The following is a 286,738-nucleotide window of genomic DNA, read 5'->3' on the forward strand; positions in this document are numbered from 1 at the left end:
CATTCTTTCTTTGTATTGTTTTGAATTGTATTGTTTTGTATTTGTTGCATTAAAAAATCTATTTTTCAATAAAAATATATTTTAAAAATATATTAAAACAGCCACCCTCTACGGACAATCCCTACACATACACGGGATCTGTTCAGATGAGGAGGAAGGCAATGGACACTTGAAGGTGTTGAAGATGCCCTCATAAGAACAGGATATGATGCTCAACTCATCGATCACTAGTTCCAACGTAACACAGTGAGAAACCGTAATGACCTCCTCAGGAGACAGACACAGGATGCGACCAATAGGGGACCCTTCGTTTTCCAGTACTTCCAGAACACGTTCTTCGCAGCCTGCAAAACCTTTTCAATGAGGATGAGCACCTCGCCAAGATCTTCCCTATGTCTCCACTTCTCACTTTAAACAACCACCAAACCTTAAACCACTGTTCGCAGCAAACTACACAGCCTTCAGGATATCATCAATCATGAAATCATACAACCCTGTTATGGCAACCACTGCAAGATGTGTCAGCATGTAAACATGGATACTACCATTACATGTAGGGACACAACATGCACGGCAGGTACTCATGTGACACGGCCAATGTTGTCTATCTCATACGCTGCAGGCAAGGATGCCCTTGGGCATGGTACATTGGCGAGACGCTACGACAACAGATGAATGGACACCATGCAACAATCACCTCACAAGGATGTTCCCTCCCAGTCGGGGAACACTTCAATGGTCATGGACATTCCGCCTCAGATCTTCAGGTGACTATACTCCAAGGCTACTTTGGGATATGCAACAATGCAGAGTCGCTGAGCAGAAGCTGATAGCCAAGTTTAGTATTCATGAAGATGGCCTCAACTGGGACCTTGGGTTCATGTCACACTACAGGTGACCCCACTACATTGTACACTCTCACACAAACACATGCACACAAACCCACGATTACACTCACACAGACTGTCTCTCATACACATGCTCTCTCTCAGACACACACAGACTCGTGCTCACACGCACAACCTCTCACAGGCACATACACTGTCACACACTCTATCAAGCATACATACACAGACACACACACACGTAAATCTATCCGATGAACTTGCATTTGCAGATACATCCTATTTTGCTCAAAAAGCTTTTCAATCTGTGGGCAGTCACTCCATGTGACATTTTATCAATTGCTACTTTGGAAATAGAACTAGTCTGACACCTCCACGTCCTCCTATTGGTCAGGGTATCTGGGCCCCGCCTCTACCACTCATTCTATTGGTCAGAATGTCCAGGCCCCACCACCCCGCGTCCTCCTATTGGTCAGAGCCTGCATGCTCCCCCCCCCCCGGCCACCCCGGAAGCTCCGGGAGCAGCTCTCTGTCTTTCATGGTATGTTTTCCAGATGCAGCAGCGACGCTGCCTCTGCCTGTGTGTGTTTTAGTGGGGGATAGACGACAAGGCAAGCCGACCCTGGAGGCTAGCGGATTATGTGTCCGGAGTAGGAGCAGTTCGTCTCCCACCCACTGCAGTCTCTGCTCAGGTACCAGCTTGCAATCTGTCCTCTCATTATTGCAGTTATTCGGCATTTGTAAACACAGTTCAGAATTAGAACTAATTGTGTGAGAATAACAAGGCGAACGCCTCAGTAGAGTCCTGTCCGTTTCTGGGTCTGCGGGATTAGGGGGCAGGGTCTTACTGATTTGCTTTGAATGGATAGAGATTTGTCTTCGTTGTAATTTTCAAACTAAGAGCGGGACGGGTGCAGTTGCTGTAACGGCAAGATGAAGAGTTTGCTTTGTTTAACTGACAGCATTTGCCGTCGTTAAAGAAACAGGTGGTCGCTGAGATACAGTGACAAGAATAAGGATATTCATGCGAGAGTTTGGCTCCACTGATCTCCAAAAGAGGACTCCAGTCATCAACATTTAAAAAGACACCGCTTGAGAAATCTTTACGAGGTTTCTGAGTGATCTCCTCTTGCTTTATGAAATAACGGTTACATTAGATCTCATCTAAGTTAAAAATCAATGTTTTGAATTTCCTACATTAGAATGACGTCTACAATTTAAAAATACTACTTTAGCTGCAAAGATCTTTGAGTCTGTGGTGCTTCAGAAATAGCAAGGCTCCTTTTAAATTAACTAAGCTCCCTGCCCTTAGACTGGAATGAAGTCCAAGTACAATGTTTGGGTCCAGCAATATCAGAGGGAATGGGGTCTGTGGACCAGGGAGACAAGAGATGAGGAGCATCTCTCATTCCTTTCTTCTCTTTCCCATTCACCACCTTGCGGAACGTTTCAGAGAACACCTCTGGGACACCCACACCAACCAACCCAACCGTCCCGTGGCTGAACACTTTAACTCCCCCTCCCACTCCGCCAAGGACATGCAGGTCCTTGGCCTCCTCCATCACCAGTCCATGGCAACACGACGTCTGGAGGAAGAGCGCCTCATCTTCTGCCTAGGAACCCTCCAACCACAAGGGATGAATGCAGATTTCTCCAGCTTCCTCATTTGCCCTCCCCCCACCTTATCTCAGTCCCAACCCTCTGACTCAGCACCGCCTTCTTGACCTGCAATCTTCTTCCTGACCTCTCCGACCCCACCCCCACTCCGGCCTATCACCCTCACCTTAACCTCCTTTCACCTATCGCATTCCCAACGCCCCTCCCCCAAGTTCCTCCTCCTTACCTTTTATCTTAGCCTGCTTGGCACACCTTCCTCATTCCTGAAGAAGTGCTTATGCCCGAATCGTCGATTCTCCTGCTCCTTGGATGCTGCCTGACCTGCTGTGCTTTTCCAGCAACACATTTTTCAGCTCTGATCTCCAGCATCTGCAATCCTCACTTTTTCCCTTTTTCTCTGACTACTGTCTGCATGTGGCAGCATATATAACATGCTCTAACATGAGGTGCTGTACTAATCTAACCTGAGAATAAAACAATTCTGGTTTAATGTAGGAGCAAATTACTGCAGATGCTGGAATCTGTACTGAAAACAAAAAAATGCTGGAAATCACAGTGGATCAGGCGGCATCCGTGGAGAGACATGGGGCAGTTCAATGGCTAGCACTCCTGCCTCACGTGCTAGAGACCTGGGTTCGATTCCAGCCTTGGGTGACTGTCTGTGTGGAGTTTGCACGTTCTCCCTGTGTTTGTGTGGATTTCCTCTGGGTGTTCTGGTTTTCTCCCACAATCCAAAGATGTGCAAGTTAGGTGAATTGGCCATGCTAAATTGCCCATTGTGTTCAGGGATGTGTAGGTTAGGTGCATTAGTTAGGGGTTAATATATAGGATAACAGGATAGGGAAATGGGTCTGGGTGGGTTACCCTTCAGAGGGTAAGTGTGGACGTTGGGCTGAAGGGCCTGTTTCCATACTGTAGGAATTGTATTCTGTGGAAGAGAGCAAGCTAATGTTTTGAGTCTAGATGACTCTTCATCAGATTTGTGATGAAAGTCATCAAAACTCAGTCAGCTTGTTCTGTCCTCACGGATGCTGCCTGACTCACTGTGATTTCCAGTATTTTTCTTTTCAATTCTGGTTTCATTCCAGGGCACCTTTCAAACCAGGCAACACTGCATGGGCATCCTGAACCTGCTATACACTGGGGAAGGTTTTTAGCTCTGAGATCTCACATCAGACAGTGTCTTGTACATCACCCCTTGAACTTGGTGTTGGAGGTCAGTCTATTAGAAGTATCTAATGAAGAGACGAATTCAGCAAAAGCTACCAAACATTTGTCCAAACATTACTCGTTGCTGTAACTATTAAAGATAAAGTCACCATAGTCCCAGAGAATCTTTAAAGATAGATAATTGGTAGTGAGTTTAACCTGAGAGCTGAGGTGAGGGACAAAATTGAGAAAACAGGACTTTCATGCTAACCTGAGATGGTGCAGGAATTGAACCCATGTTGTTGGTATCACTCTGTATTACAAACCAGCTGTCCTGTCAACTGAGCTAAACTGTTACTTTGTGTGGTCAGTTGATCAACTCTGGGTTGTCCCAGACCGTGCTGTATCGGATTGTATTCACCTTGTGTGACCTGTGAATACAGATTCTAACTTGCTGGGGTTTTTTTTTAAGCACCAAACTGTGGTTGCCAAACCACTTGGTTGCTTTGTGAAGTTGAAGTTCTTGTCTATTGCAGCTTCTGTAAAGCATTTCTGTTCATAAATTATGTAGTTCAAGCAGCATTGTTGTCACCACTGTCAGACAGCAAACGTTGTGTGCAGGCCTCTGACAAACTGAGCAGGGGACCATTTTCTGCTTTTCTTTCCATGCCTCTGCCTGTCACCTAGATGGATCTGTTTTTGCAAGCCATGCTGCCCTATGTACCAAGTCTGTTTCTGAGTACACAAGGGCTTACATTCTGTTAGGAGAAAGTGAGGACTGCAGATGCTGCAGATCAGGAAGAAGGGCTCATGCCCGAAACGTCGATTCTCCTGCTCCTTGGATGCTGCCTGACCTGCTGCGCTTTTCCAGCAACACATTTTCAGCTTACATTCTGTTATTCACTGATATCCATTTATGACATTGTGTCAGATTCAATAAAACTCTCTTTATCCAGCAGGCCACTATAGATAGTTTACATGTCTGAATATACCCTCCTTGCATCCCCAGCTGTTATAAAGCATCTGTTCTTCAAATAAGCTTATGAACATTTATGATGTCAAATATTATCTACAGGTCATAAGATATAGGAGCAGAAGTAGACCACTCAGCCCACTGTGCTGTGCTATTCAATGAGATCATTCATGATCTCAATTCTCAACTCCATTTTCCTGCCTTTTTCCCTATATGTATTGATTCCCTTCCTGATTAAAAATCTCTCTGTCTCAGTCTTGAATGTGCTTAACAATCCAACCACCCAACCTCTTCAGTCCTCTGTGGTAAAGAATTCCACAGATTCACTCTCCTCTAAATGAAGAAATTGCTCCTTATTTCTGCCTCATATGAGTGACTCCTTATTTTGAGATCAGTCCTTCTGTTGCTAGACTCTCCCGCAATAGAAAACGACATCTACTCTCCAAGATTCTTATACGTTTCAATCAAAGGTCAGTTCTTATTCTTCTAAACTCCAATTAGTACAGGCCCAACCTATTCCTCCACACCTGGAATCGACTGAGTCAACATTCTTTGGAGTGCTTCCAATGCCAGTATTGCTCTTTTTACATAAGGGGACTGAAACTGTTCAGAGTTTTCAGCTGTGGCCTAATTAGTGCCTGCAGCCTTTTTGAATTTAAATAATATTCAGCTCCTCTATTCTTACTGCCAAAGTGCAGGACATCATATTTTTCGACAGTATATTTGATTGATCTGCTTTGATGTCTTGACCACCTGTTTCCATATTGTTCATATACTTGGCTATATTACATTCACTTTCCTCATCAAAAAAATTAATATATACTGTAAAGTTGTGGACTCAGCACTGATCCCTGTGTCTCCTTTATTAATTACAGGTTGCCATCCTTAAAATGACTCCCCATTATTAAGAAGCATCAAATGCAGGACCTTATCAAACCTTTTCTTGAAATTCTAAATTATTACATCCATTGCTTTTCCATTATCTATCCTGCTCAATACTCTCCTGCTTCTCAGATGCTGCCTGACCAGCTGTGCTTTTCCAGCACCACATGTTTTGACTCTGTTCTCCAGCATCTTCAATTCTCACTTTTTCCTAGTTGATTATGACCTCCTCAAAGTATTTTAATAAATTTGTCTGATAGGCTTTCTTCTGTGAAGCTATGCTGATGTTGCTCAGTTAAAAATCACACAACACCAAGTTATAGTTCAACAGGTTAATTTGAAAGCACTAACTTTTGGAGCGCTGCTCCTTCATCAGATGGTTGTGGAGCATAAGACACAGAATTTATAGTAAAAGATTACAGTGTTATGTAACTGAAATGATACATTGAACAAACCTGGATCATTGTTAAGTCTTTCATCTTTTAAAATGGGTTGCAGTTTCGGTTCAACAACAATCCAGGTTTGTTCAATATATCATTTCAGCTGACCTGCAATGTTGCCATACTCTTTTGCTTCGTAAGCCTACATTTTTGCTTTCCCAAACGCTCCTTTCCCTCCCCCAAATTAGTTTAAAGTCCTTTCTACTAGTTATTTGATTTACCAGGACACAGTCCAAGCATGGTTCGAGTGAAACCTATCTCACTTTGACCCCACACTGGTGTCAGTGCCCTATGAACTGAAACCCATTCCACGTGCACCAATCTTTGAGCCACATACTCAACTCCTTGACTTTATTTACACAATGACAGAATACCTGTAGTTCGAGTTGTAATTCAGAGAATAATACGTTGGAGGTTCAGCTTTATAATTTAGCTCCTCGCTGGTCAAATTCTTTCAGCAGAGCCTCATTTCTAATCTGTCAATGTTGTTGGTACCAGCCTGGATGACTCTCCAAATCTTTATCAAGCCCTGAGAAAATATCCTGAACCCTGGCACCCAGCAAGGCCCCCTGCTCACAGCTGCAGATAATAGTTGCTGTACATGGCTCCAAACTAGCCTCGCACAACTCCCAGCACCGGGTGAAAGTGAGGACTGCAGATTAAAGTCAAGGTTAGAGTGGTGCTGGAAAAACACAGCAGGTCAGGCAGCATCCGAGGAGCAGGAAAATCGACGTTTCGGGCAGGAGCCTTCATCAGGAAAGTTTCTCAGCACATCAGATAGGCCTCCTGAAACATCTAGAAGATTTTATACTTTAGGATTAAATCAGATAATTTTGTTATTGTGTTTATGATGTTGCATTCTTTGTGCATCAGTGTTTGCTTGAGATTTATTTTTGATGTGAGAAGTTGCTTGCATATATTCATTTTTTTTTTGGAATTGTTTGTTAATACAAAAGATTTCAAGTGAAAAAGAAGGTAGTGATGCCATTTTATGTTACCACCCTCTTGTGGCTTGCGCGCCATTTCCCGTGTGGCTGTAGGCATTGTTATTACTTACTGCACTGTTTGATTTTTGTGATTGTATTAAAGCTCAATGTTTTCACCAAAAAAACACTGTGTGCTGCTATTGTGATCCAGTTTACATGCAAACTCAAAAATAAATACACCTTGCTAGCAGTGCGCTACATAAGATATTAGGGTGGCAGACGAGAGAGAGGTTTTGAGGATCATCTTATAGGAGGAAACGAGGCAGAGAGGTTTCAAAATGGTTTAGAACATAGAACAATACAGCGCAGAACAGGCTCTTTGGCCCTCGATGTTGCGCCGACCTGTGAACTATTCTCAGCTCGGCCCCCTACACTATCCCAAAATCATCCATGTACTTATCTGAGGATTGTTTAAATCTCCCTAATGTGGCTGAGTTGACTACATTAGCAGGTAGGGCATTCCATGCCTTTACCACTCTGAGTAAAGAACCTGCCTCTGACATCTGTCTTCAATCTATCACCCCTCAATTTGTAGTTATGCCCACTTGTACAAGCTGACGTCATCATCCTCAGAAAAAGACTTTCATTTCTACCCTATCTAATCCTCTGATCATCTTGTATGTCTCTATCAAATCCTCTCTTAGCCTTCTTCTCTCAGCCTTTCCTCATAAGACCTTCCCTCCAGACCAGACAGCATCCTGGTAAATCTCCTCTGCACCTTTTCCCATGCTTCCACATCCTTCCCGAAATATGGGGACCTGAACTGTACATAATATTCCAAGTGTGGCCGCATTAGTGTTTTGTATAGTTGCAGCATGATATTGTGGTTCCGGAACTCAATCCCTCTACCAATGAAACCTAACACACCGTATGCCTTCTTAACAGCACTATCAACCTGGATGGCAACTTTCAGGGATCTATGTACATGGACTCCAAGATCCATCTGCACATCCACACTACCAAGAATCTTTCCATTGACCCAGTACACTGTCTTCCTGTTATTCTTCCCAAAGTGCATCACCTCACATTTAGCTGCATTGAACTCCATTTGCCACCTCTCAGCCCAATTCTGCAGTTTATCCAAGTCTCCCTGCAATGTGTAACATTCTTCCAAATTGTTCACTACTCCACCGACTTTAGTGTCATCTGCAAATTTACTAATCCATCCACCTATGCCTGCGTCTAAGTCATTTATAAAAATGACAAACAGCAATGGTCCCAAAACAGATCCTTGTGGCACACCACTGGTAACCGGACTCCAGGCTGAATATTTTCCATCAACCACCACTCGCTGCCTTCTTACAGAAAGCCAGTTTCTAATCCAAACTGCTAAATCACCCTCAATTCCATGTCTCTGCATTTTCTCCAACAGCCTACCTATCAAAGGCTTTACTGAAGTTCATGTATACCACATCAACTGCCCCACCCTCATCTACATGCTTGGTCACCTTCTCAAAAAACTCAATGAGGTTTGTGAGACACGACCTGCCCTTGACGAAACCACGTTGACTATCTGAAATCAAATTGTTGTTTGCTAGATGATTAAAAATCTTATCTCTTATAATCCTTTCCAAAAGTTTCCTACAACAGAAGTAAGGCTCACTGGTCTATAATTACCTGGATCATCTCTACTGCCCTTCTTGAAGAAGGGCACAACATTTGCAATCCTCCAGTCCTCTGGTACTAAACCTGTAGCAATGACGACTCAAATATCAAAGCCAAAGGCTCTGCTATCTCCTCCCTTGCTTCCCAGAGAATCCTTGGATAAATCCCATCCGGCCCAGGGACATGTCTACTTTCACTCCTTCTAAGATTGATAACACCTGTCGTAATTAACCTCGATTCTTTCTAGTCTAATATCTCGTACCTCATCCTTCTCCTCTACAATATTCTCCTTTTCCTGAGTGAAAACCGATGAGAAATGTTCGTTTAGCACCTCTCTCATCTCCACAGGGTCCACACTCAACTTCCCACTTCTGTCTTTGATTGGCCCTATTCTTACCCTAATCATCCTTTTATTCCTCACATACCTATAGAAAGCTTTAGGGTTCTCCTTTATTCTATTTGCTAAAGACTGCTCATGTCCTTTCTTTGCTCTTCTTAACTCTCTCTTTAAATCCTTCCTAGCTGATCTGTAACTCTCCATCTCCTCATCAACACATAAGCCTCCTTCTTCTTCGTAACAAGAGATGCAATTTCTTAAGTTCTACCCTACATTTTATGTACTCCACTAATGCTCCTGCTGGTTTGTTCCCCTTGTATCTGCTAAATGTCTCTCTTTACCTTCTCATTGTATTGTGAATACCTCTGATCATCCATGGTTCTCTGGGCTTGTTACTCCTTCCTGTCATCCTAGAGGGAACATGTTGAGCTTGTAGCCTTCCCATTTCCTTTTTGAATGCCACCATCCCCACTACTCTTCTATAGATTTGCTTACGGTAGCTGTTACAAATCTATCTTGGCTATATCCTGCCTTATTTTACTAAAATCCGCATTCCCCCATTCCAAGTTTTGCAACTTGTCTATTTCTTTGTCCATAATAAACATAAATTGTACCATGGTGTGATTGCGACTTCTCTCACTAGCACCTCAACCACCTGACTGGTTTCATTCCCCAGAATTAGGTCTAAAACAGCTCCGCCCCTTGTAGGTCCCTCTACATTCTGGTCTCATTCTGATCTAAAGAGGTCTCCTGCACACGTTTCAAGAAATCCGCTCCATCCAAGCCCTTAACACTTTGTCTATCCTACTTACTGTTGGGAAGGTTGAAATCACCTGCTTTAATTACGTTTTTCTTATTATTTATACACACATCTGTGAATTGTGTACAAATTTGCTCCTCAATTTCTTGATGACTCTTTGGGAAGCTATAAGAAACACCTACCAATCTCTCTGCCCCTTTTTTTATTCCTAAGATCTACCCACAAATCTTCATTTGATGACCCCTTCCAAGATATCCTCTCTCCTCATTGCAGTAACTGACTCCTTAACTTATAATTCAATGTCTTCTCTTCTTTTACCTCCTCCTCTGTCCTGCCTGAAGATTCTATATCCCAGAATGTTGAGTTGCCAATCCTACCCTTCCCTCAATCATGTCTCTGGGACAGTTACTATATCATGATTCCATGTGTCAATCATCGTCCTTAACTCATCTGTTTTACCTATGATGCTCCTGGCATTAAAGTAAAGACCGTCCAGCCTTTCCTTATTCCCTTGAAAATTAATTCAGCTGCACTCCCTCTGACTTGATTGTTTAACTGTATTGTGATAATGCTGCTCCTTTAACAAGGTTAGGTTGTGCTTGGTTGTTTTTCAGAAGGGTCGTAAATGCATAGATTCCGATTTGTCTGGTTTGAAGGGTTTCGGGGCCAATTTGATTATAGCTAACAGATACTGCCTCAGGCAAAATTCCTTCAAGTTTAAAAACAAACTTGTACAATAAAAGGGGAGCGGCCAGTTCTCCCAGTTCCGCTTTTGTCTGGTTTGAAAAATGTGATGCTGGAGAAACACAGCAGGCCAGGCAGCATCCGAGGAGCAGGAGAATCGACGTTTCAGGCATAAGCCCTTCTTCAGGAATGAGGCTGGTGTGCCAGGCGGGCTGAGATAAAAGGTAGGGGGGAGGGGATTTGGGGGAGGGGCGCTGGGAATACGATAGGTGGAAGGAGATGCGGGTGAGAGTGATAGGCCAGAGAGGGGGTGGGGGCGGAGAGGTCGGGAAGAAGATTGCAGGTCAAGAGGGCGGTGCTGAATCCAGGGGTTGGGACTGAGATAAGGTGGGGGGAGGGGAAATGAGGAAGCTGGAGAAATCTACATTCATCCTGTGTGTTTGGAGGGTTCCTAGGCGGAGGAAGAGCACCTCTTAACATTTATGGGATGTTTATGGAAATGTTCTAAGTATTTGGAGCAGCATCATTACGTTGCAATAGAGTTGATTGGTTTTTTAAATAGTTATGTTGTTCTAAATTTGATTTTCTTTTATTCCTGTGTAAATAAATTCTGTATTGTTTGAAACCGAGTGGTTGGGCGAGCTGCATCACTCCCAGAATATCCACTTACACCTGCTTAAAGTAACTAGAAAAGTTAGGGTCTGGGCTACCTTCTTGAAATGTTTTGAGGGGAATTTGTTTTTTTTGATCTGGTCCATAACAGAATGATTCTTTGCACTTACTCTGCTAACAGTCTTTGTCCCCTCCCCCTGCTGAACTAGTTTAAACTCCTTCCACCAGCAAACCGCCCTGCGAGAATGTTCATCCAGATCTGGTTCAGATGTAAACCTTCCCTCTTGTGCAGGTCCCACCTTCCCCAGGTCCTAGTTGTTCAGGAATCTAAAACCCCCTTTCCTGCACCAACTGTTAAACCATGCATTCATTGGCACTACCCTCTTTCTGTACTTGCTAGCAAGTGGCACTGTGTGTAATCCAGAGATTACAGCCCAAGATGCCCTATTTTATGGTTTACTGCCTAGCTCCCTGAATTCTTCATGCAAGACCTCATCCCTCTTTCTACCCATAATCACTGATACCAACATGGACCATGATCTCTACCTTATCATCCTCCCCCTTCAGGATGTCCTGCAGTCATTCAATGACATCTCAGACCCTAGCACCAGGGAGGCAACCATGGATTCATGTTGATGGTCATGGTACTGTAGAATCTCCTATTACTAATGCCCTTCCTCTCTTCCTTCCCTCATGTACATACAGGCTGCTTGTGGTGCCAGAAGCTTGGTTCTGTCTGAACTCCCTGGAGGAACCAGTACCTCCTTTAGCTTCCAAGCTGGAACTGATTTACGAGCAACACCCCAGGGGTCTCCTGAACTACCTGTCTGTTTCTCTTGGACAGCCGGGTCCCTTCACGTGCAGTGTGACCACCTCTCTACGTGTGTAATCCACAATCTCTCAGAGTCGTGGATGTTCCACAGTGTCCCCAGCTGCTATTCCAGCTCTAGAATCCTGAGCTTCCAGGAGCTGCAGCTAGACACAGTTCCTGCACACAGACTGGCCCTGGGCACTGGAAATGTGCTCAGCCTTCCACGTGGAGCAGGAGGAGACAACATGGCTTCGAGTTCTCCTACCACTACTGAACCCTTTAAATTTTAAAAAAACTTTAGGGGATTTTAAAATATTTAAATAACCCAAATAAGTCCATAGCCTTGCTTAAACAATGATTTACAATTTAACAGTTTGGAATTTACTCCCCAACCAGCTGCTCCTATTGATCCCACATCACTTTCTGAACTGTGACGTCTGTTTGCTTTACTCTCCTCCCAGTGCTGCCATCTTTGCTGCTGAGTGCTACATTGCTACATAGCATGAGTGAATGTAGAGTCGTGCATGTTGGGTGCAAGGAAAAGTTGCTGAATGGATAGTTGCTGACCGAAAGGCAAAAAGCACACAGTAATGTTAAAGGTTAACCAGGAACACCACAAGGGTATTTTCTCTCTCTCTCTCTCACACACACACACACACACACACACACACACACACACACACACACACACACACACACACACACACACACACACACACACACACACTTATTCACAGAACTTTTGCCTTTGTCTTGACAGAGACTTAAATAATACACCTTCTTCTATAAAAGTGCATTTGTTTCCTCAAACAAATATCATGTGGGCAATATTTAATTACCTTGGTGTGTATGTACCTGTAATAATCATCATTTCAAAACAAACAATTTTGTTTAATTATTGAAATTGATAAATAGAAGAGGTTGATCTTTGATATTAAGGAACAATTGAAGGGAAAACGGAAAGTGTTATTTTGATACAATGTATGCAGTCACAGTCCAGCTTGTGATTTTAACAGGGACTGAAGTATTTGTAGATATAATTACCAGTCTGGCATAATGAGATTAACTTATCAAAATTAAAATATGTTATCAGGTTTATTGGATTAAATTTATATTTCTCTCATAAATTAGTGAAATTATTGTGGCCACAGAATCCCAACATGTTATTCTTCAGGACAGAGCAAGAAATTTAAAAACCAGTTATTTTAATAAAATTAATCAAATGAAGTAAGCGTTGATACATGTATTGCATTATGGGCAACATCTGACCAATGTTGTGTGTTCAGCATCATGTTTCCCATCCAGATACAGGGAACATTGCAAGATGGGAACTCTGCAGACAACTTAACCATCATCATGTGGTGAAACAGAAGATGCTGTGACCCTAAAGTAATTTGTTTGTAGTTTTTAAGCATGTTACTTTCTTGAGACTGCACATTGGAAATTATGTCCTCTAATGACATTGTTGAACACTCTGTTAACTATATGAAATGTGTTTAGATGGAAACTCTGTTTTCTACAGATGTTCAGCTCCATTGCTGGTTTGAATGTTCCAACTTGTTTCAGAATTCCTTTCTCTACCTGCATTGATGGGTTAGGCTTAAAAGGGCTTTGTTTTTAGCAACATGACCTTCATCATTCTAGACTGAATAGCATAGATAAGCAGGATCTTGTTTATGAAGCTGATGCTGTAAAGGGAAGCTAAGTACCAGTTTTGGGCACTGTGCCGTCTGCCAGTCCCTCCAGCAGGTGTCCCCACAGGCTCAACTGGATCAGACCACACAATATCAGACACTTCCATAAAGTAAGTTGGGTCTATCATTCACCACCAGTTAGCAATGACATATTTCTGTGATAGTAACTTGTCCCTTTGTGCTGTCACCAAGAATGTTATTATGATTCATTTTTATGATCAAGCAAGAATGTTTGATATTTTCATTTGCTCTTTAAACATTTTTAGATTTTTCGACTTTCACTTCTTCCACTTAGATCAGATTTTTTTCAAGTCATTTTCAGCAAAGTCGGCAGTTTCTGTGTCTTATCTTTTTTCCTTTCTTTCATTTTCCCTAACACGTTGAGTTACGGAGAGGAATCAATTCACTTTATGAAAGTCATGTTTGAACTGAGTTCTATTTCTGCAGCTGTATTCTAAGACTCTGAGACACTAATGGGTGTGGTGAAGCTCTGTGCTGTCTCACAACAGACCAGTCTATTTGATCAGTGATAGCTGCCATTAACTCTTTCGGATTTCTCTGTGGTCTGAATCCATTCTGTGGTGACTTTTCATCGCAATTTTCAGTTGATCCCTTTCTTGCCTCTTTCAATTCACTGTTGGCTTCAGTCCTTTTAAAACTCAAGTGACATTCTTCCAGCTCTACAACAAGTGAGGATTTTCTCTCACCATCTCTTTCTTGCTAGAAGACTTCTCTGGTTTATATATAATTCTCTGCTTAACCATTTTCACCTTCATATCACCACCATTGGAACTTCCGTACCCCTTCCCCTGCCTGCATCCTTTTAGAATCTTTCCAAAATTGTTCAGTCTGATCAACTTCTCTGCATTCATCTCAAGTTTATTTTTATCGTAGGAGGAGTAATGCCCTCTGGTCTTCCAGGTCATTTCCAAGTGAAAGGAGCAGCTCTTGCATGAGCTACCTGAATGACTCGAGTGAGTCCTTTGAATATCGCAGCTGGGTTTGTTCTGGATTTGTGTGGGATATCTTCGACATCTCTGGAAACAACCAGTGCCCTGGAAAACATTGATCTGTTTTGCCGGTTCTTTTAGATCAATAATCACTATCCTTCTCTTAGACACAAACTCCTGATGAAGCAAATATGAAAGAAGCCATTGAAACCAGAAGTTTATGGTTTTAGTGTATAGCAGAGTGTATTACATGGAATGGTTGGACAGATTGGGTTCACAACGCAAGAAAAAACATAGTTTCCATGGTCATCGTGTCAAGACCATTTAGGATCTGGTGTATTTCAATTAAGTCACCCTGTACTCTTTGAAAGTCTAATGAAAACAAGTCCAGTCTGTTCCTCATAAGATAACCCACTCTGGAATGACTCTAAAGCATTTACGTTCTTCTTTAAGTAACAAGGCCAAAACTGCAATGTTCAAGTTGTGGTCTTACAAATGTTCTGTAGAACTGCAGCATAACATCCTTACTTGTGCATTCAATTTCTCTTCCAATAAAGAATATCATTCCGTTAGCTTCCTTAATCACTTGCTGTATCTGCATACTATGAGAACAGAAGAAAAAGGAACAGGAGAAAACCATTTGGCTCCACCATTCAATAGGATCATGACTGACCCGGCATTTCTTCATGTACGTTTTCCTGCCCTTTCTCTGTAGCCCTTGATTCCCCTACTGATCAGGAATCTAGCTGCCTCAGCCTAAAATATACACACTAACTCTGCATCCACAGCTCTCTGCTTCAAGGAATTCCAAAGACTTTCAACTCTCTGAGAGAAAAAGTCATCTCCTCTCACCCCTTCATTTTGAGGATATGCTCTATGGTTTTACACTCTCCTATGGTGGGAAACGTTCTCTCAGTATTTATCGTCACGTGCCTTAAGAATCCTATATGCCTCCATGAGATCACCTCTTATTCTTCCAAACTCCAGTGAGTGGGGTCTCAACCTGTTTAGCCTTTGCTTAGTAGATAATACCTCCATACCAGGGATCATCCTAGAGAACCTTCTCTGTCTCCAACAAAATATCTTTACTTGTATCAGAGGACCAGAACTGCTCACGGCACTCCAGATATGGTCTCACCAGCACCTTGTATGGTTACAGTAAGACTTCCCTACTCTTATAGTCCAAATCCCTTGAAATAAGGGCCAACATTCCGTTAGCCTTCCTGATTACTTGCTGAAAATGTGTTGCTGGAAAAGCGCAGCAGGTCAGGCAGCATCAAAGGAACAGGAGAATTGACGTTACGGGCATAAGCCCTTCTTCAGGAACTGCTGCACCTGTGTGCCAGCTTTCTGTGTTCCATGTACATGTATTTTCATGTTCCTTTGTGTTGCAGCGTTCCGCAGTTTTTCTCCATATAAATTATATTCTGTTTTGCTTGTTATTGCCTCCAAAATGAACAGTGTCACATTTTCCTACATTATATTCCATTTGTCCATTAACTTTTCTCACAACCTGCCTTTTCACTTACCTCTTGTGACACATACATTAAAGTATCAAGATTCCTTTGCACCTCAGCAATCCACTGTCATTCTCCATTTAGGTCATATTCTGCTTTTTTATCCTTCTTGTCCAAATAAGCAATTCTCACATTGTACTCCATTTGCCAGATATTTTGCCTAGTCATTCAATCCTTTTACAGCCCCTTTATATTTTCTTCACAACGTACTTTTCTATGCATCTTTGTGTCAGTTGCAAATTTTAGTCACTATATCTTCATTCCCCTCACCAAGTCAGTGATATAAAATTGCAAAAAAAGCTGAGGTCCCAGTAGATGCTACAAGAATCCCATCCTACCAATCCTGTTTTCTACAAGCCAGCTATTGTATTACCCCGCACCATGTGCTTCTACATTGCACAATTATATTTTATGTGGAACCTTGTTAAATGCTTTCTGGTAATCCAAATCCAACATGTCAATGGATCCACCACCACAACCGCACCCAAAAAAATCCTGAATGCATATTATTGTTTCAAAGAACTTCAATAAATTAGCTAAACACAATTTCCCTTTTACAAATCCATTCTGACTCTTGCTGATTACCTTGAATTTTTTTTGTGTGTCCAGCTACAACCTTTTTAATTAATTCTAACACCATTGCCATGATGGATGTTAATCTAACTGGCATAGCCTTTCTTGTTTTCTGCCTGCCTGCATCCCTTCTTGGATAGAGGGATTATATTTTCTTGTTTTCAGTCTGATGGAACCTTTGCAGGATCTCGTGAATTTTGTATAATTAATACCAATGCATCCACCATTATATTTGTCACCTCTCTTAAGACCCTCCATTTCCTTTTTTCTACTATTAATTCAATATTCTCACTCTCATGAGGGCCAACACACACTTTATTTACTCTTTCTGCTTTTTAATTGCTATCCATTTTTATATTTTTAGCTAATGTCCTTGCATAGTCTAATTTCGTTCTCCTTATTTAACCTTTTAGTCATTCTCTGCCATTTTCTGTAGTCTGACCTGCACTCATCTTTGCACAATCTTTCTTTCAGTTTGTTGCTTTCCTTAACATTTTTTGTTGACCCCAGATGGTGGGTCCTCATTTTGAGAATCTTCTTTATAATAGGAAGTTACTTATTCTGAGTATTCTGAAATATCCCCTTAAATGTCTGTCACTGTGTCCCTATTGATCTATCCTCTGCTTTAAATGCCAATTCACTTCAGCAAGGTCAGATTTCCTGCCCAAGTTGTTGTCCTTATTGAAGTCTAAAATAGAACATAGAACATAGAACAATACAGCACAGAACAGGCCCTTCGGCCCACGATGTTGTGCCGAACTTCTAACCTAGATTAAGTACCCATCCATGTACCTATCCAAATGCCGCTTAAAGGTCGCCAATGATTCCGACTCTACCACTCCCACGGGCAGCGCATTCCATGCCCCCACCACTCTCTGGGTAAAGAACCCACCCCTGACATCTCCCCTATACCTTCCACCCTTCACCTTAAATTTATGTCCCCTTGTAACACTCTGTTGTACCGGGGGAAAAAGTTTCTGACTGTCTACTCTATACTAGTTATACATTCAGAAAATGGCTAATTTCACACCCCTGTTTAAAAAGGAAAGGAGGCAGACCACAGGAAAGTATAGGCTGGTTAGCCTGATGTTAGTTGTTGGTAAAATTGTAGAGTCCATTATTAGGGATGAGATTGTGGAGTACTTGGAGGTGATGGTAAAATGGGGCTGAGTCAGCACAGCTTTATCAAGGGGAGGTCATGCCTGACAAATCAGTGGATGTGACTTATTTGGATTTCCAGAAGGTTGCTAAATAGTCTGAGAGCCCATGCTGTTAGGAGCAAAGTACTGGCATGGATACAGGATTGGCTGACTGGCAGAAGGCAGAGACTAAGGAATTAAGAAGTCTTTTTCAGGATGACAGCCAGTGACACGTGGAGTTCTGTAGGGGTCAATGCTAGGACCACAACCATTCATGTTGTATGTTTGTGATCTGGACAAAGGAACTGGGTATTGTTGCTAAGTTTGCAGATGACACAAAGATAACTGGAGAGACAGGTAATGCTGATGAAGTGTGGAGGAAACAGAAGGATTTGGGCAAGCTGTAAGAGTGGATAAAGAAGTGGCAATGGGAATACAAGGTGGGGAAGTGTAACATTATACACTTTGATTGGAAAAATAGAGGCAGAGGCTATTTTCTAAATGGGGAAAGTCTTCAGAAATCTTAAGGTACTTGGAAGTCCTAGTTCAGGATTCTGAGGTTAACATGCAGGTTCACTTGTCAGGTAGGAAGGCAAATACAATGTTATCATTCATTACAATAGAGCTAGAATACAAGAGCAAAAACATACTGCTGAGTTTGTATAAGACTCAGGTCAGACCACATTAGGAATACCGTGAACAGTTTTGGGTCCTGTATCTGAGGAAGGATATGCTGGTGTTGGATGGTATCCAGAAGAGGTTTATAAGAATAAATCCTGGGATGAAGGGCTTGTCATATGAGGAATGCTTGAGGACTCTGGGTCTGTACTCGATGGAGTTTGGAAAGATGAGTAGGGATCTCATTGAAACATATAGGATGCTGAGAGGCCAGGATAGGATGCAATTGAGAGAATATTTCCACATATAGGAAGGGCGAGGACACTAGGGCACAGCCTCAAAGTGAAAGCATTACCCTTGAGAACTGAGATGAAGAGGAAATTCTTCAGCCAGTGAATGGGTAATTTGTGGAACTCATTGCTGTAGAAGGCTGTGGAGGTTAAGTCATTGATTAGTAAGGGGATCAAGGGTTACAGGGAGAAAGCAGGAGAATTGGGTTGAGAAACATATCATAATCAAATGGCACAGCAGTCTGGAGACTGGCCTAATTCTGCTCCTATATTTTATGATTCTTAAGACCTACCTGCTTAGCTTTGACTTGTACTTGCTCCGTGTCTAAGGATGCTGGTTTTCCAATATTATGGCAATTTTCCAGAATCTAAGAATTCTTGGAAGTTTAAATACAGAAGCTAAGAGCATCAGTAGGCTACTCAGCCCTGCACTTGTTCCACTATTCAATATGGCCTTGACTGATCATCCAACTCAGTGCCCTGTTTCTGCAGTCTCCCCATACTCTTTGATCCCCTTAGCCGTAAGAACAATGTCTAACTCCTTGAAAACATTCAATATTTTGGCCTCAATTGCTTTCTTCGGCAGAGAGTGTCACAGGTGCATTTGTCTTGGGTGAAGAAATTTCTCTTCAGTTCTATATGACCTACCCTTATCCTTAGAATGTGCTTTCAGGTTTTGGATTCCCCACCTGTCAAGAACATGCTTCCTGTGTTTAGCCTGTCTCGTATTCTTGGAATTTCATGGGTTTCTATGGCTCCCCACCTCATATCCGGCCCTGTATAACTGCAAAATATCTCTGCCCCCGTACTCGAATCCTCTCCCAAAAAGACCGACATACTACTCGTCTTCTTCACTGCCTGCTGCACCTGCATACTTACTTTCAGCATCTGGTATACACGCTCACCCAGGTTTCCCTCCATCTTCCCCTTCCCAATCTATCACCATTCAAATAATCAGTTGCTTTCTTGTTTTTGCTACCAAAATGAATAGCCTTACATTTATCCATATTCTGGGTAATCCAAGATGGAGGACGGGAAAAATTTCTGGCTGTAAGAGCTGCTCCTTTTTTAGAGGTATTTTAGGTGCTGGAGGTGATTTCCTCGAATTCCAGGAGCAGCAATTACTGTTTTATATGCTGTTGCTTAGTTTTGGAACTTTGGGAAAAAAAAGTCAAAACAACAGCAGTTTTAAAAGGGAGAAGAGCAGACAAAGGAAGCACATGGTGAGGACAGTGCAGGGGAGAGAGAGAGAGAGAGAGGGAGAGAACCTGCACAGTTACTGCCTTTGCTGTTTTGAATTAATGTATCGCTGGACATCGGAGTGCATCTGGGAAAATTAACAAACAATGAATTTCACAACTAATCTTGGAGGATCCAGTTTGGGTGAAGTTCACAACACCGAATCAGATAAGTTAATTGTTGTTTTAAGTCTGTCCAAGAGAAAGGCTGTATTAGTGAGTACAGTGGGTTCTTTCTTGATTATATGTTTTTGTTGTTAAGTCTCTTGATTAAACTTAAAATATAAGCCATAGCTCTTAATTTAACCTGTGGCAGTGTTTTGTAGAGGAATAAGACGGTGTTATTTTCTGGGTATGTAGATTGTGAAAGAGCAAAAATGGCCTTTGCAGTGATATGTACTTCTTGTCAGATGTGGGAGTTTAAAGAGAGTTTAAGGGTTACTGCGGATTATATTTGCCATAAATGCTGTTGGATGCGAATCTTATCAGATCGAGTGGATCGGTTGGAGAGACAGACAGAAGCGATGAGGAATTTGCAACAGCAACAGTATATGACGGATGGCAGTTATAGGAAGGGGGGAAAGTCTCAGATACAGTCACATAGATGGGTTAACTCCAGGAAGGGTAAGAGAGGGAGGCATCGAGGGAGGAGTTTTTTGTGGATATACCCATTTCAAACAGGTACGCTGTTTTGAAAAATGTAGGGGGTGATGGATTCTCAAGGGAACGTAGCCCGAACAGCCAAGTTTCTGGTATTGAGACTGGCTCTAATGCAACAAGGGGTACGTCAGCTTCCAAGAGATCAATTGTGTTAGGGGATTCTGTAGTCAGAGGTACAGACAGACGTTTCTGTGGCCAGCAGAGAAAAAGCAGAATGGTGTGTTGTTTCCCTGGTGCCAGGATCAAGGATGTCTCAGAGGGTGCAGAATGTTCTCACGGGGGAGAGGGGCCAGCAAGAGGTCACTGTCCACATTGGAACCAACGACATTGGAAGGGAAAAGGTTGAGATTCTGAACGGAGATTACAGAGAGTTAGGCAGAAATTTAAAAAGGAGGTCCTCAAGGGTGGTAATATCTGGATTACTTACAGTGCTACGAGCTAGTGAGGGCAGGAATAGGAGGATAGAGCAGATGAATGCATGGCTGAGGAGCTGGTGTATGGGAGAAGGATTCACATTTTTGGATCATTGGAATCTCTTTTGGTGCAGAAGTGACCTGTACAAGAAGGATGGATTGCACCTAAATTGGAAGGGGACTAATATACTGGAAGGGCAATTTGCTAGAACTGCTTGGGAGGATTTAAATTAGTAAGGTGGGGGAGTGGGATCCAGGGAAATAGTGAGGAAAGAGATCAATCTGAGACGGGTACAGCTGAGAACAGAAGTGAGTCAAACAGTCAGGGCAGGCAGGGACAAGGTAGGACTAATAAATTAAACTGCATTTATTTCAATGCAAGGGTCCTAACAGGGAAGGCAGATGAACTCAGGGCATGGTTAGGAACATGGGACTGGGATATCATAGCAATTACAGAGACATGGCTCAGGGATGGGCAAGACTGGCAGCTTAATGTTCCAGGACACAAATGCTATAGGAAGGATAGAAAGGGAGGCAAGAGAGGAGGGGGAGTGGCATTTTTGATAAGGGATAGCATTACAGCTGTGCTGAGGGAGGATACTCCCGGAAATACATCCAGGGAAGTTATTTGGGTGAAACTGAGAAATAAGAAAGGGATGATCACCTTATTGGGATTGTATTATAGACCCCCTAATAGTCAGAGGGAAACTGAGAAACAAACTTGTAAGGAGCTCTCAGCTATCTGTAAGAATAATAGGGTGGTTATGGTAGGGGATTTTAACTTTCCAAACATCGACTGGGACTGCCATAGTGTTAAAGGTTTAGATGGACAAGACAATTTTCTGATTCAGTATGTGGATGTACCTACTACAGAAGGTGCAAAACTTGACCTACTCTTGGGAAATAAGGCAGGGCAGGTGACTGAGGTGTCACTGGGGGAGCACTTTGGGGCCAGCGACCATAATTCTATTAGTTTTAAAATAGTGATGGAAAAGGATAGACCAGATCTAAAAGTTGAAGTTCTAAATTGGAGAAAGGCCAATTTTGACGGTATTAGGCAAGAACTTTCGAAAGCTGATTGGAGGCAGATGTTCGCAGGTAAAGGGGTGGCTGGAAAATGGGAAGCCTTCAGAAATGAGATAACAAGAGTCCAGAGAAAGTATATTCCTGTCAGGGTGAAAGGGAAGGCTGGTAGGTATAGGGAATGCTGGATGACTAAAGAAATTGAGGGTTTGGTTAAGAAAAAGAAGGAAGCATATGTCAGGTATAGACAGGATAGATCGAGTGACTCCTCAGAAGAGTATAAAGGAAGTAGGAGTATACTTAAGAGGGAAATCAGGAGGGCAAAACGGGGACATGAGATAGCGTTGGCAAATAGAATTAATGAGAATCCAAAGGGTTTTTACAATATGTTAAGGACAAAAGGGTAACTAGGGAGAGAATAGGGCTCCTCAAAGATCAGCAAGGTGGCCTTTGTATGGAGCCACAGAAAATGGGGGCGATACTAAATGAATATTTTGCATCAGTATTTACTGTGGAAAAGGATATGGAGGATATAGACTTTAGGGAAATAGATGGTGACATCTTGCAAAATGTTCAGATTACAGAGGAGGAAGTGCTGGATGTCTTGAAACGGTTAAAGGTGGATAAATCCCCAGGACATGATCAGGAGTACCCGAGTACTCTGTGGGAAGCTAGAGAAGTGATTGCTGGGCCTCTTGTTGAGATATTTGTATCATCGATAGTCACAGGTAAGGTGCCAGAAGACTGGAGGTTGGCAAACATGGTGCCACTGTTTAAGAAGGGTGGTAAGGACAAGCCAGGGAACTATAGACCGGTGAGCCTGACGTCGGTGGTGGGCAAGTTGTTGGAGGGAATCCTGAGGGACAGGATGTACATGTATTTGGAAAAGCAAGGACTGATTTGGGATAGTCAACATGGCTTTGTGCGTGGGAAATCATGTCTCACAAACTTGATTGAGTTTTTTGTAGAAGTAACAAAGAGGATTGATGAGGGCAGAGCAGTAGATATGATTTATACGGACTTCAGTAAGGCATTCGACAAGGCTCCCTATGGGAGACTGATTAGCAAGGTTAGATCTCATGGAATACAGGGAGAACTAGCCATTTGGATACAGAACTGGCTCAAAGGTAGAAGACAGAGGGTGGTGGTGGAGGGTTGTTTTTCAGACTGGAGGTCTGTGACCAGTGGTGTGCCACAAGGATCTATGCTGGGTCCTCTACTTTTTGTCACTTACATAAATGATTTGGATGCGAGCATAAGAGGTACAGTTAGTAAGTTTGCAGATGACCCCAAAATTGGAGGTGTAGTGGACAGCGAAGAGAGTTACCTCGGATTACAACAGGATCTGGACCAGATGGGCTAATGGGCTAAGAAGTGGCAGATGGAGTTTAATTCAGATAAATGCAAGGTGCTGCATTTTGGGAAAGCAAATCTTAGCAGGACTTATCCACTTAATGGTAAGGTCCTAGGGAGTGTTGCTGAACAAAGAGACCTTGGAGTGCAGGTTCATAGCTCCTTGAAAGTGGTGTTGCAGGTAGATAGGATAGTAAAGAAGGTGTTTGGTATACTTTCTTTTATTGGTCAGATTATTGAGTAAAGGAGTTGGGAGGTCATGTTGCGGCTGTCCAGGACATTGGTCAGGCTACTGTTGGAATATTACGTGCAATTCTGGTCTCCTTCCTATCGGAAAGATGTTGTGAAACTTGAAAGGGTTCAGAAAAGATTTACAAGGATGTTGCCAGGGTTGGAGAGGCTGAACAGGCTGGGGCTGTTTTCCCTGGAGCGTTGGAGGCTGAGGAGTGACCTTACAGAGGTTTACAAAATTGAGGGGCATGGATAGGATAAATAGACAAAGTCTTTTTCCTGGGGTCGGGGAGTCCAGAACTAGAGGGCATAGGTTTAGGGTGAGAGGGGAAAGATATAAAAGAGACCAAAGGGGCAACTTTTTCACGCAGAGGGTGGGTACGTGTATGGAAGGAACTGCCAGAGGATGTGGTGGAGGCTGGTACAATTGCAACATTTAAGAGGCATTTGGATGGGTATATGAATAGGAAGGGTTTGGAGGGATATGGACCGGGTGCTGGCAAGTGGAACTAGATTGTGTTGGATTATCTGGTCAGCATGGATGGGTTGGACCGAAGGGTCTGTTTCCATGCTGTACATCTCTATGACTCTAAATATCTGCTTATTCCAAATCTTTGATTCCCTTTTGCCAACCAGTTTCGTATCCATGTCAGTACATTACCCCCAATCTGATATGCTTTAACTTTACCTGCTAATCTCTTATGGGACCTCAGCAAATGCCTTCTGAATGTCCAAGCTTACCACATTCACTGGTTTCCCCCATATCAACTCGACCTTTTGTGTCGCCATAACCTTACTGGGGTTGCTGTCTTATCAGAGAGAAGTGACTGCTGGTGATTTAACCTAAGGGCCACCAGACCTCAAGCAAGGGAAGAGGTTGAGAGACATCCTCAAAATATTCCAGTAGATTTGTCAAGCATGACATCCATTTTATTTCCATGTTGACACTGTCCAGTCCTGTCACTGTGCTGTGCTGGCATAACTTTAATAATGGACTCTAGCATTTTCCCTACTCTGGCTGACCATCTATAATTCCTGTTTTCTCTTCACTGGCTTTTTTTTAAATAGTGAAATTACATTAGCTATTCCCAAATCCATAGGAACTGTCCCAGAGTCTACAGAATCATGAGAGATGGCCACCAATGCATCCACCATTTCTCAGGCCACTTCTTTAAGTACTCTGCAATGTGGGTTATCGGCCCAGGGGATTTCTTGGCCTTTAATCCCATTAATTTCTCTAACACCATTTCCCGACCAGTACTAATTTCCTTCAGTCCCTCCCTTTCTTTACTCTGTTCACTCTGACATTTTTGCAAGTTATTTGTGTCTTCCTTTGTGAAGACAAAAGCAAATATGAAATTTAGTTAGTCTGCTGTTTCTTTGTTCCCCATCCTAAGTTCCTTTGCTTTTGATTGCATGGGACTTGCATTCGGACTCTCTGTCTGTGGGATTTGTGTCGTACAGACTGGTATAAAAGGATTTGCTGATCCTCAGTATGTCAGACTGAGATGACATGACCAAGCCATGTTGCTCCTTTAGGTTGCTGAGCACAGAGCTTTCTGAGTGCACCTCCTGGAAGGAGAAACACTGAGCACATCCTATCCTGCTCCATGGTGCAGACCCTGCACTGGAAGATTATCTTGGAGGCCTCCAAGGCAAACAGTGAGGTGTGCTGGCCCGTTACCTCCTTGAGATCCTCCGGGATATCGGCCCCCATCGCCTGCAGCAGCAGTGGGAAAGGGAGGCTTTTCTGCAGTTTGGACAGTTTTCCCTGTCTCTCTGCTGAGCTCTGCTCCCTCTCCCTCTCTGACTAAGCTCGCTCTGCTCCCTCTCCCTCTCCCTCTCCGACTGAGCTCGCTCTGACCCCTTTCCCTCTCAGCCTGAGCTCGCTCTGCTCCCTCTCCCTCTCCGGCTGAGCTCGCTCTGCTCCCTCTCCCTCTCCCTCTCCCGCTCCGACTGAGCTCGCTCTGACCCCTCTCCGTCTCAGCCTGAGCTCGCTCTGCTCCCTCTCCCACTCCCTGACCCGCTCCGACTGAGCTTGCTCTACTCCCTCTCCCTCTCCCACTCTGACTGAGCTCACTCTGCTCCCTCTCCCTCTCCCTCTCCGACTGAGCTCGCTCTGCTCCCTCTCCCACTCCCTGACCCGCTCCGACTGAGCTTGCTCTACTCCCTCTCCCTCTCCGACTGAGCTCACTCTGCTCCCTCTCCCTCTCCCTCTCCGACTGAGCTCGCTGTGCTCCCTCTCCCCCTCCCACTCTGACTGAGCTCACTCTGCTCCCTCTCCCACTCTGACTGAGCTCACTCTGCTCCCTTTCCCCCTCCCTCTCAGCCTGAGCTCACTCTGCTCCCTCTCCCTCTCCCACTCTGACTGAGCTCACTCTGCTCCCTCTCCCCCTCCCTCTCCCCCTCCCTCTCAGCCTGAGCTCACTCTGCTCCCCCTCCCCCTCCCCCTCCCACTCTGACTGAGCTCGTTCTGCTCCCTCTCCCCCTCCCACTCTGACTGAGCTCACTCTGCTCCCTCTCCCTCTCTGACTGAGCTCACTCTGCTCCCTCTCCCTCTCCCTCTCTGACTGAGCTCACTCTGCTCCCTCTCCCCCTCCCACTCTGACTGAGCTCACTCTGCTCCCTCTCCCTCTCTGACTGAGCTCACTCTGCTCCCTCTCCCTCTCTGACTGAGCTCACTCTGCTCCCTCTCCCTCTCTGACTGAGCTCACTCTGCTCCCTCTCCCTCTCTGACTGAGCTCACTCTGCTCCCTCTCCCTCTCTGACTGAGCTCACTCTGCTCCCTCTCCCTCTCTGACTGAGCTCACTCTGCTCCCTCTCCCTCTCTGACTGAGCTCACTCTGCTCCCTCTCCCTCTCTGACTGAGCTCACTCTGCTCCCTCTCCCTCTCCCTCTCTGACTGAGCTCACTCTGCTCCCTCTCCCTCTCTGACTGAGCTCACTCTGCTCCCTCTCCCTCTCTGACTGAGCTCACTCTGCTCCCTCTCCCTCTCTGACTGAGCTCACTCTGCTCCCTCTCCCTCTCTGACTGAGCTCACTCTGCTCCCTCTCCCTCTCCCTCTCTGACTGAGCTCACTCTGCTCCCTCTCCCTCTCTGACTGAGCTCACTCTGCTCCCTCTCTCCCTCCCTCTCTGAGCTCACTCTGCTCCCTCTCTCCCTCCCTCTCTGAGCTCACTCTGCTCCCTCTCTCCCTCCCTCTCTGAGCTCACTCTGCTCCCTCTCTCCCTCCCACTCTGACTGAGCTCACTCTGCTCCCTCTCCCTCTCTGACTGAGCTCACTCTGCTCCCTCTCCCTCTCTCACTCTGACTGAGCTCACTCTGCTCCCTCTCTGACTGAGCTCACTCTGCTCCCTCTCCCACTCTGACTGAGCTCACTCTGCTCCCTCTCCCTCTCTGACTGAGCTCACTCTGCTCCCTCTCCCCCTCCCTCTCTGACTGAGCTCACTCTGCTCCCTCTCCCCCTCCCTCTCTGACTGAGCTCACTCTGCTCCCTCTCCCCCTCCCTCTCTGACTGAGCTCACTCTGCTCCCTCTCCACCTCCCTCTCTGACTGAGCTCACTCTGCTCCCTCTCTTGCTTATCGGCTCAATCGATGATTTTGTTTGTAATCCTAAATGGGGACAGTAATGGACAGTCAGAAGGGGCCCAGAAACTGAACTGTTTTTATTTGTATTTCTGGGCCAGCAGGAGAGAGTCTCCAAGATCATCCTTTTAAAGGAAGGATATTACCTAAGTACTGAAGTTAAGACAGATTTTGTGTACTGTCGAAAACTGAAGGGCTTGTTTCGTGAATTCCAGGACCTGCACGTGTGCGACCAAATGTTGTACAACTTGGCAACTCCTCTGTGGACAATATTGTAAGTGCACGAACAGTGTGGCCATCCCTGACAATTCAGGCTTCCCTTACAGATCATCCAACTGCTCTTAAGGAGTACCTGATAAAACCATGTCCAACACCTGTTAAACAGACATACAGATCATCAACACTCAAATCGTAGTTTCCAATAACAACCTCCAGCCTCTGCCTTCTTTGCACCTCTTCCACTCTCCTTGGTTGCCATGATTCTGGCAGATCCTCCTCCTCCATCTCTTCCTGTCAGTCAGTCATTCCTCTACCAATCCCACTGGATTTCAGCCTCTCGCTGTTGCATTTTCCCTCCAGTCTTGGGTCTTTCTCAGCTTTTTCTTCTTGGAAGTCCCATTTCCATCAGTTCCTCATCATGTTTCCCCTCTGCAACAGCTGATCACTTTTCAATCCCCTTCTCATGGCTTCTTCCGATGCCCCCCATAATCTTCACTGACCCTCTAATGTTTCGGATCTTGTCCTCTTATATATCTCCATGTTTGGCACAACAGCGGGCATAAGCAAGTTGCCAAAGATTTCCAATGATACCAACAATTACCCATCATCTTAGGTGCATTAGTCAGGAATAAATATAGGGTTGGGGTTGGGTCTGGGTGGGTTACTCTTCAGAGGGCCTGTTTCCATGCTGTAGGGAATCTAGCCTAAAAATCTAAACATTATGGTACAGACAGCAACACACAGGGTGCTAACACTTTCAACATCTTATCTGGCCTGACACCAATTGTTACAGTTAACCTGAGAATGTAACTTTTAAAAAACGTTTTGTGATTTACACTTGAAAGAAGTGAAACTATCGTGGTCATTCCAACAGATGAGACACTCAATAAACAATCAAGGTATTTTTCGATGTATAATTTCAGTTACATCACACTATAAACGTTTGCTATAAATTCTGTGTCTTACAATTGTGTCCTCCACAACTACCCGATGAAGGAGCAGTGCTCCGAAAGCTAGTGCTTCCAAATAAACCTGTTGGCCTATAACCTGGTGTTGTGTGATTTTTAACTTTGAACACCCCAGTCCAACACCAGCATCTCCAAATCATATTATACAAAAATGTTTTTAGATTATGACACTTTTTAAACCTAGAAAATGGAGAAACTATGTCCATATTCCAATGGCCTGACAATTGTATCTGATCTGCCTCTTTAAGCATCTCGAGGTCCTCCGATAGAAAGCCTGGTGTTGATCTGGAATGTTTCAGTCTGGCCCCTCAGGAAGATTAACCACAGAGATTGTGCTTTCGCCTCCATGCACTTGCAGTGTGCTTCATCCAGTGGTCAACACCAGGAGAGAAATATACACCCTCCTGCCACCAAATGGGATCCACAACCTTTGTTGAATATTGTGCCCAGCCAAGTTAGACCATAGTTTGAAATCTAAGATTCGTGGAGAAATAGTTTTTTTTTCTTGGAGCTGTGCCCAAGGGCATTTATCCCTTGAAGAGATTAAATAGATTCACAAGATCCTTGATGGTACAAGCTATATATAAAACAGCTGTGTGGAATGAAACTACCCCAATCTGGCCTTTTTCTTGCTTGTGAGTGTACTGCAGAGTGAAGGGGAGCTCCACCTGACCTGAGGCTGGTATTGGACTGTCGCCAGCTGAGGTGACTGCAGCAATCGCTGACGCAGGCTGTTGCCCCCACCCTTACAGGTTGCTTCTTCGAAATGAATCCAATGCATTTTTTTAATTGTAAATTTCACAACTTATTTGCATATGACTGATCTTTCGTTGACCCGAGTTGTGAAATTTCCCAGCACTTGGGCTAATGCATGAGAAACGGGAGTGTCAGCGATCAGTACACGCCACAGCTAGTTATCCTGTTCGCCCAAAGGCAGTAGCTGTGGTTGGGCACAGCCCCTTGGCGCTGCTTTGCCCAGTGTACAGACAGAGGTTGAGATATTTCCCTCCCTCCGTCGAAACAGGCAAACCTCAACACCGTGCCCTTACAGTGGTCCGGAAATGGCAATGATCCAGGATGGGGAAGGGGAAAAGGAAGGCGTGGAGAGGGAAGGTAGTTGGGTTTTGGGGAGGGGGGTGGGTGGGGAAAGGGGTTTGGTAAAAAGGGAGGGGAGAGGGACGGGAAAGGGGAAAGGAGGAGTGGATTGGAGGAGAGGAGACAAGGGGTAGGGAGGAGGAGGAGGATCAAAGTGGCTAAGGAGGAGATAGAGGGGAACTAGGATGGAGAGGGGAGGAGGAGAGCCCAGTGAGATTGTGTAAAGGAGGATGGGGAGGGTGGTGAGAGGGGAGAGAAGGGCTGTGGAGGAGAGAGTGACTCTCTGGAAGGGAAATGGAAGAGGGCTGGGTAGCAGTAGAGGGGGTGAATGGAATTGGGGGAAAATGAGAGGGAAGTAAGAAGCAGGGAGAGTGGGGCTGGTGGTTGCAGGAGGTGGAGTGAGGGTAAGGGTAGTGTAGGGTAGGGAAGGGCAATAAGTTTGAGGAGGGATGGTGAAGGGGTTGGGGAGGTCAATATTGGGATGGGCTGGTGGAGGAGAAGGAATGTGGTGGAATTTGGGGAAGGGACTGGGAGAAGAAGGATATATAGCAAGGGGGGTGATGAAGGAGGAGAAGTAAGGAAGTGAGGAGAGTGGAAAGGAAAAAGGAAGGGGAGGAATGGACAGATGAGAGATGAAGTTGGAGGGGAAGAGAGATATGTCTATAGGAGAGGTAGGGGAGTGTCAGAAGGATTGAGGGAGGGAGGGGTTATAAGAGAGAACTGGAAGAAGTCATAGAATCCCTACAGTGTGGAAACAGGCCATTTGGCCCAACAAGCCCACACTGACCCTCTGAAGAGCAACCCACCCAGATTCATTCCCCGATCCTATTGCTCTACATTTATCCCTGACTCATGTACCAAACCGACACATCCCTGAACACTATGGGCAACTTAGCATGGACAATTCACCTAACCTGCACATCTTTGGACAGTGGGAGGAAACCGGAGCACCCGGAGGAAACCCACGCAGACACGGGGAGAATGTGCAAACTCCACACAGTCGCTTGAGGCTGGGCTGGAATCAAACCTGGGTCCCTGGTTCTGAGAGGCAATAGTGCTAACCACTGAGCCACTGTGCCGCCCAATAAGTGGTGCAGAGTCTGGTGGGGAGGGGTCATGGGAGAGCAAGGGATGGTGGAAGATGAGAAGAAAGAGTTGGGGGGAAGGGGAGTGGTAGATGGGGGTGGGAGAGAATGTCAGAAGAGGAAGGGGGACCCTTCATCACCATTCACAATTATTTGTCTATTTTTGGAGGCACCATGAACACAGCATTGCCAACTTGAATGTGCAGAAATAATCTCTCCTGAGTTTTCTCAGATCCTCATTTTAAGAGAGTGACCCCAGGAGACAGTGCACTGGATGTTTTATACTGTAACTCCAGGTCAGTTTAAAATCACTGTTTGAAGGTGTCTCAGCATTTCCTCAATACTCCTGTGACATTAGTTTGGAAACGTTTCAATATTGAAGAGCATGCTTTCTTTGTAAAGAGTCAGATTTGTTAGTGTGGTTTAGTGGTTTCTTAATGTTGTTTCTACTTAGACTAAGAGGAAAGTCCATAAAATCGCAACAGAAAATGCCGGAAATATTCCTCAGGATGTGAAGTTTTGATCATCAACCTGAAACTTTTAACTCTTGTTCTCTCCACAGATACTGCCTAACCTGCCGAATATTTCCAGCTTTTATTTCAGATGTTCAGCAGCTGGAGTAGTTTGTGTTATTGAGCTGCCTGTGTAACTTGTTCAAAAATCCAGAAAGCACAGAACAGAAATTATAAACTAATCACTGTGTGTACAGAATTGTTGCTGCTATTATATTAACCCATGGCAAGCAGCAACATGATCTGTGTTTATAGATTTTGTTTTATTTAAAGCTTAATTATGGTTAAATGGAAAGGGGGAGGGAGAGAGAATAGTTCGTGTATACTTCAGCAGTAAAGTCCTGCTGTATTATCAAACGGTTGCCAATCAGTGAAACAATATTTGGACTGTCGAATTGTTGCCTCTTTAATAGCACGTTTGATGTGCCTGAAACTGTAGAATGTGTGTTTATTGTAGTCTTGGCCCAGTACAGTTGGAGAGGGGACAACGGTTGCTATGGCAACAAAACTGTTCAGAGGCAGCTGGTGATTAGTTCAATGGAAAGAAGTCAAGGGAGGTCAAAGGAGGGAGGTGTGGGAATAGGGAGGCAGGGGCTGAGTACAGACGTCAGAGCCAGTAAACTGGAGGCCACTGAAGAAAGGGAGTGTGCAAAAGAGGGATGACAGAGAGGAAGCTGCAAAAAGACCTGAAACAAAGCAAGCCCCCGGTGAACCAAGCATTCCCTCACTGGCTGAGACATGGAGTTTCTTAGCGAAGGTCCTCGGCTGTAAAGCAAACCAAAGGCAGAAGGAGTCGATTTTACTTCCCTCGCCCCCTCCCCCAGTTCATCCCCAAGTGAAGTTTTTTTTTGAAAAGGAAATACAGGCAAATGCTGCCTAATTGGGTTATTTGTTGCAGGAATGAAGCTGCAAGCAACAGAGTTTCACCAGCAACCAGAATCGGTGAGGTAGGCAATTCCACAAATTGAGTAATTTTCTGTTTTCCTCCCATGTGTTAGATTATAACCGACCCTGACAAAAGACAGAGCTGAGTTTCAAAGAGAGTCTGAGTTGAAAAGCGCTGGGGGTAGGGTAGGGAGATATCATGTGAATGTACCGAGAGACTCTTCGCTTCAGGGCAATCAGACTTTCAGCTAGAGCCCAGTTTATATTTTGCAACCATTCCATGTTTATGAATACTTTATTTTTAATCATCTGAATTTAAGTAACTGGTTAAATATGTATGGATGACCTATTCCTAACCCAGGCTTCCTGTGGAATACGTGTCTGCTATCTGTAGAGTGTTCTGTGAAGTTTTAACCCTCTGGTCGCTGGAATGACGGTTTGGTAGTTTTTATCCTGCTCTCTTGAGAAGTTACTGATACTTGTGTTGATCACTGATTAAGTTCCTGCTTTTTTCTGAAGTATGTTCTCACCCTCCCCTAGGGTTCGCTCCCGAAGGTCTGCTGCGCATTATTCCTTAAAACATCTCCCATTCCCAAGCTTCAGTGCTGTCCTCTGGGGAGCTAATAGGGGCTACACAAATAGTTTAAGTGCCAACTTTTTATACTGTAGTCGGGGATAACCCACAATCCTTTCCCAAACCCGGTAACCGAAACTAAAAACCTGTAGCTTCTGATGAGATTTGGTGAAAGAATCTCGGTCAGATCTGAAACATTGCTGCGTACTTTTGAGTTACTCAGTCAGAGTCCCTGCATGCTGCTTTTGTGTGGTCTTCAGATGAAACAGCCAGGAGAGTTGACGCTTTCGAGATTACGCGTAATATAAGACACTCAGTAGACTGAAGCATTCAGACGAACACCTGCCACTGGTCTGGTTTGTGTGCAAAACACGAGCTCTGCACCTTTTTCTGTCTATCATCAGTTTTTGCAGAATAAAATGCAGTTGAAATATTTATTTTTAAGCTTCAATATAATGTGGAAGGACAGCATTCCTCTGTGAAAATCTTTGGCAAGTGTTTGCTTTAGGGATGGATGTTAATTACGCTGAGGAAAATCAGAGCCTTGAGATGCTGTCACTAATTCAGCATATTGAGTCCAGTTATTGTACCGTGCTCTGCTGGTGATGATTCTAGTGCATGAGATTTGAGGATAAAAATGGTTTTACCTAAATTTTTCATCAGACTTTTTCCACTTTGTCACTCTTGTTTCAAACATAATCCCAAAGTAATCAGAATTGTATCCAAACAACATATAAGGGTTTCGAGGAGATGGGTGCTTGAATTTACAGTAATGTACAGGTATTGTGTATGAATGACTTAGCCAGGATGTGATATTATTTGTGTGCTTACTGTAAGACCGTGAGAGTAAATGCGAGTACACACAAAGCATGCTATAGAGTCATAGAGTTTATTTTTGTTATGTAGTATATTACCTTTATGATTTGATTCACCTTTAAAGAGGGTGCCTCAGTGTACCTTGTGAGGAGAAACTCACAAACCAGCTAATTTTAACAAGTTCTGCAGGCAGTGTTCTTTGCATTGCTGAATGGGTTATAAAGTGATTCTTTCTCTACATTGATTTGTCTTTGGAGCTAAAATTGGAACTTACTTTTTTTTGTCTCTAAAATTCAAAACGTTGTGAAAAGTTTTTTGATTCATTTAACATCAACCACAATAACAGAGGTTACAATGCTATTTAGGTGCTGGTGGCAATCCCATGTAGGTACCTTTTTTAAAAAGAAAATAAATTTTTAATGCAACACATGAAGGTGATGTTTGTTTAGTGAAATAAGAATAGCCGTGTAACTTATACCAATTCAGCACCTTCTTACGTCAGACTCCCTATGCTTTGAAAGCAAACCTGTAGATGATTTTAAATCTTGCATATATCCTACATATGAGACATGTCCTTTAACATGTCTGATTCATCAGGTTTCTGGGATAGCTGATTTTGTTTCTTTTGGAGAAGGTGAGAATTATTTTGAGGAGTAGGTTGGTTTTGTTGGTAGCAATTTAGTTTATCTACAAGTCAAGAAAGATGGTATGTCCAAATTCACTTCAAATCATTGGCATATAGTATGAAGGGCCATTTCATTGAAATGTTAGGGAAGGGCTGCATTGACAACAATTCCATCCTTTAGTTCAGAGCTAAAGCTAAACCCCTGCTTATTTGTTTAGATGGATGGGAAAATAATAGAAAATCTCATTATCTGAAGAAGAAGAGCATTATAGTTATGACAATTCTTGCTTCAGCATACACCATCAAAACAACTGGATGAATAGATCATTCAGATCTATTTTTGTTCATGGGACGTTGTGGTTCACAAATTATTGGCCATCTCTGGTTGTGTGACTCTGGTTTTCTGATGCATTGAATGCTAATATGTAAAAATAAATTATTAAAACATGATATAGCTGTATTACATTTACAGAACTTTAAAGTTTTCAATTGGCATTAGGTTTGTCTTCCAAGATATGGAAAGACCTCAACTTTCAGCACTTGGCCCTCCCATTTCATGGCCATGTGAGTTGGATGGCATCTCATGTGAAACTTATTCAACTCTTTAGTATTTCTGGAGTAGCTAGTCCACATCTCACGGGTACATGAAAGGGTTCATATTATCACAGTTTTGTGTGCTTTTCTGTAGGTTTGATTCCTCATTGCCTCCACAGATTTATGAGTAAATGCTGAATTTGCCCTGCCAATTCTACTTGCTGCCTCACTGGCAAATTTTAGAGATTATTCTTCTGTGATATTAAAGTTATCTACATCCTGCTGGATTGTGTGATTGATAATTATAGTATGTGGGGCATAGTGAGACTTTAACAATGGTTGGTGAAATATTTCTGCCTTCATTAAGTTGACGGTCTTCTCTCAGTCATCAGCCCTTTTGAAAAAACAGACCATGATTGGTTGAAGGCTATGTTCAGAAAATGACATGTGGGCACAATCATGTCCCACCAGTGTCATTAAAAAGCATGGTAGCAAAGAAATAGGTCATCACAGCATTTTAAACAGTAGTTATTTATAATTATTAACTATTTTCTATCTGTTCACAAAGACACTATCAGGCTATTATATCAAATCACATATAAATCAATGTATGGTCCTTAATTGACCTGGCAATGGTCCTATGATGAAGAGTCTCTGTTTGGTCATACGCCAAGGTTTGTGATTTTCTGGACTTGCACTTGAGGAGCTTCCCTATTTACATGTGTATATCTGAATAGTCTTGTACTAAAAGAAGTATTTTTATTTCACACTGGGTTACCTTTGATCAATTGTGTTTGGGGCGGCACGGTGGCACAGTGGTTAGCACTGCTGCCTCACAGCGCCAGAGACCCGGGTTCAATTCCCACCTTAGGCGACTGACTGTGTGGAGTTTGACCATTCTTCCCATGTCTGTGTGGGTTTCCTCTGGGTGCTCCAGTTTCCTCCCATAGTCCAAAAATATGCACGTCAGGTGAATTGACCATGTTATTTGCCCATAGTGTTAGTCAGAGAGAATTGGGTCTAAGTGGGTTACTCTTCAGAGGGTCGGTGTGGACTTGTTGGCCTGTTTCCATACTGTAGGGAATCTAATCTGCAAGATGTCTATAAGTTTGGTTTAAAAACAACAGAAAGGTTTACTACTGGGATTAGGTGAGGAGATCATTGAAAGACTATGTGGACTTAATTTTCACAAAATCTTTTCCTCAGCGACATAAGGTCTTTGTTTTGCAACTGGTAGCGATGCAAACATGCAGAGGAACATATGAATGAGAAGTTAATTCATTGCATCAGTGTTACTGTATGCTAATGCTAGACAGTGTGGTGCTAATGTGCATCTCTGATGCATTGAATGCTAATATGTAAAAATAAATTATTAAAACATGATATAGCTGTAATACATTTACAGAACTTTAAAGTTTTCATATCACTGGAAAAAGGTAAAAGTCATGAGAGATACACATCTAACTAATAGAGAAAATGAATTTGCATGGATTATTCTGTCCTTCAGATGAATACATAGAATGGTGAAGTCATGTCACTTGAATAAAAGATTAGAGCTGAGGCAGCCCATTACATTGTGCTTAACCCATAGCACAGGGTTGAGTATCAAGCTGAATTTATTGGCAGTGAAGAAGATTTTCTGCTGTGACTGGAAGAAGCACTCTGCCCAAAGCATGCTGCAGATCACTGACTTAACACAAATGAGAATTTTATGAAGTTGGGAGTGAGTGACAGACTCAAACTGTGCTGTAATCTGTCTCTTATTAGATGGGGTGCGGTCTGCTACTCCATTTCCAAACAGATTTTCCACTACTCCTTTGCAGTGAGATTTTGATTTTCTCCTTGCTGGAGGTTTATCTGGTGTCCTTTGTCTCTGTTGCAGCTTTTAATGTGCTGAGAGTACCGCGTTAATTTAAAAAAAATGGAAAGATGGCTGGAATTCCTATTGTTTACCCAGGGAGCATGTCTGGCTTCTCACAATAGAATCAGTGTATTATGGTACCATCTTGTTCCTCGTAGTCTCCAACCCAAACAATTCATTTTTGCTTAAAAATAAAAGTGTTTACATTTTGTGGCAGTGGTGTCAGTTGATTAATGGATCCAGCTGGTAGAAAACAGCATTTCTTTCCAGTGAGAAGGGTGCATTTCGTTTTGATGACTTGGCACATTCATATGTATTGTTGTCTAGATAGTAATTTATCTCCAGGTGTTCAAATTGTTTTCAGGAAAGAAACAAGAAAACATTTTTTTTTTGCAATGCAATGAAATGCCTGACTTAAAACCTTACCTTACAACCCCTGTCCAAACATTAACAAGAAGTGAAGGGAAAGTAATTGCCCTTGACATCCAAATAGCCTTTGATTCAGTGAGGCATCAAGGAGTCCAAGCAAAATTGGTTAATGAGAATTTAGATGAGGCATGGGGGCTTTTGATTGGAGGGAAATTATTTCCATTGTACTAGGCATGAAACCAGTCAAAGGGAAGATGGTTGTTGTTTTTGGAGGTCGTTTATCTCAGCCCCAGCTATCTCTGCAAGAGATTCTCAGGTTAGTAGCCCTACCCAATCATGTTCAACGCCTTCCTTAATGACCTTCCTTCCATCATAAAGTCAAACACTCATTGCTGTCATTTGTAGAAAGCTGTGCTGAAAGAGTTAATCTGGTATTGGCACTTATTATTTGTCATTTATTTTTGATGGAAGTGATTGTCAAGGTTTGGGAAGTATATGACAGAGTAAGGGGGAAAAACATTGAGTTTTTTTCTCTTTTACACCTTCCACTGTATGGACGTCACCCTCTGTCTCTTCATTCCCTTACCTACAGTAGGATGAGGTGATGCATCAAGAATTGATAAAATCATGGTGAACGTAAGAAATAGGAGCAGGGATAGGGTATTCAACCCTTTGAGTCTGCTCCACTGTTCACTAGTCATTATTAATGTTGCCTTAACTCCACTGCTCACTCTTGCAGCATATCCCTTAGTTCCTTAATAGGCAAAAGAGTATACATTTCCCCCTTGAATACATGGTTCTGATCCCAGCTGATGATGGTATTGGACCAGTTGGACTTGAGTCTGAATTCTTTATGGATCATATTTTGTTGGTTTTAATAAAATGGTCTTTCACCAAAATGCAAACATGCAAATTAGAGATTAGAGGTTAACAATAAAACTGGTGTTTATTATGGAAAAGAAATGAAGGTAAAATAGAATGAATGGAACTATTTATGTATGAAATAAATTAAAAGATTTAGAAACACACAGTAAAGTATAATCCCATTAATTCCAAAGTCACTCCTTTACAATATTCACACCAGAGAGAATTCTCCTGTCTATCACCCACATCGGGATTAGTTTAAGCCCATAAAACAGAGAAGTAGAAGTTAGGCCATTCAGCCCATCAAGTCTGCTCCAGCATTCAATCATGGCTGATAAGTTTCTCAACCCCATTCTCCCACCTTCTCCCTGTAACCCTTGATCCCCTTGATAATCAAGAACCTAACAATCTCTGCCTTAAATACACTCAATGACCTGGGCTCCACAGGTCATAAATTCCATAGATTCACCATCCTCTGGCTGAAGAAGTTTCTCCTTACCTCTGTTCTAAAAGATCTTCCCTTTACTTTAGGACTATGTTCTGTGGTCCCAGTCTCTCCTATCAATGGAAACACCATCCCAACATTTACTTTGTCCAGGCCTTTCAGTATTCTGTAAGTTTCAGTTAGATCCACATCCACCATCCTTCTAGTCTTTCGAGTGTAAATCCAGACTACTCAAACGTTCCTCATATGTTAAGCTTTTCATTCCTGGCACTGTTCTCATGAATCTCCTCTGAACACGCTCCAGGGGCCAGTACATCCTTCCCAAGATATGGGGCCCAAAACTGCACACAATACTCCAAATGTAGTCTGACCAGAGGCTTATATAGCCTCAGAAGTACATCCTTGCTTGTCAAGTCCTCTAAAAATAAATGCCATTGTTGCATTTGCCTTCCTTATTACTGACTCAACCAGCAAGTTTACCTCAAGAGTGTCCTGGACTAGAACTCCCAAGTCTCTTTACACTTCAGTCTTCTGAATTTTCTCCCCATTTAGAAAATAGTCCATGCCTCTATTCTTCCTATCAAAGTGCATGACCTCACACATTCCCACATTGTACTCCATCTGTCACTTGTTTGCCCGCTCTCTGAACCTGTCTAATCCTTCTGCAGCCACCCCCTCCTTTCCTCAATGCTACCTGTCCCTCTACCTATCTTTGTGTTGTCTGCAAACTTAGCCAGAATACGCTCAGTTCCTTCATCTAGATTGTTTATGTATAAAGTGATACTGAGCCTTGCGGAACACCACTTGCCACCAGCTGCTATCCTGAGAAAGATCTTTTATCCCCACTCTCTACCAGACTGCCAACCTTCCATTCATGCTAGTACCTGGCCTTTAACACCACGGGCCCTTATCTTACTCAGCAGCCTCCTTTCTGGCCCTTGTCAAAGGCCTTCTTGAAGTACAGATAGATAACATCCTTGATCTAACATGCTTATTACTTCCTCAAAGACTTCCAGCAGATTTATCAGGCATAACCTTCCCTTGATGAAACCATGCTGACTTTGCCCAATTTTACCATACACCTCCAAGTATTCAGAAATCTCATCCTTCACAATGGATTCCAGTATCTTACCACGATTGAGGTTAGGCTAATATGTCTGCAATTTTCTATCTTTTGTTTTATTCTCTTTTTAAACGGGTGTCACATTAGCAATCTTGCAGTTCTCTGGGACCCTCTCTAATGATTCGTGAAAGAAACTGTGACTTCAATTCTCTCTTTTCTGAAGCCGATGGCTTCTTCCTGGTGCCTTCAGACAGCCGAGCTTAAACTTTCTCAGCTTCAAGTAATTCCTTCAGGGATGTAACCAATCACTTCCATGCTGGAGCTTTCATTCTTAACTCCGTATACTGAGGTAATGTATTTCTTAACAGCTCTAAAACATCTCATTTTGTCACGAACGATTATTTTCTACATCCAGGTTCAGCCAAGACCTCTGCAAAAACTGCCCCAAACTGAAAGTAAAAGGTTTTTTCCAAGTTATGGTTGTTTCTCCTAAGCCAAGGAAAACCATTCCAAAATCTTTTATTTGAAACCCTTGCACTGTCTAGTTTATTCACTTATAAACTTTCCTAATGTAAACAAAACTCCATTACTCTCCAGAAATTTTCTAATACCGTATTTTAAAAGAAATTACAATGGCTATGAAAATGCTTACAAGTTAATCATGACCTCATAGGCCAGTCCATTGAATTATCCCATTAAATCTGCATTGCATTTTTTAAAATGCAAATATATCCGTACTTTGGTCAGGAGGTGGAAACAGTATTTCAATTGTCTCACAAAACTCTTTAGCAAATCTGCATTTTTACATTTGAGTAGAAAATTTTGAAGTTCATTTTTAAGTTTCTTATTAGTTTATATTTTCTCTCTACTGATTTCTTGAACCTACCATCATTTCAAGTAGTGGAACCCTAGTACTGTAAGCTCCAATATAATACTGATGGTGAACTTCCAGGCTGAGTTTGAGCTGATAATGTGCATGACAAGACAGACTAACATCTGTGTCACTCAGTTATTTAAAATACTAACAGCCAAATTATTGAGAGGGGTTTGGAGATAATTTTGCAATTTTGCTATTTCTTATTGATCTTCTGTTATGCACAACTTTGAATAAAGATGCCTTTCTGGACAGTTTCCTTTCTAATTCCCAATCTGATCTCTCAACATAGGGTCTGTTTCTGTGCTGTATGATGCTTTGCTCCAATTCATGAGTGCCAACCAATCATCCCAATCTGATCGAGTCCCATTTGGCAGCATTTGGCCCATATCCTCCTCAATCCTTCCTGTTCAACATACTATTTGGAAGAAGAGCTTAAGAGTTCTCCCTAAAGCCCTGGCTGTTGTGTAAAGGGTATAGGACCGTGGAATAACCTTCAGATAATGTCTTGGAGCTATATGTCACTGATTATAAATACTACAGAGTAGGCAGAGCCACAACATTCTGGTTAAGTTCACTAGAAAACACACTGGAACATGAATTTCTCTGAAAGAAACACTGAAAGTATGGACATAAATCCTTGCAAAAGGTAGATTAGTTATTACGTAGTGTAAATATAAGAGCTTGGTACATGTTTACCATGTAAAGTACAAGTCAGTACGAATAGCTAATAAAGAACATTACTTTGAAATATTAACCTAAAGCCTTTGTGTAAACAGGTTGCCCCACATAGACTGGTTATGGATAAAACAGAGAGTGATTCATATGTGAAGTTAACTGCCAGAGGAAATAGTAGATGCAGGTACAGTTACAACATTTAAAAGACATCTGGTTAAGTTCATCAATAGGAAAGGTTTGGAGGGATATGGGCTAAACGCAGGCAAGTGGCACTTGTCCATTTGGGAACATATCGCTATAAACTAGTTGAACCAAAGAGTCTGTTTCCATGCTGTATGACTGTATCATTCTATGCACCTGTCCAGATGCCTTTTAAATGTTGTAATTGTACTAGCCTTCACTGCTTCCTCTGGCAGCTTGTTCCATACACGCACTACTCTCCTCTGTGAAACGTTTTTAAAACTTCTTTCCCCTTTCACCTTAAACCTATGCCCTCTAGTTCTGGACTCCCCCATCCTAGGAAAAAGACTTTGGCTATTCACCCTATCCATACCCCTCATGATTTTATAAACTTCTGTAAGGTTACCCTTCAGCATTCGACACTCCAGGGGGAATAAAGCCCCAGTCTATTCAGCCTCTCCCTGGAGTTCCAATCCAGGCAACATCCTTGTAACTCTTTTCTGAAACCTCAAGTTTAACAACATCCTCCTTTATAGAAGGGCAACAGAATTACCTCTCCTACTAATGGAATACTTTCTCCATCATATCCAGGCCTTTCATTATTCTATAACTTTCAATAAAACTTCTCTGTCATCCTTCTAAATTCCATCCAACTGCTCCTAATGACAAGACCTTCATTCCTGGGCAAAAAAAAATGGAAAGATGTGCGGATTCTGGAAATCCGAAACAAAAACTAAAATTGCTGGAAAATCTCAGTAGGGCTGGCAGCAACCGTGGAGAAAAAACAGGCCCAACACTTCCGGTCCAGTAACCCGAAAAACCATCTTTCAATACTTAGGAATACACGCATGTTATTCTGCTACAGGTTATTAGTAGGTGTATGCGGTTTGTACTGTTTTTCTTTCCTTCCTCTGGATTTTCATTGCACTTTTCTCTAATCAGAACAGCTAAGGTTGGGAACTTCCCTTACTTTCTGTGCACAGCTACACCCTATTAAAGCAAGTCACAGCATGTGGATTTTAATGCATTGCACTGCTATTGTGCTAAGTAGAAAGATGATGACGTCCTAACTGCTAATGATGACTGAATTATTTCCATATGCAGATTTTTATTCTATTTGTATCCATTTTACAAGGAAGTTGTCTCTTTAATGAGATTTTATCACGTCATGAAAGTGGAATTCTGGCAGAAAGCTTTCTGATAGATCTTAGCGAGCTTTAAGACGATTTGTAGCTCAGGTTGAGGTTTTGGATGTAGGTTTGCTCGCTGAGCTGCAAGGTTCATTTCCAGATGTTTTGTTACCCTACGAGGTAATATTTTCAGTGGGCCTTAGGCAAAGCAATGCTGAAAATTCCTGCTTTCTATTTGTGTTTGGATTTCTTTGGGTTGGTGATGTTATTTCCTGTGGTGAAGTCACTTCCTGTTCCTTTTTCTCAGGGGGTGGTAGACCCCATCTACCACCCCCTGAGAAAAAGAACCGGAAGTGACATCGCCACAGGAAATAACATCAACCCAAAAAAATCCAAACACATAAATAGAAAGCAGGAATTTTCAGCATTGCTTCGCCTAAGGCCCACTGAAAATATTACCTCGTAGGGTAACAAAACATCTGGAAATGAACCTTGCAGCTCAGCGAGCAAACCTACATCCAAGATCATAAACTAATGAGGAGTAATGGGATCACTATGGATCTGGTTTTAGTGAGTTATAGGTAAGTGTTCCATCTAACACTTAATCGATGTCCAGCCTGACTTCTGGGTGTTTTTGGGATGGAGTGTGAGTAATCCGTTTGGACTACCATCCAAATGAAATGTTACCAACCTATTTAATAATTATTGCCGCTCTTCGCTATGCAGCTCAGTTGATCACTAATGCATGTATTGGCTTGTTATGTAAGTGTCGAAGAGTGTGGTGCTGAAAAAGCACAGCCAGGCAGCATCCAAGGGAGCATTCCTCAGATGTTGCCTGACCTGCTGTGCTTTTCCAGCATTCTTTGACTCTGATCTCCAGCATCTGCAGTCCTCGCTTTCTCCTAGTTGGTATGTAAGTGTGACAGTCTAGAGTTTTGTATAGGCAATTGGGAGTTACTCAGAAATCTCCAACTACAGGCTGGCACTGGGCTGGTTAGTTGTTCACCCTCTCATATTTAGGACCAGATTTACCTTGCAGAGGCAGGAAATAGCGTTAAACAATTATGATAAACTTTCAATATGCAACATCTTTAGGAACATTACATTACATTGATATCACAGTCAAACTTTCAGCAGTCGTTTTGGCACTTGCCAATTTAAAAGTTTCCTACATACTTTAACTTGCCAGCTTGGTGTGGTTCAGTTGGTGAACATTTAAGGATGAATGTCTCTCTTTAGAAAGTGAGAGTTGGGAAGCAGAAATTCTTGCTTGTACCATTGGTGAAAGACTTGGACCTGATGATCTAATTGATTTAATTTAGTGTCATGTGGACCCAAGTACAGTGAAAAGCTTTGTTTATGAGCAGTACAGGCAAATCATAGTAACAAAGGACATACAGATCATAGGGTGAAAAAAAACTTGGACAGTGTAAGACATAAAAGTTACACCGCACAGGACATGCGCTAGGCAAGATCAACATTAGCAAGATTAGTATAATTTGAAGTTAGTCTATTCATCAGACTAATAATGGTAGGGAAGAAGCTGTTATTGAACCTGTGTGTGATGAAACTGCTGTGTTTTCTGCCTGATGGGAAAGGTTGTAGGAGAGCATTACCGGGGCGGGATGGGTCTTTGATGCTGCCAGCCTTTCTGCAGCAACGAGATGTATAAATGGAAGTTGACTTCTGTGATGGTCTGGGCTGTGCACACAATCTTATGTAGTTTCTTACGGTCCTGAACAGAGCATGTACCATACCAGGCTATTATGCACCTGGTCTAATGCATTCTATAGTGCTCTCTAATAGTTGGTGAGGATTCTTCTGGACATACCAAATTTCCTGAGCCATCTGATCTCACTCAGCCTTTTGGCTGACAGGAGGAAAGAAGTCAGTTCACAAGCTCTGAAAATGAATAGAAAAATCAACCTTGAATATTGAGTAAATGCTATTATTTTTCTTCTTGTCAGGATATGCCCAACAGTAATGACAGAGTGAGGCAGTACAGTGGTGAGTGGTGTGGAAATATTCCAAGCATAGAGCTGTGGCTTTTTGATTTTCCAATTAATTTAAATCAGATTAGCCTTAGTGACAGAACCATAATCATGACTGGCTTCATATTGAGACCTAGAAACCACAATAGTTACGTGTCACAGGAGTTAAGGCAAACCACATTTAGAGTTGCACAATCTGTGCCAAAAATTTGACTAGTCAATAGTGTGTAAAGTGGACCCGGCTATCTCATACAGACCAAGTTAGTTTTGTGTTTTTAACAGGAATGGTATTGTTTCATATAGTTTGTTTAATAGCTGCTGCAAACTGAAATTAATGTATTTACAGCAGAGATAGAGATCACATGACTGCAGCCAACTAGACAGCAGACTATGTACTGGCTGCTCTCTCTTGAGAGATGTGACTGATGGTGGTTTAACCTGAGGGTTGGTTAGCCCATTTGGTTGAATGGCTGGTTTATAATGCAGAGTAATGCCAACAGCAGAGGGTCAGTTCCCATAGTGGCTGAAGTTACCCCAAAGGTCCCACTGTGTCTCTCTCTGTCTCTCTCTGTCTCTCTCTGTCTCTCTCTGTCTCTCTCTGTCTCTCTCTGTCTCTCTCTGTCTCTCTCTGTCTCTCTCTGTCTCTCTCTGTCTCTCTCTGTCTCTCTCTGTCTCTCTCTGTCTCTCTCTGTCTCTCTCTGTCTCTCTCTGTCTTACAATTGGATTCCTTCAAATACCTCAGTTGTCATGAAAAGATATGCTTGTCCCTTAGTTTGCACTTACAAATTATTGACGCTGCCCAATATACTTGTTCAACAAAGAAAAGTATAATACCTTAACAAAACCATGTGTTAATTCAGTCCCATTTTTGCTTGTCTCTGCGTAAGCATTACACATGACTATAGTGAAGGAACAGCTTCTTTAATTGTGCAATTGCAACTACATATCTGGTTATTTGTGTTCACTGTCAATGATCAAGATGATAACTAATTGTACACAGGTTCCAAGTTGTCCCATGGGCTACCCTTGTTGAAAGCATTGAGTGATTTCTTTCTGATGTGCTCTCCTTTACTTATCTCTGACAAAGGTTGCTGGATGAAAGCCCTCGAACTCCCTCCCTAACATACTGGGTTTGCCTACAGCTCAGGGACTGTAAAAACACAAGACAGCAGCACACTACTGTCTTGAGGGCAGCTAGAAATAGGCAATAAGTGGAGGCCTAGCCAGGAATGTCCATGTCCCAGAAGTGAATTTAAAGAAATGATTTTGTATTGGTATGTGAAATCTGGTTTTCTGTCATTTTACCTTGGTTTTGTCACTAAAACCTTAGACCATAGAATCCCTATGGTGTGGAAACAGGTAATTTGGCCCAACATGTTCACATTTATCTTCTGAAAAGCAATCCACCCAGACCCATTTCCTTACCCTATTACTTCACATTTATCGCTAACCTACACATCCCTGAACACAATCGGCAATTTAGCATAGCCAATTCACCTGACCTGCAAATCTTTAGATTGTGGGAGGAAACTAGACCACCTGGAGGAAATCCACACAGACACTGGGAGAATGTGCAAACTCCACACAGACAGTTGCACTAGGCTAGAATCGAACCCGGGTCCCTGGAACTGTGAGGCAGCAGTGCTAACCACTGTGCCACTGTGTTTCTGTGCCACCTGCTGCTACTTCTGATTTCAATAGTTTTTTTTGTGTTATTTAAAGAGCAATTTGGGTATGCTGCGACATTAGTTTTTGGACTGGACTATTTTCTGGACATAAGGATTTATTTGTTCAAGTGGATTCATTCAATTCCTTTGTGCTTCTTTTGGTGATTTTTTTTTTTTTTTGCTGCTGCCCAGCCTTTCCATTTGACTGGGGATGGTGGGGAGATCACATTGAATTCCTCAATCCTCAATTCACAAGTGAAGAATTCAACTGCTTAATAGAGGGCCTTTGTTATTCATCACAATGTTTGGAATACTGTAATCGCCAAAGTGTGCTTTCAGGCATTCTACAATCTCACTGGTGGTTGTTGATGTCAGCTGATCTAACTCCAGTCGTTAAATTAGTAGGCAGTGGTGACGAGAGAATCATTTCCTGCGAAGTGAAGATATTTACTCCAAGTGTCCACCATGGTCTGTCTAGGATGCTGTGCATCATTGCAACTCTTTAATTTGCTCAGCATGGTCTTCATTACAAACACAGGACAGCATGATGGTTCTTGATCTCATTGCTCAAGTTTGACCAGTTGAGTAATTCTCTTGCCTTCCTTAGATTAGACTCAATTCCTTGGATGCACATTAACATTTCTTCTCATCTTCTGAGGGATAATGATTCTATTTCCTTTTTCTAAGATGTTGTTTCTTCATCTCTGTTTGCTCAATCCTGTCTTATAGGAACAGGTGATGCTTTCAGGGCTGTGCTTTCATCACTATTTCCTGCATGACTCAGTTACATCTTGTTTCATTTGTTTGATTTGAGCAAGATGTTTCTCTTTCAGATTCAATGTCTCTGCTCGGTTAAAAGCTTGTAGAGCACGTTGAACTGTGATTTCTTATGAATCTGGAAGATTTTACACTTTGTCTTCATATTCTCAACTTTCTTCATTGAGAATGCGACTGTCAATAGAATGTCAGCAATGTGCGTCCTTGTATGTCACGGCCAGATGATATCTCCGTAAATGAAGTAACATTCTTTGTAGATGCTTTATATCAGATAGAAGAAGTTTAAGGAAGATGTTTTGGAGTGGTTTGTGGTCAGACTGCACTGCCACCTTGTACCTTCCAAATAGATATTGGTTGAAATGCTCATAAGCAAAGACAAAGGTCAGGCACTTTTTTTCTAAATCTGAGCATAGCATTGTTGATTTTGCATTAACATTCTGGTGTAGGTTATCCTCACTGCATAAGAGTTGCTCCAAGTACTGTCTTTATGGCATCTCACTGCAAGATGACTTCATTATGAACATTGTAATAAGTACAGTCATTAGCTCAGCGCTGGCAATGTCACCACCAGTTGTTTGATTCTAGTGAAAACTGCTTGTTCTTTTGCCAGAGTCACTAAAGATCTTTAATGAGCTTGCATAGAGATTTACACTCTCTGCCAAATTAGGCAAGAACTTCAAGAACTAAATATTCATGAACCCAATAACAGTTAATGGCAGGATCCTGAACAGCACTGATCTACAGAAGGATCTTGGGGTTCAAGTCTATACCGCCATACAAGTGGCCATGGAAGTACATAGAATGGTAAAGAAGGTGTATTGTATGCTTGCCGTTATTGGTGAGGGAATGGAGTACAGGAGTCAGGATGTCATGTTGCAGCTTTGAGCCTTTGGTTAGTCCGCAGTTAGAGTACAGCATTCAATTCTGGTTGCTACATTACAGAAAGGATGTGGAGGCTTGAGGATGCTGCCTGGATTAGAGGGCATGAGCTATAAGGAGAGGCTAGAAAAACTCAGGTTATTTTCTCTGGAGTGGCGGAGGCTAAAGGGAGACTTGGTAGAAGCCTATAAAATTATGAGATGCATAGATTGGGAAAACAGTTCTGACCGTCAACCCTGAGTTGAAATGTTTAAAACTAGGGGGCATGTATTTAATGTAAGAGGGGCAAAGTTCAAAGGAGGTGTAAGGGTCAAGTTTTTTTCACATACAGTGTGATAGGAGCGTGGAACACAATGCTGGCAGTGGTGTGGAGGCAGATATGATAGGGGCAGTTAGGTGACTTTTAGATAAGCATATGAATATGCAAAGAATGGAGGGGTATGGACCAAGAGCAGGCAGAAGGGATTAGTTTAATTTGGCATCATGTTCAGCACAACATCATGGGCAGGAGGGCCTGTTCCTGTGCTGTACAGTTCTATTTTATAACAAATTGTTGCATAGCTTTCACTTCCATTGGTCACTGGAGTTTTGCCACAACTCTGACTGTGCCAGGATCCAGGCGGAATCCCTTTGCTGTCAGTTTATGACCCATCTACTTGACTTCAGGCACCTTCAGTTACACGTTTTTCAGTTTCAGGTTCATCTGGAGCCCTTTCTTTAGTAGTGACGTTAGGTTTTGATTTTGGTCTGCAATGCCTCCTTCTACTATATTTCTATGTCTATAAATTAACAAGTCATCTATAATTGCTCCTACTCTGAGATCATCACTAACATGGCCTGTCTGAATTGAATTGATACTCTTCTGGAGCAGAGGAAATGTCAAACAACACGTGCAACCATCTATATGTCTTGAATGGTGCTCTGAATGTAGCTAGAATATTGCTGTTTTCATCCGGCTTCACTTGCAGGCAGTTGTCCTTGGGCATCAGGGGTATAAAGACTTTTGCCTTTCAAGTTGTGACAAACTCTCCTCAACGGTTGGTAAATTAGGTCTTTTTGAAATTTTATTGAGATTCTTGGGATCTTATGGATACATTCTTTTTTTCACTACAACCATGCTGCTAATTCAAGATGTGGGAGTTGTCACCTTCTTGATTAGTTCCCCAGTTTTCAACTCTTCTATTCTATCCTTTAGGCTGGTCTTGAAGGCAGCTGTAACACATCTCCACAAATGCTGAATTGGTCATGTGTCTTTTTTACTTCAAAAATATATTCACAAAGAAGACATCCAAGTGCTATAAGAGTATGCTTGATATTCTTTTAGGATCTATTCATCAGTCATTGGCTTGGTGGCCTGAAACATTATAAATCACTTCTGGCAATGTGTAGCATTACCAGTCCATACTTTGCTGAGATGCTTAGTTTCTACTATCTCAAACTTCAGATTTTCATTTTTTTTTCCCATTCCATTGGGCTGTTAACTTTATTTGTCTGCTTGTGATGCACATATAGCCTTAACCTTCATGGTTTTTAGGGTCACCATCTTGAGACATTTTGCACAGGTCTGTGATGTTTGTGATATTGTGTGAAGTATCGGTGTCTGTCTGACACTTCACATTTGCTGATTCCATCTTTCTGCAGTCACCATTCTAATAAGTCGTAAACCATTTACCACCTTAAACGTCATAGTGCCACCCAATTAGATGGTGTAGAGTGATTTCTTAGAGTTATCAGCTGACATCTCTTCAGCAGCCATCTTTAAAGACTTGTTTCACTTCATTCTAGCTAACATTTGCATGCAATGTGATTTAGTTACTTGCAGTTCAAGAACTGCTTTCCCATGCCAGATATTCTTGCTTTTCTTTTGTGATGTCTTCTGCAATACTTACAGCCTATCCTCTGGCATTGACCTTCCTGCTGGCTCAACTGCAAATACTTATTTCTTTTTGTTCTGATATGTTGTTTTCATTCAGCCTGGAATATGTCTCCACAGTAAACAACCTTAGTCTTTTCTCCCATTAATGTGCAAATACACTTTCCCCAACACTGATGACAAGGTTGCTACTTATTTGGTTATTCTTTTCATTCAATTCTGTGGCTGATAAATTGTTTTGTCGTTGACAGTGGAAAAAAATCCAATTCTGCCTCCTATCTTTGTTCACTTCCACAGCAGGAGGGTTTGGAAAATTCACAGCCATTCTGATTCACTCAACACTTCAAAGTTGCATACTGCAGTTTTTAACTCTGCTCTGCTTTTACTTTTACCGCAGTTGTGTTTCTTATGCTTTGAAAATCCATATGATTTCCTCACACCATGTTTCATATACTGTTTTTAATAACTGCCACAAATCAAAATGAAAGAACTTTCAGCAGAGATGGATTTCACAGGCCTATGACAAAACAGCTAGTACATTATGTTAAAGATTTACCCCACAAACTAACTCGTACATTGTTAAAAATGTACCCCACAAACCAGCGAGTACATTATCTTAAAAATATACACCACAAAGTAGCTAGTACATTGTCAAAAATGTACCCCACAAAAAGCTAGTAAATTGTTAAAAATATACCCCACAAACTAGCTAGCACGTTATGTTAAAAACGTACACCACAAAACAGCTAGTACAATATGTTAAAAGTGTACCCCACAAAACAATTAGTACACTATATTAAAAACGTACACCACAAAACAATTAGTACACTGTTAAAAATGTACTCCACAAAATAGCTATTTCAGTACAAGCCAAGAAAAGGATTGATAATCTCAGAACAGACTGCATCAGGAAAAAAATCTTTATTGGTGTTAATGTTTACTATTGTATTGACATTTTAAAATGGTTGCTGCATCTGAACTTTAAGACACTTTGAAAACTAAGTTACTACAAACTGTTATGTGTGAAGTATATGTGGAAATGAAAATGAGCAGATTCTGGTGGATTATAATGTACATATTAAATATTGGGTTGTGAAATAACAATTTCTTAATTTGGGTTGTGAATTATAAATTGTAAAGTAAGTGATTACATTGCCACAACTACAGCTATCTATTTGAATGGAAAATCAGTAGACAGGCTAATTTACTTGCGAACTTGGAAAGTTATTGAGATCTATTCACAAATACTTTTTGTGTTGATGGAAAGTGAACACCCAGAACAGCTATAATCAGATTCCCTTAGTTTAACTTGTATAACTTTTCTCTGTACAAAAGAGCACTTCATATTGTTGAAACACCTTGACTGCTGGACAAAATGTCTCAATTTGTATCCCAGAATTCGTAATCTCTTTACCACAAGAAGATCCTCACAGTTTTCCCTGGCTGCATTCACAGCCTTCTTGTTTCCATTTTCTTTTCTCATCAACTATTTCATGAAAAGACAAAATCAAAGACTTTCTAATTATATCAAGTATTGTTTCATTTACGCAGATAGGCTAACCATTTTATTACTGAGGCTCTGGGAAAATAACTGGTACTTTCAAATCCATTTTGTGGAAATCAATACAAAAACATGGAATAGGGCTGTCAAGTGTCAAGTAACTTTACTCTTAGCCACTCTTTCTCCATACGCTGGGAGGAGAGGCTTGTGACTTGAACACAGCCTCTGCAATTTCTGCTGTGTAAGTGACATTGGAACTTTTGTCATTATAACCTAAGAAACGGGACACTCTTGTTTTGCCATTGTCCATATTTACAGGAAGAGAGCACCTGGCAGTGCTGTAGCTCTGGCTATCTTACTGCTCTTGTGAAAATGAATTTGACCAATAGGGAATCACACATTGACCCATGAATGGTTCATTGCGTTAATGAAACACTATACTTTTGTGGTTTCCTGGATTCTTCTTAATGGTGAATTGTATGAATAAGGGAGTCACCTGTGAATATAGGCATCCTTAGGCCTGCAAATTACTGTTTAATATCAGTTTCTGCACCATGTTCATCCATAATTCATCGTTCTGTGCCACAGTTTTCTCTAAACTCTTAAGTAGAAAGAAAATATATTTTGGAAATGCTACACCTCATTCTTGATTAGATTCTCCACAGTGTGGAAACAGGCCCTTCGGCCCAACCAGTCCACAATGAGCCTCCAAAGAGTAACCCACCCAGACCCATTTCCCTCTGACTAATACACCTAACACTATGGGCAATTTAGAATGGCCAGTCCACCTGACCGGCACATCTTTGGACTATGGGAGGAAACCCACGCAGACATGGGGAGAATGTGCAAACTCCACACAGACAGCCGCCTGAGGCTGGAATCGAACCTGGGGCCCTGGTGCTGTGAGGCAGCAGCACTAACCACTGAGCCACTATGCTGCCCTAAGAAAACTGTTGGAGTAAGAACAGCAAACTCTCATTCTATGCATTTTATCATGAATTGCACCCGACCATTTCTGAGAGAGGATTCTGTGCAGGTTTTTTTAATCCTCCCCTCGCCATGGTTAAATCAAGCAAAACTTCAGGCAATCTACTTAATCTTATATCCTTCATTATTCATCCCTGTTATGGCCCTGTTATGGACCACTGCCAAAACATTTAAAGAAGGTAGCCCCGACCCTACCTTTTCTAGTTGTTTTAAGCAGGTGTACAGTGGATATTCTAGGATATGCAGCTGGCCCAACCACTCAGTTTTAAACAAAACAGACTTTATTTACGTGAACCAAAGAAAACCAAATTTACAATAACAACTATTCGAAAACCCAATCGACTCTATCACAACTTAATGCTGCTATTCCAAATACTTGCAACATCCCCATAACCACCCCATTGGCAAAAAAGGTAAAATCATACACAGTTTCTTACAGGAGAGATATCAGAGAGAGAGAGGATCAGTATGCTTATTTGAGTCCTCAGCAACTTCTCTGGGTTCCCAGCTAAAACCTGACCAGCAGCTGCAAACAAAACAGCTTGCTAAAACTAAACCCTGAACTGGGAGAACTGGTCACTCCCCCGTTCAACTTGCAAGTGTTTTAAAAAAACACATTTAAGCTTCTACAAGTAGATAAACCCAGACATATCAGAACCTCTGACTTTACAACCCCTCTGATTAAAAAAAACAAGGACAACATAACCTTGTTAAAGGAGCTGCATCTCACAATCCCTCACCAGTTACGTTCCTGAGCCTGACCTTCACAACATATACAGCACTTACTTTGCAACAGTGAGTACTGATCCCAACAGCCCTCCGTATCATTGGATGTTCATTCAGTTCATTTTTTTCTCATTGTCTTAACAATAAGCTTTTGAAAGGCATCAATTCTTGTTTGGATAATCTAATATTTGGGTCAGTTTTTAGTGAATTGTTTCCTAACATAATGGAAGAAAAAGAAATTGTAATTGATTCTCAGCTAATTCCGTCTTTTTATTTAACCTATTTTTCTAAGCAATCTATTCAGGGATGTTATTACATGTCTCTGAAGCAGGTGGGACATGAACCAAGGTCTCTTCATTCAAACTATGTAGCACACATCAAAACTGTCATAAAATAATGTTGGATATGGGAAAATAAATGACATTTACACAGGGATAACAGGATAATGGTAGTGGACCACATAGAAAAAGATTGCCTTCGTGGACAATATAGTATGCCTGTATTTTCATTTGTTTTCAAGAGATCAATACAGGCAATTGAGTCAAAACTCATGAGTGTTATGACACAAATTATAAGGTGATTACTGCTGAGCAATGCCTACTTTGCCTCTTCTATCTGGAAGGCTCCTTATGTCCTGGCCATCCGTCCATTGTAGCAATTAATTGATTCTTCAGTGATTTCAATTCTTTTTGACCAACCTATTTGCAAATTGTTTCTATATGTTGGTCACTCTGTTTCTGCAAAATAAATTTCCAATAGCTGCTCTAAAATTATGACTTATTCAATTGTGCCTCCTTGAGCTGTTCCTGCAGTTTGATTTAATATTCAGGGCCAACCTATTTTAGTCACTTAACAATCTTATAAGCCTATCAGCCCTGAGTTGGCTCCTTTCTACGTTGGAAAGCTTGTCTCTTAGGTTCTTCTCCAGGCCCTAGACATTTGTTCTTTAGTCTAGTTCTTCTCTTTCTGCAGCATATGAGCAATACTCTTGTTTCTTGGTAATCAGATTTGAGTGTGGCTAGACGGAATACTGCAGTTGGATCAGTACTTCCTCTTGACATGCTCTACTGTTCTGACTGTGTCCTATGATGTTGGATGTTGAATGTATTAGTTGGACATGTCTGGCATCGAGTCTCTTAGGTCTTCTTAGCTTCAACACCATTCATGCAGTATGAATGCGATCTACTTTTCATTCCTTTGGATTCTAAGAATGAAATTAATATCTTTGGACACAAAAACATTATCAAAGTCATAACAACAATTTAATTTAATAACGTGACTACCAATTGAGATAATAGAAATTGAGTGGCTTCAAAGCTCCCTCCTTCATCAGTGCTTTCTAACAAATTACAGCTCCCCTGACTATTTTCTATTGAACAAATCCAGGATAAAACTCAGCACATTCTCCCAGTCCTTCAGTCACTGCAGTAGAGACTCGAAGATCACTATGGCTCAGATGTAGTTCTTGATTTTTTTTTAAGGTCTGGGAGCTTGGACATGTCTGCAGACTGCATCATCAGATTAGCAAGCAAACAGTCTTACTCAGGCTTTCAGCAGATAGATATGTTGATTGAAGAATCTGCAAAGTTGGTATATTTCTGGTAGTAGAGGACAATCTATCCCTCAGTTGCTACACCAGCATAAGAGCAGATGGTAAAAGATCTGTACTGTGAGTTCCCCCACAGACCTGGTTCCACAATCTGCCCTAGATTGTGAAGCTCAGACCCTGCAAAGTACTGGAATAGGCATTCCTGAGAGGTACTGCAATTGGTAACATGGCCTGCTGCATGGAGCATCCAACTACAATTATTGTGAACTGAATGAATTATATTGAAATAGTTCAGGTTGGTAGAAGGAGACACCAGGGTCTTGGCATGCACAGTACCAAACATCCTTTCTCTTTCAGTTTGCCTTCTTTACTACACCTTGCTTTCAAAGGCCATGGAGGTAATTCTAAAAACTCCACCCTCATCATAGGATGCTTGGGAGAGAAATACATGAAAGAAAATGAGAAATCGGAAACTATTCTATTGAGAAAGTGCTTACTTCTGATTGAACTACACAGATTTGTGATCAGGCAAGGAGCCTGCTCTGCAGAGCTTGGTAAATATCTATGCCTCCGATATTGTCAGCAATTTCAGTTTCAAGGGCCAAGAAAGAATGGCAGCTGAAGAGAAGTGAAATTTTCCAGATTTAACAATTAATTGGTTTTCTGTCATTATGGGTCAGAAGGAGCAGAAGCACTTTGGGTTATTGAGCAAACCTATCCATAACCAACCAAGATGCCCACTGCCTTCTCCCCATTCCTTAAACTGCACCTTCTCACCCAGACCTCTATTCTTCTACCATGGCAGTGATGTTCCCACAGTCCAGCCCACACCTCCGAACCCCTTTCTGTTTAGCAAGTGGCCAGATTCTCGATCTGGAGGGAAATGGAGTAAAATAGTTTGAATAGGTTCCTGCAATTAAATTTGGTAGGGTTGCCATGTTCCGTTTATCTCAACATTTCCTGATAGCTGTCTGATGTTCCAGCTCTGAGTCCCCTTCCCTATAAATGTTGGAGCCATAACTTTTTAAAATCTTATTCATTAGCAGTTTCATTATGCATTTGATCTCTCGTTACTGAATGATCCACAACCAAAATACTTCATGGGTTTCTATGAAGTTATAGTTTTCTGGTCCTTTTTAAAATTATTTTTGCATTAGTCCTGTCCTTTTATACTTAAACTGATCCATTTTGAATTTATATCTGTTGCCATATTCCCTATTACATTTCATTTTTTTATGCTGCTGCTATTTTAATGTTGTCTTTCTATGATGCACATTTTTAAAGTAAGTACTTTTATTTTGTATCTGCTATCCCAGGAAATCCATTTTGTAGCCTGTCATTCTCAAGGTGGTAGAATATTCAACTTTAGCAATGTGGGTTTCCCCACCTGGGCATGTCTTCCTTCTTCCTTAATCTTTAGTGTAATGTTTAACAGTCTTTGGCATCCCACCAGGTCAATGTATCCAGAGACACTCCAGATTGTTGGGAGGCCTCTGAGGTCACAACTGTGCTGTTGATCAGACGTCCAAAAACAGCCCTTTAAATCCTTTTCCTGCTGCAGAGAAAAGTATATTCCCAAACCACTTGTAGTAATGACAGTAGCCTAGAAACGGGATAGTGCTGTTTCCATTTTACAATGTACAATACGTTTTACAATAGGTTCCTGAGAACCCAATGTCATTGTCAATGTGTGCGCTTTCTATCTGGGGCCATTAAAAGATATTTTATGGAAATATATTTCTGGATTCCTCCATCATCACTGGGCCAAAATAGCATTGTAGGTCCATCTACAGCACATAGACTTGCAATGGGTCAAGAAGGCAGATTGGCATCCCTTCTCGATGGCAACTCGGAATGGCAATAGCGACACCCATGTCTGGTGAATGAAGTTTCATTAAAAAAATTGGTCCATTGTGTCTTGCAGGTCAATTTAATGCAGTATGCTGCCAACACTGGGATCATGTATTGATCCAAACACAAATCAAATCAATTTCTTGACCAGCAGTTTCTAAAATGAAATATTCAAGACCCACTTTTAGATTATTTCCATTTTTAGGTTTTCATTATCAGGCCTCCGTTTCAGCCGATGTAGTTTGGTGCTGGTTTAGTTTGTGCTACCCATATGAATAAGAACATCGGGGCAGGAGTAGGCTATTCCACCCATTAAGCCTGCTCTGACATTCTACATCTCAGTTTATCATCTACTTCTGGCCATACTCCAATGCTGTCCCCATATCCCCTAAATCTTTCAGAACCATGACTTTATGTAGCACATGCAATGATTCACTTGGAACTGCTGGGATAGCTATGTTAACCAGCTTTGCTCTCCATCGCTAACCTGTGTGCAACACAACTTGGAAGTGCTTCAAAGGCAGTGCAAGGTGATCATTGTTCTCTGGGAGTGTTTAACATGGTGGCAAGAGAGAGGGATTGGTGAAAAATAAAACAATAACCAGTTACACCTCCAAGGCCAGCATTTCAAAATCTCTAAAACGTCTTGAATCTCAGCTCACAAGCTATCAACTTTTCCCAGCACCAAATTTCCCTTCTGTGCAATACTGACCGATGAAGCAAGTGAGAGTAATCTGAATGTGTGGGTGGAAGTTGTCATTTAACTGTGTCAAGTACAGGTTTCTCCTTCCCCCACCCCCAATACAGAATTATTTAAGTAATAGAATGCAGCAAACTCAATAATAGAGCTTCCGAAGTCAGACATCTGACTGAGTTTAGCAATTCACAATGTATAGAATGGTGTCTTGTTTATTGTAAAAGATCGGTGTGCCGACCCCCTTTGGCCAGTTCCAGAACAGTGCTGAAGGTGGGGGAAAACAGTCAAACCCTTTGGAAAATTAAGAGGAGTTGATCAAAAGTTTCTGTTTAAAGAATACCCAGCCTTAAAATCAACCATGATTACATGGCTATAAAGTGTTGTTGCTTTGAAAAAGGGTGGAAGCTGGGCTAGTTGGGACTTAGGCTGAGGTGTGATCAATATACCATCACGTGTTTAGTGAGAGTCCTGACTGAAACTGCGGGGGGTTCCACTCCCTTCGCATTCCCCTCCCATTCCACAAATTTGTTGAGGCAAATTTCCAGGTATTTTGGGTCCTTTTTTTTTGTGTTGTCACTCAAGTGTAACTAATGCACTGTTTCTGGCTGTTGCTGCTGCAATGTGGGCAGAAGTTCCTAATCTTACAAAAATATCCATGAATCTTCCTGCACACAGCAAGGTTCAAACCTCCAGAGTTTCAAAAGCAGGTAGAGGTGGAGCTAAGAGTAGTACTGACTTTAATCCATGAGCACTGACGTACAGGCACTAGCTAAAACTGACTGCAGATGTTTAGCATGTGTGGGACAGGGATTGCTGCAAGTAATTTATTTAAACAAAAGTGAAACGTACAGTTCAGAATGTATATCATTCCAGACTTGTGTCTAAGCTCATTCCTGCTTTTTGTGTTGTATATAGTTAAGACCATATTGTACAGTTTGTTTTTGCATATACTCCCCAAGTGAACACTCATCACTGTGTTTAAAGTGTGCACAATTCCAATATGTTAGAAAATCAGATCACTACTAACTTCTTAACGTTTTGGAAACTAGATCTGTGAGGATTAGTACAAACTAGTGGCCTGCAACATTGGTGTTGGTCTGTGCTAATGTACCGCCTGTAAGGTCTCCAATTACCAGTTTGATTCTTTTAGCTTCAGCACTGAAGATTTTCTAGGTCTACCAGGGTTAACTTCTCTACCTTTTTAAATTCCCAATGCCGTGTAATTCTAAATCACAGATAGGGCATTGTCCTGTGTTTCATTACAAGGCTGTCTCCCCAGCACAAATAAGGACATCCCACAGGTCACATTCTTAACACTGGTTTTCATACAGGGTAGCCAGATGGCCTCTTTTGGCTCACAAGCAGTAGCTCGTGCTTTTGTTCCAGCAGACAATGGGTTATTCCTGGCAATGTTTAACACTGGAGCCTCTGACTGCACACTGACTTACTGGCCTGCTCCCTGAAGATTTACATAGTATAGACAAGAATCCTGGCTCGCTGTTTAGCTGCCTTTCTGTGGGCCTGGATTTCTGCCAAACTCCTTGAGAATAATTTTGAGGCCTGCTTGAGTTACTTCATGCATTTACATCATCCCCTAGGGAGTCAGACAGCCGAACTAAAAACAAGAAAGTTAATTAGACGGAGAAGTTTGCATTGCTAAACTTGTCAGTGATTCTTTTTGGTAACCTTGTTGATTCCACTTATAATAAATGTTTTCCTTATTGTTGTGAATTTTAAGATTACCAGCTTTTTTTGTCCTCTTAACATGTTGAGGTTTTCATTTGAAATGTTCGATTCCTAGCTCATTCACTGAAAATTCTGTTTTATACAGTCATGTGCTGGAGTTTCACCAATTATTTTGATGTAGTAAACTTCTCAACATTGTTGATCAACTTGGGTGAAATAGAAGAAAACAAAGTGACAAGTAACCTGCAAATATTTGAAATTTCACATAAGAACAAGATGCTAAGCATAAATTATTGTAAATTAGGACTTGAACAAAGGGAACAGCTCATGATTAGATTGGATTAGATTCCCTGTGGGATCCTGGTGCTGAGAGGCTACAGTGCTAACCACTAAGCGACCATGCTGCACCCGTGGTGCATCAATAATTAGTAAGATTCCTTGTGGACATGACAAATTTCTTTAGCCTCCTGAGGAAACAGATGTTGTTTAGCTTTCATGACTGTCTTGTCAACATGGGTGGACTAGGACAGATTGTTGGTGATCATCACTCTGGAGAACTTGACTCTCTCGATCATCTCCACCTCAGCACCATTGATGCAGACAGGAGTGTGCCCTCCATTCAGCTTTGTGAAGTCAACGACCAGCTCCTTCATTTTGCTGATTGTAGATGGAGACATTGTCGTCTTTACACCACACTGCTCAGCAGTCCATCTCTTTCTTGTTATCTGTCTCGTCATTGTGTGAGATCCGACCTATGACAGTGGGGTCGTCAGCAAACCTGTAAATGGAGTTGCAGTGGAATTTGATGACACAGTTGAGAGTGTATAAAGAGTCTAGTAGGGGATTGAGTACACAGCCTTTTGGGGCACCAGTGTTGAGGATTATGGTGGAGGAGGTGTTGGCGCCTTTTCTTACTGATAGTGGTCTCTGGATCAGGAAGGATAGGCTCCAGTTACAGAGATGACAGCCGAGATCTAGGTCTCAGTTTAAAGATGAGCTTATTTGGAATTATGGCAATGAAGGCAGAACTGTAGTGACTAAGTAGGTGCCTGACTTAGATCATTCTTGCTATGCACATATTTCCAAGAATGAGCATAGGGTCAGGGAGATGGCGTCTGCTGTGGATCTGTTGCAACGGTAGGTGAATTGCAAAGGGTCAAGGTATTTGGTAGGTTGGAGATGATGTGAGCCATCTCGAAGCACTTAATAATTATGAAGGTCAGAGCCACGATTGGTCATCATGGAGGTAGTTGTTGCGTTAAATTTCTTTGGCACCAGGATGATGGTGATCTTCTTAAAGCAGGTGAGGACTTTAGACAATAATGAGGAGAACTTAAAGATGTCTGCGAATACTCCCACCAGCCAGTCCACACAGGATCTGAGTGCAAGGCCAGGGACTCCACCTGGGCCAGACAATTTCTGTAGGTTCACGCTCAAGATGGCCGATCTAATGTCTGCAGGGGTGACCATACAGGTGCATTGGAGGCTGTTGGGGTAGATTACATCAGTTCATTGACCTTCTGCTCAAAGCGAGCACAGAACGCTTTGAGCTCGTCGGGTAGGGATGTATTTTGCCCATGATTCTGTTTGACTTCACTTTGTAATCTGTTATGTTGTGTGAGCCTTGCTGAATAGAAATTGAAGATGGAGTATAGGCATGGCCTTGGTGATACAGCACCACAGGTACTCATTTTGCGCATCACCAGTGAATAGAATCTTAACACTGGAATGCTGAGTTCTCAGCAATAGCAGCACTTTGGCCATTCTAGAGATTGGGGTGGGGCAGAAGCAATTGGGACAGTCCAACAGAGAAGAGCTCTAGTGAAGGCTGGTAATTATGTTTAATTCTGCAGCAGAGCTAGGAAAAGAATTCCTGGCTCCACCTTTGCATGGGATACATCAGACAGGCTTGAAATCCCATATTTTCATTCGCAATGGGTCCTCAGGTATATTTCAGGCACAGTTCCTAGAATGCTCCTTATGTGCTTTCACCAAATGGTAGAGAACCATCATACTGGGTGTTAAGGTGTCTGTTTGACAGCAAAGTAACAGGTGTGGAAACACTGCATTTCTAAACCACTATCTTTTATTCATGTAAAGAGCTGGGAATGGAATCTGGGTTCAACAAGATGTTTAAAGTCAGTCCTGCTGCAGTATAGGGGTCTTTAAACAAGACAACAGGATCTCAGTGTGATGACATTTTTGTGAACAGCTCTACAGCTATATTCCACAGTTCACAGCCCCTGCACTACAAGCTGAACATGTCATGGTACAGCACTATAGTGAGCCAGAGGTGGAGAATTCCCTCAAGGCATTCTGTCCCAAAACCCATCGCTAATCCAGGAACACCCTCCATATTATAACAACACATTGGAACTATATTCCTGTGAACAGGATCCTTTCAATGTTAAAAAAGCAAAAAATACCTGGGCATAGAAGATCCCAATGTGAAACAGAATTCGACATTACAGATTAACAATTCATCAAAAAGTTTGATTAGGTGAATCACTTTAAACATGGGGCGGTACAGTGGCTCAGTGGTTAGCACTGCTGCCTCACAGCATGAGGGTTCCAGGTTCGATTCCAGCCTCAGGCGACTGTCTGTGTGGAGTTTGCACGTTCTCCCAGTGTCTGCATGGGCTTCCTCCCACAGTCCAAAGACATGCAGGTCAGGCGAATTGGCCATGTTAAATTGCCCATAGTGTTAGGTGCCTTAGTCAGAAGGAAATGGGTCTGGGTCGGTTACTCTTCGGAGGCTTGGTGTGGACTGGTCGGGCTGAAGGGCCTGTTTCCACACTGATCTAAACATCTGATCTGGATGCATCACAGCATGATATGGCAACTGCTCTTCCCAAGACTGCAAAAAATTACAGACCGTTATGAACACAGCCCAGTCCAACGCACAAACCAGCCTTCCATTCGTTGACTCCATTTATACTTCCCGCTGCCTTGGGAAAGCAACCAATGTAATCAAGGTCTCTTCACAACCCAATTATGCTTTTTTCCACCTTCTTCCGTTGGGCAGAAGATATAAAAGTTTGAATATTTGCGTGAGTAGACTCAAGAACAGCTTCTTCCACTGTTACTAGACTTTTGAATGGACCTCTCAAATATTAATTCTGATCTCTCTGCACATTCTCTGCAGTTGTAACACCATATTCGGCACTCTGTTCTACTACCCTGATGCATACCCTTTTGTAAGGTACGATCTCCCTGCACAGCACACAATACAACACTTTTTACTGTCTCTCAGTACATTTGATAACAATGGGTCAATCAGTCAATCAACAATTGTCTAGGCTGATGTTCTAGTGCAGTACAGAGGGAGGACTGTACAGCTAGAAGTCTTAACTTTCTGATAAAATGTTTAAACTGTACAGATGAATAGTAACAATCCCAAGGCACTGTGAAGAAGCAGTTTTTTATTTGTAACTGCTGTGGCCAAGATTTCTTCCTCGAAACAATTCCTAAACAAAGTGAAAGCATTCATCATGCTGCACATAAAATTGTGCTGTGTTTATAAACACGATGACAATGAACCATTATATATGTGGTATCTTCAGATTTTTAAGAAATGATCAGGTGCAGAGGAATATAGACACTATAAGAGAAAATGTGAAAGGAAATTAAGAAAGTAGAGTGGGAATAAAAATGTATTGGCAAATAAAATTAAGGAACTTTGAAGATGTTTTACATAAATAAAGTGCAGGAGAATAATTATGGAAAGAGTAGAACTTAGTCGAGACCAAAAAAAACTGTGTTGAGGTGGAATTCATGGACATTGTTTTTATTGAAAAGTTTCTGCTAGTCTTTCCAAATGCAAAAAGAACAATGCAGATATTGTAGTTCAGAAGGAGCAATGAGAAATATTGAAGGGATAAACAAAGTGATCCGCCTTGAGACTCTTCAACCACACGGCATCAACATTGACTTCACCAGTTTCCAAATCCCCCCTTCCCCACCTCATTCCAGATCCAAACCTCCAACTCTCCATTGCCCTCTTGACCTGTCCTATCTATCCATCTTCCTTCCCACCTATCTGTTCCACCCTCCCCACCAATCTATCACCATCACCCCCGCACTTGCATCTACCTGTCACCTTCCCAGTTGGCTTCCTCACCCACACCCACCCTCTTATCTCTCAGCTCCTTCCCCCTCCACATCCTGATGAAGGGTTTATGCCCGAAATGTCGATTCTCCTGCTCCTTGGATGCTGCCTGATGTGCTGTGCTTTTCTAGCGCCACACTTTTCAACTAACGGAAGTGATTGGGAAGGCAGGCAAAGACAAACATTCTCATTGTACTTAAAATATACTTTGATAAGCACCGAAAGTGCCGTAACTATAAGAATGCGGAGTAAGAGCTTGTCAGGAGAACGCCATACCTTTTTTGGCTTGCATATATGCAAACGGCTTTCTTCTGTACCATAAATTTCAGATGATATAATTCTAAATTAATTTACTATCCCAGCATAAATCTAAATGAATGTATGTTTCAAACCTTTTTGAGTTATGACCAGCTTTTATATCCTTTTGTACATGGTTATGTACAAATTATACCCATTTTTAGTCATTTCAACTTTTTATTCGATCTGCATTTGGCAAACACTTTGTTTCGTGTCTCTTTCTACAGATATGACATAAATGGGAAGTGGTTTCCATGGTGATAATCTGAGGAATAGAAGATAAGATGATTAAAGAGAGCATTTTAAATTGATAGGACCTGCCACTTGGTCAGGTACTATGTAACTCTTCAAATCTGCATGAGTGTCCTGTGACTTTTCTTTTTAGTTGACCCACTTTGTTAGTTTCTTGCTTCTGAGTTTCCTGATTAAGGAAGGATGGGAAGCTGGATCTGTTAAAGAAAAGATTTCTAACTAAAAGGATTCCAGCATGGATTAGGAAGGCTTAAGTGGACGTGGATCTTTTGAGTCTGCAGCAGTCAGAGGAGTAGAGAGAAGACCTGGAAGGCTGCATGGGATTAGCCAAAGAAATCAGCAACAGGAGGGTGGTCTCTCCAACCTGGTGACCATGCACCATGAGGAGCCAGAGCCTCTGGAGAATGGTTAAAATGAACCAACACACACACATACACTTTAAAATCCCATGCACTGATTTTCTCAGCATTCTTGCACATGGTATTGCTTGCAGGTTTACTCATCTCCCCTATCTCTACCTCCTCACATCCCCATCTAAGCAGGCAATAGGCATGCTCATTTTAGCCTATTGCACTTGTGCCTCACAATCGCCCTGCATGAGCATTCAAATAAATAATTTCTAAAATGCACAGCACATGTTTTGTCCTTGAGAGTGAGTGAGTGAGGGATGGTTCTTGCTGGCAGGCATCTTAATGGTCACTGGTATTGCATAGTTCCCAGCTCCTCTGGGAAGGAAGTCATGTTCAAGGAGGCAGCAATGACTAGCTATGCTCTGGGTATCCTCTGTTTGGAGCTGAATCTCTGTGTCCGTTCTGGTTGCCTTGTGGCTATGCTGAGAGAATGTAGCTGGTTTGGACTTTTTCCTGTTGCTAGCGTTGGTTCTCCTGCTCTTGTGATGAAGATCTGCATAAGCTGCTCCTTTTCTATAGTGAGGGCTGACGGTGGGGAACAAGAGATTAAGGTAATTGGAAGTGGTTGAAGGGACTTTCACCAAGTTGGAAATCACCTGCTGAACACTGAAAGCTGTTCCTGAGAAAGATTGTTGTGTAATAATCTCTTGTCTGGAAATAGCTGTAGCCACAGGCACCCGCATGGGACCCAGCTATGCCTGCCTGTTTGTCGGATGTGTGGAACAATCCATTTTCCACAGTTATACCGGTGCCAACCCCCACCTGTTCCTCCGCTACATCGATGACTGTACCCATGCTACCTCATGCTCCCACAAGGAGGTTGAACAGTTAATCAATTTTACCAACACCTTCCACCCCGCTCTCGGACCATCTCTGAAACCTTCCTCCCGTTCCTGGACCTCTCCATCACCATCTCTAGCCACCAACTAACCACAGATATCTACTACAAGCCCACCGACTCCCATAGCTACCTAGACTGCACCTCCTCCCACCTTACCTCCTGTAAAAACACCATCCCTTATTCCCAATTCCTCCGCCTCCACCGCATCTGTTCCCAGGATGACAAATTCCACATCAAAGTCCCAGACAGCCTCCTTCTTCCATAATCACAACTTCCCTTTCCACATGGCTGACAATGTCATCCCGTGCATCTCCTCCACTTCACGTACCACAGCCCTTGAACCCCACCCCTCTCAATGCAACAAGGACAGAACCCCCCAGTCCACACCTTCCACCCAACCAACCTCTGCATATATCACATCATCCTCCATCACTTCCACCACCTACAAATGGACCCCAACACCAGAGGCATATTTCCCTCCCCACCCCTATCAGCGTTTCGAAAAGACCATTCCATCCACGACTCCCTCATGGAAGTGACGGAGGATGATGTGATGTATGCGGAGGAAGGTGAGGGGTGGGGTTTAAGGGCAGTGGTACGTGAAGTGGAGGAGATGCACGGGATGGCATTGTTAGCCATGTGGAAAGGGAAGTTTGATTATGGAAGAAGGAGGCCGTCTGGGAATTGGTCATCCTGGGAACAGATGCGGTGGAGATGGAGCAACCACATGGGATAAATGTGGATTTCAACAGCTTCTTCATTTCCCCTCCCCCCACGTTATCCCAGTCCCAAGCCTCCAACTCGGCACTGCCCTCTGGACTTGTCAGTCCCCCCTCTGACCTCCTTCATCCACCTATCACTTTCTCAGCTACCTTCTTCCCCACCCCCCTCCCATTTATCTCTCAGCCCCAACTCACAAGGCTCATTCCTGATGAATGGCTTATGCCATTCTCCTGCTCCTCGGATGCTCCCTGACCTGCTGTGCTTTTCCAGCACCACACACTCGACTCTGAGCTCCAGCATTTGCAGATCTCACTTTCTCCCAGAAGGAGCACTCCCCAGGTCCCACTACGTGCATACTTTGCTGAGCCTGGTAAGTTGTTGGTACCTATTTTAACACACATTCGGGCCAGAATACAGTGTTAAAGAAACCTTATCCACTGTTTGTATAATTGAAGGCAGCAACATAGCTCAGTGGGCGGCACGGTGGTGCAGTGGTTAGCACTGCTGCCTTCACAGCGCCAGAGACCCGGGTTCAATTCCCGACTCAGGCGACTGACTGTGTGGAGTTTGCACATTCTCCCCGTGTCTGCGTGGGTTTCCTCCGGGTGCTCCGGTTTCCTCCCACAGTCACAAAGATGTGCGGGTTAGGTGAATTGGCCATGCTAAATTGCCCGTAGTGTTAGGCTAAAAGGGGTAAATGTAGGGGTATGGGTGGGTTGCGCTTCGGCGGGTCGGTGTGGACTTGTTGGGCTGAAGGGCCTGTTTCCACACTCTAATCTAATCTAATCTAATCTAATCTAATCTAATCTAGTTGTTAAAGTACCTGCTTTATAAACAGGAGATCCTTAGTTCAAATCCCAGTTGTGGTGCAGTAGTAATCCCTGCTACTTACTGCCTCAGAATTATCCCATAGCCTATCTAAACAGGTAGATTTAAAATATCCACATAATTGAATTCCTTTCCTGTTAGCTCAAAGGGGTTCACTGCACACCTTCAACTAGGTTTGTTGAGTGAATATAAATGAATTTAACTCTCAAAGAGACCCAAACCTGCCTCCCATTTCCTGAGATTTATAGAGTCATAGAGATGTACAGCATGGAAACAGACAATTCGGTCCAACTCGTCCATGCTGATCAGATATCCCAACCCAATCTAGTCCCACCTGCCAGCACCCGGCCCATATCTCTCCAAACCCTTTCTGTTCATATACCCATCCAATTGCCTCTTAAATGTTGCAATTGTACCAGCCTCCACCACATCCTCTGGCAGCTCATTCCATATACGAACCACCCTCTGCGTGAAAAGGTTGTCCCTTAGATCTCTTTTATATCTTTCTCCTCTTACCCTAAACCTATGCCCTCTAGTTGTGGACTCCCCGACCCCAGGGAAAAGACTTTGTCTATTTATCCTATCCATGCCTCTCATAATTTTGTAAACCTCTATAAGGTCACCTCTCAGCCTCTGTCGCTCCAGGGAAAACAGCCCCAGCCTGCTCAGCCTCTCCCTGTAGCTCAGATCCTCCAACCCTGGCAACATCCTTGTAAATCTTTTCTGAACCCTTTCAAGTTTCACAACATCTTCCCAATAGGAAGGAGACCAGAATTGCACATAATATTCCAACAGTAGCCTAACCAATGTCCTGTACAGCCGCAATATGACCTCCCAACTCCTGTAATCAATACTCTGACCAATAAAGGACAGCGTACCAAACGCCTTCTTCACTATCCTATCTATCTGTGACTCCACTTTCAAGGAGCTATGAACCTGCACTCCAAGGTCTCTTTGTTCAGCAACACTCCCTAGGACCTTACCATTAAGTGTATAAGTCCTGCTAAGATTTGCTTTCCCAAAATGCAGCACCTCGCATTTATCTGAATTAAACTCCATCTGCCACTTCTCAGCCCATTGGCCCATCTGGTCAAGATCCTGTTGTAATCTGAGGTAACTCTCTTCGCTGTCCACTACACCTCCAATTTTGGTGTCATCTGCAAACTTACTAACTGTACCTCTTATGCTCGCATCCAAATCATTTATGTAAATGACAAAAAGTAGAGAGCACAGATCCTTGTGGCACACCATTGGTCACAGGCCTCCAGTCTGAAAAACAACCCTCCACCACCACCCTCTGTCTTCTACCTTTGAGCCAGTTCTGTATCCGAATGGCTAGTTCTCCCTGTATTCCGTGAGATCTAACCTTGCTAATCAGTCTCCCATGGGGAACTTTGTCGAACGCCTTTCTGAAGTCCATATAGATCACATCTACTGCTCTACCCTCATCAATCCTCTTTGTTACTTCAAAAAACTCAATCAAGTTTGTGAGACATGATTTCCCACGCACAAAGCCATGTTGACTATCCCAAATCAGTCCTTGCCTTTCCACATATATGTACATCTGTACTCAGGATTCCCTCCAACAACTTGCCCACCGAGGTCAGGCTCACTGGCTATAGTTCTCTGGCTTGTCTTTACCGCCCTTCTTAAACAGTGGCAGCATGTTTGCCAACCTCACCTGTGACTATCGATGATACAAATATCTCAGCAAGAGGCCCAGCAATCACTTCTCTAGCTTCCCACAGAGTTCTCGGGTACACCTGATCAGGTCCTGGGGATTTATCCACCTTGAACCGTTTCAAGACATCCAGCACTTCCTCCTCTGTAATCCGGACATTTTGCAAGATGTCACCTTCTATTTCCCTACAGTCTATATCTTCCATATCCTTTTCACAGTAAATACTGATGCAAAATATTCATTTAGTATCTCCCCCATTTTCTGTGGCTCCACAAAAAGGCTGCCTTGCTGATCTTTGAGCTTTGATCTTTGATTTACCTCCAAAGAGTTATTTGAGGGTGGAATGAGGGGCATTCGACATGTTTCTGAAGAGGTTTGTACAGGAGTCTGTGGAGTTGTATTTTCCATCTGGAAACAAGATTTTTTTCTTTTAATTTTTTTAGCCAAAATTTATCTCATTTCTCCCTCTGAAAAAGTTGTCTCTTATATCTACAGGACTGGAGTTTCAGGATCACTGATAAAATTGGTATATTACTCATGTGCCTATTACTTAAGTATGAACGATGAGAGTCCTGGCAGGTGAATCAACTGCAAGAGAATCTCAGTTATCCCTCAGCCTGCAATTTCCCATTGTCAGTGTGCACTTTCATTGGGAGTTATTGGACAACAATACAGGATGGGAACTTTTTCATTTTTGTACTGTGTAATCCAGGATTTACAACCTTTTACATTCTGATTCGGTAAAAGTAGGATAAAAGGCCGATACAATATCGAGAGCTGAAGGGCCTGTACTGTTCCATGTTCTGTGATTTCCCATGCCTCTATCTCTACTTTTACCATCTCTGTCTTCCCTTTCTTTGGCTGAAACCACCAACCCTCAGGATCAAGCCATATTTTAGTTTGCTTGGCTCTAGGCTAGTCACTGCCGTTAGAGAAAACCTTAAAAGTATTTCTTGAAAGATACAGTTGGAAACTATCCCTGTTTTTATCAAGTTACAGTGGAGAAGTCTTTTTGGGATTTTTAATAGCACAGAATATGAATTTTTTGCAGTATTTAAGTATTTAAATATTCAGTGAAAATACTATTGAGATATAGATGCTTTTCTGCTGTGAAGTTAGTGTGTAAACTATCAGTTCTATATGGATAACTCAGTCACTGTGCTATGCAAATAACACTGAATATGCAAAACAAACTCAAACAAGTACAACTGACCAGTCTGACGCAGCGTTTGATTGTCATGAGAATTTTCTTGACCAAATTTAGTCATATTATGACTGATCTCCTTGTGTGTTTAATTTAGTTAATGGAGTACAAGTAAAAGAAGAAGCCAGGAAGAGAGTTAAAATTTTTCCTAGTTCTGGGCACAGTGCCAAATCTGAAATGTACAGTGTCTGGAAAAATAGAACGTTCAGCATTTCACATATTTTATTGAAGCTTCTTTGTTTGACAGACAATGGTATCTTCCTGTTTTCCTTTCTATCGAGTTACTATGGTTATGTAATCTCCATTGGGTATATGGGAGGGGAATCTTGTGGTTTCCTCGGTAGGGCTTATCTACTGTATCCTTCCTTGATCAGGCACCTAAAAGCTGTTCTTGTACACGAGTATAATTTGTGATGAAATGTGTAACCACTGTGCGTCTCCTGCAAGGTTTTGATTATGGGTTGGATCCCCTGAAAACAAAGAGGGTACAGCAGGACCCTTTTTGACTAATGTTGCAACATTTTAGAAAATATGATTGGGCCTGTGGAGTTAAGAGGCAAAGACCCATGCTTTTCTACAGAATTAGAGATACCAAGAGATTAGAGATAGAGATACAATTAGAGATAGTGTTGCGAACACATGAATTGAAGGCATGGTTGCAATTTCCATATGACCTCTGGCTGTCCCAAAGGCAATATAATGGAATACCATTTCTGTTACACTCAGTGCTCTTTACAAAATCCTGAATTTGTTTGATGTAATGTTCAACCTGAAATAATACTAATGTTGACCAGTAGATGGATTGTGAATGTGGTTTCCACTTTCCCTAGTACCATGAAAAGCCTACCATTTTGTGTGTCTCAGATTCCTTGGTGAGAAAATGCTTGTTGCTCGGGTTATTCAAAATTGCTACTGAAAACTCAGCTAGAGAGAAATATTCTGACTATGGTAACGTGCATGTACACCCAAATCTAAGGTAATTCTCATCAAAGACATGGCACAAGCAATAATGGTTTGTTCGATCAGTAATTGAGAGTCAAGTAATTTTCTTGCATCGCAATCTACCTTCCACGTGGTACTGTGGTACTACCTGACCATGCTACCACCTCGGTGGGCTAGCAGGGACAGGCTGGAGTGGAAGCTCCACCTCCAGAGCAGATCTGAGGTGGAAATAGAAATGAACAGGCTAAATGACCTACCTCCATTCACTGGGATATCGGTTCATTCCTGTGCACCCATGTTAGGTACCTTACCCCTCACACCACAACTCCTTAGTTTTTATTCTCCTTCTAGAACACAATGTATATCCAGTATTCATTATGGATTCATTTAGTCTATAATAACGTTGAGAAGTCTTTATGGAACCTGCTTGTGAAACTGTTAAAATAAAACAAATGATCATTCAGAAATTTAATCAAACAACCTTCATTCTCTAGGGAGCTTATAAAACGGTAAATCAAATTCCACTTGAGGGAAAAAGAGACTTTTGAAATCTACAAAGCTGTCTAAATAAGCACAAAGACCTCTATAAAAATAATCCTATTAACTGTTAAGCTATTAATCAAATTAATCTCTGTTCCCCTAGACAGCATTTGTTAACAACCCGTGTTTAGCTGAGTCAATAGTAAGATTTGCACCTCAGCCAAGCATTTATAATGAAATTCCATTGCACAACTGTGTCAAAAAAGTCTTCAGAGCTGAAAGTATTAAAAGTTTTTGAAGTAGTGGAACCACTGGCTCATAGACTGAACAGATAGCTGTGCTTTCAATCAAAATAAAGATGAATACACAGAGCCAAATATTCCATTAAAATCAGAATTGCAATACCATTAAATGCACAAGAGCACTTAAATCAGTGGATGACATACTCTCATTCTTCTGAAAACTTTCATGAAACTGATCGTTGGTCACTTTTCTTTTAAGAACAAAACCCAATATCAATCACTGCATTAAAAATGGAGTTAAGTTATTGGACAGCATCCTATGACAGGTGAAGTTGGTTATTTTTAATTTCACCTGTCAAAAAGTTAATATTGATTTGGCTACCCTCTTGGTTCAGAACCCCTCTTACCTGACATGGTTAATACAGGTTTCAGAGAGCAACTTGCTTTGTTGAAAATTTCCAACTGCAGGAAATAAGAAATTGTGGTTGGTAGTAACGTGGAAGTCCTGGCATCATAAGTTTTGCATGCGGCAGGTTACCATGATTGCTTCATCAGTTAAAATGGCAGCACGCTGAAATGTGGTCATTATTTTGGAGTTCAGTTCCCTTTCACCTCTTCACTTTTTATTACTCGCACTATGTGAAGGATGTCAATGCAGCGGAGAGACCACAGAAAAGATTTACAATAATGGTTTCAGAGATGGGACACCCCTGTTAGGAGGAAAGGTCAGAAACATTAGGACTATTTTCCCAGGAGATGAGAAAGTCATGTGGGGATTTGATAGAAAATTTCTAAGTTATGAGACATCTAAACAGACTGGATAGAGACAAATTGTTCCCACTTGTAAAATTATCACAAACCAGAGAACACAAGTTTAGAGTGTTTTGTAAAAGAAGCAAATATGAAGGAACTTTTTTACACAATGAGTCTGGAATGCACTGCCAGGAAGTATGGTGGAAGTAAATTCAAGGCTGAAAATGTGTTGCTGGAAAAGCGCAGTAGGTCAGGCAGCATCCAAGGAGCAGGAGAATCGATGTTTCGGGTATGAGCCCTTCTTCAGGAATGAGGAAAGTGTGCCAAGCAGGCAAAGATAAAAGGTAGGGAAGAGGGACTTGGGGGAGGGGAATTGGAAATGCGATAGGTGGAAGGAGATTGAGGTGAGGGTGATAAGGTGAGGGTGATAGGCCGGAGTGGGGGTGGGGGCAGAGAGGTCAGGAAGAAGATTGCAGGTTAGGAAGGTGGTGCTGAGTTCAAAGGTTGGGACTGAGACAAGGTGGGGGGAGGGGAAATGAGGAAATTGGAGAAATCTGAGTTCATCCTTTGTGGTTGGAGGGTTCCTAGGCGGAAGATGAGGCGCTCTTCCTCCAGCTGTCTTGTTGTTATGGTCTGGCGATGGAGGAGTCCAAGGACCTGCATGTCCTTGGTGGAGTGGGAGGGGGAGTTGAAGTGTTGAGCCACGGGGTGGTTGGGTTGGTTGGTCCGGGTGTCCCAGAGGTGTTCTCTGAAATGTTCCACAAGTAGGCGGCCTGTCTCCCCAATATAGAGGAGGCCACATCGGGTGCAGTGGATGCAGTAAATGATGTGTGTGGAGGTGCAGGTGAATTTGTGGCGGATATGGAAGGATCCTTTGGGGCCTTGGAGGGAAGTAAGGAGGGAGGTGTGGGCGCAAGTTTTGCATTTCTTGCAGTTGCAGGGGTAGGTGCCGGGAGTGGAGATTGGGTTGGTGGGGGGTGTGGACCTGACGAGGGAGTCCCGGAGGGAGTGGTCTTTTCGGAATGCTGATAGGAGAGGGGAGGGAAATATATCCCTGGTGGTGGGGTCTTGATGTGCTTGTTCATAGCTTGTCCTGCCACCTTCAGGGATCTAACAGGCTGATTAAGAAGGCATGTGAGATACTTGCCTTTATCAATTATGGCATAGATAACAAGAGCAGGGATATTATATTGGAGCTAGCCTTTGGTTAGGCCATAGCTGAAGTACCTTGTGCAGGTCTGGTCACCACACTATGGAAAGGATGTAACTGCAGGCGATACAAAGGAGATTTACGAAGAAGTTGTCTTGGATGGAGCAATATGGCTATGAAGAGAGGCTGGATAAGCTTGGGTTGTTTTGTTAACAACACAGAAGGCTGAAGAGGGAGCTATATGAGCGTATAAGATCATGAGGGGTATGGACAGGGCAGATAAAAAGCAGCTGTTTCCCTTGGTTGAAAGGTCAGTAACAAGGGGGTATAATTTTAAGGTGAAAGTTTAGAGAGGATTTGAAGAAGATCTTTTTCAGCCAGAGGGTGTTGGTAATTTGGAATACACTTTCTGGGAGGATGGTTGAGGAGGGAAACCTCTCAACCCTTACCTGGCTGTGGGCCAAGTGCTGGAAAGTGGGAATGGTGTAGATTTGGGATCATTTTGATCAGTGCAGACTTAATGTGGTTGAAGAGCCAAACTCCATGGTGTAATTATCCTAATAGAAACACTGCGCGGTTACAGGGAAAGGTTGGAGATTGGCATTAAGGTAAAATACTCAGAAATCTAGCACAGGCATAGTGACTGAATAGTTTCCTCTGCACCATAGCAATTCTATGTCTCTGAATTTAGTTTTATCTGAGGCCTATTTATGTTGCTGGGTACTGTTAAAATTACAAATGTCCTGTATAACAAGAGACCATTTTAGTCCTAGTTAGTAAGATTAATGTTGTTGAAGTCGCTTTATTCTGTTATTTGAATTAATTTTGATTATTTGTCTTTTGAACAATGAGTGGTGATGAAAATAAATTGCTTAGAAAATACATTTGAAACCTGAATGCATGTAACACCAGATAGTAGAGGGCGTAGGTTTAAGGTAAAGGGAGAAAGATTTAAAAGAACCAGAGGGACAATATTTTCATGCAGAGGGTGATGCGTGTGTGGAATGAGCTGCCTGAGGAAGCGGTGGAGGCTGGTTTAACTGCAACATGGAAAAGGCATCTGGATGAGTGTATATATATAGGAAGTTATTAGAGGGATATGGGCCAAATGCTGGCAAATTGGACTACATTAATTTAGGATAACAGGTTGGCATGGATGAGTTGGACCGAAGGATCTGTTTCCATGCTATACATCTCTATGACATCCGCAGAAACCTGTTCATTACCCAGCAGACATTGCGTATTCTCCTTGCTCTCTGGGCTCAATGATTCCTCCCACTATTTCCTTTCATCTTCATACTGCCTACCACGATATTAAATTTGTCAACAGAAGTTTCCGATCCATTACCCCACTTGTCTATAATTAACACATTTTTGACAAATGCGATCAATGGTTCTACCAAAAAGCTTTAATGCATTGAAGGTTAGCTGTTGATGACCCCTTTATTTTCCTGTTATCGTGTCAGTTGCCCAGGTGTGACATATATCTAGGTTTTATGGTCAAGCGTTGGTTGTGGAAATGATTATTTAAGAAGTCAAAAGAAAATAAATGGTAGAACTCAGGGGATGCAAGATTTCTTGTCTGCCATTCTCTTTCACTTAGGTTTCTTTTTGAAATATTGAGACCTGGTTCCTCGCTCTGGTATACTTTGCTCAAAGTTTGTGTTTCTCTGAGTGTTATGCTCTTTTTATATTACTTGGAGGCAAGCAAAAAAAAAAGAGGCCATACAAGCGAGCATGCCTGGTGATTTTCCACAGACTCCAACCTTTCTGTTTCTCAACTGCACATGTCTGAGAAACACATGATCAACAACCTCCTGTTTAGTAGACACTACTTCAATCCTTCATCCTATCAGACTGAGTAAATCTTATTATCCTATTTGCAAGATAATAATCACTTCAATTTCTCATATTAATAATGTAAAATATAAAAGGGAGAATAGTATTGGCATCCAAAATCTCAATTGTGAAGACGTTGCCATCATGCCTAACCTTTTATCTTCACCTCATCATGACCTCACAGACATTTTATGCATGTGTCTTCCAGAGATGGGTCAATGTATAGTAATTCGTGCATAACTTCACACTTGTTATCCTGGATCTGTCAAAGCCAATTTTAAACCCCCAAAATTGGGCTGACAAGTAGCAAGTAACATTGTAACAAGTAACAATTACCTTCTCTAATAAGCACAATCTGACCACTGTCCCTCGACATTCAATGGTTTAACCATCACTGAATTCCCAATGTTAACATCCCAAGATTCAATTGGTTTTGCCATGTAAATACATTAGCAACAGAGTAGGTCAGAGGCGAGCAATATTACCTCACCTTCTGACTCCTGTCTACAGTGTGAAAGGCACAAGTCAGGGATATGATGGAATGCTCCCCACTTACCTGGTTGAGTGCGACTCCAACAACACTCAAGACCTACAAGATGCACCACAGAAATTTATCCAATATCCTTAAACAGCCCCTTCCAAACCCACAACCACTTCCATCTGGAAGGGCAAGGGCAGCAGAAACATGGAAACACCACCACCTGCAAGTGCATCTCCATGCCACTGCCACCTGACAATTACTGGATCAAAATCCTAGAATTCCCTCCCTATTGGCATTGTGGTCCAACCCACAGTGGGTGGACTGCAGTGGTTTAAGAAAGCAGCTCACCTTCACCTTAAGAAAGAGCATAGAAAAAAGAAATCCATCCCATCTGAGCTCAACTAGCAATCATATCTAGATCTTTGTAATATGTTGTATGAAAAATATAATTTATTTCCTGAACTACTGGGGAACCTTTCTTCTTTATTGTCCAAACAATCATGGCAACAGAGCGTTGAAGTATAGAGGGTAATGAATTACTGCATTGAGCTTGTATCCATTTGCTTATATTCATTGATCAGCCTTATAGGACTAGCTGATTCAGGGAGTAGAGCATGGAAACTGCATATTTAAATCTGGGGCTTGTTCTGCAGCATAAGTTTGTTGACCGTTACAGCACTTATTCAATACCTTTTGTCAGTAATCACATTGGAAAAGGGCAACGTTAGCGGGAATATGGGAGATACAGGCTACAAGATTAGATGGGATTGAAGTTGACAAAGAGGATGTTTTAGCAATTTTGGAAGATCTGAAAATAGATAAGACCCCGGGGCTGGATGGGATTTATCCTTGGATTCTCTGGGAAGCCAGGGAGGAGATTGCAGAGCCTTTGGCTTCGATCTTTATTGGCGTCATTGTCAACAGGAATAGTGCCAGAAGACCGGAGGCTGGCAAATTTTCCCTTGTTTAAGAAGGGGAGTTGGGACAACCCTGGTAATTATAGGCCAGTGAGCCTTACTTCGGTTGTGGGTAAGGTGTTGGAAAAGGTATAAGAGATAGATAGGATTTATAATCATCTGGAAAGGAATAATTTGATTAGGGATAGTCAACACGGTTTTGTGAAGGGTAGGTCATGCCTCACAAACCTTATTGAGACCTTCAATAAAGTGACAAAACAGGTGGATGAAGCTAAAGGGACTGATGTGGTGTACATGGACCAGTAAGGTGTTTGATAAGGTTCCACATGGTAGGCTATTGCACAAAACACAGAATTTCAGGATAGAAGATGATTTAGCGAATTGGATCAGAAATTGGCTAGCTGAAAGAAGACAGAGGGTGGTGGTTGATGGGAAATGTTCATCCTGGAGTCCAGTTAGCAGTGGTGTACTGCAAGGATCGGTGTTGGGTCCACTGCTGTTTGTCATTTTTATAAATGATCTGGATGTGGGCATAGAAGGATGGGTTGGTAAATTTGCGGATGACACTAAGGCAGGCAGAGTTGTGGATAAAGCCAAAGGATGTTATGAGTTACAGAGGGACATAGATAAGATGCAGAGCTGGGCTGAGAAGTGGCAAATGGAGTTTAATGCAGAACCGTGTGAGGTAGTTCACTTTGGAAAACGTAGCAGGAATGCAGACTACTGGGCTAATGGTAAAATTCTTGGCAGTGTAGATGAACAGAGAGATCTCTATGTCCAGGTGCATAGATCCCTGAAAGTTGCCACCAAGGTTGATAGGGTTGTTAAGAAGACATACAGTGTGTTGGCATTTATTGGTAGGGGATTGGGTTTCGGAGCCACAAGGTCACGCATCAGCTGTACAAGACACTGGTAAGGCTGCATGCAGTTCTGGTCACCACATTATAGGAAGGATGTGGACGCTTTGGAAAGAGTTCAGAGGAGATTTACTAGGATGTTACCTGGGATGGAAGGAAGGTCTTATGAGGAAAGGCTGAGGGAACTGAGGCTGTTTTTGTTGGAGAGAAGAAGGTTGAGAGGTTACTTAATTGAGATGTATAAGATAATCAGAGGGTTAGATAGGGTGGACAGGGAGAGCCTTTTTCCTCAGATGGTGAAGGCTAACACGAGGGGACGTAGCTTTAAATTGAGGGGTGATAGATTTAGGACAGATATTAGGGGTAGTTTCTTTACTGAGAGTAGTAGGGGTGTGGAACAGCCTGCCTGCAACAGTAGTAGACTTGCCGACATTAAGGGCATTTACATGGACATTGGACATACATATGGATAATAATGGAATGGTGTAGGTTAGATTGACACCAGATTTTTTCACAGGTTGGTGCAACGTCGAGGGCCGAAGGGCCTGTATTGCTCTGTAATGTTCTATGTTAGTGCATCTCTGTAAAAACTTATAATTGAAGCGTAATACTGCCTACAATTCATTGGCCACCATAACAGTAAAATGTGCTTTATAATGTCTTAGGGGTACCAAGCAACATATGGATGCAAAGCACATTCTTGCAGAAACAGCAGGTGGGTGATTCTCCCTGCCTCTGGCACATGCCTAGGCTGGGGAGAAAAATGTTGCATAAGGAATTGGTGTGGGAAACCCTGTCTTGTCCCTTACATTCACCTGTTACTGTCATTGATTACACCATTTTTGTCACAAGGTTATTAATAGTTATCATAATATTCATTAATCTGATTGAGTTATACTTTGTGTGTACATAGGTGAAAGAACATGCCTTTTACCAACGCAATGACAGCCAATAAGACAACGGTGTTAAGCTGGACAACAACCGCCTGCAACTCAAAGTCCACTGAACAGTGAGCAAAATCTGCCATTTCACTTTATAGAGTCAGGATTGTGATGGTGAACTAACTTGCATGACTTGTAAATAAAACTGTCATAACACAACGAATTACACAATACAGTGATTGACCAGTCTGAAATATTGTTAGTAGTTGTGAAGAATTAATATAAAGCTTGAAATCTCAGTTAAAGTAAGTTGTGTTGCAGAAAGCACTGGATGAAATTCATCTTAGTTGATTAAACAGTCAGTAGGGAATTTTCAGCATCTGCCCAATTAACATCTCTGTCATCAAGAAAATTGGGTGAGGTGGGAAAAGGAGGTTCAGTTCAGTATCATGCATTTTTAGCCAATAATAAAAGCTAAATTTACCACATTGAGTTTATATTGTTGGTCGTTCTGATTAACTATCAGACCCCTGAATTTATTTACAAAAGGTTAATTAAAAGGCTGCAGGTGTTGTAGCTTTGTGACAAAGAATTCACATGGAATGTTTCATGGCTTGCTTAATGTATACATGTATCAAAACTATTTTCTGAAAACATACTTGCAGGTTTCCTGTGATGAGTCAAAAATTGTGGTTTTTGGGACAGAGAAGTTGATGACAGGATGTGTGATGGAAAGGTGTTTGTTTTGAAAGACAGAATTTGGTGAAGAAATAATTACTATTTTTCTTATCAACTGCATCCAGATAAAAGAGAATTCCATAAATAAATCTGTTTATTTTGAAAAATGTTGTTCCCAGTTACGGCAAAACAGTTGGGTGATCTCACTATATATCAGCTACTGGAAATGTCTAGATTTTCCCGTTAATTTTTTGATGCCCTTGTTAACCATTTATTTTAGGTGGGAGAGTACCATGCTGGGATCACTCAATTTAACTGTTGTTTACACCAGGGGACTTCTCAGATTTTGCATTGCAGTTCGGAAGCATTTTAAGATTGCTTTTCTGGTATCATGAAATTTAATGCCTGCAGTATGCTGTGTTCACGTGCATGTGTATCTGAATTTTATCATTAGAGAATCTTTGTGTCATTGTCACCGATTTGAATTATATTCTCAGCATAGACTTGAGTGGGTACACAATGCTGAGGTCCTAAAAGTGGAGGTACTGGTGTTGGACTGGGGTGGACAAAGTTAAAAATCACACAACACCAGGTTATTTGAAAGTACAAGCTTTTGGAGCACTGCTCCTTCATCAGGTAGCTCACTGGGGCAGGATCATAGGACACAGAATTTGCAATTAAAGATCTCATTAGCGCATCTAGCTTTGTTTTTGTTATCACCTGCTGTCCTTTTTTGTATTTTATCATCATTTTTCTATCCATCTCAATCATTTGCATTTCTGTCGAGAACGTGGCGCTAATGGTGGTAAATTTTGGCACTATATTACAAGAGCATTTCTGTTAGTAATGTTCCAGCCTGGGGCAGTCCAAACTTTGTTACAGATGTGGTTGGCATCTCTGAGATATTCAGAGAGGTACAATTTATTCAAAGTGTTAAGCTTAAGTAGAGATGAACTCTGATCAATCAGTGACCTTTCAGGGCCTGACCACAGAATGTAGCTGTGGGTCTAGAATGCAGAGTTAGGGAAATGTGCAACAGGGAACCGGGACACAGCTGTATTTTCATTCAGGCCCACTCAGTGCACTGCTGTTGTTTTGTTTTTTTTTAAATTGGTCATCTCATTTTTCTTTTTTTTTTGCCCAGGCTGCCATTTTTGAATGCAATGTTACAGGCGATCAGTGATATTCATCCCAACTTTCCACCCCATTCCCAAGGGCTAACTTTCTGTTCCCTACAATGTCTGTTTCAGCGCATTTCTCCAAGTATAGCAATCAGATGCAGCCTTTGCTCGACTTGGACTGTAGTCAAACTTCTTTGAGGTAATCGGAGAAAGTGAATGTGGTGCCTAATGTCAGACAGCGTTGTAGTGGAATAGGTTTTTAAAATTATAAGCCTGGTGAACATTTTATTGCTTTTTTATATCAAGACTGAAGTCAAGTTGGAGTATTCCCTTTAAAGAGGAAAAATGATCATGATAAAGTTCAAAATAAACAGCAGATTCTAGTTGCAGGTTCTCTTTTGTTTTCATTTCTTGGTATTTACTGAGCCAAATCTAGGCAACATTTGGAGTGGGTGAGACATACCTAGAGGAATGTGGTGAGGGGAGAACTGATTGACTGACTGACTCAACAAACTAGGTCCGGAATCGAAACCAAAGATCTTTCTCAGGATAAGGGAAATGAGAAACACTGAATGAAGAACATGCACTATTATCTTCCAAAATAAAATGTCGAAGAACTACTCTGAAATTCAGTCACGGTTGTCTGACAATCACAATATGGCAGGTGAGTAGAGAGAAAAATCTAGAAAAACTTATCGTGCACCATGTGGGTGTGCACACACCTTGCGTCTCCCTGGTGAGCAGGGAGCAACCTCTTGTGTGACTCTAATGCCATTTAAAGTCTCTAAATCCTATTATTGGATGGCTACAAATGGGAGAAAAGCACAAAGTGAAATGGCTTCATGGGTCAGAGTTCAGGCACCAAGGTTCTCTGTCACGTTTAGAGCTGCTTTTCCAGATTGTGGATAGAGGAGGAAACTGCCTTGGTAAGTCCTGTACCAGCATCAGGAGAGATCCAGAGCTGGTGATTTTGTGGGTTTGTTGGGAGGAGTGGCTCTTGAAATCCAGAACCTTGACTCCAGGCCCGTGAGGTCTCATGACATTCGGCGATATGTGAGCAAGGAAAGCAGTTGATCATCACCAGGGTTATATGCCAGGAGCAGTGCTAGGGGACCGAAGAATGAGGAACCAACTTCAAAGCAATGGCAGCATGCTATAGATGAAGCTAAGTGAACCCGCAACCAATAAATCAGATCAAAGCTCTGCAATCCTGCTGTATCCAGTCATTAATAATGGCACAAAACCAATGAATTGGATAAGGAGGCCCCATGAACATCCCCATCCTCAATGATGGCAAAGCCCAACACATCAGTGCAAGAGACAAGACTGAAACATTTGCAAGCAAAAAGCCCAACACATCAGTGCAAGAGACAAGACTGAAACATTTGCAAGCAATCTCAGCTAGAAGTTTGAGTGGATGATCCATCATAGCCTTCTGCTGAGGTCCATGTCATCACATATCAAAATTCAGTCAATTTGATTTGATTTTCATATGACACAAAGAAGCGGCACAGATAATGGTCCCAACAACATCCCAGGATGTCATACTAAAACCTTGTGCTCCAGAATTAGCAACACCCTAATCACAACATTTCACGCAGTTTCAGCACTTCCACCTATCCAATCCTTGTGGAAATCTGCCCATTAATGACCTGTCCTCGTGAAGCACAAATCCAATCCAGTCAAATACTGTTCCAACAGTTTGCTCTCAATTGTCAACAAAGTGATGGCAGAGGAATTGGTGGAGGCTTGGACAATTAGAACATTTGAAAGGCATTTGAATGGGTATATGAATAGGAAGGGTTGAGAGGGATATGGACCAAATACTGTCTAATGGAACTAAATGTATTTAGGACATCTGGCCAACATGGACAAGTTGGACCGAAGGGTCTGTTTCTGTGCTGCACATCTCTATCACTCTGACTCTAAGTGATAGAAGTTACTGTCAGCAGTGATGTCAAGAGATATTTAGTTCTCCTATAACCAGCTCACCAATGCTTAGTTTGAGTCTTGTAACATCCACTCCATTTCAGATCTCATTAAAGTTTTGCTCCAAACTTGGAAAATAGAGCTAAACTAGAGGTGAGGTGAAAGCGAAAACCAAAAGCTCTGCAGATGTTGTAAATCAGAAACAAAAACAGAAATTGTTGGAAAAGTTCAGATCTGGCAGCATCTGTGAAGAGAAATCAAAGTTAACATTTTGGATCCGGTGACTTTTCCTCAGAACTGATGTAGCTCAGAAAATGTTGGGTTACATGTACACGTTGGGGGTGGGGGGGAGCTGGGGTGGGAGTAAATGATAAGTGGGGTTTGGGGGGGGAGGTGGTGGGAGTCAATGATAAGGTGGGGATAGAGCCCAAAGAGAGAAAAGGACAGTTGGACAGTCAAAGGAATGGATAATAATCTGGCTGGGAGGGTGGATAGCTGTTAATAGAGATGGTTAGTAGCTAACGATAGGTCGTGTGTAACAGCAGAAAGTGAAGTAAAAGTGACAGTCTTTAACGTCAAGGGAGTACTTGACTGAGTGTGGCATCAAGGAACCCTAGCAAAGCTGGTGTCAACGGGAATTGGTCAGAAAACTCTGCACTTGCTGGAATCATATCCTACACAATTAATCTGGTTGTTGGAAGCCAATCATCTTAAGTTCATGAATTTGTAAGATATAGGAGCAGCATCAGCCCTTCAGCCCATCGAGTTTGCTCTGCCATTTGATCATGGCTGAAATGTTCCTCGCCCCATTTTCCTGCCTTCTTTCCATATCTCTTCTGCACAATACCAATGAAAAATCTGTCTAACTCTTTAAAGTTACTCACTGTTGCAACATCCACTGCACATTTTCACAGATTCACAATCCAGGAGGAGTAGTTTCTCCTCAACTCTGTTTTAAATTTGCTATCCCTTATCCTAAGGCTATGCCCTCTAGTGCTTGAATACTCTGTAAGAGGAAGCATCCACTCCATGGCTCTTTGATCCACATCTTTTTGTCATTTTGAATACCTCAATTTGATCTTCCCTCATTCTTCTCAGCCTGAGAAAGTTCCTCTGGGTCGTGTCCTAGGTCCAACTATCTTGCACTGCTTCATCAGAAATATCTCATTTTCATTTACGTTGGAAGTGGGGATACATACTGATGATTGCACAGTATTTCAATACAAGCCATCACTTTGTCAAAGCTTTTCACTTTGCAGTCATCAGTACAAACACAAGAATGGCAGATTTCAAAACAATTGCAGCAGTTTATACTATGGGGAAAGGGGTGCTGTTTGGATGGCAAGTTCCCATTTGTGGGCGGCACGGTGGCACAGTGGTTAGCACTGCTGCCTCACGGCGCCAGAGACCCGGGTTCAATTCCCGCCTCAGGCGACAGACTGTGTGGAGTTTGCACGTTCTCTCCGTGTCTGCGTGGGTTTCCTCCAGGTGCTCCGGTTTCCTCCCACAGTCCAAAGATGTGCAGATCAGGTGAATTGGCCATGCTAAATTGCCCGTAATGTTAGGTAAGTGGTAAAGGTAGGGTTATGGGTGGGTTGCGCTTCGGCGGGGCGGTGTGGACTTGTTGGGCCGAAGGGCCTGTTTCCACACTGTAAGTAATCTAATCTAATCTAATCTAATCTTAACTCTGACTGGATGGGCATTGCTATGGAAAAACATGAGGCTCCCCATGCAACTAGGTCATTCAAAAAATGCACAAGGTGTGAATATATTTCTTTTGTTTGCAGAGAACAGATTCTTGCATATGAATATATTTAGTTTCTGGCAAATGTATTGAGCCATCTTATGAACTCAACTGTTTATCTTAAACTAATTGTTAGTTTAGCTATTTGAACCCTCAACCTTCATCAAGGAAGCTCATCAAACATAAATGTTTCACTTGGGTTTTGTAAGTGTGGGTTGATTCAGTTTGGTCTGTACTCTGCCAATCACAGACAGCCAGAGGAATATGTTTGGTACAATCAGCCACCTTTTGGGTTTATGGTTTATATTCCTGGCATTACACTGGTATTGAAATTCACCAATTTTGTTCCTCAATTGTATGGGAATATAGAACGTCTTCAAGCCAAAATCAAGCCACTGTCTCATTGCCCGCTCTGAGACACTCTGTTTAAACTCTTTGCCACTTACTCACATATCTCTCCATCTCTCCATACAAAAAAAAACGATGCATGATATTCATCTTCAAGTGAGAACAGGTCAAATACGGTAGGTTTAGAGAAGAGCAAACCAAGACTGGTGAAGAGAACGGCAGGCAACTTAAATTAGAACCAAGAAATGATTTTTGACATCGAGAGCAAATTGGTAGTAAGTGGCAAAGTGGACCCTATTAGGGACAAAGAGGGTGATATGAACATAGGGCACTAGAAGACATAGTGAATACTTTATAGTTTCTACTAAAGAAGAGGAATCTGACCAACTTTCAACAGAAGCAATGGATAGGATGAAAATTGAGGAGGGGGAGGAGGTGGGATTCACCAAGGCTCCTTAGACAGCACCTTCCAAACCCAAGACCACAAACATCTAGAAGGACAAGGACAAGCAGATACATGGGAATATCACCACCTGCAAGTTTCCCTCCACTCATCATCCTGACTTGGAAATGTACCACTGAAGGAACAGTGATGTTAGGTCAAAATCCTGGAATATCCTTCCTGAATGGAATTGTGGTTCTATCCACAGCACATGAACTGTAAGTCGTACAAAAGCAGCTCACCACCATCTTCTCAAAAGGTAACTAGGGATAAGCCTCTGCTGCATCTGTTCCCAGGAGGACCAGTTCCACCACAGAACATACCAGATGGCCTCCTTTAAAGACTGCAATTTTCCTCCCACGTGATGGTTGATGCCGTCCAGTGCATCTCATCCACTTCCTGCACCTCTGCCCTCGAACCCCACCCCTCCAACCGCAATGAAGATAGCTTCTTCCCCTTCCACCCCACCAACCTCTGTATACATCGCATCATTCCCCCGCCATTTCCACCACCAGAGATATATTTCCCTCCCCACCCCATCCGCTTTCCGTAAAGACTATTCCCTCTGCGACTACCTCGTCAGGTCCAGGCCCCTAACAGCCCACCCTCTCCTCCCCCGCACCTTCCCCTGCCATGAAAGGAATTGCAAAACCTGTGCCCACACGTCCCCCCTCACCTCTGTCCAAGGCCCCAAAGGAGCCTTCCACCAATGTCATTTATTGTATCCGTTGCTCCCGTAGTCTTCTCTACATTGGAGAGACAGGATGCCTACTCGCAGAGCACTTCAGAGAACATCTCTGGGACACCCGCACCAATCAACCCCACCACCCCGTGGCCGAACACTTTAACTCCCCCTCCCACTCTGCCGAGGACATGCAGGTCCTGGGCCTCCTCCATCGCCACTCCTTAACACCTGACGCCTGGAGGAAGAATGCCTCATCTTCCATCTCGGGACCCTCCAACCCCAGGGCATCAAAGTGGATTTCACCAGTTTCCTTATTTCCCATCTCCCCACTTTAGCCCACTTCCAACCTTCTAGCTCCACACTGTCCCTATTATCCATCCCATCTGTCAATCTTCCTTCCCACCTATCCGCCCCACCCTCCTCTCCAACCTATCACCTTTACCCCCACCTCCATCCACCTATTGCCTCTTCAGCTACCTCTCTCCCAGCCCCACCCCCTCCCACTTTTATCTCAGCCCCCTGGCCCAGAAGTCTCATTCCTGATGAAGGGCTTTTGACCGAAACGTTGATTTTCCTGCTCCTCGGATGCTGCCTGACCTGCGCTTTTCCAGCACCACACTGTTGATTCTAATCTCCAGCGTCTGCAGTCCTCACTTTTGCCATAAGCAATCCAGCCACCGACATCCATATCCCATCAGGGAATAATGTTTTTTTCCCCCCCCGGACAGTTGCCGGAAAGGTAAATGTGACACCTTTATTCAGGAAAGTGGATGGACACACAAGCTCCAAACCAGTTATTTTAATATAATTGGCAGATAACCTTCTGGGAAATAAGAACATGGGACTAAATCCACAACGTTTTGGTGAGGTTTGAGTTACTTAGGGAGAGGCAACTTGGATTGTAAAAGGCAGATTGCATTTAACTAATCTAATTGATTTTTTGATGAAATATAGTAAGATTGTTGAGGGGAATATGGTTCATCCGTATAAGAAAGCATTCAATTAAATACCACTAAAGAATGGTTAAATTGAGACTCATGGAATAAATGGTCAGTGTCCAATTGGATATAAAATTCTTTCGATTTTGGATTAAAAAAAAAGGCAAGTCATTATAAGTGGTTATTTTTAAGACTGGAGGGTAGTATATAATAGCATTCCCCAAGGACCAATGCTGGGGTTGCTCCTTCTTTTGAGTTGTGTACAAATGACCTGGATCTTGGAATAAGAGTAGAATTTCGAACTTTTCCAATTAGACTAAACCTGAATGATTGATTGGTGATTGGCAAATACTGAGGATGATACAAATTACTTCCAAAGTGACATGGACAAGCAAGTAGCACATGGAGTTGACTACCCAGAAATGAAGAATTTTGATAGAAGGGAGAGACAATATAGACATCATTTCACAGTTCCAAAGAGTATGCAAGGACAGAGGGATGTAGGAATTCATCTGCATATATCTTTGACGATTTCAGGACACATTGAGAATGTCATTAGCATTACATATGGGATCCTGATTTGGAGATGCTGGTGTTGGCCTGGGGTGTAAAAAGTTAAAAATCACACAACAGCAGGTTATAGTCCAACAGGTTTATTTGGAAGCTAGTGCTATAGGACTATAACCCGCTGTTGTGTGATTTTTAAATATGGGATTCTGTCTTCATAATTAGAGGCACTGAGTACAAAAGCAGGAAAGTTATGCTGAATCTTTAAAGTTCTGGTTAGGCCCTAACTAGAATATGCACACTTGAGAAAGGGTATGAGGGTCCTTAAGAGGTTTCAGAAGAGGTCCAAGACAAAGCACCTTGCTTTATTGGCATCTTCAACTTTCAATCCTTACTCCACAAATATACTGTGGCAGCTGTGTTTACACTGCACTTTACAGGATTCGCTGCAGCAACTGAGGATCCATCAACACCTTCCAATCCCACAAGCTACACCGTCCAGAAGGACAAGGGTAAGAAATCATGGAAAAAGCCCCACCTGCAAATTCCCCTCTAAGCCATTCACCATCTTTTACTGTTGTTGGCTGAAATTCATGAACTCCCATTTGTAGTGATTATAACAAGGTCAGCCATATGGCCCACATAGAATATGAGTTACCTGATTGGGGCTGTTAATCTGGTCCAATCAGGGAGACCTGGAGTGCCCCTCTGAGAGCTGGCCCAGTATCAAGAACTTTCCACACTTTAATAAAGGGCAGCTTGGTGATGGGATACCAACCTCTGTGGAGTTAGTTCACCATCCTAATAGCACTGTGGGTGTACCTACTACTCCACAGACTACAGCAGTTCACCACCATTTTTAGAGATCAATTAGGAATCTGCAGCCTAGCCAAAAAATACCCATGCATCATGAATGAATTAAATAGTGATATTTACCAGAATGGTTCCAGAGAAAGTTAGGTTGGAGGAGTTGGGCTTGCTGTCTTTGAAGTAAAGGAGATAATGGGGAAATGTGATAGAAGTGTGCTCTCTGCCCACGAGGATTGTGGAAGTGGAAGTGATCAAAGATTTCAAAAGAAAATTGCTTTGGCAGTTGAAAAAAATAAACATGCAGGATTACAGGGATTAAGTGGGGAAATGAGACTGACTGGTTTTGTCTGCCAAAGGCCAGTGTGAAACTGGCTGAAAGGCCTTCTGTCTGCTAAATGACTTTGTGACGAATATTCCAACTGAGTACCAGGTAACAGACCTTTTCAGCAAGAGAATATAACCAACTCCCCTTGTCATTTAATGGCAACAGCATTCATGAAAACCATCCTGGGATTTATCATTGACCAGAAACCTAACAGATAAATATAGTGGACAAAATCAGACCAGAAATTAGGGATTCTCCTGACTTCTCAAAAGCTTTGGACCATTTACAAGGTCCAATTCAGGAGTGTTATACAATACCTTCCACTTGCATGGACAAGGGCAGTTCCAACAACACTCAGGAAGCTCAACATCATTCAGGAAAAAGCAGACACCTTGACTGGAACTCCATCCACCACTGCACTCGCATGCTGCAGTATGTGTCAGCAACAAGATGTACTAAAGCAACTCACCACTGGCTCTTACAGAGCACCTTCTAACCCCATTGCATCTATTGTGTAGAAAGACAAGATCGGCTGATGTTTAGAAACATTACCATCTGCAAGTTTCACTTCTGACTTGGGTGAATAGTATAATTTATTTCCTGCTGCTGGATCGAAGTCCTGGAGTTCCCACCAATGCTCTCCAGAAGCATCACCCTCACCATTCATAGAGAGTTCAAGCATCACTACTCCAGTCTTGTCAACATACTTACATATTTTGGATGAATTTAAAAAAGGAGATCCTGTTCCTTACCACTGCCGTTTCCCCCCTCCATACCCATTGCTACACAGTCCAATGCCTGGAATGCTACTTCCCAACCCCCCCCCCCAAATCTATCCAAAACACTACCACCACCAGATTTGCATACAAGGTGGGACTAGCCCAATGTCGGACATGCATCTTGTAGACCTACTCAGCAGCACAAACCAACATGGTGTACGTTGTTGCAGAATGAAACACACTGATACGTACCATACCGGATCATATGTTTTATAGAATATAAAGAACCAAGAAATCATATTCTCTATAAGAATTCATGAGAGGATTTCTGAGTAATTCTTAGTTACAGTTTAAGAGATTACCAGACCAAGCTTTTCCGGTATCTCCTGCAGGAACAAATTGACAATGTGCCTCTGGTGTGGGCTGACTTTGGTCTTTGTTTAAATGCTGGGAAGGTCGTCAGTATCCTGCAAAGAGAAATATAAAAGGAGCACCCTAACTGCACTTTCCCACAGTGCTTATGTTTTCCATTGAGGCTTGCCAGCTGTGTGCACAGTTCTTCAATATTGCTACACAACCCATGTGCGGGAGTTTTATTGCTGCATTCTATGTATCTCTCATCTAGTATACAGATAGCACAAATTATATTTTGACAGTTCACGAGGGGTGACTAGACCAAAGTTGACTCAGATTGACTAGTCCAAGAAATAAACGGTGAGGCCTTATACTATTCCTAAGTGACTGCATCGTGATGGTATTTTGGTAATGATAAAAAAGTGACTCTACTGTCTAAAGTGTTCTCCATGTTTGTTTCCAGTGCGATTTAGCAGAAATATTCTGACATGTCAAGAATGCGATGGGAAGTGAGTGGTCAGGACATCCATCAGTGGTCTCACTTTTGGAATTCTCATGAAATATAATTGAAATTAAACCTAATTCTAGTTCCATGTACTTTATTGTGTTTGAAATGTGCATAAAATAGCCCAGTATTAAATCTGAGGTGGCTACTGAGTTTGGGTTGAAATCAGAATTATTACAACACGAGGCAATTGACCCATCATATCTACACTGGCTCTGCCAATCAGCATTTCACTCAGTGCTCTTCTCCTGCCTTCTCCTATAAACTCTGAGTATTGTTCTTTTAGAATAATTGCATAATTTTCTTTTGATTGTATCAGTGGAACCTGATTTCACCAGATACACACAGACAATGCAGTGCAGATCTTCACCAGTCTGTGTAAAAGGCTTTTTGCTCCATACCTTTTTTGTTTCCTTCTCTGTGTACTTTAAATCAACATCATCTTGTTTTGAACCTTTTATAATTGCAGACAGTTTTTCTGTTCTGACTTCTCATAACTTATGAATATCTCTATCAGATCTTCTTTGAGTCCTCGCCTCCCAAAGAAAGCAGTGTTAACCTTTTCTAATATATCTTCAAAACCAAAGTTCCACATTCCTGGAATCATGTTGGTAAACCTCCTCTGCACTCTGGCTAACGCATTCACATCCTTCATAAAACCGAGAACTGGATGTAATACTCCAGGTAATGTTGCACTGGCTTCATACGTGAACAATAAATTTTAATTCTTTAAACTGGGCTTGTTTAATAGGGGTAATGTTCCAGCAAGACTAGGAGGCCAAAGAGTTAACAACAGGAGCTTTATTAAGGAGTTATTTACATTGCAGGCAGCAAGGTTAGACCAAGCTCTTTCCCTCCCAAAATAGATAATTATGTCATTATTATGTCACATGATCAGACTCTTCAAGTGACAGTCCACCATATGTGTACAAGTTCACGATACTCAGAGTATTGTAGACTCTATTAGTTGCAGTCTAAACCTGTCCTGCCATCTTTAATGACTTATGCGCACACACACAAGTGCCACTACTCGTGCATCCACTTTAGAGATGCACTCTTATTTTATATTAGAGACAGCAAAACAGCAGATGTAGCCTCCTGCCTGTCTACTCTTATTGGCCATGTTCATTCTAACAAAATGAATCCCCTCTCATTTCTCCATATTGGCCTACACCTACTACCAACCTGCTCACTCCTTCAACTTATCCATGTCCTGTTGAAGTTCCAAACTATACTCACAATTTACAATCTTCCCAAATTTTGTATCATCCTGACATACCAACATAAATCTAATGGCCTGTTTCTGTGCTGTAAGTACGGCATAATATTTTGCATGTCTGTTTAAAAAAAAATCACTGGATATAAAGTGGATCCCTCTTAAATTATTCAGGTAGCAATGTTGAAAGAAAAGTGCTTATTTGCTGGATTCTTGTCTAACCAATAACTAGTTTACAACGATGCTCACTGTACCCATGAAAGCAAATGGATGATTATTAGGCCTGAAAGTGTGAGGAAACACTGAAGATTTGGTGGCTTATACAGGGGTGGTGTATTGAAAATGTACTCAAAATGATAGCCCTGTATAAACAATGATATTGCATCACAGAATCACAGACCTGTTCCAGCACTGCAGGAGCCATTCAGCTTCATGTGGGCAGCTTCACGTGGGAACAAGTTAATGAGCTATTGTCCTGTCTTCTCATGGCCGTGCGCATTCTTCAGATATCAAGCCATTTCCCTTTTGAATGTCTTGACAGAATTTTCCTTTTTCATGCACTCCATTAGTGCATTCCAGTTCCTAACCACTTTGCATGGTTTTCCACCTGGTGCAATTGCTGCTCTTATCAATTATCCAGATGACACCAAAATTGTAGTGGACAGCGAAGAGGGTTACCTCAGATTACAAACAGGATCTGGACCAGACGGGCCAATGGGCTGAGAAGTGGCAGATGGAGTTTAATTTAGATAAATGCGAGGTGCTGCATTTTGGGAAAGCAAATCTTAGCAGGACTTATACACTTAATGGTAAGGTCCTCGGGAGTGTTGCTGAACAAAGAGACCTTGGAGTGCAGGTTCATAGCTCCTTGAAAGTGGAGTCACAGGTAGATAGGATAGTGAAGAAGGCGTTTGGTATGCTTCCTTTATTAGTCAGAGTATGGAGTACAGGAGTTGGGAGGTCATATTGCTGCTGTACAGGACATTGGTTAGGCCACTGTTGGAATATTACGTGCAGTCTGGTCTCCTTCCTATCAGAAAGATATTGTGAAACTTGAAAGGGTTCAGAAAAGATTTACAAGGATGTTGCCAGGGTTGGAGGATTTGAGCTAGAGGGAGAGGCTGAACAGGCTGGGGCTGTTTTCCCTGGAGCATCGGAGGCTGAGGGGTGACCTTATAGAGGTTTACAAAATTATGAAAGGCATGGATAGGATAAATAAGCAAAGTCTTTTCCCTGGGGTCGGAGAGTCCAGAACTAGAGGGCATAGGTTTAGGGTGAGAGGGGAAAGATATAAAAGAGACCTAAGGGGCAACTTTTTCACGCAGAGGGTGATACGTGTATGGAATGAGCTGCCAGAGGAAGTGGTGGAGGCTGGTACAATTGCAACATTTAAGAGGCATTTGGATGGGTATATGAATAGGAAGGGTTTGGAGGGATATGGGCCGGGTGCTGGCAGGTGGGACTAGATTGGGTTGGGATATCTGGTCGTCATGGACGAGTTTGACCGAAGGGTCTGTTTCCATGCTGTACATCTCTATGACTCTATAACTCTTATTCTCAATCCTCCCATCAATGCATTTTTCCTGTCTATTTTGTCCAGACTCATGATTTTGAATACCTCTATCAAATCTCTTCTGAAGTTTCTTCAAGGAAGACATCACAACTTATCCAATCTAGCTAAATGGCTGAAGTTCCTCATTCTTGGGACCATTCATGTGAATTCTTTCTGCACCGTCTCCAATATCTCTGCATCTTTCCTACTGGAAGTGGTACACCAGTTAAGGCCAAGATAGTGCTACATATAAGTTTGACAAACCTCTTTGCTTTCATATGCCATCATATTCCCGATGAAGGGCTTATGCCTGAAATGTCGATTCTTCTGCTTCTCGGATGCTGCCTGACCTGCTGTGCTTTTCCAGCACCACTCCTTCAACTCTGATCTCCAGTATCCAGTCCCTATTTTCTCCTATGCCAAGTCCTGCCACTTTTCATGTTTTATCTGCATATATATCCAGATCCCTATGTACACCCTTGGTGTTATGCTGTCTCCACATTCTTCCCAAAATGAATCCCTTCACATTTCTCTGCTTTAAGTTTCATCTGTTACCTGGCGTCTTGTCTATGTCCTTTTGAAGTTCTATATGATCTTCCGCATGGTAAAACAATGCATCCAAAGTCTGTATAATTTACAAGTTTTGAATTTGTGCCCTGGACACCAAGGTTTTTAATGTATATGAAATACCTCATCAGGTTTTCGATGTCCAGTCCTATAAACAACATTTAAAAATTCTAGACACTATTGTCTCAAATTAGCAGCTGACACCACCAGTGTATATAAAATATTGCATGGTCAGCATAGAGAGATAAGTTAGCACTCATAGTGATAGCCTTTGTTGTGGTCTAAAAGTTGGATTAACAAACAAAACCGGAAGATTCTGAGATTAATACGATTAAAGCCCATCTAAAGATGACGACATGTAAGACACACAGTAACCACTCTATGCTATGCTGGATTATAATGCAGATTTTGTTTTACTTTCCAGGGTCAGAACAGCTGGTAAGAACTTTGTCTTCTTTGTTGAGGAGCCATCAAAGTTTGAAACTGAAAATATTGGTAATCTGCACCGGAGTTCCACTAAAAAGAGTTCAACGAAAGTCCTGATTGGTACACAAGCAGTTGACAGCACGGAGGTGAAGTGTCCCTTAAAGCAAGTCAATAACTGCCTTTCAAAGTCAAGTTCAGCTGGTAGTGAGCAGAAAATGTTGAATCCCAAACTTGGCACTGGCAACCCAAGCCTGGATATCAACAGTGTAAAGGAAAATGAGCTTTCAATGCAGAAACCATTAAAGAATACTTCCAATGAAAGATACCCTCCCAGTAAAATGAGCATCATTATTAGGAATCCAAGTATCAAGCAAAAGATTTCAGAATGGGAGGGGAAGAAGGAGCTAGTGTTTTCAGCAGATAAAGAAAAATTAGAAAGTAAAGAAGCAAAAGCACTTGATAAATTAGAACTGGTGAAAGGTGTTGAAGGGAATGTCATTAAAAAAACTGAATGTAAACACTCAAAAGTTTGGAATTTAGACAGCAAAGATGCTGGGAAAGAGAATGAATACAAAGTAGATGATGGAAAGGCTAGGTCCTTGGAGACTGAAAGCAGGTTATCTGGGTGCAGACAGAATGAGATGATAAAGTCTGACCTGACACAGCAAATTGGCAGAAAGGTAAAAGAGGTGACCTGTACAAAACTTGCTACAACGCAGCCCTTGAAAAGGGACCGAACAACTGTGTTGAGTCACATCAAGAAGCTGGAAGAAAAGGCCAAGGAAGATTCAGCATCAAGCCAACTCAAGCTGCCAGGTGATTACTACACCCCTCAGAGACTTCAGGAGGCACTGGCAGCCCAGGGTCCAACAACATCCAAGGAGAAAAAGGATGGCAGCTGCAGCTCTGAGCTCAAGCGCAAGCACATCCAATCCAATTCAGATTCTGAGGCAAGTGAGCTGAGCTTTGGCACTGTGGACAAGGTGAAGGTTTCCTGGGCAAGCTGTAAAATTAGAAATGTGGAAAATATCTACTCAGAACCTGGAACTCTGGAACAGGAGCTTTCAGTGAATCCTGTGCCCAAACCTCGGCGAACTTTTGAATATGGGACAGAAAAAGTGGCTGGCCTGCATTCGCTAAGGAAGAGCACCCGGCAATTGCCAGACTTACCAACCATCCCCCCACCTTTGCCATTGTCACCTCCCCCAACAATCAGTACAGGAGCACTAAACGGGAAACCAAAGATAAACAGTAAGGATATCCGGTAAGTAGACATCTTGTGCTGTCAGAAAGGTTAGTCATGGTGGGATAATGGAAGTCATGGGTTGGAAATCTGCAATGTGCATGTACTGAAATGTGAGGATCTAAAAGAAAAAGTGAGTAAACTAGAATAATAAAGTAAACCAGTGCAGCTCCTGCAGATAGTTCTGTATCATGGCAAGTTACAATTCCTGCTTGAATTCCTCTACTACTGAACGACTGATTTTAGTTGGTCTGTTGCAATATGCTAGTGGGAGGCTAGATACTTTCCCATAAAGTGTAAAATGAAAAATCATTCCAAAAATGGCTGCCCTTTGTGGATCTACAGGATTCTGATCTTCAGCCAACTTTGATCGCGGTCTAAGACAATGTGTTAAATGGGAAGGTTCAATCAAGAGAAGAGAGAAATATAAAAGGAGTTTCATTCTCACACGTAAATCTTGATGCTACCTCACATTTCCCTCTGCAACTCAGGTTCAATTGTACCCTGGACTCGTTGAACAAAAGTGACTTTTGTCTACTATTTTAAAATTGAATTTAGGCAATCTCTAGGTAGTTCTTAATGACCTCACGTTATATTTCAAGACTAATTTGCTAACATTTAGAACTGAGGGGTATTTATACAAAATGCTCAATAAGGCATCACTTTCACTATCTTGGGGAGTCAGGGATGAGCACCAAATGCTGGCCTTGCCACTGACACTCCCATCCCATGAAAGAATATTTTTAAATGTTGCTGTATTTATTTTAAAATGCTACAGGATGGTTAGTGTGGGAAATGATTGATTGCATTTATACAATGAGTGAAACATTGAGTTGGGTCTGAGCCACATTGTTGACTAGAGAAAAGTGAGTTTTATTTTGTCTCAAACCCATTATAAACTGACCTGACAATACAGCATTCCATAGAACCACACAAGACATGAGATACATCACAGAGGAGACTATTCATTCCATTGAACCTATATTGGATCTTTGGCAAAGTCATCCATCCAGCCATAACAATCTCTGTTTCACCATAGTCACCCTTCATTCTTCCTTCGTTCCCTTTTGAAAGTTACCAGAGAAACTGCTTTCACCACTCTCTCATGCAGTGCTTTCCAATTAATAGTAACATGTTGTGTAAAACAAAAAATTCTTCAAGTCATTTTTTTTGTCACTTTTGAAATTGTCCTCTGATTACTAATGCTACTGCCACTAGAAACAGATGATTTTGAACACCTCTGTCCTCCTCTGCTGAAGAGAACAGCTGTAACGTCTCCGAGTAGTACCTGTTGCCCTATTCATTGCAGTAAATTTACTTTGCAATGTATGACTTTGACATCCTTCTAAAGCATGTGCTCAGAATTGACTACAACACTCTAGCTGAGGCCTACGTAATGTTTCATAATGTTGCATAACTTGCCTGCTTTTCTTTTAACTATCTTCGTACTTTGGGGAGTAATACATTAACCCCAAAATGTGAATCAAAACTGTCATCTGTTTTCATTGACACAGTCGGAAATCCTTTGAGTTTGAAGATGTAAAAGATTTTCAGAAGCTGAAATCTCCCAATTTCTGCAGAAATGGGCAAGTGGATTGGTATGCTCAATCAAAGTTAGCACTAAACTACACTGCATCAGAAGAAAACATCTATGAGGATATCCTTGGTAAGACTTGGGAACTGGGAACTAACTCATCTGATATTCAGTTTGTCAACCTGATTTCTAACATAATCCACGATAATATATTGAATTGATATCTGGAAAAATCAGCCCAGATTTCTATGAGAGAAGAGACCGTATTAGACCTGATATCATAATAACCCAGAATTGGTGGAGTAGGTCAGAGTCCAAACGCCCTTTCGAGTTTACAATTAAATTTATGAAGACTTTAATGCACTACAGGTATTGATTTCAGGTATTTTTGAAAATTAATTTTAAAATTTGAATTTGAGCACCTGTTATACCTTCAGATATACTTTTAAAATGCAGTAGAGTCTCAAGTTTGCATGTGTGATTGGCACACAAAATCAGCCTATATCACATTGAATCGGGTCTTTTCTCATCATCCATCACTTTTTTTTGCAAACTGTAGGTTGTTTAACATTGCCCATTAGGATCACTTCAAACATCTCTGATATTATAATCAGTCAACTTTAAACCAGTCTGAATGCTGTCATTTCTAGTGATGTTTAAAGGGATCATGAACTTCTCCCAGATACTAGATTGTTTGTTTAGAATGTTCCCGTGCTGTTTTTGAGCTTTTTGGGAGTTTTAGGTTACTGGAGTTAACAGAAATCATTTGTGAGATTAATTTGGTGACATAAGATCAAGGAACATTTTAGATTGATTTCAGTGTATTTAACAATTTTTTTACTGCCATTTTAGTCAGAAATGTCAGATGAGAAGAAGCAGCCTAGAATCAAGGGAGCTGCAGCTTCAGAGAGATACGAGGGAATCTCACAGGAGGCCATATCCCACATGGGTATACAGGCCCAGAGCTCTTAGCTGCAGGTCATTAAAGAGCAGTGCATGGGAAAGTGGTGACAGGACTATCACCTGCAATATGAACAGCAGTCCAGCACATGGTCATGTGCACCCTTTTCTGTGGCTACCGCAGTCATTGTGACCCTCATGTTTATCTTTCTCATCGTTCCTGGCTGCAATAGGTGAGATCTGTAATGTTAAACACTGATGAACACATCGATGCTACAAGAGAAAAGGCTGTTGATTGTTTGGTAGATTGACTCTGGCAATGCAATTGCTGTGGAAGAAGTATAATTTGTTGTTGAGTATAATCGACATTTCGGACATCAGCCCTTCATCAGGAATCCCAAAATGTCGATTCTCCTGCTCCTCGGATGCTGCCTGACCTGCTGTGCTTTTCCAGCGCCACACTCTCAACTCTGACCTCCCGCATCTGCAGCCCTCACTTTCTCCTAGTGTAGTTTGTTGTGATGATTTGAAATTTGGCATTCTTGTGTTTATCCTGATGGCGCAACATGAAAGACTTTGGCAACTTTGTAGCAATATTCAAGATTTAATTTGCTGCGTCAAAGAATATGGAGGCAAGAATGGTTTGGTCATTCAGCTATTTAACTAAATTAAAGGTTATTTCATGTGAATGAAGCTTTGGTGGAATCATCAGTTCAAGGATGGGGAGGACTGGATGATGTGAAGGTGTTCATTATTATAAAAGAATAAAGGACAGGTTTCAGAACTCCAGTGATTCCCAGAGTTATTGATTTAAAATCTAACTGTGGCACAGATAAAATGACTTGAGTAAACTAGATCACTATGCAGATTTCTTTTGGAGAGAGTTAGCTGTTAGCTATGGTAGCTTCTTTTCTGGCATGACATACTTTGTCAAAAGCATTGGAGATGATATATTGTATTGAAGAACAGAGTTCCAGTGATGTACCTTGCATTGGCAACATGATCATCAGTGAAAGAGCAATATCAAAAACCACCTTGGCAATCATTTTGAAAATTTGTTTTTAAAAAGTCAGTTTCAAAGTTAGAAATAATTTACAAGTTAACAGCAGCCAGAACTAAGGTGATAGTTTGAAGGGAAAGGAGCATCAAGTTTCTGAAGGAGTTCTGAGAATGCTAAATGACTAACATACTGGTATTATTTCTATTGATATCACAGATGTTCCTAAGGAAAACCCTTATGAAGATATAGAGTTGTCTGACAGGCACTTGTTGGGAAAACAGTGTGTCCAAGTTCACCCTTCATCAGCTGGATCCACCCCTAAACCAGGGTCTCCATCAGAAATTAGGCCAGAGACTCCTACAAAGGTAATGGGGCCTATTTTTATAATTATACACCTCTGGAGCAGGTGGGACTTGAACCCAGGCCCCTCCGTTCAGTGGTAGGGAATTACTATTGCACCACAAGAGGGCCTCACAAGGGTAATGGGAATGAGGCAAGTTTTTACCTTTACCACCTGGGCAGTAATCTGCCAAATCAGAACCTGCCCATATTAATTCCTACATAGTTGACTTGATAGATATTGGCTTTTGCAGACTGGTGGGTGTAGCCAACTATTCCCGTGCATCCTACCAAACTATTGTGTTAATACTGAGCACTTCAATCAGCAGACCAAAGGAAATCAGATGCAAATTGACCAATAAAATTAATCCAGATTAATCTCAAGTTCTCAAGAATTTGAATTTTGATCTTTAGCATTTTTTGAAATCCATTACTTTATAACTAAAGCTGGAGCCTTTTGGGACTAGTCTGGAGGGTTTGCCATTAGAGTTACATATTCATTTTTAAAATTTCTGATACATTAAGTAGATTGGGAATATGGTAAAATCTATCTTACAGATGTAGAAGTACCTGAACATCATTTCTTCAATTCCTTTTGGGGCAGGTGTTGATGCAAGTAGTCCAATAGTGGAAACTTTAGTTCTAAGCATCATGTATTTATGCTGTAGTACCGGTAAATGATATTCATTAGTCAGTCAGATTCATTGTGACAGCTAACTTGGAGATCCATCATCTCTTCAGCTTCCTGTGAAGACTCCCTCCCTTTTTCGACACTCATCAGACAGAAGAAGTTTCAAATTGCTGGATCTGAGAAAAATGAATAAAGATGGAATAAGCTCACCACCAAAAGCCAGCCCACCATCTACTCCCAGCAGTCCAGATGACTCATTGAGCCTGGCAGGAGACTCTCAAGTATTAAAGAGAAGAAAAAAAATTCCTAAGGTATCTGTCTACCTACAGGGGATCCTTGTAAATTAATTTAAGTGGCAGTGTTAATAATTGTCTGAATTTGCCTCCAGCAGTCAATGAGAAAAACAAAGAAACTGATTGCAGTTGACTCAGTGAAATTTGGGATAGTCTAGCCATCCTTGACGTGAATGATTGTAATATCTTCCAAAAATGCCCACCACTGCCTCTGTGCAACAAGATGAATTGAACCTAAATGAAATATCCTTTAAACTCCTTGAATACAGATTATTGCATATCAATTGCCAATGTTAATCCCTTAACCTGAGATCACCACTAATTCCTCACTGTTTGCCTAATGCAGGTGGTATTGAAAATTAATGCAATCTATGAAGCCAGGAGGGGGAGGAAGAAAGTGAAGAGGATCACTCAATCTTCAGAAACCAGCACAGGAAGAGGTACTGTTTTTGTGTGATTGGTATTAAACTATTGCACAGCTCATTGTTACCAAACAGCATTTATTGTTCACGATAGATCTAACAGTAGGCCAATGTTGTGCCCACAAAAATAATGTTGGCATTGAAATGTATTTTGTTATCTTTCTGATTACAGGGCACATTACAAATCATTATCTGCTTCCCTGTTTGATTTATACACTAAACCACTCCAGTTGGCTCAAATGTTTTAATTAGTCTGACTTTCGAATGATTGGAGTAGCACTCAAGATTATAGCATCTGATCCATACAATAAAGGGTGCTTATAACTCCCAAATACTACAAAAAGTTAACAAATCAGAGAGAGATTAAGATAAACTCCTGATCAGTAGGAATGTAGGATCACACTGACCCTCCGAAGAGTAACCCACCCAGATCCATTTCCCTCTGACTAATGCACCTAACACTATGGGCAATTTAGAATGGCCAATTCACCTAACCTGCACATCTTTGGACTGTGGGAGGAAACCGGAGCACCCGGAGGAAACCGGAGCACCCAGAGGAAACGCATGCAGACACTGGGAGAATGTGCAAACTCCATACAGACAGCCCTACGCTGGAATCAAACCTGGGACCCTGGTGCTGTACGGCAGCAGTGCTAACCACTGAGCCACCGTGCTGCCCCTACTGTATATTTACTGTACATTTGAAATTTATGATGAACCTGCTGCGTTGCCTTAGTTACAAACTAACATTGTATCAAAAGACCTTCCTTAACGTGACTTCTTATGTCAATTCAGTTACAGATGAAAATAGTGAAACTGATAGTGAGACTGAAGAAAAACTTAAAGGTAAGTGTTACAACATGGAGTAAACCCCTCTGCTATCTTAAACCAGCAACACAGAAAAGATTCACCCTCATGCTGTAATCTGTTAAAACTCAAGAGGCAAAAAAACTATCCCAAAGGTAAATATTTAAAGTAAAAAAATAACTACTTTATTCTTTAAGTCCAACTGAGAATATTAAAACTAACAAATATTTACAACTCCTTTCTCTTAAACCTATCTTTTACGTCCCACTCTACAATACTAGTCCGATTTTAACAAAATCTCAATTAAGATTTACAAAAAAAAACACGTTTCAAAACCAGCCAGCTTTGCCAAGTTTCCTCTATAGATTCTCTCCAGGTTGGTTTCGATGTTATGTGGCACAGACTCCCTACAGACAGGTACCTCTCCAAGAGCTGTTGAGCTAGCAGCCTACCTGTGTTGGTCTTTTGGCAGTTCTCTCTCAACTGTTCAAAAATGTACTGTTTTATACCCCCAAACGTTGGATCATTTCATTAGTTTTAATATTATTAAAATACTAAATTCAAACTTGTTGGAGTTTGGTATCTTGGGGTATAATTTAAACTGATTGGCCGAATTTGAATTTGTGTTTTGTCTCATGGCAGCTCAGCTACTGATAGCTGTTTTGACCAAATGTTAGATTGTTACCTTGTTCAGAACACTTTGTGCTGTCAGGCAGGCCTTGTTAGCTTTTCAACTCTTTTAATTTCCCCTGCAATTTTCACAGATTTTCTGGCAGTCACTGCATTAGCTCACTAACTGGTATCAACTTATTGTACAAATGGTAGCTGCCTCCTTGTGGTCTTAAATAATTGAGGGAGTGCTAGAGCACCAGAATGCCCAGGTAAAACATGGTAAACCTGGACTCAACTGACTGCCTGAAGGGCTCCTGGGGTAGATTGAAAATTCAAAGATCAATAACCACCTTCAATTACAACCTTTGCCAGCTGCGTAGGTTCAACAAATAGCATTTTGCATTTACATAACTCCTTCAATGCAGGAAAATATTCCAAGGTGCTTCATGTGTGTATAATCAAAAAATGTCAAGTCAAAGATGGAGATATTAGGAGGGCTGGCTGAAATTGTAGTCCGAGGTTTGAAGTATGGTCATAAGAAAAGAGACAGAGGTGGAAGTATTGTCATATAAGGAGGCAATTTCTGACCATGGGGCTAGATAGCTGAGGTCAAAAATCAAACAACACCAGGCTATAGTCCAACAGGTTTATTTGAAATCACAAGCTTTAAGAGCTCAGCTCCCTGGTCCAAATCTAGCATCTCCTGAACTGCTGTGCTTTTCCAGCACCATTCTTCTCTGCAGTCATTGTTTTTACCTACTTGATTTTAACCCTACTGCGAATCCTCTTGCAAGGATGCCTGCCTTGAAGAAGTTTTCCTCCTCTCTCTACAAGAATCTCAGGGAGTCCCTCTCCCACTGCAACTCCCAGTTCATTTCCTCTGCCCTGAAGATCTTCAACCATGTCCTGCCAAACTTCCAGCTCAGCACTGTCCCCATGACTTGTCCTACCTGCCTATCTTCTTTTCCACCTATCCACTCCCCCCTCCCCCCAACCTATCACCTTCATCCCCTCCCCCACTCACCTATTGTACTCTATGCTATTTTCTCCCCAACCCCACCCTCCTCTCACTTATCTCTCCACCCTTCAGGCTCTCTGCCTGTATTCCTGATAAAGGGCTTTTTCCCGAAACGTCGATTTTACTGCTCCCCGGATGCTGCCTGAACTGCTGTGCTTTTCCAGCACCACTAGACCATCTCCACATTATCACTGGGTAGCTGAGATATAGCTGCCAAAAATAAGGCAGAGAATTGGCTACTTCAGAGACCAGAGATGATTTGAAATTTGAAAGTCTTACAAATATACACAATTCATTTACAAGATAAGATCAGCTGGCTCATCAAACTGTTCTGTGCTGTCGTGTTATGAGTAAGCATCACAACACTATGCTCCCACCCACCCACCAGCCACTATATAATCTATGTTTCATATTCCGTCATCTTACTTATACCAATACTGGCTTTTTCTATAACCTTGTGGAACTGATTGTGAACCTTTAGAAACTTGTGCATGACAACATTTAGGTCCATTTCCCTGTTTATAGACCTGAGTTTGGAGTTTTGCCTCAGGGTAAATCAATGTTCATCTAGTTGGAAGTTAGAACACCTGACCGGTTAGCATAATCCCTTCCAGGAGGTGAAGAGGTGACAGTTGGTAATGAAGTTAGAATTTTAAAAGAACAAAGAGCACTACTGCATGAGAACAGGCCCTTCGGCCCACCAAGCCTGTACTGTAAAATTAATTATCTACTCTGCGCTCTGGATGTGAGTCAGTAAACTTTAGCTTCACAGCTTCTAGTCAGTTTGAGGATACATTGGTATTGGGAAATTTTATGAGTTTAATAAATTCAAGTGATGAAAAATTTTGGCCAAGTTGAGTGATCTAACGCAGTCAAGCACTTTCACCTTTGAATAGTGGTATGTGCAGTGAAATCATATCCACAGCTAAACTGAGCCTGCCCTTCACCACCTGGTAGGTTTTGATGATACCATCCTGTTTAAGGTTTGAGTCAGTTTGGTCTAGTTTGGCCAAGGTAAATCACTTCCTGGTCTAACAAGAGGAAACTTTTGTTTTGGGCTAAAGTATTTAATTGTAATTAGAATAGGCATAGATACAGAGTTTATTATGAGAATCTACATACGTGAGGACCTCGTCTTACTCCTCTGAGATCCTAAACTGTTCTCTCACCAAGTCCATGTGACATCATCATAGCAGGTAATGCTTATGGTATTCCTCAGTATTAACTCTTTCAGACCCTTTCAGACCAATCTATAATACGTCGGTAACATTCATGAATAAATGCTGCAGTTGACTTTGAACAAGATATTAAAGTACTGTATTCTAAATAAATGCTCATATTCACCTCAGTTACTGAGATTATGAAATGATAGATCATCAAATACAATGAAATTAATTTCCACTTTCTCCCCATCCATAGCTCACAGCCAGCGCCTTGTGTTGGTCAAGTCCATGCTGAAACAAAAGGGTCGCTATCGGACTTTAGAGAGAGATCTCATCGAATTCCAGGAGTGGCAATTATTTGAGTTCTTTGTGGTGGTTGCTCTCCACATGAAGAAGGGAAGTAGTCTGTATATTCCTGAGGTTACCCAACAGTTCCCTCTAAAGGTAAGAAAATGTTTTGATTTAGAGAAGGAAGAGACCTTATGTCCACTCTGCTCCAATGCTCTGGGATGTGGAACAGTTTACAGCTTTTTAAAATAATTCCTGGAATTTCTCTTGTAATGACACCTAATTGGGGAAGCATCATCACTGACTCAACATTCACAAATTAAACAGAAAGGAAAATTTCAGGAAGTTTAATTTGTTTCAAGTGCCCCTCTTAACACATAACCATACAGCAGACCTCTGTCATTTCAAACTTTCCTTCTGATTTATTGAAGCAATCGCTTCCCCGAATAGCTGTGTTTATTTTGAACAGTCACTGTAGCTCGAACTTCAGTCTGGGATTTGAGCTTAAACCACCTCACACAACAGAACTTTTGGGAATGCTGTTTACTTTGTAAGCACCATTTTATCCAGAGTCAAGCATCTGTAGTCTGGCTACCAGACTGATGAGTAATTTTGGAGTCCATTAAAGACCTAAATGGCTGATCTGTGTTAATGACATAATTGGAGTGAATCCTGAAGCAAGGAAATCCAAAATATTATGACTAGCTATTTTATAAAACAGTAAATATTTTTTATCACATACCTTCAGCATGGACGCTAGTATCATTTTAAAAGGCATATTACCTGGAGAATTAAATACTATCCTACTGTGGGAAAATTGAAGATTTGGCTAGGTTTTCTGCAATGAAGTTATTGATCTCCCTTCTGATGATTCAGTAATGATGTGATACTGATGTGTTTCCCAGAGGCAATGTAATATTCCCTAGTGTCAGGAAGATTTGGGATATTTTATAGTGATAAATGAATAATGAGGCATGATGTAGAATGAGAAGGCTGATGAGTATCACATATACATGTTTGTAATTATATGTATTTGAAATATGCAAATCTCTATGTGTGCATGATTCTGTATGGAATGAAGAATGTGAATATAGTCTGGTGTGTAATATGATCTTTTTCCCTCTGGTTCAGCTGGATAAACCATTCAAGTTCATGCGAGAAACGGAAGATCAGTTAAAAGTTATCCCACAGTTTTGTTTCCCTGATGCCAAAGACTGGGTTCCTGTTTCTGAATTTGCTAGGTATGCATGTTAATGGGCTAGATTCAATTATAACCTCTTAACCACTGGATGAGAGAAATGGGTTGGTGTGGTAGGGAAATTGAGACCGATATCTCGTAAAGGGTGTGTGTTCATCTATTCTATTTAATGGAGAAAGTGAGGACTGCAGATGCTGGAGATCAGAGCTGAAAATGTGTTGCTGGAAAAGCGCAGCAGTTCAGGCAGCATCCAAGGAGCAGGAGAATCGACGTTTCAGGAATCCTGAAGAAGGGCTCATGCCCGAAACGTCGATTTTCCTGCTCCTTGGATGCTGCCTGACCTGCTGCACTTTTCCAGCAACACATTTTCAGCTATTCTATTTAATGAAATGCTTCATATGTTAATTTTTACAAAGTTTTCTTTAGCTGTTTCTCTTTCACCCTTAAAATCAATTAAACAATGCTTAGTATGAAATAGCATTATAAACAGTCAAATAATATGGTGTTGGTTGAAGAATAAATATTTGGGAGGGCAGCAGGAGGACTCCCCTATACCTTTCTAGCCAGTGGCATGTGATCTTCTGAATTCAAGGACTTGGTTCAGCATCTTACCTGAAAGATATGGCCCCTGATGGTGCAGCACACCCTGCAGTATCAAGTGTCAGCCTGGATGATCTGCTGATCTCTCACAGGAACTCTTGAACCTATGACCTTCTGACTGTCTAAGGTAGAAGTGCTACTGCTGAATCACTGCTAACTTAGGACTTAAGTATAGCCTACTAATTGATGTGGTTTTAAATGAGTAATGCAATGATGCAATGAAAGTGTCTCATAATTGTTAAGTACTGGTACAGTGTGTATTAAGTGAGACATTTTACCTGATTTCTGTATTGGAAATGAAGCCTTGGTTGTTCTAATTCTGTCTGGATGCTATTTTTGTTCGAGTCAAAAAGTGTGGTGCTGGAAAAGCACAGCTAGTCAGCAGCATCTGAGGAGCAGGAGAGTTGATGTTTCGAGCATAAGCTCTTCATCAGGAATATGGGGGTCATGCAAGGGGGGATGAGAGATAAATGGGAGGGGTGGTGGGGCTCGGGAAGGTAGCTAAAAGTGTGATTGGTAGATGAAGGTGGGGGGTGATGGTGATAGGTTGGAGCAGAGGCTGGAACGGATATGTTGGACTCTGTTAAAATCCTAATGCTCCTTCACACCAGTTCCAACATTTGTTGTAAAGCACTCTGCTCATTTTCACCTTGAGTTCTGCTTGTGTGTTTAATAGGGATACTGCTTCCAATAGTACTGAGTATTCTAACCAATATTCCTTGTTTTCCATGATAACAGTGAGACTTTTTCTTTTGTCTTGACTGGAGAAGATGGAAGCAGACGATTTGGTTATTGCCGGCGTCTATTGGTAGGACTGCCTTTAAAACCTTCACTAAAATTTAACTGATATTTAAATTCAGTTTGTTTCTGATGACAATAAGACACTGTTATAACTCGTTAAAGGGTTCATTTTCTAATCTTCCTTGTAGCCCACTGGAAAGGGAAAACGTTTGCCTGAGGTTTACTGTATTGTCAGCCGGCTGGGCTGCTTCAACCTCTTTTCCAAGGTATGAATATTCATCAGTAACATTACCATGCCCCATAGATTAGTAAACTGTGTCAACGTCTTACTCATTCCTTTGGTTTTTGATTTTAGTGCCTGGATGTTATGTTCTTCTGTCATCCAAACCTTAATGCAAAAAAACTGTTCCATTAGAATTCTTTGTGAAAGTGTTTGTGGTACGTTTCCTCACACTTCACTCATACTATTAAAATACTTGAGGAATTCTAAGTACTTAGCTCATCATCAATCCAAGAATATTTTTTCCAGGTTGCCTAAAAACCCATTTACTGAGCTATGCTTTGAGAGCTTTATTTAAGGTGAAGTGGACACAGCAAGTCCATCTTGAATGTGTGTCCACTTCATGACACTGCAGACAATAATAAGGCCTATGTGTTCATTATGTTTGTATGTCAGACACCTTCCCTGCCTGTCCTTCATGTATTTTGCACTGATTTGAGCAGAAAGTGTAAGGATATGACATTGTAGGAACTCCAATGTTCACTTCAACTAACAGTCAGTGGCTATTGTGATTCAATCCAACTATCCATTGCTGAGTGCAGCTCTGACGACGTTACCATTTTTGACTGGATAGTTAATCTAATTAGTAACACTTATAGAGTCATAGAGATGAACAGCACAGCAACAGACCCTTTGGTCCAACTCGTCCATGCCGACCAGATATCTCAACCGAATTTAGTCCCACCTGCTGACACCCAGTACGTATCCCTCCAAACCCTTCCTATTCAAATACCCATCCAGATGCCTTTTAAATGTTGCAATTGTACTAGCCTCCACCACTTCCTCTGGGAGCTCATTCCTCTGCGTGAAAAAGTTGCCCTTTAGGTCTCTTTTATATCTTTCCCCTCTCATCCTAAACCTATGCCCTCTAGTTTTGGACTCCCCCAGAAGAGACTTTGTCTATTTATCCTATCCATGCCCCTCATGATTTTATAAACCTCTATAAGGTCACCCCTCAGCTTCCGACTCTCCGGGGAAAACAGCCCCAGCCTGCTCAGCCTCTCCCTGCAGCTCAAATCCTCCAACCCTGGCAACATCCTTATAAATCTTTTCTGAAACCTTTCAAGTTTCACAACATCTTTCCGATAGGAAGGAGACCAGAATTGCATGCAATATTCCAACAGTGGCCTAACCAATGTCCTGTACAGCCGCAACATGACCTCCCAACTCCTGTACTCAATACTCTGACCAATAAAGGAAAGCATGCCAACTGCATTCTTCACTATCCTGTCTACCTGCAACTCCACTTTCAAGGAACTATGAATCTTCACTCCAAGGTCTCTTTGTTCAGCAACACTTCCCAGGACCTTACCATTAAGTGTATAAGTCCTGCTCTGATTTGCTTTTCTAAAATGCAGCATCTCGCATTTATCTGAATTAAACTCCATCTGCCACTTCTCAGCCCATTGGTCTATCTGATCAAGATCCTGTTGTAATCTGAGGTAACCATCTTCACTGTCCACTACACCTCCAATTTTGGTGTCATCTGCAAATTTACTAACTATCCCTCTTATGCTTATATCTAAATCATTTATATATAAATGATGAAAAGTAGTGGACCCAGCACTGATCCTTGTGGCACTCCACTGGTCACAGGCCTCCAGTCTGAAAAACAACCTTCCACCACCACCCTCTGTCTTCTACCTTTGAGCCAGTTCTGTATCCAAATGGCTAATTCTCCCTGTATTCCATGAGATCTAACCTTGCTAACCAGTCTACCATGAAAACCTTGTCGAACGTCTCACTGAAGTCCATATAGATCACGTCCACCACACTGCCCTCGTCGATCATCTTTGTTAATTCTTCAAAAAACTCAATCAAGTTTGTGAGACATGATTTCCCACGCACAAAGCCATGTTGACTATCCCTAATCAGTCCTTGCCTTTCCAAATACATGTACAACTGTCCCTCAGGATTCCCTCCAACAACTTGCCCACCACCGACATCAGGCTCACTGGTCTATAGTTCCCTGGCTTGTCCTTACCACCCTTCTTAAACAGTGGCACCACATTAGCCAACCTCCAGTTTTCTGGCACCTCACCTGTGACTATCGATGATACAAATATCTCAGCAAGAGGCCCAGCAATCACTTCTCTAGCTTCCCACAGAGTTCTCGGATACACCTGATGAGGTCCTGGGATTTATCCACTTTTATGCGTTTCAAGACATCCAGCACTTCCTCCTCTGTAATGTGGACATTTTTCAAGATGTCACCATCTATTTCCCTACATTCTATATCTTCCATGTCCTTTTCCACAGTAAACACTGATGTAAAATACACGTTTAGTATCTCCTCCATCTCTTGCGGCTCCACATGCTCAATTCAATCTATCACTTGTGATGCAAATTAAGTTGTGATTTCTTTCATCCAGCTCAATCCCCTCCTCCATCTCTGCCATACAATGTCAAATCAGCATTTGTATACATTGTAAACTATTTAATGTGTTGTGTTGTAATTATTTATTCTTTTACAGCTGTCATGCATATCTCAGACTAACGCTGTCTGTTATTTCAGTAGTGTGTTTATCAAGATTATTCTCTTCAGAAAATATTAGAGCAGGAGTATTAGCTACCCTGATCATGGAGATCCTGGATTTTAGGGAAATAAATGTAACAAGTGCTACAACTATGGAATGTTTGACACAGTGGTGTTGCTTTTCATTCTTCCTAATTGTCCTGATGAAGGGTCAAGCCCGAAACGTCGACTCTCTTGCACCTCAGATGCTGCCTGACCTGCTGTGCTTTTACCAGTGCCACACCTTATTGACTCTGACTTCTCTAGCATCTGCAGCCCTCACTATCTCCTCCTTCCTAATTTATGCCCATGTCTGTTCAGCACAAGTGGTTTTATTTTTCTTCAGTGAGCAGAAAGCTAATGTATTTCTGATACTTGCTGCCGTACTACAGATCCTGGATGAGGTGGAGAAGCGACGAGTGATTTCCCCGGCCCTTGTTCAGCCATTCATGAGGAGCGTTATGGAAGCTCCATTCCCTGCTCCAGGGCGAACCATCACTGTTAGAAACTTTCTTCCGGGATCAGGGAATGAGGTAAAGAGAAATCTCCAATCTTTTTTTCAAATCTCTTGATGGGTGTATATTACTCTTTTTGAGTTTTTAAAATTTACTTAAGAATGGGAGAAAGGATGAGTGAAGTGGGACATGAGCAGAAATGGAAACTGATAGAATGGAGTTTTATTATTTGGCATTTCAATTGTTTAATTAAAAATGTAGAATCATGCAAGAAATGTTTCCGTCATTTCTTCATTGCATACCTAAGAAAGTTTACATCTTTTCCTTAAATTTTAAATCCCTTAAAAGCAGATATTGAAATCAAATGTTTTAGAATCCCCATTCTTACCCTGCTGAGATCATCCATCCTCTGGATCTGACAAACAGTACCTCAGGCAACCCATTAGGTCCATGACAAACTGATCAGTATCATGAGGCTGGGACTTTCCTCTCACCAAACAGCACTTGAATAATAGAGGCCCAACAAGTCCACACTGACCCTCTGAACAGTAACCCACCCAGACCCATTTCCCCTCTGATTAATGTACCTAACATTATGGGCAATTTAGCATCTGACCTGCACATCTTTGGACTATGGGAGAAAACAGGAGCACCTGGAGGAAACCTACACAAACACAGGGAGAATGTGCAAACTCCACACAGACAGTTACCCAAGGTTGGAATCGAACCCGGGTCCCTGGCTCTGAGAGGCAGCAGTGATAACCACTGTGCCGCCTCATATGGCATTTATTTTGAGAGGACTTGAATATGAAAGCAGGAATGTACTTCTGAGGCTCTATAAGCTCTGGTCAGACCACATTTGAAATATTGTGTGGGCCCCAAATCTCAAGGAGGATGTGAGGGCCTGAAGTGTGTTCAAAGGAGATTCAAGAGATTGGTTCCAGAAATGAAAAGCTTAACGTATGAGGAGCTTTTGAGGACTTTGGGTCTATATTCGATGGAATTTAGAAGGATCAGGGGGATTTAATTCAAACTTACAGAATACTGAGTGGCCTGGACAGAGTTGACATTGGGAAGATGTTTCCATTGCTAGGAGAGACTGGGACCCGAGGGCACAGCCTTAGAGTAAAGAACAGAGATAAGGAGAAATTTCTTCAGCCAGAGGGTGGTGAGTCTGTGGAATTCATTGCCGCAGAAGGTTGTGGAGGCCAAGTCATTGTGTGTATTTAAGGCTGCGATTGTTAGGTTCTTGATTGTCAAGGGGATCAAGAGTTACGGGGAGAAAGTGGGTGAATAGGGTTGAGAAATTTATCAGCTGAATAGCCTAACTTTTGCTCCTATGTCTTAAGGTCTATCTTCTCATTACAGTGCACTCAAAACAATTGAGACTCATCTGTTGTCTTGATAAGAGACTCTATACTGTTTCCATATATTCTCTAGAGGAATCACACTCGGCCGACGCAATTAAAGTTTTTGAGGACTGAGTAGTTTTAAGATTTTGTTTTGTATGTAACACATGACCCAGAAATACACTAACCTTCTTTGAAACCATATATGAGGATTTGAGACTGAGAGGTGTCATAGAGTCTACAGCACGGAAACAAACCCTCCAATCCAACCAGTTCATTCCGAACGTAATCATAAACTAAGCTAGTCCCATCTGCCTGCTCCTGGCCCATATCTCTCCAAACCTTTCCTATTCATGTACCTATCCAAAAGACTTTTTAACATTGTAATTGTACCTGTATCTACCAGTTACTCAGCAAGTTCATTCCACACGAGAACCACCCTCTGTGTAAAAAAAAATTGCCCCCCATGTCTTTTTCAAATCTCTCTCTTCTCACTTTAAAAATGTACCCTGTAGTCTTGTAATCTCCCATTCTCAGGACAAATACCAGCATACCCAGCCTTTCTTTATAACTCAAACCTTCCAAACCCAGCAACATCCCGGTAAATGTCTTCTGAACCCTCTTCAGCTTGATAATATCCGTCCTATGACTGGGTGACCAGAACTGGACACAGTACTCCAGAAGAGGCTTCTCTAATGTCCTGTACAACCTCAACATGACTTCCCAACTCCTATACTCAAAGGACTGAGCAATGAAGGCAAGTGTGCCAAAAGCCTTTTTAACCAGCCTGTCTATATGTACCCGAACCCCATAGAGACTCTGTTTAATAACTAAGGCCCCACCGTTAATTGTATAAGCCCCACTCTTGTTTTTTGTACTAAAATGCAATATCTTGCATTTATCCAGATTGAACTCCATCTGCCATTTTTCAACCCATTGACCCATTTGATCAAGATCCCTTTGTAATCTTAGAAAACCTTCTTCACTGTTTACTATCATGTTGACATGTTCTGTATCTAAAGAAGCATGCAGTGGAATGAATGAATAACCCAGTAATACTACTTCGTTGTTTACATCCATTGACATGACATTTTTAATTGTTATCACACCTTGCGTAAAGATGTTGCCAAAGTGCAAAACTACTTTCAGAAACTGTTTAAAGTTGTTTGAACTTTGCAGATATTATCATAGTGACATTGGGTAACAATCCTAGAATCACAGAAATTATAGTACAGAAGGAGGCTGTTCAACTCTCACTGCCTGGATGTAGGTTTGCTCGCTGAGCTGGAAGGTTCATTTTCAGACGTTTCGTCACCATACTAGGTAACATCATCAGTGAGCATCCAGACGAAGCATTGTTGATGATTCCTACTTTCTTTTTATATGTTTGGGTTTCCATGGGTTGGTGATGACAAATGAATCTTCCAGCTCAGTGATCAAACCTACATCCAGAACCTCAACCTGAGCTACAAATCTTTTCAAAACTTGCTCACATCGTCTGCGTTAGTTGAGAAAAATCAATCCAACCGAAATCCAGCTTTGAGGCTGAACTCACGATAATTGCACTACTTCAAGTTCATGTTCAGATTTTATTTTAAGTGTAATGGTTCTAAGCCTTGCCCACTCTTTCAAGCAGTGAATTCCAGGCCCCAGACACATGTAGCTAGCAAATAAATGTCCCAGCTTTCATCTAATGCCATTATACCTTTATTATTCACCTCTCTGCTGAGAGAAATAGGCTTTTTATACTGAGTCGATCTGGGTTCTTGATAATTCTATATAACTCCATCAGATTCCCCCCACAGCTTTCCCTGTTCCAAAGAAAACAATTCCAATTTGCCCTTACTCCCTATTTCTACAACATCTTTGGATCCCCTCTGATGTGATCAAATCCTTTCTTCAATGATTTGATCAAGTCTGTACAAAGTGCTCTAATTATGCCTTAATGATTTTGTTAATATCGTTCTCGCATAGCCCCCTTCCTTATATTCTGTGACTTGTTACGTGCCATATAAAACAGATTTGTTCTGATTTGAACCAAGCTGTTACATCAACACAACCTGGCAAAAATGATTAGTTGGTGGTATCTTTGTTTCTCATTCAGTGATTTGGCAACTCTCCTTATCTGCAGGTAATCCAGCTCTGCAGGCCCCAGGACTCTCGTCTGGAGCATGTAGACTTTGAGTGTCTCTTTGTGTCACTGACTGTTCGCCAGCTGACTAAAGTTTTTGCTTCTCTTCTGCTAGAAAGGAGGGTGATTTTCACAGCAGACAAACTCAGGTAAAAACTAATGGTCATTGTTGTTACAATCAAATATAGTAGGGTAAAGAAACAGATAATTGGAGATTCTGTACCAGTTAACAGCAGCTGTTTCATCATCTAATATTTTAAAAATAAACCCAAATCATATCTGCTGCTCATTAAATACACTTCTGATGTATACTATCTGATATACAAGGGACAATAGTATATTAGTCATTACCTGTGTATATAGTAACTGTAGGAATTCAAGCAGACTTTAATGAGGCCTGGTAGTGCTGCTATTCTGAGGAACAACCTTTTGCGTTAATACTGCACCAAAAGTATTGGACATTATTACTGCGTGTGCAGCACCAATCTTGTTGCTCCAATTGCTTAACAGTTAGAAGGGAAGGTCCCCCCCTTTTAATTTCTGTGGAAACCATCTGCATGTTTTATGGAGTGCTGGGCAAGACCTGAAGGGACTAGGTGTGTTTCCCTCGTCTGCTTCGTGAAATGCATCTGGAAAAGGGAAAGAAGGCTAGATTGGGTTGTTAAGGAGCAAAGTTCACATGACGAAGGGTTTTGTTATTTTTGTGTTCCTAGTTTATTGGTAGATATTACCAAATATGACAGAAGTAGAACGTCATCCAGATCTAACGTTGATAATTACCTGTTGACAACCCAATGTCTGATTCCTTGTAAGCTTCTCTCCCTGAACTCAAATGCTTTTTCACCAGTAATGAAGCAGGAACTGTAGATTTTATACGGATTCATTTCCAATTGTAGTTGGTTACATTCTTGCAAAAAGAGAGACAAAGGGGCCAAAGTATCCTCCGTAACCCATGAGATGCAATAAAATCCAAGTGTCTGCATGGAACCTGTAATGGGAGTACCAAGCAGTTACATTGCATGTAATAGCAAAGAGTGAGTGAATGAAGGCATACTTGCAAGCTCCGAATGTAAAAGACTTGGCACTATCAAAACATTTTAACAAATTGAGAGGTAGATAGAGTTGCAGGTAGCAGGAAGTTGCCATCATTTATTTGTTGCTCCAAAATCATCATCATATTTATCCTGAATGATAACAGTTTGCATGGTAATCCATTCTTAGAAGATGAAGCTGTTGCCTCTTGATTTAGTAATATCACAAACACTTTGTGATATTGAACAATGGCAATATTACAATTGGCATATCTTGATAACCTCCCCTCACTTACTCACTACTCCCCTTCTTAATGTCCTCAACCAATCACTGCCAAACAGTCTTCTGTGAAAATTCTTTAACATTTTTGACTGGGTCATTGTCTTGTAATTGACTGGCAGCCATTGAGTAGTCTCTAATGACCACTATGTTCTGTGTCTCGCTATCCGAGTGAATTTGATCGACTTGGTTGGAAACCAATGGGTTAGAAGTCTTTCATGATTTATTTTCCAAGAAGTCAAGGAATATTGGTTAATTTAATAGGCTTGAAAGTCACCTTCTGTGAGCTATGCAAATTGGCTACTAATGTTTAGAGACAGCATTGCATCCAGAACCGCCAACAATCTATGTCCCAATGTCAAAGTGGAATATAGTGCAGCAAAGGTGAGATTTTTAAAAGAATGGCTGAGATCCAAATGAACAATTTGCTTCCTCTAAGTGCCAAGAAGAATGAAGGGCCTGAAGCAGGTTGTTTGGAAATGTTTTGTTTTTCTATAGTTTCCATCCAGCAGATTCTTTGGACACAGTTTTCCAAAATTTGGCAGTGTGTCAATTTCAGGGAGTTTCATGGAGGATTCTTCCTTTGAGCTCTAGCCAGTTTTCCTGTGCAACGTTATGGCGCTAACCTCATTAAGTACACACTAGTGCTTTCCAATGCCGAGATCCTCTGCATTCCCACTGCCAGTGCCATATTAAAAGCTCAGCTGTGCACCAAGTCAAACGCAGCAAACTAGGAATAGCCCTTCACAGTTCCAGTGCATGAGGATCTCCAAGTGCTATGGCTAACAGAAGCAAATTGACAGGCTGGTTTGTGGTCAGGGACCTGGACGTACTGGTAGATGGGGTGATGGAGAGGAGGGTTTTCTCAGGTTTGCAGGTCATTGTGCCAGACCTGGCAGATTGGTCTGAGGTCACTCCAGAATTGGTTCTGTTTGCATTCTGTGGTGGAACTCTCTGCAATGCTCTGCAAGGGTAAGCACCAATATCTTCTCTCCTCACACACACTCTATCTCTGCTACTACACTCATCTCTGGCCAAAGCTCATGGTCAAGCACTCTCATGATTGCTTGTGGCATTGTCACTCAATGGCTGTTACCTACTGCGTTCCCCAAATCCTACTAACCCATTGTGCCCTCTGTGCTTACTAATCACTCCTTGAGACTTTGCAATCTCCCCCCCCCACCCCCACCACTTTTTCATCAGTACTAACACTTTGATTGTTTTCATCTCTGAGAGTCCCTCCCTTTGTCTCAATTAAGATAAAAATGGTCCACAGTAGCATGACAGAGCAAAAGAGAATCAAGCTGGTGGTGGAGTGGCCAATATTTGTCTGCTGTCCCCCTCGAGGTGAGAATCCTTCACCTGTGTCTTCCAGCTCCTCCGCACTCCCTCAGTGGAAGAAACCAGTAGAATCCAGGTTTGTCAGAGACTGGTTCAAAGGTTGAAGAAGTCCACTGGTGCTTTCTGGTACTGTGTTGCCTCTGGCATGCATCAGTCTGGCTGTTGCTGATAGGTTGGCAGCTGCCAGGTCCTGTGACATACTCATCGCCCATCCAAGAGCCACACTCTGTTATTGTAGGCACTGGTAGTATCAATGGCAAAGAGATAAGGGGACAAGAGACTCTGATCTCACTCCTGTTGTGAAGCTTTCCCCCAAGGATTTGGGCCCTTAATGTTTATGGTGCAACAGGGAAGGTGAAGAAAGAACAAACTGAAAAGTTGCACTTGCAATTGGGAATAAATAAGAGCTATATGCTCTTCCAGCATCAATTCATTTGCAATTAATGAATGATGGTTTCACTCAACTCTCTTCCATTGGAAGCGAGTGTCAGGTAAGTTCTCTCTGGCTTACTGCGCCTATCATGGTAAAAGTGATTTCCTCCTGATAAACATCCTCATCTTCCTGCTTGAAAGAAAGCTGCCACCTTCACAGCTCCTCATCGACCAACATATTCCCTGCTTTGCCTGCTCATTTTGTCTAGAGCATAGCAATGTAAAGGGTATGCAATCTTGTGTGTAGGGTCTGGCAAAGAAACTACAGCCCTGTCCAAGCATGGGAATCTTATCTTCAAGATGTAATTAGCCCCATGATGGTCCCAGTGGATGAATGTATTGCATTGCATCCATGTTTGACCTCATGTGGTTGTATTACAAAATCATCAACCATTTTCAGCCTCCTTGTAAAGAATGCAGCCATTGTAAAGAAGCAAAAACCTAAGACTTATCAAGGATATATGAAGCGTGAAAACTTCCAGGGTACATGGTGCAGTCTTTTAAGATGTGGTTATCATTCAAGTCTGTAGTTCCCTGCACCTGGAATGCTTTAGCTGATGATTCACTTCTGTCCTCTGTTACAGGACTGAACCTTGCTCATCTGGCCAACATTCCATTGAAGATTATTTTTGATTGTGATTTGATTTTTAATTGTCACATGTATCTTGGTACAGTGAAAAGTTTTGTTTTATGTTCAGTCCAGGCAGGTCACGCCATACAAAGTGGGTTAAGGTAAAGAACAGAATGCAATGTTACAGCTGCAGAGTAGGTGCACAAAGAGTAAGGTCAACATTAAATTTAAAATATGAGAGGTCCATTCAGAAGTCCGATAACAGCGGGGAAGAAGTTGTTCTTGAATCTGTTGGTATGTGTGTTTAAGCTTTTGTATCTTCTGCCCGGTGGAAGAATTTGGAAGAGATTATAAGGAGGGGACTTTGATTATGTTTGCTGCGTTTCCGAGGCAGCAAGAAGTATAGATGGAGACAATGGATGGAAGGCTGGCTTGCATGATAGACTAGGCTGTGTTCACAATTCTCTGTAGTTTCTTAAGGTCTGGGACAGAGCAGTTGACATACCAAGCTGTTATGCATCTCATAGAATGCTTTCTCTGCTGCAAGTATAAAAATTGGTAAACGTTTTTAAAGACATGCCAAATTTCCTTAGCGTCCTGAGGAAGTAGAGGCTGTGCTTTCTTGGCCATCACATAACGTGGGTGGACCGGGACAAATTGTTAGTGGTCATCACTAACTTTATGCTCTTGACCATCTCCACCTCAGCACCACTGATGTAGATGGGGGCGTATCCTCCAACTTGCTTCCTGAAGTCAATGACCAACTCTTTCATTTTGCTGACATTGAGGGAGAAATCCTCATCTTTATACCATGCCACCAAGCACTCTCTTTCCTGTGTTCTGTCTGATCATTGTTTGAGACCTGGCCTACAATGGTGATGTCGTCAGTGAATTAGGATGAAATTTGGCCATACAGTCATGAATGTACAAGGAATACAGTAAGGGATGGAGTATGTAGTCGTTTGGGATGCTGTTATTGGGGATTTTGTGGAGGAGGTGTTGTTGCTCACTAATAGCAGGCTGTAGGTCAGGAAGTCAAGGATCCAGTTGCAGTGGGTGGAGCAGAGACCCAGGTCTCTGAGTTTGGAGATTAGTTCAGTTGAAATTATAGTGTTGAAGTTAGAGCTGTAGTCAATAAGCCAGAGTCTGAAGTAAGTATTCTTGTTGTTCAGATGTTCCGGCTTGTGTATAGGGTCAAGGAGATGGCGTCTGCCATTGACTTGTTGTGACAGTCGGCAAATTGCAAGTGATCAGGGCAATCTGGGAGTCTGGAATTGATGTGAGCCATGAGTAACCTCTAGAAGTACTTCATAAATATGAAGGTCAGAGCACTTGGTGGTAGTCATTGAGGTGTGCTGCATGGTTTTTTCTTTGGCACCGGGATGATTGTGGTCTTTTAGAAGCAGGCAGGGGTTTCAGATTGAAGTAAGGAGTGGTTAAAGATGTCTGCAAATACCCCCACCAGCTGCTCCACATGGGATTTGAGTGCACACCCAGGGACTCCATCTGGGCCAAGCGTTTTCTATGGGTTCACTCTCAAAAAAGCTGAGCTGACATCTGCAGCAGTGACTGAGGGAACAGGGATATTCAAGGCTGTCGGAGCAGGTGACATCATTTCAGCGGTCTTCTGTTTGAAAAATGCACTAAAAGTATTGACAACATCAGGGAGGGAAGTACTTTTGTCCACAATTCTGTTCTGCTTCACTTTATAACGCATTATGTCGAGTAGGGCTTGCCACAAACAGCAGGTGTCTGTGTGGTTAGTTTGGGTCTCTAGCTTAATCCAGTATTGCCTCTTGGCATCTCCAGTGGCCTTACGGAGGTCGTATCTGGATTTCTTGTAAAGGTTAGGATCGTCTAAACTGAACAACACACAACTGGACTTCAGTAGTCAATGGATCTCCTGGTTCATCCATGGTTTCCAGTTGGGGAACATTTGGATTGACTTCTTTGGTGTGGAGTCTTCTACACACTTGCTAATGAAGTCTGTAACAGTAGAGGCATACTCATCTACTTAGCTGCTGAGTTCTTGAATGTGGACCAGTCCATCGATTCTAAGCGGTGCTGTAGAAACTCTTTTATTGCCTCAAGCCAACGCTGTACTGCTTTCTGTATGGGTCCTCCTGTTTCAATTTCTGTTTGTAAACAAGGAGGAGGAACGCAATATTGTGATCTTATTTTCCAAATCAGATGGGATATGGAGCGGTCGGCATCATTGACGATTATGAGGCAATGGTCAAGAATGTTCAGCTTTCTAGTGGGATGGAAGGCATGTTGATGGTATTTGGGTAGCAAACTCTTGAGGTTAGCTTTGTTGAAGTCATCGGCTACGGTGAATGAGGCCTTGGGGTATTCTGTCTCAAGTCCGTTTGTAGCGGTGTATATTTCATCCAGAGCACTCTTCACTTGTAGTATATATCCGGTAATTCGATTAACCGAATTTCAGATGATCCAAACACGATCGCAGGGTTCCGCTGCGAGGCTAACTATGTAATCCGGCATTGATTATCCGGCATTCAATTAACCAAATGAAATACTCCCCGCCCGTGTCCTTCGGATGATCGAGGTTCCTCTGTAGACAGCTGTCAGGATAGAGGAGGTGAACTTGTGCAGGAGGTAATAGGGACGGCATTTCACTGTTAGATAGTCTAGGTCAGGGAGCAGTAACTTGCCAGGATCACCATGTCTGAGCACCAGGAGCTGTTAATTAGGAGTCAGTGCCTATCACCTTTGCCTTGCCCAAGGACGCCATGCAGTCCATGCGATGTATAGAGAAACCTTAAGGTTGTAAGGCATAGTCAGATGGAGCAGGAATTAGCCATTTCTCTGTAACACAGAGCATGCAGCAGTCTCTCAGTTCCCTTTGGAAGGATAGTCTAGCTTTAAATTCATCCATTTTGATCTCAATGGCTTAGATGTTTGCCAGGCATATGCTGGGGAAGGGGACATGAAGCCACGTTGTTTTAGGTCTCACCTGCAGGCCAGTGCATCTCTCTTATTTCTTGGTAAAGTGCCTGCTGGTAAGATGAAAGTCTGTGGGCCTCCTGCATTTTCTCTGCATCCTGAAGTGACCTTTTGCTGCAAATCTTGCATTTGAGGGCTACTGAGAATCTACTGGAGTTTTCTGCTGGCTCTGGGGTTGTAGATACATATGTTCCTCATTTAGTGTCTATGGCCATCCGTTGATGCTGCGGCCACAGAGATAATAACAGTGACTAAGCGTGGATACATTGGTGCCGCTCCAATGAGCCTGCATGGGGGATATCAGAAACAAGGAGAAAGTGAGGACTGCAGATGCTGGAGATCAGAGCTGAAAATGTGTTGCTGGAAAAGCACAGCAGGTCAGGCAGCATCCAAGGAGCAGGAGAATCGACGTTTCGGGCATGAGCCCTTCTTCAGGAATGAGGAAATTCCTGATTCCCTCATTCCTGAAGAAGGGCTCATGCCCGAAACGTCGATTCTCCTGTTCCTTGGATGCTGCCTGACCTGGTGTGCTTTTCCAGCAACACATTTTCAGCTCTGATATCAGAAACAAATCATAAACCTCAGCAGTCACAGCATACACAAGTGATAGTTTACTGTTGTCCTTAAAACACTGGAACATGGAATCCTCTGACAGGAGGAGGGCAGTGGAATGTTTGTACATGGCTCTTTAAATAGTACTGAAAATGTGTTGCTGGAAAAGCGCAGCAGGTCAGGCAGCATCCAAGGAACAGGAGAATCGACGTTTCGGGCATAAGCCCTTCTTCAGGCATTCCTGAAGGAAGGGCTTATGCCCGAAACGTCGATTCTGCTGTTCCTTGGATGCTGCCTGACCTGCTGCGCTTTTCCAGCAACACATTTTCAGCTCTGATCTCCAGCATCTGCAGACCTCACTTTCTCCTCTTTAAATAGTACACCTTATTCAAACATATGTTGCACAAGCCAAGTCTCTCTCATACAGTGGGAGATTGATCCTATCACATTTACAATGACACCGTCTCCCTCACCCTTCACATGGGGGTAACCAGGGAAGGCAACGTTGCACATAACAACACGTTGCAAACTATAATAGGAGATGAGCTCCTTGTGCAGCCTATGAGACCATGCAATGTATTTTTGACTTGTGCACAACAGTTAACACTTTAGATTGTCACTTCTGCTTCACCGGGATTACTAAGATTAATTTGTAATGATCAATGCCATGGTCAAGATTGCTTGTGGCAAGTATTTGTAATCAACATCATTGGCATTTGTAATCAGCATAATTTGAGGTACACATACAGAATGTTGTCATTATAGATACCTTTTATGTCTAATGTGAAAGTGCCTGATTAATGCTACTGTCCTTTAAAAGGCCCATGTTGCTCACAAGTGGAGCTGCTGCCTCCGGTAGGAAAACGTCTTCCTCCGCCCACTCCAGGTGTGCTAGCTGATACTTTTCATTTTCATTGTAAACTACTGGCACATGATGTAGGTGTGACATGGATGAAACACAGTCCCATGCAGCAACATGTCCACCCCCTTGACTAATCATTGTAGCCAAACAAGCCGCCTGGTTCTCTGTCTATGATAAAGAGCAAGGCAAGACATGAAACTGGGAGTCTAGTAAAGCAGCCGGCAGATGCAGAAGATGGATGCCTGTCCCTGCGCTCAAAGTACCCTGGCATTAGCATTGTATTGTGTGGTGTCAATGAGCTATAATGTGCAGATTTAAGTATTATAATGTATCAAGTGAGTGTGGGATGCTCCATGATGGTGTGATGAAGCTGCTGCTGTTTTGAGGCCAACCTGTGTGGATAAGGGGTGCCCATGGAACATGCCTGAGGTGTAGGGGAATGTTGAACAAGATGGACAACCAGTGAAGACATTGTCAAACTGCAGCTGCCAGGTAGGTGCACTGACTTTCATGTTGGGAGATGGCATCATCTAGATTTTCTCCTCTGCTTGGGAAAATAGCAACCTGTATATAAATGAGGCAAGGTTTGGTAATACAGAGATGTTAATGCATGCGAGTAGATTCCTCACAGCTCAAGCATGATTTTCATCTAGTCGTTAAAACCTTATGAGGAAATCAAATGTTTTATCTGAACATTGAGATCCTAACTTTTCCCTTCTTGCCTTAGTTTCCAAACTGTCTAGGCATTTCCCACATCATTCAGTTCTGGGAGAATTCTGCCATATATCTCAGTTTGCAAATTAATGTTTGAATTCAAATGCTGTTGTTGACTGATGTTAAAGGGCCCTCCTGTTGTGCCATTCTCTGCCCAGGATTTTACAATGTCCTTATTTAGAATTGTAATGTGAATAAACACGTTTTTTGAAAAAAAATCTGTCTTGAATATTTGTAGATGGAGATTTGTGTTAAAACATGAAGATAAATTTTGTGTTTTAACCATTTAAAGAAATCCACAGAAAATAAGTTACATTTCAAGTTTTATTCCTAATAGCTTTTTCTAAGTTCCTTTAAAATTGAACGTATCACAAATTCCTTTTAAGCTCAATACCCTTTAAAACTCAGATTGTCGGTTGTATTGCTTTGTGTGATAATCATTGACGTGTCAGACATTCCAGCCTCATTTTAGTTCTTAGAGAGTCTGGAAGGAATGTTGTATCTGTTTTTTCATTGCATCACTATGGAAACCTCATCAGGGCTCCAGAGAGAACTTGCTGTCCAGTTGGGTTCATTTCAAATGGGCTTTATTTTACTCCAAAAGGGGTGATGTTGAAAGAGTCTCATTGTGGCCTATGAGATCTGAAACTAATATTGGAAATCATTTGTACAAGATGCTGTCTGTGGCACAATAATGGAGGACAGTCAGGTGCTGATTTATATGAGAATGTCTTTGCTTCTGAATTGCAGCTCAATGTAAAGTACAGTTAGTTCTGATATTATGCGATAGTTCCTTCCCGTGTGACCCTGCATTATAAGAAAATTGCCTAATAGCAGCACCATTTAAACTAATGAGGCCAGTATCGGGTTATAGCCAATACAGGTAATGAAATGATTTGGAGATGCCGTTGTTGGACTGGGGTGTACAAAGTTAAAAATCATACAACACCGGGTTATAGTCCAGCAGGTTTATTTGGAAGCACACTAGCTTTCGGAGCACCGTTCCTTCATCAGGTGATTGTGGAGGACACAAAAGCTAGTGTGCTTCCAATTAAACCTGTTGGACTATAACCTGGTGTTATGTGATTTTTAACCAGGCAAGGAAAGTTTGTGTTCTACAAGTAATGGTCTAAATTCATCAATCGCGTTATAGCCAATTTGCTTTGAAGAAATGCGTGTTATAGCAGAGCTGACTGAAGTCTATTTGGTTTTTTAAAAACATTTCAAGTCCTTAGGGGAAAGATCAAGTTAAAGGCATGTAGCCAATAGGTCAGAAGAGGGTGAAATCTAAGTTGATGATAATACTTACACATGTATCTGCGTCCGCACTATCACCAACATTTATCAGTGCTTTCAGGACACTGATACTAAGTAAAAACAATGACTGCAGATGCTGGAAACCAGATTTTGGATCAGTGGTGCTGGATGAGCACAGCAGTTCAGGCAGCATCCGACGAGCAGCAAAATCGACGTTTCAGGCAAAAGCCCTTCATCAGGAATAAAGGCAGTGAGCCTGAAGCGTGGAGAGATAAGCTGGTGGGGGTGGGGAGAAAGTAGCATAGAGTACAATAGGTGAGTGGGGGAGGAGATGAAGGTGATAGGTCAGGGTGGAGAGGGTGGAGTGGATAGGTGGAAAAGGAGCTAGGCAGGTCGGACAAGTCCGGACAAGTCAAGGGGACAGTGCGGAGCTGGAAGTTTGAAACTAGGATGAGGTGGGGGAAGGGGAAATGAGGAAGCTGTTGAAGTCCACATTGATGCCCTGGGGTTGAAGTGTTCCGAGGCGGAAGATGAGGCGTTCTTCCTCCATGCGTCTGGTGGTGAGGGAGTGGCGGTGAAGGAGGCCCAGGACCTCCATGTCCTCGGCAGAGTGGGAGGGGGAGTTGAAATGTTGGGCCACAGGGTGGTGTGGTTGATTGGTGCGGGTGTCCTGGGGATGTTCCCTAAAGCGCTCTGCTAGGAGGCGTCCAGTCTCCCCATTGTAGAGGAGACCGTATCGGGAGCAACGGATACAATAAATGATATTAGTGGATGTGCAAGTAAAACTTTGATGGATGTGGAAGGCTCCTTTAGGGCCTTGGATAGAGGTGAGGGAGGTGGTGTGGGCACAGGTTTTACAGTTCCTGCGGTGGCAGGGGAAAGTGCCAGGATGGGAGGGTGGGTTGTAGGGGGGCGTGGACCTGACCAGGAAGTCACGGAGGGAACGGTCTTTGTGGAATTCGGAAAGGGGTGGGGAGGGAAATATATCCCTGGTGGTGGGGTCTTTTTGGAGGTGGCGGAAATGTTGGCGGATGATTTGGTTTATGCGAAGGTTTATAGGGTGGAAGGTGAGAACCAGGGGCGGTATGTCCTTGTTACGGTTGGAGGGGTGGGGTCTGAGGGCGGAGGTGCGGGATGTGGACGAGATGCGTTGGAGGGCATCTTTAACCACGTGGGAAGGGAAATTGCAGTCTCTAAAGAAGGAGGCCATCTGGTGTGTTCTGTGGTGGAACTGGTCCTCCTGGGAGCAGATACGGCAGAGGCGGAGGAATTGGGAATACGGGATGGCATTTTTGCAAGAGATAGGGTGGGAAGAGGTGTAATCCAGGTAGCTGTGGGAGTCGGTGGGTTTGTAAAAAATGTCAGTGTCAAGTCGGTCGTCACTAATGGAGATGGAGAGGTCCAGGAAGGGGAGGGAGGTGTCAGAGATGGTCCAGGTAAATTTAAGGTCAGGGTGGAATGTGTTGGTGAAGTTGATGAATTGTTCAACCTCATGGCGGGAGCACGAGGTGGCGCCAATGCAATCATCAATGTAGCGGAGGAAGAGATGGGGAGTGGTGCCGGTGTAATTACAGAAGATCAACTGTTCTACGTAGCCAACAAAGAGACAGGCATAGCTGGGGCCCATACGTGTGCCCATGTCTACCCCTTTGGTCTGGAGGAAGTGGGAGGATTCAAAGGAGAAATTGTTAAGGGTGAGGACCAGTTCGGCCAAACGAATGAGAGTGTCGGTGGAAGGGTACTGTTGGGGACGTCTGGAGAGGAAAAAACGGAGGGCTTGGAGGCCCTGGTCATGGCGGATGGAGGTGTAGAGGGATTGGATATCCATGGTGAAGATGAGGTGTTGGGGGCCGGGGAAACGGAAGTCTTGGAGGAGGTGGAGGGCGTGGGTGGTGTCTCGAACGTATGTGGGGAGTTCCTGGACTAGGGGGGATAGGACAGTGTCGAGGTAGGTAGAGGTGAGTTCAGTGGGGCAGGAGCATGCTGAGACAATGGGTCGGTCAGGGTGGTCAGGCTTGTGGATCTTGGGAAGGAGGTAGAACCGGGCAGTGCGGGGTTCCCGGACTATGAGGTTGAAAGCTGTGGGTGGGAGATCTCCTGAGGTGATGAGGTTCTGTATGGTCTGGGAGATGATGGTTTGGTGATGGTGGGTGGGGTCATGGTCGAGGGGGCAGTAGGAAGAGGTGTCCTCGAGTTGGCGTTTGGCTTTAGCGGTGTAGAAGTCAGTGCGCCAGACTACCACTGCGCCCCCTTTATCCGCTGGCTTAATGGTGAGGTTGGGATTAAAGCAGAGGGATTGGAGGGCTGCACGTTGTGAGGGTGAGAGGTTGGAGTGGGGGAGGGGGGTCGACAGGTTGAGGCGGCTAATGTCCTGGCGGCAGTTGGAAATGAAGAGGTCGAGGGCAGGTAATAGGCCAGCGCGGGGTGTCCAGGTGGATGCAGTGTGTTGGAGGTGGGCAAAGGGGTCCTCGGAAGGTGGGCGGGAGTCCTGATTGTGAAAGTAAGCTCGGAGGGGGAGGCGACGGAAGAATTGTTCGATGTCACGGCGTGTATTAAATTCATTGATGCGTGGACGGAGGGGGATGATGGTGAGTCCTCTGCTGAGGACTGATCGTTCGTCCTCACTGAGTGGGAGGTCTGGAGGGATGGTGAAAACTCGGCAGGGCTGGGAGCTGGGATCTGGTGTGGGTGTGGAGCTGGGAGTGGGGTCAGAGCCAGTACCTGGAGTGGGTGTGATGGTGGGGGGAATGGGGGTGGAGGCATGAGCAAGGGTAGTGTTCCCCTCGGGGTTCTGGGGGGTGGGGATAGTGTCAGTGGGGTCTGTGGGGGGCGTGTCAGCAGAATGCAGGTGAGTGGCGCAGGTGGGGGCGGAACTGGTGGCAGACACGGCAGTAGGGGTGGTGGAAGTCACTGGGCGTGTGGCATCGGCGATGATGTGAGGGCCGGAAGTGGCTGGGGGAGCGGCCATGATGGGGGCAGAAGTGACATCATCAATCAGCGTGGGGGTGGTAGCTGCATCAGCCGCATGGCTAATGGCGTTTCCGAGGCCAGGGGAATCTTCTGGAATGTTTGAGGAGCGCTGGTTATGGAGGTGGGTGGATAAAAGTTTGTTGTACTTACAGTTTTTGATGTTTGAGATGGAATTGAAATACTGTTTGTTGAGAGTATGAATTCTCCTGAGGATGTAGTACAGAGTAGGTCCTTTGCAATTTTGAGAGAGTGTGGCCCTCAGCTGAGGCAGGGCTGACTGTAGAGTGGTTAGGTGCCGGCGCATTGCTGCAAGTGTGGAATGGAGGATCTTGAAGGAGAACTGTTGCTGGTGTTTTTGAATCTGTAGTCTGTACTGTTTGTCCTGTTCGGGTCCGAACTCTGCTGGTTTAAAGGTGGTCCGGAGTAGGGAAGTGTAAAAACTGAGAAACAGACTCATTAATGCTAACTGTCTTCAAATCTAATTTTTTTCTCCAAAGTAGGAGAAGGAATCATTCAAAAAATAATTAAGCTTTCCAATTTGTTTCATTTTAGTTGATTATCCATTGAAAATGAAAGAGTGCAAATACTATTACTTTTGAACTCTCCCTCTGGAAAATACATTTCGGATATAGATATTGAATAAGGGAAGATAGCCTTTTATTCTCAAATACAGCTCGACTAAGGACTACAAAGAGACATATGATTTGAGTCCCAATGAGAGGTGTTCAGATCTTTGCACCACTCCCACATTTAAAGTTGTAAATGAAACTCAACATAAGAGTCATTAATGTGCTCAACTCAGAATTGATTCTAGTTGCATTATCACATCAGCAAGCATAATATCATTTCCAAGTGCTCATCATAATTGGGTCTTAAGTGGATGCATTATATTTATGTCTCTGGATGGAAGTCTGTGCTGCCTTCTGTGGGAGTTGTTTAGTGCCTGGAGATGGGGGGTATTTAAACAGGTGAGACGGTGACAGATGGGGACCTCCTCCCTTTCTGCATAGTCATTCACAGACTCCTGTGGTTTGGAAATGCATTGTCAGGTGCTCAGTACCGGAGCAAGCATTGGGAAGGTAAAGCCCACTGAAAGTCACACTACTTACTGCCCGTGCAGCTGGCCATCCTTCCCCACGCCTCTTCCAGCATCACTCAATGCGGCCTGGGATCCAGCAACAATCCTAGGTCCTGCTGTGTGCAACAAGATACAACATCCATTCTCTGAAAGAGGCGTTGCGGGGTGCTAGCTGGCTCTCCAGCTGGTGGCTGAGATCCCTGACTAGTCTTCAGAAGATTCCTCTTCAATACTGAATCCCTTTGCAAAATCCCAATCTAAAGTTGGTGGATTCAGCAGAGCTCAGATGTCAATCTTCTGTCACATTATCAGTACACATTAGTGATCAGCAGACTTGGACTCTCCATTTGCCTAATCTAGAAGTCGGGAGCTGGCTGTGGAGAAAAACAAATGTACAGATTAGGAGCAGTTGGCTCCTTCAGCGTGACCCAATATTCAAGAAAATCATGACAGATCTTTTTGTGTTTCCAATTTCACATCCCCATTTACCACCTTAGATTCTTGGTAGGCAGTGGAATCAGCTCACCTCCACCTTAAAAATATTGAATGACTCCACTTTCACTGCCTTCTGAGGAAGAAGTTTCCAAAGTCATACAACCTTCTGAGCAAAAAAAAAAATTCACCTCACCCCTGTCCTAAAAGGAAGACCTCTCGATGACTGAGAGATCTTTCTTAAAATGTGATAGTTTGCTATGGTTTTCTTTCCTGAACTAGATTGGGTTGGGATATCTGGTCGGCATGGATGGGTTGGACTGAAGGGTCTGTTTCCATGCTGTACATCTCTATGACTATGAACCTAGACACTTTATTTTTTCTCCATAAAATACCTACCAAGATTTTCCTGCAATTAATCTACTTGCCTCCTATACTCCGTGTGTAACAAGTTCCACATCCTAATTGTTCTGAGCAAAGAATCTTTCCTGGAATCCTTTTTGCATCCATTAATGACTGCAGCCAGTTATTGTGAACAAAATTAGAAACAACTGTCTCTCTTATTGAACCCCTATCATTTTATTATGTTACTGCCTGGTGTTTTCTAGAGATTAACCCCAGCCTTTTTAAATTATCTTTGATATTATATTGATAATTGCTTCTGTATGTGGATGTTAGGACTTCTTACAAACTAAGGTTTGCTTGGTTTTTGCAGGGTGTATATATGATTGCATGAATCCAAGCTGTACAGGGTTTTGTTTAACTTTTTGTCCAAAGTGGTGTCAGCTTCTGAAGCTTCAACACAAAATGCTTGGACAAGAGTGCACAAAGATTTTCTGCTCAAATGTGGTGCTTCGATACAACAAGTTAACAAGTGAAGCTGCAGGCCCTGTGGAATGAGCCCGTTCTGTCTCGATCCAGTTTCTAATGGTAGATAACTGAGTTATCTATCAGTGAGTTTCATGTAGCGCCAAAGGGCACAACCCACCAAAAGAAAGGTGAAGTAGATGATTCAATAAACAAAAATAAACAATTGCAACTAATACAAATAAGAATGATTTGGAAAAGAAAAATACATAAAACATGGCAGATTGAGAGTAGTGGTTATCCCATTGCCATATTGTCTGAAATCAGCTGCCCTTATACAGCCATTGAAGCTTAAAAATCCTAAATCAGCATAATTTCCAAGTTCAATAAATACATTGTAAGGGATCTTCCCCCTACTCCACCTCACTAAATCTACAAATTCTGAGGGAAGGGCTGCTACTTTAAGCAGAGCTGATATATATCCCACACCTTTCTGTTTAAATTCCATTCTAAGAGGCAGGCTGATTGAGCTCAGAGAGAGGTGAAGGAATCTTGTTCTGCCAAATCCTGTTCACTCTTAACAAATTCTGGTGTTCCAAAATCTAATGGGAAGCAGCTGTTCCCATACTCTGGCTGTCCATCATCTTGAAGTCTTGCCGTATAAACACCACATTTAACTCAGTCTTTCACTGGGAATCCTGCCCACGTCTAATGACGCATTTCGGGGAAAGAGAGTAAAAGAGGAGGATAAAGTACCGAATTCTCTCCAATATAGAGATTGCTGAGGGTCAGAGGAGACCAGTCCACATCTGTTTGGCTCCACTGTCTATTCCAATTGCAGGACAATGACAGTTTGAAGGTTTAACGTCATAAATAGTGGGAGCTGGAATAGCATTAAACTGACTCAAACATATTTGATTTTACTATTCAAACTATTGCGTAAACAAGACATCGAAACAAAAAAGTTGATACTTTTCATGCATCTTACTGTAAAATATTGTTCCAAGATTACAAAAACCTGAATCTTGAATTCATTATGATTTGATAGCAATTTATTGCATATATTAACACACTTTCTGGGTAATTTTAAGCATTTTTTTTGCTTGTTAAATTGATGCATATTAGTGCCAGGAAATGGAACACATTTCCTGTCAGATACTCCATTTGAACATCAACTACATATATGCTATCGAATTTCTCTCTACCTCGCTCAAATAATGCTTCTCAAACACAAATGTCCCACATTGTACCAGTGGGAATTGTTGGTGTTTTCACAGAAGCTGTCCTGTGATCTCTGGGTTTTGTATCAACTCATACTAAATATGAGACCGACATCCATTGGAGATTGGGCTGAGACAACCTAAACTCACCCAATGTGTTATTACAACCAGCAGGTGTATGACTTTCACCCATTGGCCTGGGGATTTGAAAGCAGAGGTGAAAGAATAATTCATTGGAAGCTTCTCTACATTGCTGGATATTGTATTTTGGGTTAATCTACATTTTCAGTGATTTCTTTACTTTTATTAAGTTTTTAGTAATTTTGTCTTTACGCTGTAAGATCTACAGAAGTTTATTAGCTGAGAAATTAATTACCATGACTATAAGTGGATATTTATAGTAAAGTTAAAAGATATATTTTGCAATAATTTTCAATCCTATACAGACAAGAGTACAACACAAATAAGGGGCACCAATATTGTTGTATCGTCAGTCACATTTGTTGGTTGGAGATTCAGCGTGAGATCCATGCTGCCCCTTCTAGGAAGGAGTCACAGGATCACCTTGGACCCAGGACAAAGAAAAGGAAAGTTGGGGTGGTGGGCTGTTAGATTGGGACTCAAAAGTGGGTCAGAAACAAATGCATGGGGTGTCTCTGCAGCACCCTGGCCAACTATGGGGCAATTTAGCATGGCCAACCCATCCTAAACTGCACATCCCTGGACACTATATGGGGCATTTTATCACGACTAATCCACCGAATCTGCACATGCCTGGACTCTATGGGGCACTTTAGCATGTTGATCAGGCATTGATTCACCTTTCTTTGATGATGTTGGCCACATCAGTCTCAATGCTGACCCTCTAACACTGGTAGTGATGATGGCTTGAGACCCTGCGAGCTCTTTAATTGTCCACTTAAGACGCCAGGGTTTAGGTCTGCTCTGATCTGCTTAAACAAGTGCCCTTCCCACCTGCAAGTGGCCACTTCCAACATCAGAAGGTTTGACCTGATGGGAATTTTTCTGGAATTCAGTTTTTGTGTTCATCAGATCTGAAGATGAAATTGTATTTAAAAACAGTTACTTGAGTGGTCTAGTACTATTGCAGTTTCTGACTGGTGTGCTCTCTTTCTTGCAGTACCTTATCCAAGTGTTGCCATGCAGTGATGGCACTTCTGTATCCTTTTGCCTGGCAGCACACTTACATCCCTGTACTACCTCCATCCATGATTGACATAGCCTGCTCTCCCACTCCATTTCTGATAGGACTTCTCTCCAGCTCCTTGCCGAAGCTGAGGGATCTGCCACTCGAAGAGGTAAGGAGTGACTGAAGGCACATAGGAATGAAAAATGGGCAATATGTGTACTTGAGAGATAGTGTATACATAACTGAGGAAGACCGTGAAAGAAAAGTAGGAGTTTCAGTGAACACACTCAAATGTTCAACCAGTATGTAACAGCACCGAACAAACCCAAAACGAATATTGAATTACTGAGTCAAAAGCATAGAAAACAAGGCAGAAGAAGCTGACTTCTATAACGCTCTGGCTACACTAATCTTTCTCACTACCACCCCAATGTGTTTTTGCTGCCTCTCTGCTACTTTTATCCCCACTGCCAGTTTTGCGACTTCCCACTGCATTAACAATGAGACAAATTCAACAACTGCAGATGGCAGCACCTACATGGCTTTCTTTGACCTTCCAAAAGCCTTTCAACACTGATATCTTGGAGGGACAATGGAGCTACCTGCAGAAATACATCAGTATCCTCTACCTGCTGAACAATGGCATGCAACCCGTGATCCTCACTTACGGATACAGCACAGACTCCATGCATGTACATGCAAGGGTCAATCAAGTCTGCGTAATTGCACCAGTGCTTTTCTCCAATTTCCTAACCATGCATCCCTACTCATGCACCTGTCCAGGCGCACTGTACCTGCCTCTACTACCTCTGCTGGCATTGCGTTCCAGCTACCTACCACCCTCTGTGGTACTTTCTGCATGTATCCCCCTTAAACTTTTTACCTTTCACCTTGAATACGTGACCTCTCATTATTGAATCCTTCACCCTGGGAAAAAGCTTATCTCTATCTACCCTTCATGATTGTCCATATCCAGGAAGCTACCCCCTGTTGAGCAGCTAACCAACAGGACAAGTGGGAAACTGTTTAACCTGAGTTTCCTCCAGTCCAGAACCAGGGCCATCCCAACCCCTGTCAACAAGCTGCAGTACTTGTGTGTCAGCACACACTGTTTGGAGCTCAGCTGCTGTCACAGAGGCATGTAAGAAAATAGGCCTTCAGCTAAACATCCAGATGCAAAAGGTCTCTACCCAGCCTGCTGTACTTTGCATTGGTATTCACCAAAAGAGGGACATGGCAGATGTTGAGGTTCGGGATAGATCTTTAATTACTGTAGGTCAAGCTGGCATAAGGAGGGAGGAAGTGTTGGGTATTCTAAAAGGCATTAAGGTGGACAAGTCCCCAGGTCCGGCTGAGAGCTATCCCAGATTACTGAGGGAAGCAAGAGAGGAAATAGCAGGGGCTTTAACAGATACCTTTGCAGCATCCTTGAATACAGGGGAGGTCCCAGAGGACTGGAGAATTGCTAACGTTTTTCCCTTGTTTAAGAAGGGTAGCAGGGATAATCCAGGTAATTATAGACCTGTGAGCCTGACATCAGTGATAGGGAAGGTACTAGAGAAGATACTAAGGGATAGGATATACACCCATTTGGAAGAAAATGGGCTTATCAGTGATCAGGCAGCATGGTTTTGTGCAGGGACGGTCATGTCTCACAAATGTAATAGAATTCTTTGAGGAGGTGACAAAGTTGATTGATGAGGGAAGAACAAAGAATGAAAAAAATTTACAGCTCAGGAACAGCCCCTTTGGCCCTCCAAGCCTGAGCTGATCCAAATCCACTGTCTAAACCTATCGCCCAATTCCTAAGCATCTGTATCCCTCTGCTCCCCACCTACTCATACATCTGTCCAGACGCACCTTAAATGAATCTACTGTGCCTGCCTCTACTACCTCTGCTGGCATCACGTTCCAGGCACCTATCACCCTCTGTGTAAGGTAATTTCTGCGTGTATCTCCCTTTCACCTCTCACCTTGAACACATGACCTCTCATTATTGAATACCTTACCCTGGGAAAAAGCTTATCACTATCTACTCTGTCTATACCCTTCATTATTTTGTAAACTTAACTTAGGTCTCCCCTCAATCTCCTTTTTTCTAATGAAAACAATCCTAATCTACTCGACGTCTCTTCATAGCTAGCACCTTCCATACTAGGCAGTGACCTCGTAAACCTTCTCTGCACCCTCTCCAAAGTGTCCACATTCTTTTGGTAATGTGGCGACAAGAACTGTACACAGTATTCTAAATGCGGCCGAACCAATGTCTTGTACGATTTTAACATGACATGCCAGCTCTTATACTCATTACCCCGTCCAATGAGGGCAAGCATACCATATACCTCCTTGAGCATTCTATCCACCTGTGCAGCCATCTTCAGGGTAAAATGGACCTGCACTCCCAGATCTTTCTGCTCATCAACTTTTCCCAAGGCTCTTCCATTTACAGTATAGTTCATTCTAGAATTAGACTTCCCAAAATGCATCACCTCACATTTGCCTGGATTGAGCTCCATTTGCCACTTCTCCGTCCAACTCTCCAGTCTATCCCAGCACTGATCCCTATGAAACACCACTGGTCACCTTTCTCCATTTCAAGGAATTCCCTTCAATTACTACTCTCTGTCTCCTGTTGCTCAACCAGTTCCTTATCCACCTAGCTAGAACACCCTGCACACCATGTGACTTCACTTTCTCCATTAGTAGAACCTTCAAAGTTTGTGAGAAGATTTGTAGCTCGGGTGCTCGTTGTTGTGGTTGTGTTCGCCGAGCTGGGAATTTGTGTTGCAGATGTTTCGTCCCCTATCTAGGAAGCAGCAGATTCAAACCACTACAAATGCTGGAGGAAAGATCACAGAAGCGCTTCACAGGAGGCTCCCAAGCACTAAGGATGTCACCTAGACAGGGGATGAAACGTCTGCAACACAAGTTCCCAGCTCGGCGAACAGAACCACAACAGTAGAACCTTATCAAACGCCTTACTAAAGTCCATGTATATGATGTCGAAGGGATGTAGATGTCATATACATGGACTTTAGTAAGACATTTGATAAGGTTCCCCATGGTAGGCTGATGAAAAAGGTGAAGTCGCATGGGGTCCAGGGTGTTCTAGCTAGATGGATAGAGAACTGGTTGGGCAACAGGAGACCGAGAGTAGTAGTGGAAGGGAACTTCTCAGAATGGAGACCTGTGACCAGTGGTGTTTCACAGGGATCCATGCTAGGACCATTGTTGTTTGTGATGTACGCAAATGATTGAACGAAGGTGGAGGTTGCCTCATTAGCAAGTTTGCAGATGATAGTAAGATTGGCAGAGTAGCAGATAGCGAAGGGGACTGTCAGAGAATACAGCAGAATATAGGTAGATTGGAGAGTTGGGCAGAGAAATGGCAGATGGAGTTGAATCTGGACAAATGTGAGGTGATGCATTTTGGAAGATGCAGTTCAGGAGAGAACTGTACAGTAAATGGAAAAGTCCTGGGGAAAACTGATGTACAGAGAGATCTGGGTGTTCAGGTCCATTGTTCCCTGAAGGTGGCAACAGAGGACAGTAGAGTGGTCAAGAAGGTGTACAGCATGCTTTCCTTCATTGGACAGGTATTAAGTACAAGAGTTGGCAGGTATTGGTACAGTTTTATAAGACTTTGGTTTGGCCACATTTGGAATACTATGTACAGTTCTGGTCGCCACATTACCAAAGGGATGTGGATACTTTGGAGAGGGTGCAGAGGAGGTTCACCAGGATGTTACCTAGCTTGGAAGGCGCTAGCTATGAGGAGAGGTTGAGTGGATTAAGATTATTTTCATTGGAAAGGAGGAGGTTGAGGGGGTACCTGATTGAGGCTTACAAAATCATGAGAGGTGTCAACAGGGTGGATAGCAAGAAGCTATTTCCCAGAGTGGGGGACTCAACTACCAGAGGTTACAGGTTCAAAGTGAGAGGGAAAAAGTTTAGGGGAGATATACAGGTAAAGTTCTTTACATAGAGGGTGGTGAGTGCCTGGAATGTGTTGCCAGCGGAGGTAGTAGGGGCAGGAACGATAGCGTCATTTAAGACGTATCTAGACAGATACATGAATGGGCAGGAAGCAGAGGGATACAGATCTGTAGAAAATAGGCGACCGGTTTAGGTAGAGGACCTGGATCGGCGGAGGCTTGGAGGGCCGACGGGCTCGTTCCTGTGCTGTACTGTTCTTTGTTCACAGCACAATACTGCACCCTTGATAATGAGACCCATGGCAAGGCACTGGTCATTGTGGATCAATTGCCATGCTGTAGACTGATCTTTTATCTTGAGTTTTACTTTGTATTTAATCTATGTTGATCACTTGGAAGTTGATGAATCATTTCTTGAGACGATCTTTCTCTTGATGTAATGGGCAGTTGTTTTACCTATTTAGCCTTCTGCAGAACTGAAGAAAGGAGATTTAATAATGTAATCTTTGCTTTTCAGTACATACTTAAGGCAGAACGTAAACACGTACTGGAATTGCTTTAACAGATTAACGGTATCATTCATTTCCACTCTCAGACAGCTCTTGGCTGGCACTAATGTTGCAAACTAAAGGTTTTAAATCCATGGGAAATTAGTAGCAAATCTTTTTAAAAAAAACAGTATTTTTCACCTAGTAAGGGTGGTGAGATTGGTTGCATGTGGGTTATGTCTAACAGTGAAAGGAATTAACTTCTCCTGCCTTAAGGGATTATGTACGTTGGTTGTTCTCCTTTTATGTTATGGCCAAAATTATTATTATGTCAATATTGAAATGTAAAAGGGAAAATCTGTCTTAAAGCAGAGTCAAGGTGTGAAGGTGCTTTATTTTTCTTTTTACAGGTCCTGGTAGTTAATCTTGGGACAAACAAGTTTCTCAGACAGGTGAGTGCCACATTTATTTCAGATATGATTAGAGATGGTCAGAGCCACGATGGCACAAAACACCCTCACTGTGAGTTTGATTAGCGTGTGTGTGTGTGTGTGTGTGTGTGTGTGTGTGTGTGTGTGCGCGCGCGCGCATAGAGTGAATTTTTTGTGACATGTTGGGAAAGCTATCCACATTCCTACAATGGAGGACGAGTAGGAAATTGAAAAGAAAGCAGTGAAAGTAGTCCACCCATCTTAACACCTCCCTCAATATTAGCATATAGTGGAGAATTATAACATTGTGCAAGTATATAAAAGAGGTGATAGTCTCAATGCAACTAGCAACCAGGAAAAGTGGAAAGTGGCCTGCCAACTTCTCTCAACATTCAACACCAGTGGGCAAACTCAAAATCTATTCACAGAGTGGAGGCAGATACCAGTGTGTTTTTTTTAGTTCCTTATTCATCTTTAGGATATTCAAAAACATTAACAACAATGAATTGTAATCGCTGTTATTTTGTAGGCTAATACATCACCAATTTTGATTAGAGAAAGATGCTTCTAAAAGCAGTGGTATGAGTGACCAATTAGTTTGGTTTCTTATTGTGCTGGTTGAGAAATAAGTGCAAGCCAGGGCACGGGGAGAACATCCCAACACCACTACTTTCAGCGGTGTCACAAAATATTTCGATGCTCCTGAAAGATGGCTCCTGAAAATGCTGAGTCCTGCCTGATCCATCACTCTTGACTCAATGTTATTGCTGTGGTCACATTACTGAGACTTACTTCAGGCATCACTACCACAGACCTAACTGGTACCAAATGCAGCTGTTAGCTATGCCTGCTGCTCACTACTTATTTCTTTTATTTGATCAGGTGGATGACGAAGACTCCATTCTACCACGCAAACTGCAGGTGGCACTTGAGCATGTCCTCGAGATGCGGACTGAGTTGGCCAGTCAAGAAGAGGAGGACTCTTCCCTGGATAGTAAGGGCATCAGTGAATCAGGCAGCCTTTCTGTTAATATAAACAAAATATAGCGGAACCTCCATTATCTGGATATGAATTATCTGAAAATTGGATTATCCGAAGGAGATCTCGAGGTCTTGACAGAAACATTACATCAAAGACGTGTGTCCAACACTGATCACATCTTTTGTTTACAAGTTTAGAAGTGCTTTCGAGAATAGTCCTGGACTGATGGGAGCGCAGGCACCATCTCAAAATGACTGATCTCCCACCACTCTTTCTCTCTTTCCCTGGAGTTCTACACAGGGGTGTACCCTAAACCCCCCCCCCCCCTTACCAGATAATCTGTCCAATATTATCCTGCACAGGGCAAAGGTGGAATCTATTAAAAAGTTGTGTGCGTGCGCTATTTGGAGACTCATCCCCACCACCCCCGCCCCCCGCCCCCACCAAAAACAAGGTGGTCTTCTTGTTCGTGTCCAGTCTGGCTGGCCCGGAGAGGGGGTAGGGGCGGATGGAGGGGGCAGTGTTGGACAGGGTTGGGATGCGGGCGGGGTTTGGTGTCGGGGGCGGGTGGGAGGCGGTGTTGGATGGAGTTGAGGGAGGGTGCTGGGTGTAGTGTCGGGGCGGGCTTGAAGAGGGGTTTGGGGTGTGGTGCCAGGGGTGGTGTTGGTGGGTGGAGGGTGGTGTTTGACGGGTGGTGGGGGTGGTGTCGGGAGCGGGTGGGAGGCAGTATTGGATGGGATTGCAGGGGGTTCAGGGTGCGGTGTCAGAGGCGGGGTGGTGTTGGTGGGTGGAGGGCAGTGTTTGACTGGGTTGGGGGGTGTGGCGTGCAGTATCGGGGGCGGGGTTGAGGGCGGTCCGGGGTGTGGTGTCGGGGACAGGGGCAGTGTTGGTGGGTGGAGGGCAGTGTTTGACGGGGGTGGGTGGGGGCGGTGTTGGGGGCGGGCGGGTGCTCGTGCGTGCTGTGCTGCTGCTAGTCTCCTGAACGGGGAGCAGTCTTAATAGAAAACTACAAGCCTGAGAGGAAAGGCATTGAATCGATTAACTGAATAATCAATTATCCAAACAAAATAGTGCCCACCCATCTCATTCGGATAATCGAGGTTCCACTGTACTGCAGATGCAGGATATCTGAAACAAACACAATGCTACAGAAACTCAGCAGATATGGCAAAATCAGTTCTTCAAAGAAGAGTCATTTTATTTCCACAGATGGTGCCAGACCCACTGAGTTTCTCCAGCATTCTCTGTAGTTAATTCTAATGTATTTACAGTAATTCAATGGCACCTGACTGCAAACTGAGTGAGAATCAACAGTAAAAGAATAAACAGAAATTAAAAGCCTCAGTCTGCTGGCACAGGCAATAAGATACCAACTCATTTGACCTTGTTGGAAGCATGATCTCAAATTCAGATCAGGATCCCTACATTACAACAGAGCTGTATGTGCTGGAACAAGTGTCCTGTATGTTCAAAGTACCAAGAGTTACATCCATAACAAACCCTTGCTGTCTTTGGATCGCAGTCTACCTTTTATTTATTCAATAAGTGGTACAGTAGCAACTCCAGAGAGTGAGCAGAAGCTAACATCACGATACTTAGATTGCTGGATGTGGCAAAAAGACATATCGGCTGCCATTGGTACAGCGTGTATCAGAACCTGAGGACACACTGTTGTATTTTACACCCAATGAAGTACGTTTCAATACTGTCCCCATTTATAAGCAGCCAATTGAAGCACAGCAAGGAATCAACTAAAAGCAAAATAATAGCAATCATGCAGAATTTCATTACAGCAGACTTTTTGTTTCTGCCTATTACATACTGTGTATGCCAGCAATCCCTGAACATTACAGCATTTAGGAAACAAAATTCTAACAGAATATTATATTTGACTGTTCAAAATATTAGTTATATTCAATATTGCATACAAACAGGGGTGGAGTTTGTTGAGAGCTTTTCAATAGGTCCCTCAGAACAGTTCAAGGGCAACCGAACAGTCATTTTTTAGGCAATTCAATAGAGGAAGTCAGATGAGAAGGTTATCACCTTCAGGATGTTATTCTATCACAAACATAGAAACAGAAATTGCATCCCAAAAAGGTGCTGCAATCCAGGAAGCCAATAGGTGCAACTAAGTCTTTTTAAGTCTTAGGAAAAGCCCCTGGAGCTGTACAAGGAATATTTGTTTTGTGCAGCCAAGCAAGAGTAGGACCCGGAGAAATGCAGGGACAGTGCTAACTTGCTGGAGTTTGTTATCTGCAGACAAGCTGACAATGTGCCTGTGAGTACTGGAGAGCAGAGTCCAGAATGGGAGAGTCAGCTACCAAAATGTGAGTCTCAGTGAGGTAGTCTATAATCCTGAGTGGCTTTTGAGAAAACATTAAAGCTAAATCTTCAATCATGATGAATTGGAATTCCTTGTGAAGTTTTATTGATCCACAGTGTCAGCAACCCTGCAGATATTAATGAGAAATATGATAAATTTGTCTTCACCAGATTTGCTATTTGATTAACCTGTTGGTTGTTGGAATATAACATATAAATATTTAATGTTGTATTAGATTAGATTACTTACAGTGTGGAAACAGGCCCTTCGGCCCAACTAGTCCACACCGACCCTCCGAAGAGCAACCCACCCAGACCCATTCCCCTTCACCTAACACTACAGGCAATTTAGCATGGCCAATTCACCTAACCTGCACATCTTTTGAACTGTGGGAGGAAACCGGAGCACCCGGAGGAAACCCACACAGACACTGGGAGAATGTGCAAACTCCACACAGCCAGTTGCCCGAGGCGGGAATTGAACGCGGGTCTCTAGCGCTGTGAGGCAGCAGTGCTAACCACTGTGCCACCCACAAACAAGGGTGGAGCTTGTTTGGAGGTTTTCAATAGATCCCTCAGAACAGGTCAAGGGTAACTGAACTGTTCTAACTTTGTATAATTAAAATTATTGTTCTCTGTTGAAAATTATGAAATCTTGTCGTTTTAGTCTCAGTAAGATCCAAGCCAGCTCATAACAAATTAGGCAGTTTCATAACCCTGTTCCAATCTTGTTAATTCAGGCATAAATGCTATTTACTACACTAAAATAAACTCCCCTGTTCTTTCTCAGAATAATGTCATGGGATATTTTTAAGACCACCTCAGAGTGCAGACTGGGCCTGAGTTTTGCATTTCATCATATGGACAACACTTCTGGGGCAGAACTCCCCCAGTACTGCACGGTTCCCCTAGTACTGCATGGGTGCATAGCTCCCCGAGTACTGCATGGGTGCAGAACTCCCCCAGTACTGGACGGTTTCACAATTCCCCTAGTACTGCATGGGTGCAGAACTCCCCCAGTACTGCATGGGTACACAACACCCCCAAGTACTGACATTTTAGATTAGACTTACAGCTCAAGTTTCTGCAGATGGACTTGAACCCACAACGTTCAGATTCTGAGGCGAGAGTTGGCACTGAGTTACTGGCTGTCTTGTGCTCCCCTAGGCTTTTGAAAGCAGTATGATAGATACCACCAGACTGCAGTGTAGTTTATAACTATGAAGCAGGTCTATTAATAATAACATAAGCAGCAGTAACAACACCATGCAGAAAATTAAAAACATGCACAGATAGGACAGGCTTGTGAAGGAAGCATTTGGCATGCTTGCTTTCATTGGTCAGAGCATTGAGTACAGGAGTTGGGACATCATGTTACAGCTGTACAGGATATTGGTAAGGCCACATTTGGAGTACTATGTACAATTCTGGTCGCAATACTATGGGAAGGATGTTATTAAACTGGAAAGGGTGCAAAAAAGATTTACAAGGATGTCACCAAGACTGGAAGTTTTGAGTTACAAAGTGAGACTGGGATTTTCTTCTCCACAATGTAGGAGGCTGAGGGATGACCTTACAGAGGTTTATAAAATCATGAGGGGCACAGATAAGGTGAATAGCCAAGGTCTTTTCCCCAGGGTAAGGGAGTCTAAAACAAGAGGGCATACGTTTAAGGTGAGAGGGGAAAGATTTCAAAGTGACCTGAGGGTTAACTTTTCACATAGAGAGCGCTGCATATATGGAAGGAGCTGCCAAAGGAAATGATAGAGGTGGGTACAATTACAACATTTAAAAGACATTTGGATAGACATATGGATAGGAAATGTTTAGAAGGATATGGTCCAAAAACAGGCAAATGGGACTGGTTCAGTTTAGGAAACCTAGTTGGCATGGAGGAGTTTGGCCAAAGGGTCTGTTTCCGTGCTGTATACACCTCTATAATTCTATGCACTTAGAAGGTTCCAGAAATGAAAAGTGATTATTTGGTTTGTCGTTCCTCCTGGAAGCTATGACAATTCATCTGAACACTGCTTAAATGTTACTAGAGTTTCTGACTCAATCACTCCTTCAGGCATTGCGTTATAAATTCTCATCACCCCCTGGTGAAAATATTTCTCCTCCACTCTCCTCTTAACGTTCTACCTCTTGTCTTAAATCTATGCCCCGGGTTATTGATACCTCTACTATTGGAAAAAGTGCCTTCTAATCCACTCTACCTCATAATTTTGTATACTTTTATCCAGTCCCCTCTCAACTTTTTCTTCTCCAAGGAAAACAACCCCAATCTAACCAGTCGTTCTTCACAGCTCAGACCCACCAGTCCAGGGAACATCCTTGTATACTGCCTCTGCATCCTCTCTAGTACAATCACATCGTTCCTACAATATGGTGACCAGAACTGCACACAGTACTCCAGTTTGTTTGTTTTTTGAAGATTAGATTCCCTACGGTGTGGAAACATGCCAACAAGCACATACTGACCCTTTGAAGAGTAATCCACCCAGACCCATTTCCCTCAGACTAATGCACCTAACACTATGGCCAATTCAACTGACCTGCACATCTTTGAATTGTGGGAGAAAACTGGATGTGGATAACCAGTGATTTATACAGTTCCAGATAATGTTCCTGTTCTTATTTCTATGTCTTGGCTAATAAAGGCAAGTTATATATGCTTTCTTGACCAGCTTATATACCTGACCTACTACCTTCAGGGATCTATGGATGTTCTCTCCAAGGTCCCTCCGATCTTCAGTAGTTTGCAGGATCTTATCGTTCATTTTCTAATCCCTTGCCTTGTTAGCCCTCTCCAAGTGCATTACCTCACATTTTTGTGTTGAATTACATTTGCTACAGCTCTGCCCACCTGACCAGTCATTGATATCCTCCTGCAGTTCACAGCTGTGCTCATTATTTACCACTGGATCAATTTTTATGTCATCAGCAAACTACTTAGTAAGTTTGCAGATTACACCAAAATTTGAAGTGTAGTGGACAGCGACGAAAATTACCTTGGCGTATAGCATCTTGATCACATGGGCCAATGAGTGGCAAATGGAGTTTAATTTAAATAAATGTGAGGTGCTGCATTTTGGAAAGGCAAATCAAGGCAGAACTTATACACATAATGATAAGGTCTTGGAATGTGTTGCTGAACAATGAGACCTTGAAGTGCAGGTTCATAGTTCCTTGTAAGTGGAGTCACAGGTAGATAGGATAGTAAAGAAGGCATTTGGTATGCTTTCGTTTATTGGTCAGAGTATTGAGTATAGGAGTTGAGAGGTCATGTTGCGGCTGTACAGGATATTGGTTAGGCCACTGTTGGAATATTACATGCGCTTCTGGTCTCCTTCCTATCGGAAAGATGTTGTGAAACTTGAAAGGGTTCAGAAAAGATTTCCAAGGATGTTGCCAGGGTTGGAGGATTTGAGCTGTAGGGAGAAGTTGAATAGGCTTGGGCTGTTTTCCCTGGAGTGTCTGAGGCTGAGGGGAGAGGTTATAGAGGTTTATAAAATCATGAGGGACATGGATAGGATAAATAAACAAAGTCTCTTTCCTGGTGTAAGGGAGTCCAGGACTGGAGGGCAAAGGTTTAGGGTGAGAGGGGAAAGATATATGAGAGATCCTAGGAGTAACGTTTTCACGCAGAGGGTGGTACGTGTACGGAATGAGCTGCCAGAGAAAGTGGTTGAGGCTAGCACAATTGCAACATTTAAAAGGCATCCAGATGAGTATATGAATAGGTATATGAATAGGAAGGATTTGGAGGGATATGAGCCAGGTGCTGGCAGGTGGGACTCAATTGGGTTGGGATATCTGGTCGGCATGGTTGGACTGAAGGGTCTGTTTCCATGCTGTATGTCTCTATGACTCCATGAGCAGACTTGATGGGCCGAATGGCTTAATTTCTGCCCTTATGGTCTTTGGTCTACATTCCTGCATATCCTCTTTCTTGACCATCAGCCATAAGGAACCTTATCACAAGCCTCGCTAAAGTCCATGTAGACCACATTAAACGTATTACCCTCATCAGGATTCCTGGTTACTTCCTCAAAAGATTCAATCATATTTATTAGGATATGACCTTCGCTCAGCAAGTCCATGCTAACTATCTGTGATTAATCTGTGGGTCTTCAAATGCAGATTTATTCTGTCCCTCAGAATTATTTCTAATAACTTCCCCACAATTGAGGTTAAACAGATAGTTAAGGCAGCTAAATTGTTCAGCACCATAACCTCTATGTTCATTTCTTTTAATACTTCACACTCCTCCTCCCTGATATCTATGTGTGTGTTATTCTTTTTCATTGTGAAGACCATTACAAAGTATTCATTAAAAACTGTGTTCGCATCTTCTGGTCCAAGCAGACGTTACCTGTATGGGTCGTACCTTTTCTCTGGTTATTCTTTTGCTTTTTATATATTTTTTATAAATCCTTCAGGTTTTCTTTTTTTCTAGCTAGCTTTCCTTTTTAAGTTTCCCCTGTAGTTTTTATTTCTCTCGAGGGACTCTACCATATTGACCCCTCAGTATTTTCCATGAGCTTCCTTTTTTTAAAAAAAAAATCAGCCTTCCTGTTCCTTTATATCCAGAGTGATCTGGTCTTAGTCCTACCCATTGTCTTTACAAAACATTTTTGCCAAGTGCCCTTGCCATTTCCTCCTTGAAGGCCTTCCACTGCTCTGACCGTTTTAGCTACAAGTAGCTATTCCTGATCCATTTCAGACAAATTGTATCTTAAATTCTAAACTGGGAAAAAGCTTTTTTATTCCCAGCCTATCCTTCTCCTTTTCCATAACCATCCTAAATGTATTTGAGTTATGGTTACTATCTCCAAAATACACCCTCACTGATGCACTTTCTACCTGCCCAAGCTAATTTCCTCATTAGGTCTAGAGCTGCCCTCTTCCTTGTGGGGCTTATTATGTGTTGGCTAAAAGAAAAATTCTCCTGAATGCAATTTAAGTATTTTACTCCCTCCCTATATTGTGCACTAAAAGTATTCCAGTTCATATTTGTGTAGTTAAAATCTCCTATTACTGCATTATTTCTCTTACACCTCTGAAATTTGTTTACACATTTATTCCTGTGTCCCTCCTTGATTGTTTTGGGACCTATAATACATATTCAACAGCTTGTTTGCCCATTTCTATTGTTTATTTCTACCCATATGGTCTAAATTTGATGATCTTTTCAAGGTATCACCCCTCCTTACTGCATTAATCAATTTCTTAATCAATATTGTGATCCCCTCACTTCCCACCCTCTCTGCGCTTACACTTTGTGAAAACCTATTTAATTAGTTCTACAATTTCCACCACCATCCCTAACCCCATTCCCTGCTCCCACTCCTAATCCCCCTCATATCTTTCCCCAGAGCTGTACCAAGTTGAATTTTCAATGATTGGCTTAAAGTTCTCCATCTGTGCATCAATTGTAACAATGGGGAAGCACACACAAATACTTACACACTTGCAAATGGCGCATTGTTATGGAGTCAAGCAAGCCTCCCTATCAAAATTAATATTGTGGTTTATGTTCATTTCTCTTTGTAGATCCTGGCTGTCTTAATAGTGTGGTGTCTGAGACCTTTGTCCGTTTCTTTGTGGAAATAGTCGGTCACTACTCTTTGTACATGACTTCCAATGAGAAAGACGAAAGATTATTCCTTTGGGAGGCATTTCGCAAGTCTATCACGTCAAAAAGTGTCCGACGGTTTCTGGAGGTTTTCATGGAAACACAGATGTTTGGTGGATTCATTCAAGATCGAGAACTAAGAAAACTCGGGGTGAAAGGTGAAAATACTAGTCATAATATTGCCGCTTCTTCCCTCCTCCCTTTCACCCCCTCTCTCACAACTTTGTCAAACTCATTCATGTATTTTGTCAGTTAACCATGTCACATATAAGAATAAATAATATCATAATATACAAATGCTGGCCTTATGGAAACATTTAATAAAATGTATTCCGTTCCCCCCTCAGACTGTCTGAAATAAAGCATGATGTGGAGGCACCAGTATTGAACTGGGGTGTACAAAGTTAAAAATCGCACAACAGGTTTATTTGGAAGTACAGGCTTTCAGATCGCTGCTCCTTCAGGTAGCTGTGGAGCAGAATCATAAAACACAGAATTTATAGCAAAAGATCACTGTGTCGCGCAACTGAAGCGATATATTGAATGATGGGCATTTCAACAGTTTCCTCATTTCCCCTTCTCCCACCTCATCCTAGTTTCTAACCTCCAGCAACACGGTCCCCTGACTTGTCCGGACTTGTCTGACCTGCCCAGCTCCTTTTCCACCTATCCACTCCACCCTCTCCTCCCTGACCTATCACCTTCATCTCCTTCCCCACTGACCTATTGTACTCTATGCTACTCTATCCCCACCCCCACCCTCCTCTAGCTTATCTCTCCACGCTTCAGGCTCTCTGCCTTTATTCCTGATGAAGGGCTTTTGCCCGAAACGTCGATTTTGCCTGTCCTCGGATGCTGCCTGAATTGCTGTGCTCTTCCAGCACCACTGATCCAGAACAACGCAGAGTGGCTGAGCAGAGGTTGAGAGCCAAGTTTGGTACCCATGGGGATGGCCTCAACTGGGACATTGGGTACATGTCACTCTACAGGTGACCCCACTACACTGTACACTCTCACCCATTCTCTCTCCCTCTCTCTCTCTTTCTCTCACACACACCCTCTCACAGGCTTATCCTCCATCACACACACACTTTACCAAGCTTTCACACATGCAAACACACTCTCTCTCTCATGTATGCACACACACATATAAGTATACACATATACATATAATTTGTATTTGCAGATACATTCTATTTTGCTCAAAAATGCACAATCTGCAGGCAGTCATTACATGTAATATTTTGCAAGTTCTACTTTGGAAATAGAGCCATGTGGCACGGTGGTTGGCAGTATTGCCTCAAAGCACCAGGGGCCTGGGTTTGATTCCAGCCTTGGGTGACTATCTGTGTGGAGTTTGCACATTCTCCCCATGTCTGTGTGGGTTTCCTCTGGGTGCTCCGGTTTACTCCCACAATCCAACAATGTGCAGGTCAGGTAAATTGGCCATTCTAAATTGCCCATAGTGTTAGGTGCATTAGTCAGGGGTAGGTATAGGGTAGGGGAATAGGTCTGGATGGGTTACTCTTTGGAGTTTGTGTGAATTTGTTGAGTCAAATGGCCTGTTTCCACATTGTAGGGAATATAATCTCATCAAACCAGTTTGACTCAAGATTGGGCTACAGACAGACTCTGACCTCATATCTTTAAGGCATTGTCTGAGCTGAGATGTTACCTTTTGTTATAAAACCTAATGTTATCTTGAGAAGTGACTTAAAAGACGTTCTGGGATTTACATATTAATGAACTGAAACCTGCATTCTAAAAGGTGAAAGACTTAACAATCCAGGTTTGTTCAATATATCACTGTATGACACTAATCTTTTGCTATGAATTCTGTGTCTTATGATCTTGTACTGCACAACCACCTGATGAAAGCTAGTGCTTCCAAATAAAGTTTTTGGTGATCTTGCAGCTCCTTTACAAAGGGTTTGATGGGGTCAAGGGTTTTTATGGCTGGTTAGAGGTGGGAAGACTGTACTCAGTACTCAGAACTGATATGATTCTGCCAATGGCCAGGTTTCTGAGTTAAGAAGGTCGTGTTCAATGAATCATTCAAATGTAACTTACCCTTAACATACTGGTTTAACAGAGTAACCAAGAAGAGGCCTTGGGTGGGCAATAACACCAATTCTATTGAATATTTATTATATGGGCTTGCCTTTAGTATGTTCATCACAACCTAGCTTTCAGTTATTATTAGATAAATGTTATCTGTGACATATCCTACATGTCTATGTAGAAAATAGAGAAGCAAGAAAAGATAGAAGGAAGTGGGTGTATTGCAGCACTTGTGTTGAGATGCGTGCTCTGACATGTTAGTCCTATTTTTCCTAATGTACCCATTCCTTATGTAAATATTTTTTATCGCCTGCAGGGTTATTTGAGGTCAGAGCACAGGACTATCTTGAATCTCTCCCTGGGAGTGAACAAAGAGGGATGAACCGATTTCTTAGAGGCCTAGGTAAATGCATTTTCATTCGCTTTCAAAATAGGACTTGGATCAATTTCTTTCAGTCATTTATGATCTTCACACTTTGTGGTTTACCAACTGTCTGTGTCAATAGTTTATGTTTCATTTCTTGCATAACTAGATATTAGCTTTTTTTTGTCTGTTTGATGTTCATACTTTCAATGTTGTGAAAGTTAACCAAATGTTTGTCTATTTCTAGGAAGTAAAATGAAATTCCTTCACAAGAAGTAAAACTAATCATTTGAAAGGCATCTTAATGCGAAAGAAGGCTAAATCTAGCAGAGTCACTTTTTCTTTGATTTGATGGATCATTGATTTTAGATTGTCATTACAGCAATATGTGTTGAAGAGAAAAGGGAGACTGTTGCTTCAAAGCTGTGCTCGATCTAATGTGAAAGCCTTGAGGGGGAATAAAACCCAGTTCCATTGAATATTTATTATTTAGACTTGCATGAAGTCTGCCTTGTCTCTGTTTGGCTTTCACTTCTCATTGGATAAAGATTACCTGCAGGGTGTCACACCCTATAATCTGTAGAAGAGTTGGAGAAACAAGCAAAGGATGGAGAAAGTACTATTTGGGAGTGGTCTACGGTAAAACAGGCATGGAACATGCTGGAAGATGAAGGAAGAGGAAAGAAAAAGTAGACATTTGTGAATTAAAAAAGACTGACTTCAGACACTTTTTTAAAAAAACTTGGTTTTGAACTCTACTGTCAATACTCAGGAGCCACAATCTTTGTCCTTTCCAGTTTAGCATGATACACCAGAAATATAACTGCACCACAATGTTTGAAAAGTATGTCATTTTCTGTGTAACACATTGTCAAATGAGAGAATACTGGGTTTAAGATTGTAATATGATTTTACTGTCAGGAGTTTGGCATGAACAATGTGATTTGATCAGTACAATCTTGTACTGTACATAATGTGCATTTGTGCTGGTCAGTGAGGGAGAGACTAGAAGCGTTCGGTAAAGACTTTGCTTGATAATGGGACCAATATGCTGAGGGATGAGGTGCACAATGCATGGAATGAAGCCAGAGGTCCAAGTATCTTATCACAATGTATAGTATTGTCAAACTTCAGAACCACTTGACTGTATCAATATACTGTCTATTGTCCGAATTGCATGTCTTTGTAGCATTCAAAATTGAATTATTATTGACACCATAAGTTGATAGAAAACTGTATTTTGAGGAGCTCTTGGTTTTGGAGAGTATAAGGGAATATCCAATTTCATTTCATTGGAAATAAGCCTTCTTTGTTTACTCTTAATGAATATCTGCCCATATTTGAGGTAATGGTAAATATGAAAATGTTACCGCTCATCTTCTAGACAAAATCCAGCAACTATCCATATCCAAAGGCTTATAATATTTTTTTAAATTCAGCTCGTTATCTGTGTGCTGTTAAACACAAACTAGCAAGATGGGTCTGCAAGAGTTTCTTTCTGTAGTGGTCTCACTCAGCCTTGACTGTATGCAGATAATTAGATTACGATACTCTTGAGCAGGATTCAGTGTGCTGCAGATCTTTTAGCAACAAGATTTATGCTGTAGATTGCAAAGTACAAAAAGATCAAATTTAGCAATAAATCACAAACAGCTGGCTTGCAGTAGAAGAGAGTAATTATAAATTGATCAGTTTGCAATTTTTTGCATCTTACCTATGGACCTTCAACACCATGAACGGTTGTAACACAGTTCTCTTCAGAGATCTGCACTTTTTCTAGCAAGCATACATACATCTGAAAAATCAGCAGTGTCCAGCAATGACTGCATGTTGCTAGGCTGATTTTTCAAGCTTACAGAGTTAGACTGACAACTAGTGCAGGAAGAGATTTAACAATACAGAGAATATTTACAAAAGGCTGAGAGTGAATCATAAAGTAACTATGCACATTAAAATAGGTTTCACATAAAAGGGCACTGATGTTTTAACCACTGTAATGTAGCTTATACTCTAGTTTAACATAGACAAATTATAATACCAGCATGATCACTAGGAGGCTCTTAGTTTAGATATTCCTAGCAAAAAGAAATTCCAGAATGCTAGTCTTTTAGAAGCACTCCAACAGCTGAATAAGTCAGTTCAGTATTTACTTTGGATGTGCTCAACTTTGATTAGCAGAATGTGAACAAATACCCTATGGAACAAATCCTTGGTGATGGATCAGTCAAATCTGGAATCCAGATTTTTCTCTCGTCCCTCTGTCATCTGTCATTCCTCAGCAGAGAGGATATTCAAATGAGTAGCGTGCTGCCAGTCAATGCTACTCTTTAACTAGCCTTTAGAAATTGCACAATAATGACAACATGGATGTCACTTCCAATCTCTATTACCTTCCCAGTTCTGTGAGAGAAGTGCTTCAATCACAGTCAACTCTTTCTCTGCAGTCAGCTGAGATTAGGATCTCACTTTGTCAAGAGTATCAGATATACGTCCAATTCAGATTACTTTGGAATTGTGCTTTCGTGGGTCAACATCCTCCATTACTCTGTATATGATACTTCAGTGAGCAGAGATTCAGGTGCTGAGATAAACATTGAATTGACTCCATTTGGTGCAAGGTTTCATTTTTAAAGTAGGCTTGTGGTATTTTTTTCTAATTTTGCTAACTTTTGTAGTCAAAAACTTCATGAGAAAATCTTGTCCTTGAGCACTATTCAATCTCTTGATTTAGATCAAGCACCTCTCTGCTGAAGTACTCCATTGCAGGATCAATTATTGGGTGCAGTGTACTGAAGTAAAAGACAAAATGGAACTGTGACAGCAATAAGGTGACTGGAGGGAGATATAAAGAGAGTCAGATGTTTAAGGCAAATGATTAATATGAAAGTGTGTACATGCACATGTCCACAATATGTTGCTTACATTGTGACATAATGTTTTGTCTTATAATTGGGAATGGGATTTTTGAAACCTAATTCAAAGGAGAGGATGGTCCAAACTGAATGGAGTCCACTTAAAACATGCTCCCTGTCACTTCTATTTCCTATAGCTAGAGTATAACACTATAAAAGTTGGGATCGTATCATGTAACTTAAAGAAAATTCTATTTATTTCAGTGATCTGATTAACCAAAGTCTGTTGTTTGTAATTTGTCAAATTAATTTTGTTGGGTATGGATGGTCAATTAAAAAAACATTTTAAAATGCATTAAATGGAAAGGCAAATCTCCACAGAGTTTGCACTGATATGGTTTCTTTTATAACCTCAGGGTATTCCACCTCGTGAAGTATTTCCTGAAATGTGGTTACTGTTGTAATGTGGAAATGCTGGTAATCAATTAACAAGGCCCCATAAACACCAATGTGACAAATGGCCATACAATCAGTTTTAGTAGTGTTGGGACATAGGTTTGCCTGGACAAAGTAGTTGTTTGCGACAATAAAAACATTGTACACCAGAGTGCTGCAAAAAAGTCACTGAATTTTGGAAACATGCATGGTATCAGAATTGAATAATTTGTTATCTTAAAACAAAGCAAGAAATACTTGAGGACTTTTTATTCAATGCAAATGAAGTATATGCTTTCCAGCAGGAAAGAAATTTGTTTCAATATCCTGGCTTGTGATGTTTCTAAGCTCTTCCATTCTCTTTGATCCAGAGACTTTTTTTCTCCACCTATTTCCTCTTCATTTCCAGATTAACGTTTCAAATATTTTGTAATGGAGAACCGTGGTGTATTCTAGGGAATTGAACCAAGTCCAGCAATTTCCAATAATTTGCTGAATTGTTCTTCATATAGCACTCTATGTTTGATTGTACAAACACTGCTTATAACAGGCAGGTTGATTTGAATGTGGTCAATGTATTAGCAATAACAAGCATTGCAGGGAAAGATACTTATGAGAAAATCTTTAAATATGCTGTGAATGTTTCTGTCCATGTCTCTGGCATTTTGGTTTTAAGTTTTAGGCAAGTTTTAATGGACATTAACAAAATACATTTCCCAAAGTATAAACTTTCTAAAACAAATTACACAAAAGCAAAGAATAACTGGGAAATAAAGCTGTTAATTTTCATACATTTTTTGTGACTGTCACAGATGTCAGTAGGTTTTGAATGTCCCTGCAAAGATACTCTAGCATAATCACTCTTAATCATCTGCTTTAAAGATGTTGCCATATAAAAGTTAAAATACCAACAAAGTTCTCTTTGTGTCTGTTATGAATTCAGAAAAACAATCTCCCCATTAGATTGGCTGTTTTATTAGGTATGAACCTCAAGTCATTAGTTATGTAGCAGTATTCCTAATGAAATATAAACTAGTGACAGCCTTGCTTAAGCTGTACAAGATAAAAGGAGCACAAAAGACATTATAAGCAGCAACGTAGAAATCAATGTTAATGCACAGTTAATTTTTGCCAATACAAGAATTGGATGGTTTTATGTGTTGAGGATTGTACATGTTTTCAACATCTGATATTGCTTGATGTCAGAAATAAATAGCCATGGCTGAAGCAGGTATCTATGTTTCCTATCAATCATCTTGAAGCACTGTTTAGGCCAAACAGTTGGTAGGTGTGGTTGTCAAGGGTCCTAAGGGGTGCAGGAAGGTGTAGTTGGCAGAGATCGAGGGGTCAGTTTAATAGAAACGTTTGCTGGGTAAATATTATGCCTAAGTGAGTTGGAACCCTCTGAATTCTCCAATTTTAACAAACTCGGGGGTCCCATACATTGGGGAATCATTGGAAAATTAAAAACTCTGGACAATTCAGAGTCAGCTGCTAGGCTGCTCCAACAACTCTCTGGCCATCAGAATATCTGGGCTATTGTTGTTAATGGATAGAGTTTGCAAGTAAGATTCCAACAGGTGGAATATCTTCCTGTTAACAAAGCTAGGCAGACACTGATTTAGGTATCTATGATCTGCAAGTTGCCTTGTTGCCCCACACTCAAATTATCATTATGTCTTTGATGTAAAAACCTGAAGAGCAAATACCTGTAGGCCTAAATACCTCTGCATGAACAAAATATTAATAAAGAAGGTATTAGCCCAGTAGAAAGAAAGATTAACCAAGTACATAGGAACGGAATAGGCCATTCAGCCCCTTGAGCCTGTAATCAAGGCTGATATGTGGCCTAATTCCATATTTCTACCTTTGACTCATATCCTTGAATACCTTAAGTGCTGGAAAGCAAGATGTAAGAATGGTTTGTTATTTTTTATCTCTATCCAAATGCAAGAAGTCACTTGTGGATGGGTGTACTGACTCCAACAGTAACCACACAGTAGGACAGAGTATACAAGAAGAAATAGTAGGATCTTGTCAGCAAAGTCTGGTAATTGTCATGAAGTTTTTAAAATCTATATATAGACTGGAAACATCAGACTGGCAAAAAGGTTAGCCGAGATAAGGCTTTCATTGAATGTTTTTCAGGACAGTTTCTTAGAATAGCACATTCGAGAGCCAAGCAGAGAGCAGGCTCTACAAGATCTGACTGTGCACAAGTTACAATTAATTCATAACCTCATTGTGAAGGCATTCCTAGGTGCAGCTAAGTATAACAGGCATAAATTTTACATTTAGTTCTAATATTTTAAACTTTAAACAACACATTTTGGACAGCAAAGTGACAGACATTTAAGAATATACAGAATAGATTTGTTCCAACAAGGAAAGGCTGCAAACACAGAATCATTCTCTATGGTCAACTAGAAATGTTAAAGATGGTATCAAACTTAAAGCAAAAGCAGAGTGGCAAGAATTATAAGGAAAACTTTTGGGTACAAAAGAAAATAAGCAAGAAATATAAAAACAAATATTAAGAGTTTCTATACATATTTGAAAAAGAAAGGAGGTGCTAAAGTGAACATATAGAAAATGATTCTGGACATAATGCAAAATACCTGTTTAATTCATCTGCCAGTTTATTTTTCATCTCTCTTCACAGTAGAGTATTCTAGTAACATTCTAGAAACAGCTGTAAATCAGGAAATGAAAGGGAGAGAGGAATTCAAGATCATATAATTACTGTGGATAAGTACTGATCAAATTGTTGGAGCTACAGGCTGATAGGTCCCAAAACAAGTACTTAGTAAGATAGTTGATATATTGGGTATAATTTTCCAAAATTCTAGAAATACATTACAAGTTCCATTAAATTGGAAATTACTGAACATAACTCCTTTAGTCAAAAAAAACTGAAAACAAGAAATTGCAGGTTACAATGGTTTAACATTTGTCACAGGCAACTTGTTAGAAGCCATTATTAAAGGCGTTATGACAGGCACTTAAAAACATTCAAGGTAATCAGGCAGAGTCAACATGACTTTGTGAAAGGAAAATTATGTTTAACTAATTTGAAGTAGTTCTTTGAGGGAATAACATATGCCAAGGATGAGAAAAGAAACTGGTGGACCTACTATATTTATTTCCAGAAGGCATTTGATTAGGTGCCATATCAAGAGTTATTGTGGCTAAAAGATTGGCTAGCCAACAGGAAACAGTTGGCATAAACAAATCATTTTCTGGTGGGCAAGATGTAATGAGTACTGTGACATGGGGAATCAGTGCTGGGGCCCCTACACTTTATAATTTTATATAAATTATAATTTACAATTTGCTGATAACACAAAGAAATATAGGGAAGTAAGTTGAAAGAGGACATCCAAAGCTACAAAGGTGTACAAATAGGTTAAGTGGGTAAAGATATGGCAAATGGAGTATAACAGAAGAAAATGTGAAATTGTAAGGGATGGATAACATTGTGGATTAATTAGATCAACCTATGATCTCATTGAATGACACAGCAGGATTGAGGGGCTAAGTGGCCTACTCCTGCTTCTAATTTGTATATTTGTATAAATGATCACAAAATCATCAGAAACAAGAAGCATGATCCTTCTTCCTCGTGATATCAACCTCTGAACCAGTAACCCAGTAATTACTTTGGATGATACAGTGACATTTTGAAAGTCTTCTTCCTAGCCTTACAGATTTTGGCTAAGAGTTGATAAATGAATACTCTGGGCAGTGTTTTCCTGCCATTTCTACAACAGGAAGAGAAATAATTGGGCTGGTTGACTCAAGGAAAATACCTGCCCCTTCCTGTTACCTCTGCAATAATGTGCAGGGCAGGAGTGTGAATTGTCATCTTCACCACACTAAAACAGATTAAAGCCCTTAACTGGTCAATTTGCAACCATTTAAAGGCCTCAACATACCACCAGCCTGATTATCCATTTCCAGAAGGCGACAAAGGAGGCATCTTTTCTGTCAGGCTTAGGGGTACTTCACTTTGTCATAATCTGGTCAAATGAATGAATGGAGAGATAGGAAGACGGGCACTGAAAGTCACCCCTGTTCTGATGCCTGATCCCTCAACCCACCTCTCCCAAATCATGTCTGCCTTCCTGAAAAATCACTGATTTTTTTTTTGCCAGTCCCAACCTTCAATGCTGCTGTACAGACTGCAGTCCAGGTCTTAGCTGCTGCTCCCGGTGGCTGCCAGTTTTGGGCTGGTCAGCAGTTTGAGAAGGAATGGGACATTTGTGCAGGAGCCTAACTAACTGGCTTTCCCATGGGTAGGGGCAGGGGGTCTTGCTCTGAATAACACTTATACTTTAAAAAAACGGCTGATGTATCTCAGCCTTTGCTGCTTTTAATCTGGCTGCTAGAACGTATGCAAGAATGCTGCTCGTACCTCTCCCCAGGCAGCCTCATTGAAGGACAACTGTGACACTCTTAAACTGGCATTCTGCTACAGAACATTAACTTGCACACAGGAACAATTAGGATTTTTTTTTCACCAGAGAGATTTTCAGAGGTACAGAATCTGACTTTACAGAAATTCAGTTACAGATTCCCTCCCTCCCTCCACACCCATAATATGTGATTCTTACAGGTCAGTCAATCCCATTTACAAAACTGTTTTCGCACATACAAAGATATTATTAAACAACCTTTGTTTACACAAATTTATAGTGAAATAATAGTCAGTTATGAAATAATCAGTGTCATCACAAACACAGTACTAACAGATAAACTCATTCAAACATTTGGTATATTTTAGCCCACGTCCTGCTTTGGTCATTTAACATCTAAAATAGGAAAATACTGTGGATGCTGGAAATTTTAAATGCAAACAGAAGATGCCGGAAATATCTAGCAGGTCAGGGAACATGTGGAAGGAGATCTTACCTGATAACTATTTCCAGCACTTTCCATTTTAATTAACATTTACTAACTGGCAAAAGTGTAAAATTATTTTTCTCTGTTCAATTCATATAAGTGACAATAACACAAGCATTATACTAGCCAGTGTTCATGTAATGTTTAACTATCAGCTTGTTTAGGTGTTGTAAAAGATCTCTATGAAAATTAACAAGCTCTGACAAATATTCAGAATATTCAAAAAGTACCACAAAAACTAATTTCATTTGTTGTTTGTGGAACCTTACTCTATAACATTGAAATTCATATCTACACAAGAGAAGTGATCACTTTTCAAGAATAATTCATTAACTGCAAGGTGTTTCAAAGCATTCTGAAAATGTGAGCAGCATTGCTAATGCAGATTCCTTTTATATAAACAATAAGCTCTTCAGACAGACACTAAAGAATGGATTACTACCTACTGCAGCTTTGTATAACTGACTGATTATAGTTCCCGATTTCAAAATCTCGATTCTGTTGCATTTCCTTCTTCGTAAGGGTCAGTTTTGCAGAGACTAGATGCCTGTTCAAGAAGGTGGAATAAAAATTGACACTAGCAGGAAACTCATCTAATCCAGTAAAACAGGCTTCCAAACAACAGCAGCTTTTGAAAAATATCTGCAAGATCATTCCATAGTCTCAGGTAATATTGGGCAGTGTTGATTTGGAAAATACAAGTTTTTTTAAAATCAGTGTCCTCTTGCACTCCAAACCTCCAACTTCTTGTCATCTTACAAATCCAAGAATGTCAAAACAAAATATGTGCTTCTGAACATAACATTAGATTCGGCAAAATTAAAAGGATAATCGAAGACTTTTAAGGATGTATTGAGTGAACAGGTAAAATCAGCTGAGGGATATTGAACGTTGCGTGTTAGCAACTACTGCAGCTGTTGCTTTTTGATAGAGTCACAGAAAAACCTGAGTTTTCGAGGAAGTAGTTTCACATCCACAGAGACAGCTTCATAGTCTTCGTTATCTATACTGAAGAAACCTTGCGTTCCCTGAGAAGAAAAAGCGAAAATACTTCAGTCATTCAGAATGGATCCAACTCTCTTGTAAAAGAAATGAGCAGGATATGCTTTAATCAATACACTCCAAGATACAATCTCATTTGTATATTTCAGCCATCCAGCAATGGTCAATGCCAGACATTTTGAAGTTTTTCTTTATGGAGATGATTCAAGAGATTACTATCTTCTGATGTCTGATTGGCAGTTGAGCTATTATGAAAAGAAAAGACTTCAGTAAATTAAAATTTGAGAGAAATAATGGCAGTTAGGTTTCAACCTGTGAGAGGTCAATGGAATGTGAAAGATCGTGAGAATATGAGGCTGAGATGTTGTTAGGCATTATATTTCTACCACTCCGTCCATTTCCATATATCATCAAAACTGTTACTAGTGAGGAGTAAGGCTTAATGCTATTGGGAGTTCAGGTTAATACTCACTACATTCTTGAAGTGAGATAAAGATGTGAATACACAGAACACACCTTATACCTTTTCATTTGTTAAAAAGTATGGGTCGAAAAGTGAGACCTTACCTGGGGTAGCTGTAGTTTACAGAAACTGGCTTGGAGAACTTGGCTGCCTTCAGGACACATCAGTGGATCTGATAACTTCCGAGTCCTGTTAATGGTCAAGCAAGAAATTTGTGCAATCAGCCAAAACACCAACTGATAGACAGCTACATAATTTCTCACCTTATAACTTGTATGGAACAAAATGGGATAGTTTCTGATTCATTGTAAAATCATTGCCAAAAGTCACAAGATTTACAAGGTAAACTGTATGCGACTGAATACTGTGATTTTTTTACAAAAGGAGATGGAAATATGTTTTTTTCTAATTTTCCTTACTATTTTGGAACCATGCTTGATTTTACTGGCCTCTTTCTAACCAATGACAGACCACCTTTCTAGGTATTCTTGACAAATCTATAGGTCCACTTTACATAATTTATTGCTTCCAGCAAAATTATGGATTAAGAAATTTCACATTCACATATGGCAAAATAATGTGCAATTTCTTTAAATTTTAAACTCTTGACACTTTGTTTTAAGTATGGTAAAGGATGATGCGAATTCAGATGCAAATTGAACTCTATTTTATATTTCTATCAATATCTCTGATTTCCATTGCACTCTGTTTCGTTCTGTCCTGGCTGTTTGTTTAAATTATTTAATTATGTGCAGATGATGGGTTCTATTTAATTAAACAGGAACCACTGCTTAAATGGAAAACATTTAAGTAGTTGCTCCTTTCTACTTTTCATCTAATGCTACATTTATTCTTTCATGCAGTGGAGTGAACGAGTTGATAACATTGTTCAGGATGAGGTGAGAAATGGAGGATGATTTACTTACATTGTTAGCTCTCAAGTATCTCAGCTCCTATGCCCCTGTGTTATGGGAAAATGCCCACCAAATACTGATGTGAAATTCTCAAAAAATTGATGTAGCAGTGATTTGCCACTGGTACATATTACCACACATTCTCCACACTGAGTTTTGCAAAAGAATCGGAAGCCAGGTTATTGCTTAATATTTATACATGAAATTTCAGGTCTGAGTTCACCCCCATAGCCATCAGTGCAGAAAAAAAATCACAAGGCTCTGTAATTAGAACTGGGAAGGGGCAAGTACCTTTTAAAATAATGAATATCATTTACTGACAAGCTTTAATTATTACTGTTTGTTTTATCGTAAACTTGGAGTTGCTATCAACAATGGCAAGGGAATGTTTCTAAATACAAGACCTTCCAAAATTTGAGCTCTGCATTAGCAAGTTATTTAATAAGTAAACGAGGGACAATGATACTTACGCCGTAGCTACAAACTGCCGCTTGCTAATAGTATCTGGTTCTATACAAATGTTCATGGCATCTTCAGTACGCTGTATAAAAGCAAAGAAACCTTTAGCAGGATCTCCCTTGCCCTACTGAATTGCTTATTCAAAATTTGTCTGAATATTTTTGTCAATTAAATCTATGATAAGGCTAAGACGAATGTTACTGGAACACAAAGCTAGGAAATGAGACTGGTAGTACTACAGCTAGTAGAGAGCTGAGGTCACGGCCTATGCATGATTTCCTCCATTCCCATTTCACATGAAATACGTCTGGATCCACAGGAAGCAAAAGTAAAACAGATGTAAATTGCCTATTCCATACGATTAGGTAGCAGCATCATTTGAGGGTAAAATTCAATGGACCAACAACTCTTTACTAGGCAATTGAAGTTTCAGTGGGGTAGCATTTCAGGAGTGGTGACCATAAGACCATAAGTTACTCATAGATAGGGATAACAGCAGTCCTTGGGTGAAGGTGTTAAATTAGGGGAAAGCAAACTTACAACAATATTATGCAGGAATTGCAGAGTGTTGTTTGGAAGTGGTTGTTTGAGGGTAAATCCACATTGGACATGTGGGAGTATTTCAAATGGCAGTTAAGAGTTCAGGAATGGCATGTCCCTATGAGAATAAGGAATAAGTATGGCAAGTTACATGAACCTTGGATGACCAGGGATGTTATGACCTTGGTCACAAAGGAAAAGGAAGCAATGTAAGACCTAGAAAAATGGGAACTGACAAAGTCCTCGAAGTATATAAGGAAAGTAGAAATAACTTAAGCAAGGAATTAGAAGGGCTAAAGGGGGTCATGAAAAGTCATTAGCAAACGAGAGTTAAGGAGGATCCCAACGCTTTTTATACACATATAAAAAGCAAGAGGGTAACCAGGGAAAGCGTTGGCCCACACAAGGATAAAGGAGGGAATGCATGTACATAGCCAGAATAGGTAAGTGAAGTCTTAAGCAAATACTCTATATCAATATTCATCAAAGAGGAGGAATTGGTGGAGGATGATCTCAGGGAAAGGAGTTTCGAATTTCTAAGCCAAGCTGTTATTAAAAAGAAAGAGATGCTGTGCGTCTTAAGAAGTATTAAAATAAATAAGTTCCCAGGTCTTGAATATTGAGGGAGGCAAGAGAACAAATTGCAGGACATTGACAGACATCTTTGTATCCTCTATGGCCACAGGTGAGGTCCCAAAGGACTGAGAATAGCTAATGTTGTCCCATTGTTTAAAAAGGGTAACAGGAATAATCCAAGAAATGACAGGCCTGTGAGCCTTATGTCTGTGATAGGAAAATTATTGGAAGAGATCCTCAAGGACAAGATCAAAAGTATTTAGAAGCAAGTGGTCTGATTAGCGATGAACAGCATGGTTTTGTGTGGGGCAGGTCATGCCTCACTAACTCAATTGATTTTTTTGAAAAGTAACAAAGATGGTTGATAAAGGAAAAGCAGTTGATGTTGTCTACATCAATTTCAGTGAAGTCTTTGACAAGGTCCTTCACAGTAGACTGGTACAAAAGATGAAGTCACATGGTATCGGGGTGAGTTGGCAAGATGAAATCAGAACTGGCTTAGATATAGGAGACACAGGGTAGTGGTGGAAGGCTGCTTTTCGGAATGGAGGGCCGCAACTAGGATGTTCCACAGGGATCAGTGCTGGGACCTCTGCTATTTGTGATCTCCATAAATGATTTGGAGGAAAACATAGCTGGTCTAATTATTAAGTTTGCAGATGAAACAAAGATTTCATGGGCCAAAAAATGGCAGATCAAGTTTAGATTAGATTAGATTACATACAGTGTGGAAACAGGCCCTTCGGCCCAACAAGTCCACACCGCCCCGCCCCGCCGAAGCGCAACCCACCCATACCTCTACATTTACCCCTTACCTAACACTACGGGCAATTTAGCATGGCCAATTCACCTGACCTGCACATCTTTGGACTGTGGGAGGAAACCGGAGCACCCGGAGGAAACCCATGCAGACACGGGGAGAACGTGCAAACTCCACACAGTCAGTCGCCTGAGGCGGGAATTGAACCCGGGTCTCTGGCGCTGTGAGGCAGCAGTGCTAACCACTGTGCCACCGTGCCGCCCAAATCCAGACAAATCTGAAGTAATGCATTTTGGAATGTCAAGTAGAGGTGGAAATTATACAGTGAATGACAGAACCCTTAGGATTATTGATATGCAGAGAGATCTGGATGTGCAGGTCCACAGATCACTAAAGGTGGCAGCGCAGTTAGAAAGGGTAATAAAAAAGGCCTATGACATGCTTGCCTATATTGGAAGGGTTGAAAATGTGTTGCTGGAAAAGCGCAGCAGGTCAGGCAGCATCCAAGGAGCAGGAGAATCGACGTTTCGGGCATGAGCCCTTCTTCAGGAATCATTGAATTCAGGATATATTGGAAGGGGTATGGAGTATAAGGATAGGCTGATTATAAATTATGCTGCAGCTTTATAGAACTTTAGTCATGCCACACTTGGAATATTGCATACAGTTCACCACACTACCAGAAGGATATGGATATTTTGGAGAGGATACAGAAAAAGTTTACCAGGATGTTGTCTGGTATGGGGGATTTTACACTGGATAGGTTTGATAGACTGGGTTTGTTTTCACTGGAACACAGGAGGTTTGAGGGGTGACCTGATAGAAGTTTAAAAGATGTGAATGGCATGGATAGAGTGGAAAGAATGAGTTTTTTTTCCCCCATAAGACATAGGACCAGAAATTAGGCCATTTGGCTCATTGAGTCTGCTCTGCCATTCAATCACGGCTGATAGATTTTTCAACCCCATTTTACTACTTTCTCTCTGTAACTTTTGATCCCTTGGCAATCTGTTCTAAATGACCTGGCCTCCACAGCCTTCCGTGGCAAGGAATTCCACAGATTCACTACTCTCTAGCTAAAGAAGTTTCTCCTTATCTCCATTCTAAAAGATCTTCCCTTTGCTCTAAGGCTGTGCCTTCGGTCCTAGTCTTTCCTGCCAATGGAAACATTTTCCTAATGGTCGTTCAGTATTCTGAAAGTTTTAATCAGATGCCCCCTCTCTTCCTTCCACACACCACTGAGTATAGTCCTAGAGTCCTCAAATGTTCCTCGTATGTTAAGCCTTTCATTCCTGGGACCATTCTCATGAACCCCTTCTGGACCTGCTCCAAGGCCAATTCATCATTCCTGAGGTATTAGGCCCAAAATTGCTCATAGTACCGTAAATGTGGTCTGACCAGAGCCTTACAAGGCCTCAGAAGTACATCCCTGCTTTTATATTCTAGTCCTCTTGAAATGAATGACAACATTGCATTTGCCTTCCCTAAATACTGACTCAACCTGCAAGTTTACCTTAAGAGAAACCTAGACTAGGACTCCCAAGTCCCTTTGCACTTCAGACTTCTGAATTTTCTCCCCATTTAGAAAATAGTCCATGTCTCTATTCTTCCTACCAAAGTACATGACCTCACACTTTCCCATATTGTATTTTATCTGCCACTTCTTTGCTCACTCTCCTAATCTGTCCAAATCCTTCTGCAGTCTCTCTGCCTCCTCAATATATCTGCACTTCCACCAACTTTGTGTCATCTGCAAACTTACCAGAATGCCCCAGTTCCTTCATCCAGATCATTAATGTATAAAGTGAAAAGTTGTGGTCCCAACACCGACCCTTATGGAACACCGCTAGTCACTGGCTTCCATACTGAGAAGGACCCTTTTATCCCCACTCTCTATCTTCTGCCAGGCAGCCAACCTTCTATCCATGCTAGTCCTTGGCCTCTAACATCATGGGCCCTTATCTTACTCAGCAGTCTCCTGTGCGGCACCTTATCAAAGGCCTTCTGGAAGTCCAGATAGATTGGCTATCTTTGGTCTAACCTACTCATTACCTCCCCAAAAATTCTAACAGATTTGTCAAGCATGACCAGGGTGGAGAGGTTAATTACTAGGGGACACAGGTTCAGTGCAGGTGGAGGAGGGGTGGGGTTTAAAAGACATGTGCAGGGCATGTTTTTCTCACAAAGGATAATGAGTGCCTGGAACATGCTGCACGAGGTGGTGATGGAAGCAGAGTGTCATCTTAGGATTTCCCAACTTTATAAGAACACCTTGCTGCAACCAATATCCCAGATAAGTCAAATCATGAGCAAGTAACTTCGTACACACCATTAATTTGTATAACAGTTTTCTCCCCACAAGCTTACAATCTCTACGATTATACAGCCAAGTTTCCAAATATGAAAGTAATCTTTTTGATAAATTGCAGTAAAATAGGACTAAATCAAGTCTGCCATCATAGTCAGTTCCTGGCAGTAGGTACTGACAATAACTACTCGCATCTGTAAGAGATGTCACAGCTGGTACAATGTCTTGAGGTTTGTTGGGTAGATTTGCTGCAACAAATCATCTTTCTGATACTCGCCTACGTGCCTTACCAGCACTATGTAAGGAAGGATGAATTACTAATAAATCTCCAGCAGAAGAGGCACATACGTGAGTAAGGGTAGTTTATTAATAGTTTCATTAGCCTAAGACTAGTTAAATACATTAACGCTATACAACTAGGTTTATGCTACATGGCATTAGACCATAGAACTGACAAACAACCAGTAACAAACTTGAACAACTACTTAGAATAGACTAGTTCCTCCCATGCATTTATAAGTAGGTGGAGTTGTTCCAAATCTTGAATGTTAACTCTTTTAGGTCAATTGCCTCATAACAACACTCTCACCTTAAGGTCTGTCTGCTTGTTGAGTGTGCTGATGGTTACTTCCACTGCTGTTTTCTGTACTTCCTCCCAGTGCATCGGCTGCATTGGCATCAGCATCACTGTAGGCAGTTTAGGAATTTCAATGAAAACCCTGAGCACCATTTTTCAAAGACAAATTACTTACAGGCAGAATTATTTCATTCTCTTCCATTTTGTCTGAGTTGATATTTTCTGAACCCAGGGAATATGCTACACTCCCGTCCTGCATGGCATAGCACAGATGAGAAGGAAAAAGGAAGATGATGGAGTAATAAAGTCAGACAGCATGAATTCAGTTTCGTGACCTTTCCATGTTGCTGGTCATTAGTGTCCATCACTGAGTTTCACAACATAAACACTGATTTTTATTTCCTAATTTGGGAGATATAGAATTGTACAGCATAGGCACGGGCATTTTGGCCCATATCTTAATAGAAAAGTAGGATCTAAATTGGAGCTTGCACAGGCAGGTGGGATTAGTTTAGTTTGGGATTATGTTCAGCATGGACTGATTGGACTAAAGAGTGTGTTTCCATGTTGTATGACTCTTGCACTCTGCTGCTGCCAATGCAGTAGAGTCCTCAGAGGGTCAGATTTACATGGCAAAAAGCTTTTACATTCATGTTACGGGTCTGAAGTTACGGGTGGTGAGCGTTGAAGCTTCCAGTTTTCTTTTCATCACTTGGCTGACCAGGAACCACACCGGCTCTTAAAGTATGTCTCTGGCTTATATTGAAAGAATTTATTGATTGTTACTTAACCGCTGCCTATGTTATGAACACATGCTCCTTGATCATCAAGTCCAAAGGTAGGACTCAAACCTGGAGTTTCTGGCTCAGAGGCAGAGCCATGTGTCATGAGATCTCCTTGTTAACACAGGCTATACCCTGGAGTATTTGAGTATTGAAACTAAGTCAAATAGTTCAGGGTGTTTACATATTGAATAGCAAATACTCAGAATGAGCTACAGACTGATATTTAATTCAGTGAGTTATGTACAGGCTGTCAAGCAGTAGTCAGGATGTGAGGCAGAAAATAAATCAGAAGATAGAAAAGGCTTATAAGAAAAACACAGACAATGATCGTGGGAACTTCAATATGCAGATGGACTAGGAAAATCAGGTTGGTAGCAGATCTCAAGAAAATAAATTTGTGGAATGTCTACAAGATGATTTTTTTTGGAACAGCTTGGGCTGGAGCCCATTAGGGAATAGGCAATTCTGAATTTAGTGATTTGTAATGAAGAAGACTTGATTAGGGAGTTGAGGTGAAGGATCCCTAGAGGGCAGCGACCATAATATAACAGAATTCACCCTGCAGTTTGAGAGGGAGAAGCTGGAATCAGATTAACAAAAATACAGCTTAAGAAAGAACTAGATGACCTCAGGCTCATCCGAGAGAACGAGATCTTTCTGGACAGGACCTTCAGCGAGGTTATTACAACGAGCATACCAGAAGAGATTACAATTGAGAAGACGATGAGGAAGGCAGAGATGAGACAAGTGCAAGAGACCCCGGGAGAAGTACCTGTCAGGAACAGGTTGAACCTCTTGGAAACTGTAGAGACAGACGTCACTGCCAGTCCGCAAGGCGGTCAGGTCTGCCAATCAGAAATTGGCATGGAGGCAGAGCCGAGGAGTGAGACATCACACAGAGCTGTGGTGATAGGGAACTCCATAGTGAGAGGGACTGAAAGGAGTTTCTGTGGCAGCAGGTGGGATTTGAGGATGGTGTGTTGCCTTCCTGGTGCCAGGATTAAGGACATCGCAGAGTGCAGGAAATCCTGAGGGCGAAGATGAAGAGCCAGATGTGATGGTGCACGTCGGCACAAATGACGTCGGGAAGAAGAGGAGGGACATTCTACAGCGGGACTTCGGAGAACTTGTAAGGCGGCTGAAAAACAGGACATCCAGGGTGATTATCTCCGGTTTGCTTCCAGTTCCTCGGGCTGGAGAGGACAGGAACAGGGAGATAATGGGCCTGAATGTGTGGCTGGGGAACTGGTGCAGGAAGCAAGGATTTAAATTCTTGGATCACTGGGGTATGTTTAGCAGTAAGGATAAATTATACAAGAGGGACGGGATGCACCTTAATAGGTGGGGGACCAGTATTCTGGCAGGCAGGTTTGCCACTGCAACACAGCTGCGTTTAAACTAAATAGCTGGGGGGGGGGGGGGGGGGAGGGGAAGGAGGAACTGGAAGTTTAAGAAGGAAGTTAAAGGGAAAGTTAGAACAAGAGAAGTCAGGAAAGACAACGGAATCAATGGAGCAGAAAACTCAAAAAAGGATCACACCATAAGGTCAAGTGAAATAGGGATTGACAGGAAAGGTGAGGGGAGTAACAAATTAAAAATATTATATATGAATGCACGAAGCATTAGAAATAAGATGGATGAGCTTGAAGCTCATTTGGAAATTGGCAGTTACGATGTTGTGGGGATAACTGGGACATGGCTTCAAGTGGACAGGGCCTGGGAAATGAATATTCAAATGAATATGGCAGAGGGGGTGGGGGGTGACCCTGTTGGTAAGGAATGATATTCAGTCCCTTGCGCGGGGGGGGGACCTAGAATCAGGGGATGTAGTCAGTATGGATAGAGCTGAGAAATTCTAAGGGTAAAAAGACCCTAATGGGAGTTATCTACAGGCCCCCAAACAGTAGCCTGGATGTAGTGTGTAAGTTGAATAAGGAGCTGAAATTGGCCTGTTGCAAAGATATTACTACAGTTGTTATGGGGGGTTTCAACATGCAGGTAGACTGGGAGAATCAGGATGGTACTGGACCCCAAGAAAGGGAGTTTGTGGAGTGCCTCCAACATGGATTCTTAGATCAGCTTGTGCTGGAGCCTACCAGGGAGAAAGCAATTCTGGATCTTGTGTTGTGCAACGAACCGGATTTGATCAGGAACCTCGAAGTAAAGGAGCCATTAGGAGGTAGTGACCACAATACAATAAGCTTTAATCTGCAGTTTGAAAGGGAGAGGGTAGAATCGGAAGTGACAATATTTCAGTTAAATAAGGGGAACCATGGAGCTATGAGGGAGGAGCTGGCCAAAGTTCCATGGTACATTACCCTAGCAGGGATGGCAGTGGAATAAGAATGGCAGGTATTTCTGGGTATAATGCAGAAAATGCAGGATCAGTTCATTCCAAAAAGGAAGAAAGATCCTAAGGGAAGGCAGGGGTGGCCATGGCTGACGAGGGAAGTTAAGGGCCATATAAAGACAAAAGGGAAAAAGTAAACATGGCAAAGATGAGTGGGAAAATGGAGGATTGGGAAGCTTTTAAAGAACAACAGAGGATAACTAAAAAGGAAATACGCAAAGAAAAAATAAGGTACGAAGGTAAATTGGCCAAAAGTATAAAGGAGGATAGTAAACGCTTTTTTAGGTATGTGAAAAGAAAAAAAATGGTTAAGACTAAAATTGAGCCTTTGAAGACAGAACCGGGTGAATTTATTGTGGGGAACAAAGAAATGGCAGAAGAGTTGAATTGGTACTTTAGATGTGTCTTCACTGGGGAAGACACGAACAATCTCCCAGATGTGATAGTGGCTGAAGGACCTGAACTGAAGGGAATTTATATTAGACAGGAAATGGTGTTGGAGAGACTGTTAGGTCTGGAGGCTGATAAGTCCCCGGGACCTGATGGTCTATATCCCAGGGTACTGAAGGAGGTAGCTCTAGACATCATAGATGCATTGGTGATCATTTTCCAATGTTCTATAGATTCAGGATCAGTTCCTGCGGATTGGAGTGTGGCTAATGTTGTCCCACTTTTTAAGAAAGAAGGGAGAGAGAAAACAGAGAATTATAGACCAGTTAGTCTGACCTCAGTGGTGGGAAAAATGCTGGACTCAATTATAAAGGACGAAATTACAACACATCTGGATAGCAGTAACAGGATAGGTCAGAGTCAGCATGGATTTATGAAAGGGAAATCATGCTTGACTAATCTTCTGGAATTTTTTGAGGATGTAACTCTGAAGATGGACAAAGGAGATCCAGTGGATGTAGTAGACCCAGACTTTCAGAAAGCCTTTGATAAAGTCCCACATAGGAGGTTAGTGAGAGCAAAATTAGGGCACATGGTATTAGGGGCAAAATACTGACATGGATTGAAAATTGGTTGGCTGACAGGAAACAAAGAGTAGTGATAAATGGCTCCCTTTCGGAATGGCAGGCGGTGACCAGTGGTATGCCGCAGGGATCAGTGCTGGGACCCGCAGCTTTTTACAATGCACATTAATGATATAGATGAAAGTATTAAAAGTAATATTAGCAAATTTGCTGATGACACAAAGCTGGGTGGCAGGGTGAAACGTGAGAAGGATGTTAGGAGATTACAGGGTGACCTGGACAGGCTAGGTGAGTGGACAGATGCATGGCAGATGCAGTTTAATGTGGATAAATGTAAGGTCATCCACTTTGGTGGCAAGAACAGGAAGGCAGATTACTACCTAAATGGAGTCAAGTTAGGTAAAGGGGCAGTAAAACGAGATCTAGGTGTTCTTATACATCAGTCAATGAAAGCAAGCATGCAGGTATAGCAGGCAGCGAAGAAAGCTAATAGCACGCTGGCCTTCATAACAAGAGGAATTGAGTATAGAAGCAAAGAGGTCCTTCTGGAGCTGTACAGGGCCCCGGTGAGACCGCACCTGGAGTATTGTGCACAGTTTGGTCTCCAAATTGGAGGAAAGACATTCTGGCTATTGAGGGAGTACAGCGTAGGTTCACGAGGTCAATTCCCGGAATGGCGGGACTATCTTACGCTGAAAGATTGGAGCGACTGGGCTTGTATACGCTTGAGTTTAGAAGGTTGAGAGGGGATCTGATTGAGACGTATAAGATTATTAAACGATTGGACACTCTGGAGGCAGGAAACATGTTTCTGCTGATGGGTGAATCCCGAACCAGAGGACACAGTTTAAAGATAAGGGATAGGCCACTTAGAACAGAGTTGAGGAGAAACGTCTTCACCCAGAGAGTGGTGGGTGTGTGGAATGCTCTGCCCCAGGAGGCTGTGGAGGCCAAGTCTCTGGATACTTTCAAGAAAGAGTTGGATAGAGCTCTTAAGGATAGTGGAATCAAGGGTTATGGGGGTAAGGCAGGAACAGGATACTGATTGAGGATGATTAGCCATGATCATAATGAATGGTGGTGCTGGCTCGAAGGGCAGAATGGCCTACTCCTGCACCTATTATTGATTGTCTAAAGGTAACTACAAAGACACAGGGAGAAGCTATCCACAGTGGAGAGGAAGGGGAGCCTAGCAGGGAGGACAGAGGAACAGCAATGGTAGGAGTTTCTGGAGGTAATTCAGGAGACAACAGAAATATCAAAGGCTTTCTGAAAATCCAAATAGTTCGGATCCACTGACTCGCCTTTATCTAACTTGTTCATTAGCTCCTCAAAGAATATATTTGTCAGACATGACCTCTCCTTGATAAAGCCATGCTGACTCACCTCTATTTTACCAGGGATTTCCAAGTAGTCCACAATTTCATCCTTAATAATCGACACTAAAATCTTATATTACACATTGTGACCTGCCAAGCAACGTATGGTGACAGTATAGCTACAGATTATGCATTCTCATTTCTCGTGCTAGAGGGTGTAAATCAAAGTGAGAGGCAAAAAAAAGATTGAGAAATGTGCTTCTCCTCAATGCATGGAATCACAATATTTACAGTTCCACTCGAAAAACATACAATTTATTGCAAATTCATTCTTATGTGACTATGTCTATATGGTAAGTTGACAATATCTTATTATAATCTTCTGAGGAGCAATAAGATTTGGAACATTTGAGCATCTCACCCTCTTTAGGAGTGGCCCAGTATGATTCCAATCTCCTTAATATGCGTTGCCATAGACTGGGCCTCGGTAATTTCTCTTCTGGTTGCTCTGGTGGTCTCTCTGTGGGGCCGAGGTATGCAATGGAGGTCTGACGAGTCTGTGGCCATTCCTAAAAAATGAACAGAGAAATATGGCTCAATTTAGAAGCCATTTTCACGCTGTTGTCTCAAGAAACTTCATCCAAACTTTCAAATACAATTACATGAAAACAACAATTTGAATTTATATAGCAGCTTTAAGATAGTAAATTGTCCCAAAGTGCTTCAGAGCAGCGTTTGCTCAGATAGAAAGTGACAATGAGTCAACGTTAGAGACAACAGGACTGGTGACCAAATGCTTGGGCAACAAGGCAATTTTAAAACAACATCGTAGAAGAAAATAAAAAGTAAAAAGACTCAGGTGTGGAATTCCTGAGCTTATGTTTGAGACAGCTGAAGACATGAACACCATCAGTGGAGCAAAGTAAGTGGGAAACATGAAAAACTTTAAGAGATGGAAGAACACAGAGTACCAAGAGGAGGCTTCAGTAAAAACAATCAACAAGGGTCAGAGGGGAAGTTGTATGCAAGTGCTGTAATTTTAATTTATATTTCTAAACTCCCTCCATACAATTAGATTTATTTTCTTTTTTCTGTACTGGTGTGTTTTTTAGCTGTTCTGTTTTTGATCAATCAAATTCAGGCAAGGTAAGCCAAAACTAACGTACATCTATCTGTCCCACCCAGGGTTAAAACACCACTCATTTCAGTTAATGCAGCATCAACAATCAAGAGAATAAAGGTTGAACCAGTTCACAGAATCATAGAATCCCTACAGTTTGGAAGCAGGCCATTCAACCCATCGAGTCCACATTAACTCTCTGAGGAGCATCCCACCCAGACCCATCCCCTACCCAATCCATGCATTTCCCATGGCCAGTAAGTTTACAGATGACACCAAAATTGGAGGTGTAGTGGACAGCGAAGAAGGTTACCTCAGAGTACAACGGGATCTTGATCAAATGAGCCACTGAAGATGGAGTTTAATTTAGATAAATGTGAGGTGCTGCATCTTAGAAAGGCAAATCAGGGCATGACTTATACACCTAATGCTAAGGTGTTGCTGAACAAAGAAACCTTGGAGTGCAGGTTCATAGTTCTTTGAAAGTGGAGTTACAGATAGATAGGATAGTGAAGAATTCATTTGGTATGATTAGATTAGATTACATTATAGCGTGGAAACAGGCCCTTCAGCCCAACAAGTCCACACCGACCCACCGAAGCGCAACCCACCCATGCCCCTAAGTTTACCCCTTACCTAACACTACGGGAAATTTAGCATGGCCAATTCACCTGACCTGCACATCTTTGGACTGTGGGAGGAAACCGGAGCACCCGGAGGAAACCCACGCAGACACAGGGAGAACGTGTAAACTCCACACAGTCAGTCGCCTGAGGCGGGAATTGAACCCAGGTCTCAGGCGCTGTGAGGTAACAGTGCCACCGTGCCGCCCACAAGGTATGCTTGCCTTTATTGGTCAAAGCATTGAATATAGGATTTGGAGGTCATGTTGCGGCTGTACAGGACATTGGTTAGGCCATTTTTGAAATATTGTGTGCAATTCTGGTCTCCTTCCTATCAGAAGGTGGTTGTGAAACTTGAAAGGATTCAGAAAAGCTTTACAAAGATGTTGCCAGGGTTGGAGGGTGTGACCTGTAGGAAGAGGCTGAGTAGGCTGGGGCAATGTTTCCTGACGCATCTGAGGTTGAGGGGTGACCTTAGAGGTTTATAAAATCATGAGGGGCATGAATAGGGTAAGTAGACATGGTCTTTCCCCTGGGGTGAGGTAGTCTGGAACCAGAGGGCATCTTGATGACTATATGAATAGGAAGGGTTTTGAGGGATATGGGTCAAGTGCGTACAAATGGAACTAGATTAGGTGAGCATGGATGAGTTGGACCGAAGGGTCTGTTTACACAGAGTCATAGAGATGCACAGCAGAGAAACAGACCCTTCGGTCCAACCCGTCCCTGCCGACCAGATATCCTAAACCAATCTAGTCCCACCTGCCAGCACCCAGCCCATATCCCTCCAAAGCCTTCCTATTCATATACCCATCCAAATGCCTCTTAAATGTTGCAATTGTACTAGCCTCCACCATATCCTCTGGCAGCTCATTCCATACATGTACCAGCTTCTGCGTGAAAAAGTTGACCGTTAGGTCTCTTTTATATCTCTCCCCTCTCACCCTAAAACTATGCCCTCTAGTTCTGGACTCCCCGACCCCAGGGAAAAGACGTTGCCTATTTATCCTATCCATGCCCCTCATAATTTTGTAAACCTCTATAAGGTCAACCCTCAGCCTCCTACGCTCCAGGGAAAACAGCCCCAGCCTGTTCAGCCTCTCTCTGTAGCTCAGATCCTCCAACCCTGACAACATCCGTGTAAATCTTTTCTGAACCCTTTCAAGTTTCACAATATCTTTCCGATAGGAAGGAGACCAGACTGCACGTAATATTCCAACAGTGGCCGAACCAATGTCCTGTACAGCCGCAACATGACCTACCAAATCCTGTACTCCATACTCTGACCAATAAGGGAAAGCATACCAAACGCCTTCTTCACTATCCTATCTACTTGTGACTCCACTTTCAAGGAGCTATGAACCTGCACTCCAAGGTCTCTTTGTTCAGCAACACTCCCTAGGACCTTACCATTAAGTGTATAAGTCCTGCTAAGATTTGCTTTCCCAAAATGCAGCACCTCGCATTTATCTGAATTAAACTCCATCTGCCACTTCTCAGCCCAATGGCCCATCTGGTCCAGATCCTGTTGTAATCTGAGGTAAACCTCTTCGCTGTCCACTACACCTCCAATATTGGTGTCATCTGCAAACTTACTAACTGTACCTCTTATGCTCGCATCCAAATCATTTATGTAAATGACAAAACGTAGAGGGCCCAGCATCAATCCTTGTGGCACTCCACTGGTCACAGGCCTCTAGTCTGAAAAATAACCCTCCACCACCACCCTCTGTCTTCTACCTTTGAGCCAGTTCTGTATCCAAATGGCTAGTTCTCCCTGTATTCCATGAGATCTAACCTTGCTAATCAGTCTCCCACGGGGAACCTTGTCGAACGCCTTACTGAAGCCCATAGATCAAATCTACTGCTCTGCTCTCATCAATCTTCTTTGTTACTTCATCAAAAAATTCAATCAAGTTTGTGAGACATGATTTCCCACGCACAAAGCCATGTTGACTATCCTGAATCAGTTCTTGCCTTTCCAAATACATGTACATCCTGTCCCTTAGGATTCCCTCCAACAACTTGCCAACCACCGAGGTCAGGCTCACCAATCTGTAGTTCCCTGGCTTGTCCTTACCACCCTTCTTAAACAGTGGCACCACGTTTGCCATCCTCCAGTCTTCCGGCACCTCACCTGTGACTATCAATGATACAAATATCTCAGCAAGAGGCCCAGCAATCACTTCTCTAGCTTCCCACAGAGTTCTCGGGTACACCTGATCGGTTCCTGGGGATTTATCCACCTTTAACCGTTTCAAGACATCCAGCACTTCCTCCTCTGTAATCTGGACATTTTCCAAGATGTCACCATCTATTTCCCTACAGTCTATATCTTCCATATCCTTTTCCACAGTAAATACTGATGCAAAATATTCATTTAGTATCTCCCCCATTTTCTTTGGCTCCACACAAAGGCCGCCTTGCTGATCTTTGAGGGGCCCTATTCTCCCTGAAGAAGGGCTAATGCCCGAAACGTCGATTCTCCTGTTCCCTAGATGCTGCCTGACCTGCTGCGCTTTTCCAGCAATACATTTCCAGCCCTATTCTCTCCCTAGTTACCCTTTTGTCCTTAATATATTTGTAAAACCCCTTTGGATTCTCCTTAATTTTATTTGCCAAAGCTAGCTCATGTCCCCGTTTTGCCCTCCTGATTTCCCTCTTAAGTATACTCCTACTTCCTTTATACTCTTCTAAGGATTCCTCAATCTATCCTGTCTGTACCTGACATATGCTTCCTTCTTTTCCTTAACCAAAACCTCAATTTCTTTAGTCATCCAGCATTCCCTATAGCTACCAGCCTTCCCTTTCACCCTGACAGGAATATACTTTCTCTGGATTCTTGTTATCTCATTTCTGAAGGCTTCCCATTTTCCAGCCTTCCCTTTACCTGCGAACATCTGCCTCCAATCAGCTTTCGAAAGTTCTTGTCTAATACCGTCAAAATTGGCATTTCTCCAATTTAGAAATTCAACTTTTAGATCTGGTCTATACTTTTCCATCACGATTTTAAAACAAATAGAATTATGGTCGCTGGCCCCAAAGTGCTCCCCCACTGACACCTCAGTCACCTGACCTGCCTTATTTCCCAAGGGTAGGTTCAAGTTTTGCACCTTCTCCAGTAAGTACATCCACATACTGAATCAGAAAATTGTACACACTTAAGAAATTCCTCTCCATCTAAACCTTTAACACTCTGGCAGTCCCAGTCGATGTTTGGAAAGTTAAAATCCCCTACCATAACTACCCTATTATTCTTACAGATAGCTGAGATCTCCTTCCAAGTTTGTTTCTCAATTTTGCTCTAACTATTTGGGGGGGTCTATAATACAATCCCAATAAGGTGATCATCCCTTTCTTATTTCTCAGTTCCACCCAAACAACTTCCCTGGATGTATTTCCGTGAATATTCTCCCTTAGCACAGCTGTAATGCTATCTCTTATCAAAACTGCCACTCCCCCTCCTCTTTTGCCTCCCTTTCTATCCTTCCTGTAGCATTTGTATCCTGGAACATTCAGCTGCCAGTCCCTGAGCCATGTTTCTGTAATTGCTTTGATATCCCAGTCCCATGTTCCTAACCATGCCCTGAGTTCATCTGCCTGCCCTGTTAGGACCCTTGCATTGAAATAAATGCAGTTTAATTTATTAGTCCTACCTTGTCCCTGCCTGCCCTGACTGTTTGACTCACTTGTTCTCAGCTGTACCCGTCTCAGATTGATCTCTTTCCTCACTATTTCCCTGGATCCCACCCCCCCACCTTACTAGTTTAAATCCTCCCAAGCAGTTCTAGCAAATTTCCCTGCCAGTTTATTAGTCCCCTTCCAATTTAGGTGCAATCCATCCTTCTTGTACAGGTCACTTCTACCCCAAAAGAGATGCCAATGATCCAAAAATGTGAATCCTTCTCCCATACACCAGCTCCTCAGCCATGCATTCATCTGCTCTATCCTCCTATTCCTGCCCTCACTAGCTCGTAGCACCGGGAGTAATCCAGATATTACCACCCATGAGGACCTCCTTTTTAAATTTCTACCTAACTCTCTGTAATCTCCCTTCAGAGTCTCAACCTTTTCCCTTCCAATGTCGTTGGCTCCAATGTGGACAATGACCTCCTGCTGGCCCCTCTCCCCTGTGAGAACATTCTGCACCGTCTCCGAGACATCCTTGATCCTGGCACCAGGAAAACAACACACTATTCTGCTTTTTCTCTGCTGGCCACAGAAACGTCTGTCTGTACCTCTGACTACAGAATCCCCTAACACAATTGATCTCTTGGAAGCTGACATATCCCTCGTTGCATTAGAGCTAGTCTCAATACCAGAAACTTGGCTGTTTGTGCTACGTTTCCCTGAGAATCCATCACCCCCTACATTTTCCAAAACAGCATACCTGTTTGAAATGGGTATATCCACAAAGGACTCCTGCTCTAGCTGCCTACCTCTCTTACCTTTGCTGGAGTTAACCCATTTATGTGACTGTATCTGAGACTTTCCCCCCTTTCTATAACTGCCATCCATCACATACTGTTGCTGTTGCAAATTCCTCATCGCTTCTATCTGTCTCTCCAACCGATCCACTCGATCTGATAAGTTTCGCATCCAACAGCATTTACGGCACATATAATCCGCAGTAACCCTTAAACTCTCTTTAAACTCCCACATCTGACAAGAAGTACACATCACTGCAAAGGCCATTTTTGCTCTTTCACAATCTACAGACCCAGAAAATAACACTGTTTTATTCCTCTACAAACACTACCCCAGGTTAAATTAATAGCTATGGCTTATATTTAAGTTTAATCAAGAGACTTATCTCCAAAAACATATAATCATTAAAGAATCCACTGTACCCACTACTGCAGCCTTTCTATTGGACAGACTTAAAACAACAATTAACTTATCTGATTCTGTGTTGTGAACTTCGCCCAAACTGGATCCTCCAAGATTAGTTGTGAATTTCACTGTTTGTTAATTTTCCCAGATGCACTCCGATGTCCAGCGATACACGAATTCAAACAGCAGAGGCGGTAACTGTGCAGGTTTTCTCTCTCTCTCTCTCTCTCTCTCTCTCCTGCACTGTCCTCACCATGTGCTTCCTTTGTCTGCTCTTCTCCCTTTTAAACTCCTATTGTTTTGACTTTTTTTTTCCAAAGTTCCAAAACAATGCAACAGCATATAAAACAGTAATTGCTGCTCCTGGAATTCGAGGAAAACACCTCCAACACCTAAAATACCTCTAAAAAAGGAGCAGCTCTTACAGCCAGAAATTTTTCCCATCCTCCATCTTGGATTACCCATGCTGTACATCTCTATGACTCTAATCTACCTGGACTACACATCCCTGGACACTATGGGCAATTTAACGTGGACGGTCTACCTAACCTCCACATCTTTGGACAATGGGAGGAAACCATGCAGACACAGGGATAATGTACAACTCCACGCAGACAGTTGCACAAGAATAGAATTGAATGCAGGTCCCTGGCACTGTGAGGCAGCAATGCTGAGCCACAAAGCCACCTAGTTCTTTTGATCTAGGCTGTAAGTTAGGAGGCAAGACTACTGACCAGCCTCTTGTAAAAGAAAGCAGTACTTCTGCGCAGTGTTGCTCAGTTTGTAAAATTTGAATGAGGTCTCTCAAGTTTGTTCCCTCCCAATAATATCAAAGTTCAAGCAATGGCAAAACTCAAACAAAATCTCTGCATTAAAAACAAGCACTTACCTTAAATATACTAAATAGATGACATGCCTTGTCTTTGAGGGGACCAAGATACCAATACCTGTAGAATGATAAAATTGAAGCAGCACTGTCAACACATGAAATACTAGGCAGAACAACAGAAATGTGGCTTTCATAAAGAGTGGAAGTATTAAAGAAAGAAAAGAAACATGTATTATATGTCATCTCCAGAAAAGTTCGCTGCCAAATGTAAAATATTTTTGAAATGTAGTCACTGTTCTAATGCAGAAAATGAATGCTTTGCTTTGTGCTCGTAAATGTGAAAATGAATAATTTGTTTCTTGGCCGAATTTAATTTTTGAAGCTTCACCGGGAGGGGGGGGGGGGGGGGGGTGGAGCGTTTTATCTCAGTGTAAGAATCAAGGGTTTTAGGAATAAGACAAGGAGCAATTTCACATCAGCCATGATTTTATTGAGAGATGGAGCAGGCTTGATGGGCTGAATGACCTACGTATGTTCCTACATCTTATGGTCTAACTACATGCACGATTCCAAAGAAAGGCATCTCCTACTGAACAGACAAATTGGAATTTCGTCTCTCAGAGGGTCACTGCTCTTTATAACTCTTCCCCGCCAAGCAGTGGAGGCTACATTATTAAATCGAATCAAAGGTGAGTTTAGACAGACTTTTGATAGACAAGCAAAGTAAAAGTCAGGGGGGTGACGGGCATGCAGGAAACTGGAACTGAAGTCACCATTGGATCAGCCATGATCTTACTGAATGGCTCAGTGGGCTCAAGAGGCCCAAATGGTTTACTCTTGCTCCTAAGTTTTGTTTTTTTATTTTTCTTCTTCCATGAAATATAATATTGCTGAGCCAAGAGGTTAATTTGTCAGATGTCTGCCAGACACCCTGTCAATGACCTGAGAATGAGCCACTTGCACATAATATTCACATACTTGCACCAGTCATATGTGGAATTGGTTCTCTTCCAGTTGGACCTCGCCCTTCTGGCAGGGATAGGAAATCATTGTTGAGAGAAATATATATAATCACACTTAAGCTAATTTAATTTGCCACGAGTGTCTGGAAGTTTTTATAATTAATACAAACTTATTTTATCATGGTGTTAAAAAAACACATAGGGTAAAGGTATTAAAGATGTCAGCACCAGAATAAATCAGTCATCAATTGTAGTCGTTACAACAAAGATGCTTTAATATAGGATAATATCGAGTCTCAACTACTTTTTTTTTTTAAACTGAAGAACTTCTCCCATAAAATATAACATTACTGAGCCAAGAGGTTAATTTGTCAGATGTCTGTCAGACACCTTGTCAATGACCCGAGAATGAGCTGTGGCACAGTGGCTCCGTGGTTAGCACTGCTGCCTCACAGCACCAGGAACCTGGGTTTGATTCCCACCTCGGGCGACTGTCTGTGCAGTTTGCAATATCCTCCCACAATCCAAAGATGTGCAGGTCAGGTGAACTGATCATGCTAAATTGCCCATAGTGTTAGGTGCATTAGTCAGGGGTAAATATAGGGTAAGGGAATGGGTCAGGGTTGGTTACTCTTCAGAGGGTCAGTGTAGACTTGTTGGGCCAAATGGCCTGTTTCCACACTAATCTAAATCTGGAAAAAAAAACTAACTTAGCTATAAGGTAATAGTATATGCTGTGAAACAAAAACAGAAATTGCTGGGAAAACTCAATAGGTCTGGCATCACCTGTGGAGAGTAAGCATAGGTAATGTTTCAGGTCCAGTGACCTTTCTTTAGAACTGTTGTAGCTAGCAAGGTCAGCCTTGTGTAATCAATAGCTGCTAACTGGGACTGGCAGTAGCCGACAATGGGTTGGTTGTGGTAGCAACCCATTGGGTGACAAGGCCTGGGTGTGTCGGAGTTGGAGTAAGGACCTGGTAGACCTGCTGAGTTTTCACAGCAATTTCGGTTTTTGTTTCTGATTCCCAGTATCCAAACTTCTTTGGTTTTTTGATATGCTGACAAATATTGTATTTTCCACTGTGCGTTTTCATGCACCTCTTACAGTTTTTTCTTACTTGCTGAGTTTTACAGATGCATCCCTGTAAGCTCCCCATCGCAGCCCAGACACTGCAAACACTGGACGGTCTTTATCACCCTGAAAATACAATCGGAAAAATTAGCTTCGGAACCTGAATTGCTCGGCTCTGCAAAAAAGTCCCTCAAAACAAAACTAAATGCTCCCAAAAATTCAGGACAGTGGCTGCTCACCTGTAAAACTATTGTGCTCTCTATATTGTCATGTTAAAAGTTGCAACAATGAAAGAGGGCTTTGATAGTTTATTATGGAAGCATTGTTAATATAATTTGCACTTCTGGCAATACATACTTTCTAAGATTTGCTTCCATCATGCCTGTCAACATGTTCAAACTTATCTTCTAACTTTAATTTGTATGAGTCATCCAAGCTTTCTGTAAGGTGATTGTGAGGGAGGAGAAAGCCAGCATAGGGAGAAAGCGAGAAGGGTGGAGAGCAGAGGAGAGTGACGGCATAAAGAGAGAGGGGGGAGAGAGGGTAGTCAGGAAGAGAGGAGGGGGGGGAAGAGAGAGGAGGGTAGAGAGGAAAGAGGGAGAGAGGGTTTGAAGAGAATGTGTGAGGAGAGTGAAGGGGAGATGAGTGAGAGGAAAGGGAGGATAGAGATGGAGGAAAGAGTGCTAGGGAGAGGTGGATGTCGAAAGGGGGAGACAAGGGTGCAAGAGGGAGGAAAGCTGATGGCAAATGGGGCAGCACGGTGGCTCAGTAGTTAACACTGCTGCCTCATAGCACCAGGGACCCAGGTTCAATTCTAGCCTTGGGGGACTGTCTGTGTGGAGTTTGTATATTCTCCCAGTGTGTGTGAGAGTTTCCTTCGGGTGCTCCAGTTTCCTCCCACAGTCTAAAGATGTGCAGGTTAGGTGAACTGGCTGTGCTAAATTGCCTATAGTGTTCAGGGATGTGTAATTTAGGTGCATTGGTCAGGGGTAAATATAGGGTAGATTAGATTACCTCCAGTATGGAAACAGGCCCTTCAGCCCAACAAGTCCACAGCGACCCTCTGAAGAGTAACCCACCCAGACCCTATAATTACCCCTGACGAGCACACCTAACACCACAGGCAATTTAGCACAGCCAATTCACCTGATCTGCACATCTTTGGATTGTGGGAGGAAACCAGAGCGCCAAGAGCAAACCCACACAGACAATTGCCTGAGGTGGGACTCGAACCCAGTTCCCTGGCACTGTGAGGCAGCAGTGCTAACCACTGAGCCACCATGCCGCCCCAAGGGGAATAGGTCTGGATGGGTTAGTCTTCAGAGGGTTGGTATGGACTTGTTGGGCTAAATGGCTTGTTTCCACAGGGATCCGATGAAGTTCTATGAAAGTGCAGGGTGGCAGTGAAGTAAGGGGAGGGGGGAAAAGTGAGGGGTTGGAGGGAAAAGGGGGAGAGTGGGGAGAGAGAGAGAAGAAGAAATGAGTGAGGGGAGAAGGGAAGGTAAATGAAATTAAGGGGTAATTAGAAGATGGGGGAGGAATAGAGCGAAGAAGATTGAAAAGGAAGGAGAGAAGGCTGGAGAGAGAAGAATGAGCAAAGCTGCAAGATTTGTTGTAGAAGAGGACTGTGAACATAAGAACGTAAAAAAATAGGAGTAGGCCATCTGGCCCATCAAGCCTGCTCCGCCATTCAATAAGATCTTGACTGATCTTCTTGTGGATTCAGCACCACTTACCCACTCGCTCACCATAACTCTTAATTTCTTGATTATTCAAAAATCTATCTTTGTCTTAAAAACAAACAAGCATTCAACAAGGTAGCCTCAACAGCTTTACTGGGCAGGGAATTCCACAGATTCACAACCCTCTGTGTGAAAAAGTTTTTCCTCAACTTAGTTTCAAAAGAAGGGGAAGCAGATTTAGGACTATGTCTCCTAGTTCTTGTTTTATGACCAAACAAATAAGAAGTTGAGATTGTAACCACACCTGTGGAACTTTATTAACCACACCACAGCATGATATTCCACACACATTTGTATTGGGACCACAGGAAATGTCTATTTGGTGCCACTTTGCCAACTACAGACTCTGTCAATAGAACTAATCAGTCAGTAAGGCTTGGACCACTTGGCATGTGGATAAGTAAAGACAGTGGGAGAAATATTATTTGACAAATACATATCATCAAGGAAAGATAAGAGAAAAAGAAATAGTTTAACCTTGTCCGTAATAAAGTGAAAAATGTCAACTTCAGGATGCAGGAATTGTATATTAAATACTTTGTACCTGAAATCCATCATGAAAGGTAGCAGAAAAACATTAAAATGCAAAGAACTGGTAATGAAAATTAGAGATTTTGAGGAAGGAAGAACAGTTAATTATACATTATGAAAAATGGTGAATAAAAAATATTGGAATTATTTCTGTATCCCTTGTATTTTCATCTAGCAATAAGCTCTATAATATTTTTACTTCAAAGCAGTCACATTAGATTTGTTCACTAAGTTTACTGTAAGATGGAAACACTTGAAGCAAGATAACAGTAACTACTACCCCAGATCCTGGTTTACCCATTCACAATGTCAGAAGAGACCTGTTAGTGCATTTTTATTTAATTTTCTTAAACAGGGAGGTAAATTCCTGAATAATAGTAGCTATTGGAACTTATTCTGTAAGTTTACAGAAGTATGAGAATTACTGGGAAATATTTTTACCTTTATTTCCAGTACATCCAAGGGAATGGTCTCTCCTTTCACGATAGCAAGTGTGGCATTTAAAATGTGCCTGCAACAAAGAGCAGTGAAAAATGTGATCAAGATACAGAGAAGGTTGGAGCTCAATGCATCAATTAAAAGGCAATTTTAAACATCACAAAATAGAAAAGGACTTGCCCAAAAGGCTGAAGATATAAATAGTTGTGAAGTTCTCTGATGGAATATTTGCTTGCTGCACTATCAGGTTGAAACAATGCCACATGAGTCAAGAATCACAGAATTATTATAGTGCAGAAGGATGTCACTTGGCCCTAGGATGTTTGTCACCGCAGCAATCATTGGAAAATTTTAAAAAATGAGACCTGGTAAAGCTGCTCCCTGGTCTGTCACTCTCCACTAGACCACCTGCTGAGGCATGCAGTGAGCTGATCTTTCCCAGCAGTTGGTGAAAGAAGACAACTTCATCATCAAGCCAAGGATGTCAGCAGCACAAAAAATGAACCAGATTTAAACTCTTAACTGTACTTAGCCAGCTGGATGATGGGAATGGTCTGTAATTGGCTTTTGTGGCTAAGAAGGGAGCAGAAAGGGAGATGACAAAAGAAAATAAATTAACCACAAGTACCACCTTCAGATTGCTACCTAACCCCTGATAGTGGTGTGGGCATCAGGTAAAAATAATACTGCTCACATCTTAGTAAGTTTTCAAAAGGTATCTAGCTCACATATGATGAGAAACTGGAGAAACGGTGGTATCCATGAATTCAAATCATGAGCCCATGTCTTCATGAGAAGAGGGACAATTAGAAGGAAGTGATTATTTTATGAATTACCTGCAATACAGTCAAATGGACTTTATACACACAGGTAGTTCTGCTATAATGCACATTTCATCAGCACAAATTGGCTATAACGTGATTGACAAATTGTGGACTTTGTATAATGCAAACTTTGTACTGAATGTGTACAGCGATTTTTTATTAGCAATCATCTACAGTGTGATTTTCTAGAGCAGTTTTTCATAGCACAATTTTCTATCGTGCGAGGTTAAGGAGGAACACAACTGTCACATTATAGCGGAAAGACCTATATCAACTTGCAATCCTCAGCTGGCTAAGTGGAATGAGGGTAACAGAAGAATGCGACATATCCTGATTTCACTTGCTGAAAATGTGAAATTGTAAGGGTGGACATCATCTCTCCCCTTTTCCATTAATCATAATAAAACACAGCATTAACATTTAGCAACACGTTAATAATTCTAACATTAGTGACCAGGAACAAAATGGAATGCTGCCCACAGGAAACCAAGAGGAAAGCTGATTCACAATCACTTTACACACAACTAGACACAAAGCTAAGAATGTATTAGCTTCTTACAATCTAACCATGTCCCATAATCTATATTTCCTTGTTACAGTAACTCAAAACTTTAGTTGTATTTTACCTGGCCTGTTCTTTGTTGGTAGAATACAGTGACTGGCTCAAGGAATTCATCTTTCCCAATGGAATAAATCCTATGGGGATCCTGCTAAAGACAGCCTAAGAAGAATACAAACACAGCAAATATATAAACGTATTTTTCTCTCCATAAAACTCGAAACAGTGAGTGTTTTCTTAAGCGATCAGTGGTCAAATGAGAAAGATTATTGCTGACTAATTATTTTATCTCCTCAAATCCAATACTGCACTCCTGAAAATGGAAAATGACCTTCTAATCAGGCTCATCATCTCAACAGCTAAAATATTAACATGTCTCTATGTTTAAAAAGATGCGAGTAAGTAGTTTTAAAAACAGGTACTTTCTACAAATTGGTTCTCTTTGGAATGGTGACTGTCTTCCCTGCTTTTACACTCAAGACAAGAATTATAATTCTTATTCTATGTATTTGCACCAGTACACAGTGAGTCTTAATAATGAACCATGATATTAAATGCTTACCTCATCCTCTCGACGAAGAAGTCCAGTTATTACCTAAATGTTTAAAGATAAAATGGTGAAAGCACCATCCAGCATCAGTACCTCTACAGCAAAGTGTTTGTTGCCCTCCAACAGATTTCAGGTTACTTAATAAAATTCAGTATAATGTCAGTTGATGTAACATGTGCAAGAGTTCGATATTGGCATGCAATCATCATTACACACATACATATTTGGCACTTGCAGAAAAGTGTTTTACAAGATTAGACCCTGTTCTATTACATACAGATTCAATTTTTGCAAAACACCAATTTTTGTTATATTATATGAATCAGTGGCAGCAACCATCAGCTGTGTCTGAGCTTCAAGTATTTATCCAGTCATAAGTATTTTGTGAAGGAGGTCAGTTCCACGAAAAAGAGCCAAAGGCCAGTCTAGCTGGCTAAAACATTTTTGTCACTTGTATTTATAATGAACAATTTTCAATGAACGCAAAGAAATAGAATGTTTGAAATGATCACTAATAGTAAAAGGTGCTACGAAGGAATGCCAATTAGTCATTTGTCTTGGGTGTATGAGATATCATGTCATACTAACTTGGTTGAGTTTTTTTGAAGAAGAGACAAAGAAGCTTCATGAAGGCAGAGCAGTAGACATTGTCCATATATGGATTTCAGCAGAGCATTCAATTTGATACAAAATTGGCTCGAAAGTAGGAGACAGAGGGTGAAGGTGGGGGGTTTTTAAGGACGGAGGCCAATGACCAGTGATGTGCCGCAAATATTGGTGCTGGGTCCACCTGTCTTTTATATAATCATTTGGATATGAATATAGGAGGCATAGAGATGTACAGCATGGAAACAGACACTTCAGTCCAACTCGCTTATACCGACCAGATATCCTAAATTAGTCTAGTCCCATTTTCCAGCACTTGGCCAATATCCCTCTAAGATTAGATTACAGTGTGGAAACAGGCCCTTCGGCCCAACAAGTCCACACCAACCCGCCGAAGCGAAACCCACCCATACCCCTACCCCTACATTTACCCCTTACCTAACACTACAGGCAATTTAGTATGGCCAATTCACCTGACCCTGCACATCTTTGGATGGTGGGAGGAAACCGGAGCACCCGGAGGAAACCCACGCAGACACGGGGAGAACGTGCAAACTCCACACAGTCAGTCGCCTGAGGCGGGAATTGAACCCGGGTCTCTGGCGCTGTGAGGCAGCAGTGCTAACCACTGTGCCACCGTGCCGCCCACTAAACCTTTCCTATTCATATTCCCATCCAGATGTTTTTTAAATGTTGTAATTGTACTAGATTTCACCACTTCTTCTGGCAGCTCATTCCATATACACACCACCCACTGCATGAAAATGTTGCCCCTAAGATTTCTTTTAAATCGTTCACCGCTCACCTTAAAACTATGCCTTTTAGTTTTGGACTCCCCTACCCTGGGGAAAAGACCTTGTCTATTTTCCCTATCCATACCCCTCATGATTTTATAAACCTCTATAAGATCACCCCTCAGCCTCCGACTCTCCAGGAAGAATAGCCCCAACCTATTCACCCTCTCCCTGTAGCTCAAGCCCTTCAGCCCTGGCAATATCTTCTGAACCCTTTCAAATTTCACAACATTCTTCTAAGAGCAGGGAGACCAGAATTGCACACAATATTCCAAAATGGCCTAAACAAACTTCCTGTACAACTGCAACATGACCTCCCACTCCTATACTCAATGCTCTGACAATTAAAGGCAAGCATACCAAATGCCTTCTTTACTACCCCATCTACTTGCGACTTCACTTTCAGGGAACAATGAACGTGCACTTCAAGGTCTCTTGTTCAGCAACACTCCCCAGAACCTTAGCATTAAGTGTATTAATCCTGCTCTGAATTGCCTTTCGAAAATGCAGTACCTCACATTTACCTACATTAAACTAGAGTCCAAACTAGACAGTATAGGTTTAAGGTGAGAGGGGAAAGATTTAAAAAACCTAAGGGGCAACTTTTTCACACAGAGAATAGTGTGTGTATGGAACGAGCTGCCAGAGGAAGTGGTGGAGGCTGGTACAATTATAACATTTAAAAGGCATCTGGATGTGTGCATGAATAGGAAGGATTTAGAGAGATATGGGCCAAATGCTGGCAAATGGAACTAGATTTATTTAGGATATCTAGTCATCATGGATGAGTTGGACCAAAGGGCTGTTTCCAAGCTGTATAACCCTATGACTCCATAACAAACTTCTAGATACTCCACATTTGATTCATTCCTTCCTCTAATCAATCAGTTCTGATACTGAATCACAATTACTGCATCTTGAATAGTAACTTCTTGTCAATTCTAAGTAAAGGAGGATAACCTGAGCGAAGAAGTGTCAAGGAAAAGAAAGACAGGACAAAACAACATTCTTATCAAAGCAAATGTTCCAACTCCATAAGCCCTGGGTGTAATACCTAATTATGTGCAGTTGAGAGTACTCTTTTAGCAGAAAGTGAGGACTGCAGATGCTGGAGATCAGAGCTGAAAATGTGTTGCTGGAAAAGCGCAGCAGGTCAGGCAGCATCAAAGGAACAGGAGAATCGACATTTCAGGCATAAACCCTTCTTCAGGAAGAAGATTCTCCTGTTCCTTTGATGCTGCCTGACCTGCTGCGTTTTTCCAGCAACACATTTTTAAGCTGCCATGTGTGTCAGTCAACAACTACAGACACGTCAGGGAGTACCACCAATCTGGACACAATTTCCTACATGGGTCACCATGGATAAACAACAAAAATCAACTTTCATCACATGGGGCGGCACGGTCGCTCAGTGGTTAGCTTTGCAACCTCACAGCGCCAGGGACCCGGGCTCAATTCTGTGTGGAGTTTGCACGTTCTCCCCAGGACTGCGTGGGTTTCCTCCAGGTGCTCCGGTATCCTCCCACAGTCCAAAGATGTGCAGGTCAGGTGAATTGGCCATGCTAAATTGCCCATAGTGTTAGGTGCATTAGTCAGATGGAAATGGGTCTGGGTGGGTTACACTTTGGAGGGTCGGTGTGGGCTTGTTGGGCCAAAGGGCCTGTTTCCACACTGTAGAGAATCTAATCAAGTCCTGGAAATGCTGAACTTACAGAAATTCTACACAAGGTTGCAGGAAAATCAAGGATGATAGCAGGAAGATCCATTGCTGAGTTTATAATCAAAATACTCTATATCCAGCCACAAGCAGATATTCTGCTTTCCCACATGCACCAATTCTCAGCTTGGAGGAAAGCCAATGTCAATCTGCTACGAGGTAACAGGGTGATTTTACAGTGGTTTCTTTCTGAACTCCATTGGCTCTTTATAAGCTAAGAATCAAACTTACATCCTCCCACTCCCATGCACAACATCTTCCCAAAACGACATTTCCATCAGTGGGGACCTTTGGATGAAATTAATTCAGCCAACATCTTCCCTTTCTGTCAACTGTGCGCCATTTCAGAGTAAATATGTTTAAATTATAAAATATCATATGGGTGCATATCTGCACAGGACTGATACTTCAAAATTTTACCATACCTCTTGTAAGGTGCCATCCCCTCCAGCAACAATAATCATATCAGTGTTTTCCATCAACTCCAAGAGTTTCTTTGCCTGGCCCTCATAATCAGTCTGCAACAGGAACAGGGACAAGATCACTTGAGTTGTTCAAAACATGTAGAACAACGACAAGCTCAGCAAACCCAACACATTTCACTACATTTTAAAGTAAATCCTCAAATGTTATTGATTCCAATTACAAATCAAGCAAACAGGGACAAAACCTTAAGATATTTTGTAGCTTATTCAGAGAGGTTAAACAATATAACATTTCAGAGAGAACAACAGGTAAAAAGAGGAATATGACACAAAGAACTAAGAGGCCTCAGTGAAACTACTGAGGATAGAAGGTAGATGTAGCAGGACGAACGTCATTACTACATGCAGCAGATGGAATTTATAAACTAAAACTAAAAATATGCCCTCTTATTTAGTCGCTTCCAGGGGTTAAACATTCTATACCATCAGTTCTTGGCCTCCTAAAGTGTTCATAAGTTGATTGGTTTCAGTCTTTAGATATTACAAGGTCAGATTTTGGTCACCAAATAAAATTCCAATGTTCAGGCTTATTTAAATGTACTACCAGTTCTGTCATTTTCTGTAATTACTCAGAGCTAATTTATATTTTAAAAATCTTGTCAAGTTGCTGTTGGTCTTCACTGAGCTCTCCAATGCTTATTAGCATCAAACTCTCTCTCTTCTTGCTGCCTGACATGTCATCTCAAACGAAATCTTGGATAGTCTGGAGACAAAATTATCTCAAGATTTAGAAGTGTGGTTAAGTTTTGCCATAGATTAATCAGTTTATTTCAGGGATCAACTTTATTGAGCGCAGCAATTTATTTCAAGGGATAGTCCTAACCATATCGATTCTCTGGAGGGAAGATGCAAGTTTGGATTCATAATAGTTACAGAGGTACTTCTGAAGCCTTGTCTACTGCTACTTCTGGCCACTTGTAGTTGCTGATTTTAACTCTATACCACTCTGTCATGGTTCAGCTGAAAGGTTCATCATGTGCTGTCTGAAACATTTAGTCCAAATAGAGGGGATTGCCCAAAGAGTACCAAAACCATGCTGTTTGGCCAATAGCTGAAATTTTACAGTCTGTACTACTCATGATCAGAAGTAGGGCAGTACATGGAACATAAATTACTGAGACCTACAGCACCAATCCAGTATGCAATTTTAAGATTAGCCTCTTTTAATATTGTGGACAAAACGCCAGGTGCTACAGTATAATTTAAAACACATGACAGGCAGTATTATTTGAAGTTTCAAAAGCAGTAAAGAGTGCAAGAATTTAGAAAATGAATAATTTCTCAGTTGGGGTCAATGAAATTGTATTGAAGGATATGAGCTTGAGATTGGCCTTCTTTGAAATAAGCTTCATAGAACCACAGGGAGGAGGTAGCAATTATCATAACAGTTAACCTGGAATCAGTATCAGAAAAATTTTAATTATTATAGCAGTTCAACAAAGATAACAAAGTGCACCACCTTTCAGTAATACAATCTAGTAAACATTCTGTTTTATCTTCCTTCTCACTTTAAGAAAATACTTGTACATATTACCATGAATTTATATGCAGAGGAGCTCAATCCCTATTTTCTTGTAGAAGTATTAGTTTACTAACATCGTTATGACATTCAGCTCAAAAGAATAATTTCTTCATTTTGTGTGTACACATCATCACGCATTCCTGAACTCTACTAACCTGATCACATAAGGCAGCCCATAGGGGGAAAGAATACTCATGGTAGGCCCCCCTAAGACCTGTCCCCCTAACTCCATTTATGGTTGAAGCTCTGAAAAGGAAGGTTTTCGAGGATTCTGGATGCAGGCAGAAAGCCAACAGCTAAACATCATGAAAGCACTTTCTTCCTAATCTGTCATTCACTCAATGGCAACAAAGTAGGTCACTTCTTTGAGTAAGAATGCTGTAAACACTGTACATTCTTTGGACAATTTTCAGGTATCACTGAATTCTAGCATAACGGCACATAGAACCCACAGCATTTTGGAGACCATTCCCTCCACGACTCCCTTGTCAGATCAACGCCGCCCCCTCCCTATCACTCCTGCCACTGCAGGAATTGCAAAATCTGTACCTACACCTCCGCCCAAGACCCCAAAGGATCCTTCTACATTCAACCGAAATTTACCTGTACCTCCACAAATGGCATTCACTGTATCCATTGCACCCAATGTGGTCTCCTCTACATTGGGGAGAAAGGACACTAACTTGTGGATTGTTTCAGGGAACATCTCTAGGACACCCACACCAACCAACCCCACCATCCCAACATTTCAACTCCCTCTCCCACTCCACCAAGGCCATTCAGATCCACCTCCATCTCCAAACCCTAACCACGCGACACCTGGAGGAAGAATGCCTCAAGTTCCACCTTGCGACCCTGCAACTACATGGGATTAATGTGGATTTCAACAATTTCCTTATTTCCCCTCTCCCCACCTTATCACAATCCTAAGCCTTCAACCCGGCACCATCCTCTTGACCAGTCTATCATCTTTCCCATCTATCTGCTCCACCCTCCTATCCGACCTATCACCTTCTCCCTCACCTTCATCTACCTACTGCCTTCTCAGCTACCTTCCCTGCAGCCCCAACCCCCTCCCAATTATCTCTCAGCCCCTCCGGCCCAAGGCCTCATTCCTGATTGAAGGGCCTATGCCTGAAATGTCTATTCTCCTGCTCCTTGGATGCTGTCTCACCTACTGTGCTTTTCCAGCACCACACTCTTGACTCTGATCTCCAGTATCTGCAGTCCTCACTTTCTCCTCCTCAAATGACTGAATGGCATATTCCTGTTTTTATGTTTCTAAACCACTGTTTTCAGGACCCATGAAGGTGTAATGAGCCACAGCTGCTCAGCATAGGCCTGACATGGTGTGGTGATAGTGGGCCTGCCTCTGGACCAGGAGGCCTAGGTTCAAGTCCCTTCTGCAGTAGAGATGTGTAATAACATTTCTGAGCAAGTTGATTTAAACAATCTGAAGCGCCTTGTCTTAAAATGAAGGCACTCTGCCAACTATTTGAGAGACACACTTGCACAATAAAGGGAAAGGTGCCTTCACCCCACAGGGTTATAGGGCTGCTCTCTGGTTAGAGAGAGATAACTGGTGGTGAGTTTAACCTGAGGGTCGCTACACCTTGGACAGGAGGTGAGGTTGAGAAGACAGAACTTTAATGTGACCTCAGTTGGTGTGGGAATTGAATTTGTTTTGCTGGCATCAATAAAATTGGTCATTCGGCCGACTGACCTCCCTGCTACTAATAATTATGAACCTTTTGAACATTCTCAACTTTTAGCCCACTCTGACTTTTCTGTCCTTGGTCTGCTGCAACAAAGCTGAACACTGGGACTGCATCTATCGAAAAGGCACTAAATAGTCTTTTGAACTCTAAGTTCAACAATCTTCTATTTAACTTGTGCTTTCTATTTTACTGCATTTGCCAGATCTGCTGAGAATGTCGTGATTTTTGTTTTTAATTTTAGATTTCTAACATCCATAGTATTTTGCTTGTGAACATTCAGATAGTAGAACCCTATCTGGTTTATGCAGACATTATACAAGGGAATATTCAGCTACAATCAGTAATCTGCTGGCCAGTCACAAATAACTACTTTACCATGTACTGCTTTATTGTAGCAATCCACTTGTAAGAGTCACCAATATTTTAGAATGTACTTAACCCTTCATTTTGCAGCCTAATGTGACCATTGCAAGTTAGAAGTCAAGACAAGTCTTGTGAATAAGTTCTCACTCTAAGCAGCATATCTCAAATCCCAACTTCAGATAAATAGCTATTTTTCAGATTCATCGAATTAGTTAAATTAAGTCTTTATTTTCATCTATTAGGATTCATGCATTAAAGATTGTGAACCAGCTATCTTTGTGATCCTTGAACATGTGCTACATATCTCAGGGTGAAAATTAATAACTGGACATCATTTCATCTTTGGTTTCTGTCACTCAAAATGCAATCATATGCATGATCCAATTTTTTGACTGAATTCTCACCTTAACCACTGTTACATCAAGTCCAGCAAGATGCAAAATTGGTGCTGCATTCTTTTCAAAGAGATTTCTTGCTTTCCTGAAAAGATTAAACATAAAACATTTGGGATTAAGCAGTTTCTTGAGCCCTACTTTCAAAAGATGTGCTAACAGCGGACTTACACATACTTTTAACAAGTTAATCAAGAGTGTTCTAGCGATTTGCATATTAAACAAATTAGTTCACCTGCACCTCCACCCACAGCCACAGATTCACCTGCACCTCCACCCACAGCCACAGATTCACCTGCACCTCCACCCACATCATCTACTGCATCCGCTGCAGCCGGTGTGGCCTCCTCTATATTGGGGAGACAGGCCGCCTACTTGCGGAGCGATTCAGAGAGCACCTCTGGGCCACCCGGACGAACCAACCCAACCACCCTGTAGCACAGCATTTCAACTCCCCCTCCCACTCCACCGAGGATATGCAGGTCATTGGACTCATCCACCGCCAAACCACAACAACGCGACGGTCGGAGGAGGAGCGTCTTATCTTCCGACTGGGAACCCTCCAACCACAGGGGATGAACTTGGACTTCACCAGTTTCTTCATCTCCCCTCCCCCCACCTTGTCTCAGCCGAATCCCTCCAGCCCGGCACCGCCTTCCTGACCTGCAGTCTTCTTCTTGACCTCTCCGCCTCCATCCTACTCCGACCTATCACCCTCACCTTGACCTCTTTCCACCTATCACATTTCCAACGCCCCTCCTCCAAGTCCCTCCTCCCTACCTTTTATCTTCTCCTGCTGAACACTCTCTGCTCATTCCTGAAGAAGGGCCTGTGCCCGAAACGTCGAATCTCCTGTTCCCTGGATGCTGCCTGACCTGCTGTGCTGTTCCAGCAATAAAGTTTCAACTGGGACCAGATGCTGAACTACTTATTAGAGTCTGACAGTAACTCTCTCCAATCTGTCATTGACAGTGCTTCCACACTACACCTTTAACATAGTTTCCATTGTAGAATGTGGGAATTTTAAAAAAAATTAGTTTGTCCTGTTTTCTACACTACACTGGTGACTAGTCTTCAAAGGTGGCTCTGATTGAAGTACTTTGGGGTATCCTGAGTTTATGAAAGGCAGAGTGATGTGGCATTGCATATTGCATTCATTTTGATGCCAAAGTAACATATTCAAATAATCAGGCCTTTAATATGTTTCAATAATTAGTCTGAGTATTTATCCAAGTTTCTACTCTGACTCATTGTGTTGTGAATGTACTTAGACGCCAGAGGGATTACATTTTGTTACTGTTACATCTGACTGTGGAGACGGTCACAGTTTAATTTTCTAGATAAACATATTAGAAATCATCCAGATATATACTGTTAGAGCTAGTGAAAATGGAAGACTTAAAGCACGATGTATTAATGATTCTCTAGACTAAAACAGTACTGACAATAATTTTGTTCTTTGTTGCCACAATGCTGATAAATAATAAGTGATTAACCACATTCAGAGCATGCAATATTTCTAATGAGAAATATAAGAAACACTGCCATCCTTTAATATTTAATAAAACAGCCTCAGAGAAATCTCTTACCCTTTGCAAGCAGCAGGATTGAGAAAGACAGTGGCTTTCTTCACCTTTGCACTGATTGGCAGTAGCTGGTTTCCATATTCCTAAGCAGAAGTACAAATATTAAATAAAAATGGCTGTTTTGTGGCACAGTGGTAGTGTCCCTACCTCTGGACTGGGAGGCCCGACTTCAAGTACCACCTTTTCCAGAGGTATGTAATAACATCATTGAACAGGGTGTTTAAGAAAATAGGTTCAATACAATAAAATAACATAAAATGCTGATCAGAGAATGTATGCACACTGAGGAAGGAAAAGCAAAAGTCTCTCATGGAATCAGCCGGGATTCAGACAACTGGGTTGAAAATCTCAGTCTCACCAAAGAAATGTTTATAAATGATTAAATTTGGAAATAAAAATGATATACTGGTGCAGTTGGGGTTTCTACCCTATCCTGTTTTTGGGCAATAGTGAGGACATTTTCACTCAAAATCGGGCACATACTGTGCTTGACATTGAAATGATTTGGTGGAAAGTCTGCCTGGAGTTTTGCTTTACATCTAACCTATACCATACCTGACATGGGAGTGCTAAGCACTGACAATGAAGTTAAAACATGATCTGTTAATTACACTCTACCCCTTTACAAAGGCAACTACAAAATGCATCTAACAATACAAGTTGGAATTTTGATCAACAATCTGATATTTCATTAATGTTGCCTAGTTTAGTTATTTAAAAATATTTCACCTTGGCTAATACAATGAAACACATATTAATAAAATCACAAAATTTTCAAGTTGGTAATAAAGGCCCTTGAGAGTAGGTTAACTGTCATATCAACTCAAACAAGTTACTACCTAGAAAATGCTTTGAAACTTTAAACATCATAAATAAGCAGCTTACTTTTATTTATTTATTTCAGAGTTTTAAGTTTCCATTCTGTTCAACACCTGCCAATATAATGGTAGCTTTGTGCTCAGTTCAGTTGAAGAAACAGAATCTAGAAATGCATTGTAGTTTACAAAAGTGCAATAATCTGCATGGGTTTATATATAGGCTAATACCAGTGGTGCACCAAGGTCATGCACTAATAAAATGCCAGAAAGTGTTAAAATTGCAATTACAAAAAAAATATTAAAATTAAATGCATATTTGTGGTTTTGAGATATGCTAAAGATCCTAACTTGGAGCTAGCTGAACATTTTAAATATTCAGACTCAACTGTCAGACAACTAAGTCTCAGGATTCATGGAAGAAATCTTCACAGGTCTTTCAGATCATTTGCAACCCAAGATTCAACACAACAGGAAAACAAATCTACACACCAGTGTCAGAATACTGTCATGCTGCCTCTCTAATAGTTAGAGATAGGGATCTCACCAACCTTTTCAGGTTAAGCTTTATGGAATTATACAGGAGATTATTGAATCATTCCTGAAAACACCGTGTTTGTGGTGCTGACACAGTCATATAGAATCTACTATAGGTAATAGCCTACAAAAATAACAGCAAAAATTGATTGCTCACATTTTTCAATCGGATGGGAGTAGGTTGTCCGAAGTAGCAGAATAAAGCATAATCCTTAGTCAAGGTAGGTAAAGATACATTAGGAGCAATAGTCCTCTTGGAGCACAGGTTTAGTAATGTGCTAATTGCTCTTGCAACTTCAATGTTTGGCAGGAGGTATGATGCCATGAGAGAGTCAAATGGACATAAAAGTCATTTCTTAAAATCTGCATCTAACGAGAGGCGATCAAGAGCAAAAAGATACCCAAGCAGCAAAAAGTATACTATTAGGCAATAGAACTGTTAAAAAAACCTTCAGGTTTGCACTGAATAGTCTTTTGGGTTTGACAGCACCAGTCTCTTCCAAATAGCCCTTAAAATAAAGATGTTACCTTTATATCCAAAGTTTAGTCACGATAATATAAACTGGTAGATTCATCCCAATTAAAAATGCAATGTTGCATGAACTGGATACTGTAATGTTGTATCCACATACATTCTTCGAGGAGAAAGTGAGGTCTGCAGATGCTGGAGATCAGAGCTGAAAATGTGTTGCTGGAACAGCGCAGCAGGTCAGGCAGCATCCAGGGAACAGGAGAATCGACGTTTCGGGCATAGGAGAATCGACGTTTCGGGCATAAGAGAAGGGCTTATGTCCGAAACGTCGATTCTCCTGTTCCCTGGATGCTGCCTGACCTGCTGCGCTGTTCCAGCAACACATTTTCAGCTCCACATACATTCTGCAATACAAACAGGAAGTGCTGGAGAAACTCAGGAGGTCTGACAGCATCTGTGGAGAAACAGCATTGACATTTCAGGTCCAATATGATTACTTTTCAGAACCCAAGAAAAATTATAAATTGAATAATTAACCCAAAGCCTCGGCAACTACACAGTTTAATTACAGACGCTAACTAATAAGCAAAAGAAAGTCTAATAATTTCCGAATGCCTTACCTCTGCCTGTTGACATGCTGCCCTGCGCAAGAGATTGTCCCTAAATAATACATTAGAAGATATGTTAAGGGACTATATGGAATTACAAACATTATTATTGAAAGTACTGTTAATAATAAACTTTATACCAATGATTGGAAACATTTGTGTGAAAATATTCCACCAGACTTTAACTTTTAACTTGATAATATTTTTAATGTTCTTCAAAGTTGGGCAGAATAGTTAATGTTCCAATACTAACTATAAAATTATAATTGTTGAGCAGTTCCATTATGGGGTAAACTCCAGTCAAATATCTTGAGCCTTGTTTGCTTATCACACTTAAATAGCATATCTGTTTTAAACAGAATTACAATAGCGTTATGCCTCAGGCAACACTTGGACAATCATAAGACAATGATTTTTTTTGGCATTAATTCTTCCTTGGACTGATATTAGCCTCCTTGAACAACCAACTCTCTGATAAATTTAGATTAATTTGCCTTTTCATACTCATTTGATTTATAGGGTCTCAACCTAGTTCGTTTGATTTTAAGATCTTAGGTTTGACAATTACCTGCCATTATAGAAATAATCCAAAATGAGTTAGCAAAACTGCGGCAGGTAGAAGTCATTGTGGGAAGTTCAAGTAATCTACTTCAAATCCAAAAAAGACTATTAAAAAAAGCAGGTGGTTTGTTGATAAGTGACAATCTAATGGAATTAAGGGGAAAACAGCAATATCCATATTAAATTGGCTTAATGACAGGGAGCAGAGGGTTGTAGTGAATTGGATGTTTTTCAGACAGGTGGTTTGCAATAATGTCCCACAAAAGTCAGTTTGGGGTTCATTTCTCCTTTAGATTTTAATAAACAATCTAACCCGGTTGCAAGGAAAAACTATGCAAAATGTGTACATAGAGTGCAAGACTTGGCAACAAGATAGACAGTGGTGACAATAGTTATAGACTTCAGGATGACATAGAAATAAAGGTGAAATGATCATAAGCATGGTAGGTGGAGAACACAGCAGAGAAATGTGAAATGATACAGTTTGGAAAGACAAATATTTTAAGATAGTACTCTATACGTGACACATTTTTAAAATGCACAGTTGAGTGGAGAAACCTTTGTGCCTGCACGCACACATCTTTAAAGGTTGGAAGCAATATTGATGTGCTGTTGAAGAAATCATATGGGTTTATAAATAGAAACATAGAAATAAAAGGAAAACATTCATGTTAGAACTATACAGATCATTAAGCCTCAACTGAAATGTCTTGAACAATTTGCAAGATGCATCAGAAAAGTAGTAAAGGCCACAGAAAGAATTCAGAGAATGTTGTTTAGGATGTTATCAAGGATGACAGTGTTCAGTTGTGGAAAGGCTGGAAAAATTAAGAATGTTGCCCTTTGCACAGAGAAAGTGAAGAGGTGACCTAATAAATGTTTAAATTCATGACCCCGGTCAACGGGCGGGGTCTAATCCCCCCCCCACTCCCCCGGTCAAAGTGCGGGGTCTAATCCCCCCCCACTCCTGATCATAGGGTGGGGTCTAATCCCCTCCCCACCCCGGTCAAAGGGCAGGACGTAATTCCCCCCCCCCAATCAAAGGGTGGGGTCTAATTACTCCCCAAAGGGTGGGGTCTAATTACTCCCCAAAGGGTGGGGTCTAATTTCCCCCCCCCCCCCCCCGGGCAAAGGGCTGGGTCTAATCCACTCCCGGGCAAAGGGCTGGGTCTAATCCCCCCCCTCCCTCCGGGCAAAGGGCTGGGTCTAATCCCCCCCCCTCCCTCCGGGCAAAGGGCTGGGTCTAATCCCCCCCCCCCCCCCCCCCTCCGGGCAAAGGGCTGGGTCTAATCCCCCCCCCCTCCCTCCGGGCAAAGGGCTGGGTCTAATCCCCTCCCCCTCCCTCCGGGCAAAGGGCTGGGTCTAATCCCCCCCCCTCCTCCCTCCGGGCAAAGGGCTGGGTCTAATCCACCCCCCCCTCCTCCCTCCGGGCAAAGAGCTGGGTCTAATCCCCCCCCCCCCTCCTCCCTCCGGGCAAAGGGCTGGGTCTAATCCCCCCCCCCCCTCCTCCCTCCGGGCAAAGGGCTGGGTCTAATCCCCCCCCCCTCCTCCCTCCGGGCAAAGGGCTGGGTCTAATCCCCCCCCCCCTCCTCCCTCCGGGCAAAGGGCTGGGTCTAATCCCCCCCCCCCCCTCCTCCCTCCGGGCAAAGGGCTGGGTCTAATCCCCCCCCCCCTCCTCCCTCCGGGCAAAGGGCTGGGTCTAATCCCCCCCCCCCTCCTCCCTCCGGGCAAAGGGCTGGGTCTAATCTCCCCCCCCTCCTCCTCCCTCCGGGCAAAGGGCTGGGTCTAATCTCCCCCCCCTCCTCCTCCCTCCGGGCAAAGGGCTGGGTCTAATCACCCCCCCCTCCCTCCAGGCAAAGGGCTGGGTCTAATCCCCTCCCTCCAGGCAAAGGGCTGGGTCTAATCCCCTCCCTCCAGGCAAAGGGCTGGGTCTAATCCCCCCCCCTCCCTCCAGGCAAAGGGCTGGGTCTAATCCCCTCCCTCCAGGCAAAGGGCTGGGTCTAATCCCCTCCCTCCAGGCAAAGGGCTGGGTCTAATCCCCTCCCTCCAGGCAAAGGGCTGGGTCTAATCCCCTCCCTCCAGGCAAAGGGCTGGGTCTAATCTCCCTCCCCTCCCTCCAGGAAAAGGGCTGGGTCTAATCTCCCCCCCCTCCCTCCAGGCAAAGGGCTGGGTCTAATCCCCTCCCTCCAGGCAAAGGGCTGGGTCTAATCCCCTCCCTCCAGGCAAAGGGCTGGGTCTAATCCCCCCCCCCCCTCCTCCCTCCGGGCAAAGGGCTGGGTCTAATCCCCCCCCCCCTCCGGGCAAAGGGCTGGGTCTAATCCCCCCCCCTCCCTCCGGGCAAAGGGCTGGGTCTAATCCCCCCCGCTCCCTCCGGGCAAAGGGCTGGGTCTAATCTCCCCCCCCCTCCCTCCGGGCAAAGGGCTGGGTCTAATCTCCCCCCCCCCTCCCTCCGGGCAAAGGGCTGGGTCTAATCTCCCCCCCCCCTCCCTCCGGGCAAAGGGCTGGGTCTAATCTCCCCCCCCCTCCCTCCGGGCAAAGGGCTGGGTCTAATCCCCTCCCTCCAGGCAAAGGGCTGGGTCTAATCCCCCCCCCCCCCCCCTCCGGGCAAAGGGCTGGGTCTAATTCCCCCCCTCCCTCCGGGCAAAGGGCTGGGTCTAATCTCCCCCCCCCCTCCCTCCGGGCAAAGGGCTGGGTCTAATCTCCCCCCCCCTCCCTCCGGGCAAAGGGCTGGGTCTAATCTCCCCCCCCCTCCCTCCGGGCAAAGGGCTGGGTCTAATCTCCCCCCCCCTCCCTCCGGGCAAAGGGCTGGGTCTAATCCCCTCCCTCCAGGCAAAGGGCTGGGTCTAATCCCCTCCCTCCAGGCAAAGGGCTGGGTCTAATCTCCCTCCCCTCCCTCCAGGCAAAGGGCTGGGTCTAATCTCCCTCCCCTCCCTCCAGGCAAAGGGCTGGGTCTAATCCCCTCCCTCCAGGCAAAGGGCTGGGTCTAATCCCCTCCCTCCAGGCAAAGGGCTGGGTCTAATCCCCTCCCTCCAGGCAAAGGGCTGGGTCTAATCCCCTCCCTCCAGGCAAAGGGCTGGGTCTAATCCCCTCCCTCCAGGCAAAGGGCTGGGTCTAATCCCCTCCCTCCAGGCAAAGGGCTGGGTCTAATCCCCTCCCTCCAGGCAAAGGGCTGGGTCTAATCCCCCCCCCCTCCCTCCAGGCAAAGGGCTGGGTCTAATCCCCTCCCTCCAGGCAAAGGGCTGGGTCTAATCCCCTCCCTCCAGGCAAAGGGCTGGGTCTAATCCCCCCCCCCCCTCCCTCCAGGCAAAGGGCTGGGTCTAATCCCCTCCCTCCAGGCAAAGGGCTGGGTCTAATCCCCTCCCTCCAGGCAAAGGGCTGGGTCTAATCCCCCCCCCTCCCTCCAGGCAAAGGGCTGGGTCTAATCCCCTCCCTCCAGGCAAAGGGCTGGGTCTAATCCCCTCCCTCCAGGCAAAGGGCTGGGACTAATCCCCTCCCTCCAGGCAAAGGGCTGGGTCTAATCCCCTCCCTCCAGGCAAAGGGCTGGGTCTAATCCCCTCCCTCCAGGCAAAGGGCTGGGTCTAATCTCCCTCCCCTCCCTCCAGGCAAAGGGCTGGGTCTAATCCCCTCCCTCCAGGCAAAGGGCTGGGTCTAATCCCCTCCCTCCAGGCAAAGGGCTGGGTCTAATCCCCTCCCTCCAGGCAAAGGGCTGGGTCTAATCCCCTCCCTCCAGGCAAACGGCTGGGTCTAATCCCCTCCCTCCAGGCAAACGGCTGGGTCTAATCCCCTCCCTCCAGGCAAAGGGCTGGGTCTAATCCCCTCCCTCCAGGCAAAGGGCTGGGTCTAATCCCCCCCCCCCTCCCTCCAGGCAAAGGGCTGGGTCTAATCCCCTCCCTCCAGGCAAAGGGCTGGGTCTAATCCCCCCCCCCCTCCCTCCAGGCAAAGGGCTGGGTCTAATCCCCCCCCCCCCTCCCTCCAGGCAAAGGGCTGGGTCTAATCCCCTCCCTCCAGGCAAAGGGCTGGGTCTAATCTCCCCCCCCTCCCTCCAGGCAAAGGGCTGGGTCTAATCTCCCCCCCCTCCCTCCAGGCAAAGGGCTGGGTCTAATCCCCCCTCTCCAGGCAAAGGGCTGGGTCTAATCCCCTCCCTCCAGGCAAAGGGCTGGGTCTAATCCCCTCCCTCCAGGCAAAGGGCTGGGTCTAATCCCCCCCCCCTCCTCCCTCCAGGCAAAGGGCTGGGTCTAATCCCCCCTCTCCAGGCAAAGGGCTGGGTCTAATCCCCTCCCCTCCCTCCGGGCAAAGGGCTGGGTCTAATCCCCTCCCCTCCCTCCGGGCAAAGGGCTGGGTCTAATCCCCTCCCTCCAGGCAAAGGGCTGGGTCTAATCCCCTCCCTCCAGGCAAAGGGCTGGGTCTAATCCCCTCCCTCCAGGCAAAGGGCTGGGTCTAATCCCCTCCCTCCAGGCAAAGGGCTGGGTCTAATCCCCTCCCTCCAGGCAAAGGGCTGGGTCTAATCCCCCCCCCCTCCAGGCAAAAGGCTGGGTCTAATCCCCCCCCCTTCCAGGCAAAAGGCTGGGTCTAATCCCCCCCCCTTCCAGGCAAAGGGCTGGGTCTAATCCCCCCCCCTTCCAGGCAAAGGGCTGGGTCTAATCCCCCCCCCTCCAGGCAAAAGGCTGGGTCTAATCCCCCCCCCCTCCAGGCAAAGGGCTGGGTCTAATCCCCCCCCCCCCTCCAGGCAAAGGGCTGGGTCTAATTCCCCCCCCCCCCCCCCCCTCCAGGCAAAGGGCTGGGTCTAATCCCCCCCCCCCCCCCCCCCTCCAGGCAAAGGGCTGGGTCTAATCCCCCCCCCCCCTCCCCTCCAGGCAAAGGGCTGGGTCTAATCCCCCCCCCCTCCAGGCAAAGGGCTGGGTCTAATCCCCCCCCCCTCCAGGCAAAGGGCTGGGTCTAATCCCCCCCCCCTCCAGGCAAAGGGCTGGGTCTAATTCCCCCTCCCCCCCCCCCCTCCAGGCAAAGGGCTGGGTCTAATCCCCCCCCCCCCCTCCAGGCAAAGGGCTGGGTCTAATCCCCCCCCCCCCCCCCCTCCAGGCAAAGGGCTGGGTCTAATCCCCCCCCCCCCCAGGCAAAGGGCTGGGTCTAATCCCCCCCCCCCCCCCCCCTCCAGGCAAAGGGCTGGGTCTAATCCCCCCCCCCCCCCTCCAGGCAAAGGGCTGGGTCTAATCCCCCCCCCCCTCCAGGCAAAGGGCTGGGTCTAATCCCCCCCCCCCCCTCCAGGCAAAGGGCTGGGTCTAATCCCCCCCCCCCCCCTCCAGGCAAAGGGCTGGGTCTAATCCCCCCCCCCCCTCCAGGCAAAGGGCTGGGTCTAATCCCCCCCCCCCCCCCTCCATGCAAAGGGCTGGGTCTAATCCCCCCCCCCCCCCCCTCCAGGCAAAGGGCTGGGTCTAATCCCCCCCCCCCCCCCCCCTCCAGGCAAAGGGCTGCGTCTAATCCCCCCCCCCCCCCCCCCCCTCCAGGCAAAGGGCTGGGTCTAATCCCCGCCCCCCCTCCAGGCAAAGGGCTGGGTCTAATCCCCCCCCCCCTCCCCCCCTCCAGGCAAAGGGCTGGGTCTAATCCCCCCCCCCCCCCCCCCCCTCCAGGCAAAGGGCTGGGTCTAATCCCCCCCCCACTCCAGGCAAAGGGCTGGGTCTAATCCCCCCCCTCCAGGCAAAGGGCTGGGTCTAATCCCCCCCCCCCTCCAGGCAAAGGGCTGGGTCTAATCCCCCCCCCCCCCCCCCCCTCCAGGCAAAGGGCTGGGTCTAATCCCCCCCCCCCCCCCCCCCCGGCAAAGGGCTGGGTCTAATCCCCCCCCCCCCTCCCTCCAGGCAAAGGGCTGGGTCTAATCCCCCCCCCCCCCTCCAGGCAAAGGGCTGGGTCTAATCCCCCCCCCCCCCCTCCCCCCTCCCCCCTCCCCCCTCCCCTCCAGGCAAAGGGCTGGGTCTAATCCCCCCCCCCCTCCAGGCAAAGGGCTGGGTCTAATCCCCCCCCCCCCCCCCCCCTCCAGGCAAAGGGCTGGGTCTAATCCCCCCCCCCCCCCCCCTCCAGGCAAAGGGCTGGGTCTAATCCCCCCCCCCCCTCCAGGCAAAGGGCTGGGTCTAATCCCCCCCCCCCCTCCAGGCAAAGGGCTGGGTCTAATCCCCCCCCCCCCCTCCAGGCAAAGGGCTGGGTCTAATCCCCCCCCCCCCCCAGGCAAAGGGCTGGTCTAATCCCCCCCCCCCCCCCTCCAGGCAAAGGGCTGGGTCTAATCCCTCTAATCCCCCCCCCCCCCCCCCCTCCAGGCAAAGGGCTGGGTCTAATCCCCCCCCCCCCCCCTCCAGGCAAAGGGCTGGGTCTAATCTCCCCCCCCCCCCCCCCCCTCCAGGCAAAGGGCTGGGTCTAATCCCCCCCCCCCCCCCCCCTCCAGGCAAAGGGCTGGGTCTAACCCCCTCCAGGCAAAGGGCTGGGTCTAATCCCCCCCCCCCCAGGCAAAGGGCTGGGTCTAATCCCCCCCCCCCCCTCCAGGCAAAGGGCTGGGTCTAATCTCTCCCCCCCCCCTCCCCCTCCCCCTCCAGGCAAAGGGCTGGGTCTAATCCCCCCCCCCTCCAGGCAAAGGGCTGGGTCTAATCCCCCCCCTCCAGGCAAATGGCTGGGTCTAATCCCCCCCCCCTCCAGGCAAAGGGCTGGGTCTAATCCCCCCCCCCCTCCAGGCAAAGGGCTGGGTCTAATCCCCCCCCCCCCCCCTCCAGGCAAAGGGCTGGGTCTAATCCCCCCCCCCCTCCAGGCAAAGGGCTGGGTCTAATCCCCCCCCTCCAGGCAAAGGGCTGGGTCTAATCCCCCCCCCCCCCCCTCCAGGCAAAGGGCTGGGTCTAATCTCTCCCCCCTCCCCCTCCCCCTCCCCCTCCAGGCAAAGGGCTGGGTCTAATCCCCCCCCCCTCCAGGCAAAGGGCTGGGTCTAATCCCCCCCCCCTCCAGGCAAATGGCTGGGTCTAATCCCCCCCCCCTCCAGGCAAAGGGCTGGGTCTAATCCCCCCCCCCCTCCAGGCAAAGGGCTGGGTCTAATCCCCCCCCCTCCAGGCAAAGGGCTGGGTCTAATCTCCCCCCCCCTCCAGGCAAAGGGCTGGGTCTAATCCCCCCCCCTCCAGGCAAAGGGCTGGGTCTAATCCCCCCCCTCCAGGCAAAGGGCTGGGTCTAATCCCCCCCCTCCAGGCAAAGGGCTGGGTCTAATCCCCCCCCTCCAGGCAAAGGGCTGGGTCTAATCCCCCCCCCCCCCCTCCAGGCAAAGGGCTGGGTCTAATCCCCCCCCCCCCCTCCTCCAGGCAAAGGGCTGGGTCTAATCCCCCCCCCCCCCTCCTCCAGGCAAAGGGCTGGGTCTAATCCCCCCCCCCCCCTCCTCCAGGCAAAGGGCTGGGTCTAATCCCCCCCCCCCCCCTCCTCCAGGCAAAGGGCTGGGTCTAATCCCCCCCCCCCCCTCCTCCAGGCAAAGGGCTGGGTCTAATCCCCCCCCTCCTCCAGGCAAAGGGCTGGGTCTAATCCCCCCCCTCCTCCAGGCAAAGGGCTGGGTCTAATCCCCCCCCCCCTCCAGGCAAAGGGCTGGGTCTAATCCCACTCACCCCCCCCCATTCCCCGGTCAAAGGCCCGGGTCTATTCCCCCCCCACTCCCCCGGTCAAAGGGCGGGGTCTATTCCCCCCCCACTCCCCCGGTCAAAGGGCGGGGTCTATTCCCCCCCCACTCCCCCGGTCAAAGGGCGGGGTCTATTCCCCCCCCACTCCCCCGGTCAAAGGGCGGGGTCTATTCCCCCCCCATTCCCCCGGTCAAAGGGCGGGGTCTATTCCCCCCCCATTCCCCCGGTCAAAGGGCGGGGTCTATTCCCCCCCACTCCCCCGGTCAAAGGGCGGGGTCTAATCCCTCCCCCCGGTCAAAGGGCGGGGTCTAATCCACTCCCCCAGGTCAAAGGGCGGGGTCTATTCCCCCCCCACTCCCCCGGTCAAAGGGCGGGGTCTAATCCCTCCCCCCGGTCAAAGGGCGGGGTCTAATCCACTCCCCCAGGTCAAAGGGCGGGGTCTAATCCACTCCCCCCCCGGTCAAAGGGCGGGGTCTAATCCACTCCCCCCCCGGTCAAAGGGCGGGGTCTAACCCCGGCCCCGGTTGAAGGTCTCTCTGATACCGGTATCTCTTGTGAACCCAGTGCGCTCCCCAGCTCAGTCCGCAAACCCCGGCCGTTGTTTTCTTCCAGTGATTACGGAGCGTCTTTAACACTTTAGCCATTTCCTTGGTTCTAGATGCCGATGCCGATGCCAATTTCACGTGAAATAAACCACTTTTAATCCAAGTGCGAACATGAGGCTCCTTGTTGTTCACATGGAGACCGGTTCCGTCTATAAAATGGTCCGGCCAGCAACCACCCGCCTTCACGGCCGTTCCGCCAGTCAATCCCCAACAACATTCAGTGCAATTTAGGAAAGGACACAGCTTTTACAATTAGACAGCTGCTGACCAGGTGCAAATTGATAATGCCATAGATGTGGAAGAGTAGAAATTATTAATATACAAAAAAATGTTCATATTTTTATAACGAGAGAACCTTGTTCAAGATGGAAAAGGCGTTCAGTTCGTGAAGGAAGCTACACTAAAACTTCAATAAATCATGAACAAGTTTACAGTACATACCAGATGTACTGTGTTGGCCTTACTAAGTACAGTCACTTCCACATTCCTATATTGTCCTCTTCTTTGTGTAGGGGTCCATATCCATGCTGTAACTAAGTATGAACAGAGGACCTGTTTCCCATTAAGTACTCTTGGTGCCATCACAGAAACATCTAGCTTAGACAGACCAAAATAGGTGAACCCCTTCAGGCTTCACTTCTCTGCCTTTCAGGCTTATCGTTTCTTAACACAACATATGTCATGACAAAAAAAAAAATCAAAATTCATTTAAAGTTATTTTAAACAAATTCAAATCTGTAATTCAATCAATACACCAATAACATAGTCACGAGCAAGATATATACATAGTCACGAGCAAATAAATGGATCTACACTGATTCTATTTCCTTATCATGACTGGCCAACTTAACCATTCTGATTTGAATATCAATCCTCTTTTCAGATCATCTTTTATGCCCCTTTGCGAGATTGTTTAGACCCTATTTCCTAAAGATCTTCTAAAATAAGCAATAGCATTGAGTTATTTGTTTCAAGCCATGCAGTTAAAGTCTACCTTTAAGTTCCTTCTATGTTCCATGCTGTAGCCTTTGTAAATAAAACATGCTATGCAATTTTTAAAATTAAATCATTTCCAGTCTCTCATTGCCAGTTTCAAACTCCCTTGAGTACGAACCTAAACCATCAAAGCTTTCCAGGTTCATATTTACCCTCAATCAGTTACTCACACCCAAGACTACCCATGGGTCGACCAGTCCAATAATTATCTCTTGTTGGATGATTGAAACAAAATGAGCAAACTTTCCCCAATCTCTGAATTACATTAACAATGTCAAAACAGTGGGGAAATATGGTAAAATTGGAAAAATGAAGTTCTTGATGTTGCAAAAATAATCATTTTTTTGCACTCAAGGTCTGAACATCAAGGTGACAATTTTGCATGTGATGAGCCAGAGGACAGTTTTCATGTATTAACATCTCATTTTAAATATTCTGATGACATTTATATGCAGTTTCCCATTCTCCCATGTGGCAGAGAGAAAGTAGATAGTTCTCAGCCTGGAAGTCAGAGCACGTATGTGGCAATTCCAATTCATTGCTGCTTCCTGTGGGTGTCCATCTTCGCCAGCAGTCGCAGAGTATAAAATGGAATAGCCTTTATTGTCACATATACTCAATGAGTATAGTGAAACGTTTATTCGTCGCCAATTACAGTGCTGACTTAGATACAAAAGTACTGAAGCACAGCTTCTTTTGTTACAACATGTATTACAGAAATAAAATGTCCATCATTAGAGAAAAAGATCTCAGTACAGCAGACTGTGCTGGCATTTAGCTTTCAGTCCACACTGGGCCCTGGCTCCACACTGCATAAGCCACTGTGGGAGGCTGCTGCACCAGGCCATGAGTCGTCAGAGGACAGCGGGGATTGTGGCTCCTCACCGGAGGCCATGAGCGAAAAAGGAGAAGAAGAAGAAAAAAAACTTGGAGGAAGAGAAAGAGAAGACAAGGGAGGAAAGAAGAAGAGCAGGCGGAGCAGACAAGCTCTGGCTGGAGTGTCTTACTCCACCACCACCTTTCAAGTGAAGGGCGCTACCTGCCTGCACACGCAAGGAATTTAGCATCAGACATGCAGCATCCTCACCACATCAACAACACATATCTCTGAATCACTTTGGAGCTCACTGATAGCTATACTTTTTTGCCACTGCCAGGCTCCTTTATGCCCAGGAAGAGGCACTCATATCATGCAAGACAGCAGGTACACCTAAGGGCTCTTTGCTTGCTCAGCACTTATTCACTGTGCACCTACTTGGAATGCTCACAGCATCTCTACATGTGCCTTTTCATGCTTTAATACCAATTCATACTGTGCAGGCTCACTGTACTTCTCTCTTGCCTTGCCTAGCACAGACACGAAGACAGGTAGCTTGTCTTATTTGTCAGCAATGATCACTCAAAGTGGACATGTTAGTGTATGGGTCCATGCTACATCAATGTCATAACTACAGTATATGTCAACAGCTTACACAGCAAACACATCGAATGTGCTTCAAACAAATGGCCATAACTCAGAGTCAAAGGGGAGTAGTTTTCTGTGAAGTCAAGGGGACCAGACTCAGTCAGGTGGTCCCACGAGAGTCTGTCAAAGGCATTGCCCGATCTCAGTCTAGGGTTACAATCCTGCTCATTTCCAATTATCACTTTTGTGGTCTGATCTTACTCAAGCTATTGTAATATACTTGTCATTATAAGAAACTTAACTTTTTTTTGAACAAAGAATATCCACTTTTAAATACGGGAGACAGTGGTGTAGTGATGATGTCCCTTCATTTGGTTGATAATCTTGCAACAAGGGTTAAAAACCCAGTGTGGCAGCTGGTAGAATTCACATTAAATTAATACATCAGTTATAAAACTAGTCTCCGCAATGGTGACCATGATAATTATCATTAATTGTTGTTAAGAAAAATAACCTATCTGGTTCACTAATGTCCTTTTGTGAGGAAATCAGTCATCCTTGCCTGGTCTGGCCTACAAGTGACATCAGGCCCAGATAATGTCTCAACTGCCTTCCAAATTGTCTGCAATTCACTCAGTGCAAAAGCAATCAAGGGTGGGTAATGCCCATAATGCCATTAGAATTGAAAAAAGTGCTTATTTGCTGATACAAATTCATATAGGATGTTCTAGCATTATTTTCACAACTAACTGTGCAGTTAAAGTATAAGTGAGCAAGATCGTTAGTGCACACTGATAGCACAATCACAGTTTGTCATTTTGTGTAGGTATGTGCAACAGTGCAACGTTACTTATGCAGTTACAAAACTATTTCCTCCTTATACATGTAAAGATTATACAAACAGGATAGAACAGTTTGTGAAGATGATCTTACAATAAGAAATGAGCAAACGGAAAGGCATATTTTCACAGAGAACTGTTGCCTGTCATAAGTTGTTTGAAAAATTAAAAGGTGTACAACAAATAAATATAATTTAAGGGCAAGGATATTACTTAAAAGTTCTAGCTTCCTACTGATTATTGAGAGGTAGATATTAGATTAGATTAGATTACATTACATTACAGTGTGGAAACAGGCCCTTCGGCCCAACAAGTCCACACCGACCCGCCGAAGCGCAACCCACCCATACCCCCACATTTGCCCCTTACCTAACACTAGGGGCAATTTAGCATGGTCAATTCACCTGACCTGCACATCTTTGGATTGTGGGAGGAAACCGGAGCACCCGGAGGAAACCCACGCAGACACGGGGAGAACGTGCAAACTCCACACAGTCAGTCGCCTGAGGCGGGAATTGAACCCGGGTCTCTAGCGCTGCGAGGCAACAGTGCTAACCACTGTGCCACCGTGCCGCCCATTAATTGTTATCAAATTCTGGAAGCTGTGAAATGTGCTTATCTGGATCCAATCCCAATAGGTCAGAGGCTGAAAGCCACCAAACTCTCCAATCTGGCACTTAAAAACTCCATGCAACAGTCCAATGCATCCAAGGCCAATGTATTCATTATTTCTTTTGGCATTAATAGGGAGGAGATGCCTGCAGATATGCCTTTAAGTCAGGCATGCTCCAGACCATATCACATTGGCACTGAGAAAACTCCCTTTAATGTGTTACAATAGTGGATATGGTATTCTGCTGCAAATGCTGGAAGACATCTTCAATAGCTCAATATCATTTCATAATGTGAAAGAATCTTTTCTAAAGAAAAATTGAGGCCAACAGATTCTTTAAAGTTCATTTCTTGAGACTTCACTAGAGATCCTCAGTTTCTGGGAGTAATTTCAAGGCCTGCGCCTGTTTCAGGCAACGATCACCTTTCCCTGAAACAAAAGCACTTGTTGCATCTGCTCCTTCATCTGGTTCTTCTTCCTGTCTCTCATTAAGATGAGGAAGAAAAAGAAAATGGATGTTAAGCTGTTGGAAAAGCAACAACTCCATCAAAATAATCCAACAACACCAAGCCCATTATTCCTCTGCTCCCAAAAGCCTCTACAATGAACTTCACTCAATTGCTTCGTCCTCAAAGTATGTCAGAGACTTGACATCTGGGCATACTCACAGGTTCATTCCCACACTATAAACCAGGAGAATTTAAAGTGTATAAATGTTCTATAATAAACTTCAACAAAACACAGGTTATTAGTGGTTGAGAATGTCAGATATTGAGAGGCAGAAAGAATATCAGGAAGCAGGTTCAGTTAAGTAAAGGGACAAATGACATTGTGTTTGTTCTCCTTTGAGCACTGAAGAGATTTAAAATAGATTTTCAAAAATCACAAAAGGCAGTGCTAAACTAAATAGGAAAAACTATATCCTGGTGGCAAGGAGAGTAGGAAACCAGAGGGCACAGGTTTCAACTAATCAGCAAAAAAAGGCCAAGTAAATGAAGATAAAAAAAACTGTGTAATCAGTTATGATCTGGAATGACCTGCTTGGGAGTATGGTGGAAGTAGGTTCAAAAATAAGTTTCAGAAAAAAATCAGCAAATTCTTGAAAGAGAGAAGCTGTCAAGCAATGAAGGAAGTGTTATGATGCAAGTCTAACTGAAAAACACAAAACCAGCACTGGCATGATGAACAGAATAGTGCCCTTCTAAGCTGTAAGATTCTATAGTCACAGCTGAATATTTTGCAAAAAGGACCTAGAGTAAAAACATTAAAGGGACATTTGAAATGTTGGAATGCATTCAAGCCTTGCTCTATCACATAGTTAAACGGATCTCAACTAATGTGATTACTAATGTTTCTTTCCCAATGAAGCCGCTAACAAAATGAACCTACTTTATTTGCATAGAGCAACCACTGTTTTTCTTTGTTAATCACAAAATAGCTTAGCTACTGTTACCTGCTCTCCATTAAGCAGAATTACTGTAATGACTGAATTAATGAGGTACAGCAACAGCTCTCTAAGATAAACTCATTAGGTATGGAATGTGAAAACCTGCTTAAGGACTATAAAACATTATTAAGTCTTTGCTATTCACAGCATCTTGTACCACTTCTAGAATTTAAACAGAAAGCAACTCTAGTTAAATCTTGTTGGTGTTATTTCACATAGTAAACTTGTGGATAAAGGTACCACCACCTGGTATAATCAATAAACAAAGATGTATTAGGTCCTGGCCACACTAATTGATCTTACCCATGAGTGTTTGATGCACTGCTATTGCCTTCAACATCTGCAGGAAAAGTTTGAAGGAAGGCAATGGCCCAATGGTATTATCGTTAGACTATTAATCCAGAGAGAAAGTGAGGACAGCAGATGCTGGAGATCAGAAGCCTGATGAACAGCTTATGTTCGAAACGTCAACTCTCCTGTTCCTTGGATGCTGCCTGACTGGCTGTGCTTTTCCAGTGCCACACTTTTTGACTATTAATCCAGAGACGCAGGTAATGTCCTCGGGACCCAGACTTCAATCCCACCAAAGCAGATGGTGGAACTTGAATTCAAATTTTTTAAACATTTTGAATTAAGAATCTACTCATGACCATGAAATCATTGTCAATTGTCAGAAAACCCCATCTGGTTCACTAATGTCCTTCAGGGAAGGCGATCTGCCATCCTCACCTGATCTGGCCTACATTTGACACCAGAACGACAGCAATGTGGTTGACCCTCGACAGCACTCTGAAAAAGCCCAGCAAGCCATTCAGTTGTACCAATCGCTACAGCGTTTCAAACAAATGTAACTGGATGGATCACCTGGCATTAACCTCGGCACTAGAAAAAAGCAATAGCCTCCTTACTAACATCTGGTGGCTAGAGCCAAAATTGGCAAAGTTGTCTTTTCCCTGGTGTGGGGGAATCCAGAAATAGAGTGTGATGGGAAGATTTGAAAGGGACCTAAGGGGCAACGTTTTCACACAAGAATGTGGTGCATCTATGGAATGAACCGCCAGAAGATGTGGTGGAGGCTAGTACAATTACAACAATTTTAAAATGCATGTGGACAGGTATATGAATAGGAAGGTGAGTTTTGAGAAGATTTGTAGCTCAGGCCCCTTAGGTCTCTTTTATATCTTTCCCCTCTCACCCTAAACCTATGCCCTCAAGTTCCAGATTGCCCGACCCCAGGGAAAAGACTTTGTCTATTTATCCTATCCATGCCCCTCATAATTTTGTAAACCTCTATAAGGTCACTCCTCAGCCTCCAACGCTCTAGGGAAAACAGCCCCAGCTTGTTCAGCCTCTCCCTGTAGCTCAGTTCCTCCAACCCTGGCAACATCCTTGTAAATCTTTTCTGAACCCTTTCAAGTTTCACAATATCTTTCCGATAGGAAGGAGACCAGAATTTCACGCAATATTCCAACAGTGGCCTAACCAATGTCCTGTACAGCCGCAACATGACCTCCCAACTCCTGTACTCAATACTCTGACCAATAAAGGAAAGCATACCAAACGCCTTCTTCACTATCCTATCTACCTGTGACTCCACTTTCAAGGAGCTATGAACTTGCACTCCAAAATCTCTTTGTTCAGCAACACTCCCTAGGACCTTACTATTAAGTGTATAAGTCCTGCTAAGATTTGCTTTCCCAAAATGCAGCACCTCGCATTTATCGGAATTAAACTCCATCTGCCACCTCTCAGCCCATTGGCCCATCTGGTCCAGATCCTGTTGTAATCTGAGGTAACCCTCTTCGGTGTCCACTACACCTCCAATTTTGGTGTCATCTGCGAACTTACTAACTGTACCTCTTATGCTCGCATCCAAATCATTTATATAAATGACAAAAAGTAGAGGACCCAGCAACCGATCCTTGTGGCACTCCACTGGTCACAGGCCTCCAGTCTGAAAAACAACCCTCCACCACCACCCTCTGTCTTCTACCTTTGAGCCAGTTCTGTATCCAAATGGCTAGTTCTCCCTGTATTCCATGAGATCTAACCTTGCTAATCAGTCTCCCATGGGGAACCTTGTCGAATGCCTTACTGAAGTCCAGATAGATCACATCTACTGCTCTGCCCTCATCAATCTTCTTTGTTACTTCTTCAAAAAGCTCAATCAAGTTTGTGAGACATGATTTCCCACGCACAAAGCCATGTTGACTATCCCTAATCAGTCCTTGCCTTTCCAAATACATGTACATCCTGTCCCTCAGGATTCCCTCCAACAACTTGCCCACCACCCAGGTCAGGCTCACCAGTCTATAGTTCCCTGTCTTGTCTTTACCCCCCTTCTTAATCTGTGGCATCACGCTTGCCGACCTCCAGTCTTCTGGCACCTCACCTGTGACTATCGATGATATAAATATCTCAACAAGAAGCCCAGCAATCACTTCTCTAGTTCCCACAGAGTTCTCGGGTGCACCTGATCAGGTCCTGGAGATTTATCCACCTTTAACCGTTTCAAGACATCCAGCACTTGCTCCTCTGTAATCTGGACATTTTGCAAGATGTCACCATCTATTTCCCTACAGTCTATATCTTCCATATCCTTTTCCACAGTAAATACTGATGCAAAATATTCATTTAGTATCTCCCCCATTTTCTCTGGCTCCACACAAAGGCCGCCTTGCTGATCTTTGAGGGGCCATATTCTCTCCCTAGTTACCCTTTTGTCCTTAATATATTTATAAAAACCCTTTGGATTCTCCTTAATTTTATTTGTCAATGCTATCTCATGTCCCCGTTTAGCCCTCCTGATTTCCCTCTTAAGTATATTCCTACTTTCTTTATACTCTTCTAAGGATTCACTCGATCTATCCTGTCTATACCTGACATATGCTTCCTTCTTTTTCTTAACCAAACCCTCAATTTCTTTACTCATCCAGCATTCCCTATACCTACCAGCCTTCCATTTCACCCTGACAGGACTATACTTTCTCTGAATTCTTGTTATCTCATTTCTGAAGGCTTCCTATTTTCTAGCCGTTCCTTTACCTGCAAACATCTGCCTCCAATCAGCTTTCGAAAGTTTTTGCCTAATACCGTCAAAATTGGCCTTTCTCCAATTTAGAACTTCAACTTTTAGATCTGGTCTATCCTTTTCCATCACTATTTTAAAACTAATAGAATTATGGTTGCTGGCCCCAAAGTGCTCCCCCACTGACACCTCAGTCACCTGCCCTGCCTTATTTCCCAAGAGTAGGTCAAGTTTTGCACCTTCTCTACATCCACATACTGTATCAGAAAATTGTCTTGTACACACTTAAGAAATTCCTCTCCATCCAAACCTTTAACACTATGGCAGTCCCAGTCGATGTTTGGAAAGTTAAAATCCCCTACCATAACTACCTTATTATTCTTACAGATAGCTGAGATCTCCTTACAAGTTTGTTTCTCAATTTCCCTCTGACTATTGGGGGGTGTATAATATAATCTCAATAAGGTGATCATCCCTTTCTTATTTCACAGTTCCACCCAAATTACTTCCCTGGATGTACTTCCGGGATTATCCTCCCTCAGCACTGCTGTAATGCTATCCCTTATCAAAAATGCCACCCCCCCACCTCCTCTCTTGCCTCCCTTTCCTGTAGCATTTGTATCCTGGAACATTAAGCTGCCAGTCCTGCCCATCCCTGAGACATGTTTCCATAATTGCTATGATATCCCAGTCCCATGTTCCTAACCATGCCCTGAGTTCATCTGCCTTCCCTGTTAGGCCCCTTGCATTGAAATAATGCAGTTTAATTCATTAGTCCTACCTTGTCCCTGCCTGCCCTGACTGTTTGACTCACTTCTGTTCTCAGCTGTACCCGTCTCAGAGCGATCTCTTTCCTCACTATCTCCCTGAGTCCCACTCCCCCACCTTACTAGTTTAAATCATCCCAAGCAGTTCTAGCAAATTTCCCAGCCAGTATATTAGTCCCCTTCCAATTTAGGTGCAATCCGTCCTTCTTGTACAGGTCACCTCTACCCCAAAAGAGATTCCAATGATCCAAAAATGTGAATCCTTCTCCCATACACCAGCTCCTCAGCCATGCATTCATCTGCTCTATCCTCCTATTCCTGCCCTCACTAGCTTGTAGCACTGGGAGTAATCCAGATATTACTACCCTTGAGGACCTCCTTTTTAAATTTCTGCCTAACTCTCTGTAATCTCCCTTCAGAATCTCAACCTTTTCCCTTCCAATGTCGTTGGTTCCATTGTGGACAATGACCTCCTGCTGGCCCCTCTCCCCCGTGAGAACATTCTGCACCCTCTCTAAGACAGTCGATCTTATTTATTTCTCTAGAATTCTGACGTTTTTTGAGTAGGGCTGTGATTTCATCACCAAGAATGGCTCAGCAGCAGTACTACTGATCAAGCTGGTCAGGTCCTAAAGGACATCGCTGCTAGAATGGGTCTACAGCAGATGGTGAGGGAACCAACAAGAGGGAAGAACATACTTGACCTCATCTTTACCAGGCTGCCAGCTGTAATGTATCTATCCATGGCAGTATTGGTCAGGGCGACCACAGGGAGACAAAGTCCCGCCTTCAAATTGAGAATAACTTCCATTGTGTTGCATGGCACTATCACCATGCTATATGGGACAGTCTTTGAACCAATCTAACAACTCAAGACTGGGCATCCATGAGGCTCTGTGGGCCATTAGCAACAGCAGAATCATATCCCAGATCAATCTGCAACCTCAAGGCCCAGCTTGTCCCCTCTTAACCATTACCATAAAGCCAGGGGATCAACGCTGGTTCAATAGACAGTGCAAACAAGCATGCCAAGAGCAGCATCAGACGTACAGAAGATGGGGTGTCAACCCAGTGAAGCCACCAAATATAACTACTTGCATGCCCTACAGGATAAACAGCGATAGACAGAGCCAAGTGATCCCACAACCAACGGATCAGATCTAAGCTCTGCAGTCCTGCCACATCTAATCGTGAATGATGGTGGATGATTAAACAACTCACTGGAGGAAGTGGCTCCATAAATATCTCCATCCTCAATGATGGAAGAGCCAAACACACCAGTACAAAAGGTAAGTTTGAAGCTTTCACATCAATCTTTGGCCAGGTGTGCTGAGTGGATGATCCATCTTGGCCTCCTCCAGTCATCCCCAGCATCACAGATTTCAGTCTTCACCCAATTCCATTCACTCCACGGGATGTCATGGAACAGTTGGAGGCACTGGATACTGCAAAGGCTACGGGCCCTGACAACATTCCAGCAATAGTACTGAAGATTTGCCCTGAACGTACTACTACCCTAGCCAAGCTGTTCCAATACAGTTACAATACTAGCATCTACTCAACAGTGTGGAAGATTGTCCAAGTATGTCCTGTACATAAAAAGCAGAACAAATTCAACTCAAACAATTACCACCCCATCAGTCTCTTCTCGATCATCAGTAAAGTGATGGAAAGTGTCATCAACAATGCTATCTAGCAGCATCTGCTCGGCCATATCCTGCTCAGTCATGTCCAGTTTAGGTTTTGTCAGGATCACTCAGCTCCTGACCTCATTACAGCCTTAGTTTAAACATGGACAAAACAGCTGCATTCCAAAGGTGAGGTGAGAGTGATAGCCCTTGGCATCAAGTCTGCATTCGATCGAGTGTGGCATCAAGAAGCCCTGGCAAACCTGGAATCAATAGGTTCCGGCGGCAAACTCTTCAGTGGTTGGAGTCATACCTGACACATAGGAAGATGGTTGTGGTTGTTGGAAGTCAATCATCCCAGCTCCACAATATCTCTGCAGGAGTTCCTCAGGGTAGTGTCCTAGGCCCAACTGTCTTCAGCTGCTTCATCAATGATCTTCCCTCCATCATAAGGTCAGAAGTGGGGATGTTCACCAATCATTGCACAATGTTTAGCACCATTCACGACTCCTCAGATACTGAAGCAATCCAAATGCAACAAGATCTGGACAATATACTGGCTTGGACTGACAAGTGGCAAGTAACATTTGTGCCACATGAGTGCCAGCCTATGACCATCACTAATAAGAGACAATCGAACCACTGCCCCTTGACATTCAATGATGTTACCATCACTGAATCCCCCACTGTCAAAGTCCTGGAGGTTATCTTTGACCAGAAACTCAACTGGACTCACCACATAAACACAATGGTTACAAAAGCACGTCAGAGGCTAGGAGTACTGCAATGAGTAACACACCTCCTGACACCCCAAAACCTGTCTACTATCTACAAGGCACAATTCAGGAGTGTGATGGAATACTTACCACTTGCTTGGATGAGTGCACCAACAAGCAACTTAACACCATCCAAGGCAAAGCAGCCCACTTGATTGGCATTGCATCCACAAGCATCTACTCTTTCCATCACCAACGCTCAGTAGCAGCAGTGTGTACTGTCTATAAGATGCACTGCAGAAATTCCCCAAAGATCGTCTGACAGCACCTTCCAAACCCACGACCAATTCCACCTAGAAGGACAAGGGCAGCAGTTATATGGGAACACCATCACCTTCAAGTTCCCATCCAAGCCATTCACCATCCTGACTTGGAAATATTTTGCCATTCCTTCACTGTCACTGGGTCAAAATCCTGGAATTTCCTCCCTAAAGGCATTGTGGTTCAACCAACAGCAAGTGGACTGCAGCAGTTCAAGAAGGCACGGTGGGCGGCACGGTGGCACAGTGGTTAGCACTGCTGCTTCGCAGCGCCAGAGACCCGGGTTCAATTCCCGCCTCAGGCGACTGACTGTGTGGAGTTTGCACGTTCTCCCCGTGTCTGCGTGGGTTTCCTCCGGGTGCTCCGGTTTCCTCCCACACTCCAAAAAGATGTGCAGGTCAGGTGAATTGGCCATGCTAAATTCCCCGTAGTGTTAGGTAAGGGGTAAATGTAGGGGTATGGGTGGGTTACGCTTCGGCGGGTCGGTGTGGACTTGTTGGGCCGAAGGGCCTGTTTCCACACTGTAAGTAATCTAATCTAATCTAAGGCAGCTCACCACCACCTTCTCAAGGACAACTAGGAATGGGCAGCAATGTCCACATCCCACAAATGAATAAATAAAAATAACGTAGACCCAAATAGTACAATGTGTAGCTCTGACTCACCACTGACTTGTAATATTTCTCAAAAAATTTAAAAATGTTCCTTTTCTCATTTGCTAACATTGTCATTGTCATGATAATTTTGCTATGATATTGACAGTCTTGCTGCCACCATTTCCTTCCTCATCAGTCAGGTACGTTGGCATAAAGAATCCTGTTGCCATGAAGAAATAAATCATTGTGTTCAAAGGAAAAATATATTGAGGTTTCTAAGATAAAATAAATAATTTACATTGAATTGTGCTGTTGATTTGATTAGTGCTTGTAATGCCCTCCTCACTGCAACATTTGCCCTCCTTAGTAATGGTCCTGTAGCAGAACATAAAACAAAGCAACTTTTCAACCTGAAGTTTGAGTTGAAGTATTGTACCATCCTGATTAAACACCTGAAAAGATGACCTAAGCTCCTCTGCACTTATTGATATTTGGCTGACATTTAGAAATGTAAGATTTATTTGAATTCTTATCAGAAGGAACAGGAAAGTGAATAGTAGAGATCAAAGATGTCAGAACTCCATCATAGCACCATTAAAAGGGGAATAAAAGATTAAATCTGAAAATGGAATGTACAAAATAATTGAGAAGATGCATGGCTGTGTTTTAACTATGAACAAAGTTTTCCTTGTAACAAACTTCAAAAATGTAGTAAAGCAGGAGGGCAGCTGGTAAGGCATCAAAGTAGACCACAATTTCCTCAATGCAGCCAGGCCATCGCAAGCTATGTTCAGGACAGACAAATTTACGAATAAAGGCCTTAAACAGACATTTGCTCCATTATCCACATAAGCAAAGGGCCTGAGGACATCATTTAATACCTTTAGCTACATGATAAAGGCAGACATTCAGTACAGAAAGTTTGTGTCCTTGCCACAATATTGGGTACTTTATCAATGTAAATGAAAATCAGAAGATATGATATTACTAATTTTACATGATCAGTCAGCATCAGAATTACCTCCATTTCACCACTGAACTCTTTTTTTCTAAAGTGTTTAAAATACTTATACTTTGTTGCCAACTGGCATTTGGTGAGCAGTGCTGCTCCCAATAACTTTGCTAAGGTGAGGAGACAAACTACACTGATAACAAAATGATTATTGTCTCTGAAAAAAGTAGTTTAATAGTTTTAGAATCTACTGAAATATATGTTATAAGTCAGTCCATTTTGTGCTGCCACGGCAGTATTTCACACCAGCAGCATGTCTTGCTTGCATGGACCACAGAATTGAAGTTCACTGAAAAACGCATTCAGAAAAGCAACAGTGGTTTGTCCCCTATTTTATATTTGCATTAGTTGAACAATTGAGCCATTCTCTTCTTCTAAGGAGACAAAATTAAATGTTTAATACTTCACTGGAAAGCTAATAGTAGATTAAATTTAGATTGCAGTGACTCCGTGAATTATTTCCACATTATACCTAGCTCATATGTCTGCACCAACCGACCTCCTGTTGTCATACTGTTCTCACATTTATCACACCAGAGTTTTCCTGTTATAAATTATTACATTTACATTTATTATTGATCTGCTCTATGTCAAAATGTACAGTTAAAATGTACAATTTGCAACAAAAGCTACTATATCTTTGAAATGGATAAATAGTAAATTGACAAACTGGCTCCTAGGGATCACATGTGACACAAGTTCTTTTCGGACCAGACTGAAAGGTTACAACGGGCCCTTTTAAATTCAATGAACACGTCTAAGGGTAAACCGAAACTCCTTGACAATAATTTTCCTGGAGATGTGACTAGCTCTTACCACCTCACTAAAAAAATTAGAGATAATGACAGCCATTCAAGTTAATGGCTGACACAGTTAAAACGTTTGAGCAGAAAGTGAGGACTGCAGATGCCGGAGATCAGAGCTGAAAATGTGTTGCTGGAAAAGCGCAGCAGGTCAGGCAGAATCCAAGGAGCAGGAAAATCGATGTTTCGGGCATGAGCCCTTCTTCAGGAATGAGGAAAGTGTGTCCAGCAGGCTAAGATAAAAAGTAGGGAGGAGGGACTTGGGGGAGGGGTGTTGGAAATGCGATAGGTGGAAGGAGGTTAAGGTGAGGGTGATAGGACGGATTGGGGGTGGAGGCGGTGAGGTCAGGAAGAAGATTGCAGGTTAGGAAGGTGGTGCTGAGTTCGAGGGTTGAGACTGAGACAAGGTGAGGGGAGGGGAAATGAGGAAACTGGAGAAATCTAAGTTCATCCCTTGTGGTTGGAGGGTTCCTAGGCGGAAGATGAGGCGCTCTGCCTCCAGCCGTCGTGTTGCCATGGTCTGGCGATGGAGGAGTCCAAGGACCTGCATGTCCTTGGTGGAGTGGGAGGGAGAGTTGAAGTGTTGAGCCACGGGGTGGTTGGGTTGGTTGGTCCGGGTGTCCCAGAGGTGTTCTCTGAAACGTTCCGCAAGTAGGCGGCCTGTCTCCCCAATATAGAGGAGGCCACATCGGGTGCAGCGGATGCAGTTAATGATGTGTGTGGAGGTGCAGGTGAATTTGTGGCGGATATGGAAGGATCCCTTGGGGCCTTGGAGGGAAGTAAGGGGGGAGGTGTGGGCGTAAGTTTTGCATTTCTTGCGGTTGCAGGGGAAGGTGCCGGGAGTGGAGGTTGGGTTGGTGGGGGGTGTGGACCTGATGAGGGAGTCACGGAGGGAGTGGTCTTTTCGGAACGCTGATAGGGGAGGGGAGGGAAATATATCAGTGGGCGGCACGGTGGTACAGTGGTTAGCACTGCTGCCTCACAGTGCCAGAGACCCGGGTTCAATTCCCGCCTCAGGCGACTGTGTGGAGTTTGCACGTTCTCCCCGTGTCTGCGTGGGTTTCCTCCGGGTGCTCCAGTTTCCTCCCACAGTCCAAAGATGTGCAGGTCAGGTGAATTGGCCATGCTAACTTGCCCGTAGTGTTAGGTAAGGGGTAAATGTAGGGATATGGGTGGGTTGCGCTTCGGCGGGTCGGTGTGGACTTGTTGGGCCGAAGGACCTGTTTCCACACTGTAAGTAATCTAATCTAATATCCCTGGTGTTGGGGTCCGTTTGGAGGTGTTGGAAATGACGACGGATGATACGATGTATATGGGGGTTGGTGGGATGTTAGGTGAGGATCAGTGGGGTTCTGTCCTGGTGACAATTGGAGGGGCGGGGCTCAAGGGCGGAGGAGCGGGAAGTGGAGGAGATGTGGTAGAGAGCATCGTCGATCATGTCTGGGGGGAAATTGCGGTCTTTGAAGAAGGAGGCCATCTGGGTTGTACGGTATTGGAACTGGTCCTCCTGGGAGCAGATGCGGCGGAGACAAAGGAATTGAGAATATGGGATGGCGTTTTTACAGGGGGCAGGGTGGGAGGAGGTGTAGTCTAGGTAGCTGTGGGAGTCGGTCGGTTTATAGTAAATGTCCGTGTTGATTCGGTTGCCCGAGATAGAAATGGAGAGTTCTAGGAAGGGGAGGGAGGAGTCTGAGACAGTCCAGGTAAATTTGAGGTCGGGGTGGAAGGTGTTAGTAAAGTGGATGAACTGTTCAACCTCCTCGTGGAAGCACGAGGTGGCGCCAATACAGTCATCGATGTAGCGGAGGAAAAGGTGGGGGGTGATGCCAGTGTAGCTGCGGAAGATGGACTGTTCCACATATCCTACGAAGAGGCAGGCATAGCTGGGGCCCATGCAGGTGCCCATGGCTACTCCTTTGGTTTGGAGGAAGTGGGAGGATTGGAAAGAGAAGTTGTTCAGGGTGAGGACCAGTTCAGTCAGTCGAAGGAGGGTGTCAGTGGAGGGTACTGGTTGGTATGGCGGGAAAGGAAGAAGCGGAGGTCTTTGAGTCCTTCGTGATGGGGGATGGAGGTGTACAGGGACTGGATGTCCATGGTGAAGATAAGGCGTTGGGGACTGGGGAAGTGAAAATCATGGAGGAGGTGGAGGGCGTGGGTGGTGTCCCGAACGTAGGTGGGGAGTTCTTGGACTAAGGGGGACAGGACCGTGTCGAGGTATGCAGAGATGAGTTCGGTGGGGCAGGAGCAGGCTGAGACAATGGGTCGGCTGGGGCAGTCAGGTTTGTGGATTTTGGGCAGGAGGTAGAAACGGGCGGTGCGGGGTTGTGGGACTATGAGGTTGGAGGCGGTGGATGGGAGATCCCCTGAGGTGATGTTAAAAAGTTAATTATCTGGACAAATGCAATGACCATTGTGATTCAACAATGGGATAATGACCATTTTTAAGTTCTAAACCACATAAACGTCTGACCGTGAACAGCCATTATGTGCCGTGCACTCAAGAGAAACTTGGGAGAACCTCAAGCCATCACTTCTAGCTGAATTGTGAACAGCATGTGAGAATTGGTATTTCCATTTGCTACCAGGAATTAGAGCAGAAGTTGCTCAGAACACCCCGCAGTTCTCTCGTAAAGAAATCCATGGAGTCTTCAAGTGCTGTTAGAACCAGTAAAGAAACAAGCAACCCCCTTAGTCCCCTGAGCTGCTGTACCAACTGAGTCCACCCACAAATGAAAAAATTCAACCATTCAACAGCAGAAGCCATTTCAACTGATGAATCTGACTTGACATTTTAACCCCTTCACTTTAGGAAAATTACTTCCAAGGAGGCATGGCCTACAGCGACTGATCTTATTTTCATCTTATAGGTATCCTTACTTAAAATCCTTTTATTTATGGAACATTCAGCAAACTATTGTTTCATAAAGCTGTGCTATTTATTTTTAAATTTAAACAAAAACTAAAATGGGGATATGTACCAGGTTACACAAATTCTTAGCTCAGAGACTACTCTGAGCACACACCTAGTGTGCGGTCATGACAGCTACTAAATGTTGTCACCTTACAATTACACCCTTATTGCTATTGCAACTTTGCCTTTTACTTCCATTGTGAGTAGTTCCTCTATAGAGCGTGACTGTCTTGTTTTCCAGCTAATAAATTCTCAATTCTCTTGGTAACATCACTGCTATTGTAATGTCTATTGTTACAATTTCCACAGAGCCAATAACTGTTTTGCTCCTGTCATTAGCTTTTTTCTGAGATACTTTGAAAGGTATTAGAATGGCCACCCCACCTGAATGGATTTGTATTTGAGTTCTTTCTCCATAGAAAGCAGAACACAAGGTATTTTCTCCCAATCAAGATGTTTATTAGGAATTCACCTTACCCATGTAACCTCATCTCTCACCTTTCAGCATATTCTATCTTGTCTCATGATAAATGGGTCATTTTAAACATAACCATTTTGTATCCTTCAACTATCTAGCTCATGATCCAAAATGCAGTTTCTGCAAAAAAACATTTTTAAAAAATAAAGTTAGCCATATTTTCCAAGCATCTGAGCTCTACAGATATAGGTCTTTAATGTGCCAACCCTGCTTTTCAAAGGTATCTGCTTCTTAGGCACCTCTTCAACTATCTGATAGTTTTCCTGCTGTGTCTAATGACTTTCCTATTATAGGCCCTCCACAATGATGTTTATTTGCCAGAAGAACCTCTGAAAGATGCACCAAACAACGTTGAACTTTAAAACATTAGTCTGGCTGTATCAAAGTATACCACCTGACCTATCAAGACACCTTGTATTCTTTGTTAGGGACAAAAAAAAAACCTGCAGATACTGCAATCCAAAGTAAATAAGCAGGAGGCTGGAAGAACACAGCAAGCCAGGCAGCATCAGAAGGTGGAGAAGTCAATGTTTTAGGTGTAACCCTCCTGATAGTCTTTGTCAAAACGTGTGGTGCTGACAGCCGGTCAGGCAGCATGCGTGGAGGAGGAGAGTTGACATTTCAAGCATAAGCTTGTGCTTGAAACGGCAACTCTCCTGATCCTCAGATGCTGCCTGACCAGTTGTGCTTTTCCAGCGGTGCACTTTTTGACTCTGATCTCCCGCATCTACAGTCCTCATTTTCTCCTACCTTATGTTCTCTGAAATTCTAATACATCTTCTGATTATTGTAATGGATGCGGAAATCTAAAAACACGTGTTCCTAAATCTCTAGGACTATATTCCTAATAGGATCGTCCAATTGACAGCATCTTCCGATGCTGACCCGACCAAGAGATTGCACAGCAAGAAGGCATCTCATTTTCAAGGAATAAAAATGTAATTGCATCAGAAGCAGTTCAGAGAAGGTGCAATACATTAATTCTAGAGGTGAAAGTCTTACGAGGAGAGATCAAGCAGTTTAGACCTATATTCACTAGAGTTTACAAGGAAGAAAGAAGGTCTAATTGAGGTATATAATATCCTTACAGTGATTAGTAAAGTAGAAACAGAGCAGATGTTTCCCCTCATGTGGCAAATCTAGAATGAGAGGCTAACAGATGGCAAATTTAAAACAGGTGAGGAGGAATTATTTCTCTCAAAGGGGCATGAGTCTGTGGAATTCACTAGCCCAGCCATGATAGTATTAAAATTCAGACGAGGTTCAAGAGGTTGAATTGCCTACTCTTTCTCCTTGTTCTTATGGTTAAGCAGACCCAAATACCACTTCATGTCCAGTACTGCTTGTCAGAATGTACAGCAACCTTGCCCTAAATAGCAAAATTTGTTTTGTTGATTTCAATAACTTAATTAAAACTGTTAAAATCTTTGGATAGAATGTCAAAAACTGCCTTAGTCTGTGCAACATCACAGGTGATTTATAATTATATTAAAATCATTAAACAATATAAAAAATTGTTGGTGAAAAATTGGCCTGTGCTTTGGTAACCCACTTTGCTTTGTCAGTTTCCTCTCCTGTGCACATCAACTCCAAGGTTTGGACCCTGAACCCTACACCTTGAGGACACCATTCATCAGACCTAAAATGCTCCTTTGAAAGAGCTACTCAATTCATAGAATTATAGAATCCCTACAATGTGGAAACAGGCCATTTGGCCCAACAAGTTCACACTGATCCTCCGAAGAGTAACGCACCCAGACCCATTCCCCTACCCTACTACTCTACATTTACCTCTAACTAATGCACCTAACCTAGTCACCCCTGAACACTGTTGGCAATTTAGCATGGCCAATTCACCTAGACTGCACATCTTTGGATTGTAGGAGGAAACCGGAACCCCTGGAGGAAACCCACACAGACACAGGGAGAATGTGCAACCTCCAAAGGAAAGTCACCCAAGGCTGGAATCAAACTAGGATCCCTAGTGCTGTGAAGCAATAGTGCTAATCACTGAGCCACCACGCCACCCAATTATTCCCAATCTTTCCTCTTTAATTATGCAATCACAAATTTTCCAGAAGATCACAGTCCATCGCTGGATGCTTCCATATCTATGACGACAATTTCAGGCTGATTGGTTCCCCCGAACCAAATCTCCTCTCCCTATCACCTTATAAAAGAAATTTGCAATTCATATACTCTTCCAGTACATTAATGTCAAAATCCAATTCTTTCCTTATCCTACAGTCAGAATTACACATACAACATGTTTCATATAAGTTAACTGAGCCAAAAGGGATATGAACCCAATTGTGTAGTTGTGACCAGGACAGACCTACTAAACTTAATTGTAAAGAAGATATAATAAAATCAATATTGATTTTACTTGTGAATGGAATAACATTGAAAACTATACATTTATGTTAGCCTCCCAGCCTGGAAACCTTCAAGTTATTTCTTGTTCCTCGAACTGGTTGTTGCATGTCCTGCTGGTATAGTGCAGAGTCTGAGGACCATATGCCGCACCCTCTTTCTTCTCTCTCCCTTCCTCCGTGCTCAAACCTCACCAGCAGCTTAATCTTTTCTCGTGCTTCACCTCTCACAACCCTGCTCCCTACCCTTTCTCTCTCACCATTGCCTTACTTCTCACTTCCTCTTATTCCCTCCACCACGGCCGCCACTGTTCCCACTCCCGCCCTTTTCATGCTCCGCTTCCATTGGCTGATGAGTTGCTACCCGGAGCACGCGAAAGCTTCCTATTGGTCCAAAGAAGAAAATGGAACGAAAGGTGTCAAAAACAATATGCGGAGGGCGCGAGCAGAAAAAAATACAGGACCGAGAGAGAGAGAGAAAGAGAGAGAGGAGTGAAAGTCAGAGCAAAATAGCAGTAGGAGAGAGAACGTGAAAGTCAGAGAAAAAACAGGAGAGAGAGAGAGAGAGAACGTGAAAGTCAGAGACAATACAACACGATAGAGAGAAAACGTGAAAGTCAAAGAGAAAACAACACGAGAGGGGTGAAAGAGAGAAAAACAGCAACACGACAGAGAGGTCAGAGAGATGAACAGCAGAATCAGGAGTGAAAGCGGTCAGATGTGATTAAAAATCCCGGCTAGAATTGCAGGGCTTGTTTATTATACTTTGAGTCGATAATTGTGTAATATGGTCACTGTGTTCTATTACAAATGACAATAAGTATCACAGTCAGACTTAGGTTTGGTTTTATATTCAGATTATAGTTTATCAGAAAATCATCATGACACTAGTACAAAACAATATCTAGTCTGGTTAATCTTTGTACTTGGTTTCAGTATTCAGGATGAAGTCTTTGATGAATGTTACATTGGAAATAACACACCAGGCTATAGTCCAACAGATTTATTTGGAAGCACTAGCTTTCGGAGGGCTGCTCCTTGCTCCGAAAGCTAGTGTTTCCAATTAAACCTGTTGGACTATAGCTTGGTGTTGTGTGATTTTTAACTTTGTACACCCCAGTCCAACATTTGTTACATTGGGGACTGACCTCTTGGTGCCCTTGTTAACTCCCTCATGTGGTTGGAGCAGTGAAAGGCAATGATCAGAAATCCGCTACTGCTTTTTTACGTATTGTGTTTGGTTTTGAAGCAGATTTTTTAAAATGATCATTCACTGAGCCAGGAACTACTCAAAGACTTTAGGTATATGAATTGTGAACAGTAGCTTCATTACCACCGGATTGCAATTGTCCTTTTAATGAGTGATAGAAAATTAAAACTACCTAGACTGGGGTTGCTTTCCTTAGAGCAGAGAAGGCCAAGAGGAAATCGGATTGATTTGTACAAAATTATGAGGGATAGAGGTATAAGTTTTTCCCATTAGAGATATCAATAAGGTAAGAGTTGGAATTTAAAGAATTTACTTCATCCAGAGTGTGGTGGGTAGCGGGAAGTCATGGCCTGAAGCAGAAACCATCACAATACTTAAAAAGTAATTAGACTTGAAGCGCTATACAAGACTACGGGCTTAGTGTTTGATAACTGGTGTGGAAACAATGAAGGACGTCTTTCCATGTTGCGAAATTCTATCGCTCTAAAACTGACCTTAGTTTGTTTTGACATACCTGTCAATGCTTTTAAACAATGCATACTTTCAACTTATAAATCAAGGTCCCATTGTTGCATTGTCATTGAGAATGTACCGTATTAACATGTAGGGCTGCTGTTTGCTAACAGTAGAATTGCTAAGGCCACTGTTCACTGCATATATTATACAAGTGTATATAAGCATGTTTTCTCTTAGATATTGTAAATATGACATTGAAATATTCAGATGCTGCCACGTTAGGGATATAGTAATTATGATGAGGTGTATACCTGAAGGATAAACAAACAAATAGTCAGGTGTAGTGGGTAAATGTCAGATTTGGATTCAAAATGTGGAGAATATTTTATGCACATTTCAGTCAGTGCTATAGATTCTATGCTATAGATTCTGAAGTGATTTGAATGAGGACCAAGTAGATCTTACTGACCATGAGATCCCTGATTGGGGTTGTTAACCTGGGCCAACCAAGGACCTCTGACTGACAGGTATAGACACAAGATTCAGAGAGTCTCCTCATTCTAGGGACTGGCTCTGAGCTGGCTGGTCAGACGCCTGTATTGTACACATGTAAATAAAGGGTGATTTGGTGACTGGATACCAGGCTCTTTGCAGTTATTTCAGACTGTGTTATTTCAAGTAAGATATGTTGATTAAATCACCCACTTCAGATTCTTTATAAACTACTGAAACAGACAGTGGAGTCCTATGAGTAATTAGATAGGATCTAATTGAGAAATATCATCAATCATGTACAGGTACCTCAATACTTCATGGGACAGTATTACAGAAAGTATTTCCACAAGTCTAATCTGTGAAATGGATAGACCTGCTAGTCATGTTTAAAAGTTTACACATGTCTGTATACGCCTGTGTTTTAGATTTAAATGGAGAGCTCTGGAGAATGCACTAGTCCTTACACAGATGCTAGCCCTAGCTTTTTGGCAATGCTGCAGGAAGTGGAACCTCGGGTGGCTCGTCGCCGCCTTTCTCAAGCCCGACACCGTGCAAAGCTGGCCGGTCTTTTCAATCATCTACGAGACACAGTATGTCCTCAGTCCAAGAGGACCAAGAGGACCACTTCAAAAGTAAGAGAGGTTTGAGCATCAGTTTAAAAATAAAATACTGCATATGTGAAATTCTGAAGTAAAAACTGGAATACTCTGCTGCTCAGACAGTAGCTATGGAGGGAAAAATAGAGTTCACATTTCAGCTCAAATGATTTTTCATCAGAAAGGTATTTCTTGTTTTAATTGAGCAACAGTGGTTTGTCCCCTGAAATGAATCGAATATGATCTGGTTTATAACAAAGACTGATATTGCTGGAAAACTCAGCAGATCTGCAGCATTTGTGAAGAGAAAGCAAAGTCAATATTTAAGGTCCATCAGATGAAGGGTCACTCATCTAAGTAATGCTGACTTTGCTTTCACTCCACAGATGCTGCCACATCTGCTGAGTTTCTCCAGCAATTTTTGTTTTTGTTTCAGATTTCTAGCATTCACAGTTCTTTGTTTTATTTTAATGTGTGTAGTATTTCGTGCATAAGTTAAAAGGGTCTCAAGGAAACATCAGACGGTAACTTCCATATTTTTAATTATGTATCAACAAACTTATAGAAATTGAAATCTTGTTTATATTACAAAATTTCAAGTTATCTATGTCTGTCAGTATTTGTTGTACAAAATGTTGCATTTTACAGTTTAAGATAGAGATGAAATATAGTAAATTACAAAAACAATACTGTAAGAAACAAATTATATTGTATCCACTTTATGCCTATAAAGCCTGCTATTTCCCTTTGGTTTGAGAATATAACAAAAGGTAAATTGACAGCATCAGAATGGTTCTCCTCATCCTAATCTGTACTTGATAGTAGTTGCCATGAGGAATAAAACATGCAACCTTCCCTGTTGCTTTGATTTAAAAGTTCTTGCATCTGAATTGATACCATAGAATTAAATGACTTTCTTTATGCTATGGCATGGCTAAACGTTTACTATAAACTGTATTTTACTTGAAGTGGCAGGTACTGCGTAAGACAAAGAATTACATCTTGGACTTAGAACGAAAGCTAGAAACTTTGCTGAAACTTAAAGGTCAGTATATGCAGTCATACAGCACAGAAACAACCAGTCCATGCAGTCCATAATCCCAAACTAAACTAGTCCCACCTATCTGTACTTCCCCCATAGCCCTCCAAACATTTCTTATCCACGTATTTATCCAAATATCTTTTAAACATTGTAACTGTACCTGCATTCTCCACTTCTTCTAGAGGTTTATTCCACACAAGGGGCACTCTCGGTTTTTAAAAAAATTGCCCCTCATGTCTTTTTAAAATCATTCTCTTCTCACCTTAAAAATATGGCCCCTAGTCTTCAAATTCCCCACCCTAGGAAAAAGATACCTGCCATTTACCTTATGCAGAAGTATTATAATAATTCAGTTTTTTAAAAATTCCACATTCAGTGAAATGTCAGCAAACAAAAACAATAGTCACTGATTTCTGGTAATGCAGTGAATTTAAATTCATACATCTAGTTGCGTTTGGATTAAAAGTTGCCTGTTGAGTGCTGAAGAAAATAGAGAATTGGGTGGAGAAGCAAAGTATTGAGGGGTGCATGTCTACAAATGTAATGAAGTCCTCTATTTATATCTGTTTTTGTACTGAGCAAGCCAGCATTCTATGATTGGTAAATTTATGGAAAAAAATTGTGTCAAGAGTTATTTAGTGGCAGCATTCAATTTAACCCAGCAACAGAGGAAGGAGCTTATTTTAAGCTTTTTGATAGGTCACTCAGGACAGTTTGGAAATTACTGAAGAAGATGTCCAAAGGTTACAGGCAGGAACTGAGATTGTAAGGGAGTGACAGAAGTAGACATTTTAGGAATATTGCACTTAGCTGTCTGGACAGGCAGCTGATCTACAGAGTCTGCGTAGGGTAGTAAGTGAGGAGTCAAGAGTGTCTGGAAGGTTGTATGTTATTAGAACTCATGAAGAGTTCCCAGATATTAGTGGGTAGGTATGTGTTGAAGTCAGGCCTCAGAAGAAGCCCTGGTGTGTTGGGAAAATAGAAAGGTATGGGTCGAAGGCTCTGAGACACTTAGAAGAACTATGCAAGCTTTATACTTCACTACAGCTGAGAACGTGGGATTTGAAAAGCTTACCAGCAGTATTTGTTTGATATAACTAAACAAGATTGGAGTTTAAGGAAAGAAAATGAGGCAAGATCAGCTCATTGAAACTAGCTGTTGATGATCAGCTAGAGTTATGCTTGTGAATGCGTACAGGGACAACCAGGGAGCTGGTCAGCAGAGGAGAATGATTGACCAAAATGGGAGAAGTCATTGAAGCAGTCTATGGTGAAGTAGTTCGTGAGAGGGAGTACCAAGACCAGATCAACAGAAATGAACAATTGTGATTTGTTATGAAATTTAATGAGATCTGATGACCCTCTGCATTCAGTAGTGACTGGGACCTGGCTTTCTCTCATTTGCTATTTGACATGTGCTATGAGGTATTCAATCACCGTCTATTACCTATGTTCCCACCTTTTTAATTTGGCTATTATAAATAATTATATATGTATTATAGATTATATTACTGTTCTAATGTTACTGTTTTAAGGGAGATGCTGGTTTGATTAAGGGAGGAGGAGGTATTTGAGTGGGTTTTGGAGGAGGTGGGTGAAGACCGAGGATAAGTGGGAGGTTAAGGGAAGTAAAGATGGTAGAATGAATGAGGGAGACGTGGGACACATTCAACTCCTCCCATTTCTGCTGCCACGACTGAAGCACTACCTATCCCTTCCACCACTCAAAAACTGAAGGCGAATTTCTCCAGCTCAACAACTCTTGTTCTCCCTTTCCCCCTTCCAAATTAACTTCATCTGAGGTCACTTGAGGTTTTTGGCAAGGAAGCATTGTCCTGGGGCTTGAAATGAAATGGATAATGATATGGTAAATGTTCTGGATGCAGGTTTGCTCGGTGAGCTGGAAGGTTCGTTTCCAGATGTTTCATCACCCTATTAGGTAACATCTTCAGTGGGCTTCAGGCAAAGCACTGTACATGATTCCTGCTTTCTATTTATATGTTTGGGTTTCTTTGGGTTGGTGATGTCATGTCCTGTGGTGATGTCATTTCCTGTTCTTTTTCTCAGGGGGTGGTAGACGGGGTCGAACTCGATGTGTTTGTTGATAGAGTTCCAATTGGAATGACGTGCTTCGAGGAATTCTCGTGCGTGTCTCTGTTTGGCTTGTCCTAGCATGGATGTGTTGTCCCAGTCGAAGTGGTGTCCTTCCTTATCTGTATGTAAAGATACTAGTGAGAGAGGACTGTTAGTATCCTTCCATACAGATAAGGAAGGACACCACTTCGACTGGGACAACACATCCATCTTAGGACAAGCCAAACAGAGACACCCACGCGAATTCCTCGAAGCATGGCATTCCAATTGGAACTCTATCAACAAACACATCGAGTTCGACCCCATCTACCACCCCCTGAGTAAAAGAACAGGACATGACATCACCAACCCAAAGAAACCCAAACATATAAATAGAAAGCAGGAATCATGTACAGTGTTTCGCCTGAGGCCCACTGAAGATGTTATCTAGTATGGTGATGAAATGTCTGGAAATGAACCTTCCAGCTCAGCGAGCAAACCTACATCCAGAACCTAAACCTGAGCTAAAATTTTCTCAAAACTCGCTAATATTGTAAATGTGTTTAATTCATTCTCAGAATTCTGCAAAGAGTCCGACAGACTGAAAGGCAGCAAATATAACTGCTCCATTTAAAAATAGAGAAAGGCAGGAAACAATATGCCAATGTTTATCATGGACAAATTATTAAAATTCATCATTTATAATGTTATACCTGGTACTCAGGAAAATTCAAGGTAATCAGGAAGAGTCAGCATGGTTTTGTAAAAGGAAAATTATGTTTACCATATTAATTGGAGTTCTCTAAAGGAGTAACATGCTCTATGGATAAAGAGCTCTCGGTGCGTGGATTTCCAGAACACACATGACAAGTGCCAAATGAAAAATATTTATGCAGCACAGGATCTCATGGTGTCGGGGCTAACATTGGCTTGGATAGAAGATTGGCTGAATCTTCTTCTGATTGGCAGGGTTTGATTAATGGAGTTATGCAGGTGCCTGTGCTGGGGTCCCTGCTTTTTACACTTTATATCAATGACTGATTAGGGGAGTAACAGCTTGGTAGCTGAATTTGCAGATGACATAAAGATAACTAGGAAAGCATGTTGTGAAGAGAACGTAAAGAGGTTGCAGATGGATACGGATAGGTTGACTGAGTAGATAAAAATCTTGTCAGATGTAGGAAAATGTGAAGTTCACTTCAACAGGAAGAATAAAAAAAGCAGACTATTAAAAGGGGGGAATGACTCTAGAGTCCTGCAGAGGTGCAGAGGGATGTAATAATTGGTCTAGTGCATGAGTTCACAAAAAACTACTGTACAGATACAGCAAGTAATTATGAAGGCTAATAGTATGCTATCCTGTTTTATGAGAAGAATTGAACATAAAAGTAAGGGTGTTATGCTTCAGTCTTGCAGAACATTAGTGAGACCACTTCCCAAACACTGTGTGCAGTCTCCTTGTTTAAGGAAGGATGTAGATACATTGGAGCTGGCTAAGAGGTAACTTACTAGGTTCATGCTTGCAATGAGCCAATTATTGTGAAAGGTTGGACAGAGTGGACTCCTTTGGAGTTTAGAATAGTTAGAGGTGTCTTGATTGAAGTTTACAAGGCATGAAAGAAAGACAGTATCAGACTAACTTTGAGGGACTTCAGTATGCAGTTGGACTGAGACAATCAGATCAGAAGAAAAGAAATTTGTGGCATGTTTAGGAATTGTTTATTTTTGGAGTAGCTTATGGTAGATCCTACTAGAGAACAGGCATTTCTGGATTTGGTGATGTGTAATGGGGTAGACTTGATTAGTGAAATTAAAGTCAAGGAACCCTTAGGGGACAATGACCATAATATGATAGAATTCATGGATGTAGGTTTGCTCGCTGAGCTGGAAGGTTCATTTTCAGACATTTCATCACCGTACTAGGTAACATCTTCAGTGAGCCTCCAGACGAACCTGGAGATAGAATTCATGTTGCAGTTTGAGAAGGAGAAGCTAGAATAAAATATAATATTATTTAAGTTGAGTAAAAGTAACTACAAAGACATGAGGGAGGTGCTGGCCAGAGTTGATTGGAAGGGGAGCATGGTAAAGAAGATGGTGGAGCAGCGATGTCAGGAATTTCTGGGGGTAATTGGGGAAACACAGGAGAAATCTATCCCAGGGAAAAAGAAACATATTTAGAGGAGGATGAGGCAACCATGGCTGACAAGGGTAGTCATGACATGGTATAAACAAAAGAAAAGTATACAATGTGAAAACATTCAGTGGGAAGCCAGAGGATGGGGAAGCCTTTAAAACAGATAGAGGATAACATAAAAAAAAGGGGGTAGAATCTAAAATATGAGGGTAAGCTAGCTAATAATATGAAAGAAGATGGCAAGAGTTTTTCTAGATTTATAAAAAAATAACAGAAATGCAAGAGTGGAGATTGGACCACTGGAAAATGAGGCTGGAGAAGTAGTAATGGGGAACAAAGAAATAGCAGAGGAACTGAATAGATATTTTGCATCATTCTTCATGGTAGAAGATACTTCAAGAGTGTCAGAGGGCAGAGGTAAGTGTAGTGGCCATTACTAAGGAGAATATGCTGGGGAAACTGAAAGGTCTGAAGGTGGATAAATCACCCAGACCAGATGAACTACACTCTAGAGTTCTCAAGAAGAAAGCTCAGGAGATTGTGGAGGCATCTGAGGTGATCTTTCAGGAAACAATAGAGTTGGGGAGGATTCAACAGGACTGGAAAATGGCTAATGTAAACCCCTGATTAACAAGGGAGAGGGGTAGAAGATGGAAATTCTATGCCAGTTGGTCTGACCTCTGTCATTGGTAAGATTTTAGAGTTTATTATTGAGGATGAATTTGCAGAGTACTTAGAAGTGCATGGCAAAATAAGGCTGAGTTAGCACAGCTTTGTCAAGGGAAGGTCATGTCTGACAAATCTGTTAGAATTCTTTGAGGAGTTACTGAACAAGTTAAATAAAGGAGAACCAGTGGATGTGAACTATTTGGATTTCCAGAAGTACCTTTGACAAGGTGCCGCACAGGAGGCTGCTGGGTAAGATAAGAACCCATGGAGTTATGGACAAGGTACTGGCTTCGATCAAGGATTGGCTGACTGGCAGAAGGCAGAGAGTAGGCATAAAGGGGACTTTTACAGGGTGGCAGCCGGTGACCAGAGGATTTCTGCTGGATTCATTGTTGGGACCACGACTATTCACATTATACACTAACAATCTGGACAAAAGAACTGAGGGCATTGTTGCTCAGTTTGCAGCTACAAAGATAGATGGAGGGACAGGTCGTGTTTAGGAAACAGGGAGGCATCAGAAGGATTTGGACAGGCATGGAAAGTGGGCAAAAAAGTGTCAATACAGTTTGAAAATGTGAGGTTACTGAAGTATTTGTATCATCGATAGTCACAGGTGAGGTGCTGGAAGACTGGAGGCAGGCTAACGTGGTGCCACTGTTTAAGAAAGGTAGTAAGGACAAGCCAGTGAACTATAGACCAGTGAGCCTGACGTTGGTGGTGGGCAAGTTGTTGGAGGGAATCCTGAGGGACAGGATGTACATGTATTTGGACAGGCAAGGACTGATTACGGATAGTCAGCACAGCTTTGTGCATGGAAAATCATGTCTCACAAACTTGATTGAGTTTTTTGAAGAAGTAACAAAGAGGATCGATGAGGGCAGAGCAGCAGATGTGATCTGTATGGACTTCAGAAGGCGTTCGACAAAGTTCCCCATGTGAGACTGATTAGCAAAGTTAGATCTCACGGAATACAGGGAGAACTAGCCATTTTGAGCTGGCTCAAAGGTAGAAGACAGAGGGTGGTGGTGGAGGATTATTTTTCAGACTGGAGGCCTGTGACCAGTGAAGTGCCACAAGGATCGGTGCTGGGTCCACTACATTTCAACATTTATATAAATGATTTGGATGTGAACATAAGAGGTACAGTTAGTAAGTTTGCCAATGACACCAAAATTGGAGATGTCATGGACAGCAAAGAAGGTTACCTCAGATTACAATAGGATCTTGATCAGATGGACCAATGGGCTGAGAAGTGGCAGATGGAGTTTAATTCAGACAAATGTGAGGTGCTGCATTTTGGGAAAGCAAATCTTTGTAGGACTTATACACTTAATGGTAAGGTCCTAGGGAGTGTTGCTGAACAAAGTGCAGGTTCATAGCTCCTTGAAAGTGGAGTCACAGGTAGATAGGATACTGAAGAAGGCGTTTGGTATGCTTTCCTTTATTGGTCAGAGTATTGTGTACAAGAGTTGGGAGGTCATGTTGCGGCTGTACAGGACATTGGTTAGGCCACTGTTGGAATATTGCGTGCAATTCTGGTCTCCTTCCTATCAGAAAGATGTTGTGAAACTTGGAAGTGTTCAGAAAAAATTTACAAGCATGTTGCTAGATTTGAGCTATAGGGAGAGGCCGAACAGGCTGGGGCTGTTTTCCCTGGAGCATCGGAGGCTGAGGGGTGACCTTATAGAGGTTTACAAAATCATGAGGGGCATGGATAGGATAAATAGACAAAGTCTTTTCCCTGGGGTGGGGAGTCCAGAACTAGAAGGCATAGATTTAGGATGAGAGGGGAAAGATATAAAAGAGACCTAAGGGGCAACATTTTCACGCGGAGGGTGGTGCGTGTATGGAATGAGCTGTAAGAGGAAGTGGTGGAGGCTAGTATAGTTGCACCGTTTGAAAGGCATTTGGATGGATATATGAATCGGAAGCGTTTGGAGGGATATGGGCTGGGTGCTGGCAGGTGGGACTAGATTGGATTGGGATATCTGGTTGGCACTTTGGTAGGAAGAATAGAAACATAGGCTGTTTTCTTAATGTGGAAAGGCTTTGGAAATCTGAAGCAGAAAGGGGCCTAGTTCAGGATTCTCTTGAGGTTAACATACAGGTTCATTTGACAGTTTGGAAGGCACATGCAATGCCAGCATTAACTTTGAGAGGGGTAGAATATAAGAGCAGAGATGTACTGTTGAGCCTGTATAAGGCTCTGATCAGACTGCACTTGGAATATTGTGAGCAGTTTTAAGCCCTAATTTAAGGAAAGATGTGTTGCCCTTGGGAAAGGTCCAGAGAAGGTTACAAAGATTGATGCTGGGAATGAAGACTTGCCATATGAGGACCGGCTTAGGTTTCTGGGATTGTGCTCAATGGAGTTGAGAAGAGTGAGAGGGGATCTTATTGAAACTTACAGAATATTGAGAGGCCTGGACAGAGTGGGCATGGAAATGCTTCTACTAGTAGGAGAGACTAGGACCCAAGAACACAGCCTTAAAGTGTAGGAATAATCGGTTAGAACTGAGGTGAGGAGTGAATCTGTGGAACTCATTATCGTAGAGGACTGTGGAGACCAAGGCATTGAGAGTATCTAAGACAGAGATAGATATTTTCTTGATTAGTGAGGGGATCAAGGGTTATGGTGAGAAGACAGGAGAATGGGGTTGAGAAACATATCGAATACAATCGAATAGTGGAGCAGATTCGATGGACCAAGTGGCCTAATTATGCTCCTGTATCATATGTCTATTATCTCATTTAAAATCCCCCAGAATTATTGCCATGTCTGTCTGACACCTTCCCATTTTTGCTTCCGTTGTGCTCCAGCCGACTGTGTGCTTGTAGTCAGACGGAATGTCCACCACTCCCATATCTATCAGACATAATCATAAATGGTGTTGTAGTTATAAAAGGTTTCACTTTTAAGTGGCTAAAGGCATATTTATCGTAATCACCATGCTCTGCATCCTTGATTATGCATGGTACAAAGCAGTGCTATGTTGCTTTTATGCCTTCAGGACATCCAAAAGTATTGTTATTTCTTTACAGCCCTGGCTTTGTAGGATTCTTATGAAAAGGCTTATATCCGTTGGTTTAATTTTTTTTAATGCAATCTTAAAGCAAAACTTGTTCAATAATGTTTCAAACTGTAGTTAAATAGAACTGCTATGACCTTTACAAATCTGATTAACCTTTCTGATACCCTGCAAAATGACAGAAGCATATCACTTGGAAGATGGTCATCCGTCAAACCTGGAAGAAGTAAAAGAGCAATACATCAGTTACTACAAGGAGCATTGGTACAGTATGACAAACATCGCAGATATACTTATTATAGGAATAATTAATTCAGTTTGAACACCAAAATACTGCCTTTTCTTCAAATGAGACCATTATTCCAGTTTACCTGTTTGAACTTCCATAATCTGAAGGGAGCAAGGCCTCTTGGAACGAGAGATTTTTAACCTTGCTCTGTGAAAATGCTCCAAGTTGCTTTGTCCCATTATGAACAGCTCATTTGAATATTAACAGATGATGTGAACTTCATTATTAATTTTTCATCCTGTCATATTTGATGATAGTCATAATCATTGCTCGAACTACAAAATCTCTACTAAATTTGTTTTTTTTTGTTATTTTGTGTGTTCCAGTTGGGAATGGCAGTCATTGATATCCAGTTTAAGACAAACTTTCAGTATTTTCACATTTAATTGGGTGATTTAAGCCCATTGTGGCTATGATATTGGTTGTTGTGTTAGGTTTGGTTGGTAGCAGCATCATGCATCCATGGTGGATGAGCAGACAGGAACCTGACGGCTGATGGTCTGCCTTTTGCCTGCAGAGTTGTTCTTTAAATAGGGACATCAAGTTTTGATTACATAATCACCTGAATAAGGGAGCTCTTCTGGTTTCCTGCTAGACTGAACTAGTCAGAAGAAGCGTGAAGGGGTAGTTTTAAATTTTCATTATTTTCCTTGGAGGACAAGTGTATCCCTTCAGTATCAGGAAAGTTTGGGCCCCATTTCTCCAGGTGCACTCCCTTGCTGTCACCATTCAGCATCCTGTTTTACAAATGTGACATCTCTAAATCTCTTCCTCACAATATAAGTGAGAACAGGGATCATTTCATTGCTCCTCCTAGCAGCCTCCTACCACTCAACATTCTGCTCCTATCCACCAGCCAACTGTCACTTGTTGCTGATTTCAAGAAGACAACTGATTGAAGCGTATAAATGAAAACCAAGGATTAAATTATCTTGGGGCTCACACTTCAGAGGTCAGGGAAGAGATTCAGCTCTTCTTGAACATCAGCCACCTGATTCCTTCCCCAGGTTAAATCAGAATTTTTGTTTTTCTTGGCCTTGTCTTTCACAGTACTACCCACCAATATGTATCTAAAAAGTCAGAAATTCCTTTAAACGTTTGAAGGCAAAGCCATTCAAGAATCGTCACACTTTAGGAAGAAGCTTGTTGTCGGAGTTTCAGTTAACATAAACTATATGGGGCAAACGGATCCTGAAATGTGTCTTTGTGCTGGACACAGGGAGGTGTCCACCATTTAGAAGAGGGAAAAGTTGTTCTTGTTTTGAGGGTGGGTTTATACATCCTAGTGAAAGGATAGTAAGGAGATAGAAGGAAATATAAAAATACTTACTACTGCCTTTGGTTCTAAGGCTGAAGTTGTTTTGAGCTCCTGGAATTGGTTGGCAGGTGGGTGGAGGAAACATCAAGTTAGGTTCATGGCAATGGCACATGCTCATCACATACCCTTCCATACTCACTCCCACTGTGATTTTACTCTCATTGGGAAAGGTGTGAAGTGGCCTGCTTACCTGTGCACCAATGAGGTCTTTTAAATGGCTTTAGGGACCCCTTCTCATTGCTGCTGGAAAATTAACTGCAGCCAAGGATACTGTTGCCAAATATCCAAGTGGTGAGCGGACTGGTGACAGGCAAGGAGGATGTCTGCTTTTCAGGAACTCAGTGGCCGTTGGAGAGCTCCACTCCCCATCGGGCTCAATTCCCTTAACTCCACTCAGTCTATCCAAATTCCTTGCCAATTGCTGCTAGCCTGATCCTGACAAGACGCTGAAGTTAAATTTGTCTGGTTCTGTAGCTCCTCCACTTCAGGGGACTGGCTTCAGTCCAGCAGTAGTCACTTCAGGGTAGGCTAAGTCTGATTTTTATGCTGGGAGGTTAGGGATATACCCCATCCTTCCTTATATGTCAGGTGGCATAATTTGTTCAAGTGGGAGAAACACCCGTCAAACTTAATGCGGTCACCTCATTTACCTAATTGTAGCATAAGGCTGACTTTGCATTGCTGGCTTGTTTCTGCAGACAGTAGGATCCCTCCTCATGGAATAATCAACCTTCTGCTCTTCAAGTCAAGCTATCCTAAATGAGAGTCTATACTGAATGGCAAAAGGCTACCACTGAGTACTGTTGCTATAATTCTAAATGACAGACTTTGAATGCCTGTGTCCCAGAGTGCCTGATGCAGCACCCTTAGTGGTGGATAAGGGCAGGAGGAAGATGCCATGGTCTCACTGGGTTCAAGAGGCCCTGAAGGACAATACTCAGAAGGAACTGGGGAAATCAATGAGGTCAATTCCTGACTCTGTTTCTGAGGGCCCGACAGCAGCACCATAAGACATTTAATTAACCAGGAAAGTGGTCAAAGTCAACAAATGTAGTTTCGTATGACATACGTCATCCACCACTCCACCAACATCTCATGTCACATAATGCATTACATTGTTATCAACATTCCTTGGTACTCAGAACTCTCACTGACCTACAAAATTCCACCTTACTTTTACACACCTACCAGTATCACTAATATCACATCCACATCTCATTACCTCTAACTATTTACATATGGCAGGAAAAGTACTGACATTCTTCCCTTTCTCTCACAGGTCAAGGTGGAATACAATAGTCAGGAGCACACCACAACTACTGGAGAACAAGGAAACTTGTATCTCCTGAATCCTATGGAGCAGATGATAGTCCAAATCAGCCTGACATAGATCGTGATGTGCATTATTGCCACAAAAACTCAAGATGATTGTATATTCCTATCATGCCCCTTCTCAAATCCCAACACACATTTGTCCTGCTATTTGGCGTAATGAACAAGTTGCAAATAGTGTCACCATGGACCTCTTGCTTTCCATTTCACCCATCTCAGCTCTACCCAATTGAGTTCTTGCTTTCAAATAAATAAGACTGCCACCTGACCAAGCTTAAATAGAAGCATTGAGAGCAAAACCATACTATTGATAAAGAAGTAACACCCATTGATAAAGCACTCAGAACACATGTTCAGCTACTGACACCATACATTCCTGATAGACTCTATAGAGTTGGGATCTATAGGTAGTGAATCATTGGCAAGCTGGACTAATACTGGAGAGAGGAGAATTACTGGAGGCTAAGGTGGTAGACAAGCCACTGCAGAGGACTCAGATGTGAACTTTGATGGGATGGTGTTCAGGAGGTCACTAGTGGTTGTGTGAATCAAGGTGCTGGGTCCATTGGCTGATTTGCTTTGTGGTTTCTTATCTCTGTCAAGGCGCATGCAAAGGTTTGGCTCTGACTTTGTGCAGAGTTTGCACTCTTCACAGCCTCTCCGTCATCCTCCTTTTGTGCTGATGATCCAGAGGCACTGTTACTACTGTATTCTTACTTATTCCCACTTTTGTGTGGACAAGTCTTTTACACCTTTGCCCTTCCTGTAATGATGCAGCAACTCTCTCAGTCAAATTCAGGAACTCACTCCAAAATACTTTCAAATACTTTGCCATGATAGATGTTCTTCACAATCAGCTTATCAGCAAGTTGTGTGCCTGGCCGTTTCATCACATTGGAGCTGAAGTGAGTGAAATTTAACTGAATGGACTCTTGTAATTCAAATTTGTGAAATGGGCATCCACCAACTGATAGGGCTGTGTGACAGATAGAATGTCTTTAATTGGCTTCCTGCGCACACAGAAAGTGCCTGTTTGAACATGCATCTCAAGATTATGTGCCATGTGGGCTGCACAGGAAGTGGATGATGCCACATCTCACAGACCTGGACAGCATCAGCATCAGTAATGAGTGGCATTATTGATCTGAATATCACAAATGTATGAAAAGAATTCTAAGAGTTGCATCAATTGTAAAATGCTGGTCTATGTGACTTGGTGATCCTTGACCTGGAAGGAAGTAATGCCAGAAGCTACGTGGATGGCAGCCAGAAAAAGGCAGCTACAAATCAGAGGGGCTGGAGGGTGAAGATATCCATGCAGACACAGAAAGCATGGAGAGACAAAAAGAGGGGCATAGATGATTCTTGTCATGACAAGAAGGAAGTCACTTTTAGAAACAGATCAGGAAGCAGAATCACATTGGACTAGAAATGCTCTGGTTCTCTCTACACAAAGGCTGCCAGATCTGCTGAGTCTCTCCACCATTCTCTGTGTTTGTGGCAGTTTTTCTGTTTGGGAGAAAAGGAGACTGGAGTTTTGGAAACATTGTAAGGTCTAAATCCTAGAAACCTATTTATGTAGCTCAGAGATGGGTGTTTTTCCAGAATGCCAACTGTAAACCAGGGTGTTATTAGTTGGTTAATATAAAACTCTGGAAAGCTGCATCATCAGGGCTGCCATGGATAGAGGATCCAGAGAAATATGTTTTGCTAATGATAATTGTACCTGTGAAACTAGACTGTCAGAGCTATCATCAGACAGGTCTAATGACCTATTTGGCTTGAATAAAGAACAGCGGATCATGGAACTGTGTCATTATGTCTTACAACGATTGTGCAAGGCGTGATGCAAATGCTTGTGGTTGTATTATATCTTTGTGTCAACTATTTAAAGTGAAATGTGCCCATTTCTGTTTGCATTTTAAATCATATTTCTTGTTTAATTTGTGTTCATTGATTTGTGTTAAAACTGCAAACAAAATTCAAAAGCTTTTTTGTTTGTTTTTTTTTCATTTGCGGGGCATTTAGTAAATTTGTTTATTTTGGTATATGATATCCCAGGAGAATTGTAACAGTATATATTGTTTACTTGATTTTCCTACTTCCCAATCTATTTGGATATAATTTGACAATTTGTGCATATTGATTATAGTAGATTTAAAGAATGAGGACTACCTTAAACAGTAGGTAACATATGATTAACTTAGAGAGAACAAAAATGTTGGAACATTAATATAGTGTTAATTAATATATTGAATGGCAGTGCAATTTCAACAGATATACACCCAGTTACTATGTTTGCTGCTACATTAATGTGTAACAGGAATGCAGCATTCCCACTTAATACAAAGATTAGTGATGCTTTAACCATTGAAGATTATGGATTATTAAGCAGACATTTTGGAACCATAAATCTAGTTTTATCTCTTGAAATATAAGAATCTTAATAAAAATACACCTTTTAAAAATTTTGATTCAAAGTCTATAATATTCTGATTTTAAATGACCAAATTGCAACATTTGGAGAGATTGTGTCCCTGAACTTAATGACTTTTGCATTCTGAACCATTTTTTCTCTTTTTATCGCTTAACATCCGTAACAATGCTTTTCCTGCTTTCACAGTGACTTGGCATCAGCAAATCTACCTGGTAAGACGAGGATGGCTCTTTGGCAGTGGCTGAGAGAATACAGAGGTCACCCTGCAGAGAGTGATTTGAAACCAGTTTATTCCCAGTCTCCTGTGAAATCCTCAGCAGATCTCATAGAATTTGAAGGGTTAGTTTTGCATAGATCATAATAATGTGGAGTGAAAAATAAATACAAATTTCTACAACCATAGGATCCCTACAATGTGGAAAGAAGCCTTTCAGCCCATTGAGTCTTCACTGACCCTCCGAAAAGCGTTTGAGCCAGACCCAACCTCCTACTCTATCCCTGTAACCCCATATTTCCCATGGCTAATCCACCCAACCTGCACAACCCTAGACACTATGGACAATTTAGCATGGCCAATCCTCCTAACATGCCAATTTTTTGGATTGTCGGAGGAAACCAGAGCATCCGGCAGAAACCCATGCAGGTAAAAACAATGACTGCAGATGCTGGAAACCAGAGTCTAGATTAGAGTGGTGCTGGAAAAGCACAGCAGTTCAGGCAGCATCCGAGAAGCAGTAAAATCGACGTTTTGGGCAAAAGCCCTTCATCAAAGCTGTATTCCCGATGAAAGGCTTTTGCCCGAAATGTCGATTTTACTACTCCTCAGATGCTGCCTGAACTGCTGTGCTTTTCCAGCACCACTCTAATCCAGAAACCCATGCAGACATGGGGAGAACATGCAAGCTCCACATGGCAGCAATATTAACCACCTTGTTAGAAAGATTCTTCATATTGCCTTTCTCCACCCTTTACCCTATCAATTCCTGTTTTCAGCAATGCTCCAACAGCAAAGTGCTAATCGGATGAGGAAATTATTCAATTCTTTATCTGTTGCAGGACAAACATTCCTCTTTTTGATTAGAATAAGTGCCGATTCTGTGATGTACATAGACTGATGCATCAGTAATTAGCACACTGAAAGTCATTTAGGGAGTACAGTTGATTGAAGTGAATTGAATCTGATATAGCTTCAAATGGCACAGGTTTGATTGGTCCTCTCATATCCCTCTCTTCATGTAATTATACAACCTATATTTCATGTTATTTGAATTCTAGGAAACATGTAATTGTATTTAAGTCTTCATAATGATGCCTAATAATCCTAATAATGTCCCTAATGATAATAATATTAGGAACTCTGTTGGGCACTGAATTGGGAAACCCTATCATTTTGGGAGTTCTGGATGTCTGAATAGCAGTGCAACCCATCACAAAACAATTAGAGAACACCAAAGTAATAAATGCAAATTGATGGTTGATATTCTGACACAGCAGTGTATCATGTTTTTGTATTAACAAGTAATTTTGGACCAAAGGCATGATAGCATGTGATATTTACGATTAAGAATTCCTAATATTATACATGTTCCATAGGCAGAAGGGTTAACCAACTTCTAGGCTTCTCTTCACAGACAAAATGCAAATATTAGATGCTGAAACATGCCAAGTTGTTTGTTTTGAAATGTTCTCCTAATGTATTTTTCTTCTGGCAGATACTTGAATTTTTACAAAGAAACTGTGGACCTTTTAGTGGAGAATAGGATAGTGTCCATGGAACAGATCACCCTCCCCATTGTATCAAAAGCAATTTCACATCTCTGGCAGAACATGTCTGGGGAAAAGAAGACAGACATCTTCAAAAAATGTTCTCAAAGGGTGTGTTTGTCTCCAGAAGAGCAAATCACATTGCCGATCCCTTTACAGATGGACTGTACTGTGAGGGACAGAGCTTTAGACAGCCAGGGAGCAAGTGGTTCATCAGAATCCAATCACGATGAGGTACTGTATCAAGAAATTCCTTTACACAACTAATTAAAATAAAATAATTTTACTTATTATACAAATAAAAGACAAAAGTTTTACTTTGCTTCTAGTTTTCTGCTTCCTATGGAAAATAAAATATTTTTCTGGACAAAATTTATAATGGGCATAAGGCATGTCCTCTGACACACAATCTACTCCCCTCTCCCTGTTGTGGATCTGTGTGGAAAAAATGGCTACTTAAGTCACTTTGTAAAACTAAAGGATGTTATGTTATTTGTATTCTTGCAACAAGCAAGTACTAAGCATGTCCAACCAGCCCAGCAGTCCAAACAGTCAACATAGTGTACAACACTAGATGTGATACTCAAAGTAGTTATACTTGTCCACCTCGAGGTCCCCATCACTGATCTCAGCAAGTTTGAGGTGCAAGGACTAATATCACCTTCAGATACCTTTCAGATTGGGCAGTTTCTTACCATTGCAAATTTTGTCTTCTATCTATTGCAGACTAAACTCTTTGGGAAATTCTAAAAATCCAGGAGTCCTGAATCCTGATGTATTTAATGTGTCATCTACTTTTCTTGACCATTATACCTAGAATTCAAGTGTTCCCAGGCACTCCATTAAGGACTATTGGGACCATGGGTTCTCTAGAGTAACTTTGCTAGTTAGATAACTCCATTCTCTGGTATATGCCTGGTGCTACTATTGGCATGCCTATCTACTGAGTCAGTTACTGTGTTGGCTTGGTAGTGGTCATGGAATTAAGTTTTTGTTAGCCTATAATGTTGTGGTAATTTGCAGTCTGCTGCTACTGGCATATAAGCACCACCCAGCTATTTGGTTATCATAACTATCATGGACAAGAGGGGTATTACAATTTGCTCTTGTATAGCACTTTTCAAAGTAAAATATTCCAAATCACTTCATGGACATAAACCATGGTTATTAGGAGGAGTGAGCAAAAACTAGGTCAAAGAGATAGGTTTTAAGAAAGCTGGAGGAGAAGGAATTAGAGAGGCAGAGTGTTTTGAGGGGAGACTCGGGTCATGAAGTGCCCTGAAACCAGAGCTGTGAAAGGTAGGGTGAAGGATGCGCAATAAGCCAGCATCAAGAAACAGTGAGTTCAGGAGAGGAATTGCTGGCAAGAAGAGCTTCGAAAGATACAAAGACACTCAGCTGTGAAAGGGTTTAAAAATGAGAATGGGATTTTGAAATGTAACAAATTAAGGGTGTTAGATGACCAGCATTTAGTGCAGGTTTAGATACAGAGCAGAGTTTTGTCTGTTCTGATGTTTACTGTCGATAGGAGGCTGGAAAGATGAACATTGCAATGCTTGGGTCTGGAGATGATATAAACATGGATCAGGAATTCAGCAACTGTTGGGTAGACATGAAGGTGCAAGGTGTAATGGAATATTAAGTAAGCTGTTATTAGGATGTGAAGGACAAAATCTTTGAATTCTAGGACAAACTTTGAAAGAAATAAGGTTACAGCTAACACAACTGGGCTAGAGTTAATTCCAGTATTGGAGGAACTATACTTATTGACAAAGAAACCGTAAGTGGTAGACCCTCAGAACAAAGAATGACAGCTGCTTGTGGCAAAAATATGTGCATTGACTTTTTTTAATATGACAGTAAGTTGTTGCAATGCAGGTACCACATTGTTCTAGCTGATCAGGAACCTCTTCCACAGATGTAGTAAAGGAGGTGTTGTGAATAAAATTGCTTCCAAAAAATCAAACCCGCAATAGACATTTTGGGTACAATCTTCCACTTCCTGGAGGTGGAAAGACGGGATATAATTAGCGGAGTTAGCTCTGGAGAGTAAGTTGTCCCTTATTGCTCCTTCAGCAATTAGATACTGAGTGAGAAGGTCTCAACCAATGGTCCATTGGACTTAAATGCTGGCTCCCCTGAACGGCTGGTAGATTCTGGCAACATAACACAATACTAAAGCATCTGATAGGTAGCATATAGGCAAGTTTTACACATGAACAGCCCTCAATCAGCTGATATACAGGCAAGGCAATGAGTAATGAGAGCCTTACAATTTGACTTTGTTTATTCTCAGAATATGTCCTGAGGTCATGGTGAATATCAGGTGAATTGGCCTGATATATATAAGCTAAAGGGTGGTGCATAGGGGCCCGGCATGGATTGGCATTAATTTGGTCAAGGAAATTAGCTATTTACACTCCTACCTTTCTGCTTTTATCTAAGAGAGATGGAGTAGTGATATAATTTAACTAAGCCCAATACTTTCTCAAGGACAACTGGGGATGGGTATAAATTCTATATGGCCATAAAATATTCACATTACATGAACTAAAACAAAATTTTTTTCTTCCTTGCTTGTTTGTCTTTGTCAAGATGCATAGCAAATTACCTAATCAGCCTGTTGAAAGAATACAACCATTTTAGTCTGTAGCTCTAAATGGTTTTGGAAATAACGAGTAATAAAAAGATGTATCTTTTTTATTGATTCACAGCTTTGCTGTATTCAAGAATGAGCCTTTTATTGAGAACATCTACAGAATGGTTCAGATGGTCAGACTTTTCATATGATCATGTTCTCTTGCATGAGTAATGAAGGTACTTGACTTTTTCCCTTCCTCTCTGCAGATGCTTTTTGAAGATGCATTTGATTTAGCTTCAGGATTCTTGGTAAAACCAGAGCTGAATGCACAAACAGGAATAAAACGGGAAAGCAGGTAGCAGATTTTTATTTGTCTTTTTGTGTCATGTGATTGGTTCCAGCACTCCCTTGATCTTTTCACCAGAGTTTTGTAATTTCCATTAGTAACTGCTGCTGCTCCATTGAACTCAAGGGTGGCGCTGCAAGAGTCGAGGTAATAGCTGCAGATGTACCCAACATAGTAGGGGAGTGCCCTGCCTCCTGCACTCCCCTAGGCCCTTTTCCCTTCGATGTCTTCATATCAGCTCCAGATCTTCTGAATCCTGATTTAAAGGAGCTCTAGGTATTCTACTTATTTTAAACTACAGACTTTCCTCAGGAGTGAGTAATGGGGTTGGGGGGACTAGGAGCCCACCTTGCCTGGGGTATGGCACAGAATCTAACACAGTAGACTGTTCAGACTGCCACCATCTTGAATGCAATCGATTTTGTGGTTTTTAATTTTTACATAAACCTTATTTCTTTAAATTGAGGATCTGTCCTCACCACTTTGCTTGATGGTTGACAGGATATGAGTAATCCTTTTCTTGGCTTGGCTAAATTTTACCTGTTATGAGCCTTTTATGAATCTCTCAGTCTGACTGACTCTGAGAATCTTTGAGTTTGGACAGCAGCACAACTATCTGTCTCCTCCTTTATGTCAAGTGTTAAAACCTTTATCTGACTTTGAATGAGTATCAGTTTGAATTTCTATCCCCATAGAAAGCAGGTCACATGGGCTTGTCTCTGGGAACTTTTAGTATAAGGTTACATATCAGTGACTCAGAACAGACCACGTAGGTGGCCCCAACCCCTCTGCACACTGCTTCAGATTACCTTGAATTGAAGGACAATGTTCAAAAGAGAACTACCTTGAAGAGTCCAGAATTCATAATGCTGGCCAATGGAAGACTTTCTGAATGACTCATGTTCACCCTAGTTTATTAAATCACTTTGGCACTATACCCCTCAAGTTCAATATTGGAAACTGCTTAAACTACGAAAAATTACCTAACTTCCTTTTCTCTTTTAAGAGCTTTGTTGAAAACCCATCCCCTTGACTAAGCTTTTAGCCATTTGTCCAGAATTTTGACTTCCATCATATCACTCTTCGTTTGGTGCTTGTTTTGGTGCTTGCATTAATTGCTGTATATAATCCCATACTCTATACAAATGCAAGTTGCTCCTATAGTTAGTTGTTTTCTTTTCCTTTGATTCCTAACCTGTAAAATACAATTTTCAACTGTGAGGGCTTGCTATTTCTTCAGCTGAAACCACAACAGTTATCATTATTATTGGCAATGTTAAATGTATTTTAAAATGCTTCCATCTTAAAGTGAAAATAGAAGTTTGAAGTCATACTGGTTTGTCACTATTATTTCAGATCCCTGCCCACTGTCACCACACGGGGGGTGGCACAGTGGCTCAGTGGTTAGCACTGCTGCCTCACAGCGCCAGGGACCCAGGTTCGATTCCAGCCTCAGGCGACTGTCTGTGTGGAGTTTGCACATCCTCCCTATATCTGTGTGAGTTTCCTCCAGGTGCTTTGATTTCCTCCTGCTGTCCAAAGATGTGCAGATTAGGTGAATTGACCATGCTAAATGGCCCATAGTGTTCAGGGATGTGTAGGCTAGGTGCATTAGTCAGCGGTAAATATAGGGTAGGGTGGGTTACTCACCGGAAGGTTGGTGTGGACTTGTTGGACTGAAGGGCCTGTTTCCACACTGTAGGGATTTTAATGCTAATTCTGTCACCAATGGTGAGATAACAGCAACAATCTTTACTTCCAGCATTAGCCATCAGGTCATCAGATGTAGTGCTGACTAGCTATTGGCACATAGATGGTGGCAGAGGCAGTCAGGTTGGAGCTAGAATGAGAAACGCTGGCATCAAGTGGGAGCCTGGGTCTCAACAGAAATTCCTGCTAGGGGCTATTGCAACAACACAAAGAAAATTCAATCCCAACACCCATTGCCTCAGGGCCCAAGCAAGGTTAGTTGGATTCAGTCATAGATTTGTGATGATACTGCCCCTTTAACAAGGTTATGCTGTCCTTGTTTTGTTTCAACAGGGGTCATAAAGGCAGAGGTTCCAATATGTCTGGAATTAGCTATTGAAAACAATGGCAGGGGAGTGGCCAGTTCTCCTAGTTCAGGTTTTTTTCTAGGTTGGTCTGTTTTTAGCAAGCAGTCAAAAACTGCTGGGACCCAGAAAGGCAACAATGAAAAGAGGTTCCATGCTTCAACAGAAGTCTTGCCTGAACTTCCTGTCTGAAATCTCTCCTGCCAGTAAGAACCTGTGTTTGAATTTACCATAGATCAAGGGGTGTGTTTATGGGATGTTAGGGGATTGGAACAGCTCCTTCGTTAAGTTGCGATGGAGTTGGTTGGGTTATCAAATAAGCTTGATTATTCTAAATTCTGTTTTCTTTTGTACATGTTTCATTTGTAGTGTTTAAATAAATTCTGTTTTGTTTAAAGCTGAGTGGTTTGACCAGCTCCATTACTCCTAGAATATTCACTTTACATCAACCTAAAAACAAAAGTTAGAGTCTGAGCTACTTTCTTAAAATGTTTTGAAAGGGTCTGGCCTGGTCCATAACAGGTTAGACCCAGGATCCTAACTGCTAGGCTCCTGATGTTGGAAAAAAAGACGATAGTGATTAGACCATATAATCATCAAACAGGACCAACAGCAGTGTCTGGGCACAGGAAAATTGTCTCAAAAACGTACGATAGCAGAAGATTCCCTCCCATCAGGAGCAGGATGTTAGTTAGGCTCATTAATGAGCCAATTGTGCTTGATTAATCCTGTTCCCACCACAATTTAGTGGTAGTTCTGAGATTAATTGGAGGTTACCTGATCTCCTGCACCAGTGGAAGTCACTGAAAGCACTCCCTCTTCCAGTCTTTGTCTCTTATCCTGACCCCCAGTCTTCACCCTATGACCTACACTCTGCCTTCCCACACTTGTGATATGGAGTTCCCCTGTGACATTGGGTAGTTGCAATGTCACTATCAGGCATCGCTCCTGTGGGTGGTACATCTGTCAATAATGGAGAAACTTGACAGTGACTGATAAGTGCCTGTTAGTCTATTGAAACATACTGGGTTTTCCTCACAGAAATGCTGAGTGATCCCCGTGGACTTTTTAATTGATAGGCAAGACCTCTGTCAACCCAACAAAATCCTTGCATAATTTTTATAGGCTGCTATGATAGCGGTAAATATAGAGTATCAAATTTTAGCTTCCATAATCTGATTGTTATACCTGAAACTAAAATGGTTTGAGTCTTGATGAGTAGGCCACAGATTATGGAAAACAACATGGAACAAAATAATCATTTGCACTGAAATTACCATTCTATCGAAAGAAATTGAAACCAGGCAACTTGAGTCCCATCAATAAGTTTGTATCTCTGTTTTAATTTACACATGTATAATTTCACAAGTTGGGATAAGAAAGGCTTGCCTTCCACTTAACTAGCTTGAAAAAACAATGGAATCAGACTCAGTGATATACAAACAAACCATATTTCATTAGCTGTTTTGGAGAAACAAAGCAGAAAGGTGGGAAATGATCTCTATCTTCATGTTTTTCTGATTATCTTGGAAGAGAACATCCAGTAAAAAAGCAAATTGAAAAGCAACCATTCATCGAGAACTTCAAAACATCTACAAATTTCCAAGCAAGGAATAGTAATTCACAATAAATATTTGTATTTTGTTTTATTACACAGCTAATTATACTTAAAACTTTGTACTAATCAAAATTAAGAAGCTAATTACAGGGTTTATTCAAGATAAGAAAAAAATTTTATTATCTGTTGACTCTGAGGAAAAAAGTAAAATGTGATATCAAACACACAGTAATAAGTTTAAAAAGAAGAGATTGTCTGTCTGATGCAGCCAGACAAAACAAAGGCTACATACTTCAAAGGTTCTTGAGGTGTTAGATTTCACCACTCTCAAGGACACAACCTTAGGTTAAAAATCTAACACCTCAAGAACTTTTAAAGTGTGTCACCTTTGTTTTGCCTACCTGTACCAGACAATCTCTTCTTTTTAAACTTATTACCTGTGTGTGTGTTTGATGTCACATTTTACTTTTTCTTCTTCGGAGTTAATAGATAATAAAATTCCCTTCTTACATTGAGAAAATCTCATAATTGGCTCCTTAATTTTGATTAGTACAATGCTTTAGTAGAAGTGTAATTAGCTGTGTACTAAAATGAAATACAAATATTTATTGTGAATGACCATAAAGGGTTTGAAAGAGGGGAGCTGAATTACTATTCCTCGCTTGGTTTAATAGAATAAACAGATTAACAAACAAGGGTCAAAACATATAGTTTCTTCAATGGTATAGTTAAAAAGTGTAACAAGGATGTGGGATGTGCTAATGTTCTCTGGACAGACATTTGTGAAAATGTAGGATTTTTAAATATTCCATAGATATTTTATTGGGAAGGAGAGTGAAAATATAAGTTGTGAAAATAATATTGGTGAAATACTGATGTACTGTCTCCTTTGCCTGTGTTTCTTCCATGGATTTAAAGCTCCATCTTCACTCATTGTTCCTCTGAAAATCCAGAAGAGACCTGTATTCTATATAAGCAGATAATTAACTTTGTGATGGCTCGATCTGGTACAGTCACACATCATTCTCAGGTAAGTGTTATAAATAATTAAAGGACAGTAACTAAGTCTTCAGCTTGAGCTCTGTTTTAAGAGGGATAGCCCTGAAAATCCAAATGGTTTTATTTATCCAAAAGGTAATACTTGATCTGCAGTTATTTTCTTTTAAATATTATTTTTCTGCTCCCTTCTTGGTGAGGTGAGAATGATGACCCTTAACATCCAGGCAGCATTTGACTGAATGCGACATAAAGGAAACTCTTGTAAAGGAACCCTTGTAAAATTGGAGTCAATGGATAGCAGGAGTAAAGAAGTCATACTAAGCGAAATGTTGGAGTTGTTGAACATCCTGGACAGCTCCAGAGCATTGCTGCAAGAGTTCCCCTTAGGATACTGCCCTCAGGCATCCATAACCTTACTTACATCCTACATTCAGAAGTGGGAATTTTCCCTGATGATTGCATTATGTGACTCTCAGGTAAAGAACCAATCTACATCCATATGCAACAAGTCCTGAACAACATTCAGACTTGGGCAGATAATTTACGAGTTATATTTGTACCACACAAGTGCCATGTAATAACCATCTCAAACAAGAGAGAGTCTGACCATCCCCTCTTGATGCTAAGCAGGATTGCCATCACTGATTTCCCCCAACATCAACATCTATTGTTCAGAAATTAACATGTATCAGCCATATACACGCTGTAGCTACAAGGGCAGGCTTGAGATTGAGATTTCTGTGCCAAGGTTTATCCCAAATCCTGTCCATTATGTACAAGACACAAGTTAGGAGTGTGATGGGATATATTTGACTTATCTAAATGAGTGCAGTTCCAACAATACTGAAGAAGCCTTACACTATCCAGGAAAAAAAAAGACTGCTTGACTTGCTGTAATCCCGTTCACCACTAACACACAGTGACTGTTGTTTGTAACATCTACAAGATATACTGTCACAACTCACCAAGCTTGCTTCAACAGGACCTTCCAAACCTGAAACTTCAACCACCTTAATGGACAAGACTGTGAATACATGGAAGTATCATCACCTGTAACCTGCCCTCCAAGTCAAACACCATCCTGACTTAAAACTGAAATGTTATTCCTTCACCAGACCAGCATCTGTTGCCCATCCTTAATTGTTCTCTGAGTAGCTTGCTCAACCATTTCAGAGCTAGCCACATTGCTGTAGGTATGACATCACATGCAGGTTAGTTCAGGTAAGGACAACAGATCTCTTCCCCAAACAGGCATTAGTGGACTGCATTTATTTTTAAATAACAGTAAATGATAACTGTCACAGTTACCATGACAGAGACTAGTTTTTAATTTCTGATTTATTATTTGAACACCATGGCAGCTGATGGAATTTAATGGGACTTGACTTGCTAACCATAAACATTAGCCTGGGCCTTTGGATTGCTAGTCCTGTCACATTAACAGTAGGCCACCACTTCCCCCATATAAATTGCAGTGGTTCATCAGCACGTGCTCAGGAACACTTAGAGATGTGCAACAAATGCTGACCTTTCCAGTGATGCTCACGTCCCATGAAAGAATTAAAAAGTGACTGTTTCAAGTGGTGATCAATAAGAATATGAGAAGCTTATGTTTCCTGTAGGTGAGTGTAATTCCACTCTTACCCGACATGCATGTATCGGTGGATGACGTCAACAGCATTAGCTCACCTTTGAGTGAGAAAGGACGGTGGAGGCCACCCTTATGCCGTTGACCCGAGGGATGAGATCCAGGATTGATCGACACATCTTTCCCGGGCCCAGTTGAATTTGATCAGCGGATTAAGAGAGCTAACAATTACCTCTGTGTCTCCATAGCAATCATACACCCGTGGTATCTCCCCTTCCTTTAGTGCCAGGATTGGAGGATTTGAGCTATAGAGAGAAGCTGAACAGGCTGGGGCTGTTTTCCCTGGAGGGTCAGAGGCTGAGGGGTGACCTTATAGAGGTTTATAAAATCATGAGCATGGATAGGGTAAATAGAACATAGAACAATACAGCACAGAACAGGTCCTTCGGCCCATGATGTTGTGCCGAACATTTGTCCTAGCTTAATCACCCATCCATGTACCTATCCAATTGCCGCTTAAAGGTCACCAATAGACAAGGTCTTTTCTCTGGGGTGGAGCAGTCCAGAATTAGAGGGCATAGATTTATGGTGAGAGTAGAAAGATAGAAAAGAGACCTAGCAGGCAACTTTTTCACACAGAGGGTGGTACGTGTATGGAATGAGCTGACAGAGGAAGTGGTGGAGGCTGATACAATTACAGCATTTAAGAGGCATATGGATGGGTATATGAATAGGAAGGGTTTGAAGGGATATGGGCCAAGTGCTGGTAAACAGGACTAGATTGAGTTGGGATATCTGATCGTCATGGACAGGTTGGACCGAAGGGTCTGTTTCTGTGCTATACCTTGTTGTGATTCTAGTTAAGTCAGTCTTTTAATATTGTCTAGCTGCTTCCTTTTACATTGACCTCTTACCCTTCTCTCGTTAACTTATCTGGTGATTAAGCATGGATTCTGTGAGAAACAAACTCACATATAGAATAAACTCAAACTCTGGAGTACCCTGGAAGTGAAATGAGTTTCCTGATATGAATCTATGCATTCCACTATCCTGTATCTGGGAATTATGTGTTCGACTATTATCTTGGACACCCCACTTGCAGTGGCAGTGGCTAAAGGATACACCTCCACCCATCCAGATCGGTGATCAACCATTACCAGCATATACTTCAGTCTTCCCACTCGGGGTAATTCGGTATAATCTAACTGAATGCTCTGAAATGGTCGGAGCCCAGGTTCTCTCCCTCCTGGGACTTGTTTCCTCAATACCTTCTTGTTGATTTTCTTGCATGTTATACATCCCTCACATATCTGTTTGGCTATCGTATAGATCCCTTTGCATCCATATTTCCTTAAGACCAAATCACACATTGCTTGCACTCCCCAGTGACTCCCCTGGTGTAAGACAGCCATAATTTCTTGTTAGCATCTCCTGGCTATCGGGTAGCATCCAGAGCCCCTCTACTGTCTGCGTAGCTCCCAGTTCTTCTAACTCTCTCTCTTCCTTACCGCTAAATATAGGTCTCCCTCCCAGGTTCCTGCACCATCGATACCAAAATATATATTGTAGCGGGCTGAGGGTTCAGAGCTGCCTCCTTAGCGACTTCATCCGCCAATCTATTTCCCTTTGCTTCGGGATCATTTCCCTGCTGATGTCCATTTATGTGGACTATTGCTATTTCCTTTGGCAACAAAAGGGCTTCCAATACTTGCTTTACCAATTCGTCATGAGCCAGTTCTTTACCCCTGCTGTTTATCAGTCCCCTCTCCTGCCATACCTTTCCAAATGTGTGTGCCACCCCGAAGGCATACTTAGAATCTGGGGATACAGTTCCTTCTTTGCCTTCCAAGGTCTTAAGAGCCCTTCCTTGTGGATAAAGTTCGCAAGTCTGTGCCGACCAATCATTGGGTAGTCTACTAGCTTCAATAACACCCCCTTCTATTTCATCCACTACCGCATATCCATTATGTCTTTTACCTTCAATCACTCTGGAGGACCCATCAATGAACAGCCTGGCCCCTACATGTAGAGGGATATTTCTAAGGTCCATTCTTACTTTAGTCTGATATTCTATAATGTCGAGGCAGTCATGTTCTGGGTCGGAGGGAACTTCATCCTCCCCTTTCCAGAGAAAGGTAGCTGGATTCAGACAAGTGTCTGTGATCAATGTAAGGTCCAGGAACTCCCCACATACGTTCGAGACACCACCCACGCCCTCCACCTCCTCCAAGACTTCCATTTCCCCGGCCCCCAATGCCTCATCTTCACCATGGATATCCAATCCCTCTACACCGCCATGACCAGGGCCTCCAAGCCCTCCGTTTTTTCCTCTCCAGACGTCCCCAACAGTACCCTTCCACCAACACTCTCATTCGTTTGGCCGAACTGGTCCTCACCCTTAACAATTTCTCCTTTGAATCCTCCCACTTCCTCCAGACCAAAGGGGTAGCCATGGGCACACGTATCGGTCCCAGCTATGCCTGTCTCTTTGTTGGCTACGTAGAGCAGTTGATCTTCCGTAATTACACCGGCACCACTCCCCACCTCTTCCTCCGCTACATTGATGCCACCTCGTGCTCCCGCGAGGAGGTTGAGCAATTCATCAACTTCACCAACACATTCCACCCTGACCTTAAATTTACCTGGACCATCTCTGACACCTCCCTCCCCTTCCTGGACCTCTCCATCTCCATTAATGACGACCGACTTGACACTGACATTTTTTACAAACCCACCGACTCCCACAGCTACCTGGATTACACCTCTTCCCACCCTACCTCTTGCAAAAATGCCATCCCGTATTCCCAATTCCTCCGCCGTATCTGGTCCCAGGAGGACCAGTTCCACCTCAGAACACACCAGATGGCCTCCTTCTTTAGAGACCGCAATTTCCCTTCCCACGTGGTTAAAGATGCCCTCCAACGCATCTCGTCTACATCCCGCACCTCCGCCCTCAGACCCCACCCCTCCAACCGTAACAAGGACAGAACGCCCCTGGTGCTCACCTTCCACTCTACCAACCTTCACATAAACCAAATCATCCGCCGACATTTCCGCCACCTCCAAACAGACCCCACCACCAGGGATATATTTCCCTCCCCACCCCTTCCCGCCTTCCGCAAAGACCCTTCCCTCCGTGACTACCTGGTCAGGTCCATGCCCCCCTACAACCCAACCTTCCATCCTGGCACTTTCCCTTGCCACCGGAGGAACTGTAAAACCTGCGCCCACACCTCCTCCCTCACCTTTATCCAAGGCCCTAAAGGAGCCTTCCACATCCATCAAAGTTTTACTTGCACATCCACTAATATAATTTATTGTATCCGTTGCTCCCGATGTGGTCTCCTCTACATTGGGGAGACTGGGCGCCTCCTAGCAGAGCGCTTTAGGGAACATCTCCGAGACACCCGCACCAATCAACCACACCGCCCTGTGGCCCAACATTTCAACTCCCCCTCCCACTCTGCCGAGGACATGGAGGTCCTGGGCCTCCTTCGCCGCTCCCTCACCACCAGATGCCTGGAGGAAGAACGCCTCAACTTCCGCCTCGGAACACTTCAACCCCAGGGCATCAATGTGGACTTCAACAGTTTCCTCATTTCCCCATCCCCCACCTCACCCTAGTTCTAAACTTGCAGCTCAGCATTGTCCCCATGACTTGTCCGTACTTGTCCTACCTGCCTATCTCCTTTTCCACCTATCCACTCCACCCTCTCCTCCCTGACCTATCACCTTCATCCCCTCCCCCACTCACCCATTGTACTCTATGCTACTTTCTCCCCACTCCCAACCTCCTCTAGCTTATCTCTCCACGCTCCAGGCTCACTGCCTTTATTCCTGATGAAGGGCTTTTGCCCGAAACGTCGATTTCGAAGCTCCTCGGATGCTGCCTGAACTGCTGTGCTCTTCCAGCACCACTGATCCAGAATCTGGTTTCCAGCATCTGCAGTCATTGTTTTTATCTTTTCTTCATCTGTCCACTTTAACAACTGCGGTTCTTCCTCTAACAATTTCAAGTATAATTTCCTTGTCTTTTGGGCGTACGAGTCAATCCATAACCTACAATACCCCGTAAGCCCCAGGAATTTCCTTAATTCTCGCTTAATCCAAGGAAGTGGCATTCCCACTATTCCTTCAATCCTTTCAGGGCTTATTTTCCTTTTTCCTTCACTGACCAAGTGTCCTAAATATTTCACTTCTCTCTCTACATTTTGTAATTTGTTCCTTGAGACCCTCAATCCCTGTTGTCCCAGAAAGTTTAGCAATTGGTGGTTGCTTCCGTTGTTCCCCTCTCATTTTCTCCCCTGACCAATAGGTCATCCACGTATTGTAGTAAAGTCGTGCCTTGGGGACTTATAAACTTTTCCAAAATTTGTTCTAAAACCTGGCCAAACAAGTTCGGTGATTCCGTGAACCCCTGCGGAAGCACTGTCCATACATACTGTTATTTTCGCCCGTTTTTGGATCTTCCCACTCAAAGGCGAACATGTTTCTACTTCCTTCTGCCGGTGGACATGTCCAAAAAGCATCTTTTAAATCCACCACACTGAAGCACTTGTGGTCATGTGGAATCTTACTCAAAAGGGTATAAGGATTGGGAACAACAGGATGACGAATCCGTACTATCCGGTAAAGCGCTCTCAAGTCTTGTACCAACCGATAGGTACCGTCTGATTTTTTAACTAGCAAAATAGGGGTATTATAAGGGGACATACAGGGTTCCAACAGGCCGTCCTAAATTAACCCCTCAATCACAGGTTGTGACCCCCTTCATCCTTCGGTCAAGATGGGGTATTGTCTTTCGCATACCGTCTTCCCCACCTTTTTCAAGCTAATCTCTAGAGGGGGATTATGCAATCCCCCTCGATTGCCATCACATGCCCATACTGTGGGGTCTATTTGTTTCTCCTGTTCCTCGGTCAAAATGGCCATTCTTATTACTATTTTTCAGTCGCACACTCCAATTCCTAATCCTAAAAGTGTGATTAAATCCCTTCCTAACAAGTTGCTCCCTATGTCCGGAATATATAAGAATTGTCCTTCAACTCTTCTTTCATTATTTTCAACTGTTATTGGTTCAAATACAGGGACAGTAAATCCTTCTCCCTTCACTCCGGACACCGTTATTTTCTGATCTGTAAATTGTACTCCTCTGGGTATAAAATTTAAGGATGACCTCGCTGCCCCCATGTCTACTAGGAAAACTACATCTTCCCTATAAGGGCCCACCTTTACGTTTATCATGGGTTCCCGGTGGGTCTCTGGGAGCAGGAACCCCTGACACCCCTAGTCTTCATCAAAGTTCATGAGCAGGATGGTTTTTTCTTCCCTTTGTATTTCAGGACACTCCCGCTTAAAGAGTCCTTTCCTTCCTCAATGGTAACACCCTGCTTGTTGGGGACTCCACCTTTGTCCTTGCCCCTATCGACTGGAACCTACGAAAGGTCCTCCTCGTCTTTTACCCTTTCCTCTATGGTCTATGTTCTGCCACCCTCCAGTCCGGTTGCTAGTCACCGGTTCGATTCTTTTCTTGACTACTTTATCAACCGTGGCTACCATCATTTTCATCTTCTGTTTTTGCTTCTCATCCTCTCTTTACAAACATTTTCTGTGCCTCTCTTAACAATTTATCAAGTGATTTCTCACTCCATCCATCTATTTTCTGAATTTCTTTCTGGATGTCTGGCCATGCCTTGGTCACAAAGTGTACCTATAAGAGGCCTTGCGCTACTGGGTCCTCAGGATTCATCCCTGAGTATTTTCTCATTGAATCTCGAAGTCTCTGTAAAAAGGCAGAGGGGTCTCATCTTTCTCTTGGTGGATCTCAAATGCTTTCGATAGGTTTTGTGATTTCGGGACTGCCTCTCTAATGCCCTTAATAATTAGGATTTTAAGATCTTTCATTCAGTTACGATCTTCTGCATTATTGTTGTTCCATTGTGGATCAACATTAGGGAATTTTTGCTCCGCTGCTGGTGCCTCACCACCTGGGGGATTCTCGCGTTCCCAAGACTTTAAGGCAGCCCGCCTTATTAATCCTCTTTCCTCACCAGTAAAGAGAATGTTCAGGATGGCCATTAACTCAGTCCAGGTATACAGACTGGGTCCTAAAAAATGGTCTACCTGTTCCGATAGTCCCACCGGATCCTCGATAAAGGATTTCATCTCTTTTTGAAATGCCCGCACTTCACCACTTGTCAGCGGTGCTTTTACAAACCCAATATCCCCCGCTCCTATCGGAACCTCCCTAAGCAGGCAGACTTGTACAGACATTTGCTTAGACTGTCCCTGTGTCACTGGACCCCGTGACCCCTTCTTTTCCCCTTCCCTCTCCCCCGTGCCCGCACTTCACCACTTGTCAGCGGTGCTTTTACAAACCCAATATCCCCCGCTCCTATCGGAACCTCCCTAAGCAGGCAGACTTGTACAGACATTTGCTTAGACTGTCCCTGTGTCACTGGACCCCGTGACCCCTTCTTTTCCCCTTCCCTCTCCCCCGTGTCTTCTTCCATCCCCCCCCCCCCCCCCCCCCCCCTCACGGCACCAAGCAGTCCCCCTTGTCCCTGATCCTCATTTTGTGGGTCTTCCTGTGGGGGTTGATTCCTGGATTCCTGGAGGGGGGGGTCATAAGGCGGGGGTAAATGGTCAAGAACGTCCCAAAAGAGGGGGGGCCGAAGGACCTTGTTTAGTTTCTACAGGAAACACCTGAGTGTCCTGACTGCCCTTCCAACAAGAGGTGTAGTCTGACTCCTCCTGACTAAAGGGTTGTTTTTCATTGACATAGATATTGAGGAGTTGGCAGACCCAATCTTCATCGGCCCATATTTTGGCCAAAAAACTGAGGAGGGTCTTATACTTTCCTTAGTCCATACAAAACAGCAATACTTTATCATAATCCTTTTCTCTTTAGTTTGAGTATAAATACTATCTTTCCAGTTTTTCAACATCCGACCCAATGGACTTTCTGGAGGGATGTTATCAGGGATCCTTCCCTTATCGTTACCATTACCTGGTGCCTTGCCTTTACTAATTTTAGAGCCCATCATGATCAACTACAGTCAATTCCTTCGACTCTAGTATGTCATCCCCAGTCACCAAGGCAATACTTAAAAATCTCTTTTCTTTCCTTGGTCCATGCACTGAGTTGCCTGACTGCAGCTGTGCCTACTTAAATTCTCTATTTTATAACCTTTCGCCTGGTTCAGATAGACTCTCATTGGATCTCGATCAGTCAACCAGAAGGGGAAGCCACTGCCGACGAACACGGGACCGTTCTAAAAAGAACGGGACGCATCTTCCCAGCTGTCGACGGTGCCTACCCTGCTGGTGATGATGGACATCCCGGACGAGCCCCCAAATTGTGAGAAACAAAACTCACATATTAATAAATTTCAGTCCGGGTCAAATTCTGAAGCAGCGAATTTTATTGATATGTACTTGCAAGAACGGGTGCCTAACAGGTAAGCACCCCGATCTGAGGGTTACATTCTGATTTATGCTGTTCAGCTGTGTCCCTCAGTCCTCCCCTTTCACCCCATTGGTTACTTTTGCTGTAGCGCGTAGCCTATCACAAGCTCTAGCTTCACTCCACCTTTGCCTAGCTTCTCTCCACCTCTGTTTACTTCTCCCATTACTCTAAGCCTGTCGCCCCTTACTCTTATTTATCTCATTCCTTTTATGTGACTGTCCTGGCATAGTTTGCTGTCTTCGTGCGATCATCCTGCCAAACTAAATTCCATCCATTGGCCACATCCCTCCTGCGACTGGCACACTATTCTCCTGTTACTGGTACATCCCACTAGTTATAGATAAGTCTACCTGTTTTTGCTTCTTCTGTTTTCCTGTGCCTGGTATATCCCGGTCCACGATTGCTCTGCCCTATTAGTCATAGATAATTCTACCTGTTTTCGCTTCTCACTGTTTAGTATTTGCATGCGCAGCCTAATTTTATAATGTAAGCTTTTGCAGAAGCACCACCTGTTCCCTTATTCTGCACAATTTTAACCCTATACCTTACAATTCTAATGTGATACTGACAAAAAAAATACTGTTAGATCTACTGTTGGATCATTCTTGAGGGCAAAGCTCAGATCCCTCCCTATGTGTGTCTTGAAATCTAGACAGTTATTTTTAATCTACCATGTGATTTAAAAAGTACACTACCAAATAACTCTAGAGCAGGTGGGACTTAAACCCAGGTTTCCTGACTCAGAGGTAGGGATACTACTACTGAGACTCAAGAATCCTTCAAAATTGAGATAAAATTTCAAGAATTGACTTAGTAGATAAACAGTAAACTCTGGTAATTTTGTATCCCCTCAAGATTTTAACCCAATCTTTGAAAACAGCAGAGCATTACATCACAATGAGTTTTAAGTTTAAAATAATCAAACATTTTTTTTTCTAAAAACCAATAAGCATTTAATCCACAATCATATCTCACCCTCCTTCCATGGAACTCTGAAATAAACAAATTTTTATTAAAAGATTCAAACTAGGTACAAAGCTGAACTTTTACTCAGTGTTTCTCACCCTGACGTGGAACTATTATGGAATCTAAATAATCCAAAATGCCTTGGAAAATTCAGCAGCTGCCAAAAATTTGGAAGTAAACACCAAGTGCTGTGAATACTCAGCAGATGAGCAGCTTCGGTGGAGAGAGACAGAGTAAATGTTTCAGGTTCATGACCTTTCGTTAGCTGGAAAATGTTACAGAAGTAACGTGTTTGAAATGAGTGCAGGTGCAGTGTGAGGGAGAGAGGAAAGAACAAAAAATCCTGCGACAAGGTAGAAAGCTGGATTCATTAATTGACAATCTGGATAATAGTGCAAAGGAAAATGGGGGGAAATGGAACAGGTAAAGAAAGAACAGCAAGTGGTGATAGCATAATCAATGGCAGCCCTTGCTGTCTGAAAACGAAATGGAGAATGGTTACTTTCTGAATCCTGGACTTCACATTGCCTATGGAATGCTGTAAAGTGCTAAGTCAAATGGTGAGCTGCTGTTCCTCAAGCATCTGTCAAGGTTTATTTGAACAATGTAGGATCCTGAGGATAGAGGATTCAGACTGGAGAGGGGATAGAGAATTAAAATGACACGTTTGTGACTGAATGGTTCCCCAAAGCATTCTCTGAATATGATCTCTCAGTTTAGAGGAGACTACACTAGAGGCTAATTTGACAAGTGTCCATGAATTGTTCTGCCTGCTAGGAGCGTATGGGGTTTTGGACAGTGAGAAGGGAAGATGTGAAAGGACAGGTGTTACTTCTGTGCTTGCAGGGAAAGGGAAGAGGACGTTGAGGTTAGGAAGAGTGGGTTGGCTGTCACAAATGAGTGATAAATAAAGAACCAAAGAAAATTAGAAACAAGTTACTGCACTTCCACATGCAGCCATTTGTATTTCTGAATTGATCTCTCCTGCAGAGGTAGATAGATACTGGCCCATTATAGGTGCATGGTTTACATTATTTGCTGAAGCACATGTTGTTTGGGGAATGACTGTCTCTGCCTCTGTAGGGGATTGAGAACTATCTATGGACTAAATTCTGACTAGTATTTTGGTTCCAGTGTCTCAATACAGGCATTTATCCATTCTTAGCATCTATTAGTTCAACTATTTTGTTTCCCAGATACATTCTGTAATCTAGTAGAAAGTGAGGGCGGCAGATGCTGGAGATCAGAGTCAAAACATGTGGTGTTGGAAAAGCACAGTCAGTCAGGAAGCATCCGAGGAGTAGGAGAGTCGACATTTTGAGCATAAACTCTCCATTCTCCTGCTCCTCGGATGCTGCCTGATCAGCTGTGCTTTTCCAGAGCAATTCTTTTTGACCCCCATTCTGCAATCTGTTTAGTTACAGAAAATACTCAAATAGCCCTGAACACAAGAATTGTGGATGATATTCCCAACACTGCACTGGTTAATTAATCAGAAGGATGTTATTTACAGCAGTGTGATCTGTTGTAATTGATTGAGCAGATTACTTCCTCTTTTTGGTACTAAACGATACCTGTCTCTCTGCAGGAGAGTTCGCCTAACATAGATGACGAGACAGTTCTGCTGAGATGCACGGAAACATTTGATGATGATTTGTAATGAAGGGAGCTCCTGCAAAAATTTCTGATATAACCAAAGTAGCACAAAGCAAATGATTAGCTTACGGCTCAATTAGCGAAATATTACCAGAATTTCTGGTACATAGCGCCATGAACTTCAAGTTAACAAAAATTGCAATTGTGATCTTTTGCACATTTCCTTTCTGTATTTGATAATAAGGAAGGGCTAAGCCCCAAACAAGAATATTTAACACATATGAGCTGCATCCAAACTCTAGACAATTCAGCTAATTATTGTTATTTATTCTGTACAAGGAAACAAATTTCAGACTGAAATTGTTCTGCTCAATGACAGCAGCCCATTGGTTGCTGCAGAGACCCAATGGCAGCTTTTTAATTATAATATTATAAGTGGCTGCTTGTAGCTAACCATAGTACACTTTAAAAATGAAAATATTCCATACCGAGAATTTAAAAAGCTATGTCTTATGGATGCTTGTTAGCAAATTGTCCTCAAGGTTTTGCAGAACTTTGCATTATTTATTTAAAGCTTCCTATAACTAGACGTGCATAATTCCTAGAGTACGAGGAATAATTGTCACAATCTGGTGGCAATATTCTTAGCAAACTACCAATGGCCATCTCAGAGAGAGGAGTGCATCTAGTTTGAAAACTAGATTCTGTAAATGAAACAATAAAACAGTTGCTTCTGTCAAATAATTTTTAAAAATCTCAACTGAGCAATTACACTTTGAAGTAAACAATTTTGTACAAAATTGTATGTTTTAATTTTAGATTGTGTTTATATTAATATAATGACGTTATTTATTTGTGAACATGTGCTAACAACTGCATTTCCAGAATCGAAGTGTTGTTATCCTTCCTCCATATGAAATAGTGGAGGAACTATTTTACTTATTGCCTCTTACTACAGTTTCCTGTTCCAGTCAACCATTACTTTTCTGGTACCTTGCCCAAGTAAACAAACTTTGTGCATGAGCCTTGACAGTGAGGACCAGGAGGCTCTAAGTAATTAATTGTGTCCTCGTCCAACATTTACACACACATTAATTCTTATCTTGGGTACTGGATCAGTCAATGCAATCCAAATTAGGGCTTGGAAATGGAACACTTTGGTCCGTTTGATTTAGCACATCAGCACATGATGCCTTTCCCCACAAACAATGTATTAAAATAACTTCTCTCAAGATTTTACATTATTGGATTTTCTATATTTATCTCTCTCTCTCATAGAGTCTATGACTTTAAGAAACTTTTTTTGATTTAAATTGAGTAAAATTGTTGGATACTGGTAGTTAATGGAAATTGTGAAATCAAACCAAAAGGTTTTCATTAAAATCTCTGGTAGTTAAAGAAAAGAATGTTGCCATTGTGAGTTTGGATTCAGGTATCCAGGTTGTGCCCAGCTTCCTGGAAGTATAAATTATAATAGGCCTTAACTGTGGTTCAAGCTGGGAATTAGCCAAAAGAAATAAATATTGTCTATCAATTTTAAAGAAGGACACATTTGTGTCAGCTTCTGCCCATTTCACATGTTTAGTGCAATGCCTCCTGAAAAGCCAGCTCATGCTGACAAATGGATTTAAAAAAGGAAAGCTTTCCAACAGATTTATTTTTAAATTTCTAACAGAACAATGTTATTTACAATTTTCATACAAAGAGTTTCTCTTTGAAATTCCTGTTAAGAATCTTGTTCAGTGATGGGTTTTAACATCACAAAAGTAGGAAGGTATGTTAATATTGAGAGTTTGGTTAAAATAAAGATAAATTTCCATCTTAGTATTCACTGTACATAGTAATATGATTGAGGATGAGCCCTGTGTCAGCTGGCTTTTGTGCAGAGAAACCTGTCACCATGTTGTAGAATATTTCTATTTCCATTTAAGTTACTAAATAGACAAATTAATGAATTATCCTTTAGGAATCACTACCACATCAACCTTTTTCTGAATGATTTATTCAGAAGTAAAGAATTGACAGACAAACTACTTTTGCTGACAGTGTCCGCCCTGCAAACTCTCAGTGTGCTGAATGGGGCCAGTCAGCAACACTAATGCCCTGGCTTTCATTTTACATCTCAGAAAGGCAACAGTTAGGTTATTCAAATTATTTAATTTAATTAAATGTGTCAGTGCTTTCTCTCAGTGAAGCATTACTCTTTCCTGGTGTTTAGCTGGAAAGGAACCATCATAAAATATGTTTTTAACTCAAGCCAACAATCAGGATTTCCCTCCTCTGCTTTTGTTGATTGTACTATTTTGCTCATTAGCACTTAAGCACCAGAATACAATTGGCTAAATATTTGAATTCATAAGATGTGGAATATCTAGGACAGTGAACTCGCTGTTTTACTGTATTAATGTCTCTCAGAGGGTTTGTATCAAGATCTTAACATTGAAATGTCTTGGAACTTAACTCATATTGTTTCCTGTAAGTGACTAAGAAGGGATAAATTACCACAACTTGTTAGGATTTTTTTTATATGTTTACTTGTCTCTTGTACTGAGAAGTTTATTCCAATTCTCATGAGCATGAATGTTCTGATTTTAAAATACTGTAGTTTTAAAATATTTAAAATAAATTCTTCAGCAATGTGCTCAATCTGTATTTGTGACATTTGTAGATTATAATACTATTCAAACTGCAAGTAAATTATATGACTGTTTATTTTAAATCATTTATTCCAAGCTCTTCTTTCTGTGTTCAAAGTTAGCTGTCTTTCTGATGACACAGTGACAGGGTAGGATTGGAAAGTCACTGGATGGGGGGTCCTGAAGGAGAGAGGAGAGTTCTGTGACCTCAGATATCTCAAACAGAGGCAGAGACCCAGTAAAAAAGCAGAATATAGAGGTCGCTGTTCCTTAAATGACCTACAGGAGGAATTAAGCAAAATGTATGAGAAGAAATTAACCAAATGGAATAAATTAACAATTTAGAAATGGATCTGCATATCCTTGTTACAGGTATAGAGCAAGACACAAGATCTCAAAACGAAAGTGAAGTATGTGTTAAAAACATCACGGATATAGAGAGAGTGCAGGAAAATGGTACTTGGATCGAAGATTGGTTATGATCTCATTGCTGGCAGAGTGGTCTCAAGGGGCTGTTTTCCCTGGAGTATCGGAGGCTGAAGGGTGACCTTATGATTTGATTAGATTAGATTAGATTACTTACAGTGTACAAACGAGCCCTTCGGCCCAACAAGTCTACACCGACCCTCCGAAGAGCAACTCACCCAGACCCATTCCCCTACATTTACCCTTCACCTGAAACTACGGGCAATTTAGCATGGCCAATTCACCTAACCTCCACATTCTTGGACCGTGGGAGGAAACCGGAGCACCCGGAGGAAACCCATGCAGGCACGGGGAGAATGTGCAAACTCTACACAGAGGCGGGAATTGAGCCCAGGTCTTTGGCGCTGTGAGGCAGCAGTGCTAACCACTGTGCCTTATAGAGGTTTAAAAAATCATGAGGGGAATGGACAGGGTAAATAGACAAGGTCATTTCCCTGGGATGGTGGAGTCCAGAACTAGAGGACATAGGTTTAGTTTGAGAGGGGAAAGATAAAGAAGAGACCTGGGGCAATGTTTTCACACAGAGACTGGTGTGTATGTGGAATGGACTGCCAGAGGAAGTGGTGGAGGCTGGTACAGTTGCAACATTTAAAACACATCTGGATGGATGTAAGAATAGGAAGGGTTTGGAGGGTTCTGGCAGGTGGGACTGGATTGGAGTGGGATATCTGGTCGGCATGGATGAGTTGGACTGTTTCCGTGCTGTACACCTGACTTGATGCTGCACCTATTCTCATGTTCCTGTTTTGTAACTACTTGAAATTTAAAGTACAAACCTAAAAGGGTCAGAAATACTCTGGATTTGGCAGCATCTGTGGGGAGAAAACAGTTAATATTGAAGGCAGATTACCTTTTGCTAAAAGTGTGCGATGAGATTGGGAAGTGGAGAACCATCAAATTAGTATGGGTGACTGAGTGGCAGTGAATCCTTTGGTAATCTAAAAAGGCCAGAATAAAATACCTTCCTCCACCCCTCCTGGACTTTGCAATCTCTTTACATATGTTGCATTTCTTTATTATTTACCTTTTTGGTACTTGAGTGCAGCAAGGCAGCTGAAACCCCTCTGAAGTTAGCCCCCCTGACTCTCCATCTTAGATTTTTGGGATTCTATTCTAAAAGGAAGGATGCTAGATGAACATCACACACACATGAAAACACTGATGATCATCTTGGAGGTTAAAACAGATGACTGAGCTCATGGTGCTGTACTAATGTTATCGCTAATGACATGTAGGTGTTAAGATTCTGAGTTTATAATGGTGATGCAGGTTGCTGAAAAATTCTAAATGATTCAAGCAGTGATACAAAGGCACCTCAACCCCAGTAGACAATTTATCCAGATTCATTTGGTTCACCTCAGGGATAACTCAATACTGGTTTGCATGTAACACCTTAAGATCTCATTTATGACTTCTGCCTATTTCAGTTGATTGCATCATCATCATTAAAAGTCTTTGAAAAAGTGCAGAAAATGGCAAATCAAAGAATTGGACTGAACGTGGTTTTCTTGACTGAGTTATTAATTTGCTTAATCAAAAATTTAATTTCAGACTTCAAAGCACTTGAGGCCACCTAAAAGAATGTATATGTTTTAATGTACATATAAGAATGTATATGTTTTAATGTACATATTTTCCAACACGTTCTTCAGAAAAGAATTGTTCATTTGTTTGGTTACAAAACAAATGCAGACAAAAAGGAAGTTATAAGTATCATATTTAAAAAAATACTAAGAGGGGTTGAATGGCATTGAAAACATATAATCATTGAAGCTGATGACTTTAGCTAAGAGATGACCAGATTTCATTTCATCACCATTCCAAACAGGATCAGCATTATATTTCTTAGATTATCATTAAATAATTTATTCCTATTAACGTATGATGTGCCTTACTCCATTTTTTATTTATTCTTTTATCTTGCAGCTCTCAATAGTTTTTATGTTTGGCAACTATTTTCAGGAAAACACTCCAGACAAAAAGATTGTAGACCCCCTAGTCTATCTACTCTTCAACTATCACCTTGGTACAATAACATTGATATAGGGTAGGACAGCAGAGAATCTGTGTGGGTACTATTGAGGAACTGCAACCGATGAAAGATCCTAATGGGAGTGATGTATAGGCTCCCCTTCAGTAGTCAGCATGTGGGGTAGAAAATAAATCAAGAAATAGAAAAGGCATGTAAGAAAGGCACTCCAACATTAATAATGGGGGACTTAAAAATACAGGTGCACTGAGAAAATTAGGTTAGTATCAGACCCCAAGAAAATAATTTGTGTAATGTCTATGCATTTTTTTTTGGAGCAGCTTATGATAAAGCCCACTAGGGAACAGGTAGTTCTGGATTTGGAGTGTGTAATGAGGCAGACAAGATTAGGGAGCTTAAGGTGAAGGAACTCCTAGGGGGCAGTGACCATGGATCCATAGGTCCAAAGATGTGCAGGTTGGGTGAATTGGTTATGGTAAATTGCCAATAGTATTCCGGGATGTGTATGTTAGGTACATTAGTCAGGGGAAATGTAGAGTAATAGTATAGGGGAATGGGTCTGGTTGGGATACTGTTTAGAGGGTCGGTGTGGACTTATTGGGCCAAATGCTGTGTTTCCACACTGTAGGGATTCTATGATAATATGATAGAATTCACCTTGCAGTTTGAGGGGGAGAAACTGGAATAATATGTAGCATTCCCATTAGAGTCATAGAGATGTACAGCATGGAAACAGACCCTTCGGTCCAACCCGTCCATGCCAACCAGATATCCCAACCCAATCTAGTCCCACCTGCCAGCACCTGGCCTATATCCCTCCAAACCCTTCCTATTCATATACCCATCCAGATGCCTTTTAAATGTTGCAATGTACTAACCTCCATCACTTCCTCTGACAGCTCATTCCACACATGGACCACCCTCTGCGTGAAAAAGTTACTCCTTAGGTCTCTTCTATATCTTTCCCCTCTCACCCGAAACCTATGCCCTCTAGTCCTGGAGTCCCCCATCCCAGGGAAAAGACCTTGTTTATTTACCCTATCCATGCCCCTCATGATTTTATAAACCTCTATGAGGTCACCCCACAACCTCCAACGCTCCGGGGAAAACAGCCCTAGCCTATTCAACCTCTCCCTTTCGCTCAAATCTTCCAACCCTGGCAACATCCTTGTAAATCTTTTCTGAATCCTTTCAAGGTTCACAACATCCTTCTGATAGGAAGGAGACCAGAATTGCACGCAATATTCCAACAGTCGCAACATGACTGACCAATAAAGGAAAGCATACTAAATGCCTTCTTCACTTCCTATTTACTTGTGACTCTACTTTGAAGGAGCTATGAACCTGCACTCCAAGGTCTCTTTGTTCAGCAACACTCCATAGGACCTTACCACTAAGTGTACAAGTCCTGCTAAGATTTGCTTTCCCAAAACGCAGCACCTCACATTTATCTAAATTAAACTCCATCTGTCAGTCCTTAGCCCATTGGCCCATCTGATCAAGATCCCATTGTAATCTGAGGTAAACTTCTCTGCTGTCCACTACACCTCCAATTTTGGTGTCATATGTAAACTTACTAACTATACCTCTTATGCTCACATCCATCTTGCGATTTGGGTTCCAGATAGTTCCAAATTGAATTCTCATTGTCAACTGGCATTGGTACCTGTTTCTCTAAATTAGTACACATTTAAAATATAAAATATCTAAACAAAATGTTGAATTTATTAGACACTTCCAGCACGTGACCTATAACCAACTGAAATGAAGGAAATTGAGTCATGTATAGATATTAGTAAGTTACATGGGAATGCTTGCTTCTGAGTGCAGTGACTTAAGAGCTACCTGACCCTCACCTGGATGTGTACCTGGTCCAAAGTCAGAGGCCAGGTGCAAGGGAAATAAAATGCTCCTTCTTTCTCTGCATTATGTTCCACAAACAGATGAAAGGGAATATCATAGAAAAGGATCAGTGTGTTTTTTAATTAGGTTTAACTTAGAGTAATGAAGTCTGTGCATTAGTGAAAACATTTTATAACTCTTCTGATAGCTGTTGAGAAGTGGTGTGATGTCATACAGGCTGTTGCTTGAAAATCATTGATAATTGTGTCCCACTTTTGCGAGTGAAAGGGAATGGGGTTATGTTTGTGCAATGCATTGAGTCACCTATTGCCCTGATTCTGGGGAAGCAGATCATTTCAACCTTGGACTCTATATATGACCGTTTACTTCTATCATCTCAATTTCTAGTCTTCTATGTAGAGAGACTAAAATTTCATTAGTTTTATTTGATTATGTTTCTGTATCTATTCATGACATCCTAATAATCTATGTACCTTGACTCCGAAGTCTTTTTAGACCGTAATTTTGTTCAGCTTTTTACAGTTTAGAAAGTTTCCTGTTTTATCCTCATTGGTCCAAAGTGGGACGCCTTATGTTTCTACTCACAGTCTAATCTCCGAAATCGGTGAAGCGACAGAAGGAGTCTCTGAAGTATTATCAAGCACCATTTGCTAAGCAATAATTTCGTCACTAACAGTTTGAATTCTGTCAGGGCCATACAGTTCCTGACCTCATTACAGTCTTGTTTTGACAAGTAATGGAGCTGAATTTCAATGAGGTGAGTGCCCTTGACATCAAGGCTGTATTTGACTGAGCATGGCATTAAGGAGCCCAAGCAAAACTGGAGTCAATGAGAATCAGGGAGAGAAACTCTCCAACATTGGAGAGGAAGATGGTTCTGGTTGTTGAAGATTGGTCAACTCAACTTCAGGACATCTCTGCAGAGGTTTCTTAGGATAGTGTGCTAGGCCCAACCATCTTCAGCAGCTTCATCAATGACCTTCCCTCCATTATAATATCAGAACTGGGGAGAGAGTCATAGAGATGTACAGCATGGAAACAGACCATTCGGTCTAACCCGTCCATGCCGACCAGATATCCCAACCCAATTTGGTCCCACCTGACAGCACCCGGCCCATATCCATCCCAAACCTTCCTATTCATATACCCATCCAAATGCCTCTTAAATGTTGCAATTGTACCAGCCTCCACCACTTCCTCTGGCAGCACATTCCATGCATCCTCTGTGTGAAAACGTTGCCTCATAGGTCTCTTTTATATTTTTCCCCTCTCACCCTAAACCTATGCCCTCTAGTTCTGGACTCCCCAACCCCAGGGAAACCTCTATAAGGTCCCCCTCAGCTAGGGAAAACAGCTCCAGCCTGTTCAGCCTCTCCCTATAGCTCAAATCCTCCAACCCTGGCAACATCCTTATAAATCTTTTCTGAGCCCTTTCAAGTCTTACAACATCTTTCTGATAGGAAGGAAACCAGAATTGCACACAATATTCCAACAGTGGCCTAACCAATGTCCTGTACAGACACAATATGACCTCCCAACTCCTGTACTCAATACTCTGACCAATAAAAGAAAGCATACCAAACACTTTCTTAACTATCCTATCTACCTGCGACTCCACTTTCAAGGAGATATGAACCTGCACTCCAAGGTCTCTTTGTTCAGCAACACTCCCTAGGACCTTACCATTAAGTGTATAAGTCCTGCTAAGATTTGCTTTCCCAAAATGCAGCACCTCGCATTTATCTGAATTAAACTCCATCTGCCATTTCTCAGCCCACTGGCCCATCTGGTCAAGATCCTGTTGTAATCTAAAGTAACCCTCTTCACTGTCCACTACACCTCCAATTTTGGTGTCATCTGCAAACTTACTAACTGTACCTCTTATACTCACATCCAAATAATTTATGTAAATGACAATAAGTAGAGGACCCAGCACCGATCCTTGTGGCACTTCACTGGTCACAGGCCTCCAGTCTGAAAAACAACCCTCCACCACCACCCTCTGTCTTCTACCTTTGAACCAATTCTGTATCCAAATGGCAAGTCTTCCCTGTATTCCATGAGATCTAACCTTGCTAATCAGTCTCCCATGGGAAACCTTGTCGAACGCTTAACTGAAGTCCATATAGATCACATCTACCGCTCTGCCCTCATCAATCCTCTTTGTTACTTCTTCAAAAAGCTCAATCAAGTTTGTGAGACATGATTTCCCACGCAGAAAGCCATGTTGACTATCCCTAATCAGTCCTTGCCTTTCCAAATACTTGAACATCCTGTCCCTCGGGATTCCCTCCAACAACTTGCCCACCACCGAGGTCAGGCTCACTGGTCTATAGTTCACTGGCTTGTCCTTACCACCCTTCTTAAACAGTGGCACCACGTTTACCAACCTCCAGTCTTCCGGCACCCCCATGTGACTATCGATGATACAAATATCTCAGCAAGAGGCCCAGCAATCACTTCTCTAGCTTTCCACAGAGTTCTCGGATACACCTGATTAGGTCATAGAGTCATAGCATAGAACATAGAACATAGAACATAGAAGAATACAGCGCAGTACAGGCCCTTGGGCCCTCGATGTTGCGCCGATCCAAGCCCACCTAAACTACACTAACCCACTATCCTCCATATACCTATCCAATGCCCTCTTAAATGCCCATAAAGAGGGAGAGTCCACCACTGTTACTGGCAGGGCATTCCATGAACTAACGACTCGCTGAGTGAAGAACCTACCCCTAACATCAGTCCTATATCTACTCCCCCTTAATTTAAAGCTATGCCCCCTTGTAATACCCGACTCAATACGCGGGAAAAGGTTCATACTGTCGACCCTATCTAACCCCCTAATCATCTTGTACACCTCAATCAAGTCACCCCTAAACCTTCTTTTCTCTAGTGAAAACAGCCCCAAGTGCCTCAGTCTTTCCTCATACGATTTTCCTTCCATACCAGGCAACATCCTGGTAAACCTCCTCTGCACCCGTTCCAATGCCTCCACATCCTTCCTATAGTATGGCGACCAAAACTGCACACAATATTCCAGATGCGGCCGTACCAGAGTCTTATACAACTGCATCATGACCTCAGGACTCCGGAACTCAATTCCTCTACCAATAAAAGCCAGTACGCCATATGCCTTCCTCACCGCACTATTTACCTGGGTGGCAACTTTCAGAGATCTGTGTACATGGACACCAAGATCCCTCTGCTCATCCACACTACCAAGTATCCGACCATTAGCCCAGTACCCCATCTTTTTGTTATTCTTCCCAAAGTGAATCACCTCGCACTTAGCTACATTGAATTCCATCTGCCACCTTTCTGCCCAGCTCTGCAGCTTCTCTATATCCTGCTGTAACCTGCCACATGCTTCCTCACTGTCAACAACTCCTCCGACTTTCGTGTCATCCGCAAACTTGCTCACCCAACCTTCTAACCCCTCTTCCAGGTCATTTATAAAAATGACAAACAGCAATGGTCCCAAAACAGATCCTTGCGGAACACCGCTAGTGACGGCACTCCATGAAGAAACTTTGCCATCAACTACTACCCTCTGTCTTCTTCCATCCAGCCAATTCCTAATCCAAACCTCCAACTCACCCTCAATGCCATATCTCCGTATTTTCTGCAGTAGCCTACCATGGGGAACCTTATCAAACGCCTTACTAAAATCCATATATACCACATCTACCGCTTTCCCCTCATCAACCTCCTTCGTCACCTTTTCAAAGAATTCAATAAGGTTTGTGAGGCACGACTTGCCCTTCACAAAACCATGCTGACTATCCTTGATCACATTATTCCTATCTAGATGTGCATAAATCCTATCCCTTACAATTCTCTCTAAGACTTTGCCCACAACAGAAGTGAGACTCACCGGCCTATAGTTACTAGGGCTATCCCTACTCCCCTTTTTGAACAAGGGAACCACATTTGCTATCCTCCAGTCTTCTGGGACTACTCCTGTAGACAAAGAGGACATAAAAATCAAGGCCAATGGCTCTGCAATCTCCTCCCTTGCTTCCCAGAGAATCCTAGGATAAATGCCATCAGGCCCAGGGGACTTATCTATTTTCACCTTTTCCAGGATTTCCAACACCTCTTCTCTACATACCTCAAAGCCATCCATTCTACTTATTTGTGCCTCAGTATTCTCATCGACAACAATGCCCTGTTCCTGAGTGAATACTGAAGAAAAGTATTCATTCAGTGTCTCCCCAATCTCTTCCGCATCCACACGCAACTTCCCCCTACTATCCTTGACTGGACCTATTCCTACCCTAGTCATTCTTTTATTCCTAACATACCTATAGAAAGCCTTAGGGTTTTCCCTAATCCTATCTACTAAGGACCTTTCATGTCCCCTCCTTGCTGCTTTTAGCTCTCTCTTCAGGTCCTTCCTGGCTACCCTATAACTCTCAATCGCCCCAATTGAACCTTCACGTCTCATCTTGAGATAGGCCGCCCTCTTCCATTTAACAAGGGATTCCAATTCCTTATTAAACCACGGCTCCCTCGCACGACCCTTTCCTACCTGCCTGACCGGTACATAATTATCAAGGACACTCAATAGTTGCCCCTTGAACAAGTTCCACATATCATTTACACTCTTGCCTTGGAGTCTACTTTTCCAAGCCACACATCCTAAGTCATGCCTCACCGCATCATAATTTCCCTTACCCCAGCTATAATTCTTGCCCTGTAGTACACACTTATCCCTCTCCATCACGAGTGTAAAAATCACCGAATTATGGTCACTATCCCCAAAGTGCTCACCTACCTCTAATTCTAACACCTGGCCTGGTTCGTTACCCAGAACCAAATCCAGTATGGCCTCACCTCTTGTTGGCCTGTCTACATATTGTGTCAGGAAACTCTCCTGCACACATTGAACAAACACTGACCCATCTAACGAACTTGAGCTATAGCTTTCCCAATCAATATCAGGAAAGTTAAAGTCCCCCATAACAACCACCCTATTACTGTCACTCATCTCCTGAATCACCTTCCCAATCCTTTCTTCAATGATTCTAGGACTATTAGGAGGCCTGTAAAAGACTCCTAACAGGGTGACCTCGCCTTTCCTATTCCTAACCTCAGCCCAAACTACCTCAGATGGCAAGTCCTCATCCATCGTCCTTTCCACCGCTGTAATACTATCTTTGACAAGCAATGCCACACCTCCCCCTCTTTTACCCCCACCTCTAAACCTACTAAAACATTTAAATCCCGGAACCTGCAACAGCCAATCCTGTCCCTGTTCTAGCCATGTCTCCGTAATAGCCACAACATCGAAGTCCCAGGTACCAACCAACGCTGCAAGTTCACCTACCTTATTTCGTATACTTCTTGCATTGAAGTATACACACTTCAAGCCACTTCCCTGTTTACAGGCACCCTCCTTGGAAATTGATGCCATGTTCCTCACCTCCCTACACTCCAGGCCCTGCACCCTGAAGCTACAATCTGGGTTCCCATGCCCCTGCCGAGTTAGTTTAAACCCCCCCCAAGAGCACTAGCAAACCTCCCCCCAAGGATACTGGTTCCCCTCAGGTTCAGGTGTAGACCATCCTGTTTATAGAGGTCCCACCGTCCCCAGAAAGAACCCCAGTTATCCAAAAACTGGAACCCCTCCCTCCTGCACCATCCCTGAAGCCACGCATTTAATTGTTCTCTCTCCCTATTCCTCGAATCTCTATCACGTGGCACGGGTAACAAACCAGAGACAACAACTCTGTTTGTTCTAACTCCAAGCTTCCAACCTAACTCCCTGAAAGCCTGTCTAACATCCTCAGCACTCCTCCTACCTATGTCGTTGGTGCCAATGTGGACCACGACTTCGGGTTGCTCCCCCTCCCCCTCCAGGACCCGGAAAACACGATCAGAGACATCACGTACCCTTGCACCTGGGAGGCAACATACCAAACGTGAGTCTCTCTCGTTCCCACAAAACCGCCTATCTGTGCCACGAACTATCGAGTCCCCAATTACTACTGCTCTGCTCTTCTTCACCCTTCCCTTCTGAGTAACGGGGACAGGCTCCGTGCCAGAGACCTGAGCCCCGTTACTTACCCCTGGTAAGTCATCCCCCCCACAAGTATCCAAAACGGTATACTTGTTCTTGAGGGGAATGGCCGCAGGAGGTCCCTGCACTGGCTGCTTCCTCCCAGTCCCCCTCACTGTAACCCATCTATCTGCCATCTTTGGAGTTACTACTTCCCTATAACTCTGATCTATGACCCCCTCTGCCTCCCGAATGATCCGAAGTTCATCCAACTCCAGCTCCAGTTCCCTAACACGGTCTTGGAGGAGCTGGAGATGGGTGCACTTCCTGCAAGTGTAATCGGCAGGGACGTCGATGGCATCCCTCACCTCATACATGTTGCAGGAGGAACATTGCACTGCCTTCACTGCCATCCCTCTAAAGCTAACTGTTTAAACAAAAACTGTGTCTAAATAATACAAGCAAAATTCAGCACTTACCTGCTTGCCACAACAGATGTTATTATTAGGTTAGAGGAGGAGGGCGGGTGGGAGGCACTACCCGTGTAGTGCCTCGGGTTCCTCTCCTTCACGCTTTTAAAGGGGGAAAAAACTAACCCAGCTAAGCTTACACTAACTGCTTCCGGGTCTCGGCTGCCCCTCTGCTTGCCGTCACTTCCTCTGCTGCTCCCGCTCTTTCTGTGAAGGAGAGAGAAAACAAAACACCGATGCCCGCTACAGGTAAGTAATTTTGAAAAAAACTCTTACCTTAGCTGTAGTCTCCCGGGTTCACCTCAACTCGGCCGCTGCTCCCACTCAAATGCCTGGGGATGTATCCACCTTTACCCATTTCAAGACATCCAGCACTTCCTCCTTTATAATCTGGACATTTTGCAAGATGTCACCATCTATTTCCCTACAGGCTATATCTTCCATATTATTTTCCTCAGTAAATACTGATGCAAAATACTCATTTAGTATCTCCCCCATTTTCTGTGGTTCCACACAAAGGCCGCCTTACTGATCTTTGAGGGGCCCTATTGTTCGGTGATAATTGTACAGGTACACAATCCTTTATCCAAAACCCTCAGGTGACCAGAAACTGAACTGGACTAGCTATATAAATACTGTGACTACAATAGCAGATATGAAACTTTTGGAATCCAGCCTTTCCGTCAGGTGAAGTGACCTGACTTCACCTGACAGAGGGGCAGCACTCCGAAAGCATGTGATTTCAAATAAACCTGTTGGGCTATAGCCTGGTGTCGTGTGACCTTTGACTTTGGAAAATTATAATCGGAGCATTTGCAATGTTCCCTTTTTTTGAAGTCCTAGTATGGAAACTATGCAAATATTGGAGGAGGTGTCCTTATCTTCTTCATGAATATTATTTTGCTTATTATCGATCTAGATGAATCCCTGTTCCTGACTCAGCATTAGTTTCCTTGCAATGTCCTACATTTTATTCCTGTCCTGTATTGTAAATCCTGATAATTACTTAATACGCCTGTCATTCCCTTTAGAGCATCAACGAAATCACCATTGTCAATTTTCAAAGAGCATCCATTGTGCCTGACCACTCTCTTTATATTAAAATGGCTGTGTTGATGTTAATATCCCACACAAGCTGTTTATCATATTTCGTTTGTGTAGCCTTTACCACCTGTTTGTTACCCTTCTTGTATTTTTTCCCAGTTGCCTGGATCTGTTTATTTTTGCATGCTATCTCTCGGTTTTATGTTATCAATTACTGTTTCAGTAGTCAATGGTTTTGTTTTGTGACATACAGCTGTTGAATCTTATGGACATAAGCTGTGTCTGCATCACTTTTAAATACTTTTTTGAATATTTCCTCACAATCATCTACCTACGTTATTGTGATAAGTCTGTGTCTCATCACATTAGAATTAACCTCACTGGAATTTAAATCTAAAGTAGCTGTTTTGTGTTGCACTCTTTCAAACAGTACATTGAACTCAATTAATTTATGATTGCTACTAGATAAATGTTCATGCGTAATGATCACAAGGTATGTCAGGATGTTCCTAAATCAGGACGTGATTTTCCAACATTTTTTAAATTGATTGTCCTCTTCAAAAGCAGCAGCTCCATTCTCCTGCTGTGAACACCACTGCTGTCTCTTCCCAGCTCTCCTCCATAAGGCAGTGTATCTGGCATAGGCAGGAGTAATACTGGCAGAAATAAGCTTTTAATTTAAAAGCACTCTTCTCAGAGTGTGTAACTCATGTGGATCCCACCCACATTAAACAGCACTCATTACAATGAAACTTTGGAATTTTCACCTTTAGAACATGATAAAAAAAAAACCTCAGTGCAGCACACCAAACCTTAAACAAAGTTAGATGCACGTTTTGAATGAAATCGCTGTTTTAACAGAGCTAGAAGAACACGGAAGAAATTTGCACAACAATTCATGATTCTAAGAACCAATAAAAAGTTTGAATAACGAACTTGAATGTGGGAGGATTGATCAGTAAGTTTGCAAATGATACAAAAATTGGTGGGGTGACAAATAGTGAGGAGGATAACCTTAGATTTCAGAAAATATAGACACTGGTCAATTGGGCGGATCAGTGGAAAATTAAATCCACTTCGGTGTGCGATTGCACTGGAGAGGGCGCAGAGAAGATTTACCAGGATGTTGCCTGGGCTGGAAAGTTTTAGTTATGAAGAGAGATTGGACAGACTGGGTTTGTTTTCCTTGAAGCAGAGGAGACAGTGGGGAGATATTGAGATGTATGAAAATATGAGGGGCATAGATGGGGTAGACAGGAAGGGACATTCACCCATGATGGAGGGCCCAATGACCAGGAGCCACAGATTTAAGGTAAGGGTTTAGAGGGGATGTGAAGAAAACAGAGGTCGATGGGAATCTGGAACTCACTTTGTAAGAGTGGTACAGGCAGAAGCCTTCAGAATATTTAAGAAGTATTTAGATATCACTTAGGGCATACAAAATTCTGAGCCAAATGCTGGAAATTGTGATTAGAATAGTTAGATACATGTTTCTGGTCAGCACAAACCTGCAAATCCAAAGAGCATTTTCCTGTGTTCTATGATTCTAACTCCAGATTAGTGAAACCTCACTTTGACCTTTGAATGATGAATCACTATCAGTGATATTTATAACTTAATGTCATTAAAATAATTCTAAAAGTTAAAGTGCAATCAGATATAAAATGTTTCTGGTAACTCCATTTTACATGCAAATTACCCTCTTTAGTAGCGTGCATGAATATAGAAAAAGGCTTCAGATCTTTGTTGGCTAACGGATATATCTAAACTTGAGGTATCAACCTGGTGCTTCTAAACAGTGGAAACTGTATGTAATACATAGAGCTAATTAATTCCTCAATCTATAGATCAAATCAAAGCGCTGCAATCCTGCCACATCCAGTCATGGATGATGGTAGACAAGTAGCCAACCAATAACAGGTGAAAGAGCCACAAATATTCCCACCTGGGGGTCCCAACAGTGCAAAATACTAGGCTGAAAGGTTTGCATCTATCTTCCAGTGGATGATCAATCTCAACTTTCCTTTGAGGTTCCCAGCATCACAGCGGCCAGTCTTCAACTAAATCAAATGGCTCCATGGGACAACAAGAAATGATTGAAGACACTGGATATTGCAAAGATTATGAACTCTGACAACACTCCAGCAATGGGACTGAAGACTTGTGCTCCAGAACTAATCATGCCTGTACCAAGCTACTACAACACAGGCACCCACCTGATAATGGGGAAAATTGTCCTGAGCTCCAGGCCAATGTTCTTGGGTCACAGGTTCATATCCATCATGGTAATCAATGGAATTTGAAGTCAATAGATTAATCTGGAGCACAAAACATGTCTTGGTAATGGTGACAAATACACATCTAGATCATTGCAAGCTGGATGGATTAATTTTTTTTTACTCGTTCATGGGATATGGGCATTGCTACTGGGCCAGTACTGTCTATCTCTAGTTACATTGCGAAGGAGAGCTACATTCTTGAATTGCTGCAGTCCATTTGCTGTAGGTAAATTCTAGTGAATGAATTACAATATTTAGCTTGCAGATATTGAGCAAGGCCAATTAGATGGTAGCCTTTATAATGAGAGGAATTACATTTATAAATAAGAATATTTTGCTTCAGTAATTCAGGGATTTTTAAAAACTTTGTTCATGGGATGTGGGTGTTGCTGGCTAATTTGTCATCCCTAATTGCTCAGAGGGCATTTAAGATTTAATCACATTGCTGTGGGTTTGCAGTTATGTGTAGGTCAGACTGGTTAAGGATGGCAGTTTCCCTTCCCTAAAGGACATTAGTGAACCAGATTCTTTTTACCCCTGATAATTAACAATTGTTAATGACTTCATGGTCATCATTAGACTTTTAATTCTAGATTTTTATTAAATTCAAATTCCACTATCTGGCATGATGGGATTTGGATTAATAGTCCAGCAATAATCCCAGTACGTCATTGCATCCTCCCCATAAATTACTACATGTGATAAGATCACATCTTGAACACTATGTGCAATTTTGGTCTCTTTATTTAATGAAGTATGTAAATTAATTGAGGACAGTTCACAAGAGATTGATATCTGGGTTAGTAGCTGTACCTGGGATGAGTGGATTGAGCTTGCTTTCACTGGTGTTTAAAAGCCAAGAGGAGATCTGATTGAAGATTATGTGATCCTAAATGATATTGACAAGGTGAACTTGCAAAGAATATTTACTATTGATGGGAAATGCTGAACTGGAAAACATTTTTAAAATTCAGGGTCACCCTCTTAAGGCGGAAGTGAGAAGTAATTTGTTTTCTCTCTCAGAATGTTGCTCTCTGCCTCAGAAAGTTAGAAGATTGTATATTTTTAAGATGATCTGAGATAGATTCTTGTTAGACAAGTGAATCAAAGATTACTTGGGACAGATGGCAATAGGGGAATTTGGAACACAAATAGGTCAGTCACTATCTTATGGAGGTCATGTTGCGACGATACAGGACATTGGTTTGGCCACTTTTGGATTATTGCATGCAATTGTGGTCTCCCGGCTATTGGAAGGATGTTGTGAAACTTGAAATGGTTCAGAAAAGATTTACAAGGATGTTGCCAGGGCTGGAGGGTTTAAGCTATAAGGAAAGAATGAATAGGCTGGGACTACTTTCCTTGCAGCATCAGAAGTTGAAGGGTGACTTTATAGAAGTTAATAAAATCATGAGGGGCATGGATAGGATAAATTGACAAGCTCTTTTCCTCAGGGTGGGGCAGTCAAAAACTAAAGGGCATCAGTTTAAGGTGAGAGGGGAAAGATAAAAAAGGGACCTAAAGGAAAACATTTTCACACAGAGGAAGGTGTGTGCATGGAATGAGCTCCCAGAGGAAGTGGTGGTCATTGGTACAATTACAACATTTAAAAGGCATCCAGATGGGTATATGAGTAGGAAGGGTTTAGAGGGATATGGGCTAAATGCTGGCAAATGGGACTAGATGTATATAAAATAGGACATAGAACATAGAACAATACACTGCAGAACAGGCCCTTCGGCCTTCTATGTTGTGCCGACCTGTGAACTATTCTCAGTTCGTCCCCCTGCACTATCCCATCATCATCCATGTGCTTATCCAAGAATTGTTTAAATCTCCCTAATGTGGCTGAGTTGACTACATTAGCAGGTAGGGCATTCCATGCCCTTACCACTCTCTGAGTAAAGAACCTGCCTCTGACATCTGTCTTAAATGTCTCACCCCTTAATTTGTAGTTATGCCCCCTCGCACAAGCTGACGTCATCATCCTAGGAAAAAGACTTTCACTGTCTACCCTATCTAATCCTCTGATCATCTTATATGTCTCTATCAAATCCCCTCTTAGCCTTCTTCTTTCCAATGAGAACAGACCTAAGTCTCTCAGCCTTTCCTCATAAGACCTTCCCTCCAGACCAGACAGCATCTTGGTAAATCTCCTCTGTACCTTTTCCAATGCTTCCACATCCTTCCTGAAATATGGCGACCACAACTGTACACAATATTCCAAGTGTGGCCGCACTAGTATTTTGTATTGTTGTAGCATGATATTGCGGCTCTGGAATTCAATTCCTCTACCAATGAAACCTAACACACCGTATGCCTTCTTAACAGCACTATCAACCTGGGCGGCAACTTTCAGGGATCTATGTACATGGACTCCAAGATCCGTCTGCACATCCACACTACCAAGAAACGTTCCATTGACCCAGTACTCTGCCTTCCTGTTATTCTTCCCAAAGTGCATTACCTCATATTTAGCTGCATTAAACTCCATTTGCCACCTCTCAGCCCAATTCTGCAGTTTATCCAAGTCCCCCTGCAACCTGTAACATTCTTCCAAACTGTCCACTACTCCACTGACTTTAGTGTCATCTGCAAATGTACTAATCCATCCACCTATGCCTGTGTTTAAGTCATTTATAAAAATGACAAACAGCAACGATCCCAAAACAGATCCTTGTGGCACACCATTAGTAACCGGACTCCAGGCTGAATATTTTCCATCAACCACCACTCGCTGCCTTCTTACAGAAAGCCAGTTTCTAATCCAAACTGCTAAATCACCCTCAATTCCATGTGTCTGCATTTTCTCCAACACCCTACCATGTGGAACCTTATCAAAGGCTTTACTGAAGTCCATGTATACCACGTCAACTGCCCTACTCTCATCTACATGCTTGGTTACTTTCTCAAAAAACTCAATGAGGTTTGAGAGACATGACCTGCCGTTGACGAAACCACTTTGACTATCTGAAATCAAATTGTTGTTTGCTAGATGATTATAAATCTTATCTCTTATAATCCTTTCCAAAACCTTTCCTACAACAGAAGTAAGGCTCACTGGTCTATAATTACCTGGGTCATCTCTACTGCCCTTCTTGAACAAGGGCACAACATTTGCAATCCTCCAGTCCTCTGGTACTAACTGAAAAATATCCGGTCGGCATGTACGAGTTGGACCAAGGGATCTGTTTCCATGCTGTACAGCTCTATGACTCTATGAATGATGAAGCTGGTTTGACAAGTCAAGTTGCCTTCTTCTGCCTAAATTGGTGTGTGTTGGTGTATCATCTGCACAAAAAGCAGGACAAATCCAACTTGGCCAATTACTGCCCTGTCAGTCCACTCTTGATCATCAGCAAAGTGATGAAGGGTTCATCATTAGTGTCCTGTTAAACAACAAAAGAACAACTTATTCTCTGATGCCCAGTTTGGGTTCCACCAGGTCCACTCAGATCCTAACATTATTATAGCCTGGATCCAAACCTAGACTAAAGGACCAAATTCCAGAGGTCAGGTGGAAATGACTACTCTTAATCTCAAGAGAGAATTTGACCAAGTATAGTATCAAGGGGCCCTAACAAAACTAGAATAAGTGAGAATCGGGGGAGAACCCTCTGCTAATAGGAATCAATCTTAGCTCAAAGTCAGATGTTTGTGATTGTTAGCAATTCATCATCTCAACCCCAGGGTGCTACTGCTGGAATCCCTGAGGGTAACACCCAAGGAGAAAGTGAGGACTGCAGATGCTGGAGATCAGAGCTGAAAATGTGTTGCTGGAAAAGCGCAGCAGGTCAGGCAGCATCCAAGGGACAGGAGAATCGACATTTCGGGCATAAGCCCTTCTTCAGTAACACCCAAGGCACAACCATCATAAGGTCCAAAGCGGGAAACCTTTTTTTACCCACTCATGGAACATGGCAATTGTTGGCTGGGCTAGCATTTATTGCCCATCCCTTGTTATCTCGAGAATTCAAGAACTGCCTTCTTGAATTGCTGCAGTCTATTTGTTGTCAGTAGACCCACATTATTATTAGGGAGGGAATCCCAAGACTTTGATCCAGTGACAATGAAGGAACAGTGATATACCTCTAGGTCAGGATGGTGAGTGGCTTTGATGGGAACATGCATGTAATGGTGTTCCCATGTATCTGCTGTCCTAGTTCTTCTAGATAGAAGTGATCATGGATTTGGAAGGGGACACAATGGCCTAGTGGTATCGTTAGACTATTAATCCAGAAATTCTGCTAATGATATGGGGATCAAGCAAAAATAGCCCTGTCAACCCTGCACAGTTCTCCTTACTATTATCTGTGGGCTGCATAAATTAATAACTAACTGACTAATTAAATAAATAATGTTAGGCAGACATGAGGTGACTGTGACTACAACATGGGTAAATCTGTGGATGGTTTGTCATCTTGGACAATCATATCTGTGGTAAGTGTTTATGGCTTGAGCAACTTCAGCTCAGGACAGCTGAGTTGATGTCTGATTTATAGACTTTTTTGGGCATCAGGAAAGAATGAGTTGTCTATGTTCTTGTTCTAAGATTCTGTCACATCCCTGAAGATAGCTAGAACATTGAAATTCATCAATGATCTGGGATTGGAAGTTGTGACTGTTAGTCAGGCAAGTATGGGGATCCAGATGACAGTGATGAAGGAGCCTTATTCTTTGACTTTAACCAATGTGTTTGAGGTGCATGCTACTTGTATGGATGAGGAGAAGGGTTTCAAAGTGAATGACTATGGCACAATGGTGCAGGATGCTATTCAAGTGGCAGGAGTGAAAAAGAATGTTGTAGTGAAAGAGTTCAGTAAAGTCAGGGGTCAGGTAAAGTCCTCTGCAAGCATGACAAAACTTCTAAGGTTTATATTTCTCATTATTGGAGACAGACTTGAATGTGAGAGGATCTTATTGGGATCTTAAGGAGCATGACATGTATTGAACTGGAAATTACTGTCTACTGAGAGACTTAAGGAATTAAATTTTAAATAAAAATGTTGAACATTAAATGCAACAATTTCTGGATAGTTACCTAAACTATGTTCTACAGGGCATAGAGACAAAGAATTAAATATGTAACTCAAGAAGCAAGGTGGGAACAAAGATTTTTGATTCTTGTCCAGCACTTGGCTCCGGTACTTGGGAAACAGAAAGCTGTTGAGATAGGCTCCACTTAAATTTAAACTTGTCATCCTGATGTATGAATAACTCGGGCTATGGGAAACGCTTTTAAACAAATGGGGGAATGAGGGTTCAACTAAAGGGAGGCTTAGATAGCTAAAAAAAAATCAACTCTGCAGAAACGTTCATCAATATGAGTTAACACAAGCAGAGTGGAACAGGAAGAAGCTGAGTGTTTAACATTGGTTGTGCTTCAGCTAGTAAAGTCCATACAGGAAAGAACAGTAAGAAGAGTAAATTAAGGTTAAAATAAAGTCTCTTTATCTGAATGCATGAAGCATCAGCCATAACGCAGATGAGCAAATGACACAAATAAATATAAGTCATTTTGACTTAATCTCTATTACAGAGACATGGTTACACCGTGACAAAGATTGGAAGATAACTATTCTAGGGTACACAGTATTTTAAAAAGACAAACAAAATGACATAGGAGGAGGGGATTCCTGATAGCAAAGAATGACATTAGGGTATTAGTGAGAAAGGTTCTTGGTTCAGAAGGTCCCCAGAATTGCAGGTCTTCAGCCAATTTAATTCACTCCACATGATATCAAGAAGTGGCTGAAGGCACTAAAACAGCTTCACTTTGGGGGCAGCAAGTTCTGGAGTACAAATCTTCAGTACTCTTGCTGGAATGTCATCAGAACTCAAAGCCTTTGTAGTATCCAGTGGGAGAGGTGAGGTGAGAATGACTGTTCTTGGAATCAAGGCTGCATTTGACTGAATGAGGAATCAAGGAACTGTAGCAAAACTGCAGTCAATGGGAATCAGGGTGACAACGCGCCATTGGTAGGAGTCATACCAAACACAAAAGAAAATAGTTGAGAATGTTGAAGGTCAGTCATCTCAGTTCTAGAAAGTCTATACAGGGAGCCCTTAGGATAATATCCAGGCCTAACTATCTAGAGCTGCTTCATCAGTGACCTTCTCTCTATAATATAGTCACAGGTGAAGATGTTTGCTGATGAATACATGATGTTCAGCAACATTTGTGACTCCTCAGACACTGAAATAGTCTCTGTCAAATATAGCAAGATCTGGACAATATCCAGACTTGGGCTTATGCTACGCAAGTGCCAGGCAATGACCATCTCCATCAAGAGAGAATCTGATCATTACTCCTTGACATTCAATGGCATTACCATCACTGAATTCTCCCACAATGTATGTTCTGGCAGTTGCCATTGACCAGAAACTGAACTGGAACTAGCTGTACAAAAACTGTAAATACAAGAGCAGATCAGAGGCTGGGGATCCTTCTGTAAGAAACTCACCTCCTGTCACCCCAAAGCCTGTCCGCCCTCAAAGGCACACATTGGAGTGTGATGGAATACCCCTTACTTGCCTGGATGAGTACAGCTCCAACAGCACTCAAAAAACTTGACACCATCTTGAATACAGCAGCCCATTTGATTGTCACCACATCCACAAACATTCGCCCTTTCCATTACAGATATACAGTAGCAGCAGTGTGTACCATTTAAAGTAGCATTGTAAAAATTCACCCAGGCTCCTTAGACAGCACTTTCCAACCCACAATTACTACCATTTAGAAGGAAAAGATACTTGGGAACACTACAGGCTGCAAGTTTCTATCCTGGACAATCACCATGATTTGGAAGTATATTACCATTCCTTCACTGCTGCTGGATCAAAATCCTTGAACACCCTCTTGAATGACATTGGGGGCTTAGTTCAAGAAGCTGTTACCACCACTTTTCCAAGGACAACTAGGACCTACAATAAATGCTAGCCTTGTCAGAAAAGCTCTCATGATTAAGTAAAATTAGTGTATTTAGAGATTAGGAATGGATCAGAAGTCACTGTTGGGAGTAATTTGCAAGTCCTCTAACAGCAGTAATACCATTGAACAATGTATTAAACAAAAAAGAGTGAACTTTGTGATAAATACACTAATAATTGTGAGTGACTCAAATTTATATAAGCCTAATCAAATTCACAAGTGTGGTCTAGAAGATGAATTGTAGGATGTATTAGGACTGTAGGAGTTGGAGTACATGAGCAACTATGTTTTGATACAACTGTACACAGTTTTAGTGATACCACACTGAAGTACTGTGCAGTTTTGATCCCCATATTAAAAGAAGTACATACTTGTCTTGGAAGCAATGTAATACATGTACACCAGAAAAAGAGGGTTGTCCTGTGATGAGGAGCTGAGTGAGTTGGATCTATATTCTCTGGAACTTTAAAGAATGAGAGTTGATTTCATTGAAGCATTCAAGATTTTGAAGGATCATGACAGGGTAGACATTTGGAAATTGTTTCTGCTCCCTATGGAATTTAATACACAATGTCATTCAGGATAAGGAAATGGATTGATACAAAGAGACATTTATTTACTCAGAAGGATTACAAACCTCCAAGAATTCCCCACTCCAGCAGGTTGTGGATGTTCCATTGTTGAATATATTTATTTGAGGCTAGAACAGACACATTTGTGGTAGTTCAGGGAGGTCAAGAAACTGTGTTGAAGCCCAAGCTCAGCCATGATAACGTTGAATAGTAGAGCAGGCTCAATAAATTGTGTGATCTACTCTTGCTCCTACCTCTTGTGTTGTTATGTTCTGTGGTTACTGCTCCTGGTCATGCTGCCTCTAAGTGGCCAGCAACGCTTAAATGTAGGATATTTCCCCTACAGGATCCAGAAAATACAATCGCAGCCCACATACTGCTTACTTGGATTTAATCTCCTTGGGGCTCCTAGGCATGGCTGTTTTAATAACCAGTGAATGGGACCATCATGGTGACTACTAAACTTTACCTTAGTCTCTTCTCAACTTGGAAAAACTAACCATTTCTGATTGAAGGAATATCATGGTAGGAATTTAATGTAGAATGACTAATCATCATTAACTCCAGTCAATTTTCTGTGATCAACCCCATTTAAGTAAATTGGTTGGCTAAAGGACTAATAGAGGTCTTGTGGTACAGTGGATAGTGTTCCTGCATCTGGACTTGACTCTGTTTGCAAATCTTGATGGCCAAGGAAGGTGGTTTGGCCACAGATTAATCTCTAAAAACTTCAAATACACCTATAGCAGGTGGGAAGAGCCTCCTGGTCAGCCGTGCTTGACGTGGAGTGGTGATCTGGAAGTTATAGCCTCTGATGACAGATTAGCAACCTGTTCCACAAAGAATGAAGTTATTCAAAAAGATATCAACACATACTTTGTCTTTCTCATGCATCATTAGAAATGGGGAAACCAGGCATCAATAAACGTGATTATCCTTCCTGAAAAACATATCTAAGGTCAGATTAACTGCTTCTCTGTTTGCTCTGATGAATTTCAGAATTGATTTCACTGTCGAGTTATTAAACACAAAACCTGAAACTGCACTCCACATTTGCAGATGGATAAACTGCACAAAGTAATCAGTCAATCAGGTTCTCTCAGCCACTTCTGCATAAGCAATGGGCTTCCCTGTGGTTCAATAAGTTATGTATTCTCCTGATGGTGAGTTCTCTTATTGTTAAAAGTAATAAGTTTGCTTTATCAGTAATGTCTAATAAATCATTTGCAAAATATAATCAGGTAACTGATAACATATGTAAGTGCATGTGGTAAAATATCCTTTACAGCTTTGCTGTCTCATAGCATCATAGAATTATAGAATCCCTACAGTGTGGAAATAGGCCATTCGACCCATCGACCCTCCAAAGATTATGTCACCCAAATCCAATCCATCTCCGTAATCCTGCATTTCCCACGGCTAGTTAACCTAGTCTGCACATCCCTGGATACTATGAATAATTTAACATGGTCAAACCACCTAACCTGCACATATTTGGATTGTGGGAGGAAACCGGAGAACCTAGAGGAAACCCACGCAGACACTGGGGAATGTGCAAACTCCACACTATCAGTCATCCGAGTGGGTGTTTATCCAGCATCTATGCATTGTACCCAATTTGCAATTGATAGGCTAAGATCAGAATTATTTTGTGCATGACATTTTACTGTCCACTCAGCATATTATTTGGCTGTTATCATACTTCTACTATCTGTTTCTTCAGTTCTCTGCCTAAAGCAGATCCTTGGTGGTTATTTACCAAACCGCACATAGAACAAGGAGACAGTCCACATGTCTACCTGAACCCGTATAGGATTGATTCCTGTGTAATCAATGTTAATCTCATCTACACATATCTAAGTCAACCAGTCCTGACCTTTATCAGAACAACTTGTATTTTCTACAGAAGTGTTCTCAAGATACATGGAAATGGGTGCATGATGAGATCAAAATTATATGCAACCATAGGGAGGTTTTATTGTGTAGAGGGGTAGTATTCATTACTCTGAGCTAGATGCTCCAAGTCTTACTTCAGGACTTACTTGTTAAGAACAATGTATTCACAACACAGCTATGTGAGGTTGAATATCAATTTGCAAATCCTTTCAACATATGCCAAGGGCATGTGATAAAAACAGTAGGGACTCCTGGGCACACAAGCAATATTGGATGTAAGTTTCTATGTCTTAGAACCAAGTACTATAATGAAAAGTCTAAAGTTAAGGATACTTTACAGGCAAAGTATTTCTCCATCTTTAATTATTTTAGTATGGCCTGAAATTTCCACCTTTGAGTGGCCTCAGGAATATGCAATCAATCATTTTCAGCAATGTGTCTCATGTAAACCTCTATTGTGGGTTTTCAAGCCCAGCTGATCTCATAATATTCATTTTTGGAAGAAAGTAGGAAATGTTGGCTTTGGATTGGGAAGCCAAGAAAATAAGGACAGTAGGTAAAAATTCCTCAGGCTGCTAAAACGTTTACATTTTTCTTTCCAAACACATTGGAAGAAATTCTATATCAAGGAAAGGTTGAAGAAAACCATCTGTATTGACAGTGTCTCCCCTTGTGATAATGTGTGTTTTACAACGTGTGTAATTGAGAAAGATTAAGAACCAATATTTTGAGTTTGGAAAAAGAAAGAACCACTAGAAAATTATGGCACAGAAAGAGGCCATTCATCCCATCATGTCTGCACCTGCTGAAATAAATTAAGTCATGGCAAGAAATATTACTAAGCCTCATGGTGAAAAACTTTCCAAAAAAAACTCAACACAATTCACATTTAGCCAAAATAACGCAAGATTCAACCCTCAGACTCCTGTGTAGCTCCAGCCATTTTTTATTTGAGTGTCTCTTCCTCAGACATGTGCCAATCAAATGTATCTTTGAGCTTTGAACCTGTTTGTTCAATCAGTCTTCCTGGAGTGATAAGACCTTCAACAATTTCTGATTTTTCTCACCCAAGACAGCAGTGGTATCGTGAACGTTTGTGTTATATTCAAAGAGCAAAACAAGATTAATTCTTCCTTCAATAAAACATCAACATTAGCGCATTATCAATCTCTACCATACTTTTCTGAAAAAATTTAAAGTCTAACATAACATCATTTGGATATTAAGTCCCACAGATGTGCCAGCATTGCATTTTCTTGGGACCTTCATACTTGCTCCACAAGGTTATGGGAAGACTGGGAAATTGTATTTAATTAGTATGGGGTCAGGAGGCAACCAGGCCCGTTGAACTCATCTTGCTCATACATTGGTCCAAGCTGTTCAGAAAATTTTCTTCCCCATAGGTTTGCTCAACTGTTCATAATATTATTAATATATTATATTATCTGTTCCCGTTCCAATAGAACCATTGTTATCAATACCTAGATTAAACAGAACTTTCCTCACCTGGTTACCTTTTTGAAGACCATCTTCAAATGTCTAATGAACTTCTTTAGATCCAAAAAATCCAAGAACTGTTTTTGAGAGATTTCCCACTCTCAGACCCTCTTGGTCATTGCCAGTGGCATTATATGGGGTTGAGATGACTGGAAACTCCTACATCAGTCTGCACACTGTGGTGTTTGGGTCCCAGCAGACATTGTGGAGGTTCTGTTGAGCGATTACTAAAGTTACTTTGGGAGACCACTAGCATAGCCAGCAACCTCCCCAGCCAATGATAATCTTTAGGTCTTTTTTTAATTCTTATTTTATCAGCAAT

General features: G+C 42.5%; 3 protein-coding genes across 6 annotated transcripts; 2 read left to right on the top strand and 1 right to left on the bottom strand.

Annotated features, from left to right (window-relative positions):
• Positions 1–1,398: 1,398 nt before the first annotated feature.
• On the top strand, positions 1,399–149,616 carry LOC122559606 (DENN domain-containing protein 2A). Of its 3 annotated transcripts, none has more exons than XM_043709382.2 (20): positions 1,399–1,537; positions 76,865–76,960; positions 91,697–92,962; positions 94,456–94,607; positions 96,592–96,740; positions 97,456–97,656; positions 97,985–98,078; positions 98,856–98,906; positions 101,917–102,104; positions 103,080–103,189; positions 104,485–104,554; positions 104,676–104,753; positions 107,675–107,815; positions 111,218–111,366; positions 128,870–129,047; positions 133,712–133,753; positions 134,615–134,726; positions 142,596–142,835; positions 145,055–145,141; positions 145,350–149,616. In XM_043709382.2, exons 2-20 carry the CDS (start codon positions 76,875–76,877, stop codon positions 145,379–145,381), a joined length of 3,426 nt encoding a protein of 1,141 aa, XP_043565317.1. In that variant the 5' UTR covers positions 1,399–1,537; positions 76,865–76,874; the 3' UTR covers positions 145,382–149,616. The 3 variants fall into 3 exon arrangements, with proteins under 3 accessions (XP_043565317.1, XP_043565316.1, XP_087853412.1); XM_043709381.2 differs by lacking the exon at positions 1,399–1,537 and adding an exon at positions 31,535–31,811; XM_087997286.1 differs by lacking the exon at positions 1,399–1,537 and adding an exon at positions 32,170–32,190.
• Positions 149,617–151,006: 1,390 nt separating this feature from the next.
• agk (acylglycerol kinase) lies at positions 151,007–200,928 on the bottom strand. 2 transcript variants are annotated; one of them, XM_087997287.1, is made up of 16 exons: positions 200,746–200,928; positions 193,136–193,186; positions 192,029–192,068; positions 189,588–189,667; positions 188,011–188,086; positions 183,944–184,036; positions 180,414–180,446; positions 179,919–180,013; positions 178,472–178,541; positions 175,804–175,883; positions 173,784–173,841; positions 166,740–166,887; positions 160,903–161,000; positions 156,141–156,211; positions 154,861–154,945; positions 151,007–154,319 (listed from the first exon to the last, which is right to left on the bottom strand). In XM_087997287.1, the coding sequence occupies exons 1-16, from the start codon at positions 200,844–200,846 to the stop codon at positions 154,197–154,199; spliced, it is 1,302 nt and encodes a 433-aa protein (XP_087853413.1). In that variant the 5' UTR covers positions 200,847–200,928; the 3' UTR covers positions 151,007–154,196. The 2 variants fall into 2 exon arrangements, with proteins under 2 accessions (XP_087853413.1, XP_043565323.1); XM_043709388.2 differs by lacking the exon at positions 193,136–193,186.
• Positions 200,929–223,331: 22,403 nt separating this feature from the next.
• Positions 223,332–242,529, top strand: LOC122559425 (stimulated by retinoic acid gene 8 protein-like). The gene is made up of 6 exons (XM_043708873.2): positions 223,332–223,532; positions 224,466–224,541; positions 232,632–232,713; positions 238,012–238,164; positions 239,538–239,823; positions 242,437–242,529. The coding sequence occupies exons 1-6, from the start codon at positions 223,332–223,334 to the stop codon at positions 242,527–242,529; spliced, it is 891 nt and encodes a 296-aa protein (XP_043564808.2).
• Positions 242,530–286,738: the final 44,209 nt, after the last annotated feature.

The sequence above is a fragment of the Chiloscyllium plagiosum genome, unplaced genomic scaffold (assembly GCF_037043375.1).
Source record: "Chiloscyllium plagiosum isolate Xiang-an unplaced genomic scaffold, Cpla_swu_hap1 HiC_scaffold_19, whole genome shotgun sequence".
Lineage (NCBI taxonomy): Eukaryota > Metazoa > Chordata > Chondrichthyes > Orectolobiformes > Hemiscylliidae > Chiloscyllium > Chiloscyllium plagiosum.

What these genes read in the sequence shown, in the direction of transcription:
- LOC122559606 (XM_043709382.2), top strand. Translation starts at nt 76,875, where the DNA reads ATGCCTTTTACCAACGCAATGACAGCCAATAAGACAACGGTGTTAAGC. An exon ending in CCTGTTTCTGAATTTGCTAG is followed by an intron (nt 103,190 to 104,484) that starts GTATGCATGTTA and finishes CCATGATAACAG; the next exon opens with TGAGACTTTTTCTTTTGTCT. An exon ending in GTTATTGCCGGCGTCTATTG is followed by an intron (nt 104,555 to 104,675) that starts GTAGGACTGCCT and finishes TCTTCCTTGTAG; the next exon opens with CCCACTGGAAAGGGAAAACG.
- agk (XM_087997287.1), bottom strand. Translation starts at nt 200,846, where the DNA reads ATGGCTAAAGTGTTAAAGACGCTCCGTAATCACTGGAAGAAAACAACG. An exon ending in TGGGTTCACAAGAGATACCG is followed by an intron (nt 193,187 to 200,745) that starts GTATCAGAGAGA and finishes TTTCTTCAACAG; the next exon opens with CACATCAATATTGCTTCCAA. An exon ending in TGGATGTACTGGAAATAAAG is followed by an intron (nt 175,884 to 178,471) that starts GTAAAAATATTT and finishes TTGTATTTTCAG; the next exon opens with GGTGATAAAGACCGTCCAGT.
- LOC122559425 (XM_043708873.2), top strand. Translation starts at nt 223,332, where the DNA reads ATGGAGAGCTCTGGAGAATGCACTAGTCCTTACACAGATGCTAGCCCT. An exon ending in AGTTACTACAAGGAGCATTG is followed by an intron (nt 232,714 to 238,011) that starts GTACAGTATGAC and finishes CTGCTTTCACAG; the next exon opens with TGACTTGGCATCAGCAAATC. An exon ending in GATCTCATAGAATTTGAAGG is followed by an intron (nt 238,165 to 239,537) that starts GTTAGTTTTGCA and finishes TTCTTCTGGCAG; the next exon opens with ATACTTGAATTTTTACAAAG.